The sequence below is a fragment of the Wyeomyia smithii genome, chromosome 2 (genome assembly GCF_029784165.1).
Source record: "Wyeomyia smithii strain HCP4-BCI-WySm-NY-G18 chromosome 2, ASM2978416v1, whole genome shotgun sequence".
NCBI lineage: Eukaryota > Metazoa > Arthropoda > Insecta > Diptera > Culicidae > Wyeomyia > Wyeomyia smithii.
In genome coordinates, this window is record NC_073695.1 from 64,917,496 (window position 1) to 65,205,853 (window position 288,358).

The 288,358-nt window shown below is 38.5% G+C and overlaps 9 protein-coding genes across 11 annotated transcripts in view; 6 read left to right on the top strand and 3 right to left on the bottom strand.

Annotated features, from left to right (window-relative positions):
- Positions 1 to 13,014: 13,014 nt before the first annotated feature.
- Positions 13,015 to 107,876, bottom strand: LOC129725999 (uncharacterized). The gene is made up of 5 exons (XM_055682512.1): positions 107,180 to 107,876; positions 67,816 to 68,377; positions 67,498 to 67,625; positions 37,532 to 38,268; positions 13,015 to 14,497 (listed from the first exon to the last, which is right to left on the bottom strand). The coding sequence occupies exons 1-5, from the start codon at positions 107,211 to 107,213 to the stop codon at positions 13,787 to 13,789; spliced, it is 2,172 nt and encodes a 723-aa protein (XP_055538487.1). The 5' UTR covers positions 107,214 to 107,876; the 3' UTR covers positions 13,015 to 13,786.
- A 26,970-nt stretch (positions 107,877 to 134,846) lies between these two features.
- Positions 134,847 to 135,789, top strand: LOC129719650 (uncharacterized). Its single transcript, XM_055671043.1, has 3 exons — positions 134,847 to 135,018; positions 135,074 to 135,468; positions 135,612 to 135,789. Exons 1-3 carry the CDS (start codon positions 134,851 to 134,853, stop codon positions 135,787 to 135,789), a joined length of 741 nt encoding a protein of 246 aa, XP_055527018.1. The 5' UTR covers positions 134,847 to 134,850.
- Positions 135,790 to 155,581: 19,792 nt separating this feature from the next.
- On the top strand, positions 155,582 to 169,859 carry LOC129723783 (transcription factor Jra). Its single transcript, XM_055678201.1, has 3 exons — positions 155,582 to 156,714; positions 168,114 to 168,351; positions 168,621 to 169,859. The coding sequence occupies exons 1-3, from the start codon at positions 156,409 to 156,411 to the stop codon at positions 168,938 to 168,940; spliced, it is 864 nt and encodes a 287-aa protein (XP_055534176.1). The 5' UTR covers positions 155,582 to 156,408; the 3' UTR covers positions 168,941 to 169,859.
- Positions 169,860 to 178,586: 8,727 nt separating this feature from the next.
- On the bottom strand, positions 178,587 to 179,462 carry LOC129722815 (ribonuclease kappa). The gene is made up of 3 exons (XM_055676590.1): positions 179,262 to 179,462; positions 179,080 to 179,199; positions 178,587 to 179,001 (listed from the first exon to the last, which is right to left on the bottom strand). The coding sequence occupies exons 1-3, from the start codon at positions 179,328 to 179,330 to the stop codon at positions 178,903 to 178,905; spliced, it is 288 nt and encodes a 95-aa protein (XP_055532565.1). The 5' UTR covers positions 179,331 to 179,462; the 3' UTR covers positions 178,587 to 178,902.
- A 4,757-nt stretch (positions 179,463 to 184,219) lies between these two features.
- Positions 184,220 to 185,043, top strand: LOC129721495 (uncharacterized). Its single transcript, XM_055674147.1, has 2 exons — positions 184,220 to 184,784; positions 184,902 to 185,043. Exons 1-2 carry the CDS (start codon positions 184,364 to 184,366, stop codon positions 184,979 to 184,981), a joined length of 501 nt encoding a protein of 166 aa, XP_055530122.1. The 5' UTR covers positions 184,220 to 184,363; the 3' UTR covers positions 184,982 to 185,043.
- LOC129721494 (UBX domain-containing protein 6) lies at positions 184,985 to 186,498 on the top strand. The gene has a single exon (XM_055674146.1). The coding sequence runs from the start codon at positions 184,985 to 184,987 to the stop codon at positions 186,311 to 186,313; it is 1,329 nt and encodes a 442-aa protein (XP_055530121.1). The 3' UTR covers positions 186,314 to 186,498.
- Positions 186,499 to 211,931: 25,433 nt separating this feature from the next.
- Positions 211,932 to 236,848, top strand: LOC129720883 (farnesyl pyrophosphate synthase). Its single transcript, XM_055672764.1, has 5 exons — positions 211,932 to 212,546; positions 234,104 to 234,410; positions 234,825 to 235,186; positions 235,681 to 235,907; positions 235,971 to 236,848. Exons 1-5 carry the CDS (start codon positions 212,335 to 212,337, stop codon positions 236,150 to 236,152), a joined length of 1,290 nt encoding a protein of 429 aa, XP_055528739.1. The 5' UTR covers positions 211,932 to 212,334; the 3' UTR covers positions 236,153 to 236,848.
- Positions 236,849 to 245,720: 8,872 nt separating this feature from the next.
- LOC129725677 (calsyntenin-1) overlaps positions 245,721 to 288,358 on the bottom strand; it is a 374,057-nt gene continuing 331,419 nt past the window's right edge. For all 3 annotated transcript variants that reach the window (XM_055681743.1, XM_055681744.1, XM_055681745.1), the window contains exons 6-8: positions 268,104 to 270,177; positions 267,606 to 268,044; positions 245,721 to 258,244 (exon numbers count right to left, since the gene is read on the bottom strand). In XM_055681743.1, the coding sequence (XP_055537718.1) occupies positions 258,241 to 258,244; positions 267,606 to 268,044; positions 268,104 to 270,177 (2,517 nt within the window). In that variant the 3' untranslated portion in view covers positions 245,721 to 258,240. The remainder of the gene's footprint in view (positions 258,245 to 267,605; positions 268,045 to 268,103; positions 270,178 to 288,358) is intronic.
- LOC129725678 (ribonuclease kappa-B-like) overlaps positions 271,066 to 288,358 on the top strand; it is a 24,015-nt gene continuing 6,722 nt past the window's right edge. The window contains exon 1 of the mRNA XM_055681746.1: positions 271,066 to 271,221. The gene's annotated coding sequence lies outside the window, so the exon portion shown is untranslated. The remainder of the gene's footprint in view (positions 271,222 to 288,358) is intronic.

The following is a 288,358-nucleotide window of genomic DNA, read 5'->3' on the forward strand; positions in this document are numbered from 1 at the left end:
CTCTAAGCAGCTGTATCTAGTGAAGAAACGATAAAAATTGTATAATTTGCTTAAGTATTAAATGCTTTCTGATACATTACAGCTCCCGGGCAATATGCCCCACCGCTAGCCCGGCTGATTTGTTCATTGCTTTAGCGGTTGCTTCTGAGACTTCAAGTGCTGTTTCACTTCGCATGCTGAGCTGGCATATGAAGCTACTGCATGGGGCATATTATACTGCATCTGGGGCGTTTTGCCCCAGTAGATTGGAAAGCTTGCAATTTTGTCATATTTTTTAACAAAATTATGGCGTTTTTGTGTAATAGTAATTACAAAACAAAATAATAGCAGTGCATTACCAACTGAACAGTGTATCCAACTGCATGAAAGATTTGTTGTTTGTGATAAACATAGCTACAATATTGACGATGTTCCTTAGGGGGGGCGTATTATACCTGTTTACCCTAGTAGTTACGTCATCCCGAAAAAAATGTATACTGTTAAAAAAAGTAAAAGAGACATTTTATATAAAAGTCGGGTATCTGCCCTCGAAAACTCATTTAATTCAATCACCTACCTCAGAAAACAAAATCCGGGCATTGTTCTTTACGGCTACAAAGGCACTCGTTCAGCAGCCAACCAAAGGTTTTTTCATCACTAGCTGACCACTTTTTTTGACGTAAGACTACGTCTTTGTTTTTTATACTAGATTACACTTTGTGAAATTGAAAATGAAACTGGCAAATGTTGCGTCAGATTTCAAACGATTATAGCGAGCGGACGACTTAATGCATCTTGGTCATTTATATGTCGGTGGTTAGATAAAATGTATAACAATTTTGAATTGGTAGGTGAAAAGTTCCAAGGTCAAGCATTCCCATATATTTCCCTCGTTATTGGCTTGCTTCCCGAGCACAGATAACAATAACATGAACGAAATAAATTCCACTGCCTACATATTTTGACTCAACAAAGTATTTTGGTTTGTTCTTCTTTCTCTAAGCTGTGTGGCCACGCCTTAATGGCAAAAATCTATGCTGAACTCGATACAAAAGATCGCGTGTAGAAAATTCTGCTTCAGTCTAGTTTGTCACACAACAGCGAGTGGAGTATAGCTGTTAGAGGTACGCGACATTGAGAAACGAGAGCTGCATACGAGTCAACTTCCAGGCACCGCGGAGCATGTTACCTTTATTTTGCACACGGCAGCAACAGTTGCCATCGAACGCTGCAGGATATTTTGCTGGCACAGGTGCTGGAGGGTACAGCGGAGAGCAAATTTTATGCGCGGCCAACAAAATATTCAATACAACCGGTGGTGGTGCGATCATCATGCTCTAGAGCACACATTTCGAACTAAAAATTATGGAATCGGTTCTTTTCAAAGCTATAGATGCTTGAAGATGAGAGTTATAAGATTTTTCGCAACTATTTCTGGTGTAAAATTTCATGTATTCATGCATCGTTAGTTTTACAATAACGACCATCAAATAAAAACGGTAGTGTTGCCTATGAACAGTTTATCGCAGCATATAATGTATAACTTTAGTCCTACGTCACCATTTCATACAACCTCTAGGGCTGTATACCTTGTAGTATTATTGTAATCACTAAACAAAATCACTCACTACACAAAGAATACTTTAATCTTTGAAATGTTCACCTCAAATTTCCAAAAACAAGCTTTAATTAGCAGAAATATATGAGTTGAATTTCTACAGTTCCTAAATTTCAACTCTATTTATTTTAATCTGTTTTCACTGTGTTGAATAAAATCAAAAGTTGCCAAATCATTCTCTGTTAATACGGAAAAATCGTACTGAAAATGCTGAATTATTCCGACATAATTGACATAAATCGTCAGCACTGCAGTGGTTACCTAGGTTACCAATTTCGCAGGTAAACTACTACGACGGGCTGCGGCTACGTTCATTCACTATAATGTGATTCATTCATGATTAACAGTGTGATGAATATGGGGGCATCGTGAGATGACTAATTGAGCAGTGATTCAAGTTTTGCGATGGATATGGAAGCGTTGTGAAAAATGGTTTGTTTTACAAAATTCAGGATTAATCTAGCTAAGTTTACTAAATATACAATGCTGAACGATTCTATAAGAGCACATAAGCGTATTTTGTTTAATTGTTAAATGATTTCGCGATAGTTTGATGTTTAATCAGTGCATTCTTCGTGAATATCGGCTTAATGCGATGAATAATGGAGCAGTTCCCCTAAAACATGAAAATAAAATTTTTTTAAAAGTGGCACATGTTTCTTGGATTTGGAAGCTTTTGTTTCAAACAATACCTATACCTATTGACGAAGTCAATTACTATGACCTTTTTCATTCGAATTGACCATTTAAATTGTTTAAAACCATTGGAGTACAAATATCATGAAAAATGTTGAAATTGTTGTTATTATTCCTCCATCCTGAACTTTTTAACAAAAGTTGCAATTTAACTTCAAGTTTCTTTTAAAAATTAATAAAATATTCAGCTCTTCTTTTAATTAAAACTTACACGCATAGGTTCAAGCTTTAATCATTCAATGTGTTCTTCAATTCGCACAAAATTTGCTCTGACTTCGCACAACGGATACGTAAACGCATAACGCAAAAGTTGTACAAAGAATATGGACAGAGATCAAAATCAGAATATATATCATATACACAAAAATCGTATTGTTCTGATAAACTTCGGTTTCTGGCGAACGATTAATTTCCAGGCGCTCAAAGAATGGGTCTAAGAAAATTCTTCATCTATGAAAAATACCAAGGTTTCTAAGCCAAATACGTTAGCAAAGTTTCATTCCAATCAGAAATGGTCGATTAAATTTCTGCGAATTTCCAGACCATTTGAGGCGATTTTGCTCTATTGTTACAAACAGTGCGCAGCGAGGTCCGTCCTCTTTTTCGGATTCTCTCATTTTATCATCTACGCCGTACCATATACTTGTTGTCTTAGTTCTCTCTGTAGGTATTTAATACAAAACCCGTGTGTATTTTCATCATACAGAAAATAGTTGTGTTCATCTTCACATCGCTCTTTCGTTCAATCGCATTTGAAAGTTACATTGTCTGGTCGTAGCAAAAGAGACAAAGTCTCATTCATCTTATATTGAACTTTAATTCATGACAGAGCAAATTCACCGTCTGCTGCATAATGAAAATTATGCGCGTTGGTGCTGGAGTATCTGTTGATCTGGCCGTTGTAAAGGCAGTATCACAATTGGCAAGAAACGCTACTAGAGATTTTTACAAAACGAGAATCATCCGCGCCATCTGCAGTTGGCAATCGGCAATGACGACTAATTGAATAAACTTTTGACGGGCGTCATTAATGTTCAGGGAGGTGTTCTGAGAATATCCAAGCTGTTCTGCTCCCGAAAAAATAACGGAATAGAAGGCTTATGCCTTATGAATTATGGTATAATTCACAGCTATGTAAAAATTAAAACCAACCATCCCTATAAGTCCTTAATCACGTATTTTTAATTGAAGTCGTAAAAATGAATTTTGGCCTCTGCTTAAAGTTTGAAATTTCACTGAAAATTTTCATCAAGCAGGATTCAGTTACACCCACGCTGTTTTGTTTTGACGGTGGACTTGTACTCTGCAACTGTTTTCCAACAACCTTCAACATTACTTGGGAATGACTATAAGTCGATGAAATACCGCTTTTCTTCAAGCTTATCAATCATGGATTAGAAAAGAGACTTGAATTATTATTGAAATTAACAGCTTATTGATTAACCCCAATCGAGTGTATTCCCAAGCCTGTTTGAAGAAATACATTGACATGAGACAAGCTGTCTCAACTCTACGATGACCTTACAGCCGTGTTTTATGAACAACCTCTTCAACTATTTCCAATATTTTTGTTCGGTATCTGCAACTTCAATACTATTAAAAATCATTCTTAGTAAATATATGCTCGATGTCACGAAAAGCTATATTTTAATTGACCAACACGACTTTATGTCTGGAAGATCGGTTAGAGCGGATTTGATGAAATTTACAAGCAAGTTCGGTGTTCCACAAGGTAGCAATCTTGGACCGTCACTTTTAATTCTATTCGTTAGTGATTCTGCTCTAATACTGGGTATATGCTGACGATTTAAAGTTACACATATGCTGTTATTCAAACGCAGGCGGATTATTAGTGTTTACAAACTGGCCTAAGTTTGTTGTTGATTGGTGCCAAAAAACAAATTGGTTGTTAGTGTGGAAAAATGGCATGTCATCTCGTTCCATCGTACATCACAATCAATTATGTATGATTACCATATTGAGGCATTATTCTTACTAGAATTACCGAAGTGACTGACTTAGAGTCCTGTTGAACTCGAAAGTTACGTTTGATTTGCACCGCTCAGGGTTGATATCCGCATTTGGAATACTTAACCCTCTAGTTCTCAGTGCCGCCTTTAGACGGTCTTCAGTTAAACCTCTAAGATCAATGCTTAAAATTTTTTTATAATGTTTACATTGTTTTTTTCGAAGTCCGTCTAAAAATTAACTTGGGCTTAAGACTAGAGGGTTAAGTCAACCCTCCATATGAAATAAATCAATATGCGGATTCCACATAAGTTTACAATATTCCACAGGTCTTACGGTTAGATCAAACAAAAAATTAAAGAAAAGTCTAAGGGCGACTTGGGATACGACAAAGATGAAAAAATGCTGGAACAAAATAACTGCTGAGGTCAACTAAGGGGAGCTCCGTAGCCGCAAGGTTACAGAATCCGCTTTGGTATGCAAATGGTCGTGGGTTCGAATCTTAGTAAAATCAGGCCATTTGGTTGTCAAAGGACTTTACCATCACATATCCTGCCTTCAATCTGAATACTACAGTACCCCTGTTGGCTGTCCTTCTAACAAAAATAAGTCTCTAATATAAAAAACTGGTGTGAGTAACGTATGAAAGTTCTCTTAAATGAATTGTAATTAGGCGATATTGTTAGGATGGACAGAGGCTCGGTATAATTGAGCAGTAAGCTTGAAACGGAAAGGTGAAACTTACACACAAGCACGGATATGAATAATAAGCGTATAACTTACTTCTATACAGCCAATAATATTGAGTGCAGAGTACAAAAAACCCCTGGGCAATGGTGTTTATTAAGGGAGTCACTTCACGGGGAAATCAGAGTGAAGTGAATACAGTCCTATTACGGGACTCACGTAAGTGAGAAAAACGTCGCAAATTGACATCTACCGTGAAATCTGGGTTATTATGAGTGTCATATCACTGAAGTGAAAACGGAATAAGCGACGTTTCGCGTGGAATTATTTTACGACCATTTGGAACGGTGAAATGATTCCTTTTCGTGGAATAAGTAATAAGTGATAAGTGATAAGGGATAAGTCAGGAAAATTGATTGATTTGTGATCTAATGGTAAATATTGGATTTATTTTTCAGTAACGAAATTAAGCAGAATTCGATCCTTGCCTCAAAGCGGTCAAAGTTTCAATTTTTTAGTGATGAAAAAAATGTACGCTAGTTCATGAAATTTTTCGATACCGAAAAAAAAATTCTTATGCCAAATGTTTTAGAAATGCAGAAAACGTCAAGATCTGGTGTGATTAAAAAAAAACGGAAAATTTGACTTTCTGGCACTTAGAAATCTTTGAGCTGGGAAACATTCTCATTTAACATGTCCTATTCTCAATTTCACTTCACGGAGGTAATTTTTGTCACCTCACTTGAGATGGAATCGGGAATAGGTCTAACAAAGTGAAGTGAACGTGAGAGTGAAATATATTTCACCGTGAAGTGACTACCGTAATAAGCACCAATATCACAATAGATCTAATGTCTCTCAACGCAGTGATGCACATCTTAAAAAAAAATCAACCAATAGAGAGTGCAAAGCATAATGTTATTTGTTTTGGTTATGTTTTCTTTAAAGTACAATAAATAACCTTCATTTTGAGTTCTCGACATGTTTATTTATTATCATAGTTCCGAGAGTGATCTGATTTCTTTGTCCTGATATTAAATGACCCAAGCTTTATGTTTACTGCTTTACAAAAAGAAATCCATTCTAATCGTCGATGATGTTCTAACTTGTATTGTTTTTTACAAGGCCACCATGAAGCCAACCATGAGCATTTTGATGTGCTAAAATTTCGATTTCGCTGTTTATATGAGTTTAAATTATATCATTTAGAGCAGTGGTTCCCAACCGGGGGTCCGCGGCCGGCAAGAGGGCTCTTGGCAAATTTGACTGGTAGTTGAACTTTCTTTCTAAATACCTCTGTGAAAGCGGATTTTCAACTTTTCTGCATATTAGGACAGAGACGTAAAACAAATTTAACTTGCAGAATGAGTTGAGACTTAAAAACGCAGCCTCGTACTGCAAAACTTGTATCTGAAATTATTTTAGGGGGGCCGCGAAGCTCTTTGTGTTAAGCAAAATCTGCTAGTTCGAAGCTACATAAATTTTCAACCACTTTTTGGTCGATCAGCATATTAAAACGATAAACAAATGATCCGTCGTATGAAGCATTATCAAAATGTCGAGAATATGATATTCTGGTAACAGTTGGTAATGATACAACTGTAATAGTTCTTACATAGAATAAGTTGCTTCGTTTCCATAATCATTTTTTATCAAAATTGAGAGGTGTACAACCGGGTGAGTGTGTTTGAATTAAGTTATCTTAAGTACTCTGTTATTGAAAAAAGAAAAAAATATAAAAATCACTGCTCTCTATTTCTATATGCACAAGTGTCGAATGAAAATCACTAATCATTCATTATATAGCAATAGCTATTTGACCTTTAAAACAGTTTAACATAAAAACTTGGCTTAGGTAACAACATTCCGCTGTCGGAGCTTGACTATTTTGTTTATTAGACTTTGCAGCCAACTGTTAGTATTCAGGACATTTCCGGAGCTAGCGCTTTGATCTTATTGACACTGACAGTCTCTCTCCCGAGTCGGGATTCAACCATACGATGACTGGCTTGCTAGGCCAGCATCGTACCACGAGACCAGCTGTGAGAGGTTTATCAAATTTCATACTTATATTTTTTCAATTTCTTTCTACTTTATTTTTTGTTCATCTATAATTTATTTGACACGGCACAAATACAATTTAATGTTTAACGGCGCCAATTATATCTGGTAGCTTACTTTCTAAAGTATCTTAATAACTAAAAGCAAATTTTTTATTCTCGCTGCCGACTACGGGCTGAAACTAATTGTAACCTAAAGCTATAATATTTTGCATTAAAAGCACTGGTTTACTGTATGATGGTTTTCATTGCCATAGGTAAGCACATGCTCCGCTGCTGGGCCAAGATATTACGGACTGGCATATTGGGTTGTCTCCCTCGGGCCTTGAGAGTATCGTGCGGGTCTGATTGCTGTTTCCGGATCCGGGGTCTTAACGTGTTCTTGTCGTTAGGCTGGATGCAGGCGGAAGGGGGTAGGACTAAACTGGGGCGTGGATGGATTTCAGGAAAACGTATATAAGGGACATGTAGGATAGGTCACGGCTTGCCAAGACATCACGAACAGGAACAGCCGACTGCCTACCTTCGGCCTGCAGGGAAGCTATTAATTTAGACCTGGCGTCACGGTGTACAGGGCATGACCAAACAACGTGCTCTATGTCGTGATAACCTTCACCACAGGCACAGCTACCACTTTCCCCGAGCCCAACACGACGGAGATGCGCGTCAAATCTATAGTGATTGGACATAAGCCGGGACATCACGCAAATGAAATCCCGACCTACATCCAACCCCTTGAACCACGGGTTCGTCGACACCTTGGGGATTATGGGATGTAACCACCTTCCCAGTTCCTCCTGGCCCAAGCATTTTGCCAACTGATGATCGTATTCTGACGTACAAATGAGAAAAATTCATTAAAGGCAATTGGTCTTTCATAAATTCCACCGTTTGTTGCGCCCACCTTAGCCAAAGAGTCCGCTTTCTCATTGCCCGGTATCGAGCAGTGAGAAGGGACCCACGCTAAGGTAATCTGAGAAGATTTTTCGGATAAAGCACTCAGATGTTCCCGTATTTTCCCCAGGAAATACGGAGAGTGCTTAACATCTTTCATCGATCGGAGAGCCTCAATGGAACTGAGACTGTCCGTAAAGATGAAATAATGGTCCTTGGGCATTTTTTCGATAATCCCTAGGGTGAACTGAATTGCAGCCTATTCTGCGACGTAAACAGAAGCAGGATTATCAAGCTTATGGGAGACGGTTAAGTTGTTATTGAAAATACCGAAGCCACTGGACCCATCAAGAAGTGATCCGTCAGTGTAGAACATATTATCGCAGTTGATGTTTCGATATTTATTGGAAAAAATTTTGGGGATCTGCTGCACGCGTAAATGATCCGGGATTCCACGAGTTTCTTCTATCATGGATGTATCGAAAAACACAGTAGAATCAGAAGTATTTGATAAGTCGACACGATTTGGAATATTCGAAGAAGGGTTAATATTATGGGACATGTGATTGAAATACAATGTCATAAAACGGGTTTGAGAATTAAGTTCGATTAACCTTTCAAAATTTTCAATCACAGGACGGTTCAAGACCTCACATTTGATAAGAATGCGAGAAGACAGGCTCCAGAAGCGGTTTTTCAATGGTAGTACTCCAGCTAAGACCTCCAAACTCATCGTATGGGTCGACTGCATGCAACCCAAGGCGATACGCAAACAACGATATTGTATTCGCTCCAGTTTGATCAAATGTGTGTTTGCTGCGGAGCGGAAGCAGAAACACCCGTATTCAATAACAGACAATATCGTTGTTTGGTAAAGCCTTATAAGGTCTCTTGGGTGGGCTCCCCACCATGATCCGGTTATTGTACGAAGAAAATTCACTCTTTGTTGACATTTCTTCATCAGATACCTAACGTGACAACCCCAGGTGCCTTTAGAGTCGAACCAGACACCAAGATATTTGTGTACCAAAACCTGAGAAATCGTTTTACCCATTAATTGTGTTTGAAGCTGAGCAGGTTCATGCTTCCTAGAAAAAACAATTATCTCAGTCTTCTCCGGAGAGAATTCGATACCTAGCTGTAAAGCCCAAGCAGACAAATTGTCCAAGGTATCTTGCAATGGTCCTTGCAAATCGGCAGCTTTGGCTCCTGTAGCAGAGATTACACTGTCGTCTGCAAGTTGTCTTATCGTGCATGAATTTGCCAGACATTCGTCGATGTCATTTACATAAAAGTTGTAAAGAAGGGGGCTTAAACATGAGCTCTGGGGAAGACCCATGTAGCTAATGCGAAAAGTTGCCAAACCGTCATGCGTAAAATGCATGTGCTTTTCGGACAACAAATTGTGCAAAAAATTGTTCAAAATTGGAGAAAATCCTTGTCGGTGAAGTTTACCCGAAAGAATGTCAATAGAAACGGAATCAATAGACGCCATTTGTTCTTTGCGAGCATACGCCAGCTGAATATCTGTTGAAAGCAACGCAAGACAATCATTCGTCCCTTTGGCACGGCGGAAGCCAAATTGAGTATCTGATAGTAGACCATTTGATTCGACCCAGTGGTCTAAACGACGGAGTATCATTTTTTCCATCAATTTCCGGATACAGGATAGCATTGCAATCGGCCTATAAGAGTTGTGATCAGAAGCTGGTTTCCCTGGTTTTTGGATGGCGATCACCTTCACTTGCCTCCAATCCTGCGGTACAATATTTTGCTCCAGGAACTTATTGAACAAGTTCAACAAGCGCCTCTTGGCATTGCCGGGTAGATTCATCAATAAGTTGAATTTGATTCTATCTAACCCAGGTGCGTTATTGTTACAGGACAGGAGGGCAACTGAAAATTCTGCCATCGTAAAAGGTGATTCTATTGCGTCGTGACCCGGAGACGTATCGCGAACAAAGTTTTGCGCAGGAACAGAGTCCGGACATACTTTCCTGGCAAAATCAAATAACCACCGACTTGAAGACTCCTCGCTTTCGTTGACCGTTACGCGATTCCGCATTCTTCGGGCTTTGTTCCAAAGAGTGCTCATCGATGTCTCCCTCGACGTCTCGTTCACGAACCGACGCCAATATCCGCGTTTCTTTGCTTTAGCCAGGCTTTTAAGCTTGGTATTAAGCTCCGAATACCGTATATAGTCGTCGGGTAGACCTCCCTTCTGGAAGGCCAAAAACGCGTCGGATCTTTGCGTGTAGACATCGGAGCACTCTTTGTCCCACCACGGAGTTGGAGGCCGCTCTTTGATCGTTACGTCGGGATATTTCTTCGTTTGGGCTTGCAACGTGGCGTCGAGGATTAAGCCCGCGAGGAGGTTGTATTCTTCAAGTGGTGGGTGATGTTGAATCGACTCGACCGCTTTTGAAATCATTTCCTCGTATAACTTCCAATCGACATTCCGTGTGAGGTCATACGGAATGTCAATTGGTCGCATGCGAGTTGAACCGTTAGTAATTGAAATAAGAATAGGCAGATGGTCGCTACCGTGAGGATCGAGGATTACCTTCCATGTGCAATCCAACCGTAGCGACGTCGAACATAAGGATAGATCCAAAGCGCTTGGGCGCGCTGGAGGTTTCGGGATACGTGTCATTTCACCGTTGTTCAAAATAGTCATGTCGAAGTCATCGCAAAGGTTATAGATTAAAGAGGAGCGGCTGTCATTGTGGGGGGAACCCCAAGCCACACCATGAGAGTTGAAGTCTCCCAAAATCAAACGTGGCGAGGGAAGAAGTTCTATTAAATCAAAAAGCAACCGTTGCCCAACCTGTGCTCTGGGAGGAATATATATTGAGGCAATACAAAGCTCTTTACCTTGTATTGTCATTTGACATGCGACAACTTCGATGCCTGGAATCGAGGGGAGGTTAATACGATAGAAAGAATAGCACTTTTTAATCCCTAAAAGTACTCCTCCATATGAGGTGTCTCGATCAAGGCGAATAATATTAAAATCATGGAAGTTGAGATCAATATTTGAAGTAAGCCAAGTTTCACAAAGGGAAAATGCATCGCATTTGTTTCTATTTATTAAAAGTTTAAATGAATCCATTTTTGGTAAAATACTTCTACAATTCAATTGTAAGACAGAGATAGAATCCTTCGTATACGCAGATGAATTAGGCATCGAAGGATACAATCGCTGCAAGGAGGGGCCATTGGGCAGTCAACTGCTTCAAAAATGATCTAACTGTTGGGAGGAATGCTGTAAGAAAAATTTTAATTGGATCGGGTACATTGAAAGTTTCAAAAACCCAGTCCACAATGTCAGAAAATTTCACTAATCCAGAGTTTGTTTCATCAACTGGGAGTGCAAAAGGAACAACTGGGGTTTTAGATGTTCCTGGCAGTGCTGGGAACTCCTTCTGGGACTTTAAATTTGCAAGCCCAGGAGGAGTTTGCTTCGGTTTTTCCGCAGCACTGTTTGGTTTGTTTGTAACTTTCATTTCACTTTGGGAAATCTTTGGACCTTTTCGGGGAAGTTTAGGAGAGGAAATATTTTTCCTCTTTTTAGACGCCCCAGGATTGGCATAAGTTGTTCCCGCTGGTGAATCGTCAGAATCGGTTTCATCAGAGGACAACAGATCAAAGGGGTTCGATGTTATGGTAGAAGTGGTCACGGTCTTCTTCAGCATCTCAGCGTAAGATCGCTTTGAACGCTCCTTAAGTGACCGCTTGATTTTATCTCTGCGCTGCATGTACACCGGGCATGTGGAGAGCTCATGCTGATTTTCCCCGCAGTGAATACATTTTTCAGCATTTACACTGCAAGAATCGTCCGCATGAGTTTCTCCACACTTGCTACATCGTGCCTTACTGCAGCAGTAGGCGGCTGTGTGGCCTAGCTGCTTGCAATAGGGGCAATTCATAACACGGGGTACATACAAACGCACAGGCAGACGAACCCGATCGATCGAGACGTGGCTAGGGAGAGCAGATCCGGCAAACGTAACACGAAACGAGTCTGACGGAGTGTACACTTTTGTGCCGTTGACAAGAGACACAGACCGCAATTGCTTGCAATCTATTATCTTTACTTATACGTCGTTACACAAAGCATTTTTGAAGCAGCCAAAACCGCTTGCCAAGATACACTCGACCGACAGACTCGAATCGGTTATGACACCGTCGATCTCCACGTCTCGTGCGGGTATATAAACGCGATACTCGCGTGTGAAAAGCTCGGAGCGAGCAATAGCGTTGGCCTGTTCCAGGTCGCTGACCACGACACGGAGCTTGTTGGGTCTGACCTTGGAGATTTCGGTCACGGCCTTGTACCCCTCCGTCAGGTCTTTCGAAATCTGCAGGATGTTGAACGGTTTCGATTTCGGTCCTGCTTTTGGCCGAAAGAAAACAGTAAAGCTGCCCTGAGATCCGTCCGGGTAAAGCCTGGGGCGAGGGGGGACTGGAGAATTAACAGAGGAAGGGTTGGCAGGAGGGACAGGGTCGGAGGGGTTCGGGGATGGTGGCACGGGAGGCGAGGGATCTACATCCATCGCGCTAAATCTAGCGCACTAGCGCCGACAGAACACGTACCTCTTTACTTCTCCTTTCAGCAGGGTTGGTTGTCCGAACGGTCGAAGCTGCAGCCGTTACAGCCAGCAGCACCAATACAGCAGCTCCAAACAGCCACCAGCAGCGAGCCGGGTGTGTGATCACTCAGCACAGCGACACAACTCGCTGTCAACTGTTGGCTTCTTCTTTTTCCTCCTTTGTGTTGAGATTCTCGTCCACTGCTGTAGCACAAATCACTTAGCAGCCAAATCGGCTTACGCACCAGCAAACAGCCACGATGCGAAACAGTTGCACAAAGGCGGGCGACCTTGAACCTTCACTCGACCAGGCAAACAATGCCAACACTTGCTCGCGCGTCTTTTGTTTTATATTCTATCGGAGCGATCACCAAACACATCCGATACTGATGCGTGTTCGGCACAGAATGATTTTTTTCTACTTGTCAAGTTCATGAAATTTTTGCTTGAACTTATTGCCCTCAATTTTTTTTAATTTGTCATTGTCTCTAATTAATTCCTGTTAAAGCTCGGAAGACGCCAGTCAAAGATATATTCTTTTATTTTCGTACATAAATTTAACCTTACTTTTCAGTTTTTTTACCCAGTTTTCATACCTTTTTGTTGCATTGACAGTTTTTTCTCTACTCCCCTCCGTAAACCCTGTAATGAATTTCAACGTTTTACTACTATGAACTCTATATACAAACAGTTTTTATTTACTGTATCCTTTTTAATTTATTATTCGACTTATTTCCGATCTTTCAAATTTTAGTTTGTTTCTTTATCTCATATGCACTATTTTTTTTAGAAGCCTTTTCCGTCTCAACTAACACATTCAGTTATATATTCTCGAGTATTGTGGTTGCGAAGCTTTGTATTCTTCAAGTCTTAAAATACACGTGTATTGCAGTAGAATTTATTCTTCTCAAATACTTTTAAACTATGACTGCATTGGAAATGTATCTCATTTACAAATAAAATCGAGATTTTAAATTAGCTGCAAGCATAGACAGTTGACAATGTGTAATTTTCAATCTTCAAACTTTCTACTAACTACATTATTTTTTATCAAAATGCTGCTGAAATAATTGGTTAGAAAGAAATATTAGAAGAAGGAAAATATTTGAATTGGTAAATTGATTATTTTTTCATTTCTATTGACCGAAATAATTTTTTATCGAATTTACACAGTTTAATTTCATTATTTCGCCTTACAAGCTACAACATTCTTTGAACTACTAAGTCATATCGCATCTCTGTTAGATACCAACTACAGTGAAGACCAGTAAACAGTGTCTTACAGCCACAGATTAATAGCTGGCAGAATAGAAAGGTCCTATACTGCCGACGGGCACATTGTAGGACGAAGTCCCGCTATATGGACTTTGTTGTGATATCACTCGTTGGGTCGATCCGATATTGGAGTGCAGGGTTTGTTGGTAGGACTGCCGCTCTCGGTCGTTATTCAGGTAATAACTGGAAGCGGGTATAATTTCAACCTCAAACTGAGGATTTCGTCTAACGATAGTTGCAGTTATGGACGGCTGCGCCGTTAACCTTCGCACCACATCGTTTCGTCGATTAGTTTTTGCGTCTTGCAGTGAAGCGAGCACAAAGGACGCACCTGAGCCCCGGGGCACGTTGAGTCCCGCCCACGCGATTGCCGGTGGGGCTTTAGGATATCCTGTTGGCCGGACTGCCGATGTGACAGTACCACCTGGGTAGTAGCTTGCAGGTACGACGTACGCTTTTTGCACCCGGAACACATTCTGAACCGTAGACAGATTCGGGTTCCGCGGGGCTGTTGGAATGTGTACGATTTGAGATTTGCCACCTGCACTAGGAAACTGTTGAAAACCACGTGGCCCCGACGATGGTGGTAGCACGCCAGACGGTGGTAGAATCGGTCGCTGGGCTGGCAGCTGGGGTGTCTTGGCGTATCCACTGTTAGTCCAGGTTTTCAATAATTTCGCCATTAAAAGTTCGAACTCAGCGTTAGATATGGGAAGCGCTCCGGATGTCTGAAATATAGAGAAATAGTTCACATATTTAGATACCAGATTTGACTAAAATGTGATAAATATTTGAGTAATTATTTATTCATTACGTCAAAATAATAATTATTATATTTGGAGAAACTGTCTGAAGCAGCAGAAGCGAAGCATCACTTTTGATCCCGGTAAAAAAAAGACCTGTTTTTTCGATCAAAAAGCAAATTAACTATTCCTACCCAACCGTAGTCCTGCGGCGAACATCATGTTTTTTCAAGACTATCTTCTAACATTTTACCCCTCATGCTTTTCTGAGGTAAATGAAAAGAAAAAAATGCCATCATTAAAAACGCTACATCGAAACTATATAGTTGTTGGCAACCGGCAGACGAAACCGGCGACATTTAATTAGACAAATTCACACGAAAACCTGCAACCGTGTTTGATAGCGATCGGAAGAGATCGGCTTACGGAGCACGAAACATTTTTTTTCCTGCTAGGATAACCTAAAACATCTGCTCCAAGCGCTGCTGCTTGCACTAGAATTATATTTCGAAGAAATATGGCCTTCACTCCAGATTTTGTTATCGGATACGGATCTCGGCGTTCACTGAAATTAAAACCTGAAACTTGCCTAAGAATTTTTTGACTACCTTTTTGCCGCCATGCTGCTAAACGCGGGTGAGCTTCACGATCAATCGCCCATATGCAAATGACAATGAAATCTCAGCCAAAGTAGTGCTCCGTAGAGTAGAACACCCATGGCGGAAGTCTCACCTTCTACTGTTTTATAAATTTTGGAAGTGATTCTGAGAGCAGAAAGAATAAAACGTCTCAGATTGAATCCAAGTTTGACTTGAAAAATGAAACCGCAAATCAACTTTGACATCTATAGAGTTGGTACGATTTGTTCTAAAGCAAACCGGAACAAATATCATTGCTTAAAAATAACAATCATCTAAAGCAATGAATTCATTCACTTGAGTATTCCTCCACCTGCGACAGTATTTCCCCACATAGTATTCGAACCATATTTCCTAATTTGCTAAACCAGCCTGGCAATTACGGTATCATGTCAAGTAGAACACATCCATCGCAACAAAATGCTTCGAACTACTCTCTTGTCTCCCATAAAACCTACCGCAACCGTCGTCGCTTCACGCCTGCTCATCATGAACGGCATAGAGACGAAAAAAAACAACCAAGAAGCAAGTGAAACTTAACGCGAAAGTTGCATTACGCTCTAGCTGCTCAATGCAAACGACGTTGAAAGTGGGAGCAATCCGCAGTATCATGACAAACGAACATCGTGTTTGCCTGCCGATCCAGCCCAGGATTTCTCTTCCTCGTGCAAATCAGCAGGATGACGATAAAGCTCAGTCATACCGCTGCGGAGCCGGAAAGGAATTGCACTTTCAACGTAAAATCTAATATTTCTATACACTAGTAGAAATCTCAAAATCGTAAAAGTCACACAAAATTTTATGTATGTTTGTTTGAATGTTGCTGTTCCTAATACAGCGAATGTGGTAAAAGACTTATAAGGAACTGTTGATGTTAAACCATTAACAAAAAAAAAACGATCGCTTGGGAATCGTATTGCGGCAATACAATAACTATCGTTTAAAATGAACAAAAATAGTTTCTAATTTGATTATAAATTATATTTCCTTTAATAATTTTTACCTTTTGTACAAGTTAAGATTCTGCAGTTAATATTTTGATTGAAGAAATGTGAACTATAAATAGTGTATTAACCAGATTTCCATTGATCGTGCCGAAGGTCAAGGTTTTAACTATATATAACAAAGTGCTTTGAAAGACATCCGTAATTAGCAGATAGGCACAAAAACGGCAGACCAAAAATCTACCAGTTTTTGGACGAGGACCCTAAATAATATGAGAAAAAATTCCAAGAAGGGCTGCAAGTTGCTGTAAGTGGCTTCGATTTTATTTATGGAAAACGTTGTGAAAGAAACATTCATTTTCCAGTAAAATAATGCTTTATGTCGTACAGATAGTAATACCAAATAAAAATGTTCTACCCTATAATATCACAGAAAAAAAGGTCTGTTCCTAGGTGCAAAAACGCAGCCTTCGCACAAAACTTCGTACCGTATGATAAATTATTTTTACTATTTATCATATAAAACCTAGTATCACGAAGCTCTATCTTCTCTACTATAGAAAAATGGAATTCCGTAACGCTCGATCTTATTGATATTATTCCCTCCGTCTCTGAGGTGTTCAGTAATCATCATCATTTTGAATCGTTCTAAATCAAAAATATAAGCGGCGACATGTAGGTTTTTTACATGAAAATGTTCGCTGATGTTCAGGAAAGACATTTGAGAAAAAATAATGGGTATCTGATAACTAAAACTTGAGATATTATTCACAAAACTTCGTAAAACATGCAAAACTTTGACTTTTTGTGCTAAATTTGCCTCCAAATCAGAATTCAAAGTTTGTTAATGTTCAGGAAAGACATTTAAGGAAAAATATTTAGTATCCGATCACTAAACCTAGAGATGTTATTCACAAAACTACGTGAAACATGCAAAATTATGACTTTTTATACTTAATTCGTCTCCAAATCAAAATTCAAAGTGATGACATGTGATTCTTTTTTCATTAAAATGTTCGTTGATGTTTAAAAAAGACATTTGAGGAAAAATAACAGGTATCTGATAACTAAAACTCGAGATATTATTCACAAAACTACGTGAAACATGCAAAATTATGACCTTTTTAAGCTGGATTTGCCTCTAAATCAAAACCCGAAGCTGTGATCTGTGATTTTTTCTATAATGTTCGTTGATGTTTAAAAAAGATATTTAGAAAAAGTGTTTAAGACAGAAAGATAATTAATAGGTATCTGATTATTTAAAATTTAAATATTTTTCACAAAACCACATTTAAAATGCAAAACCATGGTTTTTTAGGCTTAGTTTGTCTCACAGCTATGATATATAATTGAAATCATTAAAATGTTTATTTATGTTAAGGGAAGACTTTTGAGTAAAATTAACGCTCTGTAAAATATGCAAAATCATGAATATTTGGGCTCAATTTGCCTCTTAATCAAATTGTAATTATTTTTCATTTAAATGTTTGTTAATGTTCAGGAAAGACATTTGAGAAAAAATAATAGGTATCTTATTGCTAAAAGTTGAGATGTTACTTTCAAAACTACGTATGTTTGAAGTATGTTTGACTGCATACAGAAAAACACATTAAAATACTCTTTTTGAACTTTATATGTATTATACATATGCATGCAAAATTTGGACTTTTTTAGCATAAGCTCAATTCGCCTCTAAATCAAAATTCTAAGCGATGACATGTGATTATTTTTTTCAACGAAATGTTCGTCGTTCTTTCAACATCTGCAAATATTTTCTTGCAGAAAAATCCATGTTTTGATTATGTGGGAGTCGAGCAGAAAAAAAAATACATTTCTGATGTTTTCGTAGTTTTGTGAATGGTAACACATTACGGGATTCGATTTACTTTTTTACTTTTACCTAAACTTGATCTAGGGACATTTGGCTGGAGAAAAGGCCACATTTCATTGGTTTAAACATCGATTAGGAGGTGACTTATGCATTTTTTTGAAGTAGAATACTTCTCTCAGGAAGTTCGGCTACATAGGGATGTGAAATGAAAATCTAAAACCGAAAAAAGTGAAAAATATGTCCAATTTCAAATGCTAATAAATCGGTTAGTATTCGATGGATTTCTTTCGTTTTTGCAGCAATAGATTGGAAAATCTTCTGAGATTCTTTCCAAATGAAAATAATTGTAATTTTAATATTCAAACTATTGTACTATTGAAAATAGTCAAGCCTTGTCAAAACGAAAACTTCGACCTCTGATTGGTCGTTATATGATTGCTTCCCAAGCACGGTCAACAGAATCATATACCTTGCAATTTAAAATATGCTATTAAGCCTATATAAGAGCCTGTTTCAGTCGAAGCCGCTCATAATAGTTCTATACAGTGACAACAGCAGTCCTCCCTTAGCAGCAGCAGTAGCAGTGCAGTGGATACCAGCGATAGCGAATAGCGGCCACAGCTGTGGCATAGTAATGGATAGCACACTAGTTGCAACGTATCTCAGCATCGATAGCAGCTGGGCCAGCTGATGCAGGGACAGCGGATACCAATGGCAGCGTATAGCGGCCACAACTGTGGCATGGCTACGGATAGCGTAGCAGTTGCAGTGGGTATCAGAATCGATAGCAGCAGATGCAGTGAGGCACTTTAGTAAAATGCAGTCTCTGTGCGATAGCGGGCACTAGTAAATGCATTCAATTAAAAGTTGACTCATTTTGACAACACATGAGCCGTCTAGTTTTGAGAGTTAAATCAACTTTCACTGTTTATTTTATCACAAGGAATAATTTATTCGCACTGTCAGTGATAACACCAGGATGTGATCGTTATCTTATTCGATATTGAATTGAACAACAAATTGTCCTTTTCAGGATAAAATAAAAACCTGATGATTGAAAAGTTAATATTGCCTCTTGAGTTGATTTACATTTTTTAATTTGTAAAAATTATAAATTTTACTCTATCTCCGTGTCTCAGAACGTACTGAATTATCTTTTCCTTCAGTCATGAGCACGAAATCCGAAAAAATCTGCATAAAAATTAATTTTTCGCATTTGATTAGTCAACGTTTATTTACTAGAAAAAATGAGTGACACGCAAGCAGCCGGGTTATCTTTCTTGTAAAAGTATTCTACTTCAACCTTGCGGTCGTGGCTTTGCACACAACCCTTCTGTGATTTTTTTATTATTTCTACGTAGTTTTGTGGATTAAAGCAATAACTTCTTCTCAGACGTGTTTTCTTGGACACCAGCAAACATTTTTGTTATAAAAGTTCACATGTCATCTTGTGATATCATTATAGAGGAGAACTAAGCATGAAGGGTCATGCTCAATTCTTATTACTTCGATTTCTTTCTTTCAAAAGTTACATGATAAGAGGTTTTACTGTAAACGATTATTGAATATCCGGACATCACCCGAATTTGGTATATTCGGAACTGGGATGACCCCACTCAACGTTTTCCAAAATGGCGACTTCTGGTTTCAGGAGAATAACCTGAAGTGGTATTTGGCCAACCATTTCAATACTTCCGAAAGTGAAACTCCATACGTAAATTTGATAACCGAAATGGCGACTTCCAGTTTCTGTAAAACAGCCCAAAATCACAAAAAGCAATCCAATATGAGTATTTCCGTTCTGTACGTTCTCAGAATATTAAAGTACCATGGAACGAGGTGAAATTGATCAATTTTTATAACAATTTCCAAATAACTAGCTTCATGTACATTTTTCCCGAAATAGTGTAATTTTAAAATAAGTACTGGTATGTGCTCCAGTGAACCTCTATGGCTATTGGTGAATTCCTATCGTCTACTTCATGAAATAAACTCAATAGTTCTATAAGGTACTATGAGGTAAATTGGGGTGAAATTGATCACCGTTGAAATCCATACATTTTTTGGCAATGTGCTTTATTTCGATATGCTAAAGATAAATGATGATTTCTGTACTGGAAAATATCATATACAGCTAGTTGGAAACGAAAATAACGATATTGCAGGGTAAATTTTTTTTTATTTTGGTTCACAAGCTGCTTGTTGCTAAATTTGCTCTTATTTGATCGCCGTTAGACCGATTTGAATTCAGTTTGTTGCAAAAGCTCGAAAACTAGCTCAGAAATTAAAATCTTTGTGGTTTCCTGCGAATTCATCAGTATTTCTTTAATGGTATGGAATGATCATTATTGAAAATTACATTTTTTGACTTTACGAACTAATTTCATTTTTTGTCATAATTGACTTACATTTTATGTTAAGTAAAGCGGGCAATGTATGTAGTTTCGCGGGAATGCGAAGATGAACGGGAATAGAAAGTGTGACTAGACTCAGAAAAAATTTCCCTCGTCCAGACGGGACTCGAACCCACAATCTCCGTTGTCTCCGGCAAGGTGTTTTGGCCAATTAAACTACTGGGTAAGGTTAACTCTTCCTAAGACCAATGTCGAATCAGCCTCTACTATTGTGTTCCCGCATCTCATCACTCCGCGATGAAACTGCACACACTGCCCTGTGGGAGTTTATTTCTGTAACTGAAAGAGTGGTCTCTTTACGCACACTATGTAGTTATAATAAGTCATTATACATAGTGTGCGTAAAGAGACCACTCTTTCAGTTACAGAAATAAACTCCCACAGGGCAGTGTGTGCAGTTTAATCGCGGAGTGATGAGATGTGGGAACACAACAGTAGAGGATGATTCGACATTGGTCTTAGGAAGAGTTAACCTTACCCAGTAGTTTAACTGGCCAAAACACCTTGCCGGAGACAACGGAGATTGCGGGTTCGAGTCCCGTCCGGACGAGAAAATTTTTTTCTAAGTCTAGTCACACCTTCTACTCCCGTTAATCTCCGCATTCCCGCGAAACTACATACATTTCCCGCTTTACTAAACATACATTTTTTGAGCTTTAATCAAACTTTACTCACTTCTCCAAATTTAACGTAATCAACCCTCAACTAAGATTACATTAAGTAAATTCAATACTTTTTTTTGTTATTTGGAAACTGGTTTGATCAAATTTGATTGAGTTTTGACTGAGTTAGAAGAATTTTTCGAAAATATGCAAAATTGCACCGGGCATGCAAGGGTTAACTTTGACAGGTATGTGAATCATGCAAAAGTTGCGTTTAAGGACACGTTAGCATTGCCTGGTTTTGTAAAAGCAATATCTTTTGATTAGTATTTTCTATCACGAATTTTCAGGTGATCAATTTCATCCCCAAGTATGTCGTTATAGAACAGTTGGGATAACTTCTCTAATACAACCTTCAGTTATAGATTTCAGTTGACATTACCTTTTCCATGACATCTCTATCACCAGAAAAGCGCAGAAATTGGAGGCTACTATAGCAAGTACTGGTGCTATATGAAGTATTATATAACTTCATGAAAGCAAGCCAACTTGTTAGACGTTCAAAACAGGTTATTTTCAAGTTGTAATTGCTAACTAATCAAAACATCGTTGACGCAAGCATTAAATTTCAAAATGACAAGATTGCAGAACGGCGCTGATTTATATTAGAAACAATAAAAAAAGTAGGAGGGTGGTATTCAAGACACGACCGCATGACGTTGGACTACGGTATTCTTATATTCCATTAAAACAAATAATAGAGAGAATTGCAACTCTAGTATTTGCTGCAATTTTATCTAACAGTGCATTTCTGGATGCTGAGACGTTAAAACGTTATAAATAATAATATATACTAAAAGAATGGATATCTTTTATTTAATCGCTGTCATTTCATACATATTCGAATCAACCCTTTGTTTGCTGCACTACCAAGACAATCATTTAATTGAGCGAATTGGTAAAATTTTCCTATCTAAGCAAAAAGCAAACTTTACGAAACTATCTGAAATTGGAGCCCAGAACGATTCAACCGAAAATTTTAAATTTGAAAATTGTTTGACATTTAATCGATAAAACTCATGCTAGGTTAGTTCCAGCACAGCATATAACTTCATGTATTTGAAAAAAAAAACGTTTGGTTCAATAACTCAATATAGCAAGAGCTCAATCACACGTTTTTCGGTAGTTGTTATCAAGGTTTGGGCGAGTGACAGGAAAATATCTTAACTTCTTCAGTTGTGATTTAGAGCATTTCTAATTGTTTTGTTATTTTTCACGATAGCGACAAGTTTGTTTCTTTCTCTGTGTGCGAGAAACAAAATCAAAACCGCGCACCGAGAAACAAAAACGAAAATTTAATGAATGCTCATTGAGAAAACTTGCAACTCTTTTTACCAATAACTTATGATACTCAAAAGAACCCGTTTTGATCTAAATCAAATTTCTAGTAAATAAGTGTTGATCATTCATAGGTAGTAATTTTTCCTCGATGAATAAAGACTGGCTGAAGAAGTTAAAATCGCTGCTGTAAAATCAAATTCACAACTGTGTTCGTTAAGACGTTTTAATATTTTCAATGACAATAATAATCTTCGATAAACACCCGCTATAGTTATTCACACACATGCTATAACTATCTAAACACGCGTTAAAACTATTCATACACACGCTGTAGCTATAGCTATCCATACACACGCTATTCCTTTCCATACATCCGATACAACTATCTATACACACGCATAAGCTATCCAACCATGTGCTATTACTATCCATACATACGCTATAACTAATCATTACACACGCAGCAGCTATCCACACACAAGCTATAACTATCCGTACACACGCTGAAGATATACACGCAATAGCCATAATATGCTACACATGCTAGTGTCTTACACACGCTGTTGCGTGTGTATGGCTAGCTATAGCGTGTGTAAGACACTAGCACGCTATAGCTAGCCATACACACGCAACAGCGCCATCCCTATCATCGCAAATGTCATATCAATACAGATGCACATACGCTATATGTGCACACTGCACACACACCCAACGTTTTCACCCAACGATATCTGAATTGGATTACCGCTGGTGGGGTCCAACTCAGATCGAAGGAGCACCGAACTGAATGAAGAAATGCAGCTTCCCACTACCTCCGCCGCTGCTGCCTGATACCACCGCTCTGGTTCTGCTGCAGCTCAGTTTGGCCGCTGGAATCAGCCACCGCTGCTGATTATACAAGACCGGCCTGGTGGCCTTTCACTTGTTAACTGATGAATGCTATGAGACGACACAGGCTATTATATAGCCCAAAGCAAAAATCCATCCGCGAGCAAACAAGAAGCGAGCTTGTGATTGGTTGAATGTGCAAGACTTTTAACACAACTTTTAACTAGTTTAGTATCAAAAACATATTTAAATTATTATATGACAATCTTGCGCAATATTTCCCCTATCAATCAAGCCATTGGTGTTTAGAATCTGTTCAGTGGTAATGATAAAAGAAGCATTTTAAAACGGTGTTGAAACACCTGTTGCAGCTACCGAAAGCGAGCTCGTTATTGGTTGAAAGCTGCGAGACTGTTTACAAAATCAGATCGGTTGTATCCGTTAGTGTCGACTGTGCTTGTGAAGAGAGGTGGTGATTGGTTGCTCGGTATGATTTAGACAATCGATGTGATTTATCAATTTTTCAATAGTGTATCTCGAACAATAGGTTATTTTTGTTACATAAATTCAACCGTAAAAGAATTTCTGATCGGTTGATGCCAAAACCTCGAAATTCTGAAAAGAAATGACTGATATATAAGCGCTCAAAACCTGACCACTTTTCCCTGGTTTTCCCCGGTTGAATTACTAGATTTTCAAATTCAGGTGCCTAACTTCGATATAGACGTTAGTCCAACGTCAAAAAGTGATTATGGCGTTTCGAATAATCACCGGAAAATAAAAAACAATATTAGATCACCGTTTCGATGCTTGTAACACAAAGTTCTCCGTGCGCTTCAAATTTCATGGTGAATCATTGTGTTTCACTTCCGAAAAAATCATGCGCCATTCATTGGATATCGTTTTCTATTTGTCAATAGGTGGAAAACAGATTATGCATTACAGAATGTTCGCTGATTTATTTCATTGCGAAGAGTCAATTCTCACCACCACCGATTGGGCTTAGTTCGAAAACAATAATCTGGCATCTCTTCCTTACATGCGCAGTGAATTGCAATGTCGTTTTTTTTTTCCTGGGTAGGTAGATTTGAACTGACCCAGTGCAACAAAGAAATTCGCGCATTCGTGGGTCAGAATTCGCCTAAACAAAGCGCATGCGCAAATGCGTTGCTATGACAACATTTACCCAGCTCATGCGCAAATATATTGTTACACGCAGTGCAACTAGATCGACAATAGTCTTGTCAGTGGCACTTTCAATTAATTATAAATTGATTATAAAAAACAATGCAGGGGAAGGAGTGATAAAATGGACACCCTAAGCCATTTCCCAATTTCCTCCACAGTTTTAATGGTTGATATAAAAAACATGCGAATAGCGGCAGTAAAATGGACACGTGTGGGTCAAATGAACATAGGCAGGTGGTAAAATGAACACCTTAGGCGTGAATATTGATTATCCCTTTACAGATAGTAAAATGTTGTTCCATAGCACGTGACACACTTACGCATTAACCAACAGTTCAATTTTCACTGTTTGTCGTAGAATTAATAACAATATAAAACCTTATCCGCAAGAAACTGAGAAATGGCGAAAGCTTTTTTTACGGACATTCCGCATTCAGCGGTACGTTTAGCCACGGTCATCTGTTCATCGGTCCGAGATTACCTTTGCGTTTTTCTAATATAAACACGTAGCTTGATTTTTCAATGGAAATTAACACAATTTTTCACCATTACCATAGGCTGTCCATTTTACCCGCACATACATATTATTGTAAATACCTAAATATATCGATTAAATCACTTAGATAATTACTAACCTTTGATGATTTCTGCTGGTTAGTAGTCTGAGTACAGATATTTGCAGAAAAATCGTTATAAAATACTGTTTTACACTAGAAAAAACCTTATTTTCTATAGGCCATTTTACCACCCCTGTTTATTTTACCCACAATTCCCCTACAACCTTTCAAGGTGGATTGTTTCTGTAGCTTGAATATTAAAAATTGTTTTCGCATAGTTTCAACGTTATCTAGACTTAAAATATAACAAATCTAGAAAACATTGTTAGATATACGGTAACATAAAATAAAATGATATTGGTTGCACTGCAAGCGTTTTGTTTATATTTTCAAGGCACATTTTGAACCACCTCGAATAGTTTTATTGAAATCGTTCAAATAATTTTAATAACAATTTGATCAAGTAATTAAGCGTTGGCTGCTGAATACTAAGACCAACCATAAGGATAGCACTTTGCAGGTACGTAGTATTGTTATTAGGCGTGTAATATTGAACTGGTGCAGCTGCCCGGGCTGGGCATTTCATACATTTTTTCCGAATAGTGTAAACATCAGGAAGATGTCTCGCAAATGATGTATTTTAAGTTGTTTTCTGTGCAGTTTTGCTAACATCATGAACACAAGTTACAGACGAGCAGCGGCAGTTTATATTCAATAATCTATATAATACAATTATGCTTTAAAAGAACGTCTCGAGACTAAGAATATAACATCACAAGTTTTCAATTGCGCTTATAGTACTCTAATATGACTACTGTCATTGTGAATTCTTTTCTAACATGTTTTGTGTGTTACTTGGGCCCCACTGATCAATTTCACCCCTTTCCACGGTACTCCCTGTCTCAAAACCTGCCTGTATATTCAATACTCTCAAAATTCGCATTTTTTTATTAAAGCCTTCCCCGGGGCAGAATTTCTAGCTACGCTACTGCCTTGGACTATTGTTATTTATTGCTGTTATAAACGAGTTTTCTTTTTTTTTTTGGTTGAATATTTTTCTCCTACAAGAGTTTTCCCAATAAACAATTTTGTTGATTTACAGCTTAATAAATTGCTTTTCGGCGAAATTCAGTTGAACTAAAGCCTAATAAGATCTTATATATAACAAACTTATCAGCGTTGACCATGAGCTTAACCTTCATGGCATCCTAAAAACTAGGAGAAAGGCAAAACTTACGTTGTTTACCCTGGTGTGTGGTTTTCCACACATACAACATTTGAATTTGTTTTGAACAAGAAACAACTTAATTTTGTCCCAAACATATTTTTTTCATTGAGTGCATACACACCTGAAGCTAAATAATCCTGTTTCGAAAATTGAATGAGGAATGTATGTGTACGGAACTATGAGTATGTGTGAATATTTTCATTCTTACGACCATTATATCTCGATTTTCTCAGCATCGACTGAACCGATTCGATTGTTCTTAGTCGCGTTTAAAAGAGCTTGAAGTCTAGTTATTTGATGAAAAATATCGTTTTGATCCGAAGGTTCATTCAGAAATGCCGTAACAAAATGTGGTCAGCTTATATAGGAACTTATAAACTAACCGATTTTTTCAGTGGTTTGACTGATTTGAGTCCTTTTGGTGCTAGATGCGTTTGTTAGGATTTGGAGGGTATATTTTTATTCAAAAATATACTTAAAATTTAATGATAATTTTGAAAGATATGTTGACAAAACAAAAACAAAACTTGTGGAAACCCCTAGTACATTGCAGTATCTTGGAGGTAACTAATTGAATGATATTATGCGTAGTGTACAAAAACAATCTTAAAAAATACATTTGGATTATCTCAGCAATGGATGTATTGATTTGTTTTCCTTGACTGCAATTGGAATGGCTTGAAGGCTATTAGGTCATCATCGGACATCTGTTTGTTTCGATGGTTCATGCAAAAGTTACGAAATAAAACGTGTTTACATGATATGAGACCAATTAAACATGCTATGATAGCAATTGAACAAAAAAAATCCTAACATCGGTTTGACCAAATGAAGCAATTTGGTGCTAGAAATGTTCGTAAGAATATTCTGAAGTCCATGCTAAGCAAAGTAAGCAAAGCCTTGGTGCTACATTCCGATTCGGAACTCGACCTTTTGTTTATTATACAAAGACTTCGCAGTCAACTGTTTAGTGTAAAGGACAATTGCGGGGCTAGCGCTAAGATCCTACTAACACTAACAGTTTTCCCGAGCCGAGAGCCGAGCCGAACCCACGACGACTGGCTTATTAGACCATCTCGGGAGATCCATTCTAAATTCATTTCAATATACCTAAAAGTGCGAGTACACTTGTCTTGCAGTAGACATAAAACTGTGTAAATGTTGAACACTGCTCAACCAGGCTGTGCAAACACTAAATAGGTACTTTTTGCATTAGCGTATTCGTAACCCATATGTGTGAAAATTCTCACACTGTGATGAAACAAATAAACACATACTTTCATACATGTCTCAGCGGGGGCCTAGTGTGGTTGGTAACGTCTCCGCCAACCACGCTCGACGCCTGGGTTCGAATCCCACCGCCGACATAGGTGTCGATGGTTGTGAGGTGGCGTGATCCACTCACAACCAACCCAAACTGGTCTAGATTCAATCCTAGCCGACACCGGGAGATTTTCTGAGGCGAAAAATCTCTGGGATCACGCCTTCCATCGCATGAGGAAGTAAAGCCGTTGGCGCCGGTCCGTTAATAAACGGGTCGTGAGTTAGGGTCCTGGGTGTGGAGTCGCCTCCCTGGGCGTCGGTGATTGGCCACAACAGTGGCGGAACTAGACCGACGGGAAATAAGCGAGAATAAAAAAAAAAAAAAAATACATGTCTCATGTAGCCTCTTGATTTACAAGAATGCACCTACATAGGGGGAATAGGGGCATAATGAGCACCCTAACTTGGTTGCTGATTTAAGCATGGAAAACGAAAAAAAATTTAAGCTGTCGCCAGTGCAAAACTTGAATTAACTATCTATAATTAAAGGTACACTATTCACAAATTGAAAAGTTTATCTATAATGGTAAAAAACACAAATTAGATTCATCTATCAAAAACTAGCAATCAGTCGATATGTGGGGCACAATGAGCACCCACGGGGTATTATGAGCACTCTTATAGAATATATCTTGAAACTGTGTAGAAGTACAACTAATGGGCCAACGTTTGTCGCGAGATGCCGTGATATTTGGCGGCTTGTTTCGTGAATGTCCCGTCGCGCCTTATGGTGGCCAATTCTGCCTGACGAGTCGGTCTCACAGATTTTGTAAAATATGTTCGCACCATCACTGTAAACAAACACTGACTATGGAAACAGACAAACTCACAAGTCTACTGAGATGAATTTCAGGTATGTTTATGTGACAAGGTGTGCTCATTTCACCCCACCTAAAGGTGACCATTTCGCCCCTATCGAATTAGTTAAAGTTAACATGAGATTTTAATACTAATTATAGCTTAAAATCAAAACTTATATGACGGTGAAATTTGGAGCACGACCCATACGTCATATTGATGTGTCTACATACTTGATTGAGCCATTTAAACGACCGTAGAAGCTTATTTTGTAGTGCGCAATAATAATAATTTTTCTACCAAGTTGATTTTTTCAATATATTTCCATATGGTCCAGAAACCAAATTTAGGGGGAAATTTGGGTCTAGAGCTCTATAGCAACATTTTAGAGAAAAACTTTCTTCTACAAAGTTGTTACATATGATAAAGCGCTCATTGAAAAATTATCAAAAATTAGGGTGACCAACATTTTCAATTCAAAAAAGTATTTAACTTTTTTATCTTTGTAGATAGAAGAAAAATTTGTTCTACAATGTTATAGCTCCATTAATATTGAGTAACTTTGTAAAATAAAGTTTTTCTCTATCTTTGAAAACAACCGATTTATATTGAAAAAACACATTTTACGCTCTAACTTTTTTATTTCAAGTTTCATCTCAAAACTGTCTTTCGACGACTTTTAGAGCTTTTTAAGAGAAACAATTTGCAATGCTGACATCGTAAATATCTCAATTTTACTCAAAGTTATTAATATTTTTCATCAAAAAATATGCGTTTTTCATTTGTATGTCATTCTTTTGGGGGCAAACATAAAAAATATCTCTTGTTCTCATTTCGAAGGGCATATTTGACTTTATAAATGGAGGAATTTTCAACAATATGTTATTTTTTAAATTAGAGTAAATTCAATTTAAAAACAAGACAAAAATTTCAATAATTTTATACATTATGCATATAAAAACACCCAGATTTATTTTTTGGTATTTTTTCTCATAACGTGGAATAATTATCTTCAATTTGAAATTAAATACATTGAACACAGTCGTTTTTTACGGTCACCCTATTTCGAAGTTGGTCACGCAAAGTGCTTCAATTGTGCACAAAATCGCAGGGATGCATCTATGTTGAAAATAATCAAACCCGTATTGTTTCGTTAGGTTGTTAAGGGAACTAGCTCCGAAATAGGGTGACCATAAAAAACGGCTATATTCGATATATTTTATTTGAAAGAATCATAACTTTTGAACCAGTTGATCGATTTTCGATCCTTTTGGGTCAAATTAAAGGTAATTACGTCTAGTTCTAAGAAAAAATACCAAAAAAATATATCTGGGTGCATTTATATGCATAATGTATAAAATTATTGAAATTTTCGTTTTGTTTTTAAATTGACTTTACTCAAATTTAAAAAATAACATATTTTTAAAAATTCCTTCATTTATAGAGTCAAATATGCCCTTCAAAATGAGACCAAGAGATTTTTTCTGTGTTTGCCTCAAAAAGAATGACATACAAATGAAAAACGCATATTTTTTTATGAAAAATATTAATAACTTTAAGTGAAATTGAGATATTTACGATGTCAGCATTGCAAATTGTTTCCCTTAAAAAGCTCTAAAAGTCGTTTAAAGACAGTTTCGAGATAAATCTTGAAATAAAAAAGTTAGAGCGTAAAATGTGTTTTTTCAATATAAATCGGTTGTTTTCAAAGATAGAGAAAAACTTTATTTTACAAAGTTACTTAATATTAATGAAGCTATAACATTGTAGAACAAATTTTTCTTCTATCTACAAAGATAAAAAAGTTAAATATTGTTTTGAATTGAAAATGTTGGTCACCCTAATTTTTGATAATTTTTCAATGAGCGCTTTATCATATGTTACAACTATGTGGAAGGAAGTTTTTCTCTAAAATGTTGCTATAGAGCTCTAGACCCAAATTTCCCCCTAAATTTTTGGTTTCTGGACCATTGTGGAATGTACAAAAAAGTGATTCTGTTGTACGACAACGCTCGGTCCCATACTGCCAAATGTATACATAGAAATGCTCAAAAGGGAAGTCCGACCTTTATTTTTAGTCTCTTCCAACTTCAGAACCATTTACAGCAAAATTTATTTCTACTTTTCCCTTCAATGATCTTTTGATGCGTTTTACAGCCCTTTCAAGCTGAACTTTAATGAGCTTCTTTTTATTCATGACTGCTCTAGTCTCTGGTCTTGTTTTAAGCTCAAATAGTTTTTTTTTAATTCTTTGCTGACATATTTTTATTCAATCGCTAAATAAATCACAAAAACAAACGCTCTTCAATTTGCCTTTGTGCAAATTATGTTCACGTTGACAAAGAGAGGTAAGAGGGATGGGGGGGAGGTACGAACATTTAATGAAGACATTTAATTGAAAAAAGTTAGCGAGAGTAACGGGCCGAAAAAGCAACGCGTACGAGCCAGTCGACAGAGCAAACTAAAATAGCAACCAAAATTTTTTTCACCAATGCACACTGGGAAAAAATGAATCCAAATTCCTACTAATTAGAAGCCGCTGGGCTGGCAACCTGAAATATAACATTTAACATTGGTCAATAAATCGATTGGTGAAAGTTTCATCTTATGCAGGGGACAGAAAAAGGGTCTATATTTCCAAAAATACGCAAAAATAGGGTGAAAAATAGACCACTTTCTGTGCCCCGCACAAAATGAAACTATCAACAATCGACTTTTTGACCAATTTTCCATAAAAAATGCTGTATTTCAGGTTGTTAGCCCAGCGGCCATTATTTAGTGAAAATGTGAGTTCCGGGTTTTCCACTAAATAATCGCCGTTAGACCGGCAACCTGCAATATAGCATTTTCTATGTAAAATTAGTCAACAAATCGATTGGTGTTGGTTTCAGTTCAGCGCACGAAAATGGTCTATTTTGCCCTATTTTCACCCTATTTTTGTGTATTTTCGAAAATATATACTCTTTCTTCTGTCCTGCACAGTAGGAAAATATCATCAATCGATTTATTGACCAATTTTTCATAAGAAATGCTATATTTCAGGTTGCCAACCCTGCGGCTTCTAATTAGTGGGAATTTGGATTCATTTCTTCCCAGTGTGCAATGGGTAAAAAAACCAACAATGGGTAAAAAAATATCCTTTTTTTCTGAGAACATGATTTCATAACGCGTACAATTTGACACATTTTCCATTTTTCAATTCACTCTTTTTTTTTACAGCCGCACACTTTACTATCGTATGCGGCTGTCAAAAGAAGTGAATTGAAAAAAATGGTAAAAATTAACTTATTATTGGGTTTCCGACGCGTGTAAAGTATTTCATTTCAACGAAGGAACAATTTGTCATTCTATTCTAAAACCATTTTTTCCAGTTTAAACTCTAGGGAAAAACCTGTGTCTACCAGTGTAATTAGCCGGTAATTGTGTGCAAACTTTCCATAACAGCTTTAATAGGATTTTAAATATTTCAACATATTCTAAAAACCTTTTTTCCATAATTTGTTATAATGTACCGCAGGGGAAGACACCTCGGACCAAAGGCGTAGCTAAGAGGGCGAGGTTAGTATTCAACCTCTTCATCCCTTATACGACTTCTGGTTTGCTGGGCAGCCTCCAAGCGGTCAAAGTTTCACTTATATGATCGATGAAAAAGTGGAAGAGGTTGTTTATAAGACACGACCGCAGAGGTAACGTAGAATACAAAAGCCTGTCTTATGTTAATGTCTTTCTTGGAATAGGTTTGGGAATACACTCAATTGGGGTTAATTAACTTATAGTCTCTTTGCTCCAGATGACGTTTACCTCTGTAGCCGGCACCGCGGTTTCATTTGCTGCCGTATCCAAAACAAGAATGAAACTGAATTGTTCTGTGGCTGTCTTTTGTATCAAGTTGCACTAAGATACCTTAATTCATATAGGCAGTGGCTACAAAGAGGCTAAAGACAAGGGCAAATAGTGCATTCTCCATCTATGGTATAACAGTTCAAATAACAATTTTCTGCATTTTACGATAGCGTAGATAATTTTACAACTGATTGCTGCAATTAATAAGACTTGCGCGAAAAATTATGTGATTTAGGCTCACTAGCTCAGAAATTCTTCAGATAAACTTTGAGGTTAATTGTGTTTGTCAATGCCATTTATTGACAAGTGGATATTTTTTCAACATGGCAAATTTTTTATTTAGTTTTGGATAATTTACAGTGATAATTAAATTCTACATGAGGTGATTTATTAGCAATTATGTATATATGAAAATTTCAATCGCTACACTGCTAGCCACACACGCTATATAGCAAGCCACACATGCTATAAACCATATAGCATATATAGCAAGCCACGCACGATAGCCGCACGTTATATAGCAAGCCACACACGCTATATAGCAAGCCACACAAGCTACAGACATGCACATACACGCTATAAACATACACACACGCTATACAGCTATCCACGCACGCTATATAGCAAGCCACGCACTCTAGCCACACGCTCTATAGAAAGCCACACACGATTTATAGCAAGCCACGCACGCTAAATAGCAAGCCACACGCGCTATAAACATGCACACACGCGCTACAGACATGCATACACGCCATAAACATACACACACGCTATTTAGCAAGCCACGCACGCTAGCCACACACCTTATATATTAGGAATAAACGCTACAAATATTCACACACGTTATGTGCACACACCCTACATACGCTGGATGATGGTGGCTTCTCAAATCACCTGGCGGTGCCAGTCTCTTTCAGTTTCGGGTTGTATTCACCCAACGATATCTGAATCAAATTACCGCTGGTGGGGTCCAACTCAGATCGAAGGGAAGCCGAACTAAAAGAGGTAAGAACTGCAGCTAACCGCTACCACCGCCGCTGTTGCCCGATGCTGATCCACACTGCCTTCGCCTGCTGCCATCGTTGTTGATGTCCGGTGCTGCTGCCTGCTGCTAGTAAGCTGATTTGCTCGAGGAGAAACAGTTTCTTATATAGCCCGAAGAGTGCATTCCCGGCAAACTAGGTACTCCATTCTGTCGTCCTTTTTAGAGAAAATTTTTTCAATATTACAATAGTTTGAACAATCAGATTAAAATTTTCTGCATTTGGACGGGTGCTTAAATGGTTTTCTAATCGATTGCTGCAAAAATGACAGAAATCGGTTGGAAACTGACTGGATTTAAAACGTTTGAAATTGGACAATTTTTGTGACGCTCTCGATGTTTTCGGTTTTGAAATTGGATCCCTGTATTGAAATTGGGTCCCTGTAATTGTTGCCGTAAGACGTATTCTACGTCAAAAATGCCCAATGTCGATATAAAGTAACCGAAATCGAAGTTTTTCCAAACTTTTAGACATAGAAAATGTTTGGCATAAAGGTTCGATTGCGAAATTACAAATGATTAATTTTTCCAATTTTCCTAATCAAAATTTTAAAAAATTATCTTACTGATCGAGCTCTGCAGGTTGTCTATCGGAAATCAAAATCTGATAGATTTCCTGTCAGAGCAGGTGTACCTCAAGGTTCAGTCTTGGATCCAGTCCTGTACAACATTTTTACTTCAGATCTTCCTGATTTGCCTCCAAGATGCACAAGTCATTGTTTTGCGATGACACAAGCATTTCCGTAAAAGGAAAAAGTCTTTGTGTCATATGCAGTCGATTACAGAAAAGTTTAGTAAAGTGATTGGACAAACATACTCATTATCTACTAGTATTTATCTTAAATACTTAAGCTACTAACAACCTCCCTTATTTAAAAAAAGAGCATTAAACCTCTTAATCTGATTTTTTCTCAATTTTTTTTTCAGTAAAATCGACTTTCTATCTTTCAGTTCGCAAACCTATTGACTCGACGACGCATTGATTTCTAGAACATTTGGCATAAACAATTTTTTTTCGATATCAAGAATTTTATGTTTTTTTACATCGGCCAAAAAGTAAAGCTTGAGCTGGCACGACTTCCGGATTGCAATGGTTGAGTTTATCTCCACAAACGGCGAATTGTATTGGCTAAGTTTATCTTTCAGACCTTTGCCAGGAACTTGTGATACAGAATTCTCCGTACGTGCGGAGGAAATTAAGACCGTCCGGAATAAGGTCTGTCAAAGAGAAATTATTTTCTTTAGCGATTTCCCCCGTCCTTTTCTAGCTTTATTTTTTCTTGACTTTTAAAACTTTATCGCTATTCTTTTTTTGTTACCCACTCATTCTGCTGCCATGCGGTCGTCGTCAGGAGTATCAGCATTTTATTCTGACGAAGAAATGTCAGGAAAAAATATTATTTCAGACTATGCAACAGAAAGTGCATGCAACATCGAATGTCTTTTGAAATTTTGTGACTGTACTTCTGGGAAAAAGACTGCTGCACAATTGAGCTGGAAATTTGCATAGGGACATTTTTCGAGAAGACATAACTTTTAAGTTGATTTGAATGTTGTATTCGCATTGATCGTTGACTGAATTACGCAACGGTTGATTTCAACAGCACGTGCGTTGCAAGGTAAGCGGTATTGCTAGTGATAGCAGCAAAACACTTCATCTCCTAAGTCGTCTCTCCTAGTCTTTCTCGCTTTCTTCAATATTCTGTATTCACTGTTTTGACGTGGGACTACGTCTTTGTTTACTATACTGGGATGCATTCTGTAAAATTGGAAATGAAACTGGCAAGTGTTGCGTCAGATTCCAAACGTTAATAACAGTATAACCACATGATGGATAACAATAACCAATATGCTTTTGGATAGATAGAACGTGTAACAATTTTGTAATATGCTAGTTATCATTCTGATTTCATTGCTAAGCGGTAAAATTGATAAAAAGTTTCAATGACAAATTTACGCGAACAATGAACCAATTACATGCGAGTATTCCTAGCACAGACGACGTGAATGGACACCATCCGTTCCCTGTGATATTCTCTGTATCAATATCGAAATAAAAATTGACAGTCTCCCCATTCCAATAGGTCAATTTATTTTTGCTTCCATGAGCTTAGACTAATATGATGTCTCGAAGGTAAAAGGTTTCCTAAAGGTTTGAAACAACTCCCATCCTTGAACAATTTCTAAACCTGCTTCCAGAACCTAATAAAAACTAATGTCTTGAAAGAAAACATGCTGGTGAAAGCAACAATACCAGTGGAGTAAAGAACCGCAGGTCTCTCGTCGTCTATGATTGCAGCGGTACTATTCTTTTCGTACATTCAGCGGTACACTTCTTTTCGTACTGCAGCGGTATTATTCGTACTGCAGCGGTACTATTCGTATTGCAGTGGTACACCTTTGTTCGTACATTTCTATACGTGTGCAATCGAGGAAAAACTGCAATGCTGATGGTGGTTGAAAGTTTATCTAATAAATATGATTACCATATATTACTCAACAAGAATTGTAAATTCTTGCAACGGATATTTATTTAATTTTATCTTCGATATTCACTAAATAATCGTTACCGGATAGTATCGAAAGAGTAAATTTCCAAATATACACATTTATAGAAGAGTAAGAGCCTGCGAATGTGAATTTGTGAATTTTTGGTTTATATATTAAGATTCATTCATAATCTCTTTTTATATTTCAAAATTGTTAGATGATATATTATTATTCTAAGCTTTTCCATAATAAACGTATATTAGCTGTCTTCGTAATACAGCGAATGTAGTTGTAGGCAAATGAAAAAAATGTCAAGCAAAAAACAAAAATGGAATTGTTGATTGCTACGATTTTTTGCTGGAACTTTCTAATAATTTTGTTTAACATATCTTCTTCTGTTTGCTGATTAATGAACCTTTGTAAAGGCTTCCATAATATTTTGAAAGTAAGATAGATTTGATTCAATCGAAGTTGAATAAGACAAAACCATTCATTACGATAACGTAGGTATTATTGGATTTGGTTTTTGAAGATATAGAGTTAATTCTCACTTTAACGCATTACGAGAAATTCTTGGTGCTTCTTCAACAAGCACGATATGCTTGTGCCTTGTCAAATACATGTTGTTGCACAAAAAAAATACTACAGGCACAATATCGCCAAATATAAACGTTATTCTTCCGAGTGTTGTTGAATATATTTTAAAATTGATTTCCGGGGAAGGCTGGAAATAAAAATACGTACAGTCACTGAGCAAACACATTGATTCTGTCTGCAGACTCTGTATATTTTATAACAAAAATCCCCTAATCACAGTGTTTGTCCCACGTCACCATTTCATACAACCCTAGGGCTGTATACCTTGTAGTATTTCTAATGCTGCTTTGCAGCATGATAGTAATTGATTTAGGTTACTCCCTGTCTCAAAACCTGCCTGCATCTTCAAAACTCTTATAATTCGCATTTTTTCATCAAAACCCTCCCCCGGGGCAGAATTTCCAGCTACGCTACTGCCTCGGACTATTGTTAAGGTGCCGCCACACGGACGCTAATTTCCTTAGTTTCTAAGTCGTAGTTGATTGTAAAAAACATTTTTTTTTCATCATAACGCAGGATTGTACTGTCAAAAACTATAACATAGAGACCCTGAACTACTCCGTCATGCCCGAATAGTTCATAACCCACTATTCAGTGATGAAAAAATGCTTTTTAAATCAACTAAGACTTAGAAACTAAGGGAATTAGCGTCCGTGTGGCGGCACCTTTATTTGTTGCTGTTATAAACGAGTTTTCATTTTTTTGTGGTTGAATATTTTTCTCCTACAAGAATTATACCACTGTTTAATTTTGTTGATTTACAGCTTAATAAATTGCTTTTCAGTGAAATTTAGGTGAACTAAAGCTTCATAAGATGTTATATATAAAAAACTTATCAGTTTTGATATGAACAGGATGAAGATATAAATGTATACGTTTGGCGAAATCATTCTAAACCTTTGCACAATCATGTACTTAGTTATGCAAAAAAAAAATCTGTAATAAAAACTGACCCAAAACCCAATTCCCAGCCAGCGCCAGCAGACATCGCACCGCGTGTCTGGTTGGAAGTAAATTAGTTAGTAGAATGAACCATCTCTCCACTAAGGAGCCATCTCTCTGCAAATTAAACAAAACGCAAGAAGACACTTTTCAGGAAGACATCCTTGGGAGTATTTTGGTGGGACGAAGAAGCATACACATACACGTCTTTACATATGCAACTATCATTCGCCGTCTCTACCAGAGTGGCAGCCCTAGCGTGAATGCTGTGACAAGTCAGTCGAAGTTTATCGTTGCTACCCCTACAAGCTACAACAGGATCAGGAACGCAAATATTTGAAGAGATAACAATGAACACTCAACTATTTCGGTTTGTTATTAGTTAGCTCTAGGACGGAAATAGAGTGTCTTACCTCTTCGTTGGAATAATGGTGCTTTTTCTGCTGCAGCTGCTGCTGCAAGTTCAAAGAAGGAAAGTCTCCATTCAGCTGAGGCGGAACCGCATTATATCCCATCGTAGGAGGAATAAGAAACGTAGACCTGGCAGGATCAAACCCGGATTGTGGATCAGTGGAAAGCGTTCCAAGACTGGAAACATACACTTGCTCGGGCACGCCTGTCGACACGTACCCGGCCTTTCCAGCTGCATTTTCTCCGTAAGTGCTTCCCTGATTGAATTTTGATTGGTACCCTTCGTCTTCGCCGTTTCGTTCGCCAGTATGTGGTTTCCCTCCTGCGGACTGCTGCCGCTGCCGGGTGTACTGAGTTTGGTCCCACGGCTTTGCCGTGCCACCTTTACCATCACCGTCACTCTGACGATTCACATAGTCGTTCTTCAGTAGAGACTTTCTCCCATTGCTGTCAAATTTGCCATCACCCAGCAGGGAAGACACCATCGGGAAGCTAACCATCGACATCACGGCTCCCATCATTTGGCCAAACTCGGCAGTGCTTTTGCCCAGTTGCTCATTCATGTCGTAGTAATTTTCACTTTCCTCGCAGCGTACGTTCATGTACCAGTCGCAGACAAAGTACTTTTGATTGAACAAGGTCCCGTTCGGGCAGAGAAAGGCAAAACCACTGCCGGTGTCGTCCGTGTTGGCGCACACCCGGAATACCTGACAGCGGGCCTCCACGTCAGCGTAGTATCCTAGGGAGAGACAGAGAAGAAGCAGTGAAATGTGAGCAGGAAATTTGAATAAATTAGTGTCCAGTAAGTCAAGATCGAAAATGGGCAACGGATTGACAATAATTAAAATTTATTCATGACTGGACAAAACTGGAACTCGATGCAGTGTCCCTGTATGTAGGGTGCTAAACCCATTTCTTCGTTCCTCGAACGATCCTAGCTAGTTTAAATTCATCAGTGGTAGTTGTACTAGATTCAATAGCTTCATGCACAGCCATTGTGTGTACTTGCATTTGAAACCATTTCCTAAATGTAGGATGTCCTTTCAAAAAATATGCAAAATCGCAACGTAATCACTGCTAAATGCTTTACACCAGAGCAATCTTTCCTTCTCGGAAGGCTTGTTTCATCCAAGGCCAACATCAATCAGGTCGGAGATAAACATAACTGAGCGACAAAACGTGCCGTAGCATTGATATAAAACACCTAAAATATAGCTATTTCTTGTGAATTGAAAAACATGTTTAACAAAACATTTGGAGCTTTTAAAAGCAACCCAATTAGCTGAATCGTTAGAAATGTAAACATTAGGAAGCTTGACTGGTTCGACTGTGGCCGATTGCTAAAATATTAATGAGATCATTGGCGAGATCTAGACTGTAATATAGAAGAATAATTGGCACTAATCGCGGCAGTAAGGAACTAACCGGAGCGACGCAGCGTCTAGACATGGTGCGATGATATTTTAATTTGATTTCACGACGCGTATCTGTATCATCATCGCCCAGGCGCAGCGATGGTATCGCCGTCATGAGCCCAAAAAGTGCCAGATTTGGTTACGCTTGTTAGTTTGCGTGCTTGTTTGGAGACAAAAAGCTAGTCTGCATATTCAGCGAAACGATTGGCGTTTTCATTGCCTCCGTTTCCACGCGGGTCGCGTGAGAGCACTGATTTGCTTTAAATTTATCATGAAATGTCCGAACGGTTCATTAGGACCAGATAAAAACAATCAAAACCGGTGTTTCTATGCTCCCAGTAATACATACTGTATATTTATTCAATCTCTTCCTTCGGTGTGCCTCTGAGATCCTTCGGTGTGCCTTCGGGCATCCGCAATATTATTTATGTGAGCAGACTGTTGACATTTCCATGTGTGGTTTACGGTATCAAAACATGATTTACATAACGTCAGAAAAACTAGTTTGAGGTGATAAATTTACTATGGCCAGAGCAATACGTAAGCAAAAACAGGGGCTGGTGATAGCAGCGAAGACAAGGAGTTAAAAAAGTAACTGTGTTTGGTAAAAGGCGAACTAGCTTATGGCAAAGTTTACACAAACATGACGAAACAAGAAAGGTTGTATTTGGAGAACATGATAAAGACAACAAATCCAATCGAAATGACTTCAAAATTAATGTTTTTGCTAAAAACACTTTCCATGATTATAAGATTACTACAACGATAAGTGCAAAAATAGTTGATGAAATTGACAGATATTTGAAATGGGTTCTATGGGTATTTTCAACAATGCTCAAATAAATTTCTTTCTCGTTTCAAACACCAACAGTAAAATATCGATTTTCGCAAAAAATATCCGCTTATGAAATCGAAAAATTCTCTATTAATTTATTTCTAAAAATGTTTTTTTTTATTTTACAATTTATCTTTAATTTTTGTGAATTTTTATAAGCATTACTAGCTGACCCGGCAAATTTCGTTCCGCCCACTTTTGTGTTTAATTAAATAATTTTGAACATTCCAAATTCATTGATTCCTTGCGATTTGTTTATAGTCTGCAAATGCACGACGAATCGGCCATAGGATATAATTGAGGTCAAAAGATAAATCGTTTGATATGATTGGTTTAATCGGAATGACAACACCCTTGACTTGTGGCTTCTGTGCATCACCTCTATTCAGCTGTTTTTCTGGCATCAATCTGATTCCGGAAAGACCCACGGTAGTATTCAGTTATTTTGGTTATTTTCCAGAAAATGCAAGCTGTTATCTTAAAATTCAAAATGGTGCCCAGGGTCAATGCCTTCATCTCGATTAAGGAAATATCCATATTAAGTAGTTTTCGATCATTTTCGGCTGTTTCCTAGAAGTTGACATCTCACAATTCAAAATGGTGTCTGAGATCAATTTTTAGCTCCTTATATCATCCTGGTTCCGGACATACTCATATTGGAAGGTACTTGGTCACCTTAGGCTGTTTTTGAGAAACAGGAAGTCGCTATCTTGGATAACAAAATGGCATTTAAAGACAATTTCTGGTCTCTGAGCGTCATCCTGGTTTAAGAAACACCCATATTGGGTGTTATCTGGTCATTTTCGGCTGTTTTCTAGAAACCGGAAGTCGCGATCATAGAATTCAAAATGGTGTCTGTGGTCGATTTTAGCTCCTGTGTATCATTCTGGCTCCGGAGATACTCATATTGGATGGAAATCGGACATTTTTAGCTGTTTCCAGAAACCGGAAGTTGTCATTTTAGAATTCATAACGGTGCCTGAGGTCAATTTTTAGCTCCTTGCATCATTCCGGTTCCGGAGATACTCATATTGGGTGGTATTTGGTCACTTTAGGTCGATTTCTAGCTTCGATTTCTAGCTACTGTGCACAATTCTGGTACCGGAGATACGCATATTTAGTGTAAATCGACCATTCTGGGCTGTTTTCCAGAAACCGGAAGTTGCCATCTCACAATTCAAAATGTTGTCTGCTGTCGATTTGTGGCTACAGTGCATCATTACGATTCCGGTATTTGGTGGTATTTGGTCACTCTGCGCTGTTTTTCAGAAACCGGAAGTCGCCATCTTGGATTTCAAAATGGCATTTGAAGACAATTTTGGGCCTCTGAGCGTCATTCTGGTTGATGAAACACTTATATTGGGTAGTATTTGGTCATTTCCGGCTATTTTCCAGTAACCGGGAGTCTCCATCTTAGAGTTCAAAATGGCGTCTGTGGTCAATTTTGGTATCATTATAGATCCGGATATTATCATATTGGGTGGAAATCGGTCATTTTTGGCTGTTTTTAAGAATCCGGAAGTATAATATAAGTAAAGTATAATTCAAAATGGTGTCTGAGGTCGATTTTAGCTCCTGTGTATCATTACGATTTTAGAAAAATCCATATAGGGTGGTGTTTGGCCACTTTCCGCAGTTCTCAGAAACCGGAAGTCGCCATCTTGGATTTCAAAATGGCATTTAGAGACAATTTCTGGCCTCTGGGCGTCATCCTGGTTCCGGAAACACCAATATTAGAAACCGAAAGTTTCCATTTTAAATTTAAAAGTGGTGTCTGGAGTCGAGTTTTGGCTCCTATGCATCGATCCGATCATTTTAGGCGGTTTTCCGGAAAACCCGGTTGAAATATCTGTTTAATTTGTATGGGAGCCCTCCCTCTTCTTCCAGAGTACGGAATAGTGTCCATCCACCATATAAAATTGTGTTTGATTTGTGTAAGAGCCCTTCCATCCAGAAGTGAAAGGGTTGTCGAACCACCATGAAAATATTTTTTGCTCTCAAAAACCTCAACACACCAAATTTGGTTCCATTTGCTTGATTAGTTCTTGAGTTGTGCAGAAATTTGTGTTTCATTTGTATGGAACGCCTCCCTTCCAGAAGAGGGAGGGGTCTCACACCATCATAAGAACCTTCCTCGGCCCCAGAAACTCCTACATACAAATTTTCACGTTGATCGATTCAGTAGTTTTCAAGCCTATATGGATCAGACAGACAGACCGGACTGCATTTTTATATGTATAGATAGATTAGAGAATAGTTAATTCACACATATATCTGAAAAATGGTTTACACTTGAGTCGCTTTTTACGCGGGTTATTTTTATACGTTTTTTTAAACGGGATATTTTTACAATGACGCAGATCATTTATACTCGATTCAAAAGATTATTTGTACGCGGTATCTAATAAGTTTATTATCGGTATATCTAATCTAATCTTTTAATAGCGGTACAACCAACCGCGTAAAAAGCGACCCCAGTGTATGTGGAAATAGTATTGATAAAATATTTCAAATGGATAAATTGCTTGCTTTGTTTGCAAAAAAAAAAAAGAAAAAACTAAGCATACCATCGCAGAGAAAGTCTCATCCGGGCTGGGCAATGATGATTAAAAATATTTTAGACAAAGAATCATTTGTTTGAGTAGAGTGATAACATTTTTTTTGTTTTTCAGGGAAAAAAAATTATAAATTGTATGGTTCAAAATTAAAGTTTTTTCAAGGAAAATGGCTAGGGGCACCAAAGTTCATAGGATAGTTGAATAGCTATAATATTTCTTTTTTTTCCGGTTTGAGCTTCTGGAATACAGTTTTTCTGCAATTTGTCGACCAGTGTAAACAAAAAACTAGACCAGAAACAATTTATTTGATCGGTATCGGAACTGTAGAAATAAATGAAAAATTATTACTTTCAATCGTTCCTGAATATTGTGGTGCCTTTAGCAAGCGCAGAAGTGCGTAGAGTCTTCAGGGACTAAAATGCTGTTTTCCCGTAGGCAAACATAAAAGCGAAGAACCCGGCGAGCAATTACTGTGCAGCACTTAACGCGCTTCAATGTTCTACGGTTACCTAATTTCACAGAAATTGTTAAAAAGCTTTGAACTTTTGAATTTTTCCAGTTTGAAATCTAAGGGCAAAACCTGTGTTGAACATTGAAATAATTTTGTCGTTCAAATACTACAAGGTATACAGCCCTAGCGGTTGTATGAAATGGTGACGTAGGACTAAATGTATACATTATATGCTGCGATAAACTGTTCATAGGCAACACTACCGTTTTTATTTAATGGTCGTTATTGTAAAACTAACGATGCATGAATACATGAAAATCTTACACTAGTAGTAGTTGCGAAAATTCTCATAACTCTCATCTTCAAGCATCTATAGCTCTAAAAAAAACCGATTCCATAATCTTCAGCTCGAAATATGTGCTATGGAGCGCTGATGATCGCACCACCACCGGTAGTATTGAATATTTTGTTGGTCGCGCATAAAATTTGCTCTCCGCTGTGCCCTTCAGTAGCTGTGCCAGCAAAATATCCTGCAGCGTACGATGCTTAGAGAAAGCAGCGACACAGCTTAGAGAAAGAGAACAAACCAAAACTCTTTGTTGAGTCAAAATATGTAGGCAGTGGAATTTATTTCGTCCATGTTGTTGTTATCTGTGCTCGGGAAGCAAGCCAATAACGAGGGAAATATATGGGAAAGCTTGACCTTGGAACTTTTCACCTTTTTCCACCATTAAGCAGTAAAGCAACAAGGTTGAACATTATATTAAAAAATTGTTACACATTTTATCTATCCACCGACATATAAATGACTAAGATGCATTAAGTCGTTCGCTCGCTATAATTGTTTGAAATCTGACGCAACATTTGCCAGTGTCATTTTCGATTTCACAAAGTGTAATCTAGTATAGAAAACAAAGACGTAGTCCTACGTCAAAATATCTACACTGTAAAAATAATAAAAGAAAACCATTTTTATTACAAAATTTAACTTTTTTAGATATTATTTTCATATTAAAACAACCATCAATGATTTGTATTTTTATTATTTTTTATAATTTATATTTTCAAATAGAGGATTTATTCCTATACTTATCACATTGCTCTTATTTGTCTTACTTACCGTCTTCACTTTTATTCAAAGTAATAGTAATTTCATTTTAACCATTTCCCGGTCACGAGGTTTTCCATGACTTAAAAATACATTCGAATTAATTTAGGAAAAATACAAGTACTTTGTAGAATAATTAAAGTTAGTGTAGAATATTGCATTTTGAAGAAAAAAGTAAAATTTCAAATGGTTCGCCAAAGCACCACTGAGTACAACAGGGACTTATTTTTTCAAGACACTTATTCCCAATGCTTAACTATTTGTAGAATTTATTTAAAATTATAAAAAAGGAAGTAAAACAATGTGGTTTTCGTAGACAAAAATGAGGTTCATTTCAAGAATTATATCTGACGGAATATGGAGAAACAGTTTCTCTTCATCAAGTGCAATGTTCCTTTTTTAGAAATCGATTATTAAATGTTTTTGAAAAACGGTTGTCAAAAACATACCTTCATTTTTCGTCGTCTTCTGCAATTTTTTGATATATTTTTTGATATGCCAAATTGAAAGTGTATTAAAAAAGCAACATTTTATTGAAAAAAGTAGTCAAAACAAACTATTTTCTGTCAAGATACGGTCATTACAATTCTTGGTACTCTAGAGTCACGATGAGCTTAGGTTAAGTACCTCTCGGATTAGCCGAGAGGTATGAAGTAATGCCCTCCCAGCTGGTCTCGAAGTACAAAACTGGCCTAACAAGCCAGTTGTCGTAGTTTCGAGTCTTGGCTCGAGAGAGACTGTTAGTGTCAGTTGGATCGTAGCGCTGGCCCCGCAATTGTCCTGTATACTTAATAGTTGGCTGCGAAGTCTGTGTATAATGAACAGAAGACACGACCGCATAGTTGAAGTAAAACTACGAAAATTTTATATTTCAATTTGAGTCTATTTCGATTATTTATTTGCAACATCCAAATTTAGAAGAAAAAATATTCCCTCTACATTGATGAACTTCTTTCATTGACTGTATAATTTTCTTCAATATGCAAAAAGATATCCAAATTGAGTACAATTTGGTAAAAAGTAAGCTTTCTTTAATATTTAATCGTCTTGTGGAGGTTGGCTCACTCACCGATTCCAAAGCAGCATCATTGGAAGCTCTGGCTGTCTGACAACTGCAGTGCAAAAATGCCGCATAAAAAGACTTTCCTACATTTACCAGTTTGTGGGAAAAGTAATTCAACTCAACTTTTCACTGATTTAGTATCACAAAGATATGCCAACCTTCGTCATTCGATCCATTCAATGGTAATCACGTAATATGCAATAATTTGCAACACAGTGATATATTGTTGCGTGCCTGAAAGTGCGCTGCCCCTCCTACTATTTGTCTCGATTCGACACGTACAAAACTTTGCTATCCTCCGGCCGCACAAATGCGATATGCACAATATGCAACACGCATCAGCGTAATTGCGTAACTGAGTGTGCGGCATGTACTGATACAGTCAAACCTGTTTTTGTGCGACTCTTTTTTGTGTGAAATTTATTTTGTGCACGCAAAAGTTGGAGTGTGCGTAACCATATCATTTATGAGCGAAATTAGCGCATTTACTGATTGAAATTGGAGCCAGTACAACGCATGTGCGTTGGGCATAACGCATTTGATGCTCTAGCGTATTTTGAATGTATTGCGCAGCTCCAAACCACTACACTTATAAAGCATTAGCCGATGTTCAGAAGGTTGGCATCGTTAAAACAGTGCAACCAGCAATCAATACTGATAAGTTGGGTACTGACTCCAATGAAAAAATTATTGTCTGATCGATTCACTTTCATGAATCAGGTCATTTGAAAACATCATTCAATCATTAACAATAAACAAAAACATGAGATTAGTCCAAAACATTTTGTATTTAATTATGACTCTGGTTTCATTCACATGCATTCGGTTCTGCGTTACTGGCACCAGCGTCAATAACTTCCGCGGCAACAAGGCTCGCCATTGGCTGTTTCGGTTGCTGACGATTTTTAGGGATGCACGAGCCGTTGATACGCACCGGCTCGCGAAAGTATAGAACGGTTTTTTGAGCGCCTCGAAACTGATCGTTCGCCCGAAGCCGAAGTTTACCGAGACATTACGATTTTTGTGTATATGATACATATTCTGATTTTGATCTCTGTCAATGTATTCCTTGTACAACTATTGCGTTATGCGTATCACGCATTGGTTGTGCGAACTCAGAGCAAATTCTGTGCGAATTGAAAGGACACATTGGATGATTAAAGCTTGAACTTTTGCGTGTGCGGTATATGAAAAAGGACCACTTCCGACAACATTTTCAGCCATTTAGTTTTTGCGATTCTTGGAATGAATTCCAACGCATTACAGAAGTGTTGCGTCCAAAAATTACTATTTGAGCCAGTTTTACGTAGGAAAAGTCACGAATTGCTTGCCTACGAAGGAAAGCGGTTGAAAGGATTAGCATGTTTAAAAAAGTTTCGTTTATCAATCCGATGTTTTAAAATTGTTCTCATAGGTATTCTAAATCAGAAAAAACTTTCGAGTTATTTTTAATTGATATTTTTTTTCATGCGGTCCCTAACCACCGCAGTTTTTTTTTTTTTTCAATAATGCTGTGGAAATATTGTTTTGTAACTGCACGTGAAGTTTCAAATGAATTTTTTTTATGCGATTTTTTTTGTGCGGTCCCTATCCCTCGCACAAAAACAGGTTTGACTGTATCTGCTTCTAAACGGCAAGGAGGCAAGAAAAAGCTTTACCTTCGTCCAGGTTCATGGAAGCAAACATTAGTTGATCTATTGGGACGGGAAGATTATGTCAATGTTTTTGAGGTTGATATAGTGGATATCACAGCAAGCGATTGATGTCTACTCACGAAGTCGGTGCCAGGCATGCTCGCATTTGATTGATACATTATTCGTGGAAATTCGACCTTGAAACGTTTCATCAATTTTCACTGATGACCAACGAGGTAATAATGATAACTTGGTAGAATGCTTGACTTGGTCTTCGCTAATTTAGCAAGCGTTTTAGTTGATAATAACGAAATATCTATACCGCTGCTTTGTATTGATGTCCACCACCCGCCTCTGATTGTGTCCGTTTCTTTTCCTGCTGATGTTGAAACCAAAATATTCCCATAAGTCGACTTCGAGGCTCTACTGGAATACTTGTTCAACTCCGATTGGACCACAATACTGGCTTCGGATGGCGTGGACGATATGGCTGAAAGTTTTTGCAGACATATTGCGCAATAGCTGTTACTTAACGTGCCTATTCGTAGGCCCCTCTCTTGCCTGCTTGAGGTACAACTGAGTTGCGAAAGCTGAGACGAATGCGTAGTACCAATCACCAGAACAAAAAATGCTTTTCTTTCTTCCTGCGATCAGAAGTTGAACATAAGCTTGTTTAAATTGTATGTGTTGAGAGTTCAATCAAATTTGAAGCGTGATCCAAAGTCCTTCTTGATTTTTGTTAATTGTGAGAGGAAAAATTCAGCCATTCCACCGACAACATTTCTTAACGAAACGACGAAAAATCGAATTCTGATACATGAGAACAGTTTGTTAAATTCTTCGCTTCTGTGTTTGCACCGAACACCGCTTCTGAACATGAGGTTGAACGAGCTGTTGTGGATGTTCCTGCTGATATTATTAACCTCGAAACGTTCGAGATCACGCAATCGATTACTACTGCTGTGACCAGCCATTGTGTTTCGTCGATGCATTCCCGCATTAGTTTCATTACACTACTCTACTCAAATTTTAATAGCTCATTCGAACAGCATTAGTTTTCGAAAATATGGAAACAATCATTTCTAGTTCTAGTGTTTGAAAGTGGTAATAAAAGTTATATTCGTAGTTATCGTAGAATCACAAATCTCTCGGCTGCATCGAAAATGTTCGAAATTATTGTCAATGGAAGTTTTCTAGCTGAAATAAAGCGTTATTGTCAATGGAAGTTTTCTAACTGAAATAAAGCGTTATATTTCTACAGACAGGCATGGCTTAATGCTTGGATTATTGGTTACCACGAATTTGTCGGAATTCACGCATACTTATTCTACCCAACTCGACGTAAAATGCCAAGTGGATAGGGTTTATACGGATTTAAAAGCCACATTTGACAGAATTGATCATCGTATACTATTGCGCAAAATTAATCTGCTTGGTACCTCTGATAGCTTAGTTGCATGGCTTTGTTCATAACTGTGGGATCGATAACTTCCGGTGAAATTTAGAGCGTGCATCTCGACTCCGTTCGTTAACTTAAGTGGTGTACCTCAAGGAAGTAACTTGGGACCGTTGCCTTTTACAATATTTTTAAATGATGTCAGTATTTTGCTTGGGGATGGATGTAAACTTATACATGTTGATGACCTAAAACTATATTTCCTCGTGAGGTGCATAGGAGATTGTCACCGTTTGCAGCAGTTACTTGTTATGTTTGTGGAATGGTGATATCGTAATAAGCTGATTGTCAGCATCCATGAATGCTCCGTAACAACAATTCATCGGAACTCGCAGCAGGGTGCTCCGACCGTTATTATGAAAAAAAAATGCACCAATGGATCTGAGTATACCATTCGATTCGGTATGACGTCCTGAATCTCTGGTCAAAATTTCAAAATCATCGTACGGTACATTTCTGAGAAATGCCCTTTTGAAAGTCATAAAATACAAAAAAAAGTGATTTAAAAACAATGAAATACTCATTATAATGCACGTTTTCCAATCACCATATTATGAAATAACTTCCGAAATAATTTCTACACATTCCAAGTATTATATTTCATGACATTTACAATTGGTGAAAAAAAATTATTTGAAAAACCCACAGTGCACAGTGGTCTAAACTATAAAAATCGTAATCGTTTTAGATTTGACTGTAAAAAATTGATTTTATGTACTCAATGTTTTGAAAAAAAATGTTTCATAGAACAAACCCTTACTCCCCCAGGGCTCATGTTTAAGCCCCCTTCTTTACAACTTTTATGTAAATGACATCGACGAATGTCTGGCAAATTCATGCACGATAAGACAACTTGCAGACGACAGTGTAATCTCTGTTACAGGAGCCAAAGCTGCCGATTTGCAAGGACCATTGCAAGATACCTTGGACAATTTGTCTGCTTGGGCTTTACAGCTAGGTATCGAATTCTCTCCGGAGAAGACTGAGATAATAGTTTTTTCTAGGAAGCATGAACCTGCTCAGCTTCAAACACAATTAATGGGTAAAACGATTTCTCAGGTTTTGGTACACAAATATCTTGGTATCTGGTTCGACTCTAAAGGCACCTGGGGTTGTCACGTGAGGTATCTGATTAAAAAATGTCAACAAAGAGTGAATTTTCTTCGTACAATAACCGGACAATGGTGGGGAGCCCATCCAGGAGACCTTATAAGGCTTTACCAAACAACGATATTGTCTGTTATTGAATACGGGTGTTTCTGCTTCCGTTCCGCAGCAAACACACATCTGATCAAACTGGAGCGAATACAATATCGTTGTTTGCGTATCGCCTTAGGTTGCATGCAGTCGACCCATACGATGAGTTTGGAGGTCTTAGCTGGAGTACTACCATTGAAAAACCGCTTCTGGAGCCTGTCTTCTCGTATTCTTATCAAATGTGAGGTCTTGAACCGTCCCGTGATTGAAAATTTCGAAAGGTTAATCGAACTTAATTCTCAAACCCGTTTTATGACATTGTATTTCCATCACATGTCCCAAAATATTAACCCTTCTTCGAATATTCCAAATCGTGTCGACTTATCAAATACTTCTGATTCTACTGTGTTTTTCGATACATCCATGATAGAAGAAACTCGTGGAATCCCGGATCATTCACGCGTGCAGCAGATCCCCAAAATTTTTTTTCAATAAATATCGAAACATCAACTGCAACAATATGTTCTACACTGACGGATCACTTCTTGATGGGACCACTGGCTTCGGTATTTTCAATAACAATTTAACCGTCTCCCATAAGCTCGATAATCCTGCTTCTGTTTACGTCGCAGAATTGGCTGCAATTAAGTACACCCTAGGGATTATCGAAAAAATGCCCACGGACCATTATTTCATCTTTACGGACAGTCTCAGTTCCATTGAGGCTCTCCGATCGATGAAAGATGTTAAGCACTCTCCGTATTTCCTGGGGAAAATACGGGAACATCTTAGTGCTTTATCCGAAAAATCGTTTCAGATTACCTTAGCGTGGGTCCCTTCTCACTGCTCGATACCGGGCAATGAGAAAGCGGACTCTTTGGCTAGGGTGGGCGCAACAAACGGTGATATTTATGAAAGACCAACTGCTTTCAATGAATTTTTCGCACTTGTACATCAGAATACGATCATCAGTTGGCAAAATGCTTGGACCACAATCGGTCATTTTTGGCTGTTTTTAAGAATCCGGAAGTATAATATAAGTAAAGTATAATTCAAAATGGTGTCTGAGGTCGATTTTAGCTCCTGTGTATCATTACGATTTTAGAAAAATCCATATAGGGTGGTGTTTGGCCACTTTCCGCAGTTCTCAGAAACCGGAAGTCGCCATCTTGGATTTCAAAATGGCATTTAGAGACAATTTCTGGCCTCTGGGCGTCATCCTGGTTCCGGAAACACCAATATTAGAAACCGAAAGTTTCCATCTTAAATTTAAAAGTGGTGTCTGGAGTCGAGTTTTGGCTCCTGTGCATCGACCCGATCATTTTGGGCGGTTTTCCGGAAAACCCGGTTGAAATATCTGTTTAATTTGTATGGGAGCCCTCCCTCTTCTTCCAGAGTACGGAATAGTGTCCATCCACCATATAAAATTGTGTTTGATTTGTGTAAGAGCCCTTCCATCCAGAAGTGAAAGGGTTGTCGAACCACCATGAAAATATTTTTTGCTCTCAAAAACCTCAACACACCAAATTTGGTTCCATTTGCTTGATTAGTTCTTGAGTTGTGCAGAAATTTGTGTTTCATTTGTATGGAACGCCTCCCTTCCAGAAGAGGGAGGGGTCTCACACCATCATAAGAACCTTCCTCGGCCCCAGAAACTCCTACATACAAATTTTCACGTTGATCGATTCAGTAGTTTTCAAGCCTATATGGATCAGACAGACAGACCGGACTGCATTTTTATATGTATAGATAGATTAGAGAATAGTTAATTCACACATATATCTGAAAAATGGTTTACACTTGAGTCGCTTTTAACGCGGGTTATTTTTATACGTTTTTTTAAACGGGATATTTTTACAATGACGCAGATCATTTATACTCGATTCAAAAGATTATTTGTACGCGGTATCTAATAAGTTTATTATCGGTATATCTAATCTAATCTTTTAATAGCGGTACAACCAACCGCGTAAAAAGCGACCCCAGTGTATGTGGAAATAGTATTAATAAAATATTTCAAATGGATAAATTGCTTGCTTTGTTTGCAAAAAAAAAAAAGAAAAAACTAAGCATACCATCGCAGAGAAAGTCTCATCCGGGCTGGGCAATGATGATTAAAAATATTTTAGACAAAGAATCATTTGTTTGAGTAGAGTGATAACATTTTTTTTGTTTTTCAGGGAAAAAAAATTATAAATTGTATGGTTCAAAATTAAAGTTTTTTCAAGGAAAATGGCTAGGGGCACCAAAGTTCATAGGATAGTTGAATAGCTATAATATTTCTTTTTTTTCCGGTTTGGCTTCTGGAATACAGTTTTTCTGCAATTTGTCGACCAGTGTAAACAAAAAACTAGACCAGAAACAATTTATTTGATCGGTATCGGAACTGTAGAAATAAATGAAAAATTATTACTTTCAATCGTTCCTGTGAATTGTGGTGCCTTTAGCAAGCGCAGAAATGCGTAGAGTCTTCAGGGACTAAAATGCTGTTTTCCCGTAGGCAAACATAAAAGCGAAGAACCCGGCGAGCAATTACTGTGCAGCATTTTAACGCGCTTCAATGTTCTACGGTTACCTAATTTCACAGAAATTGTTAAAAAGCTTTGAACTTTTGAATTTTTCCAGTTTGAAATCTAAGGGCAAAACCTGTGTTGAACATTGAAATAATTTTGTCGTTCAAATACTACAAGGTATACAGCCCTAGCGGTTGTATGAAATGGTGACGTAGGACTAAATGTATACATTATATGCTGCGATAAACTGTTCATAGGCAACACTACCGTTTTTATTTAATGGTCGTTATTGTAAAACTAACGATGCATGAATACATGAAAATCTTACACTAGTAGTAGTTGCGAAAATTCTCATAACTCTCATCTTCAAGCATTTATAGCTCTAAAAAAAACCGATTCCATAATCTTCAGCTCGAAATATGTGCTATGGAGCGCTGATGATCGCACCACCACCGGTAGTATTGAATATTTTGTTGGTCGCGCATAAAATTTGCTCTCCGCTGTGCCCTTCAGTAGCTGTGCCAGCAAAATATCCTGCAGCGTACGATGCTTAGAGAAAGCAGCGACACAGCTTAGAGAAAGAGAACAAACCAAAACTCTTTGTTGAGTCAAAATATGTAGGCAGTGGAATTTATTTCGTCCATGTTGTTGTTATCTATGCTCGGGAAGCAAGCCAATAACGAGGGAAATTTATGGGAAAGCTTGACCTTGGAACTTTCCACCTTTTTCCACCATTAAGCAGTAAAGCAACAAGGTTGAACATTATATCAAAAAATTGTTACACATTTTATCTATCCACCGGCATATAAATGACTAAGATGCATTGAGTCGTTCGCTCGCTATATTCGTTTGAAATCTGACGCAACATTTGCCAGTGTCATTTTCGATTTCACAAAGTGTAATCTAGTATAGAAAACAAAGACGTAGTCCTACGTCAAAATATCTACACTGTAAAAATAATAAAAGAAAACCATTTTTATTACAAAATTTAACTTTTTTAGATATTATTTTCATATTAAAACAACCATCAATGATTTGTATTTTTATTATTTTTTATAATTTATATTTTCAAATAGAGGATTTATTCCTATATTTATCACATTGCTCTTATTTGTCTTACTTACCGTCTTCACTTTTATTCAAAGTAATAGTAATTTCATTTTAACCATTTCCCGGTCACGAGGTTTTCCATGACTTAAAAATACATTCGAATTAATTTAGGAAAAATACAAGTACTTTGTAGAATAATTAAAGTTAGTGTAGAATATTGCATTTTGAAGAAAAAAGTAAAATTTCAAATGGTTCGCCAAAGCACCACTGAGTACAACAGGGACTTATTTTTTCAAGACACTTATTCCCAATGCTTAACTATTTGTAGAATTTATTTAAAATTATAAAAAAGGAAGTAAAACAATGTGGTTTTCGTAGACAAAAATGAGGTTCATTTCAAGAATTATATCTGACGGAATATGGAGAAACAGTTTCTCTTCATCAAGTGCAATGTTCCTTTTTTAGAAATCGATTATTAAATGTTTTTGAAAAACGGTTGTCAAAAACATACCTTCATTTTTCGTCGTCTTCTGCAATTTTTTGATATATTTTTTGATATGCCAAATTGAAAGTGTATTAAAAAAGCAACATTTTATTGAAAAAAGTAGTCAAAACAAACTATTTTCTGTCAAGATACGGTCATTACAATTCTTGGTACTCTAGAGTCGAAGTGTGCGTAACCATATCATTTATGAGCGAAATTAGCGCATTTACTGATTAAAATTGGAGCCAGTACAACGCATGTGCGTTGGGCATAACGCATTTGATGCTCTAGCGTATTTTGAATGTATTGCGCAGCTCCAAACCACTACACTTATAAAGCATTAGCCGATGTTCAGAAGGTTGGCATCGTTAAAACAGTGCAACCAGCAATCAATACTGATAAGTTGGGTACTGACTCCAATGAAAAAATTATTGTCTGATCGATTCACTTTCATGAATCAGGTCATTTGAAAACATCATTCAATCATTAACAATAAACAAAAACATGAGATTAGTCCAAAACATTTTGTATTTAATTATGACTCTGGTTTCATTCACATGCATTCGGTTCTGCGTTACTGGCACCAGCGTCAATAACTTCCGCGGCAACAAGGCTCGCCATTGGCTGTTTCGGTTGCTGACGATTTTTAGGGATGCACGAGCCGTTGATACGCACCGGCTCGCGAAAGTATAGAACGGTTTTTTGAGCGCCTCGAAACTGATCGTTCGCCCGAAGCCGAAGTTTACCGAGACATTACGATTTTTGTGTATATGATACATATTCTGATTTTGATCTCTGTCAATGTATTCCTTGTACAACTATTGCGTTATGCGTATCACGCATTGGTTGTGCGAACTCAGAGCAAATTCTGTGCGAATTGAAAGGACACATTGGATGATTAAAGCTTGAACTTTTGCGTGTGCGGTATATGAAAAAGGACCACTTCCGACAACATTTTCAGCCATTTAGTTTTTGCGATTCTTGGAATGAATTCCAACGCATTACAGAAGTGTTGCGTCCAAAAATTACTATTCGAGCCAGTTTTACGTAGGAAAAGTCACGAATTGCTTGCCTACGAAGGAAAGCGGTTGAAAGGATTAGCATGTTTAAAAAAGTTTCGTTTATCAATCCGATGTTTTAAAATTGTTCTCATAGGTATTCTAAATCAGAAAAAACTTTCGAGTTATTTTTAATTGATATTTTTTTTCATGCGGTCCCTAACCACCGCAGTTTTTTTTTTTTTCAATAATGCTGTGGAAATATTGTTTTGTAACTGCACGTGAAGTTTCAAATGAATTTTTTTTATGCGATTTTTTTTGTGCGGTCCCTATCCCTCGCACAAAAACAGGTTTGACTGTATCTGCTTCTAAACGGCAAGGAGGCAAGAAAAAGCTTTACCTTCGTCCAGGTTCATGGAAGCAAACATTAGTTGATCTATTGGGACGGGAAGATTATGTCAATGTTTTTGAGGTTGATATAGTGGATATCACAGCAAGCGATTGATGTCTACTCACGAAGTCGGTGCCAGGCATGCTCGCATTTGATTGATACATTATTCGTGGAAATTCGACCTTGAAACGTTTCATCAATTTTCACTGATGACCAACGAGGTAATAATGATAACTTGGTAGAATGCTTGACTTGGTCTTCGCTAATTTAGCAAGCGTTTTAGTTGATAATAACGAAATATCTATACCGCTGCTTTGTATTGATGTCCACCACCCGCCTCTGATTGTGTCCGTTTCTTTTCCTGCTGATGTTGAAACCAAAATATTCCCATAAGTCGACTTCGAGGCTCTACTGGAATACTTGTTCAACTCCGATTGGACCACAATACTGGCTTCGGATGGCGTGGACGATATGGCTGAAAGTTTTTGCAGACATATTGCGCAATAGCTGTTACTTAACGTGCCTATTCGTAGGCCCCTCTCTTGCCTGCTTGAGGTACAACTGAGTTGCGAAAGCTGAGACGAATGCGTAGTACCAATCACCAGAACAAAAAATGCTTTTCTTTCTTCCTGCGATCAGAAGTTGAACATAAGCTTGCTTAAATTGTATGTGTTGAGAGTTCAATCAAATTTGAAGCGTGATCCAAAGTCCTTCTTGATTTTTGTTAATTTTTTTTTTTTCTTCACATAACATTTATTTGACACGGCACAAATACAATTTAATGTTTAACGGCGCCAATTATATCTGATGACTTAAAAACTAAAGCAAATTTTTTATCCTCGCTGCCGACTACGAGCTGAAATTAAGTCTAACTTAAAACTAGCATGGGATTTCCAATCAGTGTTTTGTTGTTCAATGGTCGTCTGATAATCGTCGAATGGCATGTATGGATTCGTTCTGCTGAGCCACGATGTCGTGAGTTGGGACAGAGGCTCGTAGTCCTTGGGTCCTGGTTCTATTGTGCGGGGTCTGGTTGCTGGTTTTGTGCTTAAGGTTCAAACGTGTTCTTGTCGTTTTGTTGGGTGTAGACGGAGGGGAACGGGGCTAGACTGGGGCGTGGATGGATTTCAGGAAAACGTATATAAGGGACATGTAGGATAGGTCACGGCTCGCCAAGACACCACGAACAGGAACAGCCGGCTGTCTACCCTCGGCCTGCAGGGAAGCTATTAATTTAGACCTGGCGTCACGGTGTACAGGGCATGACCAAACCACATGCTCTATGTCGTGATAACCTTCACCACAGGCACAGATACCACTTTCCCCGAGCCCAACACGACGGAGGAACGCGTCAAATCTATAGTGATTGGACATAAGCCGGGACATCACGCAAATGAAATCCCGACCTACATCCAACCCCTTGAACCACGGGTTCGTCGATACTTTGGGGATTATGGAATGTAACCACCTTCCCAATTCCCCTCTGGTCCAAGCATTTTGCCAACTGATGATCGTATTCTGACGTACAAGTGCGAAAAATTCATTAAAGGCAATTGGTCTTTCATAAATATCACCGTTTGTTGCGCCCACCTTAGCCAAAGAGTCCGCTTTCTCATTACCCGGTATCGAGCAGTGAGAAGGGACCCACGCTAAGGTAATCTGAGTAGATTTTTCGGATAAAGCACTCAGATGTTCCCGTATTTTCCCCAGGAAATACGGAGAGTGCTTAACATCTTTCATCGATCGGAGAGCCTCAATGGAACTGAGACTGTCCGTAAAGATGAAATAATGGTCCGTGGGCATTTTTTCGATAATCCCTAGGGTGTACTGAATTGCAGCTAATTCTGCGACGTAAACAGAAGCAGGATTATCGAGCTTATGGGAGACGGTTAAATTGTTATTGAAGATACCGAAGCCAGTGGACCCATCAAGAAGTGATCCGTCAGTGTAGTACATATTGTCGCAGTTGATGTTTCGATATTTATTGGAAAAAATTTTAGGGATCTGCTGCACGCGTAAATGATCCGGGATTCCACGAGTTTCTTCTATCATGGATGTATCGAAAAACACAGTAGAATCAGAAGTATTTGATAAGTCGACACGATTAGGAATATTCGAAGAAGGGTTAATATTTTGGGACATGTGATTGAAATACAATGTCATAAAACGGGTTTGAGAATGAAGTTCGATTAACCTTTCAAAATTTTCAATCACGGGACGGTTCAAGACCTCACATTTGATTAGAATACGAGAAGACAGGCTCCAGAAGCGGTTTTTCAATGGTAGTACTCCAGCTAAAACCTCCAAACTCATCGTATGGGTCGACTGCATGCAACCTAAGGCGATACGCAAACAACGATATTGTATTCGCTCCAGTTTGATCAAATGTGTGTTTGCTGCGAAGCGGAAGCAGAAACACCCGTATTCAATAACAGACAATATCGTTGTTTGGTAAAGCCTTATAAGGTCTCCTGAATGGGCTCCCCACCATTGTCCGGTTATTGTACGAAGAAAATTCACTCTTTGTTGACATTTTTTCATCAGATACCTCACGTGACAACCCCAGGTGCCTTTAGAGTCGAACCAGACACCAAGATATTTGTGTACCAAAACCTGAGAAATCGTTTTACCCATTAATTGTGTTTGAAGCTGAGCAGGTTCATGCTTCCTAGAAAAAACTACTATCTCAGTCTTCTCCGGAGAGAATTCGATACCTAGCTGTAAAGCCCAAGCAGACAAATTGTCCAAGGTATCTTGCAATGGTCCTTGCAAATCGGCAGCTTTGGCTCCTGTAACAGAGATTACACTGTCGTCTGCAAGTTGTCTTATCGTGCATGAATTTGCCAGACATTCGTCGATGTTATTTACATAAAAGTTGTAAAGAAGGGGGCTTAAACATGAGCCCTGGGGAAGACCCATGTATCTAATGCGAAAAGTTGCCAAATCGCCATGCGTAAAATGCATGTGCTTTTCGGACAACAAATTGTGCAAAAAATTGTTCAAAATTGGAGAAAATCCTTGTCGGTGAAGTTTACCCGAAAGAATGTCAATAGAAACGGAATCAAAAGCCCCCTTAATGTCCAAGAACGCAGACGCCATTTGTTCTTTACGAGCATACGCCAGCTGAATATCTGTTGAAAGCAACGCAAGACAATCATTCGTCCCCTTGGCACGGCGGAAGCCAAATTGAGTTTCTGATAGTAGACCATTTGATTCGACCCAGTGGTCTAAACGACGGAGTATCATTTTTTCCATCAATTTCCGGATACAGGATAGCATTGCAATCGGCCTATAAGAGTTGTGATTAGAAGCTGGTTTCCCTGGTTTTTGGATGGCGATCACCTTCACTTGCCTCCAATCCTGCGGTACAATGTTTTGCTCCAGGAACTTATTGAACAAGTTCAACAAGCGCCTCTTGGCATTGCCGGGTAGATTCTTCAACAAGTTGAATTTGATTCTATCTAATCCAGGCGCGTTATTGTTACAGGACAGGAGGGCAACTGAAAATTCTGCCATCGTAAAAGGTGATTCTATCGCGTCGTGGCCCGGAGACGCATCGCGAACAGTATTTTGCGCAGGAACAGAGTCCGGACATACTTTCCTGGCAAAATCAAATATCCACCGACTTGAAGACTCCTCGCTTTCGTTGACCGTTACGCGATTCCGCATTCTTCGGGCTGTGTTCCAAAGAGTGCTCATCGATGTCTCCCTCGACGTCTCGTTCACGAACCGACGCCAATATCCACGTTTCTTTGCTTTAGCCAAGCTTTTAAGCTTGGTATCAAGCTCCGAATACCGTAAATAGTCGCCAGGTATACCTCCCGTCTGGTAGGCCTTAAACGCGTCGGATCTTTGCGTGTAGACATCGGAGCACTCTTGGTCCCACCACGGAGTGGGAGGCCGTTCTTTGATCGTTACGCCGGGATATTTCTTCGTTTGGGCTTGCAACGCGGCGTCGAGAATCAAGCCCGCGAGGAGGTTGTATTCTTCAAGTGGTGGATGATGTTGAATCGACTCGACCGCTTTTGAAATCATTTCCTCGTATAACTTCCAATCGACATTCCGTGTGAGGTCATACGGAATGTCAATTGGTCGCATGCGAGTTGACCCGTTAGTAATTGAAATAAGAATAGGCAGATGGTCGCTACCGTGAGGATCGAGGATTACCTTCCATGTGCAATCCAACCGTAGCGACGTCGAACATAAGGATAGATCCAAAGCGCTTGGGCGCGCTGGAGGTTTCGGGATACGTGTCATTTCACCGTTGTTTAAAATAGTCATGTCGAAGTCATCGCAAAGGTTATAGATTAAAGAGGAGCGGTTATCATTGTATGGGGAACCCCAAGCCACGCCATGAGAGTTGAAGTCTCCCAAAATCAAACGTGGCGAGGGAAGAAGTTCTATTAAATCAAAGAGCAGCCGTTGCCCAACCTGTGCTCTGGGGGGAATATATATTGAGGCAATACAAAGCTCTTTACCTTGTATTGTCATTTGACATGCGACAACTTCGATGCCTGGAATCGAGGGGAGGTTAATACGATAGCAAGAATAGCACTTTTTAATCCCTAAAAGTACTCCTCCATATGGGGTGTCTCGATCAAGGCGAATAATATTAAAATCATGGAAGTTGAGATCAATATTTGAAGTAACCCAAGTTTCACAAAGGGAAAATGCATCGCATTTGTTTTTATTTATCAAAACTTTAAACGAATCAATTTTTGGTAAAATACTTCTACAATTCCACTGTAAGACAGAGATAGAATCCTTCATATACGCAGTTGAATTAGGCATCGAAGGATACAATCGCTGCAAGGAGAGGCCATTGGGCAGTCAACTGCTTCAAAAATGATCTAACTGTTGGGAGGAATGCTGTAAGAAAAATTTTAATTGGATCGGGTACATTGAAAGTTTCAAAAATCCAGTCCACAATGTCAGAAAATTTCACTAATCCAGAGTTTGTTTCATCAACTGGGAGTGTAAAAGGAGCAACTGGGGTTTTAGATGTTCCTGGCAGTGCTGGGAACTCCTTCTGGGACTTTAAATTTGCCAGCCCAGGAGGAGTTTGCTTCGGTTTTTCCGCAGCACTGTTTGGTTTGTTTGTAACTTTCATTTCACTTTGAGAAATCTTAGGACCTTTTCTGGGAAGTTTAGGAGAGGAAATTTTTTTCCTCTTTCTAGACTCCCCAGGATTGGCGTAAGATGCTCCCGCTGGTGAATCGTCAGAATCGGTTTCATCAGAGGACAACAGATCGAAGGGGTTCGAAGTGGGGACGGGACACGAGGCATATGGACGCTAGGCATATGGATGTTAGGCATAGTATGCTAGGCATACAGACGCGAGGCATAATGGATGTGAGGCATAATGGATACGAGGCATACTGCCACAAGGCATAACGGACGCGAGGCCGAATGGACGCGAGGCTGAATGGACGCGAGGCCGAATGGACGCGAGGCCGAATGGACGCGAGGCCGATTGGACGCGAGGCCGAATGGACGCAAGGCTGAATGGACGCGAGGCCGAATGCGATGTTGTACGATCGCATGATATCCAATTATGTAGTTCAGGTGTTATTATATTCCTAAAGAGTTTAAGTTGGGTATAATACCTTTCTTGAAATCATGCGGCGAAGACGCATAATCGAGGGCAAGGAAACGAGGCGGCACTAAGCCGCCGTGGTTTCCACAGTCCGAGCCGGCCGCCGACCCGCCGTCGGAAGCGGCGGCCTCTCGCACCCAAACGACTGATCTACTGGTTTGCTAGGTCTACTCAAACAGAGTTTTCTTCCCTTAGTTAAGTCCGAACGAGCGGTAGCGAGTAAGGACAGCATTCGCTCGGACAGCGAGTCGGCCGAAGGCCGCGAGTGTATTGCTTTTCAAATGACACTTTGAAGCGAAATACATGTTATCGAATGCTGTGTTGATGATGACGATAATAACACATTCCATATCACTTCCCCTTGGCCTTGTGTCCTAGCGTTTATTCGGCCTCGCGTCCATTCGGCCTCGCGTCCATTCGGCCTCGCGTCCATTCGGCCTCGCGTCCATTCGGCCTCGCGTCCATTCGGCCTCGCGTCCATTCGGCCTCGCGTCCATATGCCTCGTGTCCGTATGCCTGCCGTCCATTATGCCCAGCGTACTATGCCTCGCGTCCGTATGCCTCGCGTCTGTATGCTTAACGGGGTGTCATCGTTCGAAGTAACGGGAGAAGTGGTAACGGTCTTCTTCAGCATGTCAGCGTAGGAACGCTTTGAACGCTCTTTGAGAGACCGTTTTATTTTATCCCTGCGCTGCATGTACACCGCACATGTCGAGAGCTCATGCAGATTTTCTCCGCAGTGAATACACTTTTCAGCGTTAACACTGCAAGAATCTTCCGCATGAGACTCCCCACACTTGCCACAACGTGCCTTATTGCAGCAGTAGGCGGCTGTATGGCCTAACTGCTTGCAATTCAGGCAGTTCATGACGCGGGGCACGTAGAGCCTCACAGGGAGACGAACCCGGTGGATCGAGACGTGGCTTGGTAGTGCAGACCCGGCGAACGTAACTCGAAACGAGTCTGACGGAGTGTATACTGTTTTGCCACCGATGATCGATGCTGACCGCAATTGCTTGCAGTCGAGCACCTTTACTTCGGGACACGTTTTGTTCTTAAAGCACCCTTTGGCACTTTGCAGTATACACTCGACGGACAGACTCGAATCGGTTATGACACCGTCGATCTCCACGTCTCGTGCGGGTATGTAAACGCGATACTCGCGTGTGAAGAGCTCAGAGCAAGCTATATCGTTGGCCTCTTTCAGGTTACCGACCACGACACGGAGCTTGTTAGGCCGGACCTTGGAAATTTCGGTCACGCCCTTGTACTCCTTCGTCAGGTCTTTAGAAATCTGCAAGAGGTTCAACTTTTTCGATTTCGGTCCTGCCTTTGGCCGAAAATAAACAGTATAGCTGCCCTGGGCTCCGTCTGGGTAAAGCCTGGGGCGAGGGGGGACTGAAGAATGAACAGGGGAGGGGGTAACAGAAGGGTCAGGGTCAGAGGGGTTCGGGGATGGTGGCGCGGGAGGCAAGGGATCTACATCCATCGCGCTAAGTCTAGCGCACTAGCGCTGACAAGAACACGTACCTTTTTATTTCTCCTTTCCAGTAAGGTTGGTTGTCCGATCGTTCGAAGTAGCAGCCGTTACAGCCAGCAGCACCAATACAGCAGCACCAAACAGTCACCAGCAGCGAGCCAGGTGTGAGATCACTCCACACAGCGATACAACTCGCTGACACTGATGGCTTCTTCTTTTTCCTCGTTTGTGTCTCGTCCACTGCTGTAGCACAATCCAGCCAGCAGCCAAATCGGCTTACGCACCAGCTGGTAGTCACGATGCGAAACAGTTGCACAAAGGCACGACCTTGAACCCGGATTTATTTCACTTGACCAGGCAAACAATGCCAACACTTGTTCACACGTCTTTTGTTTTATACTCTATCGGACCGATCACCAAACACGTCCAGTACTGATGTGTGTTCGGCACAGAAATGATTTTTGTTAATTGTGAGAGGAAAAATTCAGCCATTCCACCGACAACATTTCTTAACGAAACGACGAAAAATCGAATTCTGATACATGAGAACAGTTTGTTAAATTCTTCGCTTCTGTGTTTGCACCGAACACCGCTTCTGAACATGAGGTTGAACGAGCTGTTGTGGATGTTCCTGCTGATATTATTAACCTCGAAACGTTCGAGATCACGCAATCGATTACTACTGCTGTGACCAGCCATTGTGTTTCGTCGATGCATTCCCGCATTAGTTTCATTACACTTCTCTACTCAAATTTTAATAGCTCATTCGAACAGCATTAGTTTTCGAAAATATGGAAACAATCATTTCTAGTTCTAGTGTTTGAAAGTGGTAATAAAAGTTATATTCGTAGTTATCGTAGAATCACAAATCTCTCGGCTGCATCGAAAATGTTCGAAATTATTGTCAATGGAAGTTTTCTAGCTGAAATAAAGCGTTATTGTCAATGGAAGTTTTCTAACTGAAATAAAGCGTTATATTTCTACAGACAGGCATGGCTTAATGCTTGGATTATTGGTTACCACGAATTTGTCGGAATTCACGCATACTTATTCTACCCAACTCGACGTAAAATGCCAAGTGGATAGGGTTTATACGGATTTAAAAGCCACATTTGACAGAATTGATCATCGTATACTATTGCGCAAAATTAATCTGCTTGGTACCTCTGATAGCTTAGTTGCATGGCTTTGTTCATAACTGTGGGATCGATAACTTCCGGTGAAATTTAGAGCGTGCATCTCGACTCCGTTCGTTAACTTAAGTGGTGTACCTCAAGGAAGTAACTTGGGACCGTTGCCTTTTACAATATTTTTAAATGGATGGATGTAAACTTATACATGTTGATGACCTAAAACTATATTTCCTCGTGAGGTGCATAGGAGATTGTCACCGTTTGCAGCAGTTACTTGTTATGTTTGTGGAATGGTGATATCGTAATAAGCTGATTGTCAGCATCCATGAATGCTCCGTAACAACAATTCATCGGAACTCGCAGCAGGGTGCTCCGACCGTTATTATGAAAAAAAAAATGCACCAATGGATCTGAGTATACCATTCGATTCGGTATGACGTCCTGAATCTCTGGTCAAAATTTCAAAATCATCGTACGGTACATTTCTGAGAAATGCCCTTTTGAAAGTCATAAAATACAAAAAAAAGTGATTTAAAAACAATGAAATACTCATTATAATGCACGTTTTCCAATCACCATATTATGAAATAACTTCCGAAATAATTTCTACACATTCCAAGTATTATATTTCATGACATTTACAATTGGTGAAAAAAAATATTTGAAAAACCCACAGTGCACAGTGGTCTAAACTATAAAAATCGTAATCGTTTTAGATTTGACTGTAAAAAATTGATTTTATGTACTCAATGTTTTGAAAAAAAATGTTTCATAGAACAAACCCTTACTCCCCCAGGGCTCATGTTTAAGCCCCCTTCTTTACAACTTTTATGTAAATGACATCGACGAATGTCTGGCAAATTCATGCACGATAAGACAACTTGCAGACGACAGTGTAATCTCTGTTACAGGAGCCAAAGCTGCCGATTTGCAAGGACCATTGCAAGATACCTTGGACAATTTGTCTGCTTGGGCTTTACAGCTAGGTATCGAATTCTCTCCGGAGAAGACTGAGATAATAGTTTTTTCTAGGAAGCATGAACCTGCTCAGCTTCAAACACAATTAATGGGTAAAACGATTTCTCAGGTTTTGGTACACAAATATCTTGGTATCTGGTTCGACTCTAAAGGCACCTGGGGTTGTCACGTGAGGTATCTGATTAAAAAATGTCAACAAAGAGTGAATTTTCTTCGTACAATAACCGGACAATGGTGGGGAGCCCATCCAGGAGACCTTATAAGGCTTTACCAAACAACGATATTGTCTGTTATTGAATACGGGTGTTTCTGCTTCCGTTCCGCAGCAAACACACATCTGATCAAACTGGAGCGAATACAATATCGTTGTTTGCGTATCGCCTTAGGTTGCATGCAGTCGACCCATACGATGAGTTTGGAGGTCTTAGCTGGAGTACTACCATTGAAAAACCGCTTCTGGAGCCTGTCTTCTCGTATTCTTATCAAATGTGAGGTCTTGAACCGTCCCGTGATTGAAAATTTCGAAAGGTTAATCGAACTTAATTCTCAAACCCGTTTTATGACATTGTATTTCCATCACATGTCCCAAAATATTAACCCTTCTTCGAATATTCCAAATCGTGTCGACTTATCAAATACTTCTGATTCTACTGTGTTTTTCGATACATCCATGATAGAAGAAACTCGTGGAATCCCGGATCATTCACGCGTGCAGCAGATCCCCAAAATTTTTTTTCAATAAATATCGAAACATCAACTGCAACAATATGTTCTACACTGACGGATCACTTCTTGATGGGACCACTGGCTTCGGTATTTTCAATAACAATTTAACCGTCTCCCATAAGCTCGATAATCCTGCTTCTGTTTACGTCGCAGAATTGGCTGCAATTAAGTACACCCTAGGGATTATCGAAAAAATGCCCACGGACCATTATTTCATCTTTACGGACAGTCTCAGTTCCATTGAGGCTCTCCGATCGATGAAAGATGTTAAGCACTCTCCGTATTTCCTGGGGAAAATACGGGAACATCTTAGTGCTTTATCCGAAAAATCGTTTCAGATTACCTTAGCGTGGGTCCCTTCTCACTGCTCGATACCGGGCAATGAGAAAGCGGACTCTTTGGCTAAGGTGGGCGCAACAAACGGTGATATTTATGAAAGACCAACTGCTTTCAATGAATTTTTCGCACTTGTACATCAGAATACGATCATCAGTTGGCAAAATGCTTGGACCAGAGGGGAATTGGGAAGGTGGTTACATTCCATAATCCCCAAAGTATCGACGAACCCGTGGTTCAAGGGGTTGGATGTAGGTCGAGATTTCATTTGCGTGATGTCCCGGCTTATGTCCAATCACTATAGATTTGACGCGCATCTTCGTCGTGTTGGGCTCGGGGAAAGTGGTATCTGTGCCTGTGGTGAGGGTTATCACGACATAGAGCATGTGGTTTGGTCATGCTTGTACACCGTGACGCCAGGTCTAAATTAATAGCTTCCTCGCAGGCCGAAAGTAGGCAGCCGGCTGTTCCTGTTCGTGATGTCTTGGCGAGCCGTGACCTATCCTACATGTCCCTTATATACGTTTTCCTGTAATCCATCCACGCCCCAGTTTAATCCTTTTCCCTTCCGCCTACATCCAACCAAACGACAAGAACACGTTAAGACCCCGGATCCGGAAACAGCAACTAGACCCGCACGATACTCTCAGGTCCCGAGGGAGACAACCCAATATGCCAGTCTGTAATATCTTGGCCCAGCAGCGGAACATATTCAATATGCTGCTTACCTATGGCGATGGAAAACGATCAAACAACAAATCAGTGCTTTTAATGCAAAACATTCTAGCTTTAAGTTAAATTTAGTTTCAGCTCGTAGTCGGCAGCGAGGATGAAAAATTTGCTTTTAGTTATTAAGATACTTTAGAAAGTAAGCTACCAGATATAATTGGCGCCGTTAAACATTAAATTGTATTTGTGCCGTGTCAAATAAATCATAGATGAAGAAAAAAAAACCCTTACTTTTTGCGTTTTCGATTTTTCGATCAATCCACCTAACAGTTAGATAAAAAAAATATTTTTCTAATTTTCAATATATGTACAATTATTTTCAATTTTTCTTTCAACTTTTTTCCAAAAAAATTAGTTTTTTCAGAGTGTAAATTTTCTGCAGAACAATAAAATTATTATCTACAACTTTGCCGAAACATCACAACGATTCAAAAAACCGTTTTGGCCCTACAAACATTTGTAATCATCAAAAACTTCCCAATATAGCATTTTTCAATAGCTTCACAAAAATGAGTCGTGTTTCAAAAAATTTAACCAATAGCACAAAATGGCATCTTTTGCCTATAGAAATATCAATGTAAATCTTACGGAGCCAGTTTCTTGTGGCGTAATATTTTTGTCCATTGTTGTTGTCGATCACTATTTCGTTCCACTCAGCCAAAATAAACCTCACCGAAACACTTTTTCACTGACACTGACCGATGACTTGACAATCTTCGTTAACGAATAACAAAAAAACGAAGAAAGAGTATATGATCATTGCATGGAAGTGAAATATTTCATAGGCATAGTAAAAAGAAATAAACTGATTTTGCTGTCTTGTTTCCATCGCATGAAATATAATGAGGTGTTTCGGCAGTTTCATCCAATAACGTTTATGGATGCTTTTTATCACTTTCACTCAAGAGTTTCAGTTTCAACAAATATGCCTCTAACAGCTATATTCCACTCGCTATTGTGCGACAAACTAGACTGAAGCTGAATTTTCTACTCGCAGTCTTTTGTATCGAGTTCAGCGTAGAGTTTTACCATGAGGGCGTGGCCACGCATTTTCAAGAAAGACACACGGAACAAAACACTTTGTTGAGTCAAAATATATAGGCAGTGGAATTTATTCCGTCCATGTTGTTGTTATCTGTACTCGGGAAGCAAGCCCGAAATGTATGGAAAAGCTTGACCTTGGACTTTTTCACCTGTTTTCACCATCAAGCAGTAAAGCAACAATGTTAAACATTATATCAAACAATTGTTACACATTTTATCTATCCACCGACATATAAATGACTAAGATGCATTAAGTCGTTCGCTTGCTACTACCGTTTGAAATCTGACGCAACATTTGCCAGTTTCATTTTCAATTTCACAAAATGTAATCTAGTATAGAAAACAAAGACGTAGTCCTACGCCAAAAGTAAATGTCCCATACTAAAGTACACTTTTTATCCAGTTTTACCGCGGAATGAAAATTAAAATTAAAGGAATGGTTATAAAGTTATAATCTTTCTAGGGCAGCTATTTCGAGTTTTGAGGAAGCATTTTTTTCGCTTTTGTCGACCAGTATTATCTTTGTTACAAAGGTAAATTATGCACAAATTGAACATGAAGGCAAGAATGTTAGCTTAGCATTTAGAACAGTGAACAGATCCACTGGACGAAAAATAATATATGTATACACAAACCATCTTCATCACTATAAAAATATAAACTTCAATATAAATATATATTGAAAAACATCAATGTCAAACGAAAATGACATTTCCATTCGCTCAACTTTATTATCAGTTTGTTTCACCTAAAAATAAATAACTAAAGCACAGTTTTATTGCGAGCAACTTACCGTCCCGTCGTTTGAAGCACGAGAAACCCGTGTCTGGAATGTGTCCTAGAATCGGGTAATCAACATCGGGCTCCCCAGGCAGCGCAAGCCGGAGATTATATCCCAACGATGATCCACGGTTGTGATCACTGGTGAAACGATAGTGAGAAAGAGAACAAACAAAAAATACAGATACAGAGTTATGGAAGAAACACGACCCAAAGGAATACGATGTCACACAAATTGACAAGTTATGTTACGAGCGGAAACATAACTGTGTCACAACGATGCAAAAGGATGTAATTAAATTTCCTGCCATCAAACCTCGTATGTACGTACCTCCGGGTGGCTGCGTTCACTCTTCTATCGGCACTGGGAATAATTTGCGCCACCTCGCTTCTCGTCTGATCTGCCATGATTGACTGGAGCGGCGCTAACGATGACGACTTTCTACTGGCAGCTGCCGGGTAAGGTGCCGTCAACGACGTTGACGGTGAGAACACTTTCAAATTTGTTGCCTTATTCTTCGCTAATGTTTCTCTTCCTTTATTGTGATTTCCGGCGCCCTCTTTGGCATACGGAATCGCGTTTGGTCGATTTACGGCACTAGCTTTGGACGATACTGGTGGGTTCATCTGCAGCAGGCTACCATCGTAAACCGCCTCCATCATCAGCTGAAGATTGGTGCGAAGAATGTCCTCCGGGCTGCGGGGGCCACTGTCGAAAACCAGTGATGAGTAAAACTTAGGAGGCAGAAATATTCGAGCCGGCTGCCGTTTATCGAAACCACCGTGACGCAGCATTTCTAAAATATCACGATTGAGCATCACACTCTCCATCAGCCTGTTGTGACCGGCAGCCGTCAGACTGACGACGGTTAAAAATATGCTCAGGAAACAACCTGAAAGTGATAGAAAATCAATTCGTTACTTACATTCCGAAGTGAGTGCGACCTTCCCCAACAAATATCACATTTTTCTCTAAACGTCTTTATTGAAATACGGTTTTGCCCGTTCACCAATTCTAACACACGCGTCTGTTAATCTTTACGACAGGCAGTAAAATTTTACAATCTATGTATGGTTAATAGGGATTCCTCCTGCACCCGTGTGCCGTCGTCTTTCTCGTTCGCAAAACCAGTTTCCGTGAGCTTTTACCGATGAGCTTAAATTTTCCAGCTCAAACAGTAGGTATCACCTCATTTGGTCTAATGTCCCGGATCTAATCCCCCGAAGTTTAGCAGCAAAGCTGTTAACATGATAATCGTTTCTACCACGCCATCACCGCTGGCTGACCCCCCAACCTCCCCCAATCGTCCCATTCACCACCGCAGCTTGCTTGCTCTTGTTGAAATGTCTACCGCAGATCTAGAGTCACACATACACACTTGAAAAATCGTAGTCGACCACAGCAGCAGCAGTAGAGTTAACATATCTTTCTCGATTGAAAGTGACGGTTCGGATATATTATGTATCCCCAAAGGATGAAACATGGTTTGGAATCTCTAGGTCACTTTCGGGTTCTGTGTGTCAGGTTAGCATTTCGAACTGTTTTAAAGTATTTTTAACATGCATTCAACATCTGTAGGAAGTCATTGAGGATACTTCTGTGCAACACTTCTGCGAAAATGTCTGTTTCGTAAATACCCACGCAAACTGGCATGAGGAAGAGGCAAAAAAGTCTTTTTAAAAAGGGTTATTCTTAACATGGTTTTGGAAAATGTAGAGAGCCAATTTCCTCCACTTATTGCTGTGGTTTATTTTAGTAACAGATTAAAAACAAGAACGACTAGGCTTCTACAATATCTTTGGGTATCAATAAAAACAAAACTTAGCATACTGTTGGCTCTATTGATGATCGTATTGTAGTGATCAATGAATGTTAACTTAGAATCCATAATCACTCCTAAATCTCTAATTTGATATACACCTTTCTACAATTTGATGTCCAAGAGTGCAACTGGAATGTTAAGGATTTCTTTTCCTTTTGTAGGGTATAGAGTAGTGAGGGGCAAAAGTACGCACTTAATTGTTTTTGCAACCGAACTATTGCGAACAGTTATCATAAAATTCGGTGAAAAATCGGTATACAATTGTTCCCAAGCGGTACATGAATCTTTCACCTTCAAAATTTTGTTTGTAGCATGAGAATTTCACTTTTTATAAAAATACTCAGATGCGAACTTTTACCCAGCATGTGGGGCAAAAGTACGCAGTTTACGGGGCAAAAGTTCGCACTGTATGAACAGTGTATTCATTGCACTATGCTTAAAAAAGTTAATTGTTTTTCGCTGGTTTTGCACTGATTCTTTTTAGCAGCGTTAGAGCAGTGCCCCGAAATAATTTTCTTATTTCCGGAAATTCGGTTTTCTGGGGATATGTTTGGGTGTTTTGGTGATATATCCCAAAAATGGAACTTCCAGAAAAGATTCCACTGGGGTTTCTAGAGCCCATAGAAATAAATTAAAAGAATTTAATTTCGGAACCGGGGTGATACACAGAGACCCGAAAACTACTCCAGATGCCATATTAGAATCTAAAAAAGCGACTTCCGGTTTCCGAAAAACAAACAGAAACGGTTGAATACCACCCAATACTGGTATTTTCGGAATACAATTGATGCTCTGAGATCAAAAATCAACTTCAGACGTTATTTTTGAATTGAAGATGGTGACTTCCGGTCTACGGTAAACAGTAAAATTGACCAAATAGCATCCCATATGAGTTATTTCGGAATCTAAATGATGCCAAGAGACCTGAAAAGGACCCCAGATGCGATATTGAATCCCAAGATGGTGACTTCCGGTTTCCGGGACAAAAATGGCCAAATACCAATATGAGTATTTAAGGGATCGGGATGATGTGCATACACAAAAAATAAACTCCAAACGCGATTTTTATATTCAAGATGGTGATTTCCGGTTTCTGGAAAACATCCAAAATTGACCAAATACCATCTCATAGGAATATTATGCCAAAAGACCTGAATACGACACCAGACGAACCAGAAGTCACTATCAAGAATTTGAAAATGGCGTCTGAAGTCGATCTCCGGTCTCAGGGCGTCATTTGATTTTAAGCTATATACATATTGGGAGGTACTCGACCATTTTGGGTTGTTTCCTAGAAACCGGAAGTCGACATCTTGGGATTCAAAATGGCGTCCAGGGTCATTTAATGGTCTCAGAGCATCATCCCGATTCCGAAAATACTCATATTACCTAGTATTTGATCACATTTTGTTGTTTTCCAGAAACCGGAAGTCGCCTTTTGGAATCAAAAACGGTGTCTGGGGTCGTTATGCAGTCTTTGGACATCATCTCGATCACGGAAATATACCTATTGGAGGATATTCGACCATCTTAGGTTGCTTTCTGGAAACCGGAAGTCGCCATCTTGAAATTCAAAATGGTGTCTGGGCCATTTTCCGATCTGTAGACATCATCCCAGTTGCGAAAATAAATATTGGATGGTATTTGGCCTTGTATTTTTCATTGTTTCTTTGGCTTATAGAAGCCCCTATCTATTCCGGAAGGACCATTTTAAAGGCATATCAACAAAACTATTAAAATGGTTGTAAGATTCCATTAAAAAAATCATGCATCCATAATATTCCTCAGTTTCGGAGGACATCCGCATATCACCAGTTATTTTTGAGTAATTTCTGTACAAAAATATCGCTATTAAACACATTTTTTCATTACGGTTAATGGCACTTAGTGCGTACTTTTGCCGTGCGGTTTAAGCGTACATTTGCCCCACAATGAGTTTTCCAACTGGTTTGAGTTTTATGACAAACATTAAAATATTTCCAGCAAAACAAATTCACCCTACAAACCACAATTATACGAGTTTTTTGGGCGCTGTTGTTTTCGAGTTTCTGTAGTTTCCGAATAGGTCAATCATAGTTCCCAAACCTAAGAAAATTAGATCGAAACAGCTTAAAACACAATTTTTCTCATAGCTTCGCCCCAATTGAACGGAATCTTATGTGTTTACATGTGTGATTAACTGACGTTACAATACTGCAAACGTATACAATGTTGCCAGTTTATTTTGCTCGTATGCTTCGAAAAGGCCAATGTGTACTTTTACCCCGTGCGTACCTTGGCCCCTCACTACTCTAATATTGCATTTTTTCACGTTGAGATCAAGAAGACTTATTTTACACCAAATGTAGAAAATGTCAACCTCTTGCTGAAATTGTTGGATGTCTGATTTGTTTCTTATTTCCATGAACAATTTCATGTCATCGCTTATATCAATACTTTGAGACGATTCAACTCAAGGGTAACGTCATTAACAAATAAAATGAAGAGCAAAGGGCTTAAATGGGAGCATTATGGAACTCCAGATGTCACTTTTACTGGTACAGAAACGTGTCCTTTAAACCTAACCGTTGGTGTCCTATTTGTCAGATAAGATTCAATCCATCTAAGTAGACCTGACTCAAATCCCAGTTTTTTTAATTTGAATATAAGCATGGAAATATCTACTCTGTCAAAAGCTTTATTAAATCCGTGTATAGAGTTTCCACGAAGTTGCCTCTATCCATAGACGCAAGAGAGAAATCAACAAATTCGAGTAAGTTGGTAGCCGTAGACTTTCCTTCGTAAAAACCATGTTGGTTACACGTTATGCGGTTCTTCAGCTGATTATTTTTGTTTGGTTTACGATAGCTTCAAAAAGTTTGGGGATACATGATATATTTGCAATGCCACGGTAATTTTTGTTATAAATTAAAAATCAGTATAAGAAAAGATTTTTTGAAAAGCTAAAACAAGGGTTTTACGAAAACAGGAGCAAGATTTTTCATGAGTGAGGGTGGAATTCCATCTGGTCCTGGACCTTTCGAAGTTTACATATACGTTATTAATTTGTTTATGCAAGTGCAAAAAATACTAAAAATTTTATAAACGGTTTGAAAAAAACTTGCAAACTTGTTGCAGATTTGCTTTGCATCAGTACTGGCAAAGTCTTCATATTGCATGCGAGATAGGAAGTTATTAGTCTTCATTCTATCGTTTGCATATTTTGGGTCTGATTTAATGTTATTTTCTACCCTTATGTTGTGATTCTCATACGCTATAGATATTTAAGTATTCAGTTCGTTACATATGTTCAAATATCTGTCTAAATTTCCTTGGTCTTTAAGTTTTTTGTAAGTTTTATGAGCTTTTTGTTTCCTATTCTTTAAATTTTTTTGATTTTGGTACAGTTGAGTCTAAAACACCGTACAGTGATGATGAAAAATTATCAACCGATTTGTTCATATCTGTTTCATTTTTTAGAAGTGACTGCCAGTCGATGTCAGTTAATTTACGATTGAAACGTTCAAAATTTACTTTAGTGAAGTCATATTTATATGCAGGCTCATGGTTAGAGGGTCGTGATCTCTCGGTATCAATCATTAACGAATACTCAATTGCAGTATAAAATTTTTCATTTTTCCATAGGGGATATGCTGCTTTGTCAACACTAAAATCTCCCATGCAATTGGTGAATAAAAAGTCTAAAAAACAGTTTTTCTCATTTCGGATTAAGTGAACCTGATGTAATCAAAGTTGACTGAATCCGTCAAAAATAAATTACAGAGTTTCGTTTTCTCCTACTACAGAAAGTAAAAGCGATTCATTATCATCATTTACAATAAAATCAGCATCATTTTGGTTGAAATCTCCATATATATGAATTTTCGAGTTAGTGTTCATCATTCACTAGCTCTACCGTCCTGAAATTTTTTTCACATAATTGCTTTTCGGCAAAGTGAGGTGGAAAGTAAACTGATGCGAAAATTTGGATTTTACCCTTCAATAAAACTTTAACCCAGACATCTTCAAATTCGGCATGTTTCTGGGTTATAATTTGCTCAGAATCTGTAACTGTAATTTGTAACAACAACAATTAGTTGATCGCAATACACTATTGAAAAATTGGTAAATAACTTGGATTATTTAAATCATACCTGGCAACCAATCACGACCTTTCTTCCCCAGCACAGCTATCACCAAAGTATACAACCGATCTGACTTTGTAAACGATTTCTTGTTGTTGTTGTTTTACTCGCTCTAGTGCACACGTCACGCCTACCGGAAATTTAACTCTCAGTCAGCGTTGCCATTGTGCCAGATAAATCTGGATTTTGCCAGATTTCTGTTTGCGCGCCAGACAAACAGATAAACCTCAGAATCTGCCAGATATTTGTAAATGAGCCAGATATTTGCCAGATTTCATCCGCGTCGTCTAATGTCATTAATGCGAGATGGGCCGTGCCTGGCCTTTACCTACCTACACCCGGCGAGAGCAAAGATTTTTGTCAGACTTTTTATTTTTGTTTTGCCAGATTTTATTCAAAACTATGTGGCAACGCTGCTCTTAGTAGTCATGTATAAAAGCTCTAGTTTGCAGAATTTCAGCTTTCATTATATAACCGATAACTGCAGCGAGAAGACGGTTGCCTCTTACTGCAAACAGATTCAACCCGCATCAGCAGAGCAGCAGCGGGATTTTAGCGCAGCAAGGCTAAAATCTCGCAGCGTTTCACAGCAGATGAACCAACCGGCGGACTGCACAGCTTTGTTGAACATGTCCAGACATGTTAGTGATTTTGTCCGAATGTATCGCGTCGTATCTGCTCCCAGCTATTTGGCCACTGCGAATAGCTATGAGCAAAACAAACAATTTTCCAACTTGTTTAGTTTGGTTCTACTAATCAATATAAGTGCTATGCGTTTGTTAACATTCATTACATTCATGAACGAATGAGTGTTAAATAGCGAACCAAAATGACACAAGCCGATTCAGTAAAATAGTGTATTTCGAGAATTGGATGAATGTTTCCGAGCTCTGGCTTAGAGTGTGCCGGTATCCTATGTTAATGACCGTTATGTCTTGTTTGCTTGCATGTGCAGGGTGTGCACTTGTGCAAAGAACAACAAGAGAACTAGAATCATCTTGTTTCAATGAACAATGGTCCAGAAAATGATTTTGGGGGAAAGTTTGAATCTAAAGCCCAAAAGCAATATTTCAGATAAAAATTTTCTTCTGCCAAGTTGTTGCATATGATATTCTTGATATCAGTATTGCAAATTGCTTCTCTTAAAAGGCCCTAAAATTCGATCAAAGACGGTTTTAATGTGAAAATTGAAATTAAAAAGTTAGTGAAAAATGTATTTTTTCAATCTTAATTGGTTATTTTCAAAGATAGAGAAAAACTTTTTTCTACAAAGTTGTAAAATTACGGGGCTTTTTCTTCTATCTACAAAGATAAAAAATGGGTAGATTCAGTGCAATTGAAAATGAGCGTGCTAACTCTCACAATTTTCGAAAACAAGATGATGTTGCTACAACCTGGTGGGGGTGACACCCAAATCTTCCGCCCCGGGTGTCACCTGGCCACGCTACGTCACTGGGTCACCCAATTTTTTGATATTTTCCAAATTGGCGCTTTGTCATATGTGACGACAGATATTTCTATCGAACTCTAAATCCAAGTTTTCCCCTTTATTCGGTTTCTGAACCATTGTGCAATGGTGCATGGCAATCCGAAATGATGCTAAACCAAACAAATTTGCCACTATTGTGAGAAATATCAAAGCATTTTTCAACGCTCCAAATCATAAATGATGCAGTTAATGCATTTTTATGCTACTCGCCAAAACCTTTATGACAGCGATAACAACTGCGCCAAAAAGTGTATACTTGTTCTTGCTGTTGCGGCCGGTGTAGAAATCGAAAATGTTTTACATCCTTTGCCATTTTCTAATTTGCGATTTTTTGTTTTGCGACACGCCCATGACCAGTTGAAAGCTGATGATATACAGAAAGTGAAGCGAAGCGTTTTCATATATTTTCTCATTGTTGATATTATTACTCACCTGAGAAAAGACGCATATCGCACCGCTTCGCTTACAGTATAACATCAGACTATATCTTTGTAACCGATTACTGCAGCGAGAGGACGATTGACATTTACTTGGAAACTGGAAATTGGCTAGAGCAGCAGCTGGACAGGCGACTCATTCAATCGCAGCGTACCACATCAGACGGACCAACCGGCTCCGTAGCACTGCACAGCATTACTGAGCATGTCCGGGCATGGTAGTTATATTGTCCGCGTCTGTCGCGTCGCGTGTGCCGGTTAGCGTGTGTGTCTTTTTGCTTGCTTGCTGTGTGTGTAATCATCCCATGTCATCAGTAAATGGCAATTCAAATGATGCTAAATCAAATAAACTTGTCTCTATCGAGATGAATACCAAAGCATTTTAAAATGCTTTAAATTATAATTGAAGAAGTTTATATAATGACAGAATCATTCGCAGAATCGTCAATAACTATGTTCAAACTGTATAATTGAGTTTTTAATTTTCTCTCTGGAATTTATTTAAATTGTAGTATTTTTTTTAACATGAAGCCATATGCTTATCTTAGTTATAAAGGGTGATTTATTAAGAATTTGGTTTTTCTTTAAAAAAACGCATAGAAATTACAAAACTGTATGAAATCTTTATTTGAGTCGATAAATTGGTTTATGCCATTTACTTTTTAAAGATAATTTCATTCAAATGTTGGCCACGGCTACCTTTTAAATGGTCCATACGAAAAGTCCAATTTTGGGTCATTTTTTCGAGCATTTCGGCTGGTATCTCGCGAATAACGCGTGTAATGTTGTCTTCCAAGGCTGGAATTGTTGTTGGCTTATCCTCATAGACGAAAGACTTAACGTAGCCCCACAAAAAATAATCTAGCGGTGTTAAATCGCATGATCTAGGCGGCCAATTCACCGGTCCATTTCGTGAGATGAATTGCTCACCGAACTCATTCCGCAATATGTCCATTGATTCGCGCGATGTGTGGCACGTTGCTCCGTCTTGCTGAAACCACATGTCAACAAGACCCAGCTCTTCCATTTCCGGCAAAAAAAAAATCAGAAATCATCGCGTGATAGCGAGCGCCATTTACCGTAACGTTGCGATTTTGATCATCTTTGAAGAAGTACGGACCAATGATGCCTTCAGCGTGTAAACCGCACCAAACCGTGCATTTTTCTGCGTGCATTGGCGATTCTTGTATTGTCTCTGGTTGCTCTTCGATCCAAATGCGGCATTTTTGCTTATTAACATACCCATTTAACCAGAAATGAGCTTCGTCACTGAACAAAATTTTTCGGTAAAAAGTGGATTTTCGGCAAGTTGTTCTAAGGCCCATTCACCAAAAATTCGACGCTACGGCAAGTCGTTCGGCTTCAATTTTTGTATGAGCTGTATTTTGTAAGGCTTTACACCTTTCGTAAAATCTTTACACCTTTCGTACGACAGCAATATTTTCTTTCGTACGCACTCTATGTATACGTGTTGGTGGGTTTATGTCCAACAGAGTAAAACTGGTTTTCGTCACAATAGCTTGAATAGCTTGCTCAGTAGGTCGATTATGACGACCATAAAATGGTCGTAATGCGCGAAAAACATTTTTCACAGAGGACAAATTTTGGTAATAAAATTCGATTATTTGTAAGCGTTGTTCAGGCGTAAGTCTGTTCATGGTGAAATGGCAAACCAAACTGAGTACATTAGACTTTGACAGCTGTCAGAATTCCCGCGTGAACTGTCAAATCTGAATACACGAAAAAACCAAACAGCAAACAATTGTAGCATTATTTATCTATTGTAATTTTACTATTTACAACGCGCTAATATTCTATTTACTTTCAAACTGTGAGTGGCCTAATGAAATTTTTGGCTGCTGGCGTCTTGACAAATCTACTCACATTACTCCATTTTTCTAGTTTTCAAGCATTTGATTTTAATGTCGGCTCATTTCTTTGTCCAGAAACAGTTGATTTATTATGTTATTGCTCAGGTGTTTTATGTACTCCCTACTTCATATTATTGGCAGTATTACTGTTGAGAGTCAAATTCTTATCATTTCCATGCTTGTGTGCAAGTTTTCAATCAAGAACTTCTTTCCCTCCTGCCAATATCATCAATCAAATACTCTAGATATATCTCAGCACACGTTCACCTCACTTTGTCAAGAGGTAGGAGTCTTACCGAAACATCGTCCTTTTTGACAATACCACCCACCATAATTACAACTTCTATTATACGTTCCTCTGGTCAGTTTTATTGAAAGAGAGACTGATTTTTTCGAAAGGAAGTCAATAAGGGTGCTGTAGAATTATAGAATATGTTTTGATTCCTAACTGTAATTGCTTGATAATTTAGTTTATTTTCATCTGTCATCTGTTTTAGCCTAATTTGATTTTTAACTTTCAGTGTTTTGATATCTGTTTCATTTCTCGAACGTTTAGGTTTATATTTAAAATTTAAGTACCACGCCATAAAATGTTTCGATGCTGTACGGTATTTTAGTCTTCAACTAATTTATTCAAAAAAGCTCGTATTGTAGTTATTTTTCCTAGTAACTCTTAGTTATTTCCCAATTCACTCTTAACAATTTTTCTCATCCACCTCTGGATTTAATTCTCAGAACCCTTTCTCCGGGGGCTGGGCAATGACAGGAATATAAATATTTTCATTTAAATGTTTCAAGCTGTATTAAAAAAAAAGTTGTAATGCTAACCGCAACAACTGTGATTCCTACCGTTTGCTAAAACTGTCAATCGTTTTATTGTCAACGTTTCTTGTCCTGCCAAAGTTTCATTTATTTTCGAGCGAAGAAATGTCACTTCATTTGCTAGCCATTTCGCCGCCGTCCATCAGAAAGAACCGCGGTACTCGGGGCCGCGATGTAGATTTTTTTTTTTGTTCATCTATAATTAATTTGACACGGCACAAATACAATTTAATGTTTAACGGCGCCAATTATATCTGGTAGCTTACTTTCTTAAGTATCTTAATAACTAAAAGCAAATTTTTTATCCTCGCTGCCGACTACGAGCTGAAACTAAATGTAACTTAAAGCTATAATATTTTGCATTAAAAGCACTGGTTTACTGTATGATGGTTTTCATTGCCATAGGTAAGCACATGTTCCGCTGCTGGGCCAAGATATTACGGACTGGCATATTGGGTTGTTTCTATCGGGACCTGAGAGTATCGTGCGGGTCTAGTTGCTGTTTCCGGATCCGGGGTCTTAACGTGTTCTTGTCATTTGGTTGGATGTAGTCGGAAGGGAAAAGGATTAAACTGGGGCGTGGATGGATTTCAGGAAAACGTATATAAGGGACATGTAGGATAGGTCACGGCTCGCCAAGACATCACGAACAGGAACAGCCGGCTGCCTACTTTCGGCCTGCAGGGAAGCTATTAATTCAGACCTGGCGTCACGGTGTACAGGGCATGACCAAACAACGTGCTCTATGTCGTGATAACCTTCACCACAGGCACAGATACCACTTTCCCCGAGCCCAACACGACGGAGATGCGCGTCAAATCTATAGTGATTGGACATAAGCCGGGACATCACGCAAATGAAATCCCGATCTACATCCAACCCCTTGAACCACGGGTTCGTCGACACCTTGGGGATTATGGAATGTAACCACCTTCCCAGTTCCCCTCTGGTCCAAGCATTTTGCCAACTGATGATCGTATTCTGACGTACAAGTGCGAAAAATTCATTAAAAGCAATTGGTCTTTCATAAATATCACCGTTTGTTGCGCCCACCTTAGCCAAAGAGTCCGCTTTCTCATTGCCCGGTATCGAGCAGTGAGAAGGGACCCACGCTAAGGTAATCTGAAACGATTTTTCGGATAAAGCACTCAGATGTTCCCGTATTTTCCCCAGGAAATACGGAGAGTGCTTAACATCTTTCATCGATCGGAGAGCCTCAATGGAACTGAGACTGTCCGTAAAGATGAAATAATGGTCCGTGGGCATTTTTTCGATAATCCCTAGGGTGTACTTAATTGCAGCCAATTCTGCGACGTGAACAGAAGCAGGATTATCAAGCTTATGGGAGACGGTTGAATTGTTATTGAAAATACCGAAGCCAGTGGACCCATCAAGAAGTGATCCGTCAGTGTAGAACATATTGTCGCAGTTGATGTTTCGATATTTATTGGAAAAAATTTTGGGGATCTGCTGCACGCGTAAATGATCCGGGATTCCACGAGTTTCTTCTATCATGGATGTATCGAAAAACACAGTAGAATCAGAAGTATTTGATAAGTCGACACGATTTGGAATATTCGAAGAAGGGTTAATATTATGGGACATGTGATTGAAATACAATGTCATAAAACGGGTTTGAAAATTAAGTTCGATTAACCTTTCAAAATTTTCAATCACAGGACGGTTCAAGACCTCACATTTGATAAGAATGCGAGAAGACAGGCTCCAGAAGTGGTTTTTCAATGGTAGTACTCCAGCTAAGACCTCCAAACTCATCGTATGGGTCGACTGCATGCAACCCAAGGCGATACGCAAACAACGATATTGTATTCGCTCCAGTTTGATCAAATGTGTGTTTGCTGCGGAGCGGAAGCAGAAACACCCGTACTCAATGACAGACAATATCGTTGTTTGGTAAAGCCTTATAAGGTCTCCTGGGTGGGCTCCCCACCATTGTCCGGTTATTGTACGAAGAAAATTCACTCTTTGTTGACATTTTTTCATCAGATACCTCACGTGACAACCCCAGGTGCCTTTAGAGTCGAACCAGATACCAAGATATTTGTGTACCAAAACCTGAGAAATCGTTTTACCCATTAATTGTGTTTGAAGCTGAGCAGGTTCATGCTTCCTAGAAAAAACTACTATCTCAGTCTTCTCCGGGGAGAATTCGATACCTAGCTGTAAAGCCCAAGCAGACAAATTGTCCAAGGTATCTTGCAATGGTCCTTGCAAATCGGCAGCTTTGGCTCCTGTAACAGAGATTACACTGTCGTCTGCAAGTTGTCTTATCGTGCATGAATTTGCCAGACATTCGTCGATGTCATTTACATAAAAGTTGTAAAGAAGAGGGCTTAAACATGAGCCCTGGGGAAGACCCATGTAGCTAATGCGAAAAGTTGCCAAATCGCCGTGCGTAAAATGCATGTGCTTTTCGGACAGCAAATTGTGCAAAAAATTGTTCAAAATTGGAGAAAATCCTTGTCGGTGAAGTTTACCCGAAAGAATGTCAATAGAAACGGAATCAACCGCGATGTAGATATTCAATTATCATTTAGATAAGCAGCTCTCGTGGCGGCATGCGAATGCTGTAAAATACGACTTAGCATAATTTAGTTTTACTCACACCCGACATGGAGGGAACGACGTACGAGTGAACGTAACCGGACCTAGGCCACACCGATCGATTGAACGGCGAGCCGCGGATATAAATAAAAAAAAAAATTTTTTATTTTTTTAAAAATAAAATTTTTTACCAATATAGCTTCGAAACGCGGTAGTAGGACCACTTTTCGGTTTTATTTTATCCCGCCACGCCAATTTCTGCTTTGATGAAGATGTGTCACTTCGTCGTTGTCAGTTACACGTTAGTTTCAACAGGGCTTGCATAGTACTTTTGAACATTAATTTATCAAATTAGGGTAGCAGAAAGTATCATATCACATAAAGTCAAATGATATACTCTATGACAAATAAATAAATGTTGTGAGCAAATTCAGAACCAGTAGTAGAGTTCATCTCGGGTCAAACCCAATTATTCCTCCGCCTATCAGTAAGGCAACTGTCATCACTAACCATCGTAAATCCACGGGGGTCACCTTCTGGCATTTAATTCGCGATTGAACGATATTCGCTGTCCAACGTAGTCCGATAAATACGATAGACGATCGTAAAACACATTCATGCTCACAACTTCAATCCCATAATATTATCTGCTGTTTCCTGTAACGATAAACGATTGATTTCGCTGCTGACGCCATCTCTTTCATTCTCGCCTCGGGGTTATACTGAAAATGACAAATTTCTGCTTTCATTTATTTTACGACATAATGCTGATTTTTACAGCCTATTTTTCGATACATGAAAAACAAATAAACATAAACCCAAGCGGATATAGGGGTTCACGGTCAAAATATGAATCCCGAGAAAGGAGGATGAGGAATTTGGTCTCTAAGGTCTACTTAGAGAACACAGGAACCTCGATGCGAAAAAGATGTCTGCCTATTAGGATGCTCAAAGATGGCTTTAAATGACGCCTATTAATTTCTCTGGCGAGCTGCTCTCTGGCGCCCTGTAACTGTTCGGTGCACATCTCAAATTTGGACACTATTTTCGTAAATTGGTTACCAGCTCGACCGGAACGTAGAAAATGCAAATTAAATTACGTATCGTCTGCGTCTCGTCGTCGTCGTTTTTGATTTGGTATCGAATATCGAAAATAGTCAAAACTATTTTGGTGTCTCATCAGATTTATGTATGCGCTGCTTGTTTCATCTTCTTTGAGGTTGGTAATGGTTTCAAGCATCAAAGTCAAGGCTCAGGGCTTCACCTTGTTAGCCAGTAGCTGGCCCGAAAAAATCGGTTATTTACGATACGAGTAGGTTTACTTCTTTATTCTAAGGTACAGGAAAAAAATCGTTGGAGCTGAGATTTCCAGTCATGATGGCGTCTTGTGAAGGACAGGATGGTGATTTAAGTCAATAACAATAATTTCTACTGCCCATAATAGCAAATCGAAACAGACATATGTTAAAGCTTAGTAGCACCATCAGTGAGGCAGCAGCATAAATTATTGTAACCTTTTTGATCAATATTAAGTACAGCAATTGTTGAACTTTATGTATTAAGGGGGGACCCTACTAATGGAAGGTTGAAAAATAATGAATTTTGTGATTGCTTTTGCGGATGTTTACAGCAATGTGAAGATTCGGGTATTTTGGCAATTTTTTAAAGTATATTTGAGAATGTTTTTGCCATTTCGTGGATGCAAATATGATGAATATTATGCTGTTGACAGCATTTTTCTCGAAACCATTTTTTCTTCAACTGGTGGTAAGTTTTTCTCAGCATCTATTGAACTGATTTTGCTGAAATTTTGTTTTAGTGTGTAAAAATGGATTATCTGATTTGTTACGTAGCCGTTTTTTGATATCTGAATTTTTCATTTTTTTTTATTTTTAAATTTTGATTGTTCATGAAAAAAAAAAATTTTTTACTAAAATTTTTTTTTTACCTTACAGAGTAGGATACTGTAGGGTGCGTATAATTTGACGAATGAAAAATCTTCAAAACCTTCCAGTGCTAAGAATGTTTATAAAGATTACACAATTTCAGGTTCCTGTTTCGCAAGTGGAATAAGTAAGTATTTCTCAGCATCTATGGAACTGATTTTGCTGAAATTTTGTTTTAGCGTGTAAAAATGGATTATCTAACTTGTTAGATAAACCTTTATGAATAGACAAAATACCAAATTACTTCACTTTTTTCTAAACATCCGGAAATACTACAAGGTATACAGCCCTAGGGGTTGTATGAAATGGTGACGTAGGACTAGATGTATATATTATAGTAGTTGAACGTTCCCGGCGATGCTCGGGATCAAAAGTTTCAAAATTAGGAATCACTTTTTTATAATTCATTGCATTATCAGCACAACTCACTCAAAAAATATTTCACGTCTTATACGTCCAACATCACTTTAAGTACTTTAACATTCTGAGAACGCACAGAACGGAAATGCCCATATTGGATTGCATTTTGTGATTTGGGGATGTTTTACAGAAGCTGGAAGTCGCCATTTCCGATTTCAAAATGACGTATGGAGTTCGGAAATTTCGGAAGTATTAAAATGGTTGGCCAAATACCACTTTAGATTATTTTCCTGAAGCCAGAAGTCGTTATTTTGGAAAATGTTATGTGGGGTCATCCCAGTTCCGAATACACTACATACACCGGGTGATAACCGGATATTCGGCAATCGTTCACAGTAAAACCTCTTTTTATGTAACTTTTAGAAGAAAGAAATCAAAGTAAGAAGAATTTAGCGTGACCATTCATGCTCAGTTCTCCTCTATAATCATATCTAAAGAGATAACATGTGAATTTTTATAACGTGAATGTTTGTTGGTGTCCAAGGAACACGTCTGAGAAGAAGTTAACGTTTTAATCCACATAACCACGTAGAAATTAAAAAAAAAATTAAACCAATGAAATGCGGCCTTTCCCCCAGCCGAATGTCCCAAGATCTAGTTTTGGTAAAAGTAAAAAAATTTTTCGAATCCCGTAATGTGTTACTATTCACAAAACTACGAAAACATCAGAAATGTAATTTTTATCTGCTCGACTCGCACCAAATTGAAACATAAATTCTTCTGCAAGAAAATATTTGCAGATGTTGAAGGAACAACGAACATTTTATTGAAAAAAAATTTAATTTACAGGCGAATTGAGCTCATGCTCGAAAAGTGAAAATTTTGCATGTATTATATGTATAATATATATAAATTTCAAAAAGAGTATTTTAATGTGTTTTCCTGTATGCAGAAAATCATCTTTAAACATACGTTTTTTGAAGTAATATCTCAACTTTTAGCAATAAGATACCTATTATATTTCCTCAAATGTCTTTCCTGAACATTAACAAACATTTCAATGAAGAACAATTACCTATCATAGCTTTGAATTTCGATTTAAAGGCAAATTGAGTTCTTAACGTAGTTTTGTGAATAATATCTCAATTTTCAGTAAGCAAAAATCTGTTATTTTTACTCAAAAGTCTTTCCTGAACATAAACAAACATTTCAATGGAAAAATTCATATATCATAGCTTTGAATTAAGATTTAGAGACAAATTGAGCCAAAATATTCATGATATTGCATGTTTTACTTAGTTTTGTGAATAACATCTCCATTTTCAGTTATCAGATAACTATTTTTTTATCTCGAATGTCATTCCTGAACATCAACGAACATTTTATAGTAAAAATCACGTGTCATCGCATTGAATTCTGATTTAGAGACAAATTGAGCCTAAAAAATTATGATTTTCCATTTTTCATGTGGTTTTGTGGAAAATATTTAAATTTCAAATAGATAATCAGATAGGGTATCGAACGTCTTCGTCAGTGGTTTTCTTCGGCCCCCTTTTGCATAAGATTGCTGCAGAAAAGCTGCCGAAGAAAACCACTGACGAAGACGTTCGATACCCTACCTATTATGTTTCCCTCAAATATCTTTCCTAAACACAACAAACATTTTATTATAGTAAAAATCACAGATCACTGCTTCGAGTTTTGATTCAGAGACAAATTCAGCATAAAAGTCATGATTTTGCATGTTTCACGTAGTTTTGTGAATAATATCTCGTGTTCTAGTTATCAGATACCTGTTATTTTTTCTCAAATGTCTTTCTTAAACATCAACGAACATTTTAATGGAGAAAGAATCACATGTCATCGCTTTGAATTTTGATTTGGAGACGAATTAAGTATAAAAAGTCATAATTTTGCATGTTTCACGTAGTTTTGTGAATAATATTTCAAGTTTTAGTGATCAGATACTAATTATTTTTTCTCCAATGTCTTTCCTGAACATTAACAAACATTTCAGTGAAAAAAGAATCATATGTCATCGCTTTGAATTTTGATTTAGAGGCAAATTTAGCACAGAAAGTCATATTTTTGCATATTCTACGTAGTTTTGTGAATAATATCTCAAGTTTTAGTAATTAGATACCTATTATTTTTTCTCAAATGTCTTTCCTAAACATCAGCCAGCATTTTCATGTTAAAAAACCTACATTTCAACGCTTATTATTTTTGATTTAGAACGATTCAAAATGATGATGATTACTGTACACCTCAGAGACTGAGGATATAATATCAATAAGATCAAGCGTTACGGAATTCCATTTTTATATAGTAGAAGATGCTGCGCTAAACTGTTCATAGGCAACACTACCGCTTATTTTTGATGGTCGATATTGTAAAACTAACGATGGATGAATACATGAAAATTTTACATTAGTAGTAGTTATAGTTCTGAGAAGAACCGATTCCATAATCTTCAGTTAGAAATTCGTGCTACAGAACGCTGATAATCGCACCATCGATAGCATTGAATATTTTGCTTGACCGCACATAATAAAGTTTGCTCTCCGCTGTGCCCTCCAGTAGCTGTGCCAGCTAAATATTCTGCAGTGTACGATGGTAACTGTTGCTGCCGTATGCAAAATAAAGGTAACATGTTCCGCAGTGCCTGGAAGTTGACTCGTATGCAGCTCTCGTTTCTCAATATCGCGTACCTTCAACAGCTGCACTTCACTCGCTATTGTGTAACAAACTGAAGCTGAGTTTCCTACACGCAGTGTTTTGTATCGAGTTCAGAGTAGGTTTTTGCCATTAGGGCGTGGCCACGCAGCTTAGAGAAAGACAAACAAACCAAAACACTTTGTTGAGTCAAAATATGTAGGCAGTGGAATTTATTTCGTCCATGTTATTGTTATCTGTGCTCGGGAGGCAAGCCAATAACGAGGGAAATGTATGGGAAAGCTTGACCTTGGAACTTTTCACCTTTTTCCACCATTAAGCAGTAAAGCAACGATGGTGAACATTAAATCAAACAATTGTTACACATTTTATCTATCCACCAACATATAAATGACTAAGATGCATTAAGTCGTTCGCTTGCTTTAATCGTTTGAAATCTGACGCAACATTTGCCAGTTTCATTTTCAATTTCACAAAGTGTAATCTAGTATAGAAAACAAAAACGTAGTCCTACGTCAAAAAATCACGAAGATTCATTATTTTTTGACCTTACAGAGTAGCATACCGTAGGGTGCGTATAATTTGACGAATAAAAATCTTCAAAACCTTCCAGTGCTAGGAATGTTTTTAAAGGTTACACAATTTTAGGTACTTGTTTTGCTAGTGGAATAATATGCAATAAATATTTACGTGCCTATATAATCTGGAATATGAGATTTTGGTTTTTTTTTCGATTGATGTTTATTTAAAGACTTTTCTGTGTTGAACGGTATTTTACGCTTTCATAAGACAGCTAGACAATCGGAGTGTTTGTTCTAGTCATTGAAATTGTCAATAATGATCTAAATTCAGATGTTTCAGGGTCGTTTTCTTCGACTGATTAAATTAGGCGCCACTGCTTAAGGGGTTATAAAATTGAAATTTAATACGCGTTTATCTCGGAATGGTGTTTCTCAAGAAATGACTTTGCCGCGTTCACGACTGCGGCGAAACTACTGAATTGATTTTCTTCATCTTTTTTTTAACTGTTCGTTATTAAATTCCCCGATCGTTGAACAATCGGTTTTTGATACACGAAGCTTAATTTAGCCGAAAAAAAGTTTAAGTTTTAATGAACAAACGTGTTTTGTTGCTGTTGAATAACTGAACTTTCAGAAAATTACTACTTTTATGCAATGCTACACGCTTAAAAAAAATTCAAACTTTGCTCCTTTTTCTCGAGCAAAAAGGTATTTAACCCCTTAGGCCGTTCCTCATTCTATCTGAACACGAATGTCTCTACTACGTCACAGACAAAATTATAATTTTCACAATAAAACTAATTATCATGGAAATCTCAAAAAATACCCGCACTTCTTTTTTGAGAAGTGAGCAGTGTAGCTAGGCAAAAGACACGAAATTTACCTGTTACTTTGATTTTTGCCAAATCTTTAACTTACTGATTATTACCGATTTTTATATTGATGAACAATCAATGTGTGCAGGCCCGGATTTGAGAGGGGGCAAATGCCCCGGGCCCCCCGATTGAAGGGGCCCCCTTGTCCTAGGGCGACTTTTTTTTTTGCTCGTCGCCTTTCAGAACGTTACCTCTAAATGTTTAAAGAAAAGAGGGCCTCACAAACAAATTTGCCCCAGACCCCCCAGCTTCTAAATCCGGCCCTGAATGTGTGTATAATTTCCTGCAAACCACAACAATAGTCCAGTGCGGGGGCCGGGGGTAACGTCTCCGCCAACCACGCTCGACGCCTGGGTTCGAATCCCACCGCCGACATAGGTGTCGATGGTTGTGAGGTGGCGTGATCCACTCACAACCAACCCAACCAACTGGTCTAGATTCAATCCTAGCCGACACCGGGAGATTTTCTGAGGCGAAAAAATCTCTGGGATCACGCCTTCCATCGCATGAGGAAGTAAAGCCGTTGGCGCCGGTCCGTTAATAAACGGGTCGTGAGTTAGGGTCCTGGGTGTGGAGTCGCCTCCTTGGGCGTTGGTGATTGGCCACAACAGTGGCGGAGCTAGACCGACGGAAAATAAGCGAGAACAAAAAAAAACAACAATAGTCCGTAAGAAAGGCAGTAATGGCTTGGAAACGAAATTTTGTATATGGGGGTTTTAGGGGCCGAGAAAGGTGACTAAGATAGTTTGAGACCCCTCCCTCTTCTGGAAGGTAGTGTTCCCATGCAAATGAAACACAAATTTCTGCACATCTCGAAAACTAACGAAGTAAATGGAACCAAATTTGGCATGTGGATATTTTAAGGGGCAACAAATATGTCCATATTAGTTTTTAACCCCTCCCTGTATTGGAAGGGAGGGGTTCCATACAAATTAAACATAATACATAATGGTTTGACACCCCTCCCTCTCTTATAAGGGACAAATGAAAAACAAATTTCGCACAGTTCGAGAACCAATCAAGCAAATACAACCAAATTTGGCATGTGAATGTTTTTGGGGTAACAAATATGTCCATAATGGTTTGACATCCCTCCCTCTCCTATATGTTTGTTCTACAGTTATCAACTTAGTGTTAGAATATCACTTTCATTATTTTTAATTGGGAACCTTCGAGGGGAATCACAAACAAGCATATGCAATTTACATGTTCTGAAATACTTACTACGAACTAATTACGTGGTATCTTACTTTATAATATTAGTATTCTATTCTGTTAAATCATTAAAGAGGGTAAAACGAGTTTTTTTGTTATGAACAGTCTTGTCATACTCATCGTGTGTAACAAAGAGGCTCATATAATTTGCACAGAACACCGAAGCATGTTGAAAAAAACGGATGAGTTGATTATTTTTTTCGCACGCTGGAAGCAAATGCACATTGTGTAAAGAAAGCAAAATTCGCAACATCAGAATACTTGTATTGTGAAGCGTAAGCGCATAAAGCTCCTACAAAGAGACTTTCTCGATTGCAACTTATAAAATATAGATAGCGCACATTTAATGCTCATTGATAAGGGCACTATGATGAAAATTCTAGCTGGTTGAAAACTTTTCTAGCTGTTTCCTTAATAAATTATTCTGTAACGTTTACGTAGGGCTCTGCGCTATGCTCACTGTGTGATGCTCACTGAGTTCTTTTATTATCACGGTGTAGGTCTATGATAAATTTAGCCCAGACACAGTTAATTTATTGAACAGCACGCAGCTTTGGCTCGCCTACTCAAATGTGTAGTTATATTCTACGCTCCATAATAGGTAGGGTATCGAACGTCTTCGTCAGTGGTTTTCTTCGGCCCCCTTTTGCATAAGATTGCTGCAGAAAAGCTGCCGAAGAAAACCACTGACGAAGACGTTCGATACCCTACCTATTATGTTTCCCTCAAATATCTTTCCTAAACACAACAAACATTTTATTATAGTAAAAATCACAGATCACTGCTTCGAGTTTTGATTCAGAGACAAATTCAGCATAAAAGTCATGATTTTGCATGTTTCACGTAGTTTTGTGAATAATATCTCGTGTTCTAGTTATCAGATACCTGTTATTTTTTCTCAAATGTCTTTCTTAAACATCAACGAACATTTTAATGGAGAAAGAATCACATGTCATCGCTTTGAATTTTGATTTGGAGACGAATTAAGTATAAAAAGTCATAATTTTGCATGTTTCACGTAGTTTTGTGAATAATATTTCAAGTTTTAGTGATCAGATACTAATTATTTTTTCTCCAATGTCTTTCCTGAACATTAACAAACATTTCAGTGAAAAAAGAATCATATGTCATCGCTTTGAATTTTGATTTAGAGGCAAATTTAGCACAGAAAGTCATATTTTTGCATATTCTACGTAGTTTTGTGAATAATATCTCAAGTTTTAGTAATTAGATACCTATTATTTTTTCTCAAATGTCTTTCCTAAACATCAGCCAGCATTTTCATGTTAAAAAACCTACATTTCAACGCTTATTATTTTTGATTTAGAACGATTCAAAATGATGATGATTACTGTACACCTCAGAGACTGAGGATATAATATCAATAAGATCAAGCGTTACGGAATTCCATTTTTATATAGTAGAAGATGCTGCGCTAAACTGTTCATAGGCAACACTACCGCTTATTTTTGATGGTCGATATTGTAAAACTAACGATGGATGAATACATGAAAATTTTACATTAGTAGTAGTTATAGTTCTGAGAAGAACCGATTCCATAATCTTCAGTTAGAAATTCGTGCTACAGAACGCTGATAATCGCACCATCGATAGCATTGAATATTTTGCTTGACCGCACATAATAAAGTTTGCTCTCCGCTGTGCCCTCCAGTAGCTGTGCCAGCTAAATATTCTGCAGTGTACGATGGTAACTGTTGCTGCCGTATGCAAAATAAAGGTAACATGTTCCGCAGTGCCTGGAAGTTGACTCGTATGCAGCTCTCGTTTCTCAATGTCGCGTACCTTCAACAGCTGCACTTCACTCGCTATTGTGTAACAAACTGAAGCTGAGTTTCCTACACGCAGTGTTTTGTATCGAGTTCAGAGTAGGTTTTTGCCATTAGGGCGTGGCCACGCAGCTTAGAGAAAGACAAACAAACCAAAACACTTTGTTGAGTCAAAATATGTAGGCAGTGGAATTTATTTCGTCCATGTTATTGTTATCTGTGCTCGGGAGGCAAGCCAATAACGAGGGAAATGTATGGGAAAGCTTGACCTTGGAACTTTTCACCTTTTTCCACCATTAAGCAGTAAAGCAACGATGGTGAACATTAAATCAAACAATTGTTACACATTTTATCTATCCACCAACATATAAATGACTAAGATGCATTAAGTCGTTCGCTTGCTTTAATCGTTTGAAATCTGACGCAACATTTGCCAGTTTCATTTTCAATTTCACAAAGTGTAATCTAGTATAGAAAACAAAAACGTAGTCCTACGTCAAAAAATCACGAAGATTCATTATTTTTTGACCTTACAGAGTAGCATACCGTAGGGTGCGTATAATTTGACGAATAAAAAATCTTCAAAACCTTCCAGTGCTAGGAATGTTTTTAAAGGTTACACAATTTTAGGTACTTGTTTTGCTAGTGGAATAATATGCAATAAATATTTACGTGCCTATATAATCTGGAATATGAGATTTTGGTTTTTTTTTCGATTGATGTTTATTTAAAGACTTTTCTGTGTTGAACGGTATTTTACGCTTTCATAAGACAGCTAGACAATCGGAGTGTTTGTTCTAGTCATTGAAATTGTCAATAATGATCTAAATTCAGATGTTTCAGGGTCGTTTTCTTCGACTGATTAAATTAGGCGCCACTGCTTAAGGGGTTATAAAATTGAAATTTTATACGCGTTTATCTCGGAATGGTGTTTCTCAAGAAATGACTTTGCCGCGTTCACGACTGCGGCGAAACTACTGAATTGATTTTCTTCATCTTTTTTTTAACTGTTCGTTATTAAATTCCCCGATCGTTGAACAATCGGTTTTTGATACACGAAGCTTAATTTAGCCGAAAAAAAGTTTAAGTTTTAATGAACAAACGTGTTTTGTTGCTGTTGAATAACTGAACTTTCAGAAAATTACTACTTTTATGCAATGCTACACGCTTAAAAAAAATTCAAACTTTGCTCCTTTTTCTCGAGCAAAAAGGTATTTAACCCCTTAGGCCGTTCCTCATTCTATCTGAACACGAATGTCTCTACTACGTCACAGACAAAATTATAATTTTCACAATAAAACTAATTATCATGGAAATCTCAAAAAATACCCGCACTTCTTTTTTGAGAAGTGAGCAGTGTAGCTAGGCAAAAGACACGAAATTTACCTGTTGCTTTGATTTTTGCCAAATCTTTAACTTACTGATTATTACCGATTTTTATATTGATGAACAATCAATGTGTGCAGGCCCGGATTTGAGAGGGGGCAAATGCCCCGGGCCCCCCGATTGAAGGGGCCCCCTTGTCCTAGGGCGACTTTTTTTTTTGCTCGTCGCCTTTCAGAACGTTACCTCTAAATGTTTAAAGAAAAGAGGGCCTCACAAACAAATTTGCCCCAGACCCCCCAGCTTCTAAATCCGGCCCTGAATGTGTGTATAAATTCCTGCAAACCACAACAATAGTCCAGTGCGGGGGCCGGGGGTAACGTCTCCGCCAACCACGCTCGACGCCTGGGTTCGAATCCCACCGCCGACATAGGTGTCGATGGTTGTGAGGTGGCGTGATCCACTCACAACCAACCCAACCAACTGGTCTAGATTCAATCCTAGCCGACACCGGGAGATTTTCTGAGGCGAAAAAATCTCTGGGATCACGCCTTCCATCGCATGAGGAAGTAAAGCCGTTGGCGCCGGTCCGTTAATAAACGGGTCGTGAGTTAGGGTCCTGGGTGTGGAGTCGCCTCCTTGGGCGTTGGTGATTGGCCACAACAGTGGCGGAGCTAGACCGACGGAAAATAAGCGAGAACAAAAAAAAACAACAATAGTCCGTAAGAAAGGCAGTAATGGCTTGGAAACGAAATTTTGTATATGGGGGTTTTAGGGGCCGAGAAAGGTGACTAAGATAGTTTGAGACCCCTCCCTCTTCTGGAAGGTAGTGTTCCCATGCAAATGAAACACAAATTTCTGCACATCTCGAAAACTAACGAAGTAAATGGAACCAAATTTGGCATGTGGATATTTTAAGGGGCAACAAATATGTCCATATTAGTTTTTAACCCCTCCCTGTATTGGAAGGGAGGGGTTCCATACAAATTAAACATAATACATAATGGTTTGACACCCCTCCCTCTCTTATAAGGGACAAATGAAAAACAAATTTCGCACAGTTCGAGAACCAATCAAGCAAATACAACCAAATTTGGCATGTGAATGTTTTTGGGGTAACAAATATGTCCATAATGGTTTGACATCCCTCCCTCTCCTATATGTTTGTTCTACAGTTATCAACTTAGTGTTAGAATATCACTTTCATTATTTTTAATTGGGAACCTTCGAGGGGAATCACAAACAAGCATATGCAATTTACATGTTCTGAAATACTTACTACGAACTAATTACGTGGTATCTTACTTTATAATATTAGTATTCTATTCTGTTAAATCATTAAAGAGGGTAAAACGAGTTTTTTTGTTATGAACAGTCTTGTCATACTCATCGTGTGTAACAAAGAGGCTCATATAATTTGCACAGAACACCGAAGCATGTTGAAAAAAACGGATGAGTTGATTATTTTTTTCGCACGCTGGAAGCAAATGCACATTGTGTAAAGAAAGCAAAATTCGCAACATCAGAATACTTGTATTGTGAAGCGTAAGCGCATAAAGCTCCTACAAAGAGACTTTCTCGATTGCAACTTATAAAATATAGATAGCGCACATTTAATGCTCATTGATAAGGGCACTATGATGAAAATTCTAGCTGGTTGAAAACTTTTCTAGCTGTTTCCTTAATAAATTATTCTGTAACGTTTACGTAGGGCTCTGCGCTATGCTCACTGTGTGATGCTCACTGAGTTCTTTTATTATCACGGTGTAGGTCTATGATAAATTTAGCCCAGACACAGTTAATTTATTGAACAGCACGCAGCTTTGGCTCGCCTACTCAAATGTGTAGTTATATTCTACGCTCCATACGCGCAAAAGCACCGCTCAATAAGGTTGTGCACTTTTTTCTGCTCATCACAATGCCTACTAAAAAACTGATGTGATGCAATTCATGTGTTAATAAATGCACAATGATGAGTGACTGGACAAGACTGGTAATGAACATAACTCATCAGTAGAGAGTCGTGGACTAGCGAAACTACCAGCGTTTGAAAGCTCTATTGTTGTACTTTCATTTGCTGACTACCGAATCTGCATCTAACTGCCCTTAAGAAAGATACAGAGATTTGAAATATGGTAAAAAAATTAAATAATGGTCCATAACTCATAGTTTTTTAAACAATACGAATATAGTAGCTTTCAGACATTTATGTATATTGATGCTACTGAGAACTTTGTAGAACATAGTGAACCTAGAAAAAAGTAAAAAATATGGTTCATTGAAAAGTGTTTTGAAAGGTCTTTTTTTAATAAAAACTTACTAAGTCAATTTGAGTAAGAGATACGAAATTTGTGTCTTCCGAAAAATTGATCGTATTGATTTTATCTATAACTTCACCGAAGACATCAACCCTGTATCTCGATGAAACAAAAAAATAGATTTTGCATCTCCCTTCTAGGGAGATTAATCACAAATCTCATAGCACCAAAAGATGCAAGGGGTCATACCTATCAATTTTGCTGAAGACGCCATAATTTTATATCCAACGTACGTTAAGCGCGTCAAAATGAACTTTTAAACCACTGCACAGTTGTTCAAAAGCAAAAATTCGTGAACTTAATTATTTTGTGACGTTTGTGTACATTTTAGCCATTTGATATGTTCTGATGACTTTTATCGTTTTTGATTCCACATATTATGGAATATTCGCCATTTTATTTTTTAAGGTAAAGGTGAATTTAGAAAAATCAACTTTTTCATTTCAACCGACAGCCAATAAATGTTTTCACAATGTTGTAGTACTCAAAATTTCAATAAAGTTTGCTTAAGACTGATATTTGGAGTCAACAGTCATAAGAAACGTAAATCCACCGCATACTTCAGGCAACTGACGGCCACTGATTATCTCCACAATTATTAAAGACCTAACTTCGGGCTTTTAGATGGCGCTTTTTTTTTCAAGCGACGAGAGAAATTTTTCTCTCGCTCGTAGAATTTCTATGTATGTGCGACGAGACGAGACAAGTCACATGCAATTTGCAGGTTGCTTTTTCGCTTCTCTTTCGGTTCGGATTGCGATGCGCAAGGCGATGTTTCATCGCACTACGAACTGAGCGAGACGCCCGTACTGTACATACTTGATACAGCTCGTGCGCTACAGCTCGTGAGACTTTCTCGTGTACACAGACTTCCTGTACACGCGCTTTTTACTGAAGCGACGAGAGGTTTCTTTTCTTTTTTTTCGGTAAGAGACTGCGGCGTACCACACGATGTCTTATCGCTTTACGAACTGAGCGAGACACCCGTACTGTACCTTAGTGAAACTGTATATTAGAGAAATGACAAGGCACTCACCGTTGAGGAAACTGTCAACATCAAAACGGGCGAGCTGTATAATTTTGCATTGCCGTTATCCGTTTTGATGTTGACAGTTGCCTTAACGGTGAGTGTCTCTGCGTCTCTCTGGTGTATAGACTGCCTACCGTACCTACATACGATATATGTCGTCAGACCCTTCTGAAGGTGTATTAATCGGAAGAATTCACAAAACTATATTACTACGATCAGATTATCACGAACCTTCAGAACCTGATTTGCAATATCTATACACTAAGGTCGCTTTTTACGCGGTTTTTTTACGTGGATTCCGGAATTTACGCGGTATTTTTTTTTTGGTGCGGATTTTGGTTCCTCTTCACTCGGATTGCAGAATTTACGCGGGTTTTTTTACGCGAATTCCGGAATTTACGCGGTTTTTTACGCGGCATGTATCCCCCGCATAAAAAGCGACTTTAGTGTACTCAATTCGAAAATTCTATCCAACATCAACATGTACTCGAAAATATAAACAATTTCAATGGTTTTACCACATTTTTTATCCTTAGAACTACAAAACAGAGTTATATCATAAGATAGTCAATGACATCTAAACCGACGAAAGAAACACTTCTGTTAACCAACGTAACACTCTGCATCCGGTGCATTTTCGTACCGTTAGCATAATAAGTATAGTAACAAAACGTTCTTAATTCATGTTAACAAAAGTCGGATGAATTAATCATAGAATTTTGCATTGATAAATAAATGAACTAGGTTATATCATTGATAATTCTAACGGTGTTTTGATACATGCTGCTATAACACCGTAAATTAAAAAAAAAAACATAAAATCCCCTGCCTGTATCCTTCTGCGCAAAATCAATTTCCTTCTCGCACCATTAGCGCAAAGCAACATGCGAGGCAAGCTCGCGAGACGAGCTCACGAGAATTTGCACGCAAGCTGTCTCAAGTACGCGACGCCCATGCACCGCACTCGTTAAGTTGAGAGACGAGATATCTTCGTGTACGTCGCAATAAAAATTCCCATGCGACGAGACATGGCTCGTACGAATGGTAAGTTTTCTTGCTCGCACGCTGCACACAGCACGAAGCGACTGAATGAGAAACGAGACTTGTAGCGCAAAGCACACTGTCTCTTCTTTGTGCGAGCGAGATTTCAGGAAGTCTGGTTTCTATTATCTAAAACTTTGCTGAACATACCCATGTTGTATAATGTGGATAAACTATAGAAAAGTCAAAAAAACTAGTTTAAGGTTCTACTTCCAAAGAGCTCTTTATATCTCAATAAATTGAAATTATGGCAACTTGATGTCCTAAGCAAACTTTATTGAAATTTTGAGTACAACAACATTGTGAACACATTTATTGGCTATCGGTTGAAATAAAAAAGTTAATTTTTCTAAATTAACCTTTACCTTAAAAAACAAAATGGCGAATATTCCATAAGATGTGGAATCAAAAACGATAAAAGTCATCAAAACATACCAAATGGCTAAAATGTACACAAACGTCACAAAATAATTAAATTCACGAATTCCTGCTTTTAAACCACTGAGCACTGTGCTGTGTTGAGCAGTGCAATCAAAGCATACAAGACGAACACTAATAAAGTTGTTGACTGTGGCATTAAACAAAATCTCCCTGTCACGAGAGGCTTTTTTTATTAGGGATTTAGAATTACGTTGTCCATTGATGTGAACTTTTGTAATATACCCCAGTCAATGGCTATACGTGTCCCCTTGCAAAATACAATGACCACTATTGTTGAGTGATTAGGTACCTGCACCGACACGCTCCCAGTCAGGTAAAATATGATTTATGAAGACAATCACCTCACCAGGATTCGAAGACCAAATCTCTTTGGGCTGTAAACAGCCACTGCCAAGAAACCTTGATCTGCGTTTAAATAATGCACCACAACTGCACAGCAGATGTTCCGATGTCTCGCTTTCCATATTACAAAAGCGACAGATATCATTCTTAACCTGGCCAATGTTCTTTAAATGATATCTACTCGGACAGTGCCCCGTTACTAGGCCGACGTATGTACAAAGAGCTTTTTTGTTGAGCTCTAGGAGCTTTTTCGAATGATTCTCGTTTGGTATTACATCCACCCAATTGGTTATCACCTTTGGTTCCTCCCAGCGTTTAAGCCCCTTTTTCACTGCACAGTTTGATATACCGCAGAAAAGTTCTGGGCCGATAAACTGAGAGTTGGATCCGTGTTTTGCAAGTTCGTCTGCCCTTTCATTCCCACCAATGTCACAGTGTCCTGGAACCCAATACAAATTTACTGAGTTTGTTTGACACAGCTGTCGCAATGTGAGAATACACATTCACATACATTCCAGGATTGCAAAAATCTCTGTTTGGAACACTGCCACTGATCGTCGGTTCGTCGTCGGTCCCATTGCCATCGTAAAGTCGGTTTTGGAGCACAACCATAATGCACTAACCGCCTTGTTGATTGCATAGTCAAGATGTGCATTCTAGTTTAGCTTGGCATCAAGGATAACTCCTAAGTATTTAACCTGTTTAACCTAAGGCGTCGTACACAAATTACGCAACGCTAAAAATCTAGATTTCAGACCCCCTCTCCTCCTATGTAACGATAGGTAACGTTCGATATGACTCCCCCCCCTGAAATTACGTAACGCTGAACAGCCTGACCCCCCTCCAGAATTCTCAATTTCGAGGAAACATCACAGTAACGTAACTGTCTCTACTACCCCCCCCTCCCCCCATGTTACTATAAGTAATGCAGACACAATCCCCCCCCTCCTTCATGCGTTACGAAATTTGTGTACGACGCCTAATTGGAATGTCTACTTCTCCATGCTTGAAAGGTTTTAGATTAATTTTTTTCTTTTTAGCGAAAGGTACGATTACAGCTGTCGGATTAATGCTGAGACCCTCCTTTATACACCAAGACTGGGTATAATTTAGAGCCTCCTGCATTCTTTCCGAAACTATGTTGTCAAACTTTCATCTGACCAAGATGACTATGTCATCTACAAAGCCCACAACTTCGAAACCTTTTGCTTCTAAGCTTTTGAAAAGATCGTCCACCACCAAAGTGATTTTTCAATTTTCATAACCAGCGTATGTAGCGCTGTGATAGTGGATTTTCCAGTTTGATAGGCAAACTGGAACTTTGAAAGCGGTTTTGTTTGCATGTAAGATATATGAATAAAATCATTCAGCACTTTTTCCATTGTGTTCAACAAAACCGAAGAAAGACTAATGGATCTGAATGATTTGGGATGCGTCCTATCAGGTATGAAGATTACTCTTACTACCCACCATTACTACCCATCATGTTGATGGAATATGATTCAACCTTACACTGGCCTTAAAAATCTCAATGAGAGAAGGAATTAGTATTGCTTCACCTTTTTGAAGCAATGCTGGAAATATTCCATCTACACTTGCAGATTTGAAAGGCTCAAAGCTCATAGCACTTTCCACCCTGGTTCTCGTAAAAATTTTATCCGCCACATCTGATACAGTACTTTCCGTTCTAGTAGACCCAGAGCTAGTCTGCGTAGAACAAATTTTACCTAAATCATAGATGGCTGAATCCGTCTTTTCAATAGAACCGGGAAAATGCGTTTCCATCATTAGATTTAAGGTATCACGAAGACCACTAGTATAGATTCCGTCGTGACGCTTTAGATTGCCAAGCTCAACGGTATGATCTTTAGCAAGAGTCTTTGTAATCGGGAAATAACTGGAGTTCTTTCTATAGATTCACACATTTGAACCCAAGACCTCCTTTTAGATTTCCCGGTTTTCATTGCTATATTCAGTTATGGCTCTTCTATATTGAGCCCAGTCTGAAGTACTTTTTGCTTCATTAAAAAGTTTCCGACTATTTTTTTCGAAGAATTTCAAGCTTTTCGTTCCACCATGGCACGTCCCTACTTGATGACGATTGTTTGGCGAGACAACTATTATGGTATGCATTTATTACTATTTTACTTAGCGGAATTGTCATAGATTCCAGTTCTGATATTGTTTCAATTCTTCGAGAGGATAGTTCAATCTTGTCATTGTGATGTCGACAATTTGTAGCCCTGTTGCCAACTGTCTGCGTGGAACATGACTGAATACATTGGAAGACGCTGAACTGAAGTAATTACCAAACGCGGGAATAGATTGCATCAGTATTAGGAGCTATCCGCCCAACCCTTCACAAGCGATTACATGTTTTGGGATGATTCACAAAGAAGCAATATGGGTTTCTTATGATTTGAAGCTGGAGGACGTTGAGCGTCGCTTTTTCGGTAATGAACAACTGATCCACCAGTGGGTTTTCTCCATCGTATCGTCATGGGTGATAAAAAATAGATTGATCACAGCAATCTGAAGATAAAAAACCTAAATTAATCCACCTAGCGGTCAGACTCAGCTTTTCTCATTCAAACTTGTTATTTGTAAAAATAGATTTACATGAATGCTTAAATCCAATAAAGGTATATTCACTCTTTGGGTTCTAAAATATTGATGTAGTAATTGGAGTATGAAATATGAAATTTGACGTAATGTTAGTAGTTGAGGAATAGCGAAACAATAGAAATGACTCTTAATTTCGAACAATTTAATCATGAGCGATACCGGGGACGTTCAAATAGTACGATACCACATTTAAATGATGTTGAGGCCATATATATTGATCAAAGCAGGTATAGTTTTAAATAGTCTAAATTTCTTTTCTTTCCAAAATTTTGAACCACATATCAAATTGATATGAAGTTTGTTATTTGTAAATTTGAGAGATGACTCGTTAGTATGACACTAGTTATGTTCAAATAAGTTGAGATAATATACTTTCGTTGTTTTATTAAACAATCTTATCATACTTTGAAATCACGTGTTCAATCATAATTCATCAGTTAATCCCTCACTAGCCCGTTCATCTGATATCAATATTGTTCAGATCGGTTGTGTAGTTTCTTGGATAATGAAGTTTCGTGATTTTCACATTTCAATACATTACAGACGAAGTTACAGTCCGATTACAGCAAAATTCAATAGGGTGTTATGAGGCAGCTAGACCTTTCATTTGACACTAATTTTGTAGAAATCGGTTCAACCATCTCTGAGAAAAGTGAGTGAGTTTATGTAGTCTTCGGAATATGTTTCTTTTATAGCAGGATTGCACATTTTTAAACATAACAGGCAAAGTAATAATCCGTTTGCAAAAAAAATCAATAGGGTCTTATGGGGCAAGAAGACCTTCCATTTGACACTGATTTTATGAAAATCGGTCCAGCCATCTCTGAGAAACATGAGTGAGATTAAATAGTCTCCAGAACACGTTTCTTTCTATTACTTCTGAACAACAAGTTCAATCTTCATAAAATTCAAAATTTAAGGGTTTTTTGGGTAGCCCGTTCATTTGAAATTAATTTTGTTCAAATCGGTTGCGTAGTTTCTGAGATATTGATGTTTCGTGATTTTTACATTTTGATACATAACCTCTAAACTAAAAATCCGATTACAATAAAATTCAATGGGGTCTTATGGGGCAACTAGACCTTTTATTTGCAATTAATTTCATTGAAATCGGTTCAGCCATCTCTGAGAAAATCGAGTGAGATTGGGAGAGCGTTACACACACACATACACACACACACATACGTACACACACACACATACAGAAAATGCTCAGCTCGTCGAACTGAGTCGAGTGATATACGACATTCGGCTTTTTTGAGCACTTTTATACCTTTAGTTTTTTCAGTGATTGCTATACCTTTCTAGGAGGAAGGCAAAAAATCATGGGAACTCAAACACGCTGCGAAGGTTATGCTGTGTATTTTGTGGGACAAGCTCGGTGTAAATCATTATGAACTGTTGAAACCGAACGAAACCGTCACTGAGGAACGGTATCGAATTCAATGGATGCGATCAAGCCGAGCATCTGTTGTTCAACAGCTGATTTTCTTCTTTCATACTTTTAGCAAAGTATGTATGAAAGATAGATTTTTTTCTTTTTCAAAACAAAGTAACCCAAATTCCATCAAGTACTCGTTCTGGTTACAAACTGAACACAAAGCAAGCGGTCGTGTCTCGGATACCACCATCCAACTTTCTCGAGTGTCAATTGAAGATCTTCAGCTTCTGCCTATTATTTCGCTGGGTAAAACGGGCAACACCAACAAGCTCAAACATCCTAAATGTTGATTTAATTAAATTTATTTTATTTAACTTAGCTTTTTGTGGCTACAGTAGAGAAAGAACTTCAAATCTTCATATAAAAATTTGCGATCTGCGGTTTTTTTGTCAGAGAATTAGACAAAAACAAAAACTGAGTAAAAGTTTTCCCCGTTTTTGCAATCTTGAGTTCAGATTTTTAATCAGATGGTAGCAAGTTTATAAACTGCAACAGGAAATATACCGTGCCATCATGTTGGATTTAATATTTTTTTCCAAATGTATACAGTCTGCAGGCAACGAAATGTCACTACGATAGATTAACCTTCATAATGCGCCTCTGGTAGTATTATTCTGATTATGACGCTGCTCTGAAGATCTTAAGTTTTCAGCCTTCCATCTACTACAGCAAAATTATTCTGAATCTGACCGAGATGTGTTATGAATTGCCGTACGGTCGGCTTCCTGGAAAGGAAGCAATCGAATCGGATTTTATTTTTATGAAACATCAATGTCACCAATCCGGCGAAATAAATCGAGATTTTTGTATTTCTTAAAATTGCTCTGAAATGATAATGAGCTACTTTTGGAAGCGCGACAAATCCCTTAAAGAGAGCTTGCCGCTAATCCTATAACAGCTCTCTTGTTAACCGTCAGGGAGGGTGCCGCCGTCCTGATATCAAAACATCTTGATTTCTGAGCTTCGTCGCAATTACTTGGCGGCAGAAAACTTGAACCGGAATCTCAGAGCTTGCCTGGTATCTTGCTTTGAAATATAGTGCCGCTTTACGTCCCGGAACGTGCCAAAAATTATACCTGCCGACGAGTCAAATCAAATGTTACACTTCGGCAGCGGATGCTGACTGTGTAGAAGAGATAAACGATTGATGAGGAATCGATAAAGTGATATATTGAAATCGATAATAGTCAGATTCACTCGTTTTACTCCCTGCTGGGATTTTTATGGCAACCAAAACGAGCGATAAAAATTTTAATTTAAATAATTGTCGTATATTGTTTTGGATAGAAAACCTACTAGGCAGTTTCATTGTTTCGAGGCCTAAAAAGCAGGCGGTGGCCTTTGCAACTCCATCATAGAACACGTTGATTTTCGTGAGCATTAGAACCCGGACCTGAAATGGAACCCGATCGGTTTTATAGCATTCTCGAGCGAACTGCGAAATCTTTTCGCTGCAGCCGACTTGTTTTATATTTTTAGCATATTTTTCTATATTGCTGCTGCTGCTTTGAAGCTGTCAAACAGGAAGAAAACGTTGATTTGAAGCGATCGGATTCTTGTGGTATCTTCTTCTATCTATCTATATCTATATCTATATTCTATATATATATATATATATATATATATATATATATATATATATATATATATATATATATATATATATATATATATATATATATATATATATATATATATATATATATATATATATATATATATATATATTATATATATAAATATATATATATATATATATATATATATATATATATATATATATATATATATATTTATATTTAGGGAGTGTGGGGTTGGTTTGAATCAGTGACCGGACCCACTAAAACCCCTCCAGCCCATAATACTCCCCGGGACCACCGCTAGGTATTGCTTCGGGGAGCGGCTTTTGTGCTCTGTGCACCCTCTTGGTTCTATAGATCTCTTTGCTAACTTAGCTAACTAACCTGGAGACTGGCCGTTAGCTAACACTGGCGTGTCGGTGGTCAACCTGTCGCCTGTTTTGCAATTCTAAAACTATTTGAGAGGCGGCTGTACAAACCGCCCTCCAAATGTTTGGGTCTTTACACATCCTCCGAACTAGGTTGTCCGGAGTGGTGTCTGGCCCGCTCACTACCATCATGTCGCTCCGCGCATGCACAAAACGAGGGCACACGAAGAAGACATGCTCAGCAGTTTCTTCCGCATCCGCGCACTCGGGACACATGGGGGACCCCGCATGCCCGAATCTGTGTAGATACTGCCTGGAGCAACCATGACCTGACAGAATCTGTGTCAAGTGGAAGTTAACTTCTCCATGGCGCCTCCCGACCCATCCGGATACGTCCGGAATAAGTCGATGCGTCCATCTACCCTTTGCGGAATTGGACCATTCCTGCTGCCATCTGATCATCGAGAATGACCTTCTGGTGCCTCGTATACCCCTTGTGTCACGTTGATCGAAGCATTCTACGTCCTCCTTAATGGCTATGCTGATAGGCATCATGCCGGACAGGACGCAGATTGCGTCGTATGACACTGTACGGTACGCGCTCACAACCCTCAGGCACATGAGCCTGTAGGTACTTTCCAGTTTTCGACGATGACTGTTGGTACCTAACGCTTTGGACCACGCTGGCCCACCATACCTAAGTATGGACGAAACCACGCTGGCAAGAAGTTTACGCTTGCTGCCATATACCGCTGAGCTATTGGACATCATTCGAGATAGTCCTGCAGCGGCCGTTGAAGCCCTCTTACAGGCATAGTCGACGTGACTCTTAAATGTGAGCTTATCGTCAACCATAACCCCCAAGAGCTTCAAGGAACGCCTTGAGGTAATGGTGCAGTCACCGACTCTGACCACCGCCTGTTGCTCTAATTTGCGGTTGTTCACAACCGTAACCTCCGTTTTATGGTGCGCTAACTCCAGTTTCCTAGAGTGCATCCAGTCTTCGACCTTGCGTATGCAGTGCGCGGCCGTCAACTCGACCTCTTCGATCGACTCGCCATAGACCTCTAGCGTGATGTCGTCTGCGAAACCGACGATCACAACCCCTACAGGGAACTTTAGTTTCAACACCCCGTCATACATGACATTCCACAACACCGGGCCCAGGATGGAACCTTGCGGTACCCCTGCGGTGATTGGGACGCACTTCTGACCCTTCTCCGTGTTGTAAACTAGTACCCGATTCTGGAAATAATTTTCCAAAATCTTGTACAACGACACCGGTACGTGGATGCTCCTAAGCGCGAGCGCTATGGAGTCCCAACTGGCGCTATTGAATGCATTCTTCACGTCAAGCGTGACGATTGCGCAATAGCGAATGCCCCAACTCTTACGCTGGAGTGCTACCTCTGCCGTCTTGGTGACAGAGAGAATAGCATCCAGCGTGGATCTACCTTTCCGGAAGCCGAACTGGTTACTTGCCAGACCGTTTACACCTTCTGTGTACTTCACCAGTCTGTTGAGGATAATCCTCTCAAGCACCTTGCCCGTAGTGTCCAGCAGACAGATAGGTCTGTATGCCGATGGGTCACCTGGCGGTTTCCCAGCCTTCGGCAACAGCACCAATCTCTGTCGCTTCCACCTGTCCGGAAAGAGGCAGTCATCCAGGCACTTCTGCATGACTGCTCGAAATAGATCGGGGGCCACTTTCATGGCCGTCCTGATGGCCAAGTTCGGGATTCCATCCGGTCCCGGTGCCTTGCTCACCTTTAGGGAGTTGGCGATCACGATGAGTTCCTCATTCGTAACCCTTACCTCCTCCACAACCTCTGCACGGCTGCCGTCTTTCACGGATTGGATGCCCGGCAGGTTGGCCGACCATCCCTGGTCTGTGTCTGAGATACTGGAACGTCGGACGTGAGACTCAGCAACCGGAGGCCAAGGATTTGGCTCGTGTCGTGGAAAGAGTCCCTCGATGATACGCTCCAGCATCGCTGGTGATCGCTCTATATATATATATATATATATATATATATATATATATATATATATATATATATATATATATATATATATATATATATATATATATATATATATATATATTTATATAAAAGAGAAGTTTTGTATGTATGTATGTATGTTCCAGCATAACTCTCGAAGGCCTGAACCGATTTCAACCAAACTTGGCATACGTGTTCTTTATACAAAGGAAGTGGTCATAGAAATATTGGATAGGGGGAGGGGTCACCCTTAAAGAAGGAGGGGGTCAAAAGTAATAAATTTTCATACATGATGGAAACCTTTCATTGAAATTTGATGATTTTCGGGTTCTTGGTCAAATTTGGAGGCCGGAAGTGGATGTCCAGAGACCGAAACATGATGTTCGATGCCATTTTCAATCCAATATGGCGACTTCCGGTTTCTGGGAAGCCATTTAAAACTGTGGAAAACGCTCACAAACCTCCCAATGTTGGTATTTTCGGAGCAAAAATGACTCTTAAGAACCGGTTATCTGTGTCTGACGATACTTTGAAACTTGGGTTGCCGACTTCCGGTTTCTGGAAATCTGCGAAAATTAATAATGGAATTATATACTTGGAAATATGGGTATTTTCGGAATAGGAATGACGTCGTCATGCGAAAATCGATCATATATTTCAAAATATTGGCCTTTTTTGAAACGTTGTGACGTCTGTTTGCAGCCGCAAATCGGCTTTCGTGCAAATGTTTCTAGAGAAGTGTTTCAAAACATTCAACCTGCTTTGATCCGTTTTTGGAACGATTTCTTGACATATTTCTTGCATAATTTGATAACGGTGAGTCCAATCTAGCGTTTTGGATCAAAAATATGTTTGGAAACGTTGCTGTAGTTCAACTATTACCGAATTAAAATTTGGTTAAGAGCATCGATCAAATAAGATAAGAGCTCCTAAAATCCAGCTACTTATTTAAAAAAAAGTTTTGTATGGATGTATGTATGTTCCAGCATAACTCTCGAAGGCCTGAACCGATTTCAACCAAACTCAGCATACGTGTTCTTTGTACAGAGGAAGTGGTCATAGAAATATTGGGAAGAGGAAGGAGCAGCCCCCAAAGGAGGAGGTGTCTTAATTGGTCAGAAAATCAAGTTTTTTCATGCATTATAGGAACTTTCTGAATGAATACGATAGTTTTTAGGCCTTTGGTCATGTCTGGAGACCGGACCATGATGCCGAAAAGAGATAGGGACAGCTGGGTCTTAATTTATAAGAAGGGAGGGGGTCTTAATTTATAAGAAAGTCAGGTCTTTTAGTGCCCTATGGGAACTTTTTGAAAAGGTGCGAAAAGGTACAAACCTCGCAACATTGGTATTTCCAGAACCAGGATGACCTTTTGAAACCAGAAATAAAAGTCCAACGACAATTTTTAAATTCAATATGGCGACTTCCGGTTTCAGAATTTAGTAAAAAACGAATATACGCTCTGTAATATACATATTTTCGGTATCAAGATGACGCCCAGAATCCAAATACACTAAGGTCGCATTTTACGCGGTTTTTTTACGTGGGTTTTCACGCGGATTCCGGAATTTACGCGGTATTTTTTTTGCTCGGATTTCGGTTTATCTTCACTCGGGTTGCAAAATTAACGCAGGTTTTTTTTTACGCGGATTTCGGAATTTACGGCGTTTTTTACGCGGATTCCGGAATTTATGCGTTTTTTTTTCTACGCAGATTTCGGAATTTACGCGGTTTTTTTACGCAGATTCCGGAATCTACGCGGTTTTTTCTACGCGGCACGTATCCCCCGCGTAAAAAGCGACTTTAGTGTATTCATGTCCGGCGCCAATTTTTAAATCGTACATTGCGGATTACATTTTCTGGAATTGTTACTAGAATACAGAAGAAGGCTTGGACGTAATATTGAAACGTTGTTTTGAAATCAATTCCGCGATTTCTGCTTTCTGTCATGCTGTGTAAAACTGAGTAAAATGGTTAAATAATTTCAATATCATACCAAACTTCCCGTATCTCCAAATTATTAATTAATTCATGAATACTGATGTTCAACTATAAGGATGATATTAATATTGTTTACACAAAAAAATAAAACGAGAAGACATAGCAAGCAATAATTTTAACTGTCAGAGGTGTGCTTAGGCTATTGATTATGTAATTTCAGTGTAATTTGAGCAAATTGTAAGTTAATCGATACCGTCGAAGATGCTGATGAGGCAATCCATTTTCCAACGGAACTCATTCGACCCAGCTGGAATGCCTCCGCTTCGATTGTTAAGCAACGAAAAAGGTGGTATATAAGCAAGTTTATAACTAAAATAGAAATATTATTTGAAATGATGGGTTGGAAAAAATATATGGAAATATAGAAAATTATAAATAAAGCAGAAAATTTTACACGAGCAAGGCCGGGTACATTCAGCTAGTAATTCATAATACAAAGGACTCACTGATCCACCTAACGGTGTATTGTAGCGTTACTATTTTCTTTTACAAAGTATGTTACCATTAGTTCCATAAACTAAGATGAATATAATTCCAGATACTCGAGCGAAAACACGGAAAAAACTATGTTGTAACACGGATTTTCTATCCGGTTCACCCCCAACCCTACTGAATATGCATTTTCCCGGGCGCCAATAAATATGTCACTATGATTTCGCGAACCAACTTACATCCGGCTGCCAAACTAATATATTCCTTCCGCATTATGTCGTGTCTGCTGGCGCTTTCTCGTGTGACAGCCGGAAGATCTGGTAGTTTTCCACAAAGCCACTTCACACTTCAGCCCGCATGCACTCCGGCGGGGCGGCGGTGGTAATTCCCAAAATCAACAATCTTCGCTTTTCAACACTCAACACCGTGGAAATGCGGTCTTCCGCTTGTGCATCTGCAGCCCTGGCACGTACGTTCTCGTGCACGCGTTGTTCTCTCCCTCAAGGAATCGGTGTGGTGCAGAGCAAAGGGAGCAAAATCTACGAAAACCGAATCGCGCCACAAATCTTTATACAATAAAGCACTTAAAAATCCATAAATCTAATTTCGAAATCTTCTCTGCGCTATCTTTCATTTGTATCCGCGCTAGTGGGAGAGCTTTCGGCGCGCACACAATTCTTCCGTTTGTAAACCGTATGCTTCCACAGTTGCACCGTAGTAACAGGGCTTAACATTGGCGTCGCACCAATTCCCTGAGCCGCGAATTCGTGGGGAGGAAAAATTCACAAGTAAACTTCTGACTTCTGTTCCTTTTCACACAGTGACGCTTGCAGTTTGACGATTTTTCTTTTTTCACACGCGACAAACACTTCTTCTCTAGCTAAGCAGCAGCAAGGATCGACCGTTGATCTACGAGATAAATTTAAGTTTCGCGATCACAGCCTTCGCGGCTTCTCAGGTGATACTGATGCTGACTAGCTGAAAAGCAAACTCCAACTGTGTGATAAATCGATCAGGCGAATCAGTTTTGATTTCTCGTGTCGCCCCATACAAACGAACGCACAAACTTTTTTGTTTTAGGCGGAATGTTTGCTCGCCTACCTATGTAGAAGATACCCGAACGGACATGTCAAACGAGCTTTAATTCTTGTTTTCTGTTTTCAGAGCTGCGAAAAGATTATTTTCACCTGCCGGAGACGAGACGCGATGTGACTGGTTATGCGGGGAAATCAATAGAATTGTGCCCGATTGATGATTGAGCACAGTTTCAATTCGAACATATCGTCAGTTGAATTCAATACTGGCACAACTCAAAATTTTGCAGTTTTGAGTTATTGATGGCAAACGATGCCAAATACTATAAAGTTTCTCACAAAAACCTGATAGACCCAAACAAGTTCAACAAAAATGGGAAGTCTTAAAATTGGAATTTTTCACGAAAATAAAAAAAAGAAATTTTCGACGCAAATTTTCAAACGCGTTTTGCCCGAAACTATGAATTTTGAGTTGTGCAAATTTTTTGAAGAAATAATTCTTAACAGACATACCTATCAATGTGAGTTCAATTTTTGCAAATGAGCAGTTTGGTTTTCGCCATGGACTTCAACTACTCATCAGTTACTTAGAGTAAATAATACACAATAAGAGTACTTTATAGCATTCTGTGCCGAACACGCATCAGTACTGGACGTGTTTGGTGATCGGTCCGATAGAGTATAAAACAAAAGACGTGTGAACAAGTGTTGGCATTGTTTGCCTGGTCGAGTGAAATAAATCCGGGTTCAAGGTCGTGCCATTGTGCAACTGTTTCGCATCGTGACTGCCAGCTGGTGGCGTAAGCCGATTTGGCTGCTGGCTGGATTGTGCTACAGCAGTGGACGAGACACAAACGAGGAAAAAGAAGAAGCCATCAGTGTCAGCGAGTTGTATCGCTGTGTGGAGTGATCTCACACCTGGCTCGCTGCTGGTGGCTGTTTGGTGCTGCTGTATTGGTGCTGCTGGCTGTAACGGCTGCTACTTCGAACGATCGGACAACCAACCTTACTGGAAGGGAGAAATAAAAAGGTACGTGTTCTTGTCAGCGCTAGTGCGCTACATTTAGCGCGATGGATGTAGATCCCTCGCCTCCCGCGCCACCATCCCCGAACCCCTCTGACCCTGACCCTTCTGTTACCCCCTCCCCTGCTCATTCTTCAGTCCCCCCTCGCCCCAGGCTTTACCCAGACGGAGCCCAGGGCAGTTATACTGTTTATTTTCGGCCAAAGGCAGGACCGAAATCGAAAAAGTTGAACCTCTTGCAGATTTCTAAAGACCTGACGAAGGAGTACAAGGGCGTGACCGAAATTTCCAAGGTCCGGCCTAACAAGCTCCGTGTCGTGGTCGGTAACCTGAAAGAGGCCAACGATATAGCTTGCTCTGAGCTCTTCACACGCGAGTATCGCGTTTACATACCCGCACGAGACGTGGAGATCGACGGTGTCATAACCGATTCGAGTCTGTCCGTCGAGTGTATACTGCAAAGTGCCAAAGGGTGCTTTAAGAACAAAACGTGTCCCGAAGTAAAGGTGCTCGACTGCAAGCAATTGCGGTCAGCATCGATCATCGGTGGCAAAACAGTATACACTCCGTCAGACTCGTTTCGAGTTACGTTCGCCGGGTCTGCACTACCAAGCCACGTCTCGATCCACCGGGTTCGTCTCCCTGTGAGGCTCTACGTGCCCCGCGTCATGAACTGCCTGAATTGCAAGCAGTTAGGCCATACAGCCGCCTACTGCTGCAATAAGGCACGTTGTGGCAAGTGTGGGGAGTCTCATGCGGAAGATTCTTGCAGTGTTAACGCTGAAAAGTGTATTCACTGCGGAGAAAATCTGCATGAGCTCTCGACATGTGCGGTGTACATGCAGCGCAGGGATAAAATAAAACGGTCTCTCAAAGAGCGTTCAAAGCGTTCCTACGCTGACATGCTGAAGAAGACCGTTACCACTTCTCCCGTTACTTCGAACCCCTTCGATCTGTTGTCCTCTGATGAAACCGATTCTGACGATTCACCAGCGGGAGCATCTTACGCCAATCCTGGGGAGTCTAGAAAGAGGAAAAATATTTCCTCTCCTAAACTTCCCAGAAAAGGTCCTAAGATTTCTCAAAGTGAAATGAAAGTTACAAACAAACCAAACAGTGCTGCGGAAAAACCGAAGCAAACTCCTCCTGGGCTGGCAAATTTAAAGTCCCAGAAGGAGTTCCCAGCACTGCCAGGAACATCTAAAACCCCAGTTGCTCCTTTTACACTCCCAGTTGATGAAACAAACTCTGGATTAGTGAAATTTTCTGACATTGTGGACTGGATTTTTGAAACTTTCAATGTACCCGATCCAATTAAAATTTTTCTTACAGCATTCCTCCCAACAGTTAGATCATTTTTGAAGCAGTTGACTGCCCAATGGCCTCTCCTTGCAGCGATTGTATCCTTCGATGCCTAATTCAACTGCGTATATGAAGGATTCTATCTCTGTCTTACAGTGGAATTGTAGAAGTATTTTACCAAAAATTGATTCGTTTAAAGTTTTGATAAATAGAAACAAATGCGATGCATTTTCCCTTTGTGAAACTTGGCTTACTTCAAATATTGATCTCAACTTCCATGATTTTAATATTATTCGCCTTGATCGAGACACCCCATATGGAGAAGTACTTTTAGGGATTAAAAAGTGCTATTCTTTCTATCGTATTAACCTCCCCTCGATTCCAGGCATCGAAGTTGTCGCATGTCAAATGACAATACAAGGTAAAGAGCTTTGTATTGCCTCAATATATATTCCCCCCAGAGCACAGGTTGGGCAACGGCTGCTCTTTGATTTAATAGAACTTCTTCCCTCGCCACGTTTGATTTTGGGAGACTTCAACTCTCATGGCGTGGCTTGGGGTTCCCCATACAATGATAACCGCTCCTCTTTAATCTATAACCTTTGCGATGACTTCGACATGACTATTTTAAACAACGGTGAAATGACACGTATCCCGAAACCTCCAGCGCGCGCAAGCGCTTTGGATCTATCCTTATGTTCGACGTCGCTACGGTTGGATTGCACATGGAAGGTAATCCTCGATCCTCACGGTAGCGACCATCTGCCTATTCTTATTTCAATTACTAACGGGTCAACTCGCATGCGACCAATTGACATTCCGTATGACCTCACACGAAATGTCGATTGGAAGTTATACGAGGAAATGATTTCAAAAGCGGTCGAGTCGATTCAACATCATTCACCACTTGAAGAATACAACCTCCTCGCGGGCTTGATTCTCGACGCCGCGTTGCAAGCCCAAACGAAGAAATATCCCGGCGTAACGATCAAAGAACGGCCTCCCACTCCGTGGTGGGACCAAGAGTGCTCCGATGTCTACACGCAAAGATCCGACGCGTTTAAGGCCTACCAGACGGGAGGTATACCTGGCGACTATTTACGGTATTCGGAGCTTGATACCAAGCTTAAAAGCTTGGCTAAAGCAAAGAAACGTGGATATTGGCGTCGGTTCGTGAACGAGACGTCGAGGGAGACATCGATGAGCACTCTTTGGAACACAGCCCGAAGAATGCGGAATCGCGTAACGGTCAACGAAAGCGAGGAGTCTTCAAGTAGGTGGATATTTGATTTTGCCAGGAAAGTATGTCCGGACTCTGTTCCTGAGCAAAATATTGTTCGCGATGCGTCTCCGGGCCACGACGCGATAAAATCACCTTTTACGATGGCAGAATTTTCAGTTGCCCTCCTGTCCTGTAACAATAACGCGCCTGGATTAGATAGAATCAAATTCAACTTGTTGAAGAATCTACCCGGCAATGCCAAGAGGCGCTTGTTGAACTTGTTCAATAAGTTCCTGGAGCAAAACATTGTACCGCAGGATTGGAGGCAAGTGAAGGTGATCGCCATCCAAAAACCAGGGAAACCAGCTTCTAATCACAACTCTTATAGGCCGATTGCAATGCTATCCTGTATCCGGAAATTGATGGAAAAAATGATACTCCGTCGTTTAGACCACTGGGTCGAATCAAATGGTCTACTATCAGAAACTCAATTTGGCTTCCGCCGTGCCAAAGGGACGAATGATTGTCTTGCGTTGCTTTCAACAGATATTCAGCTGGCGTATGCTCGTAAAGAACAAATGGCGTCTGCGTTCTTGGACATTAAGGGGGCTTTTGATTCCGTTTCTATTGACATTCTTTCGGGTAAACTTCACCGACAAGGATTTTCTCCAATTTTGAACAATTTTTTGCACAATTTGTTGTCCAAAAAGCACATGCATTTTACGCATGGCGATTTGGCAACTTTTCGCATTAGCTACATGGGTCTTCCCCAGGGCTCATGTTTAAGCCCCCTTCTTTACAACTTTTATGTAAATGACATCGACGAATGTCTGGCAAATTCATGCACGATAAGACAACTTGCAGACGACAGTGTAATCTCTGTTACAGGAGCCAAAGCTGCCGATTTGCAAGGACCATTGCAAGATACCTTGGACAATTTGTCTGCTTGGGCTTTACAGCTAGGTATCGAATTCTCTCCGGAGAAGACTGAGATAGTAGTTTTTTCTAGGAAGCATGAACCTGCTCAGCTTCAAACACAATTAATGGGTAAAACGATTTCTCAGGTTTTGGTACACAAATATCTTGGTGTCTGGTTCGACTCTAAAGGCACCTGGGGTTGTCACGTGAGGTATCTGATGAAAAAATGTCAACAAAGAGTGAATTTTCTTCGTACAATAACCGGACAATGGTGGGGAGCCCATCCAGGAGACCTTATAAGGCTTTACCAAACAACGATATTGTCTGTTATTGAATACGGGTGTTTCTGCTTCCGCTCCGCAGCAAACACACATTTGATCAAACTGGAGCGAATACAATATCGTTGTTTGCGTATCGCCTTAGGTTGCATGCAGTCGACCCATACGATGAGTTTGGAGGTTTTAGCTGGAGTACTACCATTGAAAAACCGCTTCTGGAGCCTGTCTTCTCGTATTCTAATCAAATGTGAGGTCTTGAACCGTCCCGTGATTGAAAATTTTGAAAGGTTAATCGAACTTAATTCTCAAACCCGTTTTATGACATTGTATTTCAATCACATGTCCCAAAATATTAACCCTTCTTCGAATATTCCAAATCGTGTCGACTTATCAAATACTTCTGATTCTACTGTGTTTTTCGATACATCCATGATAGAAGAAACTCGTGGAATCCCGGATCATTTACGCGTGCAGCAGATCCCTAAAATTTTTTCCAATAAATATCGAAACATCAACTGCGACAATATGTACTACACTGACGGATCACTTCTTGATGGGTCCACTGGCTTCGGTATCTTCAATAACAATTTAACCGTCTCCCATAAGCTCGATAATCCTGCTTCTGTTTACGTCGCAGAATTAGCTGCAATTCAGTACACCCTAGGGATTATCGAAAAAATGCCCACGGACCATTATTTCATCTTTACGGACAGTCTCAGTTCCATTGAGGCTCTCCGATCGATGAAAGATGTTAAGCACTCTCCGTATTTCCTGGGGAAAATACGGGAACATCTGAGTGCTTTATCCGAAAAATCTACTCAGATTACCTTAGCGTGGGTCCCTTCTCACTGCTCGATACCGGGTAATGAGATAGCGGACTCTTTGGCTAAGGTGGGCGCAACAAACGGTGATATTTATGAAAGACCAATTGCCTTTAATGAATTTTTCGCACTTGTACGTCAGAATACGATCATCAGTTGGCAAAATGCTTGGACCAGAGGGGAATTGGGAAGGTGGTTACATTCCATAATCCCCAAAGTATCGACGAACCCGTGGTTCAAGGGGTTGGATGTAGGTCGGGATTTCATTTGCGTGATGTCCCGGCTTATGTCCAATCACTATAGATTTGACGCGCTCCTCCGTCGTGTTGGGCTCGGGGAAAGTGGTATCTGTGCCTGTGGTGAAGGTTATCACGATATAGAGCATGTGGTTTGGTCATGCCCTGTACACCGTGACGCCAGGTCTAAATTAATAGCTTCCCTGCAGGCCGAGGGTAGACAGCCGGCTGTTCCTGTTCGTGATGTCTTGGCGAGCCGTGACCTATCCTACATGTCCCTTATATACGTTTTCCTGAAATCCATCCACGCCCCAGTCTAGTCCCGTTCCCCTCCGTCTACACCCAACAAAACGACAAGAACACGTTTGAACCTTAAGCACAAAACCAGCAACCAGACCCCGCACAATAGAACCAGGACCCAAGGACTACGAGCCTCTGTCCCAACTCACGACATCGTGGCTCAGCAGAACGAATCCCTACATGCCGTTCGACGATTATCAGACGACCATTGAACAACAAAACACTGATTGGAAATCCCATGCTAGTTTTAAGTTAGACTTAATTTCAGCTCGTAGTCGGCAGCGAGGATAAAAAATTTGCTTTAGTTTTTAAGTCATCAGATATAATTGGCGCCGTTAAACATTAAATTGTATTTGTGCCGTGTCAAATAAATGTTATGTGAAGAAAAAAAAAAAAGAGTACTTTATGTCAAATCGCATGTAAAAAATTGCCTCCATCGCTTATAAGAGAAGATTTCACAACATTCCACGCAAAATCAAATAATATTGCACGTAATTTTCAAACAAAATCGTGGTTTACGTCAGAGGCATCTGAAATTTAAATGGGATTTTTTTTACTGTGTTTGATTAGAACTAATGAATCTGAAGGCTATTGGTACATTGGGGTGGTATATTGGAACACGCATCTCATTAGGATAAAACGAATAGTTTCGTACAAAAAAGCAGCTAAAGATTATTTTAACAATGTGTAGGTAAAGTAGATGTATAAATGTAGTTGGAAATTCAACAATTATGTATTCAGCAACTGTTATTTTCACCGCTAAAAGCAAAGCAAAGCCTTGGTGCTACATTCCGATACGGAACTCGACCTTCTGTTTCACTATACACAGACTTTGCAGCCAACTGTTTAGCACAGACAAACAGACGTGCCACTCGATAATGATTTCATCGACCAAAATAATAACGATTATTTTGAAATTTTGCTTAGTAGGCAATAATGCCCCTAGTGTCGCTGTAAGCAAGCGTGCACATTCATTATCAAAGACAAAAACCGTCAGTAATGCCGCTGGTGTTGATTTGAGCAATCGTGCACACCCTAAGACAAGACGCGACAGCTGGCTTCTTGTTTTTCTTTTCGTAACGGCCGTCATCCCCGTCGAAATTTTTTTGAACGTTCCATACCGTTGATGCCAGAATGATTATTTTTAACAACTTCTGCAGGTCAATGAAAATAAAACAAATTAAAATTGCAATATATAGGCGAATAATACTCAATTCTTATTTATTATTTTATGTTCAATAAAGCATACTTCTATTATCAAATTTTTTCTTCCTAAGTTTCTTGGTACCCAAATTTTTTCTTTCTAAGTTTCTTGGACTTCAACCGAAATAGTAATAAACGATTAATCAATGCATTTTTAAAGTTATAACAGTGAAATACACCACTCGGTAATATCATGTACCTTGCATACTTTTGCATCATTATTTATGAACAATTATAATAGCAAAATTATGACTCTCCAGCATCACTGCTTTACAGTGAAAAGTAACCTCGTTGTATTTTCTACGTGACGATTGCGTTATCGAATTCAGCCAATCAGCAGCCGGTTCAAATTGGTTGAATGTAACGGTGACCAGCTGTCACGTCTTGTCTTAGGTGCACACCCATTAGCAAAGACAAGAACCGTTTCACGAAAATAAGTTAGTAGGCAATAAGCTCACATGGTGGCGCATGAGTGTAACGTTTCTAATAAGGACGAAGGTTTTTCAGAATTTTTTTTTTTGGAGAGGCACGTCTGTTTGTCTGTGGTTTGAGTATTTTGACATTTTCACTCGGAACTTATTTTTGAGTGTTTTTTTTTCTAGCTACACATAACAATGTTCAAATTTATCACTAAGGTCAGCATGATTTCCGAAGAAGCGTGAGCTGTCTCAGGCGCAAGACTAATACGAAACCTGTCTCTTAGCTTCCGGTACTTTAGATCTGGATTGACTTGATATAAACACGTACTGTTTAAACTGGTTACCTTGTGTGTTCGTCTTATTTTTACAACCTTTTATCAACAGGGTTCGCCGGTGAGTTACGCATATTCAATTTCAACAGGGCTAGTATAAAAATGTTCGATTATGGTACGCAAATAGCACGTTGGATTGGTATCATGCTCTTAGTGATAAATTTTAAACATTGTTTTGTGTAGCTAGAAAACAAAACACTCAAAAAAAATTCAGAGTGAAAATGGCAAAATATTGAAACGTTCATAACTTTTTTGTTTTATATTTCACCATTACCAAATTTATACAGACAGATAGTAGTACATATTGTCATCTTCAATGAGTAAAAAAATTAGATTTTTAAAAAAGGTACTTTTTGAGATATTCAATATTTTGTGACAATTTGGAAAACTTGGCACAGAAAAAAAAATTTGCAGTGTATACGTTTTTTTATAACCGCAATTTTATTACCTACAACTTTGCTAAAGACACCATTTCAATCAAACAAGACGGTTGTCTGATATAGAAATTTTATCTATCAGCCGCCATTTTGAATAGGTACTTTTGAAGCAGCAGTCGCGAGTCAACATGAACAGCGGATATCATAAAATGACTTCTTCATCAAAAAGGAACAACTGTGAAATGTTTCAGCGAAATCGGGAATGGTCGATCAGGATCGACGTGCGAAGTAGCACGAAATGTCTCCTATTATCTACTGACATAGATTTTTTTTATATTTGTGCTCTTCAATTTCAAATTCTCCACAACTCGTTTTTGGATAGTTTTTCTATGCGAACAAAAGTTTCAAAATTAATGTAAAAAGTATAAAAAGTACACGCCCTTTTGAAAAATTATTCTTGAGTCTAAAACATTTCCCCACCATGAATAAGTGGAGCCACTCTTAGTTGGACGACCGATCATCCGCAACGAGAAGCTGGTCTATATTAGCTGGTTCTATTCAGTTTTTGATGATCTAAACTAAAATTAACCTATTCCAAATATAGACCATAGATGGACATGCCTAAAAAAATTTGTTGTATAAATTAACTTGCACGTTTCAGAAGTTGTTAATAAAGAAGAGAAAACTCTAAATAAAGAAGAATAATTTGGAAAGGGAATTCAATCAGTCTAAGTGCTGTAAATCCCGTTCATGATAAATAATACTGGTTGACAAAAGCCAACATGTCATTCCGCGTCGAACACTCGACAGAAACGGACGTGCAAAGTGGTCGTTCTATTACAATCCGGTCCGTGTGTACGAATAGCCAAACAAAAGAGTGTTTTATTCAAGGCCATCAGTTGACAGTCGAGTCCGTGTCGCTGTGCTGAGTGATCTCACACCCGGCTCACTGCTGGTGGCTGTATTGGTGCTGCTGTACTGGTGCCGCTGGCTGCTTTGGGTGCAGCTTCGAACGATCGGACAACCACTGCTGGAAGGAAGAAGTAAAGAGGTACGTGTTCTTGTCGGCGCTAGTGCGCTCGTGCGCTACATTTAGCGCGATGGATATAGATCCCTCGCCTCCCGTGCCACCATCCCCGAACCCCCCTGACCCTGACCCTTCTGTTACCCCCTCCCCTGTTCGTTCTCCAGTCCCCCCTCGCCACAGGCTTTACCCGGACGGATCTCAACAGGGCAGCTATACTGTTTATTTTCGTCCAAAGGCAGGAGTGAATTCAAAGCGATTAAACATACTGCAAATTTCAAAAGACCTGACGAAGGGGTACAAGCTCCGTGTCGTGGTCAGTGATCTGACACAGGCCAATGCTATCGCTTGCTCTGAGCTCTTCACACGCGAGTATCGCGTTTACATACCCGCACGAGACGTGGAGATCGACGGTGTCATAACCGATTCGAGTCTGTCTGTCGAGTGTATCCTAAAAAGCGCAACCGGTTGCTTCAAAAATACCGAAACACAGGCGAAGATTTTGGATTGTAAGCAATTGCGGTCCATGTCTCTCGTCGGCGGTAAAAAAGTTTACACTCCGTCAGACTCGTTTCGCGTTACGTTTGCCGGATCTGCACTCCCTAGCCACGTCTCGATCGACCGGGTTCGTCTGCCTGTGCGATTGTATGTACCCCGTGTTATGAATTACACCAATTGCAAGCAGTTAGGCCGCACAGCCGCCTACTGCAGCAATAAGGCACGATGTAGCAAGTGTGGGGAGACTCATGCAGAAGATTCTTGCAGTGTTAATGCTGAAAAATGTATTCACTGTGGGGAAAACCAGCATGAGCTCTCCACATGCCCGGTGTACATGCAGCGCAGAGATAAAATCAAGCGGTCACTTAAGGAGCGTTCAAAGCGTTCTTACGCTGAGATGCTTAAGAAGACCGTGACCACTTCTACCATAACATCGAACCCCTTTGATCTGTTGCCCTCTGATGAAACCGATTCTGACGATTCATCAGCGGGAACATCTAATGCCAATCCTGGGGAGTCTAGGAAGAGGAAAAATGTTTCTTCTCCTAAACTTCCCCGTAAAGGTCCTAAGATTTCCCAAAATGTAATGAAAAGTACGAACAAACCAAACAGTGCTGCGGAAAAACCGAAGCAAACTCCTCCTGGGCTTGCAAATTTAAAGTCCCAGAAGAAGTTCCCAGCACTGCCAGGAACATCTAAAACCCCAGTTGTTCCTTTTGCACATCCAGTTGATGAAACAAACTCTGGATTAGTGAAATTTTCTGACATTGTGGACTGGATTTTTGAAAATTTCAATATACCCGATCCAATTAAAATTTTTCTTACAGCATTCCTCCCAACAGTTAGATCATTTTTGAAGCAGTTGACTGCCCAATGGCCCCTCCTTGCAGCGATTGTATCCTTCGATGCCTAATTCAACTGCGTATATGAAGGATTCTATCTTTGTCTTACAGTGGAATTGTAGAAGTATTTTACCAAAAATTGATTCGTTTAAAGTTTTGATTAATAAAAACAAATGCGATGCATTTTCCCTTTGTGAAACTTGGGTTACTTCAAATATTGATCTCAACTTCCATGATTTTAATATTATTCGCCTTGATCGAGACACCCCATATGGAGGAGTACTTTTAGGGATTAAAAAGTGCTATTCTTTCTATCGTATTAACCTCCCCTCGATTCCAGGCATCGAAGTTGTCGCATGTCAAATGACAATACAAGGTAAAGAGCTTTGTATTGCCTCAATATATATTCCTCCCAGAGCACAGGTTGGGCAACGGCTGCTCTTTGATTAAATAGAACTTCTTCCCTCGCCACGTTTGATTTTGGGAGACTTCAACTCTCATGGCGTGGCTTGGGGTTCCCCATACAATGATAACCGCTCCTCTTTAATCTATGACCTTTGCGATGACTTCGACATGACTATTTTAAACAACCGTGAAATGACACGTATCCCGAAACCTCCAGCGCGCCCAAGCGCTTTGGATCTATCCTTATGTTCGACGTCGCTACGGTTGGATTGCACATGGAAGGTAATCCTTGATCCTCACGGTAGCGACCATTTGCCTATTCTTATTTCAATTAATAACGGGTCAACTCGCATGCGACCAATTGACATTCCGTATGACCTCACACGGAATGTCGATTGGAAGTTATACGAGGAAATGATTTCAAAAGCGGTCGAGTCGATTCAACATCATCCACCACTTGAAGAATACAACCTCCTCGCGGGCTTGATTCTCGACGCCGCGTTGCAAGCCCAAACGAAGAAATATCCCGGCGTAACGATCAAAGAACGGCCTCCCACTCCGTGGTGGGACCAAGAGTGCTCCGATGTCTACACGCAAAGATCCGACGCGTTTAAGGCCTACCAGAAGGGAGGTATACCTGGCGACTATTTACGGTATTCGGAGCTTAATACCAAGCTTAAAAGTTTGGCCAAAGCAAAGAAACGCGGATATTGGCGTCGGTTCGTGAACGAGACGTCGAGGGAGACATCGATGAGCACTCTTTGGAACACAGCCCGACGAATGCGGAATCGCGTAACGGTCAACGAAAGCGAGGAGTCTTCAAGTCGGTGGATATTTGATTTTGCCAGGAAAGTATGTCCGGACTTTGTTCCTGAGCAAAACATTGTTCGCGATGCGTCTCCGGGCCACGACGCGATAGAATCACCTTTTACGATGGCAGAATTTTCAGTTGCCCTCCTGTCCTGTAACAATAACGCGCCTGGGTTAGATAGAATCAAATTCAACTTGTTGAAAAATCTACCCGGCAATGCCAAGAGGCGCTTGTTGAACTTGTTCAATAAGTTCCTGGAGCAAAACATTGTACCGCAGGATTGGAGGCAAGTGAAGGTGATCGCCATCCAAAAACCAGGGAAACCAGCTTCTGATCACAACTCTTATAGTCCGATTGCAATGCTATCCTGTATCCGGAAATTGATGGAAAAAATGATACTCCGTCGTTTAGACCATTGGGTCGAATCAAATGGTCTACTATCAGATACTCAATTTGGCTTCCGCCGTGCCAAAGGGACGAATGATTGTCTTGCGTTGCTTTCAACAGATATTCAGCTGGCGTATGCTCGCACAGAACAAATGGCGTCTGCGTTCTTGGACATTAAGGGGGCTTTTGATTCCGTTTCTATTGACATTCTTTCGGGTAAACTTCACCGACAAGGATTTTCTCCAATTTTGAACAATTTTTTGCACAATTTGTTGTCCGAAAAGCACATGCATTTTACGCACGGCGATTTGGCAACTTTTCGCATTAGCTACATGGGTCTTCCCCAGGGCTCATGTTTAAGCCCCCTTCTTTACAACTTTTATGTAAATGACATCGACGAATGTCTGGCAAATTCATACACGATAAGACAACTTGCAGACGACAGTGTAATCTCTGTTACAGGAGCCAAAGCTGCCGATTTGCAAGGACCATTGCAAGATACCTTGGACAATTTGTCTGCTTGGGCTTTACAGCTAGGTATCGAATTCTCTCCGGAGAAGACTGAGATAGTAGTTTTTTCTAGGAAGCATGAACCTGCTCAGCTTCAAACACAATTAATGGGTAAAACGATTTCTCAGGTTTTGGTACACAAATATTTGGTGTCTGGTTCGACTCTAAAAGCACCTGGGGTTGTCACGTGAGGTATCTGATGAAAAAATGTCAACAAAGAGTGAATTTTCTTCGTACAATAACCGGACAATGGTGGGGAGCCCACCCAGGAGACCTTATAAGGCTTTACCAAACAACGATACTGTCTGTTATTGAGTACGGGTGTTTCTGCTTCCGCTTCGCAGCAAACACACATTTGATCAAACTGGAGCGAATACAATATCGTTGTTTGCGTATCGCCTTGGGTTGCATGCAGTCGACCCATACGATGAGTTTGGAGATCTTAGCTGGAGTACTACCATTGAAAAACCGCTTCTGGAGCCTGTCTTCTCGTATTCTAATCAAATGTGAGGTCTTGAACCGTCCCGTGATTGAAAATTTTGAAAGGTTAATCGAACTTAATTCTCAAACCCGTTTTATGACATTGTATTTCAATCACATGTCCCAAAATATTAACCCTTCTTCGAATATTCCAAATCGTGTCGACTTATCAAATACTTCTGATTCTACTGTGTTTTTCGATACATCCATGATAGAAGAAACTCGTGGAATCCCGGATCATTTACGCGTGCAGCAGATCCCTAAAATTTTTTCCAATAAATATCGAAACATCAACTGCGACAATATGTACTACACTGACGGATCACTTCTTGATGGGTCCACTGGCTTCGGTATCTTCAATAACAATTTAACCGTCTCCCATAAGCTCGATAATCCTGCTTCTGTTTACGTCGCAGAATTAGCTGCAATTCAGTACACCCTAGGGATTATCGAAAAAATGCCCACGGACCATTATTTCATCTTTACGGACAGTCTCAGTTCCATTGAGGCTCTCCGATCGATGAAAGATGTTAAGCACTCTCCGTATTTCCTGGGGAAAATATGGGAACATCTGAGTGCTTTATCCGAAAAATCTACTCAGATTACCTTAGCGTGGGTCCCTTCTCACTGCTCGATACCGGGTAATGAGAAAGCGGACTCTTTGGCTAAGGTGGGCGCAACAAACGGTGATATTTATGAAAGACCAATTGCCTTTAATGAATTTTTCGCATTTGTACGTCAGAATACGATCATCAGTTGGCAAAATTCTTGGACCAAGGGGGAACTGGGAAGGTGGTTACATTCCATAATCCCCAAGGTATCGACGAACCCGTGGTTCAAGGGGTTGGATGTAGGTCGGGATTTCATTTGCGTGATGTCCCGGCTTATGTCCAATCACTATAGATTTGACGCGCATCTCCGTCGTGTTGGGCTCGGGGAGAGTGGTATCTGTGCCTGTGGTGAATGTTATCACGACATAGAGCACGTTGTTTGGTCATGCCCTGTACACCGTGACGCCAGGTCTAGATTAATAGGCCGAAAGGTAGGCAGCCGGCTGTTCCTGTTCGTGATGTCTTGGCGAGCCGTGACCTATCCTACATGTCCCTTATATACGTTTTCCTGAAATCCATCCAGGCCCCAGTTTAGTCCTATCCCCTTCCGCCTACATCCAACCAAACGACAAGAACACGTTAAGACCCCGGATCCGGAAACAGCAATCAGACCCGCACGATACTCTCAAGGCCCGATGGAAACAACCCAATATGCCAGTCCGTAATATCTTGGCCCAGCAGCGGAACAAATTTAATATGCTGCTTACCTATGGCAATGAAAACCATCAAACAGCAAACCTGTGCTTTTAATGCAAAATATTCTAGCTTTAAGTTAGATTTAGTTTCAGCTCGTAGTCTGCAGCGAGGATAAAAAATTTGCTTTTAGTTATTAAGATACTTTAGAAAGTAAGCTACCAGATATAATTGGCGCCGTTAAACATTGAATTGTATTTGTGCCGTGTCAAATAAACTATAGATGAGGAAAAAAAAAGCCAACATGTGTTGTCTCAAGCTCAAAATAGTTGCCCTAAAAACATTATAGCTGTTCAACCATTGCTGAATTTTGAAACCTCTAGTAGGGTAAAGAACCTATTTCTGGCCTATTAGGCGGCCGTCATTAACATTTTTTTAAATTATTGATCGGGAACAATGAAGTTGCTTGAAGGTTGCTCATTTTTTTGACTGTCAAGCTTTTTGTAATAGCCTGGTGCTTTTGGGTACGTACACGCAAAAGTTCAAGCTTTAATCATCCAATGTGTCCTTTCAATTCGCACGGAATTTGCTCTGACTTCGCACAACCAATGCGTGAAACGCATAATGCAAAAGTTGTACAAGGAATACATTGACAGAGATCAAAATCAGAATACAGAATATATACACAAAAATCGTAATGTCTCGGTAAACTTCGGCTTCGGGCGAACGATCAGTTTCGAGGCGCTCAAAAAACCGTTCTTTACTTTCGCGAGCCGGTGCGTATCAACGGCTCGTGCATCCCTAAAAATCGTCAGCAACCGAAACAGCCAATGGCGAGCCTTAATGCCGCCGAAGTTATTGACGCTGGTGCTAGTAACGCAGAACCGAATGCATGTGGATGAAACCAGAGTCATAAATAAATGCAAAATGTTTTGGACTAATCTCATGTTTTTGTTTATTGTTAATGATTGAATGATGTTTTCAAATGACCTGATTCATGAAAGTGAATCGATCAGGCAATAATTTCTTCAATGGAGTCAGTACCCAACTTATTAGTGTTGATTGCTGGTTGCACTGTTTTAACGATGCAAACCTTCTGAACATCGGCTGATGCACAATACATTCAAAATACGCTAGAGCATCAAATGCGTTATGCCCAACGCACATGCGTTGTACTGGTTCCAATTTTAATCAGTAAATGCGCTAATTTCGCTCATAAATGATGTGGTTACGCACACTCCAACTTTTGCGTGTACAAAATGCGGAAAATAGTTATGCAAACACGTGAGAGTTTGGCCGGCAATTCCGACCTAAAGATAATATTTCTTGCCCACATAGATTCCATTTTCGGTGTACGTCTGATTGGTCATTTACATTTACATATGTGTGTGTAGAACCGCAACACTTTCTGCACAACTGCCTCAACACTGTATGTCATTCGCATGGTTGTTTTATGCAAAAAAAAATTCTGATTACCTGGTAAATCACCAAACGTCCATGGCTTACTCATTTACGGGCACTGGTTGTCCGATTTAAAAAAAAGTTGAGTAAAATATAATTAAAATCCAAAAAAGTTGCAACTTATTTTCCGAAAAATTACTATCAATCCCCTTCGATTCCAGTACAATATATACACAATTGGAGGGAATAAGCATCCAAATAAAATAAAACTGAAAGTAGCTGCCAACATCTGCCTTTCCACAAGATATGTACTCTCAAAAATTGTGCCATAAGAGTGCAAAAACAGACATAACTCCTCCAAATTAAGAGATAACGATACAATTTCTTCTGAAAAAATGTGACAATTAATCTTAGTTAGAAGTTTTTAGAACACTTGAACAATAGCAAAATTAAGATAAGAGCGTTATCACGCAAAAACACATTTTAAGGGGGTGTCTTACCTTAATACCTAATAAATTTGTCAGATTCAGAGATAGAATTTTCCAATGCTCTACAAACTTGCTCGTAATAGCTAGTTCTACAATGTGTCGGAAGCAAGTTACCAAGTTTATCAAGAAATAAACAAAGTTAATTACCACCCCCTTAATAAAAAATATTTATCGTCAAAATAAAGTACTCATAAAGCTGTAAAACTTTCTAGAGGACATCGAAACGCTAAAACCATGTGTTTCGTCACAAACACCAATGTCCTACTATTCTTGATTTCGTCCCACTGTGCGGCGCAATGCTTATGATGAATCCGGGCTGCCAATATATCTCGCAAATATATCATTTTAGAATGGTTTCATTAGCAACATACGCTGGCGACTCATACATAGAGTGTTAATGATTTCATGCAACGTGCTTGAGGCCGAAATAAGATTTACGGTTTAAAGTTGCTGGCAATCTGTTTTCATTTTTGAATTGTTCAGTAACATAATGTGCAATATAACTGATTTCTCCATAAATATTCTTCAAAAGTCTTGTAGTTTCCGTCTATAAATAAATTTAGGACTACTGCTAGTAAAATAACAATATACCAGGGAAGTTTCCAACCAATGTCCCTTGATAATTCTCCGTATGCGATAGCTTCTAATTTTTCGGCCTAGCGGGATGCTGCATAAGATTAGTGAGCAACGTGATATTGATTTGTAAAACTTGCCAAAACCAGTTACATGTTTTTTTTTTTTTGAAGTAGAATACTTCTCTCAGGAAGTTCGGCTACATAGTGATGTGAAATGAAAATCTAAAACTGGAAAAAGTGAGAAATGTGTCCAATTTCAAATGCTAATAAATCGGTTAGTTTTCGATGGATTTCTTTCGTTTTTGCAGCAATCGATTAGAAAATCTTCAAAGATTCCTACTAAATGCATGAAATTGCAATTTTGTTATTCAAACTATTGTACTATTGAAAATTCTTAAGCCTTGTCAAAAAACAAAATTCGACCTCTGATTGATCTTTACACGATTGCTTTCCCAAGCACGGTCGGCATAGTTATGGACCTAGGAAATTGGGAATGCATTATTTGGCCTATATAAGAGCTTCATCAGATAATAAACAGACATTTCATTTGATATTAAATTTTCATTTACACAAAATTTAAAAATATTCAATGAACTTCAATCAAAATATCAACAAAAAGAAATTACAATACTGCCAATGAACGGTCAACGTTTATTTACTAGAAAAAATGACTGACACGCAAGCAGCCGGGTTATCTTTCTTGTGAAAGTATTCTACTTCAACCTTGCGGTCGTGGCTTTGCATACAACTTTCCTGTGATTTTTTCAAATGCGGCGCGGCGCGAACTGCGTCTTTTCTCACGCGCTTTAAAACAGATCCCGAACTGTTTCGATGCGGTTTGCGCCGCCACGCATCCAGTATAGCATGTACCTAAGGTGATTGACTTTGATGGACATGATTTTACAAATGGGAGAAAAAATTTTTGCTGCGTTAGAACGTAAGAATGAATTCAAAGTAAGGATGCTATTAGTTTTGCTATCAAAGCAAAGATTTTCTCAGGGATGGCTGGAACGATTTTCATGAAATTAGTTGCAAATGAAAGGTCTAGTTGCCCCATAACACCCTATTGAATTTCATTGTACTCGGATTTTTAGTTTGGAGGTTATGTACCCAAACGTGAAAATCACGAAACATCAATATCTCAGAAACTACGCAACCGATTTGAACAAAATTGATTGCAGATAAACGGGCTACCTATAAAACCCTTAACTTTTTAATTTTTTTTAGATTGGATAAGTGGTTTAAAAGTAATAGAGAGAAACGTGTTCTCAAGACTATTCAATCTCACTCATGTTTCTCAGAGATGGCTGGACCGATTTCCATAAAATCAGTGTTAAATAGAAGGTCTAGTTGCCTCATAAGACCCTTTTTTTTTGCTATTACTTTGCCTATTATGTTTAAAGCTGTGAAATCCAGCAATGAAAAGAAACATGTTCCGAAGACTATTTAAACTCACTTACTTTTCTCAGAGATGGCTGAACAAATTTTCACAAAATTACTGCTTCATAACACCCTATTGATTTTGATTGTAATGGGACGGTGAATGTGTGATGTGAAAATCACGAAACTTCATTATCTCAGAAACTACACAACCGATTTGAACAATGTTGATATTAAATGAACGGGCTAGTTAATGGTTAACTGATGAATTTTTTAATGATTGCACAAAAAATTGTGAAAAGAAACGTGATCCAATGACTTTTCAAACTCACTCGTTTCCCCAAAGATGGCTGGACTAATTCAAACAATCTTTTTGTCAGATGAATTTTGGTTATCGGAATTTTATTAGAACGGTTGTGTATTCAATTGAAAAAAAAAAACGAAAGTCTATTATCTAAAAGATTACACGACTTATTTGAACATAACTACGGGCTGACTCTCAAACTCTTATGTAACCAATTTCATAACATAATGTCACGTGGTTTGAATGTGATGCAAAGAAGGGAATTTGATCGATCAAAATATATGGCCTCGACATAATTCAAACTTGGTATTGTATCAAAAGTAGTTATCTGGATTTAGAATGATGTTTGAGGTTGGATTCTGGATTTAGTGTAACATTCTGGTTTTCAAACCCCATATTGAATGGTGCACGAATGCACCTCAGAAACAAGGGAATACTATTAATAAGAGCAACTATGTTAAGGAAATTCATATTTGCATACAAGATCATTTAAATAAATTTATAGGGAAAGCCAGAAAACATATATATTTTATCTATTTTTTCCTTTCTATCTATTTTTTGATATTGTTTATTTTTATTTTCTCTTAATGCATATAACAAAAAATTTTTAGGTTCCTCTCTTTCATTTTATGAATTTATTATGGAACGTCTTTTCATTACGCAGAACCAAAATAAATATTTTCGAAACCCTCTAAATAATTTTTTGCATGGATGGCAACACTTTATCAGATAGCCCTCCTTCTCTTCTTCTCATGTGTATTTTATGGAAGTTTTCTCGCGACGTTTCAGCATTAGGTAAGTCATATTTGAAATAAAAAAAAAAAATCTGCAATAAATAGAGGTATTTGAAATGATATATTATCGAATCCGATCTATCCAGCTTTTTACGCGCCATAAAGGCGAACGCTAAAATGCAAAGTTCGCAATAAATGACAACTCTGCCCACGTCAGTTTGACGTCGTCATATACTTTATCAAAAGAACAATATATCTGGCAACATTTGTGTTTTCAATTTTTCAGAAATCCCAAATCTGACGTAAGCAGAGAGGTTCGCATATTACGAACACGCATTATAGCGACCGCCATTATGGTGCGTAAAAAGCTGGATATATGAGTACAGTAACGTTTCGATTATACTACGATCAAAAAAAATTCGCGTCGTATATTTGAAACATATTTATTTCATGTTATTTACATGTGTATGTGTTCATGTATGTTCATGTAGGGGAGCTCCGTAGCCGCAAGGTTACAGAGTCCGCTTTGGTAAGCGGGTGGTCGTGGGAATCTTAGTAGAATCAGGCCATTTGGTTGACAAAGGATTCTAGCATGAGTTTATTCTCAGGCTCCCCACCATGAACCCTTTCTTCAATCTGAATTCTACAGTACTCCTGTTGACTCTCCTTCTGACTAAAATCAGTCCCTATTATAATAAAACTGGTATGAGTAACGTAATAATGTTCTCTCCAGGGAATTGTAATTAGTCGATATTGTTAGGATGGACAGAGGCTCGGTATAGTAGAGCAGTAAGTTTGAAACAGAAAGGTAAAACTTGCACACAAGCACTGATATGAATGATAAGCGTATCACTTACTTTAATAGTGATACTGCTAATAATATGAAGTGCGGAGTACAGAAAACACCTGGGCAATATCACAATACAATGGTGGAAATATTTATAACGCCACCATCATTTTTGGTGTTAGTTTTTTGCTCAGTGTAATTGCCAATTTCTTATCTTACTCACACTAGTATACCCAGCTTAATAATGGAAACATTTTGAGTTATTACTGTGGAGCATGGAATATTTTGTGTATTGAGAGATGGAAACAATTATAACACCACCATGTTAGTTTCTTTGTTCAGTTCGCTAGTATGTGTCTGACTTCAACATTATTCAATATAACTGTTAGCCAGGGTAACTGAAGGTTGTAAGATATTCCTTAAGGCATAAGTACTTCAATTTTCTAGAATTTCAAGGACCATGCTACAGAGACGGAAAATGAGTGGGGTAAAATCTATGTTTGAAATTAAGAAGGGTTTTCTACTCCCGAGGTGGCTCGTAGACTTGATAGGAGTAGGAGAATGTCGTATAAAACTATGCCTACTTGGTGCTCAATATGTCACAAGGACACGTTCTGGCGGACGTCCATTCTTAACAGGTAGAGACAAACGGCAGTCTAGCGCCTTGCTGTTGAATCCAAGCTTTCATCAGTTGAAATAAATGCAAGAATGAATATTCTAGGGTATAACTGCCTTCAATGGACCACTTAGTAGCGTAGCTGCAAATTTTGCAAGAAAAAGAGTAAATATCTAAACTGAATTAAGTATTTCATTATGTATAAACATGAAGTAACATGTTTATCATCTTTTCTGCATGAAAAACAACTATATAATACATCTATTTTCTCATAATAAAAGAAATGAATCATCGCTTCAGTTTCCTTTAGTGGGCCACCGTTTCCTTATTTGGACCACAACAATTTCCTAATTTGGGCCAGGTCTAAATAATTCATCTCTTTAACCGTAGCTGCCGTTGATGAAACTAACTCAGGCTTACGCACTGAGAGTTCTGGATCTGGATCAACTGTAGACTGCACCCGTTCTTTCGTAATAGGGAATCCTTTAGGTGCCATCCGAGTTATCCAGCGAACAAATGAGTCCTCTTCCGCGGCAGTCAATGCAGTTTGTTTACGTTTTCGTGGTTTTCCTGACCCCTTGCTGCTTGCACGGAACATTACGGTGGATCGTGGAACATTGGAGCGCCTGCGAGCTTCTCTAGTCGAAACACCACTTTTTATTGCTTGAAGACACTCAGTAACAGCTGCTTCAGTATAATTTTTACCAATTTCCGGCGTTTTTCCCATTTTAGCTGCAATTTTATACAATAACTCAATCATAACAAATTTATGGTAACTATGGTAACTATGATTCGCGGCGTCATTTCGATGACAGCTTGTTCGAAATGAAGCATGCCGGAATAAGGAAAACAGTATTATTTGCACCCTTAATTGGGCCACTATTTTTTTCAATATTTTAAGTGTTTTTCTAGTAAAATTCATTGCTTATCTTTTAAAGACACTCTTATCCTACCCGTTTATCGAAAATCTGATTATTTTCGCTCGGAAAGTGTGATGTTAGTACAGTTTTTGATAAAGCCATTTCCTATGAAAACGTTAACAAACCATGGCAAACCAGGTAGCTATTATTAAAAGACATTTTTAGCAGCTTTAATGAAGAATATTATAGTAAACGTCTGTTGCAACATTTCTAATGAAGAACATTATTGAAGTTGTCAAAGCATAAATCAAAACAAGTATATTTATAATGTGTAATCTGGTGTAAGAAGTTCAGGTGGTCCACTAAAGGAAGTGGTCTATATTAAGCAGATCTACCCTATATCACGACTTCCTCCGCGGCATACAAAAAAAACACGTTTGAAGTTCTTCGAGAAATACCAATTCTGAAATGCAAAATAGTCTAGAAAGGTTTATCAATGATAGAAAAGTTCAATATTGACAATTCCGATGTTTCAGGAGACGAGACAACCTCGCAACTTCAGGGAAGGTGCCGTAATCGTTTGGACTGGCATTAATAACGCTAAAAAAACTCCAATATGCTTCATATAAAGCAAAATGAATTCCAAGAAGTACTGGGTATGGCTACAGGAAGCTTTGATTTCTTTCACGGAAAAAGTTACGAATGAAAATGATTGTTTCCAGCAATATATTGCTTTATTTAAGACAGGCGATACCATCGAAATAATTCTAGAGGTCCATGATTTTGCTTTAATCGGTTGGCGTCGTGTAGGTCTGGCTTGAATCCTTTTAAAAATGTATGGGGAATGTTATCAGTAAATTTATTTGCACAGGGCAGGGAATTCGAACTGCTGAACAGCTGAAAAAACTCTCATTCACGAGTGAGCTAAAATTACACCCAATATGCTGAAATCTCTTATACACTCTGTGCCAAGGCGGTTTTACAGAATAAAGGCGGAACAACACATTACTAATCATATTTGCTTTTGAGTTTCATCGTAAATTATTTGATTAGTAAAGTTTTTTTCAAAATGGTGTGATATTTATTTCCACCTTGAAATAATGAAATTATCCAACACTTTATGTATAAACTTAATATTCAAATGATCAACTGGCACAAAATAGTGGGTAATCGTACATAGATTATAGAAATACCACTTTTTTTTGTAAGATTTGGACCACTGCGACCATTATTTTGATCTTTTGTGGTATACCTCTTCTTTTGTCTAGGCACTCGTGGCAGACATATCACTATTGATGGAAATGATCGTCGTTGTCATATCGCACCCTTTCTCCCAATTAGGCACTAAATTTCGTATGAAATGTATTACCTCATTAGGATTCACAGACCAGACCTCAAAAGGCAACATATTCTTGTTTAAAAACTTTATGAAATGCAATACATATAAGAGGTGGCGTTATAATTATTTACACCAGTGTAAATCTAATCTCTGATTGCAGTGATGAGTACACACAGGAAAAAAATGTTCATGTTCGGTATATTTGTGCTGTTCGTTACCAAAAATTTGTGATTTAGAGTAAAAAATAAATCCAGCAGATATTGAAGTGAATCTTTTCTAAAAATTGGAGTTTTCGTGTAAATATATTTTAACAAGTATAAGTTCGAAGAAGAAAGGCTGGGTCTCACCGCTAGGTGGATAATTTTGGGGTTTTTTTTTTATTTAGCTATGAGCGCTATGCCAGAAACTATTATGCTGATTTACCGCATTCGTCTCCACATATTTCTAATAAATTAATTAGCACCTATCGTTGTCAACTTTGCTCTAACTTATAATTAGTTATTTTGTAACCAGTCAAAAAAAAAGCGTAATTTATTTCTTCGGCCGCACCTCCTGTGGATATTGAACCACCAACCATGCGTGGCTTCGGTTTATCTGTTCAAAGTTTTATTTGCATCCGGATCCACCAATTGCGTAACGAAGAACAAACGCAGCCTGCATGGCGAGTCAGGAATATTTGAGCCATTGGTCAGCACCTCAAGTGTCGTAATGAAATAATTCGTCAAACACTCTAAATCTTACCACCGCCATCCACAGTAGCGTCATCATAGCGTAAATACGATCATCAGTACAAAAATAAACCCCTCTCACCGATTATCGAACCAAATTGTGGCCAACAAGAAACACCAATCGAACTGCTCAAGAACATTGCGCGTAATGGAGGCAGCAAACACCAGAAAAACTGATCCGTAATCCGAAACTCGACACTGAATTAATGTGGATGTTTCCATTTGTCACCTGCAGCAGTAAAAATTCAGCAGCAGCCGGCGGCAGTCAACATCGTCGGATCGAAGCGAACAGGAAAGCAGAATATCCGGGGAAGATGACAAACGGCACCGCCTTCTCCCTTCCCACCCTTTAACAAAACAGCATAAAAGCAAAAACATCGTATCAAGAAGACTGGGAACTCTGCCTGAAATTGAGCGACAGTTTTAGCAACGCAGTCTTTTGAGTAAAAGTGGAACTGACGCATGGTGGTGTGTGTGCTGACGATGCGAACGCAAGCCGAACGCACAGGCTGGACCACCACATACGCACACCTTGTCTTCGCAGCGATGTAATTACCAGCATTCTCAAAGCAAACTTTCACCTTTAATAGATGGAGTGCGCTGTTTGATTTGACGCTTGTCATTTGTATGGGATCGATCCAGAGATGCCAGTCTTCTTGATATGATGTTTTTGATAAGAGGCAAAGTCGCGTGTTGTCGATCGCTTGACAAGTCCTCACCACGTTTCATGTGAACGACTAGGCCGTGCAGATCAATCGTTTGTTCCGAAAGCAAAGCGTGGAACCTCCGCACCGCCATTATTCACTCACTGCCACCCCAGCCGTCAGACGCATCAGTCCGTGTATTTTACCAAGAAGCATTACCATAATGCGATGCACTCAATCAGATTTAAATTATTTGAATATTTATCAACATATCCAAAACGATGGAGCACCCGCAAAACGACGCGCTGGTGCTCGCAGAGAGGCGGGTAAATTAGAGATCCATAAGTTTTGCATAAAAATAACGAGAAATGTTGGCCCATCATTCACCCTTGTTTTTTTTTTCGAAAATGCTTATAAATTTGAAGGCTGGTCCTAGTGAAGGATATCCATCAGATGGAGGAAGCATTGCAACACAATTGAGACAATCGATTAGAATTTAAACTGTTCATACTTGCCTCCCGATTCTGGCAGATCAATCGCTACGCGGATGTTTGGCTTCGCAAGTTCTGCACGAATTGGAGCTTAAGATGAGTGAATACATAAAAATAAGATGCTAATTTATATGGATTATCATAAAAAGGTACCCAAACGCAGAGAGAGACAATAATCTTTACCAGCAAATTAGGTAAAGTCCGGCTGGCAGACATCTCCGTGTTCGCACACGCATCTTCGTTGTCATCTTGACCGGCTTAGCTTAGAATGGCATTATGACCCGCCATTATCCACTTCTTCCAGTTCGTTGCCGGATTCCGACGACAGCCAAGCGCCACCAGTAAATATTTGCTGGAAATCAATAAAACTGCAGAACTTCGGTCACGGCATCTGAATATTTGAATATGAAATATTAATGCCATCTCCGTGTTACGCTATCAATGGACATAATTCAAAATGGTTCGAATCAATCGGTTGCGGTTATTAACCTTCGGAAGCAAACGTCGTCTCTTTCGTATTATTACTAACGTGACATATGCGAGCGCTTAAATTAGCAAATTTCCATTTCCTTGTTGGCGAAAAAAGATTACGTTGGAAAGTATCACCTACCAATTTAGATTGTCTTTGTGATTGACTTTTTTCTCTACTCTATATTCATACTATCTTATATTGGATTTTTGAACGTAGAGCGACGACAACCCTAGTGTGTGAACTTTTGGCCGAATGCTTTAAATTGTATACAATCTTTCATTCAACATTTAATGGTAGAGCGCCTCACATCGCAGAAAGGCAAGCTCTACAACTGCATAGTGGGAGAGCAAGCAAAAAAGCGAAACAATTTTGAAGGGAGATACATATCATTAACTGTTGGATTATGAATTGTATTATACGATCAAAACTAGTGAGAATCAAGTACTTCATTTTCAACAACAACAAATTGTTAAGAAAGTCAAATCGTTTGCAACTTTAAAGTCTGTAAGCGTCACAAAATTACAATTTTGGTAGACGCACGGCTAATTCTCCTATCAATTGCTGTAAGAATGAAGGAAATTTGTTGGAAACTGACTGAGTTTTGAGCATTTAAAAGTGGACAATTTCGTGATTTTCGGTTCATCAATTTGTACTCCTACACACTTAAAATTTTTTGCCGGGTCTCGGTAACTTATTGCCGAGAACGGCACCACTGAGTGCTCGGTTGAAAAAAACATTTTATCGTAAATCTCGGTTCAACCTAACTGAAATTTCGGCAAAAAATATTACTACCGAGAATTCGGATATTTTGTGCTGAAATTTCGGTTTGGTGAACCGAGATTTACGAAAAAATGTGACAGCTGTCATTATTTTTTAACCGAGCACTCAGTGGTGCCGTTCTCGGCAATAAGTTACCGAGACCCGGCAAAATATTTTAAGTGTGTATGTTGCCGTAAAACGTAATTCTACGTCACGAAAACACAGAATTAACAAGATGCTCGCCGTTGGTGTAAATGACATGTTTAAACGAGCTTTTAGGAACACTTCGTTTCGACATGAGAATTATGCCAATGGTAAGCGTCTTGTCAACTCTGTATTCTATAGTAGGCTTTATAAAAAAAAAATGATAGGGCAGTGACATCGTTTTTGGTCGAATAACGCAAGTTACGGATCTCAGAGACACGTGCATTTCTGCTCGTTATCATTAATTAACATCGTTAGCATCTAAAATAGCCGGAACGAATGAAGAAAAATGCAACTCAAAATCGGGATCCTTCTAGTTCATTCTTTGATAAACTAAGTAAAGAAAAACAGTCGAAATAGAACGTATGCCAAGACACAATCGTTCATGTTTATTAACACATTTCGATGAATAAAATGACATTCTCGAACGTTATTGGACCAGTTATGCCAGAAAGAGCGTAATGGATGGATGTGAAAAAGTAAACATGAATTCGCTATTGTTTGCAAAAGTTTTTACAATATATCTCAGTTTTATCGTACTTGTTCAGGGATTGCACCATAACGAAAGTATTCGCGCTGAAAATGGGGAAGGTCGATCTCTACTGTTCCCTTCAGCGAGCATTATGCAGGTGCGATAACAGTATTTTTGGGTAAACTAAGTGCTAATCCAATACCTGTTTACAGATGTCGATTTGTACGAGCTCTGGAACGCTTCTCTTCGTACCGAAAAAAGTGTATCCCTTCAGACGAATGGGTGTTAATATTGGATTTCAGGCCAACTATCCGCTGCCGTATCGTTTGCAAGATTTCTACAAGTATCCCACCTGGGCGCGATCCATAACGGATATTATTAGGGGCCGTTTCATGCCAACTGAAGTGGTGACGGCCAGAGCCGTACGAAAACGTCGCTCCAACCAGCCACTGAGTGCTGGCGAAATCTACCGAATAGTCGATGAAGTGCTGCAATATGCAGGTTACGATGAAGATTGTATAGTGAAAAGTGTCTGTGAGCTGGCTCATAGCCCTTTCCACAACGTCGAGGAAGATTTGTACGCCGAGATTTTGCAGTTCTTCCTTACGTAAATATCAAAAATCTTTTTCAAGTGAACTAACTATCCAAATGTATCTTGTTTAAAGAACAAATCTTCCAAATTTGACCAGTGTTTTAAAATATGTTAAATCTTTTTCGAAATCAAACTAACGCCATCACTTTCTTTTTCAGGCCATCGGAACATCAATCATTCGAACCACATGAGCGAGTGATGCAAAAGAAGTACGAGTCTGCTGAAAAAATGGGTCGAGAAGGAGCAGATTGCCATCTGCTATATCCCAAGTGTCGCCAGTCATTTCTAACCTCTATTACGGACTTCATGGAGGACACGTCGAATGTGATCAAATAAATTCCAACGTAATGCTAGTGTTTTGCATCGACTTCGAAACGATTTCCGAAAAATACGGTGATCTTAAATCTACTCAAGGAGTGTTTGATGAATTACTTCTGTGAGTTCTTAATCGGCTACTATGCTACAAGGTTGCCAAAAGTGGATGGAAATTCAATGCAGACGGGAGAACCAACTGCGTCTGATGGAAATCAGGTTCTTCAGTGTGGTATCGAGGCCGTGGTACATTCATCCTAAATTATTCATTTGCACATTGTTATAACCTTAGTTTACCACTGCGCTTGGTTATATTACTAATCTCGTTTTCCTGCTGAGCAATGTCAAAGGTCATTCAGGAAAACAACACTTTTATTAAACCACAAAATCCATTATCGATGAATACCACTACACTTATAGAGTATTAACGGTAAGGTATCGTTAAAGCAGTGCAGCCAGCTAACATGAGTTAAGTGCTGACCTAATCAATGAAAACATTAACTAATCGGTGCATCTTTATGAATCCGGTCATTCGAAACACACTGGTTGATTAAGGCTTGAGCTTTTGCGTGTATAAAAATCATTGACATTTCAGCCAGTTTGCTTTTAGTTTAGGTCAGTTCGATTTGGTATTCAAAAATCAAGCACGAATTGGGTTGACGATTAACCAACAAAAAATAACAGAAGGTTTGTGTGCAAAGCCACAACCGCAAGGTTGACGTAGAGCTACTTAACAAATTTCAACAGTAGGGACAAGATGCAATGCTAGCGCAATGCGAAAATGATCTATCTTCAATTATATTTTGGTTATCCCAATAAGAACAGCTGTATCCGGCTTTACAAGTGGTCCCCGTGGCTCTGTGGTTAGCGATGTCGGTCGGCTAGCTCTCCCACACGGTTGTGATATCGGGTTCGATTCCCGATCGGGCACGGTGTATCGTTGTACTTATCCTACACATACAAAATGTGCCAAAAACAATATCGATAACGAATTCTCTCAACTAATATAGTTGATCGAGACCGCTATTAGCCCCAAGGCTAAGCGTGCGATATTGTATCCGGCTTTACAGCAGATCATGCTGAGAGTGTGGTCCGATGAAGAATTGCCCTCGGACGGGTTTGAAGGTCTCATATGTCCGATCTACAAGAAAGGTCACCGTCTGGACTGTAGTAATTATCGGGCGATTACCAATGTAGTTTTTGAGAGGGACGCTCCACTACGGACCAAACGTTCACCCTGCGACAGATCCTCGATAAACGCATCATCTATTTATTGACTTTAGGGTAACGTACGATACAGTTAAGAGAAATGAGCTATGGCGAATTATGCTCGAACCTGGTTTCCCAACAAAACTAATTAGGCTGATACGTGCCACCCTCGAAGGCTCTACCGGTGAGATATCGGATTCCCTTGTGACGTTAAATGGTTTGAAGCATGGAGACGGGCTTGTTCAACATCGCATTGGAGGGTGCTATACGGAGGGCCGGCGTGCAAAGAAGCGGCACCATCATTATGAAGTCTCACATGCTTCTAGGTTTTGTGGACGATATCGACATCATTTGTATCAACCGTAGAGCAGTGGAAGAGGCCTCAGACCTCTCAAGAGGAAAGCTGCGAGAATAGGGCACATCATTAACTCTGCCAAAACGAAATACGTGGTTGCTGGGAGAGAGCGTGGTAATCCGACGGATGTTGGTGCTGAGGTGGTGCTAGATGGGGAAACTTTTGAAGTAGTCGACGAATTTATTTACCTGTGTAAATAAATGATATGTTTCAACGAGGTTAACCGTGAGATAAAAAAGCGGATAGCAGCTGCAAACAGGACCTTCTACGGATTGCGCAACCAGCTTAGGTTCCGTAGTTTGCAAACCCGCGGACGATATCGACATCATTGGTATCTTGCACTTGCACTCTACAAAACACGTTCAATCCTTGGTGGTGAACTAGAAAATGATGTTTGGCGCAGATGCATGAACCGTGAAGTGTACCTGGTGTACCTATCGGCGGATATAGTTAAGCGAATAAACACGGCAGGTTGCAGTGGGCTGGGCATGTAGCTAGAATGCCGAAAGAATGATCAGCGAAGACTATATTTAGCAGAAATTCCTATAGAGGCCGTCGACTTAGAGGAAGGTCCTGCACTCGCTGGATGTGTGCTGTCGACGTGGATGCCCGCGAAATAGGTATTAGAGGAGATTGGAGAATAGAAACCCAAGACCGAGTGACATGGCGAAGTATTCTGGATTCGGTATTGGATCGATAATCGGTCTGTCGCCGTAAAAGTAAAAGTAAGTAAGTAAAAAGAACAGTTTCAGAGATCGAAGTTTTTCGGTTTCCACATTTCGATGTAACTTGAGGTAAACATAATCCCCTTACCAACACGCAGAGAATTCTGAGTAAGAATCCCCAGGATACCGATTGACACGGTGACGGAATCGTGAAAGGAATCGCAAACACGATCCGGAGGATTCCCACTCATGATTCTTATTCAAGAATCCTAGAGCCATATACAGGGCATTCCTGAGGATTCTTTTTTCAGGAAACCTTTTCAAGGACGCTCACGAATCCAATGTGAGGAATCCTAGAGAATCTATGCGAATCGTATGTGTTCGTCCGGGTCGTTAGTTTTATTCATTGTGACAGATTCTCAATTTGATCTGCCGCAGTTTCCGTTTCTCCTATTACAGCAAATCGTAATCGTCTGCATGAGTATGAGTATGAATATGAGTATGAGTACGAGTATGATAATGAGAATGAGAATGAGAATGAGAATGAGAATGAGAATGAGAATGAGAATGAGAATGAGAATGAGAATGAGAATGAGAATGAGAATGAGAATGAGAATGAGAATGAGAATGAGAATGAGAATGAGAATGAGAATGAGAATGAGAATGAGAATGAGAATGAGAATGAGAATGAGAATGAGAATGACAATGAGAATGAGAATGAGAATGAGAATGAGAATGAGAATGAGAATGAGAATGAGAATGAGAATGAGAATGAGAATGAGAATTAGAACGAGAATGAGAATGCGAATGAGAATGAGAATAAGAATAAGAATGAGAATGAGAATGAGAATGAGAATGAGAATGAGAATGAGAATGAGAATGAGAATGAGAATGAGAATGAGAATGAGAATGAGAATGAGAATGAGAATGAGAATGAGAATGAGAATGAGAATGAGAATGAGAATGAGAATGAGAATGAGAATGAGAATGAGAATGAGAATGAGAATGAGAATGAGAATGAGAATGAGAATGAGTATGAGAATGAGAATGAGAATGAGTATGAGAATGAGAATGAGAATGAGAATGAGAATGAGAATGAGAATGAGAATGGGAATGAGAATGAGAATGAGAATGAGAATGAGAATGAGAATGAGAATGAGAATGAGAATGAGAATGAGAATGAGAATGAGAATGAGAATGAGAATGAGAATGAGAATGAGAATGAGAATGAGTATGAGAATGAGAATGAGAATGAGAATGAGAGCGAGAATGAGAATGAGAATGAGAATGAGTATGAGAATGAGAATGAGAATGAGAATGAGAATGAGAATGAGAACGAGAATGAGAATGAGTATAAGTATGAGTATGAGTATGAGTATGAGTATGAGTATGAGTATGAGTATGAGTATGAGTATGAGTATGAGTATGAGTATGAGTATGAGTATGAGTATGAGTATGAGTATGAGTATGAGTATGAGTATGAGTATGAGTATGAGTATGAGTATGAGTATGAGTATGAGTATAAGTATGAGTATGAGTATGAGTATGAGTATGAGTATGAGTATGAGTATGAGAATGAGTATGAGTATGAGTATGAGTGTGAGTATGAGTATGAGTATGAGTATGAGTATGAGTATGAGTATGAGTATGAGCATGAGTATGAGTATGAGTATAAGTATGAGTATGAGTATGAGTATGAGTATGAGTATGAGTATGAGTATGAGTATGAGTATGAGTATGAGTATGAGTATGAGTATGAGTATGAGTATGAGTATGAGTATGAGTATGAGTATGAGTATGAGTATGAGTATGAGTATGAGTATGAGTATGAGTATGAGTATGAGTATGAGTATGAGTATGAGTATGAGTATGAGTATGAGTATGAGTATGAGTATGAGTATGAGTATGAGTATGAGTATGAGTATGAGTATGAGTATGAGTATGAGTATGAGTATGAATATGAGTATGAGTATGAGTATGAGTATGAGTATGAGTATGAGTATGAGTATGAGTATAAGTATGAGTATGAGTATGAGTATGAGTATGGGTATGAGTATGAGTATGAGTATGAGTATGAGTATGAGTATGAGTATGAGTATGAGTATGAGTATGAGTATGAGTATGAGTATGAGTATGAGTATGAGTATGAGTATGAGTATGAGTATGAGTATGAGTATGAGTATGAGTATGAGTATGAGTATGAGTATGAGTATGAGTATGAGTATGAGTATGAGTATGAGTATGAGTATGAGTATGAGTATGAGTATGAGTATGAGTATGAGCATGAGTATGAGTATGAGCATGAGTATGAGTATGAGTATGAGTATGAGTATGAGTATGAGTATGAGTATTGGTATGGGTATGAGTATGAGTGTGAGTATGAGTATGTGTAGAAATTTTTTTTTTGCACTAAACCCGAACCTGACCCGTACTCGACATTTTCTAAAATTTGGCCGATTTATATAACACTATTTCGTGATTCCGACAACCTAGGAAGGTGTGTTTTTCGTACAAGGTGGTTACTCCTGGCAAACAGCCAAAAATGATAAATCACACACTAATATAAAAATTCCCGGGATTGTGCTGAAGCTTAGACGCCTGACGACGTTATTTTAAAATCCCTTGTGGCAACTTCCGGTGTCTAAAATGTCCAACTACCAATATTTTCAGAACAAGAATGGTATCCAGAGACCGTAATTCGATCTTGTATGCCATTTAGAATTTTTTTAGAGCAACCACTTTTTTTTTAGAGCAACCACTTTTTTCCAAAGAGTTATTTTGTTAGTGTTGATAAAAACTTTTGACATATTCATAATGATACACGCAAGTCTATCGTGATCTTAACGTCTATCATTCAAATATTTATATAAAGGGAGAAGTTTGTTTCGAACTTATCACTCGCGGTCACTCTCTAATATAAAAAAAATGCTAGTAATGCACAGTGTTTTATTTTGCCGAATTCGTGCTCTAAATAAATAACGTCCTTACATTTGATTTAGCTGATTTAATTTTTTTAGGAAAGGAGGCTTCTATATATTTCATTGCGCTTCTTTTCAAATTAAAGATTTGGCGATTAAACCCTCTACAAGAGATATAAAGAATTGATAAAATCATAATTTTCAACATTCCTTTTTCCAAGATTTTCTACATGTTTTATATCTTCTACCTCGCATTAGTTCAAAATAAAAAAGGTTATTCAACCATCATCGGTTTTCAACGGAGCAATTCTCGCTGAAACCAGGCCACTAGAAGCACAAGGTCTTTCAAATTTGATTTAAATGTGTTCATTAGAAATAGAGAAAAAATGATAATGCCATTTTTGTTTGATCGAATTTGTTGACCCCTCGATCACCAAGGGGTGAAATAGTTTTTAGAAAAGTTGAAATTCTAGTTATTCTTGGTGCCTTTTATGAGCTATATCTCTAAAATTCGTTATATAACCTACTACAAGTAGCACTTTTTTATAAAGAAGAATGATAGGTCTTTCATTTGAAGTGATCAGAATTTTGGGCGCCGTCTTGAAATTGGCCGCCATCTTGGATTATATAGGAAAAATACGATGTTGACCGATGTTGAACGCTGAGACCAGCATTGAAAAGCTGAGAAAAAATGCTATAAGATACAAGAACCGATTTTCCGAACTGAGTTTCAAAATATTCAACGCACACCGCGCGATCGACATTGTAGCCTGTATACTGAGACCAAGAGGATGCACATGTTATAACCCTACTAGCTTTATATATCATAATCGATTTTTTTTCCTCCCAACTGGTCTCGAGGTACGATGCTAGCCTCATAAGCCAGTCGTCGTATGTTCGAGTCCCGGCTCTGGAGAGATTGTTAGTGTCAGTAGGATCGTAGCGCTAGCCCCGCAATAGTCCTGTTCACTTAACAGTCGGCTGCGAAGTCTGTGTATATTTAAACAGAAGATCGAGTTCCAATACGGAATGAAGAACCAATGCGTTGCTTTGCTTAGTATTTTTTTACATTTATTTATCACAACATTTTCAAGAGCGTCATTTTGATCGCATTAAAAAATTAAGGTGACAATGACTTGTATGAGAAAAATTTGTCCTTCGGGAACTCCTGCCTAAAAGCGGTCACAGTTTCACTGTTTGATGCTAAATGTCTTAGAAATGCATGAAACGACAAGATAATATCTGATATTATCTCAAAAAAAACCAAAATAATCGACTTTCTTTAAGTTTCTTTAAGTTTTGAGCTGGGAAACTCAATTATCGAAAATTTAATATTGAAAGATTTGTAGGACCTATCTTTACATACCAATATGAGCCTGACCAAATGCCTTGGACTTCGAATGGTACTAAAATGTTAGTGATTGTTACAGTTGCGTGATATTGAACATCATTATTTTATGGCCAATAGTTTAACTCGAAACGGGGTGCTAGGGTGAAATTCACAACTAAGCTGTCCATACCATCCTTACAGATGACCGCAACCTTCCAGGTCGTTAGCAACACGAGATATCTACCTATTCCAGGTGATGCTAGACTTTTTAGGGGTGCTGAGATATTCAAACCGGGTGTTGCAATACTAATGTTTACACGGTGACAAAAAAGTCCGGTCACACTTTTTTGGGGTCGCCTGTAGCCTACACGTTGCATCTCTCTGGTGCCATCTATATGTCAAATGAAAGGGTTAACTTTGCTGCCCAAAGTGGCAGAGTTTCGTTTCTGTGCAGTTTGTTTACATTGAGTTGTGAGCCATGGCAGAGTTAAGAGCAGCTGTTATCGCTGAATATGTGAAAGGATACAAACCCGGACACATATTTAAACACCTAAAACCACTCGGAATCAACCAGAAATACCGAACCATAAATCGGTACCTAGAGACCGGAGGCACCGAGGACAAGGCACGATCTGGACCACCAAGGTCTGTGAGAACTCCAAGGCTGAAAAAGTTTATACGAGACCGGATTCGCCGGAATCCCGCCCAATGCACGGAAGCTGGCCAGGAACCTTAAAATGAACCGAGAATCAATCCGCCTGCTTCTGCGCAAGGATTTAAAACTTACACCGTACAAAAAACAGGTGGTTCATGGGGTTACCAAAGCTACAAAGGACAGGAGGTACCAACGGTCACGCGAGTTGCTCGGTTGGCGCGCAGATGACGAAATTATTTTTTCGGACGAGAAGCTGTTCGTTTTGGAGCAAACAGTCAATCGCCAAAATGATCGAGTTTGGAGTGTGAGCCTCCAGCAAGCTCCTGCGGACTAGCTGAACGTTTCCCGGTTCCAAAATAAGACGTCAGTGATGGTTTGGGGAGCCATTTGCAAGAGAGGTAAACTGCCTCTTATTTTTATCGATAAAGGGGTCAAAATCAACGCAGCGTTCTACCTGGACACGGTTTTGGATAAAAATGTTCTGCATCAAGCTGAATCCACTGGATTATTTCGTGTGGGGATACATGATGTCGAAGCAATTCAAGCGAGTTATCACGAAAATCTGGGACGAGATGCCGATGGAGCACGTGCGCGCCGCTTGTGACGACTTTCCGAGACGTCGGAAGCTCGTTCGATCAGAGAAAGGTGGTGTAATTCCGTGATATCGTCTGTGAAGTATCTTAATGAGTTACTAAATAAAGCTATGAAAGCCAGATTCAGATTTTCTTCTTGTTCTTTGAAATATTGAGATTTTCCTGTGTGACCGGACTTTTTTGTCACCCTGTAAATCATTTTTGCGATGTAGCTACACTAGGACTACACTTTTGCCCTGTAGCTGTTTCTTTTCACTTCTCGGACTACACCAAAACTACACCTGGTTTGTCCCGGACTACACCCGAAAGAAATAGGGTGTAGTTTGAGAGTACTTTTCTTTTGGTTGGTCGTTTTTGAGCTGCAAAGTATAGTCCGGAATGGTGTAGCACCGTCGCAAAAACGAATTTTACATAAGTGGTGGGTAGTGTATGTAAATGTATGTAGATATGAATTTTAAGAACAATTTTAAATATAGATTTAGAGGAATAATTTTACCTTACCAAGCGTAAAGCGATGCTTTAAGGCTCAAGTTTGTTGAGACAGATGAATAGGCCCGTAGTTTAATGATTTAACAAGGGATCTGTTGTTGTAGAGTGAAAACAAAGATTTTTATCACTGGAGTAGCTGTGAAAGGGAGAGGGGTTAGTTTACAAGGAGTGCTGTCAGAACCATGCCATTAATTTTATCACACAAAAGTTCAGTGAAATTCTGGCCTGACTTGGCAAGTTGCCATTACAGCCAGGTTTTCTTTATGTAGTATAAATAAGATCGATTTCCACCAAAATTGTTCGGATTTTCAATCCACCGAGAGATATCAAGCAATCATAGATAAACTGAAGAAAGATGAATGGTATCACACGAAAAGCTCAAAAACTATTTTTCGCGACCGAATACTAAATGAAACAGGCTTATGTTTTAAATATCTCAATTATTTGAACATAACAAAACATAATTTTGATAATATACAAACTATATTTTTGGTGAATGAAATTCTACATTTTTGTTGAATTGAATTGTATTGTTAATCGGGTTTGGGAATACGCTGGACTGGGTACTACGGGTACTGGAACGCTCATAGTTATTAAAAACGCTTAATGGATAGATTTAAATGTGAGGCAAAATTGATTTGCATTGCTCCGCATAAAAGCAAAAGTTTGTGCACATTGAAGCCTTAAAGTTCAAATGTGCTTCGATACCAAACGAAAATGATGTTTCACAGTGCCTTCCGAAAAATTAAAGCAGTGAAACATATTCTTTACCACTTTATGATAAGAGATTTGCTGTTACAAAAATAATCGTTGAATGGCTTAGACTGACCCACCTGAAAGGAATTTGTTTTTTTTTTTTTGAGGTCTGAAAATCGTTATACGTTTAAGAAACATTATAACCTTCAGCCTAATCGCTACTCTGAGGAAATGTAACATTAAAAAATGCAAAGAAGTAACGATGCTAACGAAATGAACGGCCATTCCATTGCCGCAAACATTTCGATAAATGTATATAAGTGATAACGTAAGTCAACCTTCAAAATTTCCCCATGATTTGGTTCTACGTACAACAATCTACTTTCATAATCATATCCATACATACTCCGAAAAGACGCAAAACATTTTTTTGGGAAATCCCGGCCGCTCGAGTCAGCTCCAGTTCCAAGAACTGTAACGCGAAAATAAAACTCCACTTCGCTCGTTTGCTGCCGATCGATCCGCATCATACGGACACGACCGACCTGCTGCCGTTCCGCGCCTATCCGGACCTATTGCCTCATCGAACACGTGTTTGCATCTTTCACATTTTGTGCTTTGCGTTCCATGCTAGCTTTCCGCGCGAACGTTTCAATATGTATAGGAATGTTTGCAGGGTAAAAGGCCAACTTTTCGCACTTACCTTTCAACTTGGATTTGCTCTACTTTATATATTCATATTCAGTTCCACACCCTGAATCTGCTCTGTGAGAGAATTATAAACCAAGCAAAGCAGCAACGCAAGCACAAACATGTAGGTATAAAATATAGTGACGAAAGCACAGCTTTGACTTGCGGAGTGAGTCATCGCTGACGTCAACCAGTCGGAACAAACACCTTGAGTCGAGGAATGCGAGGTCCGAAAAGGCAGTCAGGTATACCTAGAAATCTATCTACCTACCTATCACAGAGGGAGAGCCAATAGACATCGGAAAGTGGTTTCGGTACCCGCCGGAATGCTTATCTTTGCGTTTTTGTTTTGTTCTAATGCTTTTCAGCTAGACACATGTTTCTGCTAAGGAAGTTTTCTGTCGAGTCACGATTAAACAGAAATGAATGTATTTGGCGCCAAAAAAGTACCCACCATGGAACCGGTTTCCGTTGAAGGATGCACTTGTGCGCATTCTTCCGATAAGATGCTGCACTAAATGCTATCGTAACTGGTTTTTCTGCGTTGAAATCGTGCTATGCAAGACATTGAGAAGTTGAATGTGTGGCTGTCATAAATTGTTTAAGGAATGGATATGTATGCCTCGAAATAATGTACTGCAGCTTATCGACATATAGCTGATAAGCCGCCTTCAATGTACTCCTTCTGAAAGTGCAATGATTTTTAGTGTGAATGGTTAGAAAAAAAGTTGTCCTAGGCCAAATAGATCGGCTTTTGATAATACAACTTCTGAACACTTTTGATTTTAAGTCAACCAAGTCTCCTTCCCGTCCGAATGGAAACAAAACAACGTACCGGTATGTCACTCATTTCCTGTCCCTACCTTTGAGCTTAACTTTGTGGTCAGTTGTGCATACCATGATTAGGAACACCGTGCCTTTGTGTAGCCGCTGTCATGCTCAGTCTGGCTAACGTACAACCAGACATGGGACGGTTTTGCAATTATATCAGCACATTTGAGGGTAGTTTCGCAGCCGGTCATAAAGCGTCGCCTGAGCGCTCTGCTAGCCTAATTGATTTCAAATTAGTCGTTTGAAGAACGATTTGTAACAAACCTTGAATGATTGTTTGCATAGGTTGTCTTCACATTCAAATCTTACTTAAATTACTTGAACGATTGATGGATCGACTGCGCGAATTTTAAAACATCATATAAAACAGTCAATTTATGCTAACGGCAGGGATTCGGAAATTTTAATTGATTTATAAGTAGTGTTTCAGTTTCATCAACCAGCATTTGAATGGGTACGGAGAGAATAGCAACTCTATTTTATGAATGGATTTTTCTTGGAAAAAATGTTGACACATCTAATAACTTGGAATACTTTTGCACTTTTGACAACAAATTTGAATTTGACATTTTTTAAAACTTTTATATAGATATTTTTGACATTTCTGACATATTTTAAAAATTTTAACATTTTTTACATTTGTGATATGTTTCGATATTTTTGACGCTTATTGACATAATTGACATTATAGCAATTTGAGACAGTTCAGACGTTCTTGACTTTTTTTATATTATTGGTATATTTCTACATATTTGACAAGTTTGATGTCTGCGCTATTTTTTTGGACATTTTTGACATTTTTAGGATATCTGACATCGTCGACATTTTAAAGATTTTTAACTGTTTTTGTCATACTATGATTATTGATGCCTCCGATATATTCGGCTATTTTATGTTTTCGACATTCCTGCAATTTTAACACTTTGGTCCTGAGGCATTCCATCTGCCTTACAAAAACTGCCATTAGGTCTTGAAACCATTAACCATATTTTTAACATCTCTCTGCAGTGTCAACAATTCCCCCGCACCTGGAAATAATATTACATGTTCCCAATTTTCAAAAAGGAATTTTATTCCTCTGCGACTGTTCGAAATTAGTGGAGGCCGTAGTTTACGATTATCTGATGTTCTGCGTGAAAAACTACATCTCCTCAACATGGTTTTTCGCGAAGCTGTCGTTAAACGAAGTACCCCAAGGCAGTGTTTTGGGACCTCTGTTATTTTCCTTATTTATCAAAGATGTACTTCGACTATTGTCTCTGCCTCCGGGCACAAGACTACTGTACACCGATGTTACTAAAATCTATAAGATTATTCAAACTCACTACGACTGCACCAGACACAAAGAGCAAATTTACCTTTTTGCCAATTGGTGCCGCCTTCGTCATATGTCGATTAGTATTCTTAGAGACTTCCATAATCAACTTTGAACCTGGGTCCACTACAATAGAGTTGAAAGAATTTCTACACCAAAACGTAAGCTTCTCAGCTCATCATAGGATGTGATGCGAACACCCTGCACACTGTTTGGAGTAGTAGTAGCACCTCTAAGATTGAGGTGAGTGTCTACTTCAATATTCAATTTCTCATAACATAAGCGTTTGTTATCAAGGTAATGATCCAACATCTGTTACTAGAAGTAGACAAGAGATTCTTGTTCTTGAGTATTAGATACACTATAGCTCTGATCTATCTGGCATGATTGAGAACTGACACGTGTCAGAAAAACAATTATTATCGCATCATGAAGAATTTATGTTTACCTATGGGGTTCAGGGGAACTCGTGTCCCAAAAATTCAGGGATCTAAGAAAAATAAATTGGGATAGCTTCTATTCCATACTCTTAAACAAGAATTTGCTTTTAGTGGACATCTCTTCCCAGATGGTCTCGAGGTACGATGCTGGCCTAACAAGCCAGTTGCCGTAATTTCGAGTCTCAGGTTCGAAAGAGACTGTTAGTGTCAGCAGAATGTGTATAATAAATGGGAGGTCGAGTTCCAAATCGGAATGTAGCACCAAGGCTTTGGTTTGCTTTGGTGTCCCTATCGAACTCGGAAGTGCGACGAAACGGTCGAAAGGCAGCATGGTAATTGCTCGTCGGGTTTGTCGCTTTTATGTTTGCTTACAGGAAAACTTTGTTTTAGTCTCTGAAAACTTAACGCACTTTTCACTTGTTGGGAGCGAAAATTTACAGAAACAGTTAAAAAGTTACAATGTTTTATTGCTTTTTATTTTTCAGTTAGAGCTCTAGGGGTTTTTTGACGTAGAACTACGTCTCACGGCAACATATAAAGGGGTACAAATTAAAAAATATTAAAAAAAATAATTTGAAAAAAATCCGATTTTATTAGTTATTAGCGACTCAAAAATGCATATTTTATCTGAATTTTTGTTTTCCAAAATGATAAAGTTATTAGAAATATTTGAAAAATGGTTTGTCTTCCATCACAAATAAAAATGCCGATAGCCGATTAGATATCAAGGATCTTTTTCATGTAAATTTATGTCATAAATCTCGCTTTGCAGTGAAAGTTTCAGTTTTCAGACCTTAAAACTTTTTTATATGTGCTTTGGAGGATTCTATCCAAAAGTAATGGAAAAAAATCACTTTTTGCGATGTTCAATGGGCTCCGTGAATTACATAATTGAATGCAATGCTGAACTAAACCATGCAAAATATTCAAAAACAAAAATAAAATAATTACGAAAAAAGGTGGGAATCGAACAGAATAGCAAAAAAGAGCAAACAATTGGTTTTTTAGCTTGAAAAAGTCAATTTTTCATAAATCACGTTTGAAAAACATGGAAAGAATTTTTAAAAAAGTCGAAATGTTCTACAAAAATACTATAGATAACACTATCTTTCAAGCACCTTGACTTTTGCAATATCTATTTTTTGGGGCACCCTAATCCTAGACTCAAGAAGAAGCTACAAAAGATCAAAGCAATGCACAGTGCACAGTGCACAGTAGAACGACTTCATACAAAGGCTGGCCAAGCAAAAAAAGTGTCGATAAATGCGACAAAAACTTGGTATTGACATAATTTTGGAGCGCTAAACACGAATCTGGCATACATTTTTTGTTTGGGCCATCCATAAAGCACGAAATCCAATTTTTAATGTTTTTTTGCACTTTTTTCTTTAGGTTTTTTTAGAATTTTTAGCAATCATTGGAAAAACCAAAGGTATAAAAGTGCTCCAAAGGGCCGAATGGCATATATCACTCGACTCAGCTCGACGAGCTGAGCATTTTCTGTATGTGTGTGTGTATGTGTGTGTGTGTATGTGCAGATTTTTATTCTCACTCACTTTTCTCAGAGATGGATGGACCGATTTTCATTTTCATGATTTTCTTCTAGTGATTTGCGATGTTTTATTGTTTCATATATATGTAGTCTTTCTAATCCGGATCCTATGGTTAAAAGAGGACATTTAAATACATGTTTAAAACCATGAATTGACAACTTACTAGACATTGAATTAAGTGGTGCCGCTGAAGTTGAAGGCTCAATAAAAAAATTTAACGAATTTATGAATTTGAAAACCAAGACACTGGAATCACATAACGTTCTAAATGAATACGAAAAGATGCGGAAGGCGACGAATGTTCTTTGTTTTTTTTTTCTCATACAGCAAACTGTGTGCTTTACTTTTGTATGCAAACGGGTGCGAAGGAAAAGCAATCTTCAAACGGGCTATTGTTAGCCGGAATTTGATGGTATGAATTTGCTGCTAGTATTTGACACTTCAATCAGTTTAGCGAATTTCATGATCATAAATTGAAAAGGGCTGAATGTTTTCAATATTGTTTCAAATATGCAGATATGCTCTCGCTTTTCTCACTGAAGTGACAATTTGCGCAGTTTTGCGCTATAGCCATTTCTTCCAATCCACCCATATTAGAGTACGGCGAGCATATATTACAGTAGGTTTTCATATATCAATAATACTAACTTTTTTGTGTCAAGAGATAGAGGAATGATTTATACGGCAAAGTTTTAGAACGTTCAAAACTATGAAACTTTGCTGAACAAACAAAATTCCTATCTTCGTTGGGAACAGAGTTACAGAGTATTTTATGTAAAAGTTACTTAAAAGTTAGTTTTTTGTACTTAACTTTTGTTAGTTACATTTTACAAGAAAACGTTGTTCTAAAGAAGCATTTGGACATACAAAACACATATTTCCGTTGAAGACCACACATCTCCAGGACTTTTCCTTACAAAGTTATAGCACATATCAGCATATTTTCACGATACTATACTCTGTAACTCTGTACCCAATGAAGATAGGAATTTTGTTTGTTCAGCAAAGTTTCATATATTTGCACGTTTTAAAACTTTGCTGAATAAATGATTCCTCTATCTCTTAACACTTAAAAGTTAGTATTATTGATATATGAAAACCTACTGTGATATATGCTCGCCGTACTCGAATATATATATAAAAAAAATGTTGTTTGAATCTACGAACTATTGCACTATTGAAAATTGTCAAGCCTTGTTGAAATAGAAATAACGTCCTCTGATTGGTCGCTTGTTTGCTGTGTGTGTATGATATGGTATGATGTGTGTATGATATGGTATGATGTATGTATGATATGGCGTGATGTGTGTATGTGTGTATGATATGGTATTATGTGTGTATGGTATGATGTGTGTGTGTATGATATGATATGATGTGTGTGTGTGTCTGTATGATATGGTATGATGTGTATGTGTCTGTATGATATGGTGTGATGTGTGTGTGTCTATGATATGGTATGATTTGTGTGTGTGTGTGCTGTGTATGGTTTTAAACTCGGCACGTTCTGCTAACTGCTGAATCCGGCTCACGAAATTCACAACCCTTCATTAGTAGACATTATAACTCATTACCCAAGTAAAAATATTGGTTTTATCAAAGTTTCATAGCGCTCAATACAGCCAAAAAAGCGCTATGAAACTTTGATGAAACCAGTTGTGTTACTAGGGTAATGAAACACTCAATGCATTTGTTAATAGTGTACGTAGTTCTACGTCATTTATGCGGTCGTGTCTTGGATACAACCTCCTACTTTTTTCATTCCGACATGACAGCCTAGTTTTGTTCATTTTGAGCATTCTATTGATTCGGCCTGCGCTATTGACTGCCTGCTGATCGGCTGTGGCTGTCATCGATGATATTGGACTCTCACTCCTTCATTTCTCCTTTTTTTATAGGGGGGGGGGGGGGGGGTGGTAGTATGTAATGATTTATTTATGTACTAAAATATCTATTCAGAATTAGTATTGTGTGTTCTGCCACAAATGGTGACATTTCAACACTATTATATTCATTTTTCCTTTTCCTTATGCCGATGCCATGATGAACACGAAGCCAACCGTTTCATATATTTACCCATTGTTGATATTATTCCTCACACGCAGCGTTTGAATAACTACTACACGCACTAAGTTTTGAATAAAATCTGGCAAAACGAAAATAAAAAGTCTGGCAAAAATCTGTCACTAATTTTTGGATAAAATTCCTGGCAGAATTGAAAGTGATGACCTTTTTTTTGCTCTCGCCGGGTGTAGGTAGGTAAAGGCCAGGCACGGCCCATCTCGCAGTAATGACCTTTTTTCGAGACGACGCGGATGAAATCTGGCAAATATCTGGCTCATTTACAAATATCTGGCAGATTCTGAGGTTTATTTGTTTCTCTGGCGCGCAAACAGAAATCTTGCAAAATCCAGATTTATCTGGCACAATGGCAACGCTGCTCACACGAGAAAAAAAGTGTTTGGCCGACTGCATTTTTTTCTCACGGTGAGGAATAATATCAGCAATGAAAACTGACGCGCGTTAGAATAGCATAGCATTAGCCTTTCACACTACTTGCTTGCATTATAGCATCGGCCCTACTCTCGTGAATCATAATCACCTGACTGCCCACTCGGATTTTTGCCGAAGGATTTCGCGCTGTAAAGACAGCTTGGAAGAAGTAGACATAACGAGATGAAAAATAACAGTCCGTTTGGCATTGCGTTTGCGTGTGTGTGTTGTCGTTAGTTGCTGTCGGACTGTTTACCGAACGTATGGGAAGCAGGGACAGCTGTGCAATATAATGAGAGCCGATCTAGTTTGAAATTTTCTGAGGTAAAAATGGCGTAAAAAATGCTTTTTATTTAAATATTCGAGAGTACATTATATGCCTTTATGCTCGAAAAATGAGAAAAAAAATCTCTTATTGTTGCCATTTTCTCGATTATTTTTTTTTTCTTGTAAAATGAAAAAAAAATTAAATCATTAAATCCAAAACAACATTGGTTCAGAGTACACGTTGTTCCCAAAAACTCAGTTTTTGAGCAAATACATAGGGATTGAAAACGTCAATAACGAACATTTAAGGAAATAGACTGAATAAAATCACTTTACTTCTTTATCGACAATCATAATCACAGTAGTCGTTTTTTTTTTTAAACACAAAGTTTCTTAAGTTCAGTTTATGTGGCCGTAACGAGGCGCTTTTTAAACAGTTTTCCCCTAGTGCTAAAACTTACTGAATAATTGCGGAAATGTTTTTACAAATCTTTTGCACTTTGAAATAAAGCACAAAAATTGTTCAAATTTCTGAAAAAAAGAATATAATTCTTTAACTGAAACATGTATGATGAGTTGATGTGCTCCGAATTTTTGACATTGTACTTTGTAAGCACTCACTTCGGTATCTTGTGGGCAAAAAGAAAAGTCACTTTTCAAGTTTTTTCAAAAACATTTGCGATTTATTTCATAGTTGAGAACTATTTTATAGTTGAGAAACTTCGTTTCAAAAACAACGAGGTTGTGATCAACAATAAATTCCAGGTAGGTAGGTTTTGCGCAGGACACAATTGGTCACGTTCAAACACGTTTTAACGTGTTCCGGATAACCCCAGATTCACAACACTAAGGAGGGTCAAATTTTTCCTTTGTGTTTCAAATAATAAGCTTACGTTTGCAGTTCAATTTTATTATCGAAAAGTTTATTCATAAAAAAAAATTTACGCAAAAAAATCCTGCAGCAAGCTATGCGGTACAATGAACAGAACTTAAAACCACATTGACAACACGAGCGCTACAATTTCTCTGGCATTTCCGGTTGTAGCCATTGTTGTTAGTCTCGCTCGTAAGCAGCATACAACACCTCATGTGAGGTTCTCAGCAGGCTTGCCAGATCTACGGATTTATCCGTAGATCTACGGATTTGTTCACTTCTACGGATTTACAAATCTATGGGAAATCCGTAGAAAAGAAAAAGGAAACACGGGAAATTCGTAAAATTTCATAAAAATCCGTAGAATCTACGGATTTTCACGAAAAAGCTCTGGCATCTCTGGTTCTCAGTGTCGCCGCTTCACACAGTAGAGAATTCTCCATTCAAGCTATTTCTCGTTCTTTCCTGCTTTCTTTCTTAGGCTACTGACATACTGAGGCGTCAAATGAAGCGAAGCAAGAAGCGTCGCAAAAGCGTCCGAGCTACTTCTTCGAACGTCTATATGAAACGCTCAAACCGGTCATACTCAAGCGGCAACGACGCGTCGGTAGAGGCGGCGAAACAGAACGAGTAGTGTTTTGACGCGCGTATACTTACGCGGTAATACCTTGTTCAGACAAAATCTTTCATCGCAAGGTGCTTTACATTTGCTTTGTTTTGGTTTGGTAATTGAAAAAAAGCAAATAGAATACATTTTCGTTTACAAAATGTTAAAATGTTTAAAAAATGTTAGTGCAGTAATACCATGTTCAGACTAAACCTGATATCGCCAGGTGCTTTATATTCGCTTTATTTTGGTCTTAAATATAGAAAATATCGGGAAAAATTTTCAGGTCGTCAGGAAAATAACACTGGTATTTTTGATTAATATTGCATGCCTAACATACTGAACAGATATCATATTTAAACTAGTTGAACGTTACTCGGGGTCAGCAGGTTGAAAATTTAGAATAATTTCTTATATTTTTTACTACGTCTGTAGCACAACTGACTTCAGAAATATTATTTTTATTTCATAAAAAAAATCCCTGTTTACTAAAAACGTGATTTACCGTGCTTGAAGAAACAAACAAATCTTCATTGGACGAATTCATATTTCCTTTAAACAAAACCGCTGCTGGAAACTAGGAATATAACAACACAACGCATTTTCGACGCTCGCTCCAGTATGTCATAGGAAGCTTCACCCAACGCTTCTGTTTATACCGCTTCTCATACGCTTAACGCTTCGCTTAATTTGACGCCTCAGTATGTCATTGGACTTACTCCCGAGATCATATGCACACACTCCCGTCTACTCTTCTCGTGTGTACTCGTGTATACCTACTCCCCAACTCGCGAGAACGACCAGCCGAAGACATGTTTCAAGATGCTTTGCGATGGTTTCAGAGGGAAAAAAAATGATAGGGTTAGGGTATCAGACTACTTCGGTATCGGTTCGCTTCGGATGATTTTCCATTAGACTGCTGTAAAAAACATACCGAAGCAGTCCGATACCCTACACGTTGCCCCACTTTCGGCTGTCGGTGCATGTCGGGAAAAAAGCATTTTCGTTTTCGAGCACAGTTTTTCAAGCACTCCTCCTAGTCAAGCAATTTTAAACGAGTACTCCTACTCACTAGCAGGAACTCGCGTACTCTTTCAGGGTAGCTGAAAAGCTATACGAAAGAGTTTGTTCGTGTCGGTGCGTGCTTGCTGCCACTTAGAGGAATGCATGAAGAAGAAAGAGTATCTTCCAAACGTGTATGTTAAAGACTTGAGAAGCGTAGCATATATCTCGTTCTCAAGCAGAAAGGAGAAGAAAGGTTCTGCTTCTCGCTCGATTTGCAACGCTGGTTGTAGCATATTTTGCGTATGTAAAAAATAAACTGTGTAAACATCAACGGTCCAACATCGTCCAGTTTACCGAGGAGGTCCAATGCATATCACTTGGAACTATCCGTGTTGAAGCTCCGGCATTCGCAAACGAGAGGCAAAAGTAGCGATGAAAAGACATGTTCATACAGGTTTGTCCGTTCACAACATCCGCAGGACAGGTAAACTTTTCATAAGTAAAAACAAGTCATTGAACCAAAACAAAAAAAAAATCAGGTACATTTTTTAAGGACCAAACATGAATGAAACTCAACACAAAACAACGATGAATGTAACTACCTAGCCTCTGAGCTGTGTGAATGAACCGTAATGCTGATGTGCGCATTCCTCATACAACCTGCAATGGCCAAGTAGTAATGAAACGTACCGCCCATTCGGGCACGAGCACACACATCCATACTGGGAAGGAGTCTGTTGAAAGCGACTTCGGTGGCCAATCAGCAAGCGAGCGGATGACGTCTCGAGCTATTTTTAGCTGCATGATTCATGAAAAACAGACCGTACTGCTACGAGCGGCTCATTCGTGTTTCAACCGTCGCCCTGTAAACATCATACGCGTAGTCAGTCATACCTTGTTTTCTTCGATTCTTTTATTGCTATGTCGTTGGTGGTGCTGCTATTATTCCAATAAGGAAAACCGGGAACAAATCGCATATTGCGGCGAACGTGATCGTTTTTTTTTTCGGCGACAGTCAAGTAGAAATAACTTTAATTTCTGCATCTGCAAACACATACGCGTACGCCAACAAGGAGCAGTCAGTCTGAAAGAAAAGTGTGAATTGTGAAATTTTTCTCGAATGAACTTCGTTGTTTACCCAAAGCTGCCGTGACAAAGGGGTGTACTAGATGATATTTTTTTGCGTGTGTTGGTAGACTGTGAGGCGAAGTTATGTGCTAGGCTTTATCTTCGATAATGTGCAAAGTAAGCCATTGACTGTACCATATATTTGTCCGCTGACAATCCCAAATAAATAATTGATGAGTCCGTGAGGAACCTTACTGCAGTAAGGTCAACGCTTAGAAAAGAATTCGTGATTTTTAAACGCACATACTAAGCCAGTAGCCGTATTAATAAAACAGATCAAGTGACCTTAGAGTGGAGAGGTGAGACAGAGATTGATAAATGAAAACAATTTATTCAGCATTTTGCCTTGAGAGCGATTACGGAACGTCTTTTTTTATTGAAAAGCAATTTTGTGTTACTAGAAGTGCCATAGTGTGCGTGCGTCTAGCGCAACTTGTGTCACGAAGGCAAAAACAAACAAGTGTCTAGTTGGGAATTTGGATATCGTCGTGAGCTACCAAAAATATACGAGTTCATTCGAAGAAGCGAGCAACATGCGGAATAATATTAACAACAACAGCATGGAGTCGTTCTACGAGGACAGCAACGGGCAGTACGTGCCGGCCACAAGCCAGGCACCAACGAATACGAGAAATGGACTGAAACGACCTGCCACCCTGGAACTAAATCCGGGCAAAAGTCGCAAGGCGCGATACAACGCTTCAGTGACGGCGCCGCCAGTGCTAACCTCGCCAGATTTGCAAGTATTGAAACTGGTCTCGCCGGAACTGGAAAAGATAATCATCAATAACGAAGTGCTGCCCACGCCGACGCCAAGCAGTATCCTCTACCCGACCAAGGTAAGCTGACAAAAAAAACCTCATCAAGTCAAAGTCGTAAAGTCGGCTGATATATTGTGTTTTCGAGGGGTACTCGAACTTCAATGCTAATTTATGCCCCCTTACGACGGGACACATGGCGTTCTTGTGCAGACACGCGTACCGCGGCAACATATAGGTGACGGACGAAACTCATAACACATTGAGGCTGTTCGTGTTTGTAGCGCTATTGCGAAACTGGGCGTTCCATGGCGACGCATAGCAGCACCTCCAGTGTGGAGGGTTCGTTAGGTGTATTGTCACCATTTTTTCGCGTGCAACAACAAGAGTTTTCAGAAGTGTGCACGAATTTGAACGTTGGGTGTGGTGTGGAATCTGCGAGATTTAAAAACGCTCAATTATATTAAAAAAAACTTGCTAAAATTTAAATTTTTACAACCTTCAATTTATATTAACTTTCCTGTTGGTCTCGAGGTCTTACCAGCCAGTTGTTGTCGTATTACCCTGCATGTCAACGGTTGGCTGCGGAGTCTTGGTCGAATAAACAGTAAATCGAATTTTGATTCGAAATGTAGCAACAATACTTCGCTTCGCTTTTTAGTTCACAAAAAAAAACAAAGTTGACGTCGCGGTTTGAAAATACAAATAAGGAACAATCCAATAAAATTTAGTAAAGTTATATGTAATAACCATGAAAAATTTAGTATAATATTAGGGAATGAATAGTAAATGATGTAACAATCGTATATACGAAAACTTAATGACATTGACACGGTGACTATAATTATTGAGTCGTGATCAGTGAAGGAAATGAAATGATTTTGAGCTGATTGTATTTTCATCTTGAGTTGTGCACATCATGAAGTGCACAGTTCATGACTAAAATTGTACCCTCTCAATACGTAATAAAATGTTGGTGCCTTGGTCACTCGGAGATGACAAATACAACAGTTGACTACATACAACTCTGAGAATAGAGTGATGCGCGTTGCTCCGTTGTAATTCTCTCTTCGTACGTGGCGCATCGTAGGAAAAAAAACGATAGCAACAAGCAAAAGAATAATTGAGAGTCCCATAAATGTTGGTTGGATTGCATCTCGCATCGCAGTGACGCAGCCAGCGTTGCCAGGTATCCAGATTTAGCTGGATTATCCAGATTTTTGGACATGTATCCAGGTAAACAGCTTTGATGTCAAATTATCCAGATTTTTCATGGATGATTCAGATTTTATCCAGATTTTATTTTCTCTGTTCCGCAAAAAGGTCATCACTTCAATTTTGGCGCGAAATTCTGCAATTTTGTCACCTCAAATTTTGCGTACACCAAGACTTTTATCCGAAAAATTAACCTTTCACCCCACGAAATGACTGCCAGATTTTTTCCAGATTTTTATTTTGCCTTTTCCAGATTTTTTAAAAAAATGACCTGGCAACGCTGGACGCAGCAGTGATGATGCGGTGCGGTGATGATGGGAGGGAGAGTAAGTAGTTCGGAAGGTATTTTTTTCAGCAGGTTTTCTATAGCAGCCAAACAGATACCAAAATGTGCTGTTTGTTACCGAGAAATCATACGTTTGTTGTATTGCGTTGCGATTTCGTCAATGACATTACTCACTAGTTTTTGTTATGATTAGTGAATGGAATATTTTCCTCATACTAATTTGGGTAGTAACGTTATGGAAGAGTGAGAGGGGATGGAGTTTTGAAAAATCTTTGAATAATGCTTGACTTGCTTTTGAACTGGTTTTGGATGCATTATTGCAGATTTTGATACTGCATTTTCACGTTTCAGTGCTGCGATTTTCAGGTTTTAGTGCTGTATGCCAATTGTGTTGAACCGAATATATTTGTACAGAAGTACAGAAATAACACCGAGAGGTAAAATAAGGCTTCTTTAGCAAAATCTTTAGCAAAAATTTGTAGAGGTTTGTAGAATTATCATTCTTATTAAGCATATGCTGGCAACGACATTTTTATTATCACTGGACTTGTTTATTCATACTAAATTCAACAAGGAACATGGAATATAAGCTAGCAACTCAGATCTTTTTTTCCCTTCCTTTTCAATTTTCTATATTTCTGAGTACAAATGACATAAAGTATTTACAGATCAAATTTGTAACGGCTAATTTAACAAACATATTTACCCTAGTAAAAATGTTATGCAACTTAAATCCAAACAAAATATGGCAAGTGTTTTTTACGTCTAATGCCTGATTAATACCTGATAAAATCTGCAATATTTTGCAAATCATTAAAACTTTTTCTATTTTTCACAACAGTTCGAAAAACATAGAGGAGAAACAATTGGTATGATAAAAAGCTCATCGAAGCTTTTTTCCTGATTGGTCTGATTTCAATTAGTCGAATGTTCGCGGAATACCAGTTCAAGAAACACTAGTTAGGGCCAACAATAGTGGTCTTAAAAGGCTTCGCGCTCATTCCACAGCCCTCCGACCGAAAAGCATTGCCACAACGATTATAAGGTTAGTTTCAGTGCTATATGCTCTGTACTGAAAACAGTTACAGTTTGAACCTTTGTTTTTATTTGTTTTGTAAATATCCGAACTGTTATTAAAATTTGTATACACTTGTAACAGTAAGGAAAAAATTCTTAATACATATTTAGAAGAAATTCGTTTTGTAAGTTCTCCGTACGTCACAATTGAATCAGTTGTAACACACCCTGTTGACACAGTGTGGTTCGATGGTTCGATTTTGGTAACATATTTATTTGCTTTCATTGACCACAGGGGGTTTGTTTCTGAAAAGTTGGTTGGGTTTGTAACGACAGATGTTGTTTGGCCATAATGGGTCAAGTAGGAGAAACATGCTGTTAGTGATAAATCAAACGGGCCCGTAACATCAAAATTGCACAAAAGCTTGAAAACTCCGAAATTCAAAGAGTGGTAAATCTAGAATTTGTTTATATTAAAATGTTAATCTGACTTAACACCAACTAATTATATGTAAGGAATTACCCATCGTGGAAAAGTTGAAGAGGTTGTTTATTAGACACGACCGCAGAGTTAACCTAGAATAAGACAGCCTGTCTTAAGTCAATGTATTTCTTAAATCTACAATATATATTAAACAATATATTTTCCTCGAGCCTCGTTCCTATTCGTCACTTACGCCATTCTCGTCATTCTCATCATTCTCTTTCAGACTACTCGTTTCTGTCCCATTTTCTTCAGAAGATTGGTTATTTAAGATAGCGATTTCATCTGTGATAATAAATACATAGAAATATTACCCTCGGTTCTATAGAAAGTAAAGCATTTTAATATTTACCTATTGAGAAATTAGTGGGACCAGCTTTCGGCTTCTTTGTTCGACGATGAGCGGTTGACATCCGCAATCCCTTCGCTTCGCTTAGTTTTTTCGCGTTTTTAGTGATGGATTTGAAAAAACTTTCTTCCATCATTTTGATGGAAAAATTATTGTTTACACTTTTCACTATAGTAAAAAAAGCGCTGAGAATGTTTCTAAATTCTTTGATAGCATATTTTGGTTGCTCGCTCCGGCTCGTACCCGTCCAAGAGCACAAAACCATAAATTTCCGTTCGAAGATGTTGTCAATTAAATCGTAGCATACATTGAGGCCGTTGCAAGGATCACCTTGCGGTCCAATTACAGATTTCATATAGTTATACTGAAAAAGACGAGATAATTGACATATATAAAATATTTTTTTTTAAACAAAAATGTAGAGCCTTTTATTCTATATTTCATGATGAGTGTTTTTGAGTTTCATGAAAGCTTATATTTGAACACAAATTAGCTATTTGTGATTTACCACCAAAATATCTAGTAGCTTAGTAGTTCAGTTATACTTACAAACTTCTCCATATACTCTGAATTTTCCAAATTTTGTTCCAAATTTTCTAAATCCGAAATTGATTTGACTGGCTCGAATTGAAAGTTATGAACAAGAGTTCCTGTCATTGTAACCTGTTGCATGAATGCCAGTTTAGTTTTCAGGTCGCTTTTCAAAGTAGCTACTGTTTTCACGAACATACTTCTAACGGCATCTACTATCGATTCCCGAACTTCCTCCCTAATTTTATCCAATTTGTCCAAAATTTCTCGCTTCGCAAGATCTATGCAATTGTCGGCATTCTAAAAATGGTTGTTTGAATAAATAATGTGTGAAAATATAGCTATTACTATACCTGAGCTAGGTTGAATGACATAAGGTCATAATTTGCCGGCAGGTTTTCATCAATACAAACGATTGGAAAGGATACCTCTCTTGCTTCCTCTAGTAAATTTATATGTGCAGATGCAGATTCCGTTTCTACCGGAGTTTCTAATATTACAGAAACGGGTAATGATCCTGTGACGTTTGAACCATCTGCAAGCAAAAAACTTATCTCGAATATAATATACCTATCTAAATTTCAAGGCTTCTTACCAAAAGATTTCGCAAGACATTGATTGAAGTCCATGTCACTTTTTATAGGATTCGTTTGATGATTAAATTGATGTGTGCGTTTCAAACGAGGTTTTTTCGGGATTGAAGGGCCAGCATCGGAAACATCTGTTGTAGCACCGGATAAATTTGCTGCTGCCTCTTCCGCTTCAAAAAAGTTATTTATGCGCCGCTCTTTTACTGAGCATACTATTTTATTCCAGCTGGAAGCCGGACGGGATGACGGGTCTTTTTTGACGTTGGACTAACGTCTATATCGAAGTTAGGCACCTGAATTTGAAAATCTAGTAATTCAACCGGGGAAAACCAGGGAAAAGTGGTCAGGTTTTGAGCGCTTATACATCAGTCATTTCTTTTCAGAATTTCGAGGTTTTGGCATCAACCGATCAGAAATTCTTTTACGGTTGAATTTATGTAACAAAAATAACCTATTGTTCGAGATACACTATTGAAAAATTGATAAATCACATCGATTGTCTAAATCATACCGAGCAACCAATCACCACCTCTCTTCACAAGCACAGTCGACACTAACGGATACAACCGATCTGACTTTGTAAACAGTCTCACAGCTTTCAACCAATAACGAGCTCGCTTTCGGTAGCTGCAACAGGTGTTTCAACACCGTTTTAAAATGCTTCTTTTATCATTACCACTGAACAGATTCTAAACACCAATGGCTTGATTGATAGGGGAAATATTGCGCAAGATTGACATATAATAATTTAAATATGTTTTCGACACTAAACTAGTTAAAAGTTGTGTTAAAAGTCGTGCACATTCAACCAATCACAAGCTCGCTTCTTGTTTGCTCGCGGATGGATTTTTGCTCTGGGCTATATAATAGCCTGTGTCGTCTCATAGCAGTCATCAGTTAACAAGTGAAAAGCCACCAGGCCGGTCTTGTATAATCAGCAGCGGTGGCTGATTCCAGCGGCCAAACTGAGCTGCAGCAGAACCAGAGCGGTGGTATCAGGCAGCAGCGGCGGAGGTAGTGGGAAGCTGCATTTCTTCATTCAGTTTGGTGCTCCTTCGATCTGAGTTGGGTGAAAACAGCCAGAAACTGCACGAGCCAGCACCGCCACTAGGAAAGCTACCGCCATTTAGTGTGTGTGCAGTGTGCACATATAGCGTATGTGCATCTGTATTGCTATGACATTTGCGATGATAGGGATGGCGCTGTTGCGTGTGTATGGCTAGCTATAGCGTGTGTAAGACACTAGCATGTGTAGCATATTATGGCTATTGCGTGTATATCTTCAGCGTGTGTACGGATAGTTATAGCTTGTGTGTGGATAGCTGCTGCGTGTGTAATGATTAGTTATAGCGTATGTATGGATAGTAATAGCACATGGTTGGATAGCTTATGCGTGTGTATAGATAGTTGTATCGAATGTATGGAAAGGAATAGCGTGTGTATGGATAGCTATAGCTACAGCGTGTGTATGAATAGTTTTAACGCGTGTTTAGATAGTTATAGCATGTGTGTGAATAACTATAGCGGGAGTTTATCGAAGATTATTATTGTCATTGAAAATATTAAAACGTCTTAACGAACACAGTTGTGAATTTGATTTTACAGCAGCGATTTTAACTTCTTCAGCCAGTCTTTATTCATCGAGGAAAAATTACTACCTATGAATGATCAACACTTATTTACTAGAAATTTGATTTAGATCGAAACGGGTTCTTTTGAGTATCATGAATTATTGGTAAAAAGAGTTGCAAGTTTTCTCAATGAGCATTCATTAAATTTTCGTTTTTGTTTCTCGGTGCGCGGTTTTGATTTCGTTTCTCGCACACAGAGAAAGAAACAAACTTGTCGCTATCGTGAAAAATAACAAAACATTTAGAAATGCTCTAAATCACAACTGAAGAAGTTAAGATATTTTCCTGTCACTCGCCCAAACCTTGATAACAACTACCGAAAAACGTGTGATTGAGCTCTTGCTATATTGAGTTATTAAACCAAACGTTTTTTTTTTTCAAATACATGAAGTTATATGCTGGGCTGGAACTAACCTAGCATGAGTTTTATCGATTAAATGTCAAACAATTTTCAAATTTAAAATTTTCGGTTGAATCGTTCTGGGCTCCAATTTCAGATAGTTTCGTAAAGTTTGCTTTTTGCTTAGATAGGAAAATTTTACCAATTCGCTCAATTAAATGATTGTCTTGGTAGTGCAGCAAACAAAGGGTTGATTCGAATATGTATGAAATGACAGCGATTAAATAAAAGATATCCATTCTTTTAGTATATATTATTATTTAGAACGTTTTAACGTCTCAGCATCCAGAAATGCACTGTTAGATAAAATTGCAGCAAATACTAGAGTTGCAATTCTCTCTATTATTTGTTTTAATGGAATATAAGAATACCGTAGTCCAACGTCATGCGGTCGTGTCTTGAATACCACCCTCCTACTTTTTAATTTTTCAGCATTGCGATCTGGCCAGAATAAATACTTTCCCTGCACCCATCTCTGAGGTACAACCGAAAGAACTGGTTTACCTGCCTCAATGGTTTGCACTACGCTGAAAAAGTTCTCTGTACATAAAATGATGTGAATGTATATAGTTGTTAGTATTACTAAACAGAAATGATTATAGAGAACTGACCTGACACGGTTCCGCAGTTTTTTTTCATTCTTCACTGTTTTAAAATCACTTTCAAACCTACAAAAGAACAACTCAAAAGACGCGATAGTTGGCTTCTCAGGGAATTTTCATTCTTCTAATGAAACATTTTTATTTTTCGTCAAGCCCATCAAGCCGTTTGTCAGTGTTGCCAAATATATTCAGTAGAGAAATTATTTATATCTAGAGTATTTTCAAGTCGAAAATTGAATATAATTAATTTGTTTGATATTGCTTGTTCATTAAATCTTGCCTGTCGAAGAAAAAAAAAACAAATCGGCAACTAACGTTGATTTTAACGTGTGCTTTGATAAAATTTCGAACGATGCTATGTCACGTTCATACTCTATAGTATATGTATTATCCACAATAAGATTTCAATTCAATTTCATTGATCAACCGGCACATTGTTTTGGATGAATACCTTAATGCGACAACGACCACAAACACCCTAGAACTTTATATTGCGAAAAATTTACATGGCAACGGAGAAAATGGGCAAAATTTCTAGAATCAAGCGTAGTTCATCCACGTCGCAAACAGAAACAAACTTTGCAAACTTTTGCAACACGGCCAGCTGTATGTACTATAAATGGAATTAAACAGGGCGCTCAATTGTAGCGCTTGTTCAGCTACAATTCAGCATATGTACAGCCAATGTAAAATTGTTTATGGAATGAACTGGAAATAGATGTACGGGTTAAATCGATACGTATGCATGTATGTCAAGATAGACGAATCGGCAACGCGTTCTACCGGCAACCTCATGAGCATGAGTTCGAGATTCGAGACTGGCAGTAAAGTAATTGGATACGAAAAAGGTAATTTTCACTAATAATATAAAAAAACGATGAAAATACACACAAAAGTGCAAAAAAAACAAAAGATTTACATGTGTTCGAATCGCCTAAACAAAAAATGTCTAATTTAAGACTATTATACAGTCATGGAGAAAATAATAAATACACTTACAGTTTTGGTTAATTTTCCATATTTTGGGCACTGATTTTAGTTGTTATATGATGTTATGTTACATCATTACGATCAGCAGACACTCTCTTTCAGAGAGGAACGGAGAAATAACTGGAATTTTTCTGTGTCGGTGATTCCGAAAATTTTTTGCGTGAGTTAGTGCTTTTTAAGGTGGCGAAATAAATAAATACACTATTGAAATATATATACAAAACATTCCAAATAAGCTTTATTTATCTACATATCGTTAGTAAAGTGACCTTTTACGTTACAAAACTCACTTTCAATGTTTTGTAGCTTGTACTTTGTTTTGTAAAACCATATTCAATCTTCGTGGTATGATTACCACCAGTTTTTCACGAGTAGAAGCTGGGCTAGCATTTCACGCTGCCTGTACGTCGTTCCATAAGTCTGTTTCATTCTTTAGATGATGCTTTGCAACGTAGAACTTAACAATCTTCCATAGGTTTTTGATACGGATAAAGTTAGGAGACTATGCTGGCTAATACAACAATTTTATATTTTCCTCTGAAAACCATCTTCAAGTTTTCAATGCTGTATGTTTAGGATCGTTACCTTCCAACGGAGAGGCATGTTTTCTTTGGCATACGGAAGCATCACGCTACGTAAAATATCTACATAGTCATTAGTATTCATAGTCTATGTTATAAAATGAATGGGTTCCACACCAGCATCAAAAAACAGCACCACACCATTTTGTGGTCACTTCCAAATTTGACTATTTTCTTGGTTATTTGTGCGTTGAAGGCAATATTTACCGGTCTTCCCACCAGCTGCTGACCGTTTGGACCAAAAAGTTTGAATTTCGACTCATCCTACCAAGACACGATGAGCCATTTGGTTGCCCCCTAGTCTAAGAACTTTTTAGAAAATTCAGTTCTTGCCAAAATGTGTCGCTTATGAAGTAGAGATAAGTTTCCTGTGTACCTAGGTGGTCGATTTAGCTTCCGTATGCCGAAGAAAATATGCCACTTTGCTTGATCTTTAGGCAGTAAAACGATCCTAAACATACAGTATTGAAAACACGAAGATGATTTTCAAACGAAAATATTAAATTATTAGTTTGGCCAGCGCAGTCTCCTTATTTAAATTCCTTTAGGAATTCTATGGAAAATTGTGAAAGTCTGGGTTGCAAAGCATCATCTAAACAATGAAACAGCCTTATGGAGCGTCGTACAGGCAGCGTGAAATGCTAGCCCAGCTTCTACTCGTGAAAAACTGGTGGTAATCATACCACGAAGATTGAATATGGTTTTACAAAACAAAGGACAAGCCACAACATATTGAAAGCGAGTTTTGTAACATAAAAGGTCACTTTGCTAACGATTTGTAGATAAATAAAGCTTATTTGGAATGTTGTGTATATATATTTCAATAGTGTATTTATTTTTTTCGCCACCTTAAAAAGCACTAACTCACGCAAAAAATTTTCGGAATCACCGACACAGAAAAATTCCAGTTATTTCTCCGTTCCTCTCTGAAAGAGAGTGTCTGCTGATCGGAATGATGTAACATAACATCATATAACAACTAAAATCAGTGCCCAAAATATGGAAAATTAACCAAAACTGTAAGTGTATTTATTATTTTCTCCAAGACTGTATATTTTGAATCACATTTATCATAGCTGTTAGAAAGCTGAAAAAGCACTTATTTAGATTATAAGCCAGCTACTGTTGACTGTAAAAGAATTTTTCTACAAGCTGTACAAAGAATGAATAATCGCTTCTACAGAACCGATCAGCATGTATAAAAGCTGTTCAAATGGCTAAGTTATTTCTAATTAAGCCTTTTTTCGGCTATTTAAGAAGCCGAATGTAACAGGTAGCTGATTTAGTTCTCCAAAACCGACTGATTAAAAGCTGATTAAACACTTAGAAATACATCATTCGTCCTATGTTCAGCCGTCAGCTGAATAAGATTAGTTATAAAAGCGCTTATTTAGCCAAAAAATGTTTCTTGGGTTGCGCTTGCTTCCTTGTCGTTACGGGCAAGGAAGGATCAGCATGTATAAAAGCTGTTCAAATGGCTAAGTTATTTCTAATCAAGCCTTTTTTCGGCTATTTAAGAAGCCGAATGTAACAGGTAGCTGATTTAGTTCTCCAAAATCGACTGATTAAAAGCTGATTAAGCACTTAGAAATACATCATTCGTCCTATGTTCAGCCGTCAGCTGAATAAGATTAGTTATAAAAGCGCTTATTTAGCCAAAAAATGTTTCTTGGGTTGCGCTTGCTTCCTTGTCGTTACGGGGTTATCGCCTTTGCTTTTCTTCCGCTGCCAGCTCGCCGCTGGGTCGTCTAGGTCTCCATGAACGATTTTGAATGGTCGATTTTTAACAATTTCGCAATCCACCTGTGGGATTGGCTTGTGTTTTCAACGACCGCGCTATCTTGATAACCAATCGAAAGATTATGACAAAATTTTGCACATGTAAACATCACACTTTAAACTAGTTCTACGCTAAATTAATCAATTGTACCCATGCAATAAAAAATATGCACAAAATTGTTGCATTTTTTCTAAACGAAAACGAGACAAATAAAACCATTATTCCAAACCTTAAAAGAACCTCAATCAAACACAAGAAAAAAAGAATCCTTATTGAAACTATTGTTTATTAAAAACTATACATGAAAACCAAATCGAAAAACAATATTAAACATAAGAAGGCATAAAAAATTAACTGAGATGACACCAAAACCATCGAATTTTCAAAATACGATCGGTTATGTTCATGTTCGACTATCTATCTACTTCGAGAACATTATTGTTTTATTTTCTCTAAACAATTTTGGTTCTATTTTCTTCACAATAATGTAGAAATTTTACCTTAGAAATATATCATTGACATGTTTAAGACAGCACTATAGTGCAAACTCCGCAATTTTCCAATACACTTATAAGTTCGTTATGGAGTCCATGCCTAATAAACAGAAGGTCAAATGCCGACAGCATTTGACGACACGTACGATTGAAGCGGTTTCCATTAATAATGTGCGTGGATCCACGAGTGAGGTTAAAATGAACACAAATATTGATTTTTGAGTGTAAATAGCATTTGAGTAGAGTATAGTTTTTCAATATTAGCTTCCTGTACACTTCAAAATTTGGCAATTAAAGTTTGTTTAGAACGACAAATTTCCAAAAGTGGATTGTTTTACTGTCACTTTTATCGGTATTGAAAACATAACATTTCGGGTGTTGTTCCGCAAACTTCGTACAACCTCCAATCAATGCTACCGACCCAAAACTACTGTAGGTGTTGGTATACCAATCCGTACACAAATGTATTAGTCTAAGTTAAGTAAACAACGTCAAGCGACTGATTGACAATTACTTCCTTCTTTTTGCAGGCCACCACCGAGCAGGAACAGTTTGCCAAAGGCTTCGATGAAGCTCTCCTTTCGATGCATGAAAAAGACAACATCAACAAGATGAACATCAACAATAATAACAACAACACCAGTAACAGCAACAATAACAACACCAACAACAGCAACAATAGCGTTTCCTCGGTTGTAAGTGTCACTACCGCATCGACCACCACTCACAACACGATGAGCGGCGGTGACATCACCTACACAGATCTCGGTAAGCCTTTCGCTCCATTCGTAATAGCGAACCTATACATTAGAGAAATGACAAGACACTCACCGTTAAGGCAACTGTCAACATCAAAACGGGCGAGCTGTATAAATTTGCATTGCCGTTACCCGTTTTGATGTTGACAGTTGCCTTAACGGTGAGTGTCTTGTCATTTCTCTAATGTATAGGTTCGCTAATTCGTAACCTCGAAGGTCGCTCCGCTGACTTCTCGAACTTATCCACTGATTATTCTCTCTTTCCCCTTCTCCTAACAGATAGCTACCCCGGGGTAATCAAAGAGGAACCACAAACGGTGCCGCAGTCCCCGCCCGTCAGCCCAATCGACATGGAGAACCAGGAGCGCATCAAGTTGGAGCGTAAGCGACTGCGGAACCGCGTGGCCGCCTCCAAGTGCCGCAAGCGTAAGCTGGAGCGCATCTCCAAGCTCGAGGATAAGGTGAAGGACCTAAAGTCACAGAACACCGAACTGTGCAGTATCGTGTTCAACCTGAAGCAGCACGTGATCCAGCTGAAGCAGCAGGTGATAGAGCATCACAGCTCGGGCTGCACCATCACACTGACCGGAAAGTTCTAAGTCCCAACCACCCTTCCTACTATTAGCTTGCTGCTGGCAAAACGCTCTTTCGACCTGCCGTGATCAGTGTAGAGGCCGATCGCGAACGCGATGAGGAACTATTTATTTACAATCTTGTTGCTGAGATGAAGAAAACACCTACCATAGTCCCGTTTCCTGTATCTCTCTTCCCGTCTAGAGTAAGTAAGTCAAAGGTATAATTCATAGTTCTGTACAGCATAGCGCTACATACTGCGACGAACAGAAATGCCTTACAAGTTGAAACGAGCGTTAGTGTTAACCATTAGTGTGTAAGCGATTACTTAGAAGCAGAGCGGAGCGGTGTGCATATTATGAATAACGAAAAAAATATAAACGCTTGATTATTTTCTGTTGCAAGGCAAAAGATGTAACACGTAACACACAATACACACCTACAAATAAACAAAACAAAAGCAAGATGATTCTAGTCTACGAAGAAAAAGTTCGCAAACAATGAAATTGTTAGCGTCTATAATTTTTTTTTAAATTTACAACACAATTGTAAACAATGAACTCAAATGTGTCATAAAATGTTCCAACCTGTAAACGTACCAAGTATTGTGGATAATCGTTTTTGTATTTGTTTGGAGAAATAACTTTAATACGGTTAAGTAAATTATTTTCATTATTATTTTTACTCAGTTACTGTTGTAGTCATCGCAATAGGCAAAGCAATCCTAATTTCAAATTGTATTTCTCAATTTATTAGAAGCTTTCGGTTTCTCCTAGTTTTGTTGCATCCTTCAATATTGTAAGTATGAAGTTCTTAGTTCTACCAACCAATAGGTACCATTAAAACCAATCAAACCTAGCTAAGCATCGAACGAACAGTGCTGGAAAGCTTTATGGATGTGAGCATTCGAAAGTTATTTACAATAAAGATTTTTTAAATTCTAAACTTTGGCTTTTCTTTTTGAAGCAATCAATGCTTTATTTTTAGTTGAGAAACTTCTTGAAAATCACTATAGGGTAGTGGGTCTAATTTTCTTTCTACTAAGTAGAACTACCCGAAAACATAAAAAACACGGTAACATAAAAAACACGGTATTTTTACTGTAAGCTTGTAAACGATTGTTATCATTACCATGTTTTAACAACGTTTTTTGTTGTTGAATCTACCACCGACAATAATTTTACCATGAAAAACATTGTCAGTGACTTCTAAATGTATGGGAAGAATTTCAGGCATTCTGCTGTTAAGATACATAACGACCCCCCTTTTTCAGGGTAAAAATGACAAAAACGATGTTTTTTATTGTTGTGGACAATGATATTTAATGTAAAATTGATGTGTCTACAATGAAAAACATAGTTAAATTATGGTATAGCCACATACATAAGATAATTATGTATGTGGTATAGCTATGTACAATTACAGCAATTTTTAAGGTTTTTTAAATGTTTTTTTATTGTTTTTTTTTTTTCGGGTATCTTATCGTATCTTGTAACTATGAAAAATATGAAAAACAGAAACCTTTTTTTCTCAATTCTTCATCATTCAGTTACTATTCCCGGTGGATTTTGCTCAATGACGTTAATATAGCAAAGTGCCAAGACTGCAAATATGTCATTATAGTCTTAGGCGAAAACAGAAAAAAAACATTGAGAACGAACCATCGCACAGTGATGTCATGCTTCTGAGTTCTGTCAAACTCAGTGGTGCCTTCGTTTACCTTTTGGACTCATCAGTTTTGTTTTTGATTTTAGTGGATTATTTCAATTGTTGACCAAAAAAAATTTTTTTTCCGCGTTGTCCTAAGAACAATTAGGAGTTGGACAACATTTTTACTACGCAGACGATCGCTCTGCAAAAAATACTCATAGAAACTAATCTTAATTAAAACTATTAACCGAAAAGGTAAATTTTAATGATTAGGTGCGATGGTCGCTCGAACACTTCAAAACACATACTTAGACATACGTAACACTGGCAATTTTTTTGGTACTCTTTGCCCCACATCACCCGGTACCAACACCAGTTTGAACTGCTCGACGAAAATGAACGGAATGAATTTTCTTCATCGCAACTCTACTCGAACCCATAACAAAATCTCTTAAAAAACTGTCAAAAAGTTGTTTACAAAATCAATGCTGCATTTTTCGAGTGGGAACGAGACAAATGCAGGGCTGCGCAGGTACACCACCTCCATGAACTACTCAAACAGAGGTTTTTTTTACAGAGGTTGGTACTTTCGAGTAGTTCATTTTGTACCAACTTTTTTGGAAGATTTCTTCCTGAATGTTACGTATGTCTTATGTATGTGCTTCAAAAGCTCAACAGGACTACAGCTGGCTACGTAAGCCATAAAGGGTACTAATTGTGCCTGCTATCTGTGTTTACATTTTGCGGCTAACATCGTTGTCACACGTCACGAGAATTTTAGTTACCTCTTCTACTGCTCTGCGGTTAAGACCGACGTCAGCAATATCATCCACAAATCCAAGAAAGCTATGAGACTTCGAGAAAATGGTACTCCTTCTTTGCACACCAGTTCTCGCCAGGGGAGCCCAAAGATAATGTTAAACAAAAGGTTCGACAGCTTAGCTCAGACCGTTCGACGTCACAAGCAGGTCCGAAATTACGCCATAACTCATCAAGGTGGCGGGAAAATCCGACACCTAAGAGATTGCTCAGAGAGTGGGGTTGAACTTGACCGAACCCATTAAAACCTCTTCAGTCTCCAACCCTTATCTTTCTGGAACGACGGTTGATTATTACGTCGAGAAGTAACTTTTTGTGCTTCCTGCACCCTTTTACTTTTATACCTCATAGTTGACCACATGGAGAACTTAGTTTCCCGGTAAGCTCACTACCATCATATCACTCCTCCCTGTGCAAAATTAGGGCATACGAAGAAGACATGCTCAGCAGGTCAGGTGGAACTTCTCTCCTTCATGGCGCCTGCCGACCCATCCGACTATTTCCGGGATAAGCCGGCGCGTCCATCTACTCGCCACGGAATTAGACCATTCCCGCTACCATCTGATCTGATCATCGAGAATGACTTTCTGGTACCTCGAATGCCCCACTTCACATCCTCCTTAATGGCGATGCTGAAAGGCATCATGCTGGACAAAATACATTGCACATGAGCCTGTAGGTACTTTCCAGTTTCCCACGGTAACTATTAGTACCTAACGCTATGGGCCGCGCTGGCCCACCATACTAAAAAATATAGACGAAACCCCACTACCAAGAAGTTTCCGCTTGCTGCCGTACACCGCTGAGCTAAGCCGACGATCACAACCTCTACAGGAAACCAGGTCAGGTTCAGGATTCCACCCAGTCTCGGTATCTAGCTCACCTTTAAGGAATAGGCGATCAAAGAGCTCGTCATTCGTAGCCCTTACCTCCTTCTCAACCTCGATACGGCTGTCCTCTCTCCCGGCTTGGAAACCCGGCAGATGGGCCGACCATCCCTGATATGATTCTGAGATACTAGAACGTTAGACGTGAGACTGGACCGCCGGAGGCCAAGGCCAAGCACTCGTCTCGTGGCATGGAAAATACGCCTCGGCGCTTTACTCTAAGTTTCTCGGATCGTTCGCGTTGCATCATCCGTCTTGCACAGAGGCACGCACTGTGAAGGTACGCTATCGTGTCCATCCACCAATAAACCGGTGGCTTTCCATTCCTAGGTTAATGAGTCCTAGGCATGGAGGCGTAGCACACCCGCCCGCTACCGAGCTTCTAATCGTTGTCCTTATTTCGTCACTAGATCATTTCGGGTAATTTCGGTTCGTTTTCGATTCTTGATCGTTCGTAGTACGTTTTTTTTAGCATGTTGCTTTACTAGGCTGCGATACCTAGTCTCGCGACGGGGCCGCCGTCTTGGGTGTAGAGGCGAGACACCGCATATCACCGTCCACTTCTGATCAGTCGCTGTTCGAGCCGCCCCCATCCTGGAAAACAGGAGAACAACTACCGCTTCCCTGTCAGCATACGACCAAGTTCGCACCGGTTCCCCAATCTTCTCTTGGTTGCTCGTATTCCAGTCGGTTCCACGTGGAGTTAGGAATATGGCATTATGCCTTGGACCACACTGGGATCTATTTTATGCCAACTAGCACGGGTGTACTGCTGGTACACACTGCCCAGCCGTTTACCAAACCTAGATCTCCTCAATATGGAATCAGTGTCAGCTGAAAGAGGTGGTCAAGATATTCAATACATCTTCGGAGATTTATTCCCGATTGAAGTGGTTTTGTCTTCTGTTACGACACTATTTTATGCGTTTTTAAATAGGCGCTACTCTTTTTTTTATTTTTTTTAAATGAAATGTATGAAAACTAGCCCCCCCCCCCCTTAGAAGTTTTCATTAGTTGCGCCCATGGATCTAACGTTTGTTCAGCATTCAGATTCAGTTTCAATTGAAATTCAGAAAAACTGCATCAAAACGGGTTCTCACACGCATTAACAAGTTTTTCAACTAACTTGTTGTCTGAAAAGCTTATTGTTTTCCACCATGGTTCCTAAACAAATTACATGGGTCTCCCCCAAGGCTCCTGTCTGAGTCTACTATTGTACAACTTCTACATCATTGACATCGACACATGTTTGACGGATGGCTGCACAATGTGCCAGTTAGCTGACGACTGCGTAGTATCAGTCACGGCGTCTCTGGCTGTAGACATAAAAGAGCCTGCGAAATACGCTTGATAATCTGATGGACATCGACTCGGATCACTATCTCGTGGTAGGCAAGATTCGCGCCCGGTTGTCCAATGTATTTAAATCGAGATCGGCGAGGAAGATACATCTGGACATCCAGAGGTTATCAGCGGAAGGAGTTGCTGCAGAGTATACTCGGAAAGTTGATAGACGGATCGGCGGACCAGCTGGAGTGGACCTGAACGAGCAGTGGAAGCACATCCATGATGCGGTCAGCGAAACAGCGCGAGAAGTGATAGGCATGACAACGGGAACCACGCGTAGTGGGTGGTTCGATGCTGAGTGCCTAGAGGTGACGGAGGAGAAGAATCGAGCCTACGCCAACACGTTAGTAGCAGCTAATCGTGTAACGCGTCAGATGCGGGAGAAATGCCGGGAGGCAAGAGCTGCCGATAAGAGGCTTCATCGCCGTAAGAAACGTGTGCATGATCGCGTCCTCGCGGAGGCGGAGAATTGCTTCACCAGGCACGACACGAGGAGCTTCTATAGAACGATCAACGGAATCAGGAACTGGACCGTGCCAGTACCTGCCATGTGCAATGACAGGGAGAGGAACCTGATTACCGATAAATCGAGGCATAACCCTCCTCAATTCCGCTTACAAAATTCTCTCCCGTATCCTGTTCCAGCGACTGAAGCCGTTGCAGGAAGCCTTTGTTGGAGAATACCAATGCGGTTTTCGAGTGGGGCGATCTACAACGGACCAGATGTTCACCTTGAGACAGATCCTCGACAAGTTTCGAGAACACAACCTGCAGACACACCATCTGTTTATAGACTTTTGGGCGGCGTACGATACAGTGAAACGCAACGAGCTGTGGTAAATAATGCTAGAACATGGTTTCCCAACTAAACTGATTAAACTGATACGTGCGACGCTCGACGGTTTCACATCATGCGTCAGGACAGCGGGCGAATTTTCGGACGCGTTTGTGACGTTAGATGGTCTGAAGCAAGGTGACGGACTCTCGAACTTGCTGTTCAACATAGCTTTGGAAGGTGCAATACGAAGGGCAGGTGTGCAGAGGAGCGGCACCATCATCACTAAGTCTCACATGCTTCTGGGCTTTGCGGACGACATTGATATAATTGGTGTTAACCGTAGAACAGTTGAGGAGGCCTTTACGGCTCTCAAAAGGGAAGCTGCGAGAATTGGACTCACCATAAACACTGCCAAAGCGAAGTACATGGTGGCTGGCAGAAAGCGTGGTAGTTCTACGGGGGTTGGTGCTGCGGTGGAGATTGATGGGGATACTTTCGAAGTGGTCGACGAATTTATATATCTTGGTACTCTCGTGACATGTGACAACGAGGTGAGCTGCGAAGTGAAGAGGCGGATTGCGGCGGCGAATAGGGCTTATTACGGATTGCGTAGCTAGCTTAGGTCCCGTAGCCTACAGATCCGTACGAAATTTGCGCTCTATAGGACTCTGATCCTCCCGGTGGCGCTCTACGGACATGAATCGTGGACGTGGAAGGAGGCCGATCGACGAGCGCTTGGGGTCTTCGAGCGTAGAATCCTGCGATCAATACTCGGAGGCAAACTAGAGAACGGGGTGTGGCGCAGGCGCATGAATCACAAGCTGTACGAAGTATACAAACACGCTGATTATGTCAAGCTCATGAAACACGGCAGGTTACAGTGGGCTGGCCATGTAGCACTGATGGCGGATGAGCGACCGGCAAAGATAATATTTAGTAGAGAACCGGATAGAGGCCGACGACTTCGAGGCAGACCGCGCACGCGCTGGATGTGTTCTGTCGACGAGGATGCCAGAGCAGCGGGTGTAAGGGGAGACTGGAGAGTAGCAGCCCAAGACCGAGTTTTGTGGGGACGTATTCTGGACTCGGCATAGCATCTTAATGATCTGTCGCCATAAAAGTAAAGTAAGTAATCTGATGGTCTAGGCCAGTCGTCTTTGAATCGAGTTCTCACTTAAAAAAACGGAGATGGTAGTCGAATAGGCTGCATGCAATAGACACATACCATATCTCTAGTCCAACTCTACATAGACACATACCGGTGGTAACCGGATGTGTCGAGAGGCGACATGGAGAAGTCAACTACCACCCGACACAGTTCCCGTCAGGCCATTGTTGCTTCAGGCAGTACCTGCATAGATGTGCCGAGTGCTCAGATGTGGAGGAATCTGCAGAGCACGTGTTATATGATTGCGGTTAGCGGACCGGACACCCTCCCGGAAAATTTAGTTGGTAGAATGTGCGCCACGAGGCCATCTGGAGATCGGTCAGCGCGACTGCTTCCCGGACAGTCCAAGCACTACACGGCACCAATCGACGGGTGACCATCGAAGTGCCGGAGTAAGCTTACTTTTGATCTCCTAGAGTTAGCCGAATTTAGAAAAAAGGTACATCAAGCACAAAAGCCGGTTACCTGAAGTAATACCTAACAGTAGTTCCAGGAAGCATGTAATAGTAGGGCTGGAGACTGGATGTTTTAGTGGGTCGGGCATAGCGAACCGATCACCACACCCTGAGTTATCCCCTGAGTCGGCTTACCGACTGGGCACCTCGGGCCTCCTATGAAGTGCTTGGCCGGAACATGCCAGGCACTTGGAAGCTCTTGTAGGTAGCTCCTTTGCTCTTGTTGTCCTTCAGAAGCTCAAGTATCATATCGTCAGTACGAGATCGACCGATGCTACATGCACATCGACCCCTAGACCCTTGAATAGCTGGATTTCGCTTATTCAGGTACTTCGACCCGTCCGTCTTGAGTATGAGAGCATCGCCCCTGCTCCGTGCTTTCCTGACTTTCTTTGGTCGTGTGGCTGTTTTGCCATCTTGGCGCGTCACGCCTTCTTGACGCTTTCTACCAACTCCGGTAACCCAAGGGTTCCCCGCAGCCCCTACTTCGACCGGTTTTGGGTGGACCTTGAACCAGCTGCCCAACAAACAATTTTGTTGAGTAAGGGCTTTTCAAGTTATAGCTCAACCGTAATCCGCTTAATAGTAGCTTATTAGGCTGTAAATCAACAAAATTGTTTGTTGAGTGGTGTGCTTTCCCCCGGGAGTAGCACGACCAACCGTTTTATTGTGTTCCCGGGGACTGCCTCGTTGGTCTTGCCCCATAAAGCAGACCACTGCGAACGACGGGGCGTCTGTCTGCACCTCTTTAGATGCATTCGTCCTCCTGCTCCAGAGCTTCTTCTTGGTCTTCTTCACTCGAGTTACGAGTTCCTCGTGGTCTTTTCTGGTCTTATCAATGCTGTTCTAAAGCAGGCGGAGGCTCTGCTTCAGGTCACCGGCGATGTTTCGTCTGTTCGCCAGAAGCTCGATTATGGCATCGAGCTATTCGAACAGCGCAGCCATATTGTCCATGATGGAGTAGTTGCTTTTGTGATTCCATGATCATGGCAAGGGTAGGCCGCAGGTCATGGCAAGGGTAGGCAAGGTCATAAGCAACTATGACGCCCCCGACCGGCGTTAGTCAGGAACAACCATCTGATCCTACTCCTGCCTGGTTCCTACCAGGCAATGAACTAGGAACGTACTGGAAGTCCTGCCAGGTTTACCGGGACGGAGACCCCTGCATCGGGTGTGAGGCCAGGCCGTTTCAAGCCGTTGTCTTGACTTTACTAAGGGAGCTCTTTGCAGGTGCCAACCCAAAGATTTGATATCTTAACAAATATCCGTGTCCTACGCTACCAGTTGCCATAATTGAGACCTCACTGCCGTCACCCCTAGGCAATCGCCCGCTGTTGGCCCGGGACTGTTTAACTACTGTCAGTCTCGGCAGTCACCACGCACCGATCCGTGGTGGCATGCAGTTCTGCCAAACCGTATGTCGCCTTGAAGTCTAGAAACAGATTGTGAGTCTGTAAGTTTACTTCTCTGAATTTATCAGGGATTTGACGCATCGATCGCTCTACCCGGAAACCGCACTGCGTATGTGTCGCCTTATAAAAACGCTATTTCATGTTTTCTGTGGTCTTCACCGCAAAACAAAAAAAAAGCGTTTCCACAGTGAGCTCATTAACTATTTTCGAGTCTGTGCTTTAGAAAATTCGAACTGGTGGCTCGAAGTCGGCCATTTGTGGCTTCAACACAGATTCCCAATATGTTGATCGGACTGTAATTGAATAAGCGATCCTTGATTCTCAGCACACACAAGCTCCACCTAATGACACGCTTGATCCGTTTTCCATGTATGACGAGTATTAGATCACGGCTAATTATGTGTGGTTAATATTTACCATTGATAGGTTTTTTAACGGTGAAGTATTAGAGGAAAAAGAGTAAAACGCACATAAATTGTGTTCGACTCGATGGGGTAAATCATGATTTTTGAGTTTTTCATTTTTTTTAAGGTTGCAACCAGCCCCAAAGGAAACAATTTAAATAAATATGTAAACGAAAGTCCAACCAATCGTCTATAGCCACATTAACCATTTGAAGACATTTTTTAATTACCCCTTTAAAATTTGGTTCAGTAAGTCAAAGTTTGGTTCAGTAGTCGAAATCTGACCCAGTAGAGAAGTCATATTCCACAATAGTTTGTCATATATTCAAATATGTAGACGTGAGAATTGTTTAGACCGCACTCAAAAAAAATTATTGATTTTGTTGGAATAAAACGAAATAGAAAATAAAAACCAAGTACGTTAAAAGCAATTTTAGAAAATATGTTATTATTGGAAATAACGTTTAATAGTCTGTGAAAAATTGACTAGCAAACGATAAAAAAAAACATAAGAACATAAGAACGTAAAAGAGTACACATTTGAACGCGAGAAAACGAAGTGAATTTTCCTTTGCTGAAGTTTCCTTATCTGATGTGCAATGCATCAATATTTTTACTCTGTGCTGATCTTAGCGTAAACTTTAGAATTGTGAAAGGTTAAGAAACCAACTATTTGTGCATTCTTATTTTTTATAACTAAAACACCTTTTCTTACTTTTCTTCTTTCTATACGTTATGATTTAAAAGCACGCTTATATATTTTATCTTTTTTATTTTACATACACAGCGTACAAAGAATTAAACACACTTTTCTGGCGTTGTACACTCAACTAAACATCTAATTGAAATATATTCCTGATGCTGCAGCCTAAGGGGAATGTTCAACAGCTCTCCGCGCATTCAATAAACTAAAGCTGCTGCTCAAAACAATGTTAACGAAAAGAAGAAAAAATCGAACTTTGTACAAATTGGGACACCATTTTTCGTTTCTCTGGATACTGTTGGGTTAAGAAGAAGGGTCAACTCATAATACAACCGGAACAAACAAAATCATGAGATGTGCAACATTTAAGCAACGGTGGTACGGCTGTTGGCGTAAAATTGTTGCCCGGAAACTACCAGTGTCAATACGTATATACAGGCAGCGATCCAGCAGTTGTAGGCGTTCTAGAAAATATAGGATTGCAGTGTGAAGTTTTCCCAACTATAAAATCGATAACAGTGTAGAACCAAGGACACTCTTACCTGACTATACGCACGATCCGCGGCGGCATAAAATTCCTGCGGTGTGTCGTAATGCTCTTTCAGCGGAAGATCCTCGATCAATGCCACACTATGGATGTAGTAGAAGACACCCATCAGCAGCTGGGAAGACAGAAAATTGGTCATCACTGTACGGAAAAAGTAATTTTCGGTAAAACACTCACCAGCTGGATTATTCCCCAAACGGACACGATAAGTCCGCATAGCGACAGTTTTGGTCCGCAGATTGGCATTTTTTCGAATTCAGAACAGGAGATAATTCACAAAATTTGCGAAATACAGAGAAGTTGCAGAAAAGTACTTCGCAAATTGATCACAAGACTCTGATCTCTCGATACCTGCTGATAGCTCTTCGAGGAAAAAAACAGCTGTCAACGTTTGAGTCATGTGACAACAGGCCCAGTGTTAAGTTGAAAAGGGAGAAATTTGCTTGCCGAGGGGTTGTTCGATACATTTCGGAATAGCTAGAGATTTCTGACGTGTATAGTCACAACATATTTTTACTGATCGGTAATTTTTTTCACAGTTTTAGACCTGTAAATCAGGTCTGTAAATCAGGAAAATTACCGAGATTTTAGGATGAAAAAAAATCATTAGTCTACCGTACAGAATTAGACTGGAAATTTTCGTGGCGATGGAGCTGAGTTCTAGAGTTAGTCTTTTATTCTGGCAACCGGAAATATTTGTGCATTACTTTGCCTATCCCTTCAAAAGTGTAATGCAAATTTTAAAGCTTGTTCCACCACATACCTAAAATATTGTTAATTTTCAATGCATTACTCATGGCGAACACATTTTTCGTTTAAACCACAATTCACCTGTTTCACAAAATATGTACTGATTGCAACCCTTTCCAACGAACAATTTTGTTTAATAGCGGCTGTAAGCTTTCCAGCTTTTTACGCACCATAATGGCGGTTGCTATAATGTGTTCGTAATATGCGAACCTCTCTGCTTACGTCAGATTTACGATTTCTTAAAAATTGGCAACACAAATGTTGCCAGATATATTTTTCTTTTGATAATTTGTATAAAAACTTCAAACTGACGTAAGCAGAGTTGTCAAAAAGATGGGTAATTTATTACGAACTTTGCATTATAGCGTCCGCCATTATGGCGCGTAAAAAGCTGAATAGTTAATCATCCAATAGAGGTTTCCCGTCAAAAAATTTCATTCGCCCAAACGATATCTTTTAATTTTTTAAACCGATCCTCATTTAATTTTTTTTCTGTGGTGCTTATAACTATTGAAAAAAATTAAAAAACCAAAAACACACATTTTACCCCATTTTGCCGAATGGTTTTTTTTTGCGTTTTACCCTTTTTTCTCTTAGATCATCACCATTTTTGTAAACTGGGAGTGGTAGGTTTAGTCCAACGACCCAAATTCAGGTGATGAGGTAGCGTGAGTTGAGTCTAAGGATGCAAGTATTCGAAAGTAGAGTTTATAAAGACAATAATAATCCAAACAGAATCAAGCGTGATCTCACACTCGAAAAACGAACAGTGTTGTTCGATCCACGTTATTTTGAGCTTGACCTTGATGAGGATTTGCTGTCTTATACTGACGAACTTTTCACTTTTCCGTACCTTCATATGTCTTGTTGCGCTTTTTTGCTATCGCTTTTCTGACAGCTGGTTTTGGTGTCAAATCTCGACCAGCTTCAGAAAAAAACAAAAAGGAAATCTTTGAAGAAACCAGAAAAACCTATAAAGAATGCCTCGAATGCGTTTAATTCAACCGGCTGCAGAGAATGTAACCGCAAAAATATTCGAAGTGGAAAATACTGTGAGTGTTTAATGACTTCGCATAAAACATTCTCTTAAAGTTTTGGTTTTATTCTCTTTCATTTAGAAAATTGGACGTCTTGTTTTCAAAACAAAATAGCAGTGCAAAGTGTATGGAAAGAATGAAAAGGTAACAGTGTCCAGTGGAAGCTATCATGTTCAGTAAGATATAAATAACGGCCGATGACGAAACTTCGGTCGGCTTTTCAACTCCATCTGACACCAGAGAAGCACTCAAAATGAGAGGAGTTGGCCTGCAAGTCTCCGACGGATCCCGGTTGTAGTAAATAGGTTGGATGGTCACGCATTCTGCTGGGATCGTATGTGGGGACCTGCAATTCTTGCGAAGCCTTTTTTTCTTATGTATACTTATGTTTATGTTCTTTATAAGTATTATATTTTAGTGAGCTAAAAATACAATTGCTACAAATAGTAATGTGCTGTGTATGACTGTTTTTATCAGAAGTTATGTTTCCCGTTGCATGCTTTGTAAATGTTGTTTTTTTTCCACTTGAACTACTCAACGACAATTTTCTGAAATGCGAACCGAAAGGAGAATGTATGAATAGGATGATTAAAGGACAAGAGCAGTCGTTTATAAATGCATCCGACTTCAGCAGAACAATGAACACAAAGGTAACAATGAAGTAGAAAAATTCTCAGGACAAGCAGGCTTTCGGTTATTACAAACTTGAGTGAAAACATTTTTTAACAAATTGTTATTATTAACCGAATCGTGTTCCATTAACCACAGTTATTCTTCTCGCGGTGGCACCTCCCATGGTTGGTTTTTTGAGTTTTTTTCGTCGCACATCAGTAACTGCTCACCTAGTACGTCACATTCCTGGTTTTTTGGATGTTGCAAATTGCCTCATCAAAACTATGAATCCTCCGGGTGCTGTATGATTACCAAAAAATCCATCAATAAGGATCCCCGTCGAGGATATGATTTCCTGAAGAAAAAAAAATAGAATAAAAAAATAGTTTTTTTTTGTAAGAATACAATAAACTCACTTGAAGGTAGAACATCTACTCCCGAGCCTCTTCCAGTAAGGGTAATATGACTGCTTTGGTCCCACGCTTTACAACGGTTTCGGACACTCGAAACTCGCTGAAGATCGTTTTACCGCCGGAAGTAGGCGCACTGTTTACCAGATTGGCCGATTCCAGAATTACCGTTGTACTTGTAGGACAATTCGTTCGCCACTGGAACATTTTCGTAACCATGCTCCGGGCTTAGGCTTACGTATAGGCATCTGGCGGAGATTTTTCGATTTATCTAATGACGGCAGTGCCGCGAAACCAGGTTATTCGAATAGATTTTGGAGCAGGAAAGCTGCCATTGAGAGCTTATTAACACTTTGCTTAGATATCAACTTAATCATTGATCCACAGTTTTTGTTTAACTCTATTATGCCATCACAACCAATATCAGTTTAAAACAGTTCCTGGAAATATAACTGCATCCTATTGAGTCTGATTTATTTCGACGAAGGACTTTTTCGGGCCGCGAACTACCTGCTGATAACATTCAGCCGTTCCCGGACACTTTTGTGGCGTGATTCGCCTGCTCCAGCTCCAGTAGACATGTTTTATTTTTTCCAAGAATTTATAATATCAAATATGTCAAAAAAGGCAAAGTTGCCAAAAATTTGGGGTGAATTATGTTTCGCAGTGCTGCAAGACCGTTATTCTGGAAATTCAACATTCATGCAAGGTGAAAAAAATATTCAACATTCATGCATTTTGCAAATTTTCCAAAATAATAGTAAATTTAATATTTAAAGAAAAAATCCGATCTAAACACTATTAATCTTTGAATCCAAAGTACTTTCAAGAAAAAATATAAAAATAGGGGGTATGGTCCGACGGGAAACCTCTATTTCACACTGTTGCTTCTAATGAGATGATACAATAAATTTGGATGTTTTCACAGATTTCTCCAGTAAAAAGTTGTCAAATTCATCTATTATTACAAAACTACACATTCCCATTTCCTCTCAAAAACTCAGTTTTGGTGAAAATACAAATAGATTCAACCGAGCACAAAAATTAATTTCAGTGAACGTTGTATCCCGGAATCGGAAAAATATCAGTTTCCGGAAAGTTTTGCGTATTGTCAAGCTACAACCTTGACTATTTTAGGAAAATCAGGACAAATGCTAGAATATGAAAATAAATCAGAACACCTAAATAGGATTTCAAAATCAGGACATGTCCTGCTGAATTAGGACGGATATGGTATCCCTATTTACCATGTGACTGTAAATCACTCTTTCAAGAGAGGACGTAATTCTTTGATAAATACTTCATACAACCATTAGATATTTGAATTACTTCTCCCAATAAGGTAGTGAACTTTATTCGTTCAATAATACCTTTTTGGGACGATGCCTTTATTCAGCAATTGGAAACCATGAAACCTAATAGTGGTACGACACCCAAAATTTTTTTTCGGGGTCTATTGTGAAGGCACTGTACACTGCACTGTACAAATATACGATGTATTTTGCGATGAGAACAGTAAACGGACAATGTTTTTTATTGTAACCAGAAAAACATGGTATTTTCACTGTAAGCTTGCAAACGATTTTTGTCGTTACCATGTTTTAACAACGTTTTTCGTTGTTGCATCTACCACCGACAATATTTTTACCATGAAAAACATTTTCAGTGACTTTTAAATGTATGGGAAAAAGGCCTGAAAAAATGCAGTTTATATACGTAACAACACCCCTTTTTCATGGCAAATATGGCAAAAACAATGTTTTTCATTGTTCTGGACAATGATATTTAATGTAAAATTGATGTATTTACAATGAAAAACGTAAGTAAATTATGGTATAACCACAGACAAACAGACATGCCACTCAATGACGATTTCATCGACCTGAAAAATAACGATAATTTTGAAATTTTGCTTAGTGGGCAATAATGCTGCAAGCGTGCCTTTCCATCACCAAAGACAAAAACCATCAGTAATGCCGCTTGTGTTGATTTAAGCAAGCGTGCACACCCATTAGCAAAGACAAAAACCGTTTTACGAAAACAAGTTAGTAGGCAATATGCTCACATGGTGGCGCATGAGTGTAACGTTTCGAATAAGGACGAAGATTTTTCAGGATTTTTGTTCGAAGAGGCACGTCTGTTTGTCTGTGGTATAACTATATACAATTACAGCAACTTTTACGGTTTTTTTGGTGTTATTTTCTTTTTCGGGTGGTACTTCTTTTTTCGGAGAGTTGATTGCCATTGTTCGTATACGCCCTAATCACTGTATACTCCAGATTTGTATATTTAACAGTGGGTAGTTTGTTTTTCTCTTCCCCAAAACGAAAAGTAAAGTATTTTTTTGACATTTTCACTCATATTGTAACAGTAGTCAAGGTGAAAATTATCGCTATCGTCATCGATCGAAGAAAATAAAACCTAATTTGCTTTATTCCGGGTGAAAATTTTTACCTTGTAGTGCGTTTCAATGAACTTCAATGTTTTTTCCGTGCTCAACATAACGTCACTATTATCGGAATATCTTGGTAGCCTAAGTTTACCGTCGTTTCTCTCTGGGCTGAAATTGTATGATTCGCCAGCAGCTACACTTGGCGAAGACGAAGACGACGCAGTAGCGGGATCGTTGAGCACGACTACCGATAATTTATCCTTGCAGCAGCGACAGTATTTAAATCTAAACATCCTCGCAAACTTTTGGTGCCTGTTGAAGGAGACTGCGGAACTTCTTTGGGAACAAACTGTTAGCTTTGGAAGTTTGTTGGAATTTACCGACTTTCAGCTTCTAATCGGAAAAACTTTTCTAATAATCCTTTTCGTGAATCTACTGTTGATTGCCTTCTACTGGAGAAAATACGGCAGCATTATCACCGATCGCTTTATTCGTCCCAGTGAGTTTCTATCGATTTTCGTTGTGATTGTTTGTGTGTGGGTTACACTTTACTGCAATGATTCATCAAAGTTTAAATGGAACCGTTTCACTATTAATATGCTTGTTTTTCTTACAGGCACAGCAAAAGAGATTGAAGAGCTCAAGCTATCCGTGGCTCGTTTGAAACTCCCTAAAGAGCACAGCCCTCGGATCTAAGCGATGTTCAATCCAAAGAATAAGTTAAAAAACTATTTCAACAAACAGAAGCTAAAATTCGGAAGCCACGGTTCTGGCAGAAAATTGAACTCTGAAGCTCCGCCTCCTCCAAAACCATCGTCGAAATCAGGTTCCGGTTCATCGTCTAAAGATGTTTACATTCCGCCAGAGCGCAAGGAACTGTCGGCTGAGGCAAAGGCAGCTGCGACCGCAGCGTTAGCCCGCGTTCAAAGTCGAGATAAGAAGGAGTTCAACACTTCGTTGGCTGCTATTCAGGCACAAGTAAGACGCGAGCTTGAAGCTGAACGGAAAGCGAAGGAATTGGCCGGCCAGGGAACCAGTGCAGCAGGTAGTGGTGATAATACGGCAGATTTGCCCGATGATGAACGAAAGGACCTGGCCGTGCAGGGAGTGTACTTCCGGTGTCCTTTGATTAGCGATGAAGTGTTACCCCGAAAAGAGTGGAAAGCTAAGATTAAAGAATTTTTGTACGAGCAGTTGGAAAATGAAAAAGGCCTATCCGCTTGTCTCATCATCTATAACTGCAATATAAAGGAAAAAGTGGATGCATGTGTAGAAACACTTATCAAGTGTTTGGAGAATATCCTGAATCACCCGAACGAAGAGAAGTACAAGAAAATTCGCATGAGTAATCGGATGTTTTGCGATAAAATAAAAGTATGTGAAGGAGCGTTGGATTTCCTGCACGCTGCAGGTTTTGCTGAAATACCCATCGACGACGAGCCTCATTTGATTTGGTCCGAGGAATATCTGGAACCAGAAAACACCTTGGAAAGTTTGCTAGATGCCTTGAAGTGTTCGGAGCCTTTCCACCTAGAATTGGACAGAAATATTCAAGTGTTGTTACCATCGCAGGTGCAAAAAACCAACCTTCCACCTGATTTTTTCCGAATCTCTCTGGAAGAACTCAAGCGAGAACAGCAACTAAAGTCGGAAGCACTGGAGCAGTCACAGATCCTCAAAACCAAAGCTATGCGCGAAAAGGAAGAGCTTCGCATTGTGAGTCGCTACAAGTTTTCCCTAATCCGTGTTCGGTTTCCGAACGGCGTTTACCTGCAGGGAACCTTCAATGTGTATGAAAAACTGTCTCAGGTGTACGAGTTCGTACAGTCCTGCCTAATGCACGAAGCCGCCGAATTCGTAATTGTTACTCCCACCGGACAGCGATACGTGAACGCGGATTTGGACAAGTCACTGTTCGATTTGCGACTGGTTCCCACAATCGTTTTTAACTTCAGTTATGAGAACGAATCGCGTCAGCTTACGGACTATCTGAAGGAGGAGTTGATGCTGCTAATCCAATCCTTTTAATGAATGCAAGCGAAGTTATTTCGTTTATCTTTGTTAAAGTTTACCTTCGTATGTATTCGTTATGTTGTCAGTGGATATCATGCTTTGGTTTATTCATATAATGTACTACTTATTAGCTGCGACGATGTAATAAATTGTGATCTATGAAATAAAATGTCTCTTACTGTGAAAAATGGATGCTAGTATGCAGAGTTGGTCTTTTTCATTAGTCACTCTAAATTTTTGACCTTCCAGAAATCTGTGCGTAGATTATCTGGATTTTTAGTTGCATATTTCTAAAACAAGTATTTATTATTGGTAGTATTTAGTTGTGCATTATATTTGGGTTGGGTGGTTTTTTGAAAAATGTTTTATGAAAATTAGCATGTAAATATAGAACGCAATAGTAGACGCTTCTGAAACGATTTGAACGAAACGCTAAATGGATTTCGGGAAGAAGAGAGAATGCATCAACTATCAAACCAAGGGCGGGTTTTGGCGTAGGTCGTAGCTTCGGAAAAGAGTGTTGGAGAAAGACGGACGTGTTTACAACATTTTCTCAATTAATTAAAGTCAAAAATATGTCTACATATATAATACAACACACCGGTGGCCTTCGGACAAACTCGGGTTGACGGCCGACTCGGCCATCGTACACCGTGGCGGCCTAGGGGCGAACAACCCCTTTCCCTTCGTCGACCCACCGCACAGCCACGACGTTGCGTTCCTGTTGGATCGCTATCCAGAACCATCTTAACAGAGCCGATTTTAGCTGTATGAACTATAGTTGGTTTCCCCAGCAACTGATGCAACTCGTGGTTCATTCGTCGTCTTCATGTCCCATCTTCCATCTGCAACCCACCATAGATCGTACGCAGCACCTTCCGTTCGAAAACCCCAAGGGCACGATAATCCTTCACGAACATGGTCCATATTACGTGGTCGTAGAGGACTACCGGTCTAATAAGTGTTTTGTAGGTTCGATCGAAGCGTTTTTCGCAGTCCAAAGTAAGCGGAATTTCCGTCCAGATTGCGTCTTTTTATCTCTCTGCTATCACAAACTCATCTACCACCTTAATTTTGTCACCGTCAATTAGAATCCATGGTGAGAGCCTAACAGACAGTCTTCCCTCGAGCCTCTTTTTCCATGTATTTTGTCTCCGACGTGTTTATGTCTGCTGTACGTTTCCGCCAACGTCCCAAAATTGTGTGCCATAATACCGTCGGCGAAGCCAAGTGAATGGCCGCACTGCCTGAAGATAATACCACTCGTGACCATCTCTGCTCTTCTAACACCTTCTCTGACCAATCGTGTAAGTTTGTCCGAAAACCCGTGCTCGTGCATAATTTTCCATAGCTGATCTGGTTCGATTGTGTCAAACGCTGCTTTGACGTCGGTGAATGGGTGGTGTGAGTTACGGTGTACTCGTGGCATTTCTGGAGTACTTTCCGCAGTGCAAAGATATGATCTGTGGTGGCATGGGCTCCGGAGCTGCAGTATTCTCGCCCGTGTTGCATTCTTCTGCTCCACTAATGCCTTTGCCAAGCTGAACGACAACGCGACCGATCGGGAGAGACCCTGCCGTAGATTAATGAACAACACCACTAACGGCTGTTTGCATTCGCCACATCCCTCCTAGGGCAACTGTCATACACTTGTTCCAACTGCGCTTTAACCCGTAAAGACCCGGGACGGAACTTGTTTTTTGAAAATGCTCGTTCTCAGCACTGGAACGGCCGATTTGGGAAAACTTGGTATTTTATTCAAAGGGAATAGTTGCTCTAAGTTTTGGTAAAGGTGCCACCCCTCTGGACCCTCCCCATTTTTGTGAGACCCAAAAATGTCTGTTTTTTTTTCTAATTTTTCAAACAGATTTAGCAAACACTGGGAATTTTCATATGTATCAATTGCTCCATGTATCAAATCATGTCAAGTAGATGAAATATGGTATGTAAGAGTGAATTTGGGAGTTTCTAAATTATTTTAGCACAAAATCACAAAACTACGTATTTTCATAAAAATGGTATTGGTGGTATTCAAGACACGACCGCATGACGTTGGACTACGGTATTCTTATTTTCCATTAAAACAAATAATAGAGAGAATTGCAACTCTAGTATTTGCTGCAATTTTATCTAGTGCATTTCTGAATGCTGAGACGTTAAAACGTTATAAATAATAATATATAGGGTAGGGAACGGCTAAAGCAGTAGCACCTATTTTAATCAGTCGAAGAAAACAGGCCTCAAACTCCTGCATTTCGACCACTATCGACAATTTCAATGATGGAAACGAAAACTTTGATTGTCTAGCTGTCTTACGATTATAAGAAATACCGTTAATCACAAAGAAATCTGTGAACAATTGCAATTGAAACAAATCGACCTATATTGCAGCCATTCAGGAGCCACTTCAGGTGCTGAAAAAAAAAACGCCTGCAAAACAGATGGAAACTGCTTAAAATAGGTTCGGGGTGATTGGAATAGTGTCCCTCGATTGGTAACTTTGAATGATGATTGTCAAAGTTTGTTAACTTAGTTTTACAATCCGAAAACAAGTTCTGACAGAGGAAACGATAGAGAGCAGATTGATATACTACTGTTTGAGTTTCACCCAGCACATTTCGAGTATTTCGTCTGAATACACAGGCGGTTCCTAAAGCTGCTTAGAATATGTTTCCTACCCTACTAAAAGAATGGATATCTTTTATTTAATCGCTGTCATTTCATACATATTCGAATCAAACCTTTGTTCGTAGCTGCACCAGCAAGACAATCATTTAATTGAGCGAATTGGTAAAATTTTCCTATCTAAGCAAAAAGCAAACTTAACGAAACTATCTGAAATTGGAGCCCAGAACGATTCAAACGAAAATTTTAAATTTAAAAATTGTTTGACATTAAATTGATAAAACTCATGCTCGGTTAGCTCCAGCCCAGCATATAACTTCATGTATTTAAACAAAAAATACGTTTATTTCAATAACTTAATACAGCAAGAGCTCAATTACACGTTTTTCGGTAGTTGTTGGTTTTGGCGAGTGACAGGAAAATATCTTAACTTCTTCAATTGTGATTTAGAGCATTTCTAATTGTTTTGTTATTATTCACGATAGCGACAAGTTTGTTTCTTTCTCTGTGTGCGAGAAACAAAATCAAAACCGCGGACCGAGAAACAAAAATGAAAATTTAATGAATGCTTTTTGAGAAAACTTGCAACTCTTTTTACCAATAATTTATGACACTCAAAAGAACCTGTTTTGATCTAAATGAAATTTTTAGTAAATAAGTGTTGATCATTCATAGGCAGTAATTTTTTCTCGATGACTAAAGACTGGCTGAAGAAGCTAAAATCGCTGCTGTAAAATCAAATTCACAACTGTGTTCGTTAAGACGTTTTAATATTTTTATTGACAATAATAATCTTCGATAAACACCCGCTATAGTTATCCACACACATGCTATAACTATCTATACACACGTTAAAACTATTCATACACACGCTGTAGCTATAGTTTTTTATACAAACATGCTGAAGTTATCCATACACACGCTATTCCTATCCATACATCCGATACAACTATCTATAAACACGCATAAGCTATCCAACCATGTGCTATTACTATCCATACATACGCCATAAGTAATCATTACACACGCAGCAGCTATCCACACACAAGCTATAACTATCCGTACACACGCTGAAGATATATACGCTATAGCCATAATATGCTACACATGCTATATCTTGCACACGCTATAGCTAGCCATACACACGCAACAGCTCTAGCTATCGAACAGAATGAAGAAATGCAGCTGCCCACTACCTCCGCCGCTGCTGCCTGATTACACCGCTCTGGTTCTGCTGCAGCTCAGTTTCGCCACTGGAATCAGCCACCGCTGCTGATTATTCAAGACCGTTCTAGTGGCCTTCCACTTGTTGACTGATGACTACTATGAGACGACGCAGGTTATTATATAGCCCAAAGCAAAAATCCATTCGCGAACAAAGGGGAAGCGAGCTTGTGATTGGTTGAATGTGCACGACTTTTAACACAACTTTTAGCTAGTTTAGTATCGAAAACATATTTAAATTAGTATATGACAATCTTGCGCAATATTTCCCCTATCAATCAAGCCATTCCTGTTTAGAATCTGTTCAGTGGTAATGATAAAAGAAGCATTTTAAAATGGTGTTGAAACACCTGTTGCAGCTATCGAAAGCGAGCTCGTTATTGGTTGAAAGCTGTGAGACTGTTTACAAAGTCAGATCGGTTGTATCCGTTAGTGTCGACTGTGCTTGTGAAGAGAGGTGGTGATTGGTTGCTCGGTATGATTTAGACAATCGATGTGATTTATCAATTTTTCAATAGTGTATCTCGAACAATAGGTTATTTTTGTTACATAAATTCAACCGTAAAAGAATTTCTGATCGGTTGATGCCAAAACCTCGAAATTCTGAAAAGAAATGACTGATATATAAGCGCTCAAAACCTGACCACTTTTTCCTGGTTTTCCCTGGTTGAATTACTAGATTTTCAAATTCAGGTGCCTAACTTCGATATAGACGTTAGTCCAACGTCAAAAATTCAAATAACAAAATCGTTCCTCAAATTTAAAGCTCTACATTTTTGAAGTAAGGTCTCCTGAATCCATACGCGATGAAATATTTATTTTAGCATGCAAACATTTTGAGAAAAACGAGTTTCAATTCACCAAAGTACGTATTTTCATGGAAACTTGATTTTCTCAGCCTCCCATGGTAGGTTTAAACTTAGCTTTTCAATTTTCAAGCTCTATATTTTTAGAGTAACGTCTTCTGAATTCAAAGATGGTGAAAGATTTATTCTAGCATGCACAGATTTGGAGAAAATCAAGTTTTCATAAGAACTCGTACTTTAGTGAATTCAAACTCGTTTTTCTCTAAATCTGTACTTGCTAGAATAAATTTTTCAGCATCTTTGGATTCAGAAGACGTTACTCTAGAAACATAGAGCTTGAAAATTGAAGAGCTAAGTTGAAACCTACCGTGGGAGACTAAGTAAATCAGGTTTCCATGAAAATACGTACTTTAGTAAATTTAAAGTCGTTTTTCTCAAAATGTTTGCATGCTAAAATCAATATCTCATCGCGTATGGATTCAGGAGGCCTTGCCTCAAAAATGTAGAGCTTAAAATTTGAAGAATGATTTTGTTATTTGAATTTTTATGAAAATACGAAGTTTTGTGATTTTGTACTGAAATAATTTGGAAACTCCAAAATTCACACTTACATGTCATATTTCATTCACCTGACATGATTTGATAAATGGAGCAATTGATACGTATGAAAATTCCCAGTGTTTGCTAAATCTGTTTGAAAAATTAGAAAAAAACACAGACATATTTGCGTCTCAAAAAAACGGGGAGGGGTTCAGAGGTGTGGCACCTTTACCAAAACTTAGAGCAACTATTCCCTTTGAATAAAATACCAAGTTTTCCCAAATCGGCCGTTCCAGTGCTGAGAACGAGCATTTTCAAAAAACAAGTTCCGTCCCGGGTCTTTACGGGTTAAACGCCTTCGTCTCGTCGACGGGTCTCGGCTCGTGAGGGCATTGCACGTTGATGATGCTGTAAATTGAGAAAGAGTCTTTAATCCTCAGTTTACACATCCTGACATTAATCGGGTACCACCCGATCAAACTTTGAAGCATCCTTCCTGTAGAATCAAGACTTGACATTTATTATAAAACACGCGTCTTGTTTGCTTCATAGTCAGTACCCAAGTGCACCTTCTTCATTTACTGTCGATAACCTGTTTTTGAATTACTTTCTCTGTGATGCACTAAACCCACTTCGTAGTCATCAAGATACCTAGGTTTCTTCGCCTCGCGACTTGGTCGATATGCCCAAAGTCTGCAGTGTAGTTTAATGTCTATTTGTTTATCTGTTCTTGAGGCTCTTCGCTGTTACTCGGAGTGACAGAGGATTTGCTTTTTCTAGAAGTGAGTGGCTTAAGGTGACACACATTACGATGATAGATTTGTCCAGTTTTCTTGGATTGAAAAAAAAATGCAAGAACTTCTGAAGTCACCTAGTGTAGGTTGTAGGTATTTTTTTTTTTTTTAAGGGGGGATTTGTTAGTAGCTTAAGTATTTATGATAAATATTAGTAAATAATGAGTATGTGTGTCCAATCACAAATGGTGACTTCTCAACACTGTTAGAAATTTGTAATTTTAATTGTTAGGATTTGTTTGCTTTCGCAATTAGGACTTATCATTCGTACGGATTTAAACCTACTTGTCAGAAAAGGGGAAGTAAACTTACAACTAACTTAATTGCTAACTTATTGGCTATAAAGAGAGCTTATCGTAGCAATTGAGGATTGCAACGATTTTTGTCGAAAATTGTTAACAATTTTATTTGACATAGCTTCTAATGGTTCAACACCAGTAAGTCTATGTAATTCGAGTGTTCCAAACCAAGGAGGACGCTTCAAAATCATTTTCAGAATTTTATTCTGAATCCTTTGGAGCGTTTTCTTCCTTGTTGAACAGCAACTTGACCAGATCGGTACAGCATAAAGCATTGCTGGTCTAAAAATTTGTTTGTAAATCAAAAGTTTGTTCTTTAAACAATGTTTAGAATTCCTGTTAATGAGAGGATATAAACATCTCGTATATTTGATGCACTTGGCTTGTATACTCTCAATGTGCTCTTTGAAAATAAGTTTTTTATCATAAATTAGTCCCAAGTACTTAACCTTGTCGGACCAACTTAAAATAACCCCATTCATCTTGACAACGTGATTATTGTTTGGCTTGAGGAAAGAAGCCCTAGGCTTATGCGGAAAAATTATCATTTGAGTTTTAGAAGCATTGGGAGAGATTTTCCACTTTTGCAAGTAGGAAGAAAAAATATCTAAACTTTTCTGCAATCGACTGCATATGACACGAAGACTTTTTCCTTTTACGGAAATGCTTGTGTCATCGCAGAACAATGACTTTGTGCATCCTGGAGGCAAATCAGGAAGATCTGAAGTGAAGATGTTGTACAGGACTGGACCCAAGACTGAACCTTGAGGTACACCTGCTCTGACAGGAAATCTATCAGATTTTGAATTCTGATAGACAACCTGCAGAGTTCGATCAGTAAGATAATTTTTTAAAATTTTGATTAGGAAAATTGGAAAATTAAAAGTTTGCAATTTCGCAATCAAACCTTTATGCCAAACACTGTCGAATGCTTTTTCTATGTCTAAAAGAGCAGCTCCAGTGGAATAACCTTCAGATTTGTTAGCTCGTATCATATTAGTAACTCTGAGCAATTGATGAGTTGTGGAATGCCCATGGCGAAATCCAAACTGTTCATTTGCAAAAATTGAATTTTCGTTGATGTGTGACATCATTCTGTTAAGAATAACTCTCTCAAACAGTTTACTTATTGAAGAAAGCAAACTGATTGGTCGATAACTTGAAACTTCAGCTGGGTTCTTATCCGGTTTTAAAATGGGAGTAATTTTTGCATTTTTCCATAATTTGGGAAAATATGCAATTTTGAAGCAGCAATTGAAAATTTTCACTAAAAAATCCATTGTGCTCTCAGGGAGATGTTTGATTAGTATATTAAAGATTCCATCGTCACCAGGTGCCTTCATATTTTTGAAATTTTTAATAATTGATTTAATCTCATTCAAGTTAGTTTCAATTATTTCTGCAGGTAAAAAATTCTGGGAAGAAATTAAATCAAATTGACGTGTGACTTCATTTTCAATTGGACTCACAAAATTCAAATTTGAGTTATGAACACTCTCAAACTGCTGAGCAAGTCGTTGAGCCTTTTGTTCATTGGATACAAGAAAACGTTCACCATCTTTTAAAACTGGAATAGGCTTTGAAGGTTTCTTAAGAATCTTCGACAGCTTCCAAAATGGTTTGAATATGGTTTCAATTTTGATTTCTCAGAAGAGTAAATCTATGTTTAATCTCTTTCTGTAAATCTTTATAAATAGTTTTAAAAACAGGGTCACGAGAACGTTGATATTGACGTCTGCGGACATTTTTCAAACGAATTAGAAGTTGAAGATTTTCGTCAATTATTGGTGAATCAAATTTCACTTGAGCCTTTGGAACAGAATAATTCCTGGCATCAACAATTGCACATTTTAATGCTTCCAAAGCGGAATCAATATTCACTTCGTTTTGCAAATCAAGCTCATTATTGAAATTTCTCTCAATATAATTTCTGTATCTTTCCCAATTAGCTTTGTTATAATTAAAAACAGAGCTCATAGGGTTTAAAACTGATTCATGTGATAAAGAAAAAGTTATTGGAAGATGGTCAGAATCAAAGTCAGCATGTGTGATCAAATCACTACATACATGACTTTGATCTGTCAGCACCAAATCAATTGTTGAAGGGTTTCTTACAGAAGAAAAGCATGTAGGACTATTCGGAGACAAAATAGAATAGTATCCTGAAGAACAATCATTGAATAAAATTTTGCCATTGGAATTACTTTGAGAATTATTCCATGAACGATGTTTAGCGTTAAAATCGCCGATTATGAAAAATTTCGAACGATTTCTGGTGAGTTTTTGTAAATCACCTTTAAAATAATTTTTGAGCTCGCGTGTGCATTGAAATGGTAAATATGCTGCGGCAATAAATAAAATCCCAAGTTCAGTTTGAACTTCAATTCCCAAAGTTTCAATAACTTTCGTCTCAAGATGGGGAAGAGCACGATGTTTGATTCGGCGATGAATAACAATTGCAACTCCACCGCCGGAACCCTGAATCCTATCATATCTATGAACCACGTAATTGGGATCATATTTTAATTTTATGTTAGGTTTCAAAAATGTTTCAGTAATAATTGCAATATGCACATTATTTACTGTTAAAAAATTAAAAAGCTCATTCTCATTGGCCTTCAATGAGCGAGCATTCCAATTTAATATTTTAATTGTTTTATTTATAATCATTGCTAAATTTTGAATTAGAAACAATTTTAATAGTAAAATTTGTGCCTATTTGAATGGCTTCAAACATTGATTTTGCCTGCAACATGGCGTTCATAAGATCGAACATTGCCTGTTGCAAAAAAGAAAGTTTACCTGCCGTAATAGGCCCCAGGCAGTTGACATTAAAAAAAATATTTTCGGCAGCAATATTAGCTGGAGTAATAGGTGTACAATTATTTTCTAGCGTGTTTTGCTTACCCATATTAACGGTCATTTTCGAACTACCAACACTAGGCGGTATAATGTTCGAACTACCTGTAACCTGTGCATAAGTTAAACGGGTATGCAAAGGAGTAGGTAAACTATGCGTCACTGGTACGCTTGGAGAATTTTGTTTTGAAGTTGGTTTTAATTGAGAAATTGAATTTTGTTTACCTTGCCTTGCCTTAACAATTGCTAAACGGACTGGGCATTGATAAAAATTTGACATATGGTTGCCGTTACAATTCGCACAGCGAAAATTTTTACTCTCTTTCACAGGACATGTGTCCTTTTTGTGAGAAGAGTCTCCACAATTAAGACATTTTTGGTCCATGTTACAGAATTTGGAACCATGGCCATAACGTTGGCAAGTACGGCATTGGGTGATATGCTTTTCACCTCCGCCATACTTCCTATAAGTTTCCCACTTTACACGCACATTATACAAAGCATGTGCTTTTTCAAAAAAATTTAAGTTGTTAACCTCATTGCGGTTAAAATGAATTAAATAATTAACAAGGGAAATTCCAGTTCTCTGACTGTTTTCGCCTCGTGATTTTTGTTTCATTAGAATTACTCGGGTAGGGGCTATGCCAAGTAATTCTGTTAAAGTAAGTTTGATCTCATCAACGGTTTGATCGTTGGTGAGACCTTTCAAGACAACCTTGAACGGCTTGGCGTTCTTGGTGTCATATGTAAAAAATTTGTACATCTTGTCAGTTAAATACTGAACAAGACGATCACGGCCCTTTACTGAGTCGGCTAATAAGCGGCATTCACCTCTACGGCCAATTTGATAGGTAACTTTAACGTCAGAAACAAACGTTGAAAGTTCCTTTTTGAATATATTAAATTCAGAAGAAATAGTTACCACAATAGGTGGAACTTTCTCCTTTTTTAAAGATTTTATATTTTGTATAGTTTCATTATTGGTAACTTCCATTTCACCAGCTTCTTGCTCAGGCAAAATATCAAAAGGATTGTCACTACAAACACTCGATGTGTCAGAAAGAGATGCCTCTCTTTTCCTCCCCGCAGCGATGCGTGGTTTCTTTTTCCGTCCAGCCATTTCAGGTGATACGAAAAAAGTTAAAACAGATGTTAAATTCAAAAGTAGGTAGTCTTGAGAAAGACTGATGGGAAATAACTTTCAGGTAGTCTTTCAAAGACACACTGACAAAACACAAACTTTGAAGCTATAGGCAGTCAAAGACCAGTCCACAAGCAACCGAAAAAACGTCTGATCTGTAGGACAGTTCAAGACGCACTGATGAGTTTTCTTGGATTGGATTTTTACATCTGCACCGTTTCGTTTTATTATTAACATTTCTTCGGAACTGAAAATAGAGGAGAGCTTATAATCCTTTCTTCAGTCCGTATATTCCGCACTTTTCAATTCTTTCTCTCAATCTGCATCTTGTACCTATCTCTTCTAAGTTTATCTCGCAGCACTCTTCCAATCTACCTTATAGGATTCCTGGTTGGTCTAAAGCTATTTTTTCAAAGGTTAGCTCGCTCGACCTCACCATTAGCCTGAAGCTAATATGGCGTGGTTTTTCGCAATTCAATATTGCAGCGACTAAGGAACCAATCAAATATTACATAACGCGGAATTCGGTAATTTTCAATACCCACCCACCCCCATGTAACGCAATTTTACATGTTTGCCACATGCAATATAACGCTTCGCTGAATACCCCCCCACCCCTGAGCGCGTTATGTATTATTAGAATGATCCCTAACTTATGGATTGCGGGCCATTATCCAATTCCGCTATGCCACATCTCTTATGATGGGCTAAAATCGCATTCTTGGCCGAAGATTCTTTCATTATGATGACCTCAATGAATCTACTGAAGTCATGCTATGCCACATCTATTATGATGGGCTAAAATCGCATTCTTGGCCGAAGATTCTTTCATTATGATGACCTCAATGAATCTACTGAAGTCAATCAGAACCAAAAGCTTGTGACCTGATGACAATGGGCCCATGAAATCTACAGCAATGTGGACCCATGGCTTATCTGATATCTTCGCGCTAATTAACGGTTCTGGAGCCATCAGGGACGATACCAGAACGCAGTTCTTACAACTCTTGACGAAGCGCTCAGTTTATGTGTCCATTACTGGCCACCAGACCTTCTCCGCAGACGTCGACCCCGGATGTTCTTCGTGCGCTAGCTCCAAAATTCTATTACGCAATTATTTTGCAATCACTATCTTTTCTTCTCAGAGGAGTACGCTCGATGCCGCCATTGTATACGCTTTGTACGGTTCAGCTCTCTCTGACCATGTTTAACCTTCTAATGCTGAAGCTACTTCCTGAATTTCTGCGTCTTTTTCAACTTCTTTTTGGATTTCTTGCACGGTTATCATCACTGGTGCTGACAGGGTAGTCAACATCTTAGCTCAGAGCTCGATACTGAAAGCCTCGATAATACATCCGTCAAATTGGTTGCTCATGGTTTGTCAGGGGACTATAAACGAAAACGTTTCGCCTACCAATCATCAATTCATTGCGGCGTCAATATTTCATTTCAAATGCTTACAAAACCTATCTTATTCATTGGAAGTGCACATTGTACTGAAATTCATTGGAAGTGCACATTGTACTGAAACGAATCTACTCGGAATCTGAAAAAAATCTATCTGTGATTAGAGAAATTTTCGCGCGCCTAGGCAAAAGTCTGTAAACATCTGCACACATTTCGAGAAAGTCTGTTCAAATATAAGGAAACTTTGACATAAATCTGCAGAAATTATGGAAAATCTGCATACGGGCTCTAAAATTTGCGTTTTGCAGACAAATCTACACATCTGGTATCACTGGTATTATACATCATAGACCATTTTACGAACTGACAGGTGTCACGGATCCTGCTGATGATGATGTTGCTTTTACGTGCGTTATGTCAGCGGTTCCGAGCTTTCTGTCAAAATTTCATTCATGAATTGAGTTCAGAAACGTCTCGTAAAATGGTCTATAGCTATTTGACTTCAGCCGTAACACCCAGCGTTCAGTTCTTACACACTTATTTTCGTCTTAATTGTTCGGTAATTTTTATTATGGTGGCGTTCAGTTAACTTGAAATTTAATTTTTTTGCCGAAATACTGTTCAATAAAATTCATTCGATGAGTTCAGCAAAAAACATTACTGACCCCTTCAGTAAACTAAAATATTTTTGCGCTTCTTTATAGTTTAGTAAATATTTAACCACAGACAAACAAACGTGCCTCTTCGAACAAAAATCTTGAAAAATCTTCGTCCTTATTCGAAACGTTTTACTCATGCGCCACCATGCGAGCTTATTGCCTACTAAATTGTTTTCCTAAAACAGCTTTTGTCTTTCTTAATGGGTGTGTACGCTTGCCTAAATCAACACAAGCGGCATTACTAAACGTTTTTGTCTTTGAATGATAAGGCACGCTTGCTTATAGCGACACTAGCGGCATTATTGGCCACTAAGCAAAATTTCAAAATTATCGTTATTTTTCTGGTTGATGAAATCGTCATAGAGTGGCACGTCTGTTTGTCTGTGATTTAACGATCTATCAGCATTTATCCAGATATGCTGAAAAACCTCCAACTGTTTTACTGAACTTTTGTTTTTTTTTTACTAATTTAATTTTTATTTTTTTTGCATCTGTCAAAATAGAATCGCACATCAGAAGTCCGCCATTTTGAGATTTACAGAAAAGTTTCGTAGCTGTGTTATTTAAAGTGTTCTACGAGCCATTCGAACAAAGAAAAATCAAAAAACGGTATCGTGCTTTGAAATTTACCACCACAGTAGAATTATTTACTCGAAGCCTTTAATAATAAGTCTATATTCGCCATGATATTAAACGTATCTAGTTTTAGTCGAATGTGCGGCCCTTTCTGTTTGAAAATATTTCTTGTCTAAACTTTTTAGTGACTTACTGGCATAAGTAATCACTCTTTTTTGTCCTCGTACGTCTTTCTGTAGCATAACTGCGCCTAGACCAGTAGGACTTGGACTTAAACCAACAAAGTGCTCGGCTGTGATATTATTTGGTGTTCTAAACTGCTTTACAGCTTAAACGCGGCTAGCCGTTGGTCTCACTCCTTCCGAGGATAATTTGTGTCCGAGAAATTCTAGCTCCTTTAAATTGAATTGGCACTTATTTATGTTTAAAATTATACCATAATCTTCGAACCACTTAACAAGTTTGTTGAGGCGAGAATTATGTTCTTCTTGAGTGCGCCCATATACAACAACATCATCCAAGTAGACTGCCACATCTTCTAACCCAGCTACAACGGTTTCTGAACATTAGCCTTCTATTCCTAATTTAACAAAACAATGAAAACCAATGAAAAAGGAAAGAAGTGAAAATATACCTATATGAAAAACGAACAGTGTTATCGTATCCGAAACATTCCAAATAATGTTTGTTTACCTAAAAAGCCTATGCTTAGTAATGAAAGACGTTATTACTCTTGACTTTTCGGAAAGACGCGTCCTTTACATCCAGTTTAGACAATTTTATTGCTACTTCCACATTGTCCAATAGTTCCTAAATCACTATCGGATGTGTTTCACGTAGCACCGCTTGATTTGACCGTCGCATATCGACGCAGAGTCTAATGTCACCAACGGAGAGACCCAAGGAGATGGGCCGTTCACTCTTTCGACTAGGTCCATCTCGAATAAGTATTGTAACTTATTATGAATGCGCTCTTGGAGGGCAATCGGAGCTCTTCTGTAAGCTTGCTAACTGGTTGTGCAGACCTCTCAATCGGAATTTCCAAGACCATACCTGCTGGAAAAGCTAGTGATCCATGGTACCCACGTCGAATCCCACTTCGAGTACTAGTACTTTCATACCACTTTTATATGCACGATTTCAGGTAACTTCTTCGATCACATGATATTTCCACTACACCCAGAGCAAAATCGAATATATTTTTACCCATCACGTAGAAAATCATATCATCGGATCTCTGCGCACTGTGCTTTGCTTTGACTTTTTAGTCTCAGGTTTGAAACGTACGCTTAAGGCAACGGTTGATGAAATGAACTGTTTTCCCGCATTTGAGAACCTTCGCATTACCTTTCTGATGTCTTTTTTGGCCACACGCAAAACAACTTCTACTGAAAGTCTTTGTTGGTATCGGGTATGGTTTTCGTCTTCCACGAATATTTTTCCACGGTCCATATTTTCATATTCCTACAAAAATAGATCACGTTATAAATCAAATCAATCAAATTTAGAGTCAAAACATTTTGCGGCAAATATGGAAGCGCTGTTTTCATGTTTACTTGCAATTAATAGAAATAATACCCACAATGCAAATGGATTGACCAAAAAAGAATTATGGAAGTGAACTTTCAAAATAAAATTAAGAAGCTCTGTGTAACTTTTCTTGTAACTTTTTAATGAAAATTGATAGATGAAATTCGACCACTTACTCAAGGAAGATAAATTTGAATTAAAACAACTAACAACTGACGAGAATTGGTAAAATACCCTTGATGTAGGGGAGAGCATTTGAGCATTATTTATTTGTTTAAAGTGATTTTTTTGTCTTTGAGCCCATGGCTCTTAGAGACTTACTAAACATAAACAAACATATTTAATTCACGTTAGAGTAGAAGAAACATTGAAGACTATTTTTAAATTCGACAAAACTTTGCACAAAGCTTTAAAAGAGCATTTATCTATACAAAGCTTTGCATAAGCCGCAAGTAGCGAATTGGATTTCAAAATTGCGTTAGACATAAATTTTCTGTTTTTTTGGCGTTTTGAAAGCTCCAAAAGCATAAATATAAAAATCGCAAGTCGCTATCTTAGGGACTTACAAACATGACCGAGGGCTCGAAAATCATCAAGCTCAATCAAAAAGTAACGAATCCAACAGTTCTTTAGGGGCCATCCACATACCACGTGGACAGATTTTTAATGATTTTGACCCCCCCCCCTCCCCCTATGTGGACAACTGCCCATATAAATTCTAAAAAAATTGTATGGACAGTGGACATTTACCAACCCCCCCGCAAAGCTGTCCACGTGGTATGTGAATGCCCCCTTAGGGATTGATGCTCCAACTTTCCAATACGTCTATGACCACACAAAAATACAAACAATGTTCTATGTATGACGTAGTTCTACGTCAAAAATACTTGACCTGATGGTAGAAAGTCAAGCTTGCACTTGCCTCGCTCTCGTGAAGTTCAGAATTTTGAGAATACCAGACATTATCAAAGCAATTCAATAGTGTTTGAATGAAACAGATTCATGATTACAAATAATTTAAGTTCGCAATCGGCGGTCACAATTTTTGGCACTTATTTACGAATTGAGTTGATTATTGATTAACGCTTGACCGACGCCAACAGTTTCAATAACTAATCAGTTGAAAAATTAGCGTAATTACCAATTGACAATGCAGTCAATAGGAATTAGCGGAATTGTGTTACCGTTATTAATTAAAGTGTATTAAATCATTAAAAACAGGAAACTTTACACGTGTACTCAAACTTTAATCTAAATTAAACGAAAGGGTCATTTTTCAAGGTTTTCCTTTACTGCCGGTACCCGGATAACTGTCCCATAATGAAAAACAACATGTTGAGAAAACGGCGATTTAATATTATCCGTGAATTTTCTGATTTCCAGCTATTTTAAGTATTTACATCCAAAACCAATAACCAGAATAGTTTCATGGCACCATAAGTTCAACGTTGAGAACAAAAAACCATGGATGGAATTGGTTTTACGTTACATAGTTCAAAAAAAAAAAAACAATATGGGACAAAATATGCGGGTACATTTCAAAAGTACTCGCATATTTTGTCCCATCACATAAAAATTCAACCAGCAACCGGCAGTATCACTGGCAACGTAGATTGTACTACAGAAAAACAACATTAGTATAGTTAATTGAATGACATACTTCTATACTGCTTGTACCCGGATAACTGTCCCATAATGAAAAACAACATGTTGAGAAAACGGCGATTTAATATTATCCGTGAATTTTCGGATTCCAGCACTTATATCCAGAACCAATGACCATAACAGTTTCGTGGCACCACAAGTTTATCGTTGAGAACAAAAAACCATGGATGGAATTGGTTTTACGTTATATAACTTAAAAAAAGACAAAATGGGACAAAATATGCGGGTACATTTCGAAAGTACTCGCATATTTTGTCCCATGACATATAAATTCAACCAGCAACCGGCAGTATCATTGGCAACGTTGATTGTACTACAGAAAAACAACAATAGGCTAGTTAATTAAATGACATACTTCTATATGCCAAAATAATCCGACATACACTAATCTGGAGCAAAATTATCTGTTTGCAGTTTGTATATGCAGTGGGACTGTAATGCGGGTACTTTCAATATGGGACAAAAACAACTTGGTATTTTTTCCATGTTTTTCCATACAAAAGTATCAATTTTAATTTTTTCCCAGAAAATATGATAACAATTAAGTAGATTCCCGATGATAACTCAAAAGTGACCGAAATCAGTATGGGACAGTTATGCGGGTACCGGCAGTATATGCCTAAAATTATCCGATATACAATAATCTGGAGCAAAATTATATGTTCGCAGTTTGTACCACTATGCAGTGGGACTGTAATGCGGGTACTTTTAATATGGGACAAACGCAACTTGGTATTTTTTCCATGTTTTTTCATACAAAAGTATCAATTTCAGATTTTTTTCGGAAAATATGATAACAATTAAGTCGATTCCCGATGATAACTCAAAAGTGACAAAAATCATTATGGGACAGTTATGCGGGTACCGGCAGTTTAGGCTATATCGATTCTTTCTTATTATTTTCTAGCACACTTAGGACTAAAAATTTAATTTTATCTTCTGAGATTGTTAACCCAATAACCGGATCGTTGAACCGTTGCAAGAATAGCCATTCCAACTAATAATAATGGAGCAACAGTTGGCCATGCAGTGATCACATGGACACCGGCAACGCTTTCTCGTTTATTCTTACTCTGCTGCAGAATTGTGTCTTTAGCCATGTACACAGCAATCACGCACGGCTATCTACCGTACTCCGTTGCACCGGCCTCCAGCGGCCACCTGCATTTCAATCACAACCAACAAACGGCATACTGCCTACGTGATTACATAGAGCAGCAGCAATGAAAGATCTCCCGATTCGCATCTCCTTGCTTTCTTCTCGCAGGTACCCATGGTCGCCATCGCCGACCGGTTACCCATATTCGACAAGCGCAGTTAAGTAAAAACCTTTAACGCCGAACGCCGAAGAATTGCTAATAAGATGCACAAATAGCAACATTATTCGGTTATCTAGCTTGGATTACAATTATAATTAGGATAATCAACAACTTATGATCAACAGATGTGTCATCCATGGATTGACGAAACGGACGAAACAGTGTGAATAGTCAATATTTTTGCTATCCAGCTGAGGTGAGCGCTATCGCTGTTGACAAGGGACATTGTTTGCAGTTCATTTTAGGTCGAATGCTCGAAACAATTAGATTGATTATGATTATTAATTAACGTTTTCGGATTCGCAAGTCCCCAAAGAGAAAGAGCAAGAAAGTTGGAGATTGTTTAACATCTCTTGAGACGGGTGATGGTTTCCATGCGAACGAAATTTCGCCTAGGATTTCAGTCTATTTTTGGATAAACTGTCCTAATCGTACTTTTTTCTGATATATCGTATTTGTTTACAATTTTGATGTCTATTACTATACCATGTCAGACAAGCGAGACCATACGATATGCGCTGTCATCGTGTGTTCATTTCCGTGAAACTCACACAGTATCGTGAGTTGATATTGCATGCAATATTTTCTTCTTTTGTTTTGGTTTTTTCCCTCATTTTCCATCGTGTCAAGCGGAGATTCTTCCTTCCATAAACACCACTACTGATGTGATGTGTGGTTATGTGTTTGTTGTGCATACAAACTACAGATACCGTTTCTTTGGTAGTAGCAGTCGGTGCGGATTCTAATGTAAATAAGAAGAATGTGGGGTCAAACGGATATGCGATGAAAGTTGCGGAGGAAAAATAATAAATACCCGAAAAAAAATTTACGATGCATTTTGCGGTGAGAACAGTAAATGGACAATGTTTTTTGTTGTAACCATGAAAAACACGATATTTTTGCTGTGAGATTGTAAACATTTTTTGTCATTATCATGTTTTAACAACATTTTTTGTTGTTGAATCTACCACCGACAATAATTTTACCATGAAAAACATTGTCAGTGACTTCTAAATGTTTGGGAAAAATGTCTGAAAAAATGCTTATTATGAAATTATAGACAAAAAACTGATTTTTAGGAGGGGTGTTCCACAAAAAACTCTATTTTGTCGTGTTCAACGTACAGATAGGACATCGCAGTATTCAGCAATTGTTTTTCTTTTAAAGTTTTCCACAACTTTCCTGAAGGAAGCAATCCGGTATATTGAAAATTAGAAAAAATATTTTTTTTTATCTAACTGTTAGGTGGATTGATCGAAAAACCAAAACCGCCAAAAGTAAGGCCTTGTTCTATGAAACAATTTTGCTGAAGACATTGAGTACATAAAATCAATTTTTTATAGTCAAATCTAGAACCGGATTTTCAAATATATCTTTCCACAAAAAGTAAATGTCTAGAAATATAATACTTGGAATGTGAAGAAACTATTTTGGAAGTTGTTTCATAAAATTATGGCTGAAAAACGTGCTTTACATTGAGTAATTCGTCGTGTTAATATCATTTTTTTGTACTTAACGACCTTCAAAAGGGCATTACCTAAAAATGTACCGTACGATGATTTTGAAATTTTGACCAGAGATTCTGGACGTCATAACGAATCGAATGGCGTGCTCAGATTCTTTGGTGCATTTTTTTATAATGACGGTCTGTGGAAGCACCGTGGTTAGATTGAGAAATTCCGGAGTGATTCGCGATTAGGGTGCAACTAACAAAATGTAAACAAATCGTTTTATTACACCATTGGTGTCAAAAAGACTTACAAAACTCATGGCAAGAATCCTTCCTTTTGTATAAATCGATAAAATTATTCAAATCAAGTTTTTAGGGAAGGGCGACAAAACAGTTTACCCAAAACAAAAGATACTTTGCAACTAGGCCTTTTACATTGTTTTGAAGCAACGGGCTTATTTGCGAAATATTTCGTAAACAGACGACAGTGAAGGGCGGATCAACATTGTTTTCAAAATAAAGGCGCATTAAAAGGGGCGCAACTGAAGAAAAAATAAAACAAGGCGAATAAAAGGTGGGCGTATCTCGTTTTCAGAATGCTTTAGGGCGAAATAGAGGTGGGCGAATCTCGTAGTCAGAATGCTTTAAGGCTCACTTGAAAAGGGTTAGAAGAAAAACGCAGATTTTGACCATAATTGCACAAATTTAATGTAGTATTGTTAGGAAACTATAAGACAGGCTTATTTTACGTCGATTTTTGGTATTGATGTTAATGTTAGTCACTTCCTTTGAAATTACGATTCGAAAATGTACTTGCAAATTTTCGAACTGATATTCCCCAATCTTTTGCCAGTTGCGCCCTTATCGCAAATTAAGTCGGAATTGCCTAAAAACTATACCATCATGGGTAATTTTACAGACATGTTTTTTACACAAACTTAAACTTTACTGCCAAGTCTTGGTTGTATATTGCTGAAAATGGCCCCGCTGAGTGCTCGGTAAAACGCCTGAATCTATCCACCTAGCGGTGTAGAAACCGTTGTTATACTAAATATTATTAGATACTTACTAAGTACATAGTATGCCAGCAAACCCCAAACGAAATTAAATTAGAAAGCAATATTTGACTCCCAAAAGCTGTAAATGTTTTTTTATTCTCTGCAAATCAGGGTTCAACGTACAATTTAATATTTATTTTAAAGAAAGTGAGAACAGAAGCTTTGCAAGCGAGAACAGGAATTGAGTAAGCATTGCAGATTTCTCTGAAATATATTTCAAATTGTTCAGGAAAAGCTATTAAAAACAAAAGGTTTATTTATTTACACCAGTTAAGACAATTTCCTTTGGGAAATAAATAGCGATAAGAAAAAAGAAAGAGGGAGAGATAAAGAGGGGGAGAGAGAGATAACGAATTTATCCAAAGAGTAAAATATCCCATGCGAATGGAAGAGCATATTGGAATTATAAACAAGCATCTTAAAATCAGATCCAATTTGAAAGAAAATTATTACAGGCACATAGACTTAGTGTTGCTAGCCATTAATAATATATCTATTATAACTGGATATATGTCACCAAAAGCAATTTTTTCTCTATTTGAAACATCAGTTTAGAAATTGTACACTCATTGATCCGATTCTTTGATCATCATAGGAGATTTCATTTTCAACTTAAATGATATTACGAGGACTTTCGCTGAACCAACCACGATCATTGGATCAAGGCTCGACGTGATTTTCACAAATATAGGGAACGCTCTGACTGGAGTATACGAGCCTTTTTTCCAGACTATAAACCAATTTTTGTAATGAACAGACGGCAACTCTAGCATTTTGGAAATAATTGAACCTACAGAAACAGTGATAGATTGAAATAATGTAGATTTTATATTAGAACTGCAAACATGTGTGTCAATTCAAACCAGTTCTAGTGATATGATTCCCCATAATCCAAGTTTAAATGAAAAAATATTACATTGGTCTGGGTTTCTGCAATCGCAGGACCTGGAAAAAAACACAATGATTATGGATTATGAATCATCATCGAAAACTTTTCACGAATTGCAGTAAACTCTTTCAAATCTGCTCTTAAGAAGTTATAGTTCGAAATCATACAGAAAGGTGTTAAATGCGTTGTTACCATATACTTTGCTTGAATCATACGTGTAATTTTTTGAAGAAATCAACAAAAATTTGTTTTGCGGCTCAAGAGATAAAATCCTTGAATCTCATTGAAATTTATATTACTGCTGATGAAAGTTATCAATTTAATTCTATATCCTATGCATTAACTAGAAATTTTGGCTTTTCAGAGTGTGCTCGAGAACATTGATCATTGTGAATGTCTAGGCTGTATGCTAAAATCCGAAACACTTTTAGGACTTCTTAAAACTTGTTGCGATAACGAGAAGTGGGGTAACACATACTCTGTTTGAATTGAGTCTTAAATTAAAAGAAATATTAATACTATAAAAAGCGTGGTCCATCTTATCATTCATCTTTGATACAGCCATTCAAAGTAAGTGGATCACCGATCTTCATACTGCGGGGTCCAATTCAATGAAGGCTCTATATGTCCCTTTAATTTTGAAAACCTGCATTCAACGTACAACTTAATTGACATTTTAAATGAAGTGAGATCGGGAGCTTCTAAAGTGAGAATGGGAGCTAAGTAGGCTTGACAATTTCTTTTAAAATTTATTGTTAATAATTGTTAATAATAATAAAATGCTATCAAAAACAAAAAGTTTGTTTTATTACTCCAGTTAAGACCCGCTACACAGTGCATGAAAGTTATAAAAAGCTGTCTATAATTATTATTTTTGTGAATGATAAACAGAGATAGAAAAAGCTAGAGAGAGAAAAAAAGAAAAGGGAAAAGGAGAGAAAGGCAGAGAGACAGTAATTCAGGGTGGCAAAAATTTTCACCAAATTCCCTGATTTTCCCTAATATTCCCTGAAATATAACTTCAATTTCCCTGATATTTTTCAGCCTTTGGAACAAAAAAGTACAACGTAGATGAACGCAACTCTGAAATCGCAGTGAAAAATGTATTCGATGGATATGAAACCGAACAGTAGTGGTCTCGAGTTAGCTTTTTATGCTAAAAAAATCAGTTTTTGTGCTAAAGATCCGTTTAAAAAAGAATCGCGTATCGGCTAAAATTTTTTCTCCTGATTATTTTTCAGTTTTCCCTGATATTTCCCGATATCTTTGATAGAAAAACGAGTTCCCTAACATTTCCTGATTTTACAGGTTTTTGGTGAGAGAGAGAGACAAATAACCTTCTGACTAAAAGTCTTCCATAATTTTTAAACAATTCATTGTCGAAGTCAAAAGCATTTTTTGACCATTTTCTTAAATCTTATATAACTTATAGAAACTCAAGCCAGTGGGATTCCAGGGGAGCTCAGCAGCTTTCATTTGCAACATTTGCAACTAAGAACATCAAAATCTGATAACGCGTTCTGTAATAAAAATGTGTCATAATATATCATTGCACACAGCATATATACACACATTCCGGCACACATACACACGCTTATAGGCATTGCTCAATTAATCGAGCTGAGTCGATTGGCATTTAAAACCTAGTCCTCCACAGATTGATTTTGCGTTTAAAGTTAAATATTCCTTGTAAAGAAATACTTTTTGATCAAAATCTTAAAATCTAAGCCATTAACAACAAATCCATTCACTAGCATTCTGGGGGAACATAACAGCTTTTGTTTGCGTATAAAATCATCAAAATCGGATATTGCGTTCTATAAGAAAGGTGCGTTAGTATTTAGCGTCACATACATACAGACAACTAACATACACCCGCACATACACACGAGCAGACGTTTCTCAGTTCGTCGAGATGAGTCGTATGGAATCTAAAAAATAGATGCAACTTAGTTATCAATGAAAGAGATTGTAATAAAGAGAGTCTCTTCATGTTACTAAGGACCTTTTCACGAGTTTAGAAACATTTTATTCAACATTCAAAATAATAGTAATAAAATTAGGCATTAAGGAAGCATATTTTGTTTATTGATGTAAAAAACAATTCTTGGAAGAAAAACAAGTGCACAGTAGTTTTTTTTTTTATTTTAATATATATATAAAGCATCCGACAATTCAGCCACATTTCTTTGGTGGATGTCAGCATAACTTCTGGCATCAATATGTCGACAATGGCACAGCATGGCTAGTTAATAATAATTGTAATGTATGGGGATTTCGAATATAAGTCCTTTTTTCTTAACGCTTAACTTAACTTAGAGGTCTTGAATCCAGGAAACAGAGAAGCTTACCTAAGCTTCCCGATCAGAAAGGCAAATCAAAAATGAAACAGAAGTTGTTAGTTTGTTTTGTGAAAAACCTTTCAAATTGTGTTTTCAATTTGATTTCGTTAGGTGTTAAAATAACATATATTATAATAAAAATGATTCTACTAGTATCAAACTTATATCAAACTGTGTTACTAACGTATCAGCTTTCTAACAAAACAAGATAGCTTACAGAACAATATAAAAACAACCACTTTTAGAAAAAACAGGTTTTGGTAGAGTCAAAAAATTCGTTAGATTTGTTTTAGGATAAATTCATTTCAGGATTTGTTTTTATTAATTTAATTTCGTTATTTAATGCATATGGGAAAAAACAAACACCAAATATTGTTCAGCAACAGGATAGCGAGGATCCTAAACTAGTTCAAAAATAAGTAACACTGCTCCGATGAGGATTTGAAACTTTACTGAGCGCTGGAGACCAGCTCCAGGTCGTTTTATTATTATTCTACATTTTCTAACAGTTGGGCCAGGAATGGAATCTAGCGGAACGAAATTATTAGCGCTCTCAAGGTTTGACTAATCGGTTTCCGATCTTGTACAAAGTTTTGGTATAGTTAGGGTTTCATTTTGGATATTTGAATGAGTTCGGAATTCAGCCGTGAAGGTGGCGTTGCGATGCCGACTTCTTTCCCTTACACGCTAGGGCTTTGCGGTTTTCGACAAAGTTGTAGATCTCTAAATTCTATGAAACTTTACAGAATATACAAAATGTTTTACTCTTCAAGTTTCAGAGATCTTCGAGTTTTTATAAAATTTGTCTGAATTTCACGTTTTATTGTGATAATATTATGAATTCCCTCGAGATAATTTCTTATAATTTTTTTCTCGATACAAATTGAATAATTACGTCGTTTCCTTCCGAGTACATAAGTTTTTGAAGTACTTAAGTGAAAACATTACACAAAATTTGAAAAAAATACCTAATTTGTGAATTAGATATCTCAAACGTTAGCAAGTACCGGTCGAACTCGATTATCCGGAACATAAAAAAAAATTCATTCCGGATAATCGAGTTTTCCGGATAATCGAATCACTCAAAACATACTGAAATTTTGCGATTAACGAACATAAAATAAATATTACTTTTCTTCATTTTACTTGTATGATGCAGTGGCGTAACCAGAAGTTATTGCTGAGGCGAAAAGGGGTAAAATAAAAAAGCAAAAAAAAATTGGACATTGATTATTTTCACTTAATTCGAACATGTCCCAAACACGCCGGAAGTGACTTAAATGGTAACAAATATGCCAGAAGGGATGGTAAAAGCAAAATTTCGGAATAAAAATTGAAAACGGACCAAAAAAAAAAAATAAAAATCCTCATAATCGAGTCTAAAATTCCGGATAATAGAATTCCGGATAATCGAGTTTCCGGATAATCGAGTCCGACCTGTATTAGCAAACCATGATTTTTTCTAAAAATTGTCCATCGAAAAACCTTATTTTCTGAGATTTTTAATGATGTGTTTTTTGTGTTTTTGTGATATTTCAGTTTGAATATAACCATGAGATTGTTTTACAATATTTTAGTCCCATTTAACCTGAGCAACTTCGAAAAAATAGTTTCTCTATGTTTAGAAATAACCGATTTAGATTGAAAAAACACCCTTTTTGTAGGCTGACTATACGTACCGTTTTGAACGGGACAGTACCGTTCTTTCATTTATTTTTACCCGTTCCGTTTTTTAACCGTTTTTTGTACTGTTTTTTTAGTAATTTTTTTTTTAGATATTCCTTTGAAAATTTTCGAACTAAAGTTTCACAATAAAATTTGTTGAGTTGGAAATTAAGTTTAAGTTTAATTAAGATAGTACCGCGCCACTGGAAAGGACCTTCTCAATCGCGAACGGTATGTGGCCTGCAAAATCATAAATTTCATGACCTTATCGTCAAAAATCACTACTAAAAATTTCATCAAATGCTAAATATTGTACAGAATGAGGCAGGTTTATTAAAGCAATGATTGATTGTTTGTATGCTTCAACTGATAAACTATTCTAAATAATAATTTTCATATGTATCCCGTTTTTAAACCAATTTGTCCCGTTTTTCCCTTGATAAAATCTGGTCAGCCCATTTTTGCATCAACATTTTTCCAAAATAGAGTCAAATGTTGATTCTTACTGACGAATATTCTTCAGTGCTCTATTTTCTGAGGAATGATTTTTCAAACACCAAGCAAAAAAGATCGTGAGAATAATTCAACCTATGTTCAAAAACAAAATCCTCATGATATGTAAATAATAAATATTATATTTTTTTACAACTCTACCCAATGCTCCGTCGTACCCGACAAACCTCGCTTCCACTGAGTGTAGTGATTGTACATGCGTTCGTGTGCATCGTTTGCTTCGTCTCTGTTTACTCTATTCATTCAACCTTCGCCAGCATAAGACGTTGCGTTGCCGTGTAGCAAGAGCACAGTTGTTTTCGACTCGTCTAGGTGATCAGTTTAAAGTTTTCTGTTTTCGATTGTGAGTTTCGGAGCCTCAGTAGTCTGGTTTCATTTGTTGAGCTAATATTCGAAGAAGAGAAGAAGAAAGTGCTGGACATAATTCCGTCTGGAGTGACATTTTTGGGTTACCCAAAACGAGAAGCTAAACAGAAAAAAACGATTTACTTTCAATGCTTGTATTGGTTGTCAGTTTTTTGAAACGCAAATCTTTCGCGAGATACCATAGAAATAGCATGAATGATAAACTTTCATTGTGAGGAAAACCGAATTCGAGCGAGTAAAAGCGTGTGTCGTTTTAGCCTTTGGGGCGTTATTTGAACAGAAAATTAAGGCAAAACTTTCAAGTAAAACATGCTGTCCACATTGATTCGATCTGGACCGGCCGCTGGCCGTCAGCTGATCCGTTCGGTGGAAACGCCGAATTCTCTGCAGCACATCCGGGCCATTTCGAAAAGTAGCGAGGTCAACCATTCCGAGTACATGACCATGCGAGAAAATCAGCAACAAAAAGTGAGCCGGGATTATCAGAGCAAGTTGCAGATAAGACTGAAGAAGGTGTCGAGGTAAGTGAATCGGTACATGACCCCGTTTTCTTTTTGGCAGAATTTCACACAGTTTCATGTTTAAATTTTTGTTCGGATGAATGATAGAGGACAGAAAGTTATCGATTAATTTTGGGAACTTTCTAAAGTAAAACACAAATGATAATGTGTCTCGCCAGCGAAATGAGAGAGACCTGAGATGGATCAAATTCTGCAATCAAAACAAAAAGTGTACCATAGCAGGATGGTTAATAGTCACGTCGGACGGTCCCGCAATTACACATACTATCAAAAGCTCGCACGCAAGCACTGGCCCTGTACGCAGTTGCGCAATACGGAATGGAATACCCTCCGTGGCACTGGCAGCAGAGTGTGTTGTGACTGCGAGGCGCTCCTGGTGGGATCGCTGCAGCTCTAGCAAGAAGTCTTCCTCAAGCTGATTTTGTTTGTCTACTGCGAAAGGAGTGTGCTATAAATAGGTGTAGATATCTTCTCCGCCCGAAAAGTTGTACAAAGTGCGAGCGAAGGCTAACGCACGGCTCGCCCTGGCTGCCGGCACAAAGTCCAAAGCACAAGGTTGGGTTTTATCATTTTCTATACCTTCTGAACGATAGGACAAGTGGATGGATGGATGGAATACAGATTTACTTTTTCTGAATTCCATTGTCGTTTTTATCTTCTCGCTCGGTTTGGTACCAGTGACAACGAACAACAATTTAGATAATATTTTTTTCTGACACGCCGCTTAGTGGAGAAAATGAAAAAGACATTTGTCTTCACTCGACTTAATAACAAATCAAGTCGAGCTTCCCGTTGGAATCGTTTCTACGCCATACTGTACGGACCGTTATAATGAAGGAAATTGGTAGCATTCACTTGCCGGCACATCTTCAGATCAAACCTGTGCGACGATCATTTTATCGACGGCAATGGTTCACAAAAGAAAACTCAGGGTTACAAACTGTGGCGAAAAAGATACGATAAAAAACGTATAAACAATCCAGTATTTACAATCGTCATCGGTGTTCAAAAAACATTCCCTCTGAACTACTTCGTGGTGGCGGCGGTGCATGAAAAATTATCAGTGGAAGTGGTGGTGCCCAGGTCTACTTCGTATAGGCTATAAGCATGCCAAGCCGAATGCATTGTACACGAAACATTTTAAGGTTTCTTCCTGAACATTAGCTATATGTAACTATATGGATCTCTTTCTATTTCCTAGTTTGATTTGATATTGCAAAACGAAAGAAATTTGCTGTCTGTTGTCTGTTTGTATTTTGGAAGAGTTGTCGAACCGCCTCTCAAAAATCGCTGGAGACACTTTGGGAGGCTTGCGATTTTTTTTTTGAATTTATAAATAAAAACAAAAATAAACTGCGCCGTTCCGCACTGCTGTTGGGCCCGACACATTGAAAATCATAATATTTTCAATGGCTAACAACGTAGCCCCCATGTGTACAACGAATGAACGGCTGGCCAGAGTGGGCAAACGCCAAGCCAGGCCACGCACCCAGCGCATGATAGGGAATGGCTACGTTATTTATTTTTCCAACTCCTTGTTTTTATCGCATCATTCCTGTGCTTCTCTCGTCTGGTTCTGCCTGCTGTTGACTCATATGGACGGTAATAAAAGGTGAAATGTACATACATACATGCACACACATATCCGCCTATCTGAGAACCAGGAACGCGATGTCAGTAACAAGGGACGCACCTATTTCGGTCCTATTTTCAGATTTCGTTGGTGAAGCGTTTTGTAAATTTTATCGACGACCTCACCACTTGGCCTCATTAAGTTGGGTGCTTATTTTTAGCCTCCACGCATGTGTCGCAGTTATCTCAAGGAAAATGGAGGCAGTTTTGTTAAGAAACCCATGCCCGAGAAAGTGAAAAGGTTCATTCATTATACGTTTGAAATAGAAAAAAATCTTTATATATCATATTCCTAAACTCAGTTTTGCAAACTGCAAAATAGCCCAAAAAAAGAACGTTAAAAGAGTTTTTCTCAATCACAAAGTTTTGTGCAGTCACATCACATCCATTTCAATGTTGATCAAGGATGAACAATTGGGTTGTATAGCTATTCACGGATTTCCGATTTTTATATATCATCTGAAAGAGTGTAATTTTCTGAGCAAAACGTGATGTTTTAAAACTTTATGTCATTATCCTTCGACTTTTAAATGAAGAATTAGAATTCGCTCCAAATCGCTACAATGACAGTTGGTATATGGGCGAACTGTCATTGCAGCGATTTCGAGCAGATTTCGAGCAGTTTTAAATCTTGATTTGAAAAGCGAAAGACAACGATAGAAAAATTTTTTAAATCACGTTTTACTCAGAAACTGCAGATCTTCCGGATGATATAAAAAAACTGATATAGCTAAACAACCCAATTATCGATTACTTCATTATTACGAGTTTACTTTTGAAAACGGACCAGTTTGTTGTTGGAAAAATAGATGTACAATGTAGAAAGTTGAATGTTCTATTTAAGAAAAACTCCGTCTCAAATCACTCAAACGGGGAACATATTTTTTTCTTCATAGCGAAGGAAAAGCCCAAGAGCCAGTCAAAAACCGGTCGACGGGGTATTGAGCAGGTAGTCGCCAGCCAGAAACTGCTAACCGAACCGAGACAACTCGATACATCGAACAGTAATGATGGTAATCCTATTCCGTAAAAAAAGAATGGCAACGTCCTACAGCTGGTTATAATTCGATGTACAATAGGTGGGAAGTAATTAGGATAGGTGCGGCACTACTAATTTTTCTCGAACTTGTAGTGAAATTATAGAACGGGTCAGGGAAGGAATACTTTTAATTGACTACCATAAAATTGGATTTTCTAGAACAAATTTGGAATTGACCGAACAGTCCATTTTATAGAGAGTTATGAAACAAGCTTTTACATGTTGCTCAACAACTGCACTGCTAGAAAATTATAAGTTTACTGCAACAAAAAATTACTACATACCTTGGAAAACCTCTTTGACATTTTATAAAAATTTAAAAAATCCCTCATTCAAAGTGTATAACTTTATGTTATCAATATGGTGCGTCGCTAAACCGTTATCATAAAAAAGTCCGAGTTTCAGGGTAAATTATTGGGGTAATTTTTACTGGTGGGTAAATTTGAAAATAAATCCACCGACTTACATCTCGAGAAATCTTGACTTCAAAGTTTTAGTAATCGAATTTCAAAATAATCCATACTCGATTCATGCACTATCCCCGCGAAACACGTCCAAAAACTTATTCAAGACATTCTCAACCAGAATGTATTTGTTTGCGGCTTTACAATTATGATTATCTACAACTGATTGAATTTCCAAATTGACTTAGGTATGTTATTTGTAGTGGCTTAAGTTTAATTTAAACATTGTTTTTTTGTGGAATGAATGGTGAAAAATAAAATTCTACTAATTGTGTTTTATTGGAGAAAAGTAGGCGGGTTTTAAAACGCCAGAAAGTTTCAACTTCAAATTTTTAATGTCGATTTCTTTCTACCAAATGGATCTCCATGAAAGAAAAATACAGACTATTTTCATGTCCTTCGAGAAGAACGCATCAGATTGGATAGACTTGTGGGCATGCTTGGTTTCGCTCTTTTGCTCTTTGAATGCTCATTGGGCTATATTTTGTCAAGGAGGTAGAATTCGAACAAGTCATATATGAAGCACTTGTAGAGACACTCTATCTTTACAATTTATCTGAACATTGTAATGTTGAAATTGCTATAGTTCCATAGCCAGAGTTGTTTTGTTTTCGTAGGTACCTACCAAAAGAGCATATCTTTCGGTTTTACAAGCTTGGCCTGACTTTTACGCTGTACTTATGGCAATTTCAACAATATAATATTTGGACAAATCGTAGAGACAGGGTATCTCTACAAGTGCTTTAAATATGACTTGTTCGAATTCGGCCTCCTTGACAAAATACAACATAATAAGCATTCAAAAAGCAAAAACGGTATGGTCCGATGAAGAATTGACCTCGGACTGGTTGGAGGGTATGTCCGATCTACAAGAAAGGCCACCGCCTGGACTGTAGTAATTATCGGAGCAACACTGTTTACAAAATTCTCTCTGGTGGTATGCTGTTTCATAGACTGAGGCGGCTGTCGGAGACTTTTGTTGGCGGTTACCAATGTGGTTTTCGAGGGGGACGCTCCACTATGGACCAAATATTCACCCTGCGACGGATTCTTGATACCTGCAGACGTACCATCTGTTCATTGAATTAAGGCAGCGTAAGACACAGTAAAGAGAAATGAGTTATTGCGAATTATGCTCGAAGATGGTTCCCCACCCTTAAAAGCTCTACATCATGCGTTACTGCTCAGTTATTCTTGGAGAAATCGACTGCTCGGCTCTTTTGAGAAAGTTTTCTTTGTATTCTCCTTGTTGAATTTAACGCAAAACACTGGATGAAATGTTTTGAACGCCGTTCCATCGCTCTGTTTTTGGATATTTTGAACAAATCTCCAGAATAATCCATACCTTCAACAAAATTAGCCAACCATTCGATTTTGGATGTAGGTACCTCGAATATTTACAAACAGAAATTTCTATGAAAAATATTTCAACAAAGATTTACGAAAGATGTCCGTGCAACTGATGCGAATGGTACTGAAAAGTTGCAATTACTAGTGATCGAAAAGAGCCGGAAGCCTCACTGTTTCAGGAGTGTGAAATAATAGGGGGATTAGGGGCATAATGAGCACACGGGGTGAAATGGGCACCCCTCTTTTATGCGAAACTACGCATTTTTCAATACAATGTGGTATGTGGAACTCGTCCCTAGTTACTACAGTATCTCTTTATGTAGAACAAAAGTGATTTGTCTGTTTAAAATATGGAAACGATTTGAAAAAATCAACTTGATTCTCGGATGTTGGAAAAATTATTATTATTGCGCACTACAAAATGAGCTTCTACGGTCGCTTAAACGACTCAATCTAGTATGTAGACACATCAATATGACGTATGGGTCGTACCCCAAATTTCACCATCATTGAAGTTTTGATTTTAAGCTATAATTAGTGTTAAAATCTCATGTTGACTTTAGCTAATTCGATAGGGGCGAAATGGTCACCTTTAGGTGGGGTGAAATGAGCACACCTTGTCACATAAACTTTCCTGAAATTCATCTCAGTAGACTTGTGAGTTTGTCTGTTTCCATAGTCAGTGTTTGTTTAGAGTGATGGTGCGAACATATATAAGAAAATCTTCGAGACCAAATTGGTCAGAGGGACTGCAGGCAGAATTGGCCACCATAAGGCGCGACGGGACATTCACGAAATAAGCCGCCAAGTATCACGACATCCCGCGACAAACGTTGGCCCATTAGTTGTACTTCTACACAGTTTCAAGATATGTTCTATAAGAGTGCTCATTATACCCCGTGGGTGCTCATTGTGCCCCACACATCGACTGATTGCTAGTTTTTGATGCATGAATTTGATTTGTGTTTTTCACCATTTTACGATAAATTTTTCAATTTGTGAATAGTGTACCTTTAATTATAAATAGTTAATTCAAGTTTTGCACTGGAGACAGGTTAAAAAAATAGTCGTTTTCCATGCTTAAATCAGCAACCAAGTTAGGGTGCTCATTATGCCCCTATTCCTCCTAACCGGTTCAGTACGAAGCCAAGTTAGAAGACTGGATGACATCTAATCTGTTCGAAGAGCTCATCTAGAAGTTTGATACAATGAGCTACGAGCAAAGAGAATTTTGAATGTTCTAGACACCCAAACCTGTTGAAGCAAATCTCAAATCCATCAAGCTTGTATGTTTTGCTCCAAATGCAATCAAATTGTTAACCGAAAAACAAAAAGCACGTGAACAATACAATACAATTAAAGGACCCATGTAACCATTATCCAACCAACGATCATAAAATGCAAATGTCTCCCTTTACCCGCAGCTTCTTCAACTAGTGGAAGCACTATATGAAATTGGAATATTTAGCAGCAAGATTTGTTCAGCATTGTAATCAAATATTCTGATATTTCTGACACACCAATGATTCATCTGTCAAAATATCGCTCTCTGATAAGTGAGCACTTTTGATCCCAGACTCCGGACTGGACTTTGGAACGGATCCAGATCGAACCGGAACGAAAATGGACGTTGGGAGGACCAAAATCCGGATTTAACTTTTCATTCCGATGTCAATCACTACAAATCATGAATATCTACGTGGTATTCGAAAATTTATTATTTCTTACTTACGGTTAAACCAAGCTTCATTACTTTACATCAGTCTAAATATCATTATTCTCACTCCAAGTTGATGTTTAATCTTTTACGATCGAACAACCACCGGCACATGTAGCGGTCAATTTGCATGCGCACTATGCCCAGCGAGAGATCAGTTGGTGAACGCGTGAATTCATCGCCGGGTATGCAAATTTCGAAAATAACATTTGCAAGGCGCGACACCTCCTGCCCATCATCTATCTGCGATGTTTGTTTGTCCGAATCGCTGGTACACTGTCCCCACGCAGCGACCAAAACGTCGACTGTAAAATTTCGTATCAGTCGCCCCACCTGTGCTAGTCGCGATGTTATTGACCTAGTCTCAGGTACGTGCTGCGAGGAATTCGGTTGTCTGTTGCCACCTCGGGCGAGCAACCATGTCTGTGAAAATTAGTATCAAAAAAGAACATCCGATCTTCGCTTCACCACTAGCCAGTCTATTCCGGGCATTGGTGGAGAAACTTGTAAAACGAGATTTTTCACAACACACCACCGTCATCGGAAGGTAAACATTCAAGCCTCCTCTTCTGATGTGTTTGTTAATCAGTTTATGATCCACTGTTGTTTCGAGATCGCTTGCACGCCACCCATCCCGAGATAAACAACCACGTCATGATCTAGGCAGACCGCGCGGGAGGTGCGGTCTAATGTATGTTTGCATTCCGTTAACTGCGCAGTTTCAATCAACCCAAACCAGAATACACATTTTTTCTAGAAGGTCATTGGAAAGTAGAAGCCGTTAGAAAATAAGATCGGGGAGGTGATAACGCAACGCGAAGACCTCCTGCAAAGAAGTTAGGTAAACTTCTCGTCACTGATAAGCGAAGCCCGGTAAATACTGTCGGCACAGTAAACAAGCATTCTTTTCGCGCTGCTTGATTAGCTTGCTAGTAGGACAACAATAATTCATTTTTGCTGAGTAGCCAACCACTTGACAAGGGACTGCTACGTGACATACCGAATCTTCTCGGGCTTTACTGCTGGTATTTAATTTGAGATAGAATAAAGCTTACCACTTTTCACAATTGATCTTTTTATCTGTGCTGAAGAATTACAGCCACAGTTACATCTCCGTTCCGTTTGTTTGCCCTTGGCAGATGGAGGACGGATTTCTACGCAATATTTATTACTTTGTTTACTGGCTCCGAACTCCGAATGGGCTGCTCGGAGTAAACAAACTCTAGTGTCTGTTCTTGGTGATCTGCTGTTGGAGTGCGCCTTTTGCATACATTTACTGCGACCCTGAATTTGATCGGTAATATAGCGGATGATCAACTTGAAAAATGGATTTAAACAACTAGGTTCAACCTTCAAAAACTGGTAAGCTTCCCAAGTATAGTATGATAGGTCAAGTTTTCGACACCGAAACAGTTCTGCTCCCTTCCGTGAATTGCTATTGATATTAGCCATTGTTTCTTGTGAAGTTTTCGTTTGCTGAGAAATATTTGCCTCATTATATAGATTTCTGCAGAATAAGTACCAGTAACAAAATAAACACCAAAGCCATGATGAGCAATTCGGAACTAATTTAATTTAAAAAAAAGTTCACGAAAACAACAAAAAAGTCGCAAAGTTGAAAATAAGGATTCTGGTTCTAATAATAACCTTATATGTGAGAGATTCCGCACTACTTTGCGAATTGATCTGATTTAAATGCAAGTTTACGAAGTCGTTTGGGTTCGGTAGAGGCGGTATATCAAATTGGCACTAATAAATAAAATACATATTGTTATAAAAACAGTGCGTCTACTTGAAACGATTTTTTCGACAGAGTTGCACACTGTAGAATATAAAATCCCCAATAAAAAACTAGCAATCAAAAACTGCGAAAGAATAGATAAAAAATCCATAATTTTACAAATTAAATGTGAATGATTAGGGTATGAAGTTTTTATTATTTTGAATTGTATAAAAGCAATTTCATAGTGAATGTGAAAATTTTCATATAATTTTTAATTATCATTTTTGATTTGACTGTAACTTTGCACAAATGTTCTTATGAAATGTCGTATTATGCTCTTGGTACTTTTTTCAATCACGACTCATTTTTGAGAAGGACTTATGTAAAAGATTTCGTAGATTACAAATATTTTAAGAGCTAGAACGGTTTGTTTGAATAATGTGATGTCTTCGGCAAATCTATCTGTACATGATAATTTAGTTTCTCTAGAAATTTTTTTCAGTGAAACGGTAAAAACAAACTTTTTTCAGAAATAATAGTTAAAAATTCATTATATACCTATCACAAACATTTTATTTTTTGAAATTTTTTATGAAAACTACTAAAGCTTAATTTTTTTAAAAAACTATTTTCTTTTGTCTTAACCAAAATGGCTTATTTGATTTATGAGCGTTTCCATTACAAATGGTCTAATATCGATTATTTTTATTCGAATGAAACTTTGCTCACGTATTTGACTTTAAAAACTCAGCGTTTTCCGAGGGTAATAATACGATCGATATAACACAACCCATTCCTTGACATCAAAGAGATTGTATTATTAATTCAGAAGTTATGGTTATGTTCACATTCACGGAGATTTATTTCTTTGAGTTGAATAATAATTCAAGTAATGGAAATAACTTCTAACGTATTCATCCAGTCACTGACACTTTAATGTTGTTTAATTTCTATTGTTTTAAATTAAATTCAAAGTAATTTGATAACGGATGCATTCACGAAACTTTTTGATGCAAAATTTCAACTATTTCAATTGTTTAAAATCAATGGAATAAAAATAATTTGAAAAATGTCGAGATTAAATGCATTTTTGAAAGCTATGCTTTTTTTCATTTCTCCATCATAGACTTTTTGTCAGGAGTTGCGTTATAACTGCGAGTTTCTTTGAAAAAAAAAGTTGAAGAGGTTGTGTATGAGACATGACCGCAAATTAACGAAGAATTACCTGTCTTATGTCAATGTATCTCTTGCAATAGGTTAGGGAACATACTCAATTGGAATCGATCAATTTGATGGTCGGTACATTTAAATAATAATTCTTTTCCAACTCGTTCTAATGCTAAGATTACGAGGGACTATTATGTATTAACATGTTTATGGCAGTAATTTTTATCCAACTCCAATTAAATAAATCTCTGAAAATAATGTAACCCTAAGCGAATTCAAAATGTTAACTGGGGTCGATTTACGGCTTTTAGATATCATCCCGGCTCCGAGAATACTCATATTAGGTGGTATTTGGTCATTTCTGATTGTTTTTCAAAGATCGGAGATCACTAGTTTGAACTTCAAAATGGCATCTGGCATAAATTTCTGACCTCCAGATATCATTCCGACTCCGAAAATATCCATACTGGATGGTATTTGGTTTTGTTTGCTCCTCTGATTGATCGAATCATGCGTTCAAAACTAAGCTCTACATTTTCCAATTCCTCTACATTTACAATTTTCTAATCGATTGCTGCAAGAATGAAGGGAATACGATAAAAACGGACTGAGCTATTAGCATTTAAAATTGGACAATTTCCGTTACGCTTTCGATATTTTCGATATTTCAATTTGCACCCCTATTCCAGAATGTTGCCGAAATTCGTAATTCTACGTCAAAACTAAAATAGTTCGACTCTTTATATTTTGTAAGTTAAAGTTTTAGTACATTGAGGATTTCGGAAGGTCGAAAATTTTTTTTTTATTGTGTATATTTTTTTGTTCTATCGATTCCCAACAATTCGTTCTTAGCCAGTATTTATGTACAACAAATTTTCTGAGCTACAACGCTTTGAACAAAACCCATGCCAAAATGCATACGCCGTTTTGAAAAATTGGTCTTTAGTCTGAAAAATTTCTCCATCTGTGAAAAATACTCAATTTGCTTAGTCAAAGACGTGTGCAAAGTTTGATTCAAATAAAAAATGGTTGATTAAATTTTTGCGAATTTCAGATCATTTGGCATGGAAACGTTCATACACCTTTTTGTGGGCGCCAAATTGTGGTCGAGAAATATGTTCGTAGGAAATTGAAATTCTAAGCAGTCTAAATAGTCTAAAATATTGAGTGCGCAACTAAGTTCTCGCTATTTATCAATAGATGGTGTCAGTAGTTTGTGTGTGTCGATTTTGACTTATCCAAAACGCGAGGAACCAAGCTGTGAGACCTATTTTTTCCCAGTTGCAGTTTTGTGATTTTACCCAGGTGTCTGTTGTATGCCGCACTTGTTGATAAAATCACAATTATTATTTAGCAATATCACTATTGAGTGTGAGTGATATGCTTATTATTTATCCGTGTTTGTATGTATGTTTATACCCTTCCTATTAAGATTATCCATCTACTATACTAGCATTGTTCCTCCTGCCAAATATCGCGAATCATAATTCTCTAGAAAAGATTCAGTTTTATTATGAGATGGGCATGAGTTACTCACAGTATAATAAACTTTAACGAGAAGGAAGGATAAGTGGGGATCCTGAAAAACCCATGCTAAATTTTTTTGACATCGAACGGCCATGCTTCTACTAAGATTCGAACTCACGATCATTAGCTGTTGAAACAAATGGGAAACAAACCGCGTTGAGGCGTTAGTGATTTTATTGTGGCGTCATATACTTTTAGTTTTATGAAAATGTTTGATTTTGTGCCACGTAATCGTCATTTGCAGGAAGTGTTACTTCTCTCATTTTATTAAAAAAAACAGGGCTGAAGTGCATCGAGAGTAAAAAAAATTACGAAAATGTTGCTTTAAGTGAAACAACGAACCGAGACTGGTTCTGGCGGTAATTCCGATGTTGACATCTGTCCGCGTGGAGGAAGAATATAAATATTCGAAAACGTTGAATTGGAGGAATTGTTCAATGAGGATCCATGTCAAACGCAGAAACAGCTTGCTTTGGCGTAAAAACTTACCCACCAAGTAATTTCCAAGCGATTCGGAAACAAAAAAAAATATTGCATATATTTCCCAGTAAAGCATACAGATGTGCTAGCGTTACTCAGCTTACTCATATGATCCTCATAAAATTGTGTGTTTACTAAGATTACATAGTAGGCAATGTTAACTACCCGACATAAGTTTGGAATCGCTTTACTGAGTATTGCAACAACTAGTTTGAATATTGCAGTAAAGTTTGCGCTAAAAAAACGGACAAAAATTACCGATTTTTCATGGGTTTACCTTTAATCGCACTGACGAAACTACTCATGCATCATAAATCATACTTACCCATGAGTTAGCAAAAAAAAAAAAAAAATTGACAGCTCTATCAGTCAAACTCTAACTGTGATGGCAAAAAAAGTGAAGCTACTTCGTTCAGAAGTGTGCGCGTTCAAAGAACGGTATCCCGCCGCGTCAAAAACGGATATGCCCGTTCCGGCATCTACAACATCTTGACACTATTGGACAACGATCAGAGCATCGAATGAAAGCCCGATTCCGGACGGCCAACGACCCTGAGCGACAAGAAGCTTCAAAGGATACTGAAGAGGAAGACCGAGTGAAAAGTGGCTAAATCGCTGCGTGCACTTGGCCGGGAGGTTGGTGCATGCGGTAAAACATTGAAAAAGTCACTGGAGAACATGGACATACATGTCAGGAAGCGGTAGTCCCATCCACTGGTTTCGGAGCTACAGGCAATGACGCAGCGACAGCAGTTGAATAAGATGGTCGAGTCGATTTTCCTGGCGTATCGCGACGTGGCAGTAGTGATGGACAACGAGACCTATCTCACCATGGATGGTAACGACTGGCAGGGTACTTCGTATTTCATTTCTCCCACGAAGGAAGTGAGCTCTGAGGTGAAATTTATTTCACACACCAAGTTCCCCAAGAAGGTGCTACTGTGGCTGACAATCAGCGAGAAGGGGATGTCAAAGCCGCTCTGCAAATAAGATAATATAATTACAATTAATGGGAAATTTATCCAGATCAATCTGTCTTAGTTTTTTTCATCACCATCTGAAAAAAGTCAATTTTTTACCGCAAATGTCGAAGCAAGTTTTTTTTTACTTTTTACTAACTAACAATAAACAAAATTTCTATTCTTTCTGCTCTGACACTAATATAGAATTTTAATACAAAATTTTGACTAACAAATAAACCAGAAAATAATTGATAATAGCTATGATTGTTTTTACGTTGAAACGGAATAGAAGCCAGAAATGGCCAACTTCGAATTTCCGCGCAAGACTGTGAAAACTTATCCTCATATTTTCTCGGGTTGAGGTTAAGGTGAAACAGCGTAAGAGACAGAAATGACCGACTTAGAATTTCCAAAGGCACAACCTGTAAAAACTAATCCACATGTTTGCTGGAGTGATGCGAACATATGGATATGTTTTCCCAGGTGATGCATTCCTTTTTCCAAGCCTTGTGCCTTCGAAAATTCGAAGTCGGCCATTTCTGTCTCCTATACCGTTTCATCTTCATTCATTTCAAAAATCGATAACTGGCATTCCATCTGTAGCGATGTTATTCTTACAATAAGTTTCGCTAAATGTCAACGAAGCAATATAACCATATTTGTGTTCGAAGGTCTTCCGAAACTGACGTTCTGTATTACAAAAACCTCTCGGAAAATCTTCAATACTAGCAAGCATTTTTCACAAAAGTAAACTCTCAGTATTCATGAATGAAAGAATCAAATTAAATGAAAGGAGGTCGAGCAAAAAAGACCTGATCAACTAATATTCAATTAAAAAGCGTGTGAAAAATCGCGTTAGTTGAGTAAACGTCGTCAAAAACGCATTATCGTAAAAACGGCGTTATTAGAAAAATCGTCAAAAAACCGTGCAAAAAACGTATCATATACAGCCCAGCAAAATAATTGGTTCATATAACTCGCGCTTATTCGGTAAAAAATGTCCATATAAGATGTATGAAATGCGCCTATGTGTACAAATATCGAGGCCATATTAGTACATTGTGGAAAAAAAATTGATTATGATTTTGTATAACTTCGCAGGCTACCTTAAATGGTCTTATTTGAAATTTTAAATTGCACTCTGTACGACTTAGAGGAATGACGCTTTTTACAATTTTATGTGACACGTTAAATTGCTCCATATATAACCTAATATTGCCTTTTATACGTTCTAAGTTTTATACGATATAAACAAATTTAATGTTGCATCTTTTGTAATTTCAAACTTGACACGCACATTTGAGCGATTTAGAATTAACATCCGCTTCTGGTTTGCTGGGAGTTGAGTAATTTTTTATACAGGTTCTACACGCAGTCTTTTGTATCGAGTTCAGCGTAGATTTTTGCCATGAGGGCGTGGCCACGCAGTTTCGCGAAAGACAAACGGAACAAAACACTTTGTTGAGTCAAAATATTTAGGCAGTGGAATTTATTCCGTCCATGTTATTGTTATCCGTGCTCGGGAAGCAAGCCAATAGCGAGGAAAATGTATGGGAAAGCTTGACCTTAGAACTTTTCACCTTTTTTCACAATTAAGCAGTAAAGCAACAATGTTAAACATCATATCAAACAATTGTTACACATTTTATCTATCCACCGACATATAAATGACTAAGATGCATTAAGTCGCTTGCTATAATCGTTTGAAATCTGACGCAACATTTGCCAATTTCATTTTCAATTTCACAAAATGTAATCTAGTATAGAAAACAAAAACATAGTCCTACGTCAAAAATCGTAAAAACACGTTATTTGAAAAATCGTCGTAAATAAAACTGTGTAAAAGGACCTTGCTGAAAAATTGAAAAAAATTCACAGATAATATCATTGGAATGACATGTTAGGATACTAAAAATTAGAAATATTTTTCTTGACGATTGTTTCAGAAAATTATTAAGAACACATTTGGTCGGCGTGCGACTAGACCGAACCAAGCGCCAAAAACTTTATTTCGAGTAATCGGCGATCAAAGTTTAACCACCCCGTATGTTTCCTGCAAACTGATGCGAAGAAATTTGGTTATAATACCATTATAAACTGTTCAAATGGTTTTATTTCATCATGAAAGATAGATTCTCAAATTTAACATCCACTGGTGTTAAAAACTCAATTTTAAAAAAAATGGCGCTTGGTTCGGTCTGGTAGCACGCCGACCATTTGTTGTATATAACCCCCGTATTAGTCTTGAAAAATTTGTTCAGTAAATTCGTTGGATTCGTTAGTTTATAGCTTCATTCAGAAAATTGTTTTCACGCTATTTCCTGATGACTTAAAAGTCTCAAATATGCCTGGAAGTGAAAGCACACTTACGTAATAACCAGTTATAATTATTTACTGCAATTCTGGGTTTATGAGTTTTGAAATTATATCTCGTGTATCTATATTATATCTCGTTCACGATCAATTGTGCAATTTTATTGTTTTCGATATTTTCATGTCAACTGATGATATAACCATCTTTCCCGAAGAAACGAATTTGCTAGCACCATTCATTTGGAAGATAGATATTAGTACCACCTGTTGGAAGGAAATTAAAGCTTACTGAATTCATTTTAATATAGATATTTTCATGATGAACAGTACTGCCGAAGCCACGTTCGCTCCGTCATTGTTCAACTGCTTCGAAAAGAAGATTCGTATCCTAATGCTTAACATAGAAAGACTCAAGTCTCAAACCTTGACGCGAACGAATCGTTACTGATCAGATGTAAATATGAGAAGGAAAGTGTTATGCTCGAATCCGCATTCCTTGCACACAATCCTCCAACATCAGTTCGCTGCTATGAAGGCGTTGTATTCATACAAAAGTATTATACACGTCTTTGTTATACTTTGATATAAATCAAGAATTACAAAGAGAGTTGAACACCGTCTCAGAAGAACAAGCAAATCTGAAGAGGAATGGTCCTACATTAATTCCTTGTGGGACTACCGATTGATGTTTAGACTATCTATTAGTTTATAAATCTATATGGGTTCTATTTTCATACGCTTTTACAGACAAGATAAGTATCTCACAGGTATCTGAGAAGATTTGTACGAATGAAAATCAATAATCAACAAAAACAACTTTGTTGAGTCGACTCAAGCCACGCTGTAAATGTATCTCTACAGCAAACTCAATCTTCAAAGAGAAAACAGCATAATTTTCAGTGGACTTATCTCTCCGATGACGCATTTTTTACAATCAGTTGTAAATGAAAATAAAAAATGCTAATCTCGAACAACTCGTAAACTTTCCACCGAGCAATGGTCACTTGATGCGTGCAACTCTTCACGTGCTCATCGTATCGCGCAGTAACCTGGCTCACTTCAAATTGTTTAACCTTTTTTTCTGGAATGTTTAAACACTCGACAAATCACAGTTGACAATTAGTTAGAAGAAAGCAGCGATTAAGTGCTGCTTCGAATGTGCTTGTGTTAGAAATCTAGTGTCAGCCAAAATAGCTTTACCGCTTGTGCTTGAATGTTATTACCAAGGTCAAGTAGCCGGCTTTGGAACGTTATTATGGAACAGGTTACGGTATCCGATAGATACAGTTGTTGTTTTTTTTTGAAGTAGAATACTTCTCTCAGGAAGTTCGGCTACATAGGGATGTGAAATGAAAATCTAAAACCGAAAAAAGTGAAAAATATGTCCAAATTCAAATGCTAATAAATCGGTTAGTATTCGATAGATTTCCTTCGTTCTTGCAGCAATAGATTGGAAAATCTTCTAAGATTCCTCCCAAAATAAGATAATTGTAATTTTATTATTCACACTATTGTACTATTGAAAATAGTCAAGCCTTGTCAAAACGAAAAATTCGACCTCTGATTGGTCGTTATATGCTTGCTTCCCAAGCACGGTCGACAGGATCATATACCTTGCAATTGAAAACATGCTATTTGGCCTATATAAGAGCCTGTTTCAGCCGGAGCCGCTTATAATAGTTCTGGACATCGACAAGTTGTCAACAGCAGTCGTCCTTCCTTAGCAGCAGCACTAGCCCTGTGGTTGGTCACCACGTCTCAGGAGCAGCGCGTCTTTTCTCAGCGTGTGTCGCCAGACAGCCATTATTCCCCCCGCCCCCCGGGCAGCATGATGATTGCCATCAGGAAATCCAACTTCGGAAATCCAAATGCCTTTTAAGGCAAATAAACAAGTCAAAAAAAGTTAATAATTTTTGTCAACGCAAGCAAGCATTCTGTGTTGCATCCTAGCAATTCAAATTTGTCGCACCCGTCTAATTTACTGAATGTGAAATAGCTTCCACAGTGCATGTTGTCCGTGTATCTTAATTCCCCCAATGTTAGAGCAGCTCAAAAATTGTAATTAGCAACCGATTTTGAACCGCAGCATGCTTTTTTCAAGGCAAATAAAAAAATAATTGAAGGTTAATAATTTTCTGGCATCAACACAAGCAGACATTCTGTGCGGGATGCAATCAAATTCTGTTGTAGTTGTCTAATTTTTACTTTTACATTATTTAGTAAACCTCCCACTGTAGGGGCAGCGCAAAGGCTGCGATCAGCATAACCGACATTGAATAATAAACTGCCCTGTTAGAACGCATTCACAAAAGCAGTTAGTTCGACTATGCAGAGCTAATATGAAGTCGATTCAATCAATCAGCATAGACAGAATTCCGTCGTCTCCCAGCTGCCAAGTTGCAACATGATGCAACACGCAACAGCAAGCAAACGAAATCGCTTGATGTTACAAACCGCAATAAGATACGGGTTAAAACCGTTGCGTGTGTGAGAGCACCATCGGTGTTTATTCGCTCGATACAAACATCAAATGCGAATTGTGGAATAATTCGTCTAAAGAACATAAGGAAATGGTAAACCTGAACTGAAAGGCGTGGCCTATTACGTAGCACCCTTCGGCTATAAAAGAGTGTTTCTGGGAAAACTAGCTACATTCATTAGTCTGAAGGTGAACTGGATGGACCGTCCACAACGTTGACAGCAGTAACAGCAGATATCGGCACTCAGCAGTAACAGACCATAGCAGCCGGTTGCGCCTGTGGTTGCCTTCAAATTAAACAAATCACTTGCCCTGTGGTTGGTCATCACGTCCAGAGTTGCCAATAAAATTTTCGATTTAACTGGAAACAGGCTGAAAAAAAAACTGGAAAAAACTGGATTGCAAATAAATCTTTAAAAAAACCAAAAAAAAGATTGTGAGAGAGCTTTTCTGTTATGGGGACTAAATCCTGTGTCAGTTTTGAATACAGCAACTAAAGAGATAACTCTTCGCAAAAAATTACTCATTCTAATCAGAACTGTTATGTTTCGGGCTTAAAAATGTCCTCTAACAGCGGAAAAATTTAAAATTACGCAATCAATCTATCTCAAAATTAAAAAATAGAGCTTTTTCATTTACTTTTATCTTTAACAAAAGTATTGACGCAACATTTTCTTCCGTTACATCAGTGAAGTTTAAATTTCAATTATTTCTGACTTCGCTATCTTTTGCTATCTAATTCTTCTAACAATTTTTCAACTGCTACGCAACAGAAAATAAATAGCAATTTTTTCCATGGTGTGGTAAAATCTATTTGTTTGGTTTTATCTTAACCATGTCATGCAGTCTTTAATTTGACCGTGTTTCGTGCGAGAAGATAGAACACTGAAAATGCTGTTAAGAATTGTCAAAATAATTTATTTATCTACAAAATTTACATTTTAAAAATATTTCCGGAAACCAATCAGAGCTTGAGTGAATGAAAACTGGATAAATCTGGCAAATATCTGAAAAAACTGGAAGATTTTGGGAATAAACTGTTTGACTGGATCACTTGAAAAAAACTGGAGGAATCCAGCTTAAACTGGAACATTGGCAACCCTGATCACGTCTCAGGAGCAGCGCGGTTCTTCTCAGCGTGTGTCGCCAGACAGCCATTATTCCCCCCGTGTTGGGGCAGCATGATTATTGCCATCAGGAGTCCAATTTCGGAAATCAAAATGCCTTTTTTAAGGCAAATAAACAAGTCATTGAAAGTTAATATTTTGTCAACGCAAGCAAGCATTCTGTGTTGCATCCTAGCAATTCAAATTTACTGAATGTGAAATAGCTTCCACAGTGCATGTTGTCCGTGTATCTTAATTCCCCCAATGTTAGAGCAGCTCAAAAATTGTAATTAGCAACCGATTTTGAACCGCAGCATGCTTTTTTCAAGGCAAATAAAAAAATAATTGAAGGTTAATAATTTTCTGGCATCAACACAAGCAGACATTCTGTGCGGCATGCAATCAAATTCTGTTGTAGTTGTCTAATTTTCACTTTATTTAGTAAACCCCCCACTGTAGGGGCAGCGCAAAGGCTGCGATCAGCATAACCTACATTGAATAACAAACTGCCCTGTTAGAACGCATTCACAAAAGCAGTTAGTTCGACTATGCAAAGCTAATATGAAGTCGATTTAATCAATCAGCATAAACAGAATTTCGTCATCTCCCAGCTGCCAAGTTGCAACATGATGCAACACGCAACAGCGAGCAAACGAAATCGCTTGATGTTACAAACCGCAATAAGATACGGGTTAAAACTGTTGCGTGTGTGAGAGCACCATCGGTGTTTATTTGCTGGATACACTATCTACTGTCTACTGAACGCAATAATCTGCTTACATGCGACACGGGGACGGGAACATTTTCTTCAACCAAGCTGCCCAACACGACACAAAACATGTTATTTTGTTGCTTCAATAAGATATCGGTCCGGCTCGACAGAATGTTCACAAGAAATCATTTTTGTGCATCCGTGCTACGAAACTGAGGAAAAACTTTAGAAACTGAAAAAAGTGGTGGAGCTTATCAAATGATCGCTCTGAGCCAGGAGGAAGTCACACATATTTTTCAAGTTATACCATTCCGCCACGTACGAGAAATAATTCATTCCTATTTTCATCCCTATATAAGAGCCTGTTTTAGTCGAAGCCGCTCATAATAGTTCTGAACAGCGACGACAGCAGTCCTCCCTTAGCAGCAGCGGGAGCGAGCAGTGGGTACCATCGATTATCCGATATCGGACAACTGTGGCATGGCTGCGGATAAGCGTAGCAGTTTCAGCGGATCTCACCATCGATAGCAGCAGGGCCAGCAGATGCAGGTACAGCGGATACCAATGGCGACCACAACTGTGGCATGGCTACGGATAGTGTTGCAGTTGCTCAGCAGTTGGGCCAGCGTATAGCGGCCACAACTGTGGCATGGCTATGCATAGCGTAGCTGTTGCAGCGGGTATATCAGCATCGATAGTAGCAGGGTCAGCTGATGCAACGACACTCGCTTCACTAAAATGCTGTTTCAGTGTGGTAGCGGGAAGCATCAGCAGCAGGCTTGCATGAAGTGAATACATCAGCCAGCAACTTTCTCTAAGGCCTCTGCCATAGTAGACGCGAAAAGCGGCGCGAACCGATTCGCTCGGCCGTAGGTTAATGTAAACACTACATCCTATGATAATTTTAACAATTGTCCTCATAAGGACAACAAATGAATTAATGAAGACTTAATTTTGAATTAGAATTCTTCTCTGGGGAAGTTCGGCTACATAGGGATGTAAAATGAAAATCTAAAACTGAAAAAAGTGAGAAAAATTTCGAATGCTAATAAATCGGTTAGTTTTCGATGGATTTCCTTCGTTTTTGCAGCAATCGATTAGAAACTCTTCTAAGATTCCTACCAAATGCATGAAATTGCAATTTTATCATTCGAACTATTGTACTATTGAAAACTCTTAAGCCTTGTCAAAACACAAAATTCGACCTCTGATTGGTCGTTATACCGCGCTTTCCCAAGCACGGTCGGCAGAGTTATGGACCTAGTAAATTGGGAATGCATCATTTGGCCTATAGAAGAGCTTTATCAGATAATAAACAAACATTTCATCGGATATTAAATTGAACAACTGAAATTTGAAGAACACAAATGATTATTTGAAGAGTTAATATTTTCTCGTTTTGCGATATAATCCAAAGTTAATTATCTTCATCTACATGCATACTCTGACTATTATTACGTGTTTGCGTCGCTTAGTGTTTGGCTACGGTCATGCAGAACGCAAATAACGGCGCGATGCGATTCGGCAAGACGAAATCTGTTGAAATGTATAGCTCTACTTCGCCTCGAGCTGTACTTTTCACCACGGTAATGCGAATCGCATCGCGCCGGCATTCGCGTTCTGCATAACCGTAGCCTTTGTTCCGTTCCCGGTTAATGATGTCGTATTAAATGTGCATATTACAATTCGGCAGCACTTCAACTTCTCATTTGCACAAAATTTAAAAATATTCAATGAACTTCATTCAAAATATCAGACAAAAAGAAGTTACAATACTGCCAATGAACGGTCAACGTTTATTTACTAGAAAAAAATGACTGACACTCAAGCAGCCGGGTTATCTTTCTTGTAAAGGTATTCTACTTCAACCTTGCGGTCGTGGCTTTGCATACAACCTTCTTGTGATTTTTTTTTCTCTATTTTGTACTTGACATTGCAGAATCACGGTTTAATCGCATGCCTTGTAATCATCGCGTTAGGGAACAATCGGAGCATTCGAGTTTGTTTATCTAATGACGGAACGCTGGCTGCGGGGTGACCTACAGAGAACTGCCCATTGCCTCGATCTATAGCCGACTCAGCGCAACATCTGATGCAGAAAGGAATAATGGAACTATGGGGAACCGACTGTAGCTATTTATATACTTTGCTGGAGAGTGGTTCCATTCGAACTTGCGGGAATAGTTTACTATCGCTCATGTTTGTTGTGCTCTATCCAAGCGCAGGAGCGCCTGTCTATTTACATTATTTTTTGCGCTTCATGCTAATTCTTGAATTGTAAACAATCTGTTGTTGAAGTGCTCTGCTGCGCTGTTTCGACATAAAAACAACTTACGCTGTAAGCAGATCGAGTTTTTGAAGGGTTGATAACTAGAATACTCTTGAATGATTTGTTATGGAACTAGCAAAGCTAGAAAACGCACGGCCTGAACACGTGCTAACGGGGTGACGTGATGCGGTATTGATAACCGATTGATAACGCATCGTCGCTTTGCCCGAGGGCCCAAAGACTTTCTGGGCCTTGAGCTGTTGTAAACAATAAGTAGGAAACAAAAATTTATCTTTTCTTGAAACTCAGTGTTTGACTCACAACATTTGGAATCAACTTGTTGATTACAAGTTCGATTCGAACCTTGCCGTGAATGTGCTCGTGAAAAACAATTTCAGCTTGAATGTTGAACTTTTATCCTATTTCAAATAACATAATTAATTTCTCAACTGATAGGGGGTGTCGCCTTGGATCCAATCGAGATAACACCAGCTACCTATAATATAAATGCCTAGCTTTACTTGGATAATCTGTCATAATAATACACATGTTAATCTCAGCATTATAATTATCTCCAAATAATTAATGCAACCATTTTTTCTACTATTCCATTCCAGAACGCTTTCGACATTAAACCACTCCGTACCGGAGGCGGTCCAGCACACTGCGGTCTCGAAAACCGAGAGCCGTGAGTTTATGGCCGTATTTCCCGATCTAGTCCGCGACTTGACCGAGTTCGCCAAGAAGTACGACAGCAAGGTGGCGGATAAGTGGTTCGCCCGAGCCCTCCAGTACAATGTGCCCCAGGGCAAGAAAAATCGGGGCCTGGCAGCAGTGTTGGCCTATCGGATGCTGGCGAAACCGGAAGAGCTTACGCCCGAAAATATCCGCCGGGCTCACTATCTCGGCTGGTGTATCGAAATGGTACGTTTGAAGGCTATTATTCATTTCCGCTCTATAAATAGAACTGTGAATCGTTTACCTTTGACACTCTTGTTATCAGCGCTTTGCTTTGCCGTGTTTAGTTGGGTAACAATATTTGCACTTCTCATAATCTGGCGACGCACTAATTTCGTTAAGCAAACAAAAGCAATGTTGAGCGGTAGGAAGCTGCTGATAACATTCCCGTTTCCTTAGTCGTCAATGGCTCGCGTGGTGTCAATCTCTATTTTTTCGTCTTGACCCCGGACGAGACCTTTGTTACAGGGGTGCTGTCAGTATGTAATCTCGACTCCATTCCGCGGTATGACGTCAATCGACGCACGCTGGCATCCATTATCGCTAGAATTATTTGCTCATCTAACCTCAGCTTTTGTTCGCTCTATTTGTATTTTGCAGTTCCAGTCGATGTTTCTCATTTTCGATGACGTGATGGACGGCAGCCAGACTCGCCGCGGTCAACCCTGCTGGTATAAGGTGGAGGACGTTAAGATGACCGCAATCAACGATGCCCTGATGATCGATGCAGCCATCTTCCACGTGCTGAAGAAGCAGTTTGGCGATCAGCCGTACTACACAAAGCTGGTGGAGATGTTCAATGACATTAAGTTCATTACCACCGTCGGCCAATCGCTGGATCTCCAGTCGGCCAAGCTAGACGTCACCAAATACACGATGGATCTGTACAAATCGATCGTTTCCCATAAGACTGCCTACTATACGTTCTACCTGCCGGTGGCGGTGGCCATGCACATGACCGGGTAGGTTACTTTTTCCGTTTTTATTCTTGAAAACTTATTTGAGTACGATAGTAGCGTTCTGTAAGATTCATCATCGAATCTCAAGTGCAAAGTGTAGATATACTTACACTCGACCCTTATGATGAAATTGACTTTAATTACACATCTGCTTGTCTTAACTTGATTGAAAGATGGCTCCGTTACTTTATTTTTGAAAAATCACCCATGAGGGTTAATTGCTGCTTGTATTTCATTTCTCCCCTCTTAAATTAACGACAGCATTTTGCTGCTCTCAACATTTTACATATAAAAACTATTCTCATACCTACAGCAGAAGCTTTTTATTAGTCCAATATTACGATACGATACTTAAGAAACAGGTCGGTTCTAAATCGGTATTAACAAAAGTTGCAAACTTTAGACGTGTATTTTGAAACAATTGCTGTTGTTCATCATCGAATTGTTTCTCGAAGCAATCTCAATTTAAATCTAACAAATTTCTTTTTTACTTTCAGTTTCACGGATCCAGAAGTATACCGCCAGACGCGAACCATCCTGCTGGAGATCGGTCAGTTCTTCCAAGCCCAGGATGATTTCCTGGATTGCTTCGGAGACCCGGCGGTGACCGGTAAGATCGGCACCGACATCGAAGAGGGCAAGTGCACATGGTTAGCCGTTGTGTGCATGCAGCGTGCCTCCGAAGTCCAGAAGGAAATTATGAAGGAGTGCTATGGCTTCACCGGTAAGTTTTGCCCCTGTCAAGCGTTCCTCCATCAAATTTAACGCTCGTGTTTCAAATCCACAGACCCCGACAAGGTGACCCGCGTTAAGAAGTTGTACGAAGAGTTGGGCCTGCCAACAACGTACGCCATATACGAGGAGGAATCGTACAACATGATTAAAACGCACATCCAGCAAATTTCGCGAGGTCTTCCACATGATCTATTCTTCAAAATTATGGAGAAAATTTACCGACGGGATTGTTAAACGAAACAGAAAAACCTCAATTACACACATACACTTGGATCAATTCAGTCTGAGACCTAAACTAGCTGCAACACACCGAGCACAACAATAATCGTAGACGTTAAGAAACCTGATCATAAACCTATCACTAACGTATTTGCCAGTTTCCTTATCATTGGTTTATTTTTCTATAACCAAATTTGATGTTTGCAGTAAAATTAGCGTAAAAGTAAGGATTTCTAACTGTTGTGGCCACACGGGGGTTTTCAGAAAATCCCATTAACCGTTGTTCGGTTTACTTAAAACTGTTTCATAGAAAACGATAAAGATATGTGATGTGTTTCGCGTCTCTTTCCAGAATGAATTTGTATTTTGCTGTGTTTTACTAGGTACACGAACATTTGCATTTATCAGCCGACTAGCGCCCCGATCTTTATTTCCTAATCATCATGCACGGTGAAAAAAACTAGTGAATGCATTAAAACTCATCTTTGTTTGCTACTCCTTCGAATACTGAAACATTTGTCATTTATTTTTCATACAATGATTATTGATTATTGATTAGTGTTTACGTTCTATCTACAAAATGAGACAGGTAAAACATGAAGAAATACAAAGAACGTTTACGAATAAGAACGAACTAAATAGTTATACTTATCTGTAGAGTACTAAACTGACGTTTGAAGTCTATATAATAAAAAAGACTATACAAAATTACTGATGTTATTTATTTGCAAGACGTTTGCTGAGTTGCGGGAAGTGATATTTTCATCCAAAGTATCATAAACCAGTAAGAAAGTTCCTTGATCCAATTTCAATTTTATTACTGTATGGGATACGAATTTGGTGAAATTTGTTGTAGACAGAGACCGTCATTTTGTTGCGCGTAAGGATATTCAAATTCTGCTCTCAGATCAACTACATTCTGGTTGGTGAGGGTTCCGAGGCCTCACCGTCGACTTAGATCATTTTCTTGGTACTAGAGTACCTCGCTATGTTGGCACAGTATAGAATCCGAGGACTTCGAGAAGTAGAGAAGAAGAATGCAGCACCGCACGAGAGCGAATGTTGAAGGGGAGCAGGCAGAACTCGTGTTTCATCTAGGCTGACCAGACGTACCGTTTTGATCGGGACAGTACCGTTTCTTCGACTTTTTTTAACCGTCCCGTCTTTTGCCATTTTGCACCGTTTTCGGATACTCCTTGAAAAAATCTTTAATAGAGCTTTGCATTGAAATTTTCCTAAAGTTGAGACTATGATAATTTTGACTAGCAAAAATCTCGATCATCATGTGAAAATTTCAGGAACTCATTGCAAAGAATCACACTTTTCAGGATCGGGTAAATTCATCGAAGCAATGAATAATTGTTTGCATGCTTTGGTTGGTAAAAATTTTCAAAAATAAATTTTATCATGTGTCCCGTTTTTTGAACCCATTTGTCTCGTTTTTATCCCGGGAAAATCTGGTCAGCCTAGTTTCATCTAAACAAAATGTGATAAGCTGGATTGTAGCATCTATCGTGCAATCACGTTGCTAAGCGCTACCTACAAGGTACTCCTCAGCTTCTATGTGCCGCCGCCTATCACCTATCGCCCAAGTAATGTGTCAGGGAATACCAGACGAGATTCATAAGGGCCTGCGCCACCGCAGAGCAGATCTTTGTACTGCGGAAATTCTGCGAGTACAACGTAGGTCATCGACTTCAGAGCGGCGTATGACACAGTCGAACGAGATCGGCTATGAAAAATTAAGCACGAACACGGGGTCCTGGACAAAATTACGCTATTGATCAGAGTGACGATGGATAGAGTGACGTGTACAGTGCGAGTCTCGGGGCCCCCTTCGATGGGCTTTCATGTTTGCTTTTTAACATTGCCATAAATGGTATTATTAGAAGAGCGGGGATAGACAAGAGTGGTACGATTTTCAAGAAGTCTGGCAAGTTACTTGACTTCGCCGACGACATTGACATTATGGCACGCAACTTTGAGTTATTGACGATAACGTTCAGCAGACTTAAGGCAGAAGCCAATCGGGTCGAACTAGTCATAAACACGTCAAAAACAAAACACATGAGAAGTAGAGGCACGAGGAAAAACTCTGTTAGCCTCCCACCACGGATTCTAATTTTTTATTCTCATAACGGATTCTAATTGACGGTGACTAAGTCGAGGTGGTAGATAAGTTTGTGTATTCATTTATTTATTTATTTACAATAGTTTATCTGACATAAATCTGAATAAATAGTAAAAATTAGAGTCAAGTCTACAAAATATTTTATTTGTTATACCTATCCACAAACTTGCAAGATGGTTCGCTAAATTCAAACAATTCTTCAACGCTCGAGAAGGTCCTGATTGCAGCGGTAATTGGTTCGTTAAATCCAAACGATGTTCGATGGAATGCGGTGTGTTGAGAGGCACGAAAGTTTAGCTGGAACAGGAGCGTCTGTGAATCTATTTCGTCATTCAATATTTTCGCAACAGATGCTTCCTGCTGGATTTTGGTTCAAAATACGGTGGAATGTCATGACCTTACAATTTTTAATAATAATTACCAGCCAGTCCTATCAACGAAAATATTCAACATATCCTGCAAACGACGACAATCGTCGATTGTACGAATATCAGATAAATACAGCTTTAGATCATTCGCGTATACCAACTTGCAACAACCTTTTAACCGTAGCATTGCATTATTGAAGAATATCGCGAAAAGGAAAGGCCCCATATTACTACTTTGCGGGACTTCCAATTTATTTGTGAATTGCGGCGAAACACAAGAACGAAGCTTCACATAAATACGAACTTAACCATCCCACCAATGGGCGCGATGCTCCTAGCCGTGAAATTTTACGATCGAAAGCTGTCTTTAAATCAATGTCGATGACATAATTTGCGCTTTTTGTTCGATATGTGAAATGCACATCGAAGTAAATTCAACTAAGTTAGAAAAAACTAAGCGGATCGTCATGAAGCCATGCTGCGCGGTAGAGATGTAATTTTTAGTAGAATGGAGCGTTACTAACTACAATCTCGAAATATTCAGAACCGGCTGAGAGACTAGTTATGCATAGATAATTCCTGCCATTTTGACGATCACCAGATTTCAGAACTGGAAACATAAAAGCTTGTTGCCGTATCTCGGGGAATTTCCGTTGCTTGAACGACTTGTTGAAAATGCAGCGAAGTGAATTTGCCAGCGCACTAGCACAACGGCTAATAATAATAGCGGAGATGCCATCGGTCCTGGAGTATAGGATTGCTTGAGTTTCTTTGCGGCCGGAACATCAGCTGCCGCCATATCTGCCTCAAAATCGAAGGCAACTCTATCAGCAAACACGGATGCTAAAAAAGTTGCAAAAAGCTCACACGATCCCGATTCTGAAGTCGTTTCCAAACAGGTACAGAAGAATATTTTCGTTTGGTGTTGACAAAATTCCAAAAACTGTTTCGGTTTTCTCCTGAGGTTTGTCTGCACACATAAGACGTACGATTCGTATAATTCACTGTTTAGACGACGATATTCGTCACTGGCGCTTTTATGTCTCGGTAGGTACCTGCGTTTTCAAACGGCGATATTTTCGCTGGGCATTGTTTCGAATCCGTTTCAATTCACGCAATCTATGTTCTCCAAGCAGGTTTGTTGGGTCGCTTCGGTAGCGGTACATTTACATTCAACCACTGACCAATTATATCGCAAAAGCGTGCAGCCATATCGTTAAAATCAGTGCAAACTTATATGTGGACTCACTAGTGATCGCCGACAATGACACTAGCAGAGAGATAAAAAGAGGAAAAAACATAGTATTGCTAAGAGAAGGAGGGCGATTTGTTACTCTGACAACTCTTGCCTTTGCAGCGAAAATTTGAAGAACATTGTGCCTAGGATAAGCACCGGTGAATTAAAATTGATGATAATATTAATTAGAAATGGAATCATTACAATAAGGAGAAAGTTGACGGCCTGAGGCTTGTCAATTTCGCTGCAACCATAGGCATGACTATTTGTATTTATTTTGCACTCCAGAATATTCGTAAGCACACCTGGATGCACCCAAATCGGGTGGCCTGCTCTCGGATCGACCATGTTTTGATCGATAGCCGGCACTTTTAGACGTTACAGACGTAAGGTCGTCCAGAGGACCAAACGTTGATTCGGATCACTATCTCGGGGTATCCATCTGTGCCAGGTTGTCCAACGTATTAAAAGCAAGAAGTTGATGAGCAAGTTGGAGTGGTAGGGATGGGCGATACTGACAAAAGTATCGATACTTTGGTATCGCGATACTTCAATAAACTTGGATACCAGGTATCGGAGTATCGGCTGAAGAAGTATCGATTATCGATGCTTCGATAGTATCGGTATCGGACCTACAATTTTTTTTCAAAAAGCGTCATTTAGAAAGTATCGATACCGGTACTCATTTCTCGCGGTGAGTATCGATGCCAAAATACTCGATGCCGTAAACCCTAGTATCGGTATTGCTGGTATCGATGCTAGTATCGCCCATCCCTATGGAGTGGATCTGAACGAACAGTGGAGACATATCCACAGTACGACCAGAACCACAGCGCGAGAAGTGTTGGGTACAGCTGAAACAAACACGCCTAACGAGTGGTTTGACGCTGATTGCCAGCAAACACCGGATGACAAGAGCCGCTGCAGATGTCACATGTTGGCTACGGCTGTGATACGTCAGAGTGTAGGGAGATATCGAGCAGCCAGAGCCGAGACTTCAACGCCGGAAGAAACATCAGCACTGGGAGTGTGTTTTTGTGGAGGCGGAGGGTTGCTTCTTCAGGTACGATGCGAGGGGCTTCTGCAAAAAGGTTAACGGAATCAGAAACCGACACGTGTCTGCCCATGTCCTGTGCAACGACAGGGAGAGGAACCTGGTTATCGATAAATCAGAGGTGTCCAAGCGTTGGAAACAACATTTTAGTGTGTTGTTGAACTGTGAGGAAGATAGAGGCGTCGCAAGAGGCAGGATGGACATTGAGAATGATGGACAAGCTGTGGATCCACCTACCAAAGAAGAAAGCAGTAGAAGAGCTGAAGAACTGCAAAACAGCTAGGCAGGACGGCATTCCTGTCGAGCTTTTTACAGACGGAAGCGAACAGCTGCATCGTGCCATTCATCGGATCATGCTGAAAGTGTGGGCTGATGAAGAATTGCCTTTGGACTGGGTGGACGGTCTCCTATACCCGATCTACAAAACGGTAGTAGTACTAGGCATAACTCTTCTCTATACAGTGCGCAAGATTCTCTCCCGCATCCAGGTCCAACGACTGAAGTCGTTGCAGGAAACCTTCGTTGGTGAATACCAATGTGGTTTTCGGGGGAGACTCAATGCTTTTGGGCATCTCAAGAGGGAAGCTGCGAGAATTGGGCTTGTCATAAACGCAGCCAAAACCAGGCGCATCCCGGCGGATGTTGGTGCGGCCGCGATGGTGATAGATGGGAAATCATTTGAAGCAGTCGACGAATTTATCTACCTGACTACATTGGTGGCGTGCGGATGACTGAGGCCCCGCAGCTTGCAAACCCGTTTAAAACTAGTACTCTATAGAACACTGATTCTCTCAGTGGCTCTTTATGGCCATGAAGCATGGCCATTGAAAGTGGCTCATCGGTGAGCTTTGCATTCGATGGTGTTTTGGGTGTAGAATCACGTGGTCAATCCTTGGCGTCATACTGGAAAATGGTGTCTGGCGCAGACGAATGAATCGTGAAGTGTACCAGGTATACAAATTGGCGGATATAGTCAAGTGGATAAAACACGGCAGGAACTGAAGTGTCAAACAAGGTTTTTGGTTCAGGCCCTGGGTAAACCTAACACAGTTCGAACTAGGGTTTGCATTCCCGGGAACGATTTCCCGGGAAATACCTTTTCCTGGGATTCCCGGATCCCGGGAACAGAAATATTGATTCCCGGGATCCTGGGATTCTCGAGTTCCTTGAAAAATTCGGCAAAATTTACTATATTTTTCTATGCGTCAGTGCAATAAAACTATATACCCTATCAAACACGAAACTGACGTCGTCAAACTGTGTAGCAGCTCTAATGTTGGCATTACACAAAGCAAATATTTGCTTGAAATGACGGTCAATATTTGCTCGCTTTGTAAATACATATAATTTGCTTCAATTATTTGTCAAAAATATTTTCTGTCTTTTTCAGTAAACGAAAAATCAGGCCATTATTTGGTTTAAAATGCCTTTGAATTTTTTAATTGATAAAATTTTCGCTACCTGTAAATTGATGAAAAATTTTTTGAAGTCCGTAAATCAATGCGTCCTTTTTTAAATAATTTAATAAAACTCAAAGTCAGCGTCGTGGCTGCGATTTCATCGTTAAAATCGTCTTTGCAGAATAATTACGTAGGCATGCGAATGCTTTAAAACTGACATTTTTTTGAGTCGTATTGAACTATGATTTTTCAGTATTCTATTGTTTCCTTCCGGTTTGTCTCAGTCTTTTACAGAAAACCGGCTAATGGCGGAATAACGTTCCAGTTAATCAATCCAAATTCTTACATGGAATCCTGAGCAAATATTTTCTATGGTGTAATAGGATAGCATATCGTCGATTTCGTGCAATACTGGCACAACTCAAAAATCATAGTTTCGAGAAAAACGCGATTGATAATTAGTGTCAAAAATTTAATTTTTAATTTTCAAGAAAACTTCAAATTGAACTTTGAAATTTCAAATCCTCATTCAACCAGTTTTTAAGTCTATTATGCACATTTCATGAGCACGTTGTACAAGATTTGTGTTATCTTGTAACAGTAGTGCCTGCCCATAACTGTTGAATTAGTGTGAGTTTTGAAAGGGGGTTTCGTGGGAGAAAAATTTACAGTATTTGGCATCATTTGTAATCAAGAATTCAAAAATGCAATATTTTGAGTTTTACGAAACCGACGAAATATATTATCCCTAGTAAATGTTTTGCCCAAAAAAGGCGCACATTTTTCATTCCCGGTTCCCTTCCTTGGAAATGAGATTTTTTATTCCCGTTTCCCGGGAAATCAATTCTTGGGAATATTGCAAACCCTAGTTCTAACCTTCCAGAAAGGTCGTCAATGGGCATATGCTGCCTGCAAAACAATATCTACTATGATTTATGTTATTATTATTTCGGAAAATACACGGTTTTTTTAATTTGTCCATGGTTCTCCAGCAAAAACCATACTTTCATTGGAATGCTTGATTAAAAATATACAATTCATTCTTTGACAACAAAACGATTGGATAAATAACTCAAGCGCTAAAACTTAGCCTACCTACACGTTCCCCTTGCCGAATGTTTTATAAAAAAATATGTTTGTCGTGCAACACTACCTACTTGTTTACTAATACTAACTGTTTTTAAAGTACGCAACCAATAACTACTGGGTTACTTATAATATCTGTTATCGTATATAAATACGATTGCACTACTCCAGATGTGTTAGTAACAGTTTGCATTTTGTGAAGATGAATAAAGTGAAAATGGAATACACCAAGCCCAAATGCTGTAAACCCTTTCCTGGTCATCGGTGCTCATCAAGCTTACGCAAATTAAACGAAAACGTTATTGCAAAATAAAAATGTTGAACAGTCAAGTTCATTTTAATACGTCTTTATCAATTTGTGATTCGTGTATTGGAATGATAGTGAAGCCACCATTCATCCCTTCGTTGTTTACTATTCAGAATCTGAAACACTTAAGAATATCAGCTTCATCATAATATTGGAAGTACTCCATCATGACACTGTTGCGGTTCAGGTGTTCATTGCCAAATTAATGAATTTTGAAAACAACAATAGAGTTGAAAAAAGCGATATTAATGTCTGATGGAGCTGCCTCACAATATAAATATAGAAAAAAATTTTACAAGTCTTTGCAAGTTCAAAACAAAATATAACGTCGATGCAGAGTGGCATTTTTTTGCGACTTCTCATGTTAATGCAATGCATATTAAATGCAATGCAATTGGTGGCATATTAAAACGAATGGCAGGAAATGCAAGTTTAGCTAAAGAACATTAACATCCCATTACAAGCGTAAAAGAAATGTATGATTGGGCTAATCAGAAAAGTAATAAAAATTCATCAAAAATGTCATTTAGTTGGGTATCATATGAAGAATATGAACAAGGAGTAACAGAATGGAGCAATATTTTCAAAAAATCTATAATAATAGCTGCCACACAAAAGTATTACTCTTTTGTTCCGATTTCAGAAAATAAGATACAAACGAAGCTGTTTTCAAAAGATGACGAATCATTTACTTATGATGTATATAAAATATAAGGTTAAACTTGTTCTGTAAAGTATCTATGTCATAAAAAAATATGTTCCTGAAATAATAAACACGAAAATAAATATTTGATTCTTATATATATTTATATCACTTAGAACATTTAACTCTTTTCTTGAGAACCGTTCGCCCAACTGTTTTGTTGTCAAAGAATGAATTGTATATTTTTGATCAAGCATTCCAATGAACGTATGGTTTTTGCTGGAGAACCATGGACAAATTAAGAAAAACTTGTATTTTCCTAAATAGTTAAAATTTTTCGAGCCTCAATCAGAAATAACTCGAAAATCGATGCCTTTAGAATGTTTACTACCAAGAGCTTTTTGATTCAAAATGATTCTCTGCATCTTTTAAAATCATCAGAATACAAATATTTTGAAAAATGTTTGAATTAGAATTTTCATAAAAAAATTAATCTACCATAAAAAAATATTTTTTATTTCTCCATCCTGGACTTTTTTTGAAAAGTTGCGCATTAACGTCAAGTTTCTTAAAAAAAAAATAAAAAAAAATTCAACTCCTTTTTTATAAATGAAATTTAATGTTTATTTTAAATTTTTTTTGGTAAAAAAAATTTTTTTGTACAGTGTATATTTTTTTATGGTGCATTTTTATTTCCCTACAACTTATTCTCAGACAGTTTTTCTATACAACCAACGGTTTCTGGGCTACAATGCTTCGAATAAAACCTATGCCAAAAGGCATACGCCCTTTTAGAATGTAACTCATGGGTGTAAAAAATCTCTGCACCTGTGAAAAATGCTCAGTTTGCTAAGCCAAATACGTGTGCAAAGTTTCATTCAAATAAAAAATGGTCGATTGAATTTTCGCGTATTTCCAGGCGATTTGAAATGATTTTGCTCTATAGTAATTCGCAACACAAAATAATTAATTGATAATTTATTGAAATATTCTTCCATGAAGACCGATTGTGATTGAATTCATAATAAAGTATCGAAAAATATTTACGAGTCAGGCAAGATCCATGATTCATTGAAAAACTTCTACATAACGAACGAAAAATAAGATACCCTTATCACTTATCATGTCTTCTATCATTATTATGTTTTGTCCATATCAATTTGCTATAGATAAATATGATGAGGATGACGGCAACTTTTTTGTGGGTACGTGTGATAAACAAAACGGAAATAAGCAACTGCTAGAGCATCTCAATCGTTTCGTAGGAAAACTAAAATAATCAATCACCATTCAGTCCTATCTAATTGTATTGGATTAACATATTATGATTTCTTTTACCGCGAAAATCAAACAGCAATTCATTTTTTATTTAAACTTTATTTCTCAAAATAATAGCAGGTGTTGATAGAATGTTACAAGGACCGTGGTTGCGATTTCGCCTAAATTTATACTATATCCTCTTCACTTGCTCACAACTCTACGCATCGCCTATCTGCTTTGTCTTGTGGGCTGCTATTGTTTGTGCTAATGGGCGGTTGAGGAAGAGAAGGTCAGGGATCATGCGACGGCGATTTTACAATACGAACAACGTGAAGTCTTCTATAATCAATCAATCATTCAAACTCGCCTGCACACGTGATGATGAAAACAGGATAACAAGGAAAAAGTAGCACAGGCGGACGGAAAACTAATGGACAAGACGCGTTCGCGTTTTCGGCTGCTCACGTTTTCCGTTGTTAAGGGGGGTTTTGCACACTTCAATGGGAAGAACACGGGAAACGTTGATTTATTGACCGGATGAATAACTCAGTGTGAAGGGAAGGAGGAAAATATAGAATATACAGAAGGACAATATCGCAAAACCGTCACGTTAGCGTTCGTCGTCTTCAGCTGCGGCAGCAGCAACGTCAAACCTGACTGACAGCTTGCCTAATGATGAACGACGCGGTTCCAATGCAATGCGCTTCTACGCGATCCGTGCAGTGAGGTTTTCTGATGCTTGAAGTGTGAAGGCCAAAATCAGAGCTAGATTTTTTCGACAGGATTCAATTTTATATGTTCTAGAGTTTTTGGTAAGCCCTTCAAGCTTCACATAATGAATGATGTATTTGTATGATGTTTTGTTTACTTTCTCTTTTCGATATATAATTCTATAAAGATTATGAAAGCCAGTTTTTTTAAGGGTTAATCCTTCGGATTTTAAGTATCTCATCTGCTATAGAATTTTTGCACGCCCTCAAATCGGTTGTTATTTAGTCTCAAATAAGTCTGTATTCTTAAATAAGCTAAATACCATTTTTTGCTTGTCTTCACTGGGTGCCTATATAGGATGATCGTTTAACAGAAATGTTCGTACCGCTAACGTAAGTGTACATCTATACGCGCACTTATCAGGGTGTACACGTGGTTGTGGGTTTCCTCTTTTTATTTTGTTTCTTCTTCATTTCCATTTTAAGTATTCACATTTAAACACGATTACGGTTGTTTTGCTGCTGACTTGCTTTATTTCCACAAACTTAAGCATATGTTTTAGACTTCAATATTTACTTCCACTGCCCCTTTTACTATCTTTTACAAGGTTTTTTTTTTATTATGTATAATTAAATTTACCTCTCTAGCCAACTGTGACTGTTATAGTTAAGTAAGTGTTTCTTTTTATTTCCTATACGTATAGCTACATTTGTATGCATCGTTCCTATACCCAGCTTGGCTGTCTTTTGGTAGGCAGGCGGACAGTGAATCTAGCGCTGCATTGCTCTGGAGACACAACTGGTTCTGGGCGGCGCGGTTTGGAGTTGGTAACATGCTCTTAGGTTTCAGAGGAACTTTGTGGATTTGACGACATCGATGATTCAAACAGCTTCGCATGACTTCTCGGAGATGAAGAGTTGAAGTTTATTTTATTGTATTTTGTTGGAATTTATTTACTCAGAACTTATTGGGAAGAAATAACATAGAGTATAGTGGGGCACGAATACGCACCTGGGCAGGGGGAAACGATTTTCGTTATAACCGAGGGAAAATTCCATTATACATAAACAAGTATATATCGAATATTACCACAACGAGCACAAGAAACTCGATGTTAAATATTTCTTCGAGCAACAATACGCTTTTTTATTCCTACTAGCTGATTTTTTTTCGAAATTCACGGAAAGCAAAAATATTAAAACCAGCAACACAGTACCAGTTTGACAGATCGTCGAGTTAGCTGATCGTACGTGCTTTAATTTGTGATTTGAATCGCGAAATTTAAGTTTTTGCGATTCTCATGTATTTTTGGATACGAACGGTTTCGCCGAAACTTGGAAACCAATTCAAAGTACGTGGCAAAGGTCACAGATTCAGAGTGACAAAGGACACACAAACCACTTGTTGTTATCTAAATGACATCCTTTTGTTTAGATTTTATGTGTGCAAAATTACTTAAATTAACGATGTTATCAAACTCACAGAGCTTCACCGGGTAAAATGGCGTGAAAGCACTAAAAGTGCAGTGGAATTATATATATTACTACTAACGATAGTAGACATGACAGGTTCCTGCCGCGAGCGAATTGCCACGTACATTCGAATCAAAAACATCTGCGTAACACCAATTCATCTAAACACGCGCCAACTGTGTCGACATTGTTCCACCTATCGTTAAATACGTTTGACTGCTTTACAACCATCTAATGACCTTATTTCAAAACTGGCTCTAAACTTGTTCATTACTGGAGCAACGTCACCACCCTCCCGCCCTCTTGTTCCACCCGTAGAGCAGGGCTTACGTATATCCTGTTACATGCACTTGTGTTACCCAGCAATGTCAAGCGCTGATAACGAGATTTTCTCTGTCCCACTTTCAACCTCCCACTCCGGCTGGAGGTCGCATCCGCCGGGATGCTTCCTGTTTTCGATGAGTTTCTTTTGCGATACTTCTCTTGCTTCCTGCTTCAACGTGTCACACAACTTTATTAACTACGATTCTACACCTCCTAATATTTTTCTTCCTCTCTCTCTCTGGCTCAGCTCGCGCTGGCTGCACTGCACTGCTGTTCTGGTTGTGCTGATGGATATAGGGAACTGTCAGCTTTCGCCTGTGGCGTTCATCTCGTTCTTAATATCAAATTAATATGCCGTTTATATAAATATATAATAAGTTCAGTTTATCCCATAATTTAGCAGATGCGTTTTCTCGTAACTTGAAAGCTGAAGTTGGGTTTCACTGTTCGAGCTGCTGCAATGCGGCTGAGCTCTTGTTGTTTTTTTGTTGCCAAAAACCGTATGTGTTTGTGTGTTAGTACTGATATAGTTACCACCTGTTGCCGTGTTAGTTTCAATGTTAAATTCCAATTTGATTATATTATACATTTTTTTCTCTCTTGTCTGCTTAGATTTGTTTACCACTTACATACTAGACGTGTGTTTTTCTATTAGGTATATCAACGCAATGTAAAAGCAAAACATTATTTTAAAATTATTATTCAAAAAAAAAATCGGATAAAAATCTTCCTATTGGGTTTTGGACACAGCGTAAAAAGTACGTGGAAAGACTTACAACTAATGATAATATTAAATGAAATCTTCACTTTTTATTCTTCTGCGGTCTGAACGTCAGTCACCCAAACCGTTGGATTTTTACAATATTGAATTAAAAAAGAAAAACAAACAAACAATAGCTATTACTCGATTACATCTTCCTTTACTTGTATCACAAAATTATTTTGATTTTTTTTTTTTCCAACTGCATCGTTTCCCTCTTTCTTTCCTCTTTCTCATCTCTTCGTGTACTTGCTACACGTAGTAAAGCAACTAAAACTAGAAACTTAGACTCGATTTACACAACTATCAAAGCATCGGAAGTTGCCTGCGTGAACTTGCAGTTCGACTTTTTTTTTCTTTAACTTTTTCCTAAACACTTGAAACGTGCTTCTTTTTACGACACGACGGCATAGAGGGGGTTTGGGGTGGTGAGAAGCGGTTTTTTTCTGGGGTGTGTATGCGTGGTGCTTGTGAACGTGCACGCGCTTGTGTGTATGTGTGTGTGTGTGTGTAAGTGTTGATATGCGGACGGCCAGAGTTTGAGTGAAAAACACTGTAATACCCGCTGCTGCGGCTCATCTTACTAATACTTTTGTTAATATTATTGCTACTACTACAACTACTACTCAGAATTGCTACTAAATGCTGCTTAGTCGCCGCTTCATTCAATATGGACGGTTTCAAGACTGTCGGACAACAATTGGTCAGTGATTGTGTCGTTTTTTTTTCTGTGTGCTTGCTGGTGTCTGTGCGAAAGTGCTCTTCCTCTCTGCGTATGTGTGAGTGTGCCTATCTTAAACCTGTACTTCTGATGGCTGGCTACCGTGGAATTCATTCTGAAACCGGCTTCTTTAACTACTTTATGGCCTTTGCGATAGTTACTAGAATAAACGTTAGGAACTGAAAATTGTTTGAAATTACTGCTCTTCGTCCGAACTGGTGGAGGTAAACAGGCAACACGGTTATCTTCGTGTGAATGAATTTTTACTACTTTTCATATAGGCGGCAGTTGAGATTACGTTGTGTTCAACTGAATATGAAATTACATTATTTTCACCACAAAAAAGTGTGCTTAAATTTATATTGGAGATTATGTGAATGGCGACATAAGTTTTATTTTGTCAGAAAACTTGAGAAAATATTGTCGGTTGCAGAGAAGCGCCCTAAATGGTCGGATTTGAAACGTTTGACAGCTATTTGGTTTGGTTTTAGTTTCGGAGAACAGATGAACGTGACCCGGAAGGATCAGAGCGTCGTAGTTGAACATACGATCGGCAGCTGAACTGGGAGGTATTGAGAGCATTTAAGATAAACTCAGCAAACACTGTGCTAACAATAGAACTGTCCGGTGGATTTATCTACAAGGAGGCTACCGTTATTTTCGTGCCTGTAAGCTGATGAACGACGAAACACACGTGAAGATGGATTCTAGGGAACTTTCCGGAAGAAAATTTTATCTCGCCACAGTACGGGGTAATGTACCCGCAAAGTTCAAGTTAGTTTTCACTGATGAATGGCAAAGAACTTGCAGCTGTGGATGGTAACCATGAACAAGACAATGGACTCAACGGTGTATAAGCAAGAGTGTCTAAAAAAGTCACCCAGAGGTCCCGTCCCCACTGTCACTGCATCCGGGAAGTAGTTCTGTGGTACCGGGACAACAAGGTATATTTCATTACAAAGGTTATGAACCCACCCAATTGTCCTCGATTCCAATCAATCAATTCGAGTCAGTGGATCAAAAGTTTTCGACGATGGAACATGAAAATTTTGCACACTCACGATAAAAACCCAAGGTGCTCATGTGCAAAAATTGCGAAGTGCTCCGAAATTCTCCAAATCAACAGTACTGAATCGATTCAATGAAACTCTCACGCTGGTTCGCGCTGATCACAGCAACCGCAGACAGGGTAGTATGGGTAGTAGTACCCACTCGGAAAATATCCCTGTGGGTACTTACCCACACGGAATTATCGGACAAACCCAAAAAAAGTGATGTTTTGTCGTGGTTTTACCTTTACACGCACTGACGAAATTTCCCATTCATCATAAACCATAGTAACCCATGAGTCAGCTGACAAAAATTGGCTCGAACTCTTAACGTGATGGCGAAAACAGTAAAACTACTTCGTTCAAAAGTTTGCGCGTTCAAGGAACGGTACCCCGCCGCGTCCTATACGGACATCGCACGGCACTTTGTGGATCTACAACATAGCACTATTGGACAGCAATCACAGCATTGAAAAAAAGCCCGGTTCCGGACTGCCGACGATCCAAGAGGCTCTCAAGGATGCTGAAGAGGAAAACCGAGGGTCAAGTGGCTTCATCGCTGCATGCTGCATGCGCTTAGCCGGAAGGCAGGCAATGACGCAACGACAGCGGCTAAATAAGATGGTGAAGTCGGCTTTCCCAGCGAATCGCAACGTGGCGGTGGTGATAGACGTCGAGACCTATCTCAACCTGGATGGCAACGACTGGCAGGGCACTTCGTATTTTACTTCTCCCACGAAGGAAGTGAACTCCGAGGTGAAGTTCATTTCACAAGTTCCCCACAAAGGTGCTGCTGTGGCTGTGGAAAAGGATGTCAAAGCCTTTCTTTTTTGGTCTGGACTGCCTGCAGGAAGTTCGGTCGTTCTGCAAAAAATACCTTGAGGGCGAAGACACCGTATTCTGTTCGGATCTGCTTTAGGCTCACTATTCGGCACGATATCGATGTAGTAAATTCGAAAATCAAACTTTTCCTATACATTCCATTGACATCCTATTGTTGATGTATAGGTCGCCCCTCCCTGGCTACGCCTTGTCACCCATGAACCTTCCCTATTCCTTAATACTCACTCGGGAAAATAGTGTGGTGCCGGCCCTGATCGCAAACGTGGATCGATTGACAAGCAGCCACGATTGTAAGTTTGTAGAGCAGTTCGGATGAACCCTGGGTTCGCGGCACCGTATAGCACTGTTCGACGAATCTGGACTCCAACAGGACACTCAAGCAGAATAATTGAAAAATATTGGGCGATAATCAAGAGTAGGTAAGTTGAAGAAAAGTGTCAGAACGATAAAAACAGCTGATTTACAAAGTTGGTGGAAGAAAATGGTGGAAGAACAGTTCAACTGTGCAGAAGATGATGGGCGATAAAAAAGAAAAAATTCGTGAATTCATCCAAAACTCAGACGAACATTTTTTTCTGTATTTTTCCTTTGAAGGTCAATAAATTTGACATCTTGATATCTCAAGATTTTTTCTACGTGTTTTTTGACGAAGATATGTGCCATTTTGAAACTTTAGCGTATAACTGTTTTCCAGCTGTCGATTCGATTGTGAATGTTTAGCTGCAATATTTCGATGCTGTCGATTCGATTGTGAATGTTTAGCTGCAATATTTCGAATATTTGGCTACAAAACGCAAATTTTTCGAGTCCGTTTGCAGATTCTTACATTTTTATCATATTTTCGATAGATTTTCGCTCGAGTCTCCTTAGAGACCTATTTCATACGAATCGGTTAGTGCCACTCGTTGAGGAAAACATAAACAAATCGCTGTTTTGTTTTCAATGCTTAGTTTCAAGCAGCTGGACAAGTATTCTGTTGAACAGTTGTTATATGTTTGAAATACGGTTCTGAATAAATTTTTGCTTTCGGGACCAGGAATTGGGAGAAGCTGCTGAACAAATGGCAAAAAATGATAAAAAGTCGAAACAGCGAAATGCATTTCCGAACCTGTGCAGACATTTTTCAAAAACATCTGGCATCTCTGACTGACACCTAGAATTTAGTAAAACAAAAAACAACAATTGACAGTGATGAAGTGCACCGTTAAGAATTTTAGATTCTAAAAAAAAACACCAGGGACTAGTGCTAACGTAGAACTAAGTACACTATCCGCCACAAGTTTGGAATCACTTTCTTGAGTATTGCTACACTCAGTTTAAATTTGGCAGCACCCCACCCCGCAAAGTTTGACATCACTTTAAAAATGATTCATGTAACTCTATCGCGTCATTCCGACAGCTTAGAGAGTTGTGATCTTCAGAAAAATTATTCAAAAGATCAAGGACTTTAAGTTGGTGCAAATTTTAATTCGAAAGTCGGCCGCAACGCTAGTGTGCATGTAGCTTTGAGTAGTTTTAAACTCAATTTATCTCGAGAGTTCAACTGCTACAAAAGTTACAGTATTCAACAACTCAGCGATTAAAATTAGTCAGAAGAAATTATGCAATTCAAAATAGTTTTTTTGACGTAGAATTATGTCACAGGGCATAGACCGCTTTAGACTATCAAATCGATTAATTCCAATCGAGTGTAATCTCCGAAGTAATTACCCTTGCGGTCGTGTTTCATACACAATATTTCCCACTTTTTTAATTGCTTTTTAATGATTGATTTTTATTTTTTAGTGTTCATTCTAAAAAAGTACTTTTATTAGAACAGGATGAAGTTCTGTCTAGTTGAAATCCAGAATCACTTATTATGTTGCAGTGGCACGGAAAGTTACCGCCGCTAGAATTCGTTTACAGCGATTTATTTACCTAGGCGGCCAATTTCTGTGGTTTGAATTTCACGGTGTTTCGTGCAGTGAGTCAAAAGCTATTCCAGATGGAAGCCGAGAGGAAAGAAAAAATTCTGCTCACCCACATTGATAATCCAATGTGGTGCGTGATGAAAATCACAAAAAAATCGAACGTTTCAGCGAGCGAAAGAGCGTAGATCGAGTGCCTCAAGGTAAGCGTCATAGTGGAACGTATAACAACAGCAAACAGAGCAAACCCTGGACTATCAGATAATGACATCGCACAAAAATACGTTGCTGCTCGCAGTATCGTTCAAAGAATCCGTTTGCGAGCCGGATATCGTTCTTATCGAGTCAGCGAGCAACCAAACAGAACGTTGAAGCAAAGTTTCGTCACCAAAACTCGAGCCCGGAAATTGTACCAGCAGGTTTTGATGAAGTACCAACTTACGTCAAAATGGATTCGGTCAGCTTCCTGGCCAAAAATTCTACAAGGCGACGGCACGGGGAGATGTTTTTGCGAAGTTTAAGTTTGCTTTTATGGACAAATTTGCTAAAAAACTAATGATCTGGCAAGGGATACGCAGCTGCGGAGCAAAGACCAAAGTGTTGACGATGGATTCGAAGCTGTACAAGGAAGAATGCCTCAAAAATCGCGTACTATCTTTCATTAAAGCCGATGAAGGTCCCGTGAAGTCACCCAGTGGTACTGCGATAATAACGTAGATTTCATCGATTAAAACATAATTCCACCCCAATGCCCGCAGTTCAAGCCTATCGAGAGTTTTTGGGCAATAATGAAGCGGAAGCCTAAGAAAAGTAGAAAAACGGCTCGGGACGCGACTTAGATGACCAAATCCGGCAGGGAAGTTGGCTCCGAAGATGTGCAGCGTTTGGTGGAAGGTTTAAAGAAGAAAGTGCAAATTTTCATTAGAAACGAAGCGAAATTATTTGTATTGTAATCTTTGTTTCTTAAAGTACAGTGAATTACCTTTGTTTTGATGTTATGACCATGCTTGTCTTTTCTCCTCAGTAAACCTCTAGAGTGCAGGAGAACATCTTGCACTGCGGAGACAACTGCCGTTACACTAAAGAGCAAATCAATACGCTCATGCTAGAAGAGAGCGACAAACGATTTTTATCTGTTGAACTACCTGAACGCACTGCGGCGAAATCTGAAATCTCTCTCTTGCGAGACAATGAACTATGGTGTACTTTCTCACACGTGTGGACATCACGCACAATAATTACACTGCAGAGCTATCTGCGGTGCGTTACACAGTTGGATTCTTGAGCATGGCAGAAGAGGAAAAGAGATTGGGAGAAAAAAAAAAAGACTGCGCTGCTCGTGCCGCTCGTGCCGGTCGAATTCACTCTGGTGGAATTCGTTCGAAGCTACACGAGGACTACATTTTTGCCCGGTAGGTTTTTTTCACCTTCCGGACAACTCGCCAGTGGACACTGTTGTTCACTTCTGTGTTTTCTCTGTAGAGTGATTCACCCCTCTTATTTCTATCAGATGTGAGGTGAGCTGGAAGTGTGTTTGTCTCTCTGTAAGCTGGTTGAGACACTTTGGAGTGAGAAAGAAGCAGTGTGGTGAAAGCATTTGCTGCACGCAGGCACATACTGGATGAGAAGTGCGCGGTGAATTTTTTCTCCTCTCCTTTCACATACTGAGGAGAATGACAAGCCTGGTTATGACCTCACTTGTACGTCAATCCGTTACCGAGGTACAGATGATTTTATTATTCCGGATTCTAAATGGACATAGCTTTACAATATGTAGCATGGAACTGTATTCGTGTTTAGACTGATGCGAAACTCATAGATATTTAGTCAACCATTGTTTAGCAATACTTACGAAGTTAAAATATTTCTGAGTTCACACTAGTGGCACTGACCAGCAACTTTCTGGTAAGTAAGCATCGTGGGATAAGTTAAGTTCAAAGTACGAAGACTAAACAACTTTGCTGAAGACCGCAATTTTATAGAAAGTCGGAACCGTGAAATGAGTTAGGGTCACAATACGAAAAATTGACCTTCTAAACAATTTTGCTGAAGACCGTAGCTTTTTGAAGGTCAGAATCGTGAGATAAGTTAGGGTGGAAATACGAGGAAATGCGTTCACACTAGCACCTCGTAGCAGCAGAATTCTGCATTGAATTATTCATCGACTAGAATCTTGTAAGCTTCTGAACAACTTTGCTGAAGACCGTAGCTTTTTAGGAGATCGGAATCGTGAGATAACTTAAGATGAAAACATAAGAAATTACGTTCACACGAGCGTAACTTCGCGGCAGAATTTTGCACTAAACTGTTCACCAACTTGAAAATACTAATTTCGTTATTTTAGAACCGATATTTTCGAAATTGAGATGATGCCCAGAGACCAACTCCAGGTGCCATTTTGAAATCCAAGATGGCAACTCCCGGTTTCTGGAAAACAGGCAAAAATGGTCGGATACTACCTCAGATGAGTATAACTGAAATCTGGATGATTTCCAGAGGCCTGGAATTGCCTCAAGGCACAATTTTTCGAGCAACGAAAACGAAGGTAACGCATGAAGGTCTTAATGATCAAGGGAAATCCGGATTGAGTGTTTCGTTGGTTTTCGAACAAGTTTTATTCGGTTTTTCAGCAATTCCAGACATTTGTTATAAACAAATGGCAGCTCTGCAATGACACCAAACGAAACCAAACTAATAGACTTGCTCTGTAGTAGCTTATTAAGCTTCAGTTCAGCCGAAATCCGCCTAATAGCAGCTTAATCAACAAAATTGTTTGTTTTGAAGTCCTCCAGAATTTCAATCTTCATCAGCACACGTTGCACTGAAGGGACTTGTATTTTCAAAAAAAAACGGCAACGATGAATTTAACAATAAATAACAAACACTGAATAAAAGAGTATAACGAATTTTCTCTAAAAGTTTTCAGTTTGAATACTCATTTATCGTATTAAATTAGCAACTTTGCTTCCGCCGTTTTCCAGTAGATGTCTCCAGCGGTAAGTGCTGATCGATATAGGTCGATCAGATTCGATACACAATAGTTGTGAGCGACTGTTAATGTTGTTATCGCATCAAAACATTAAACATTGAAATGACATTGAAAATGTACGTTTTTCAAGCGCACTCTCATCATTCGCGGGAAGTGATACTTTTCTTTTTCAATTCGAAGAGATCTGCAGCCGAGGCGCAACAATTGCTGTCGAATACCTACAAAGTTATATCACTTTGACACTCGAAAATATGGCCAGTTTATCGTTATTCAGTTTAGAATCATGTTTATTGACAGCATTTCTAATAATGAAATATATGGAATGATCTGTGTTTTGCTTGAAATTAATAGGTACCTCATTTATTAGACTATTTTTTATGTAGACAAAGACAAGGTAAAGTAAATTGTGGTGGAAGATAAAGTTGTTTTCAAACGAACAGCCATAAACAGATATTCGTCACGCAAAAAAAATACCTCAACAGCACATCTTCAACGTTCAGTTTTTGACAGTTGCGCAAAGCGCGTGTGTGTGTAATGATATTCGGAAGTTCCATTAAAAAAAGCCTGTGGAAATCCTATCAAAGCCGACTGTTTCATCTATTTTCAACGTTTCCACCCACAGGTACGGTCGTCTCCTCACTGCACCATTTTGCCAGCTGTGGCTGCCGAATGATCGTTATTTTTTCCCGATTTTATTCCCTCATTTTATTCTTCCTGTGTGAGAAACATAAATTCGCAATGTGCTTTATAATAAAGCGATAATGATAATGCTCGGTCGGTTTGCTACAGGTTGAACGCAACATAACCCACCCTCCCCGTATACATGTGTGGAAGAAGGGGTGGTGGCAATTCGAAACAGATTTCCTCCTTTCACCGTATGAACTGTTGATGATGATGATGATGATGATGATAATAACGATGGCGATGTTAATGATGTTGCTTGATGTGGTTGGATAACAATGAAATATTCTCGTCGGATTAACCAAATTGTTTCATTCGACCGGTGGTTTTCGATAGCCACACACCCACACACACATCTGTGCGCGGGAAGGAGCGAGAAGCGCCAAACGTCGGAAGCGCGACCAAAATCCGCATTCCACTGCGGTAAAATAATTCGACCTCCTACTTGTGGTTTCTCGAGCTGATGGACCATAATTCAGCCATCGTTGGAATCCTGTGCGCTAAGCCAGTTCAGTTCTAAAAATCTGTGTTTGTTTGGTGGTAAAAAAGCTCGAAATGGAATGTTCCCCGTGTTGCCTGTTCGTTACCCACAGATTCGTTTTTTTGTTTAAAACCCCGAAAAAAAAACTTGGCACTCTAAACCTATTCTTTGTTGGTCTTCCGACACATTTTCTGTTTTTTTCTCTCTCTCTCTCTAGCAGTAAACGTCTCCTGTCTGGCTTCTGGTGAGCTTGGAGCAGGATGCCAGTGCTTTTCACTCCTCTGTCCGGCGGTTTTGTGAGTACTTGTAAGACTGTGTGCTGTTCCTTTTTACACTGGATTGTTGTTTTTTCTCCCTAAGATCCGGCTTCCTCGGTGAACTGACACAACGACACTCGGAAGCTGCGTTACGGCACGGCGGTTGCTTTGCTTTTTTTTCGGGCTTGCTATAACTACTGCAGATCCTGGGCTATGGAGGTTGTTTGTGTCTACCAGCGGCTGCGGTGGCGGCGGCGACGGCGCTGTTGCTGTGTTGTGTGTGTGTAATTGTGTGTACATGCATACATACCGAGTAGGTTGGAAAGTGGATGGCAATTTTGCTTGTTTTCACATTTGTTTGTTTTATTAATTTTAAAATATGCAATAAATTTTCCATAATTTAAAATTTTTGATACATTCATTTAGCTGAAAAGAGAAAGGAAGAGAGATAGAGAGGGGGAATGTTAAACATGAGTTATAACGCTTTATTACGAGGCGCGTGAAATATGAGCTATCATAAATGCAATCGCGTGTAAATAATTTCGTTAGTCCTAATCTAATGTAATTAGCGTGGCAGTACTCTACAGTCTACACAACTTAATGATGCTTTATGGCATACGTTGTTACTGAAATTAGCATGTATTTGTCTTTCTGCCCGGTTGGATCCATTGTAATAGGCAGCAGATTAGGGTAAACTAGACAGCTATTGCTAATATAATGATAATGCATAACATTAATCAAAGTTATTGTTCGCGTCTAGTTGAATCTATGAAAAATAAATGATTTGTATTTGCTTCCAAGTGCCTTTATCGAATTTAAACGAAAGTTGAGTTTATTCTTGACTTCGATCTTAAAGCAACAAACGTTTTCATCAGAGATAAACCTGAGTTTTAAAAAACAAAAATTTGTGTTACTTTTTCCGAAATTTGCATGAAAAACGAAATCTTAACCTCTGGACTTAGCTCAAAGTCGGTTTCAAATCAATGATATTTCACGAATAAGTGGAATAAATGTTGAAGCGTCGCGGGTAAATTTCTTACAAGTAATGCGTGGCGGGTGAATTTCGTACAAGTAATGCCATAGACAAAATGGGAAAGGTACGTGAGGGAGAATACCATAAATTGGAAATTAGAAAAAACGAGGATTAAGGAAGGAGAAATTGAAAAAGTTTATGGACAAGAGGAAAAGCTTATCAAGAAAAGAAGAACTGTGAGTAAAAGAACATGAAAAGGAACGTTGAAGAGAAACTAAAATTGAAAATAACAAAGTTGACAAAGGAGAAGAGTGGAAAGGAAAATCAGGAGAATGTTAAACGGTGAAGCAAAATGAAAAAAAAAAAACGACAAATAATAGTAATTCAAAAGTTATTAAATAAAATGAGAAACCAAAATTAAGATTAAAAAGCAAAGCAAAATGTGACACTTAAATGATAAATTATAAGGTAATGGCGGAGGGAAATGGAAACAGGAAATGGAACAGTTAGATGAAAACATGGAAATTTGTAAGGAAAATGATAAAAAGTAATGGGGAAGGGAAATTTGGAAAAAGAGAAACGAAAACAAGAAGAATACGTGGAGAAATGGAAAAGGAAGATAAATGTCATAAAAATTCCCATTGAATTTTCGGCTTCAAAAAACTCATAGCCAAATACCACCGTATTTCTGCAAAAATCGAAACAGCACTCGGTGGGTTTGACAAGGAACTTTATTTCACACAGAACAAGTATCAAAAAACAAAGTGTAAATAAAAAAGAGAACGAGGAATAAAATCAGAAAGGTAAAACCAGAACACTGAAATAAGAAATTGGAAGAGCTAATAAAAAATGAATGAAGAAAAGGAAAAGAAGTATTAAAACGGGAATGGTAAAAAGAAGCTTAAACAAAATGAAATGGAAAACAAAAACGAAACCAATGGAAAAGGGAATATGAAAGAAATGTGCAGATATAAATACGGAGTATGAATCCAAGGTAATAGAGTGTAGAAGAGAAAATGAGCAAAAGTGAAATATATAAGCACAGGCAATGCAAAAAATAACTGATAAATGGTGATGAGGAAGAGAAATGGATAAATGAAATTAGAAAATTAAATGGGAAAGAGAAATCATGAAAAGGAATAGGAATTGTTCACGGAAACTAGGTGAAAAATGATAACAGGAAATGGCAAAGGACAATGAAAAAAAATGGAAAACTTCAGTGGGAAAAAAGACAGGGGAAAAATCGAAATAGAAAAGAAGAATGAGAAAGGAACCAACGAAAGAGTGATGAGAGAATGAGAAAAAATGGGTTATGGGTGATGGAAATAGATAAAGGTAACGGGGAAAGTAGACAGGAAAAATCGAGGAAGAAAAAGAGGTCCAAGGAAATAAAGGTTGATTACAAAAAGAAAGGGAAATTGGGAACAGAAACGGGTAAACGAATGAATAAATAAAAAGGAAAATAAATCAGCAAGGCAAAATGTGGAATACATATGGGAAAAGTTGAAGGGAAAGAAAATAACTACACAAATGGAAAAGAAAAAGAAATATGAGCACATAAAATGGAAAAAGGACATGAGAAAGAGAAATGGAAAAAAGAAGTTATGAAGGGAAACTAAATAGAAAATTGAGAAGAAAATGCACAAGAATATATGTACAGGGTAGCAGCTCGCTTAAAATCCTTTAAGGGGTGATAGAGGACCCTATTTGGTGAAAAAAATCCTTTTACGTATATAGTCAGAATGCAACTACTGCAGAATTATTCACTTTTTTCAGTTTTCGGTTATGTTTGCCTATAACAAGGTCTATCACAAGAAGTATGATGGCTAGCTCATTTCTGTTGATTTCGTTGGAAAACTGAGAAAATTTCGTAATCATTAATGTTTTAAAAACGTCCAACTAGCGAAAATAGGAAGCACTTAGAAAGAAACAAACGTGAAATCAAATATTTTTTGAGGACTAAACTGCAATTTTCTCTCTGAAATGTGTGATAAACATGAATTTTGTTGTTAACTAAATTGAACATTGAAATCCACTCTACAAGTTGTTCTTAGACATTAAGCATCTAGCTCTAATAGTTTAGCTGCTATTTTACTTTAAAAGCAATAAGTCGCGGCTTCATTCAGTATTGCAGTCGTTGCATGAAGGCGCAACTTATTGCTTTTAAAATGAAATAGCAGCTGACCTAAAAGAGTTAGGTGCTTGGTGTCAAAGAACAACTTGTAGAGTAGACTCTAATGTTTAATTTGGTTAACAACAAAAACAATGTTTATCACACATTTCAGAGAGAAAATTGCATTTCAGCTCTCAAACAACATCCGATTTCACATTTGTTCATTTCTAAGTGCTTCTTTTTTCTCTAATTTGACGTTCCTAAGGCACTGTTACATACTTATTGTGCTAGATCTCGTTGAAGGCAAACATAACCGAAAACTGGAAAAAGTGAATAACTCTGCAGTAATTGAATTTGACCATATGCGTATAAGGATATTTTTCATCAAATAGGGTCCTCTATCACCCCTTAAAGGATTTTAAGTGAGCTACCTAACACCCTGTATATATGGAATGAAAAGTATAATATGAGAAGCAAAAGAAAAATGGAAGAGGGAAATGAATAAGAAAAATGAGAAAATTGAGTATGTAAAGGGAGTAGAAAAGGTAAGGAAATATAGGAAAGGAAAATCCAAAAGAAAATGAGAAAGAGGATATGAGTAAACGAAATCAGAACAGGACAAGGAAACAGAAAAAAAGGGCAACATGGAAGGGAAATAAGAAGGAGGAGTAGAAAATAGGGAAGATGAAAAAGGTAAAAAAACACGAGGCAAAATGGTAAGGAGGATATGGGATATTCAAAAGAGAAATGGGATAGTAAATAACATGTATTAACGGAATTGAAGAAAAGAGAGGAAATGAATATTGGGGAAAAATTTAGAAAAAAATGGTAAGAAAAAAAATGGCAATGAGAACAGAAGAAGTGAAATGGAAAAGTGCAATGAAAGAAGGAATATAAGAAACTGAACTAGGAAAGAAAACTGGAAAATAGGAAAATTGGAAAAGATATGAAAAAGAGAAAAAGAAATTGAAATAGAAAATGAAATAGAAGTAAAGTAAACAGATGCGAGGAATAGGAAAGGGAAACAGGAAAAAGGAATGGGAAGAATTAGAAACAGAATATGGAAAAGAAAAACAATCAGAAATGTTGTTATGAAACTAGGAGCAAAAAAATGGATAAGGAAAATAGAAGAGAAAATATAATAAGCTACATGGGAAAGGAAAAAGCTTAACTGTTAATAAAAACTCAAAGTAAAAAGTGAAGGAAATTTGAACACAAAGCAGCAATATGAGAGATGGAAAAGTTTTATGGGAAGAGTGGTTGGAGAAAGGTAATGAGAAAACGAAATGGGAAAGGAAAAAGCTGAAAGGAAAAATTGAAAGAGGCAAATAAGAAAGAAAAAGTTAAATGATGAGCAGATAGAAAGGTCAATGGGAAAAGGAAATTAAAAAAGAGCCACACGGAGAGCAAATAGAAATAGGAAAACGAGGCAGAAAAAGCCCAAGAAATTATGAAAAGTAGGAAGAGGTATAAGAATAAAAGGAATGGCAATGGAAACTGAGAAAGAGGAATGAATAATACCATGGGAAATGGCAATAAGAGAAGGGAATAAATTTGGATAGAAAAATGTTAGAAGTAAATATGACAAGGAAATAGGAAAGAGAAACGAGAAAGAGAAATAGGAAAATAAGAAAAAAGTAGGGAAAAATAGGAAAAAACTGGAGAAGAAAATCGTAGATAATAAGAAAAGAACAAATGTCGAAAAGTAAAATAATGGGAAATTAGAAGGAAAAAAGTACGCAAATAAAGTAAATAAATAATAAGAAGTAGGATAAATAGACAATAGCTAAGGAAAAAGAAAATTGGTGTAAAAAATTTGGAAGCGAAAAAAGATACTAAAACAGTAAATAAAAAAAAGAATAGGAAGAGAAATATAAATAAATGGGAAAAGGTAAAAGAAAAAAGGATAATCCATGTTATGCTGTTTTTTAGCCTTACTGACGCCTGATCATTCGAAGACAGACATGAAGAGAAATACTAGTAAAACAGGAAAACAAATATGAAGTAAAACGAGCGGGAAGGAATAATGGAAGGCAGATAAACGGAGTAATGAAAGAGTATGGGAAACGAAAAAATAAATGGAAGAGAGTAATGGAATAGCAAATTGCAGGTAATAATTGAAGAAAGTGAAATATGAGGAGTAAAATAAAGAAATGATTCAGCGAACAGAAAAATTTAAAAAGAACTAGTTAGAAAAAAAAAAAAAAAAATGAACATACAAAGAAAAATAATGTATTCGTGAGTAAAACCCTTAGGTCAGGGAGATAGCGGGGGAAGGTAAAAAAATGAAAACAAAACAAACACGAAGAATTAAGCTTGTTGGGAAACAATGCAGAAGAAATATAATGAAATAAATATACTAAAAAGAGAAATTAAGAGAGCAGAAATAACACAAAGAAACATCCGTAAACAGAAAAAAAGGGGAAAAAGATGAACAAAAATGAGAAACTGAAAATTCAGAACTGAAGTAAAACGAGAACAATTGGGAAATAAAGGGAATGATATAAGAGATAAAATGTTATAATGACAAACGTTGGACAAACGTAATTGAAAATCGTAAAAGGGATGAGGAATGGATAAACGATAAGAGAGAAATGGGAAAAAGAAACCAGTAAAATACAAGATAAAATAAAATAAAAAAGTCAAGATAAGCTAGAGCAGCGGTTCTCAACCTTTTTTTGTCCGCGTACCCATTGGCGACATTTTTCATATCGATTGTTCCCCCTGGCTTGGAATGTTTTCGCAGAGTGCGGGAGGGTAGTGGTAGGTCATGTTGTGATATTCTATTTCAGGTTTCAAACTGAACTATAGTTTGTTTGAGTTCTACAGTCATGTTTTAGAAGCACGATTGAACAACAAATAAGGTATTACAATGAAAAATTGCTTTGCCCGCCATTACTGATTTTTCTTTCGCGTACCCCCTGAAGGCTTTCGAGTACCCCCGGGGGTACGCGTACCCCAGGTTGAGAACCGCTTAGCTAGAGGGAAAAGAAAGGCAAACAGGGGAGGGAAATGGAAAAGGGAAAAGAGAAAACGGAACAAGTAAAACGGGAATAGAGAAAGGCAAAAGCGAATGGGAAGTTATTGAAGGAAACGGAAAGTGGTTTAAAGAAAGTACAATCGTATACGATACTATATAAGTGAAATGAAAACAGCCAATGAAAAAAGGGATTTGCAAATGGAAATGAGGAATAAAATAGAATAGGAAAGAAAACCGAAAAATTAGGGAACTATATGCAGGTCGCACTCGATTATCCGGAGATTCGATTGTCCGGAATTTTAGACTCGATTATCCGGAATTTTATTTGTTGGTGTTCGTTTCAAACTTTATTCCAAAATTTTTCCTTTACCATCCCTTCTGGCATATTTCTTACCATTTGTGTCACTTCCTGCATGTTTGAGACAGGTTCGAATTAAATAAAAATAATCAATGTCCATTTTTTTTGGCTTCTCAAGATTTTACTCCTTTTCGCCTCAGAAGTAATTTCTGGTTACACCACTGCACAATGGTCCAGAAACCAAATTTAGGGGGAAATTTGGGTCTAGAGCTCTATAGCAACATTTAAGAGCAAAACTTTTTTCTACAAAGTTGTTTCATATGTTAAAGCGCTCATTGAAAAATTATCAAAAATTAGGGTGACCAACATTTTCGATGCAATCAAGTATCTAACTTTTTTATCTTTGTAGATAGAAGAAAAATTTGTTCTACAATGTTATAGCTCCATTAATTTTAAGTAGCTTTGTAAAAAAAGTTTTTCTCTATCTTTGAAAACAACCGATTTAATTGAAAAAAACATTTTTTACGCTCTAACTTTTTTATTTCAAGTTTCATCTCAAGACTGTCTTTGGACGACTTTTAGAGCTTTTTAAGAGAAACAATTTTCAACGTTGACATCGTAAATATCTCAATTTTATTCAAAGTTATTAATATTTTTCATAAAAAAAATGCGTTTTTGATTTGTATGTCATTCTTTTTGGGGCAAACATAAAAAATATCTCTTGGTATCATTTTGAAGGGCATACTTGACTCTATAAATGGAGGAACTATTAGAAATATGTTATTTTTTAAATTTGAGTAAATTCAATTTAAAAACAAGCCGAAAATTTCAATAATTTTATACATTATGTATATGAAAGCACCCAGATTTATTTTTTGGTATTTTTTCTTATAACTGGACGTAATTACCATTAATTTGACCTAAAAAGATCGAAAATCGATCAACTGGTTCAAAAGTTATGATTTTTTTTTTAAATTAAATACATCGAACACAGTCGTTTTTTATAGTCACCCTATTTCGAGGTTGGTCACGCAAAGTGCTTCAATTGTGCTCAAAATCATCCCTGCGATTTTTTGCATCTATGTTGAAAATAATTAAACCCGTATTGCTTCGTTGGGTTGTTAGGAGGACCAGCTCCGAAATAGGGTGACCATAAAAAACGGCCATATTCGATGTATTTTATTTAAAAAAATTCATAACTTTTGAACCAGTTGAAAGATTTTCGATCTTTTTGGGTCAAATTAAAGGCAATTACGTCTAGTTATAAGAAAAAATACCAAAAAATAAATCTGGGTGCTTTTATATGCATAATGTTTAAAATTATTGAAATTTTCGTCTTGTTTTTAAATTGAATTTACTCAAATTTAAAAAATAACATATTTCTTAAAGTTCCTTCATTTATAGAGTCAAGTATGCCCTTTAAAATGATACCAAGAGATATTTTTTATGTTTGCCCCAAAATGAATGACATACAAATCAAAAACGCATTTTTGATGAAAAATATTAATAACTTTGAATAAAATTGAGATATTTACGATGTCAACGTTGAAAATTGTTTCTCTTAAAAAGCTCTAAAAGTCGTCCAAAGACAGTCTTGAGATGAAGCTTGAAATAAAAAAGTTAGAGCGTAAAAAATGTTTTTTTCAATTAAATCGGTTGTTTTCAAAGATAGAGAAAAACTTTTTTTACAAAGCTACTTAAAATTAATGGAGCTATAACATTGTAGAACAAATTTTTCTTCTATCTACAAAGATAAAAAAGTTAGATACTTGATTGCATCGAAAATGTTGGTCACCCTAATTTTTGATAATTTTTCAATGAGCGCTTTATCATATAAAACAACTTTGTAGAAAAAAGTTTTTCTCTTAAATGTTGCTATAGAGCTCTAGACCCAAATTTCCCCCTAAATTTGGTTTCTGGACCATTGTGCACTGCACCAAACAAGCAAAATAAAAAAAGGAAATATTTATTTTATGTTCGTTAATCGCAAATTTGAATATTTTTTCTGTGATTCGATTAACCAGAAGACTCGATTATCCGAATGAATTTTTTTTTGATGTTCCGGATAATCGAGTCCGACCTGTATAAGCAAAGAAAATGGGAAATAGAAATAGGAGAGAAAATTAGAAAAACATGCAAACAAGAATTGAAAAACGAGAAAAGCAAATGAAGACCAAGAAAATAAACAAGAAAACGAAATGAAAAATGAAACGTGATGAAGAGATAGAATAAAGAAAAGCAACAATAAAATGATTACGATAGATCGGAAAAACGGAAGATGGTAACATGAAAGAAAAAATGTTAAGTAATCTGAGAAAGGGAATCCAAGATGAAAATAGTGAAAGAATAAAAAAACTAGGTAAAGCATATGGGGTCAGGAAATCGCAAACAACTGAGGGAGAGGAGTGAAAAAAGTGGAATGGAAAAAGTGAAAGAAAAAGCTTATAGCAGAAGGAAAAGGTGAAAAAAGAGCGAGAGATAAAATCGTAAAATTACGATGAAATGAATATGGTAAAGAGAAGAAATGGAAAATTAGAAAGGACAATGAGTGAAAAAAAAAAACCAGATAAATAACTTATAGAACTGAAAACAGAAAATGGGAAAGAGAAATGGCGAATGAAAATGAGGGAGAGAAATGAGATTTTCTCAAAAGATATTGAAAAAATAATTAGGAGATAAAAACGTGAAAGAAAAATGGAGGAGAAAATATAATCGGGAAATAGGGAATGAAAAAATATAGTTGTTAATAAGAGCTAGGTGGAAAAAATGGAAACAGGAAATGGCAACATAATGAATAAAGAGTTCGGAAATGACATAATGCAGGGATTAATAGATTAGAAAAATAACTCAGCGCAAAATGATAAGAAATCGTACTAACAAGATTAAGAATCTAACGTGGAAATCAGAAAATAGATTGAAATTGGGTAAAAAATGAATTTACACCATACTGAAAATGGTAAGGAGGCACCCATAGATTACGTAAGGCTCATAGGGGAAGGGGGTTATCTTTGAGCGTTACGAATTGTGACTGGGGAAGGGAGGAGAGGAAATATCAGCGGTACGTAACGAAAAATATCCTTAGGGCGGGGTAGGCGGTGGTGTTACGATTAGTTACATAGGTGAGAAAAGGGGGGGGGTCTCTGGCTCAAAAAATGGCTGTTTTGCTTTGCATAATTTACGGATGTCGCCAAAATGGAAATTAACACGAAAACAGAAGTTGTAACCATTACCGAAAAAGAGATCTTCATTGTAAATTGTCAACTTGCAATATTTGCTCTCTTAATTTGGGGAGCTACTTCATATAATCTCAGTTGATGTGAAATTTAAACTGTTGTAAACTTTGATACATGAGATATGAGATTATGACAATGATTTGAAAGCGTTCGATGCTGTAAATTGAAAATTCACTGAAGGTCCACTTACATTGTAGAGTTGTCCCACTCCAGCTGGCTAACGTTCTTGTAGCGTCCATTGATGACCTCCTCGTCCTCGGAGTCCGAGTTCTCCGACTCGGAGCTCTCATCCGACAGATTGTCGTTCTGCATCGGATTGATGGTGATGGTAAGGGCCGAATCGTCCCAGTCCAGCTGCTGCTCCGGGGCTACCTTCGGGCACGGCTGGTGCTTCTCCAGGTTTCTTGACTGGCCGCTGTCACCGAGACCGCTACCTCCGCCGTTGTTTCTCAGACGGGCGATTCCGACGCCACAAATCAGCAGCACGAACGACGCACAGATGACCACGATCAACATGGTCGAGTGGGACGAGGCCAGCTGGGCCTTCTCGTGTGCCAGGTTGTGCACCTTGGACTGCGATTCCTGGATGTCGTGTGAGTGAAGCATCGCGTGGGCGTACTGGTTGGTCTCTGTTAAAGCGGTTGTTTTAGGAAGAAAGTAAAATCGAGAATTTTTTTATTATACTTACCGTGCGAATCGGATGCAACAGCAGCTCCGGTGTGAGCCTGTCCATCGTTGGCAGCTGATGGCAGAACCGACGGTACCGCCAGCAGTACGTTTGGTGCTGTGGTGGCCGACGTTGGCTGCTGCTTCGGGTGTAACACCGTCAGCGTCAGGGTGTACTCAGCGCTTCGGAAATGATCGTCCACCTGGGAGCAAGTCAGTTTGAACACTCGGTTCAAGTAGTAAGCCGGTTTCTTGTTGATGTACACCAGCGATTTCAGAATGTGCTGGTAGTTATCGATGGTATCGTAGCCAATCATTTCGACGCCATCCTTGCTAATTTTGGTCTTGATATCAAATTTGAACAGCGAATCGTCGGCACCTTCCTTGTCATCTATGGTAATCTCTTCGTGGTCCGGATTCAGACTGGGAAACACGTTCACGTTGCAAGCGTCCAGTTTTTGCAAATTCTGGCGGATTTCTTTGCCGGTGTAGATACTGATGTTGATCTGGGCGAGTATTTTGACGCCATCCTTGATGTCCGGATAGGACACCAAGTGGTTTGAGTTTCCGGTGATGACAATCTGTGGTTTCTGATCAACTGTGAGTGGTTTGTCTACCAGGATCTTGTTGTATAGCGTACTGGAAGGTGTCACCGGTTCAGAGGAAATGTTCGACGATGTGACCATAATGTAGGTGTCGATCGACGGTAACCGAATGGCTTTCTTGTTCGGACAACTAACGGTGGTCATTACCTGAATGTTGCGTCTACCGATGGTTGGATTGTCCTTATTGTTGATGTACTGGATTTGCTGCAGCAGCAATTCGATGTTACTCTTGTTGCTACCTTCAATGATAATTTTGTTCATTTGAGTGTTGGATTGAATCTGTTGCTCTGGTTCTAGAAAGTGATCGGCTGGGGGAAGAAGCTTTTCCGCGCAGTCGGTTCCGCAACGAATCTGGTTCGGGGTGAGAGTCTTTTTCAGTGATAATTTAATCTCGGAAATATCCCCGCTGAAGCCATGCTTTAGACGATTTTCCGATCCTTGATAGCAGGCACCAATGGCGAGTGTAGTGTTGATGCCATGAGCCGCATGCAAAGGCCAGTCGTCAATGACTTCCGGATTACTGTGTCGATCTTCGACGTTGCTTTCGAACTTGATACCGTCAATGTAGAGATCAACCTTGGGAAGATCAACATTGATGGTGTAGTGATGCCACTCGTTGTCGCACACCTGGGGAATCTTCCAGCGCCATTCGGCCGGGCTAAAAATGTTCAGGTCACCCTCGTTGAAGTTCTTGCGCAGCAGCAGTATTAAACGGCAGTTTCGTACGAACAGAGCCATGTGGTGGCGATTCATTTTGTGATCATCTGCGCTGCAGATAATGTGTTCCTTGGTGTGCTTATCGGTTGAGCTAATGCTGTGATGGCGGAACATTGTCATGACACTGAATTGGTGAGATGAGAAATCCTGCGCTTTAATTACGTTTTTCGGGACAATCGCTCCGGAGCTACCATCGAAGTGGAAAATAGATTCAGCACCCTCATCGTACACCAAATCTTTCGTCCATTCGGTGTTCTTCTTGAGTAAGTCAACTATTCCGGTTTCCATTTGTTCCTCATCACTTAATTTCTTCAAGCATTGGCTGGCATCCCGGTCGCAACCGAAAGAAATGTGCTTAGTTTTGAGGGAAACTGAAGATTGAATTACCATATCTTCGCCTTTGCACTGCATGTCACAGAGCTCCAGGTGGATCTTTGGGAACAAGAGGACGCTTTCTACCGAGTTGGCAATGTAATCGATCCGTTCAGCAACTCCCATGACGTGGGCTTCACACACTCGCCGCACTCGGATGTTCACCATAACCGGAGCGGACTGTTTCATGGCACAATCATAAGCGACCACCGACAGAATATGGTTGTGCGATGCTTTGTGTGACAGTGGCTCCGTGTTGCGGATCGAGCCCTCATTATCGATCGTGAACGGTTGGTCACTGGTGAGAATCTCGTACTTGCAGACGTCTCCGAACAGTGGCGTACAGTCCTTATCTGTCGCTTCCACTCGGATGATTTCCTGATACAACCGGCCTTCGTCCACCTGGAAACGAAACAAAGAATACGAAGCGTTAATAATGAGTTTTCCTTCTCCGGGGTGAAATTCGTTGCCCAGGCAGCCAGGCTACCAAGTCCAACGGGACGTGCTCTGCTCAACCGAGCGTATTTTTGTTGCATCGGTTTGCGTTACTGTCCAGTTTGTTGGTTCTATTCGAATTGACGCTGGCAGCATGGAGATGAAATAAATTATAAACTTGAAGCTGAAGGTAGAATGTTTAACCTCAATTACAGCATTAGATTGTTGAGAGCGGTTTTTTTTTCACGCGAGTTGCTGCGTTCAACATAAAATTTTAATGATTTTATTGAATTTCCTTAAAAGTGGAGTGATTGGTTCTTTTGTTCTCTACTCAGAAGATTAAAGAAAATAGATGTCCAAATTGCAATCCCCGTGAAAACTATACTATTAAATAGTCTTCAAAGATTTTGCGCATTTCTGAAATTTCTGTTTTTCAAGTAAATAATGCGTAATGGCTGCAAATAGAGATTGTTATGTAATTTTATTCATTAATATTCTTAGTATACCCAATCCAACAGTGTAATCGTTTCCAAAATTGTTAAGGAAACATTCCATATCTTTGTTTTGTTTCACATACGCCTTTTTGATATTTTTGTTTATGAATTTTGAGCATTTAGGTCCAACTGTTCTCTTCGTCGTTATTGTACGAAAAACTTAGGATAAACTACTAGATTAAGAAAGTCAAACTGCTGACACAGTCGCCGCAAAAGTTATGCACCGTTTCTAGCCGAATCCCAAACAAAAGAGAGCAATATTGCAAAACATAAACATGGTAGCATTCTCGCATTCCGAGAAGAAACGGGTGAATATTATCTAAAAATAACGTTTACGCTCACACAATGGCAAGATGTCACGAAGTGAACATTTCTCCCATGGGTTTAGCTAGAAATTCATTCGATTAGCCGTGCAGTTGGCTAGTCATCACAAAGTGGAGTGTTATTGCGATATCGCTAACTTAATTGGCTTCGATCGTTTGCTGAGCTTATCAGTTTTGTGCGCGTTTACCTACAGGTGAGTAAGAAATCAAAATTGCTTGCGTACACCATTCCCCAGGGGTCTGGTTCAGTTTCATCTTCTATAGTAGGGCTTCACGTTTTGCCACCTTTCGGTGGTACTACCGGAAGAGGGGCTAGCTCTTGGGAGAACTTCAAAATCGAGTTGTCGAGCTCCTCTCTGTAGTGTGAGTGCCGCGATACGAGATTGTTTATGATGCATTCCAGATAGATAAAGTTGTGCGAATAGGTAATAAATACTAACTAGCTGAAGACTACAGAGCGTCCCAGACCCTCGCTAAAGTGATGGCCGAGCGTTTACTGTAAACAGAAGAGTAAAATTCCTTTCTTGCTCTGAAGAATTCCGTAATTTTTGCAATTAAAATCAAATCATAAATAAAATCGAGAGAATTAGAGTTGATTCGGGTATTGAGTGTTTTTCAAAGAAAAATCTTTCCGTTTTGCGAAAGCAGGAAAACGTAATGACAACACTGCAAACAACCATTGTTACTTTACTATCGCGTGTTTCTGACCGTGGATCACATTTCTGCTTGCAGAAAAGGCAGCCGAATCTTTATATAAAATGCAATTTAATAGTTACAAAATAAATCAATATGTTGAGTGTTTGTAAAAGTAATCAAAACGTGTTTATTGATTCATTAAAGTCCTATTAAGTTCACTAGGTAATTAATATGAAACCAGAATCAGAACAGTCTAAGTTAAAAGAATATTTTTTAGTTCGTACAATATGTTCAAAGCTAGCAATTAAAAACCTTAAACATGTTCCCAATTAATCGCAAACCATTCATAGAGATACCTATTCTATCGATTCTTCGTACGAAATAAGGTGCTGCTTAACATATATATGGTCGGCGTGCGACCAGACCGAACCAAGCGCCATTTTTTTGAAAATTGAGTTTTTAACACTAGTGGATGTTAAAATTGATAATCTATCTTCCATGAAAAAACGAAATCATTTTAACAGTTTAAAATGGTATTATAACAAATGTTCTTTGTAGTAGCTTGCAGGAAGCATACGAGGTTAGTAAACTCCAATCGCCGATTACTCGAAATAATGTTTTTGGCACTTGGTTCGGTCTGGTCGCACGCTGACCATATAATCTAATGCATGGGTTGGAAAGTCTTTGATCTGGCACATAGATGGCGTTACAAATTACAGAATCTTTGTAGTTACCCGATTGTACCCATCTTAAATAGAATGCTGTTGAAATTTAATGACATTTTATTACCTTACTCTCAAGTTATTGCTCTCGCAATAGACGCTTTTTCCGTTTATTTGGTTAACATGGAAAAAAGAAAATTTCTTGTTTATATTAACCCCTTATCGGTTATAAAAAACCACGTACAGAATCAACCAAAAATACATTGGAATACAATGCACACTGGGAAAAAATTAACCCAAATTCCTAAAAACTAGAGGTCGCTGCGCTGGCAGCCTGGAATATAGCATTTCTTATGTAAAATTTGTCAATAAATCGGTTGGTATAATTTCATCCTGTGCAGGGCACAGGAAAAGGGTCTATATTTTCAAAAATACGCAAATTTAAGCTGAAAAGGGGCAAAGTAGATCATTTCCCGTGCCCTGCATAAAATGAAACCATCAGCAATCAATTTGTTGACCAATTTTACATAAGAAATTCTATACTACAGGTTGGTAGCTCAGCTTTACACTTCCTGCAACCCAAAAGAATAGGAATATTGCCAAGACCCCGTTAACAAGTTACATAAAAAGTTGGATACAATCGTCAAAGCACTTAATAAAATATCTATTGTTGGTGGAAATATAGTTTCTACTGAACGATAAAGCGTTAAGCATTGCTTCTTATTAAATACTGTTCGAGGAAAGTGCCCACGTCGTAAGCGCACCTCCAAAACCGATGTACACCCAGGAAGACTAAGTGAGGCAGTCATGCCGGAAATTATTCACAAATTTTGTTAAATCGTTTTAATTGACCACAAAGTGTAATAGAGTAGCATAGTGAGGACCATAGACATATCAAAGGAACGTATTGGTGATATCATTCATGAATGTTTACGCGTGAAGAAACTAGGATTTGCAATATTCCCGGGAAACGGGGATGAAAAATCTCATTTCCCAGGAATTCCGGGAACCGGGAAAGTAAAAAAATTCTTAGCAAAAATGAGATATCAAATGAAGTTTTTTAATAAAAGGTATCAAACAATCGTTTAAAATTTCATTATCAATTTACATTAAAAACAAATTAAAAAAAAAAAAACAACACTCAATCAAGTTCAAGTTCAGAAATGCATGATCGATTTTTGTCGCAAATGTTAGCAGAAGAGAAGGTTTCAGGGTTTTTATGCCGTCAAACAATCGCTTAAGATCCGTTGACAATTTTTCGTCAAGCCCAAATAATGTAATTTCCTTAGCTGTAAAACTTTGCTTAAGATCGCTGAATCACCGCTTGTGGCTGATTTCTTAAATACTTCTAAATCACCGATTCCAGCTCTTGCTACATTTTATTAGAAACTGAAGTGTCCAATACTTTTAGTTTCTTGAAGATTAAGTTGAGAGTTGGGTAGGCAGGTTTTAGAGCTTTTGAATTCCTACTTAATTAATTTATCAATTTACAGGTTTCAAAAATTGTTGTCGAAAAAAGGCAAAAAAGACATTAGACGAAGCAAATATTTTTCGTTTACTGAATAAGACAGCATGTATTTTTGAAAAAAAAAAGTTTCAGCAAATAATTTGATATTACACGGCAAGCAAATATTGATCGTCATTTCAAGCAAATATTTTCTTTGTATAATGCACACTTTGAAGCTGCTTTACACTTTTACGACGTAAGTATCGTGTGTCGATACAACATTTAGTTTTATTTCAATATCGTATGGGGAATTTTTCGAGGAGCTCTCGGAATCCCGGGAATCAAGATTTCTATTCCCGGGATCCGGAAATCCCGGGAAATCATTCGCGAAACCGAAATTTCGCGAAATTGCCGAAAAATTTCGTTCAATTTCGCTAAATTCCGCCTAAAATTTTGCGAAATTAAACTTCCAATTTCGACGATTACGAAATTTCGCGAAATTTCGGACCAAATTTCCGATTTTTTGTTTCCGATTTTTACATTATTTTGGTTTGTGCTCATTGCGACTATAAATTAAATTGAATATATCTCAACAGATATTTGGTATACTAAGTCAGACATAAAAGGTTAAAAGAAAACTATTTGTTTGTTGCATTACAACATTCCATTCTAACTGTTGATTGGTTGAAAGAAAAATAATTTTTGGTTTGTTTCAAAGGGGCCGTTCCCAAACCACGTAGTCATATATAGGGGGACGGGGGGGGGGGGGGGGGTATCAAAAAACCACGAAAAATCACGCGGGAGGTGTGGGGGTTAACGAATAGACCACGTAGTCTTTTTTCTGACTTATAATTTATTATTGCCACTAAGTCAAGACGAAGCTTTCGCAATTTTTTAATTAATAAATTTATTTGACACGACTTGATAATTAATAAGTGTCACGGAAAGTTTGAGAGTTGTCAGCAATTAACTGTAATCAAATTTTTGGAACATATTTCAAATTTATCCGAACGAAGAAATTTTTTTTTGGCATTTATTTCTTTAAAATAATAGTTCTATTTTGCAATGCGTCGGGATTTATGACATTTTTCCTGGAAGTATATTTCAATACTCAACGACCGGTAAAAAAAATCAACGTTTTGGTCTTAAAAACAATATATAAGACCTGGATGTTCGTGAACTGAAGGAAGAAAGAAAGATGTTTATATTTTGTTCGACATTCAAAAACTTTGTAATTTATTAAAAAAAAACTAAGTTACAAATCCGATACCTGAAAACCACTAAATGTAAGGTTTCACTTATTATTAACTAAATATTTTTTCTAGATGATTTTTAGATGAGTATACAATTTACCATAACTATAAGCGAAAAATTTATTTTAGATGATCAAACTGCTTAAACAAATTTTATTTATTTTGATACTCAACAACAAATTAAAAATCATTGTGAATATACTCAACAGAATAGCGTATTTTAAATCACTTTCAGGTAAGAAAATTATTATATCTGTTTAAGACAATGAAATATTATTAAAAATTAAACAACCTTTAACTATTTGTTATTATGGTTTTGAGAAAATGATATTACTGAAAATTCTATTTACAATTTGCGCAATAACTAATAATCAGTTTTCTTAAACCTTCATTTTTTTATAAATTTTTCATACTTTATTGTACATATATTTGCAGAATAAGATCACAATACAAAAGACCACGAGAGACCACGGGGAAGTAGGAGGGTATAAAAGGGATCAAAATATGACCACGTAGTTTAGGAATGGCCCCAAATGCATTTTATTATTTTTGGTTTCGCAGAAAATCACAGGACATTTTTTTTAGGACAAAATTATTTTCTACAACCTTACCAGAGACACTAGTTATGCCAGTCAAACAAACCGATTTAGCTGAAAAAATAATTTAATCTCCAATTGGGCACTCTGTGGGTAATTAAAATATTTTTATAATCGAAGCCGTTGGTTTGATTGGCATAAAGCCTTTGGCAAAGTTGTAGATAAAAATATTGTCCTTCCAAAAATGAACATGTTCTAAAATTTTTGTTTTTTTTTTGAAAATATATAACTTTTTTTTTATTTCTTCATCGCTTCGGTAATTTTTTCGTAATTTTTATACAAAAAAATAAGATTTTTTAAAACAAGCTTTTTAATAATAATTTTAATGTTTCTTTTACATGAAAAAAATGAATTTTTTGAGTTTTTTCTTATCGGAAAGATAAAATTATTATCTAAAACTTTTCCAGAGACGCCACACTGATCAAAAAACATTTGGCTCTGAAAATATTTATAATCACAATAATCCTCCCAAAATAGCATTTTAAATAGCTTCTCAGCCTATAGAAACGTATATGCAAAGTTTAAGCCAAATCTAAAATGACAAAAAAATATTGAAACTGGGACTTTTTTTGTGGAACTGCTCAGTAAAAAAGTAATTTTAAGTTATATTAAAAAACGTGCAAACATATTGAAAACTCCAAAGTTAACAGAATAGTTAACTTATATTTTGTTTTTATTGAATTAATAAAGACGTCACTTAGTCTAGTCTGACTAAACGGTGTTAAAAAAAAATCAATAACACTGGTCGACAAAAGCGAAAAAACTAGCCCTTAAGCTCAAAATGCTTGCCCTCCAAAGGTTTTACAGCTTTTTAACTATTCCTGTGAATTTTGCTGCTTTTAGAGAATGCAGAAATGCATCAGAAGGCCGCCGAGGAATTGCTTATCGGATTCGTCGCTGTTACGTTTGCATAGGGAAAAACTCTTTGTAAAAGTTATCATTGCTAGGGACACCAAAACTCACAGGAATGGTTGAAAACCTACCTACCATCTCTCATGTTTTCCAGTTCGAGCTCTAGGAGAAAACTTGGATTTTGAATGATGAAAATGCTATGAAAGAAGGATTACTATTTTAGACATAGTTGCATTCAAACCAAAAGAATCAGTTCAGAAGTTTATTGAATTATTATTTGCAAAGACATCTCGAGTTTGACCTTTATGTCATTTGTATCTATCGCGCTACTATTACCTGCAATATAATCTGTATAAATGAATGCATCAAGATTTTAGTTTTTAACATTTTTGATTTTCTCGTCATTGTCGGTTTATCGATATCTGAATACCTACGTTACTCTTCGTCGACCAGGTAAGCACTTTGCGACCAGCTGCTGAAGGGTACTTCGTTAGCGTACGCTCCAACGTTTCAAATCATTGTAATGCTATGTTTCAGAAACAACTATTCTATTTTTCGAAGTTTCGCGAAATTTCGCGAAATTTAGAGACCAATTTCGTTGCGTCTCGAGAACTCGAAATCCACCTTGATTTCGTTTCGACTAATTTGGCGAAACCGAAATTAAGGGTTAATTTCGTTTCGTTTCGTTTCGACACCAGAAAGCCAGTTTCGCACACCCCTAATCAGGACCCAGGATTTTATCCGTAGAAACGGATTGGAAGGCACGGGACGAGCGAAGAAGAAACGGCCCGATTTGCCTAGACAGGTTATGTGTGGTACGAAGCCAACCACCTCCCGCACATTGTAACAGCGCCTTTCTTGGATGAACCAACTTATTTAGTGGCCACCTATATCACGGCGCAAGCCGTTGAGTCGCCCTACACGCACCATCGTTACCCTCGGAGAACCAGCGTCACCCGTAGCGGCCCTTTTACCACAGCCGAGACAGCGGCAGCAGACACCGCTGTACAACCAAGCTGAGCAGCATAAACGCGACAGAGGTAACGAGCATCATCAGCACCCGAAACAGCAGCAGCAGCAGTGAAGGCCGGCCGGCACAATTAGACTTGCGATCGTGTAAGTGAATAGCAGATTAATATAGTACTAAAATTACCTATTGTCCTTTCATTGCCCGAACATCCAATTCTTTGATCAGCCCTTCGATGTCAGAGCCGACCCTGAGAGCGAGAAAGCAACTCACGGCCGTGCTAGTCGTTTAAAAGAGGCTAGTGTTGCCGACCCTCACTAGATCGCCGATGGTGTTGCCCAGCGATCGAGGTTTAGTTTTGGTAGGTCCTTCACCGACCAAGTAATAAAAACTGGTTCGAAAATTTAAAACTTTCCTTTCTCATTGAACATATTTGGGTCTATTAGTATTAGGACTTTTGAAGACACGTAACAGGTAAACCATAAATCATGCAATAAGAAGATTAAAATTAAACTTCAATACATGAGAAAAATAATATTCTTTTGCAGTACTTAGTTTAGCTTAGCTTACCTTGACTGACTGCACATATCAATGGTTGCACTCCGTGATTGATCTGAATCAGTAAAATTGTACAGTGAATCAACTGAATGGGGTTGGAAGTGACCGACCATTCTCATTGTACAAGTTTTAGTGACTCAATACTTTAAAGGATCAATAACGACGCCGGCCACGTCCTTGCAATCAGGTGGGAAGAGGTAAGGGATGTTAGTGTGACCCTTGCTATTTGGAGACCGTGTTTACCTCTGCATCTCCACAAAGGTCACAGGAAGGAGTTTTTTGTTAGTAGGGGAGGGCTCGTTGGATCAGGATTCACTTTGATAAGTGATGCGATCATACATATAACTCCTATCCGTCTCTATTCTGCTATTTTCGGTTTATTCTATAGTCAGCCGGCTGACTAGAGAAACACAACTAGCTTATTTAAATCTACGCGGCTCTTTCAAAGGTATACTTTGCGTAGCCATTAGATTATTCAAGATATTCATGAACCGAACGAAACTTACTCCGATTGGCGACAGGCTTATATCAAAGCAATTCCAGCTAAACGGACAGCCCGAGACCGAGTTTATTTCTGAATCTCTACTACTGCGGCGGAAAAAAAGGTTTGTGTTATCATGTCTTCACGATATTTGACAGAATCGAACATCGCTGCGCGCGGTGCTCGCTCATTACGAGAATATCTTTCTTGTCAAACACCGCGATCCTATGTGAATGACGCGCGCGAAAATCATATACCACCCGAAGCATCTAAGTATTTATATAAGTGACTAATCCTGAAAAGCTTCAAGAAAGCAAGCGCACTTCGGCAAAGGCGGTCCTTTATAAGATTTACATCGCGTAGCTATTAAATTAATCTCGATATTTATCGACCAGACGAAACCTGTTCCGGTTTGCAACGTTATTAAATAAAACCGACGAACGGGCAGTCTCCGACTAAACGGTCAACGTAAGACATGAATAAATATCTTAAGACGCATCGGGAAGTCAATACACTCTGTAAACCCTTAGATGTGCTTAACTAACCCGAGCCGAAGACGCGTTTACACCGGAGCGTTATGCACGGCAGCACTATTCCTTTCTACCGACGCAGACGCGCAGGGACACGATGTTTCGCACCGGTTCTCTCTTATAATAAATAAACTAAAACACCTACTGGCAAAGTTTCATGCCTCCAAAGCCTAAAAACTAGGAAAAATGCAAATATGCATATCAAACCAAACATAGTGCTAAGTTTATTAACAAAATGCCAAAACAATCGCAATCAAAATTTAGTTGTCGTGGACTATCGTCAGCCCGACCAAAACGGTTACAGTATAATTAAATAAAAATTGTTTATGTGTATTACAATTGTCCAAAAGCTACAAAAGTCATAAAATAAAAGCATAGAACTAAGTGAAATGTCTGTAACCGACCAGTTAGGGCATGGTAGACGATGGGATCAAATACTTGTCGAGCGCGATATTGAATTTTCGAACTATTTTTAAACTATATTGTAAAACTGCCTATTTTGTTTTGTAAGAGTGTCATGCATTCATAGCTCATTTTTCAAAAGCCAAACTAATTATAAAACGAGCCCAACAAGAGTCATCAGATTGAATTTAAGATCGTAGTCTTTTTATTATAGCTGGCGACCCCGGGTCACTGGTCTACGCCAAATAAAAACAAAAAAAAAAAGATTTTTGTTGCTATGTTTCTAGCCCCCGCGTGGCAAACGTCCATCGCGAATGAAACTTTGAACAGATTTTTCAGTACTAAGGAAAAAATATACTTAGCTTATTAACAGAAATATGCATTAAGGAAATTCCATGATCTCAATAATCCGGCAAAAGATTTATCCTGCTTTATCTGCGTCCAGTGAGCACTGTTCTCTTCTGATAGTTATTTTCCCGTTTCTTTTTACGCCGGTCAAAGTCCAACGAAGCCATTTTTTTTCTCCACAAAACGCACATTCGAGCATAATCAAGGCCAATTAACGTATTTAACACCAACTTTTCATGTTTTTTTCACTGTTTTCACACGCAATAATTAAGAAAACTTAGCGATTCGCAACGCGTTGCCCGTACTCCCACGATATACTTTGCGTATCACTGACCAGAGAAACAAAAATGACCGCACCAAACTTTGTTTCTCTATTTCAAGATCTTGATTAACCACAACTCCGGGCAGGAACAAACTAAATAATCCACCAATGAAAATGGCATTTATACCACTTTTTTCTAAAAAAATTTTAATATCCAAACTGACAGAAAAAAAACCCGTCCGTTCGCGTTCATAGTTTACTCCGATCTCCATAATATTCTTTTGCAGTACAGTAGATAAAAAGAAAAATTTTACCAGCTGCACGCACAATTAAATGATTTTTAAGCGTAAAGAAACTAATTTCTTCTCATTGCAGATTGCTATTTGCATGACGCGTGAGATTGTTACCTCGTTAGTATTTAATAGCATTTTCAGAATCATAATACATTATTGAATGGATTGTACGTGTCAAAAGAAAATGGAATCAAAAGGAAATGGTCTTATATGGCGAAGAAAAAAAATGCTCTTTCACCAAAACAACGCTTCCGCTCATTTTGCTTGCGGTATAAACGATAAATTGAAGTAAATTGGGCTACGAGTTGGTTCTTCGACCTTCGTATTCACCAGATTTAACCCTGAACGACTATTTTCTGTTTTTTTCGTTTGAAAATGTGGCTCTCTGGTGAGCGGTTCCACCCGAATGAAAAGATAGAGTGAAAAACAAACGACTATTTAAAAAAACGTGACGCGTAGCCGCACAAAATTGGCATCGAAATTTTAAAAGATTGCTGCGTAAAGTCCATTGTCTGGATAAAGATTTTCTCCATCTCTCGACGAATAATAAAAAAAAATTCACGAAAGTTATGGTTTTTATTAGTAGACTACATTAGTAGATTTTTTTGGTCCTTGTGAATTGGAAGAAATTTTACCGTATATGATGGAGCTATGTCATGATGGAAAATCATCTATCGGTGTTCTGGGTAGTTTCGAAGCATAGAATTGTTTAAATCGATTAATAGTATTGTAGGGTCCATCTAGCGTTTGAAATATTACCATCTATGGTTTAATGACGTGTGTTTAAACTTTTGTTACACCTTTATTATTGTTACACCAGCAAACGCGTTTTTCATATATTACGTAGGCTTCAAGCCATAAACTTTATTTAGCTTTAATTGTTTTAATCATCCTTCACCAAATTATTAAACTTACAGTTAGTTCGATGGTAGTGTAACAATTGTAACTGTGATTTAAACTATAGTATACTATATAATTTTAATTATCCGTTAACACTTTTAATTTGTTTTGTGTAACGTGTCTTTCCAACTGACCAGTATAATGTCTAATGTGCAAGTGTATCGTGTCAACTGTCTATTGTGTCAGTGCCCCTGTCACTGTTGTGTCCGTCGCTGAACTAGGGGAGGGTTGCCGTTCTAGCGGTGGTTGCTCGAACAATGTGCATTTGACATTTGACATTATGTGCATTCGACATTTGACATTATGTGCATTTGACATTTGACATTTTGGACATTTGTAACATTTTTGAAAATTGAACAATATTGACATGCTGGAGGTTTCAATTAATCACTATTAAAGAATTTCTACCTTGTACTTAAACCGTATTTAAAATCACGAGAACACCATTATCAACTACAGAGAATTCAACTTCTCTAGTCAGTGAGCATAATTTCTATTTATTTTAATAATATAACCTTGTCAGAACTCACCTTCACCTTCGTTTTATCGATATGTTTTAACTCTGTTCACAAAACGATAGAATTCACAAGGTCAGGTTCGTATAAATCGTTTCAAGGAAATCACTTTCGAATCCCCATCCCCACTGCCACTATCGTGTTATAATTAGTTGCAATAGTGCTGATTTGCGTTCCCTCCCTCACATGCTCATGTTGAAGCTAGACATTTTGGCTAAAGGAAAATGTTCTATCGTTCGCTTTTCTGCGCTCCCCAGTAGAAAATTGCAAGTCACGAACGCCAGTCTCAATTCGTTCGGTTTAAAATTCTACATCATCTTTCTAGCAAGCCAAGAGTGTGTGTGTATGACCGTGTTTGTGTGCTGTGGATTTGCACAAACTTTTCACCTGTGAAATTCGATTTGTGAACATTCTTTTCTGCTCAGAAGAGGCTTCGATGCCCTACACCCGTGTCGTATTGTTAGCGGGTGGATTATTGCGGATCGAGCTTTCCAAACGGAATAACCTCGGGAAGGATCAGGAAACCCAACCCCCGAGGATGGAAATAAATGTCTGTTTGCAGAGCCAAGACTCCTTCACATACTCATCGAGGAAATGCCATTTCACGTTTCGCTTGCTTCCTGCTCCGGTTTCGTGTGGGTTCTGGGTTTTCACTATCACCATTACCGGCGCTTCCTCATCAAAAACCCATTTTCACTACATCCGTCGCCGCAATTCCAGCCCGGTATGTGATGCAACCAATTTCCAACCACTCGCCGTGCGTTGTTTCTGCTCTTTCTTCCTTTCTCCCACGCACACTCGAGTCAGCCCGAGGAACAATCTGAAGCTTTTCCAGTGAAGACACGCCATCGGGGGTATAACATACACGGTCGTCAAAGGCGAAACGAAAGGAGTCGAAAACAGCAGTCAAGTGCAGACGAAAAAACTACCGCGTCCGGAATGGGGAAAAAGTCCTTGCTTGTGTTCAGAGTCGGGGTGGTTTTTGATTATATTAAAAACAACTCGTCAGAGGATTAGCAGACAAGTATAGAATTGCCTAAAATTGAAAACAGATCATTTATCTGGATGACAACTGTAAAAAGTGAAATAGCACACGGAAATTTGAAACAATGTTTAAATTGGGTAAAGTTCACAAAAAATAATAATTTACCAAAACAACGCTCACAACAAAATAATCTACCAATAATTACCAACTTTCACTTGCTTTTGACAAGAGAATCCATGACTAATTATAAAATATCTAATAATAGGAAACGCCTTTTGTTTTTTTGACTATTCTACAGTTGTTTGGAGCATTTTGACCCAAGAGCTATTTTTCAAGAAAACCTACTAGTTTTAGAAAATAAAAAAATCTCTTATTTTACATGATGAATTTGTGTCACGGTTGGAAACCACTGATATGGACTAACATTTGAAATGGGTCAACCCTTTTGAGCATTTTTTTATAAATCGATATATCTAGAGGAGCCCGCAGCCTCAAGGTACCAGAGTCCGTTTTGATATGCGATTGAGCTCAAATCTTAGTGGAATCAGACCGTTCGGTGTCAGATGATTTTTAGGCATGGGTTTATTCTGCGGTTTCCTCCCATTCCATTACTGGACCTTTCACTCACGCTAAATTTCAGAAAAAAAAGAAAACAACAGAATTTTTTTGATTTTACACGCTCATTTTTTTCTCTATCAGTTTTACTAATCTTTTCGGTCTTGTTACATTTAATGAGATAGCGTACACAGCGGTGCATGCTAAGCACCCGAATATAGTGTTATTACATCAACTACTGAGAAAAAGTAATTTGCTCCCTTCACATGAAATTATAAAGGAGGTTGATCAGTCAAACTTTTTCATACATAACATTACCAGCTATTTTAAACTTTTTTTTATCACTCTTGTGATAAGGGGCCATCCACATACCACGTGGACAGATTTTTAACGATTTTGACCCCTCCCCCGTGGACAAATGCCCATATAAATTTTTTTTTTTGTAAGGACCGTGGACATTACACTACAACATTGAGGCTACAACATTGTAGAACATCTTTTAACTAAAAAAGTTGAAAGGTTAGATGCTGGATTTCATCTAAAAGAAAATTTTTCTCTAGAATATTACTTCAATTTCCCCCTATGCTTGTTTGCTAGAGGCTGTAGCAAAATTAACTTAGCGTCTCCACCGATACAACAGTAAAAGGAGACGCACGGTTAACGTTCGCGATGGAGTGTCTCTTGTTGACCAAAGTTAAAAAAATGCAAAAAGAGTGCACTCCAAAAGCTAAAACACGTCAACTTACGTGAAAAAAATGTTGCCCTAATACTCAAAAAAGTTGCCCTTAAAAAATTGTAGCTTTTAAACCATTCCTGTGAATTTTTTTAATCTATAGTGTATGCAGAAGTGCGTCAGAAGGCCGCAGAGTAGTTGCTCGCCAGGTTCGTCGCTACTTCGTTGGCTTGCGGGAAAACTCATTTAAGTCTTTGAAAACGGTATTTTTATTAGGGGCAGTAATATTCATAGGAATGTTTAAAAAGCTATAATCTCTCATTTTTTCCAGTTTTAATTCTAGGGCAAAGCCTATGTTTACCAGTGTTATCCATTCAAATTTTGTGTGTGGATATAAATAAATAATAATAATTAAATTCATCTGTTAGGCTGAAACTGATCACTCATACTTTTTTGCATTTACCTTCCTAGAGAGCTCAATAATGCTCTAACAATGCACTACATTTTGTTAAAGTATAGTATTTTAGATGCCTAACAACTTTGCAGAGGACACTGAAGAGCTAGAATGTCCCTAAGAAGAGCTATAGCTGTTCAAAGTTGAGTATGTCGATTTAAATGCAGAAAATCTCGTTTTCTACCAACATTACCAATGTACCGGCGTCAGTGGGATTCCCATCAGAAGTAATCTGTCGTTACGAGTGTGTACACTCAGCTGGATCAAGCAAACAAATTTAGGTCAATATTCTAGGCGTAGAAAGAATCTACAACGTGTTTTAGAGGTTACTTCTGATGGAAATCTGACTGACGCTGATACACTGGCAGTGTCTGCAGAAAAAATGATTTGCAACATAAATTTCGACATACTCAAGTTTGGACAGCTCTAATATTTTTTTGGGACACCCTAGCTCTTTAGTGTCTTCGGCCAAGTTGTTAGGCATCGAAAAACCTACCATTTGAAGTTATGAAACCTATGGTTTGAGCCATTTTTAGCTCTTTAGAATGAAGAATGCATAAAAGTTGGTTTTCCATACAAATCTCCATATAAATTTGAGATGCAATGCGCCAAGCGGAGACAAAACTAATCAATTTCCGACAAATTTAGGATTGTTTGGGGCCCCAAATATAACAAAAAAAAAACTTGTTTCTTGCTTTCTGCTTTCATGTTTAGTTTTTTCCATATAACGATTCCCCACGCTAGTGTATATTGTTTTCGGAAAGACAAACTTATTATCGACAACTTTGCCGAAAACAAACCGTTTTAGCTCCCAAAATATTTCTAATCATCAGTGCCTTCCCAACATAGCAATTTAAAAAAGCCTCTTAAAAATGAATCTTGTTTCAAAAACAGCTTGATTGACATTTACTAGACAAACCACACATATTCGTCTGAGACCTCAACAACATTCCTATTGTTTGTTGGTTTAATTCGATTCCAAAAGTGAATATACAATAACTTTTGTATTTCTTTCAAGAAAACCTCATAAATTTGTGCGTGGCCCTAACAGCTTACCAATGCACAGTGGTCCAATAAGGCAAACAGTGGAACTTAATTTCATAGCGTCCTTCGCCTTCATCCTAGCTTAATAGTGTCTTTGGAACAATTGTTTTTATGAATAACCCGCATAATCGCAAATTGTCAAATATTATGAAAAGTTTACTATATTAAAAATATTAAAAAAAAAACTTTTTTCTTGTGTTTAGAGATAGTGGAATGGTTTATTCAGGAAAGTTGTAGAAAGTTAAAAAATATGAAACTTTGTTGTACAAACGAAAATCCTATATTTATTCGGTACAAAGTTATAAAGTATGTATGGATCTTACTTAAAATTCAACTTTTTGTACTTAAATTTTGTTAGTTACCTTTTACACGAAAGTGTGGCTCGGAGGAATTTTTGAAGCATATCAACCACACATTTTTGCCGAATTTTTTGTTGCCACATTTTTTGTTGATGGTTCCATTTGTCCCAATCCATCCATATTAAAGTATGGCGAGCATATGTTACAGTAGGTTTTTATATATTAAAAATACTAATTTTTTTGTGTTAAGAGATAGAGGAATAATTAACTTGGATAGGTTTTTATACGTTTAAAAATATGAAACTTTGCTGGACAAACAATATTCCTATCTTCATTGGGTAAAGAGCTACAGAGTATGTTATTTAAAAGATACTTGAAACTTTGTTTTTGTACCTTTGTTAATTACTTTTTACAAGTAAACATTTTTTTAAACAAGCATTTTGGCATACAAAACACACGTTTTTGTTGAAGACCACACATCTCCAGGACTTTTACTTACAAAGAACTAAATTTTAAGTAAGTTCCATATAATATTCTTTATAACCGTGTACCTAATGAAGATAGGATTTTTATTTGTACAACAAAGTTTTATACTTTGATGAATAATCCATTTTTCTATATCTTAACACAAAAAAGTTAGTGTTTTCATTTTTAGTAGAGTAAACTTTTCATAATTTTTGACAATTTGCGATTATGCGGATCATTTATACAATCGATTGTTTCGCAGACACTATTAAGCTAGAATGAAGGCGCTATTGAAATAAGTTCCACTTTTTGCCTTATTATTGGTCAAAATCGAACTCAGATCATGAAATATAATATCTTGCATTTCAGAAATATCACACGCACCTGTTCCTGGTCCCTAAAAGTTCGTTTTTGTCTATTGGTTCAGTTCGGTGTCAAATGAGGAAGGTAAACAGTTTTGTGCTTTATTGAAATTACCACAAACACATGTGCGCGGCCCCAACAGCATTCTCACTGTCTATTAGTCTAACTGTCTTTCGGTGCCAAATATATATAAGCTGACTGAGCGGCAAAATACTGGTTTGTATTGACATACTATCTCCAGATGATATTCCTATGCATATAAAATAAAGTTCAGTCTGCCTGTCTAAACCTTTTATACTTGGAAACTTCTGAACCGATCGGCGTAAAAATTCGTATGCCGGATTTTCTGGAGCTGGGTTGGGTATCTATGATAGTTTAACACCGCTATCTACTTTGAAAGTGAAGTGGTCTCATAGAACCAAAACACAAATTAAGTCATAATTCGAGAATTAATAGAGCTCTTCTAAAACTAAACTAAGAACTCCTGTGTGCGGCCCCAACAGCGTTCTTACTGCTTATTAGTCTCTATCGGTGCCGATTATAAAATCAGCCGGCTGACTAGCAAGGTACTGGTTCTATTGACATGCTATCTTCTGAAAATATTTCTATACATATAAAAATGAAACTCTGTCTGTCTATCAGGGGTTTTTCGAAGTCGGAAAAGGTTCCTAAGATAGTTCCTCTGGTGGATCATATATCCAGAGACATGCTTGGTATTCTCCTTAAACAGTGTTGTCTTTCCAAAGATAACAAAATTATACGGTGACCAAAAGCCCAAATAATAAAAAATAATAAGAGTTCGTCCACATAATAGCATTCTCTTACACATCTGTAAAAAAAAACAAATTTAAATCGGACGAAAACGGAGCTCAAACAGTGATTCCACGAAAGCAGTTTTGGCATATTTCACAGAGCAAAATAATATTAAGCCTCTAGCCTCTAGAAATCCGTCAAAAAATTAAATTGGGTACTAGACGGTTAAGTATGTAGAGCGATAATGGATTCGCTAAAATCTAAATATGTAAATCAAATATTAAGGAAAACAGCCTCAGAAATCGATTGGTAGGTATATGATCCACGTAAAATGTAAGCAACATGTCAATTTTGCCCTAATTTCCCTACAATACTGAAATAGAGTTATTTCGACGTAGGATTAACTTATTTAAAAACTATTTATTGTAATACAAAGAGTGTAAGTGATACTCAAAGATACAATAACAACACAGTTAACATGATCCTCTCCCTTTTGCGGGGAGAGGATCGCATTTCTGGCCAGGGCCTTTCAAAATATAAAAATTAAATAACCTCATTAAAATACACACAAGATAGAGGAATTTTTTTGTCAGTGCGTATACCGAATGCGGTCTGACCAGGGCATAACGCCCTGTTTGTTCGTCACGGCTACTCAAGCGAAATGAACGATTGATTTTCGCACATTCTCTATGCCCATTAGATGAGAAAAACTTCTCTACGCATATACCCTAACGTCAATCTACACAGAGTTATTCAACTCTTAAGATTCATAAATACTCTTTGCTGCATAAAAATTGTCATTTCTCAAAAGTTAAACCTGAGAGAGTTGGTGTCAAAGAACGAACTGTAAAGCGGTTTTCCATGTTTAATTTGTGCAACAAAATCAAAAATGCTAATAAGTTTTTTTTTGTGAGGAAACTAGAAATACGATTACAACAGTCTACTTTCATATATTTGGCTTTTTTTATCTCCTGAAATATTTCCAACAAGGAACCTAACACTCTGTAAATAGTAAGCCAGCAAGTAACCGAAAGTGAG

Excerpts from the sequence above, each read along its gene's own strand:
- LOC129725999 (XM_055682512.1), bottom strand. The coding sequence starts at position 107,213 with ATGCGGAAGGAATATATTAGTTTGGCAGCCGGAT. Across the intron at positions 68,378-107,179 it reads TATTAGTTTGGCAGCCGGAT|GTTGTTTCCTGAGCATATTT; the intron begins GTAAGTTGGTTC and ends TATCACTTTCAG. Across the intron at positions 67,626-67,815 it reads GTGAACGCAGCCACCCGGAG|TGATCACAACCGTGGATCAT; the intron begins GTACGTACATAC and ends TCGTTTCACCAG.
- LOC129719650 (XM_055671043.1), top strand. The coding sequence starts at position 134,851 with ATGGATGGATGTGAAAAAGTAAACATGAATTCGCTATTGTTTGCAAAA. Across the intron at positions 135,019-135,073 it reads CTTCAGCGAGCATTATGCAG|ATGTCGATTTGTACGAGCTC; the intron begins GTGCGATAACAG and ends ACCTGTTTACAG. Across the intron at positions 135,469-135,611 it reads ATTTTGCAGTTCTTCCTTAC|GCCATCGGAACATCAATCAT; the intron begins GTAAATATCAAA and ends TTTCTTTTTCAG.
- LOC129723783 (XM_055678201.1), top strand. The coding sequence starts at position 156,409 with ATGCGGAATAATATTAACAACAACAGCATGGAGTCGTTCTACGAGGAC. Across the intron at positions 156,715-168,113 it reads GTATCCTCTACCCGACCAAG|GCCACCACCGAGCAGGAACA; the intron begins GTAAGCTGACAA and ends TTCTTTTTGCAG. Across the intron at positions 168,352-168,620 it reads CATCACCTACACAGATCTCG|ATAGCTACCCCGGGGTAATC; the intron begins GTAAGCCTTTCG and ends TTCTCCTAACAG.
- LOC129722815 (XM_055676590.1), bottom strand. The coding sequence starts at position 179,330 with ATGCCAATCTGCGGACCAAAACTGTCGCTATGCGGACTTATCGTGTCC. Across the intron at positions 179,200-179,261 it reads TTTGGGGAATAATCCAGCTG|CTGCTGATGGGTGTCTTCTA; the intron begins GTGAGTGTTTTA and ends CTGTCTTCCCAG. Across the intron at positions 179,002-179,079 it reads CGGATCGTGCGTATAGTCAG|AACGCCTACAACTGCTGGAT; the intron begins GTAAGAGTGTCC and ends TATATTTTCTAG.
- LOC129721495 (XM_055674147.1), top strand. The coding sequence starts at position 184,364 with ATGAACTTCAATGTTTTTTCCGTGCTCAACATAACGTCACTATTATCG. Across the intron at positions 184,785-184,901 it reads CGATCGCTTTATTCGTCCCA|GCACAGCAAAAGAGATTGAA; the intron begins GTGAGTTTCTAT and ends TTTTTCTTACAG.
- LOC129721494 (XM_055674146.1), top strand. The coding sequence starts at position 184,985 with ATGTTCAATCCAAAGAATAAGTTAAAAAACTATTTCAACAAACAGAAG.
- LOC129720883 (XM_055672764.1), top strand. The coding sequence starts at position 212,335 with ATGCTGTCCACATTGATTCGATCTGGACCGGCCGCTGGCCGTCAGCTG. Across the intron at positions 235,187-235,680 it reads GTGGCCATGCACATGACCGG|TTTCACGGATCCAGAAGTAT; the intron begins GTAGGTTACTTT and ends TTTTACTTTCAG. Across the intron at positions 235,908-235,970 it reads GGAGTGCTATGGCTTCACCG|ACCCCGACAAGGTGACCCGC; the intron begins GTAAGTTTTGCC and ends TCAAATCCACAG.